General features: G+C 42.6%; 1 protein-coding gene and 2 non-coding genes across 3 annotated transcripts; all 3 read right to left on the reverse strand.

Annotated features, from left to right (window-relative positions):
• Nucleotides 1–31,217: 31,217 nt before the first annotated feature.
• Nucleotides 31,218–131,438, reverse strand: LOC126191181 (ejaculatory bulb-specific protein 3-like). Its single transcript, XM_049931956.1, has 2 exons — nt 131,216–131,438; nt 31,218–32,729 (listed from the first exon to the last, which is right to left on the reverse strand). The coding sequence occupies exons 1-2, from the start codon at nt 131,397–131,399 to the stop codon at nt 32,518–32,520; spliced, it is 396 nt and encodes a 131-aa protein (XP_049787913.1). The 5' UTR covers nt 131,400–131,438; the 3' UTR covers nt 31,218–32,517.
• A 52,593-nt stretch (nt 131,439–184,031) lies between these two features.
• On the reverse strand, nt 184,032–184,106 carry Trnat-ugu (transfer RNA threonine (anticodon UGU)). The gene has a single exon. It is a non-coding gene; the product is annotated as a tRNA-Thr (tRNA).
• Nucleotides 184,107–185,811: 1,705 nt separating this feature from the next.
• On the reverse strand, nt 185,812–185,885 carry Trnat-ugu (transfer RNA threonine (anticodon UGU)). The gene has a single exon. It is a non-coding gene; the product is annotated as a tRNA-Thr (tRNA).
• Nucleotides 185,886–288,358: the final 102,473 nt, after the last annotated feature.

A 288,358-nucleotide genomic window follows, 5' to 3' on the forward strand; every position in this document is an offset into this window, starting at 1 on the left:
GCAAAAGTCAATTTTTTCCCTCTGGCTGTAGCTATGAGTGAGTCCAAGCGACCCCACTCGTAGCAATAACCCTACACAACAACAGAGCCGATGATTCACACAAAGTTCATTTCTCACAGAAGTATCTGAGTCCAGCAGACACGCACCATGCTCTGATTCACATCCAGCTGCGACACTTGCGAAAATTTACAAGTTGAACGATACTGCCAGCTTCTTAGAACAGTGTCCTACTCCCTGTTTCACACTATAACTGTACTTAGTGCCGAGCTCGAACTTCTTCCTTGTCATTGACACAGTGTGTGTTCAACCAGAGCTAGAACGAGTTAGACCGTGAGACATGGGACCCTCCATCGTAAATGTGTTCACCTCCTTCAGTCATTGTCTTGCTTCAACTGATCAGCGTAAAATTTAGGAAAAAACTATGCATTTAAATTAAGGCAATAATTACATTATAGGTACTATAACAGTTTTTTGGTCTTTCCATGCTGCTCATTTTGAGATCTTGCAGTCGGTTTCAGTCACTAAAATGGTAAATCTATCAACCGATCAAAAATACATCAAACAGACTGCTCATACGTAAACATTATTCTATTGATTAAAACGGTATATCATTTTGTAACAGTTTTTAATAGGCTTTTCAGTGGGGCTACCAAACTTTACATATTTCGTACCACTTTTGAAGTACACTAATCGCTATTTCCATTAAATGCTAATTATATAGTGAAATCCATCTTATATCTACAGGGTTCATACGTATAGGAAGAAAGGTAATGTGCATACTTACATTATACTGTCACTTTACTACCTGTCTGTCTATGTCTGAATTTCTGTTTTCTGGCTGGCTTTGATTTTTCTATGATTGCAGCATCTGAACAACTTAATGAATAGTCATTATGGTCAAATGGTACTGTTGATAGTAGTACTTGTCTCGGGTGGCATACGGATGTAACTGTAATTTAATATTCACTGATCAGTATAATGATTTTATTTAGTTTTTTGCCATAACTTTACCCATTTTCATCATACAGAGTGGTGTGAAGTTTGTTGAGTTTATCTAATTGACATCAATACAAATTTGGTAGCATTAATGGATCACGCATATTGCCCCAGAAGTAGGACCATTACGGAATACAGGGAGTAGGCCACAATTGGTTCACCTCTTACTTTAACAACAGACAGCAAAAGGTCATTATTCACAGTGTTGATAATGGCAGTGACGTGGGGTCTGCGTGGTGTACGGTCAAATTTGGGGGGGGGGGGGGGCGGGCGGGGGGGTGCACCAGTGATCATTGCTGGGGCCACTCCTGTTCCTTATTTGTATAAAAGATGATATGCCCTCTGGTATTACGGGTAACTCTAAAATACTTCTGTGTGCTGATGACACTAGCTCGGTAGTAGAGGATATTGTGTACAACATTGGCTCGGTTTCAAATAGTGCAGTTGATGACATAAGTTGATGGCTTGTAGAAAATAAACTAACGCTAAATCACAGTAAGACTCAGTTTTTACAGTTTTTCACACACAATTCAACAAAGCCTGACATTTTAATATCACGGAATGGGCATATGATTAGTGAAGCTGAGCAGTTCAAATTTCTAGGTGTTCCGATAGATACTAAACTGTCGTGGAAAGCCCACGTTCAGGATCTTGTTCAACGACTTAATGCTGTCGTTTTTACTATTCGAACAGTATCTGAAGTAACTGGTCGTTTGACACGAAAATTAGTCTACTTTACTTATTTTCATTCGCTTATGTCGTATGGTATTATATTTTTGGGTAAATCTTCCCATTCTAAAAGGATATTTTTGGCTCAGAAACGGGCGTTTCGGGCAATAAGTGGTATAAATTCGCGAACCTCTTGTCGGTCCCTGTTCACTAGTTTGGGTATTTTGACATTGGCCTCACAAAATATATATATTCCTTACTGTCATTTCTTGTAAACAATATCAGCTTATTCACAAGAATTAGCAGCTTTCACTCAGTTAATACTCGGCAAAAATCCAACCTGCATTTCGATCGCACTTCCTTAACTCTTGTGCAGAAAGGTGTGCAGGATACTGCTGCATCCATTTTCAATAAGAAACCAAAAGAATTAAAAAATCTTAGCAGTAATCTACGCGCTTTCAGATCGAAACTGAAGAGTTTCCTCGTGGGTCATTCATTCTATTCTGTTGAGGAGTTCCTTGAAATGTTAAGTTGTCTTTTGTTCTACTGTTGATTGCGTTTCCTTAAACTGAGGGCTTGACTTTTTTTGGGTTCATAATCATTTTATTTTTATCTGTTATTACATTGATTTTATACTTTCATGTACTAACATGCGCCATGACCTTAAAGATTTGCTCCTCAATTTTGTCCTACGGAACTTGATGTGTAAATAAATAAAAAAATAAATAAATAACTTCATTCTAGCTGGATAATATGGCCTGCAGCAACCAACAGTCGAAGATACTAGGTTTTTTTTTTCATAAACCACGTGTACAGAAATCCACCTTCTGCCCCATAGACATCAGCCTGGTTCACGAGCGTTAAATTCACGTTAAATTCTATCCCAAGTAAATGCTCCCAAGAAAGAGCTCGGAACCGATCCTTGATCGCAACCAGTCGACACCCTTGCTAGTTCAGCAACTCAGCAGCAGCAGCAGTCACTTCCACGTTCCTGGACTTGCGTATCTCAACGGTCTGGTACACCAGGAATCTTCAGCTGTTTGACATTGCCGCACGACAACAGACGAACGTCGGTCACCGATCCTCTTCTAGGTATTATCACAGTGATACAGTAACACAGCCTCCACCGAAAAGTCGGCCTGGGCAGATGCATTTAAACCCCAGATTAGCCCAGCTGCTCATGTTCAGCATGGCAGAGTAACGCACGGCGCCTGCCGTGTGTCAGTCTTCGCCACAAATTCTGCTGATGCAGCTTCGTAACCATGCCGTAACTGTGAGGCCGCCGCCACCGTGCCGTGACCCAAAGACCTCTGCCTCACTGCGTAGGCCCTGGCAGCCAAAACTCTGCCGCTGCCTCTACGGGACCACTCACCATCACTGGAGTCCGCCAGCTGCCCGCCACTGTTCCCCAGCCTTCAGCTGACAGTTATCAGTACCGCGACCTACCGCAAATAAGAAGACCCCTCCGGCCGCCTTACACCCAAAGGAGAGCTGCTGTCCACAGCCCCAGACGTGATGGCCGCATCGGCATGAATCGGCATTCCCTGGTACACATGTTGCCTCCCTCCCTCCCCCCTGCCCCACACAAACTTGTGTGCGGAGCGCTGCCGGCCGAAGTGGCCGTGCGGTTCTGGCGCTGCAGTCTGGAACCGCGAGACCGCTACGGTCGCAGGTTCGAATCCTGCCTCGGGCATGGATGTGTGTGATGTCCTTAGGTTAGTTAGGTTTAACTAGTTCTAAGTTCTAGGGGACTAATGACCTCAGCAGTTGAGTCCCATAGTGCTCAGAGCCATTTGAACCATTTTTTTGCGGAGCGCTCAGGCAGCCCGCCTGCCTCGACCGCCGCGCTGAGTGGAAATCTTACGAGCCAACTCCATATCGCTCTGAAGACCAGGTCGCACAAGAATAAGTCCACGTTTAACGAATTAAGAAAGAACTGTGTATGTTCACCGCTAGTTTCTCTAAAGCTGCCTTCAGCATCACGCCCTTCTCCCAAGTCATCGAAAGAATGCATTCCTGACAAACAAGAAGACGGCTCCCACCACCCGCTAATAAATGGCTCAAATGGCTCTGAGCACTATGGGACTTAACTTCTGAGGTCATCAGTCCCCTAGAACTTAGAACTACTAAAACCTAACTAACCTAAGGACATCACACACATCCATGCCCGAGGCAGGATTCGAACCTGCGACCGTAGCGGTCGCCCGGTTCCAGACTGTAGCGCCTAGAACCGCTCGGCCACCCCGGCCGGCCACCCGTTAATAGTCTTCGCATTCCCGGCCTGCTACACTACAATCGCTTACGCTACAAAGGGTGGATACAAAATTGCACACTGGCAATAGCAAGAGCAACGTTTTTGAAAAACATAAATTTGTTAACATCAAACATAAATTTAAATCAAAATTTTGAAAAACGCAGCCCTCAGTCGCGAACACAATTAATTTGTTACCTAGGTTTTGGTGTGACAAGGGACACCTTCTTCGGACAAAATTAAAACTAAATTTTACAGCATAACGTAGCAAAAAATACGAAAGCTGTGGTCATACCTCACAGCGTCAGACAGTCAGAATTAAAATAAAATGCAACACAGGTGCAAGCCACTAGGGGCTGCCACGTGTCCTCTGCTACAGTCAACACAAAACTGAAACATCATGTGACTTGTGCGCCACGGCAACTTCAAGACAATAGCGCCATCTAGGTGACTAATTCGTAAAACAAGTTGTTTTGTGAACATCTCTTGCAACTGCAGAGAGGGAAATAAACAATCACCTGAACGGTGTACATGAAGTAATTACAATAGCGGGATACTGCATGATACAAATACCACTAATGAATGACTGGCTGTAGTACAAAAATTCCAGAATAAATGCATAAAGAATACATATAAGAAATAATCCATTAAATGACATTACTGCTTACTGTAATAGATACGTTATAAAAACAAAAACAAAAAATTTAGTTTACGTATATGAGCCGTAAATAGTAGAAAGAAAAGGTATCTCTGAATCTGCAAGAAGTAGTTGGTACATCAAAGCATTATATCTCGTCCAGCAGCGGCTTTGTACCATTAAAATAACTTCTTCCGCGCAACTGCACCTGCTCGCTGAGAAAAAGTCCGTCATTCGAAAGTAAATGCTTGAAAATTTCCAGCTCCACCAAAATATCAAGTTTACGCCCTTTTTTCCATATACAAAATTTCCAACTTCTTAACCCCTTTAGGAGAGTGCCCTGTGATTAACAGGTGATCTGCAAAATAAGTATTAGGGACACGAATCGTTTTTCCTCAGAAAATATTCTTTACAGAGAATTGAAAAGGCACGTCCTGTTTGACCACTATAATAGGCACCGCAAGTGTCACATGAAATCTTGTAGACACCAGAATTCTGCAGAAGGCTAGTAGTTGACTTTAAATTATGGATGACATTTTTTTCAAGTTGTTATTTGTAGAAAAGGCAATATTAGATTTGTATTTAATCCGAAGCAACCTTTGAATCTGGTATGACACTGGACCTAAAATGGAATTCAGAAGAATTTTTTCTCCGAATTAATTGTGTTCACGACTGAGGGCTGTGTTTTTCAAAATTTTGTACTATACAACAGTTGCTGTTTGACAGCCATGTTAAAAACCTTAATAAATTTAAATGTCGGAAAGTCTCTTCTGAAGGTATTTCGAATGTAGCCTTGTACAGAAATGAAACGTGGATGATAAATAGTTCAGACAATAGGGAAGAGAAGTGGTGAAAAGCGATGCTTTATAAACATCCTGATGATTGACTGATCTGGCCTTGTAACACTAACCAAAACGGCCTTGCTGTGCTGGTACTGCGAACGGCTGAAAGCAAGGGGTAACTACAGCCGTAATTTTTCCCGAGGACATGCAGCTTTACTGTATGATTAAATGATGATGGCGTCCTCTAGGGTAAAATATTCCGGAGGTAAAATAGTCCCCCATTCGGATCTCCGGGCTGGGACTACTCAAGAGGTCGTCGTTGTCAGGAGAAAGAAAACTGGCGTTCTACGGATCGGAGCGTGGAATGTAAGATCCCTTAATCAGAAGGTAGATTAGAAAATTTAAAAATGGAAATGAATAGGTTAAAGTTAGATATAGTGGGAATTAGTGTAGTTCGGTGGCAGGAGGAACAAGATTTCTGGTCAGGTGAATACAGGGTTATAAATACAAAATCAAATAGGGGTAATGCAGGAGTAGATTTAATAATGAATAGGAAAATAGGAATGCGGGTAAACTACTACAAACAGCATAGTGAACGCATTATTGTGGCCAAGATAGATACGAATCCCACGCCTACCACAGTAGTACAAGTTTATATGCCAACTAGCTCCGCAGATGACGAAGAGATTGATGAAATGTATTATGACATAAAAGAAATTATTCAGGTAGTGAAGGGAGACGAAAATTTAATAGCCATGGGTGACTGGAACTCGATAGAAGGAAAAGGAAGAGATAGAAACGTAGTAGTTGAATATGGAATGGGAGTAAGGAATGAAAGAGGAAGCCGCCTGGTAGAATTTTGCACAGAGCATAACTTAATCTTAGCTAACACTTGGGTCAAGAATCATAAAAGAAGGTTGTATACACGGAAGAATCCTGGAGATACTGGAAGGTGTCAGATTATATCATGGTAAGACAGAGATTTAGGAACCAGGTTTTAAATTGTAAGACATTTCCAGGAGCAGATGTGGACTCTGACCACAATCTGTTGGTTTTGAACTGTAGATTAAAACTGAAGAAACTGCAAAAAGGTGGGCATTTAAAGAGGTGGGAGCTGGATAAACTGAAAGAACCAGGGGCTCTATAGGGCTTCAGGGAGAGCATTAGGGAGCGATTGACAAAAATGGGGAAAAGAAATACAGTAGAAGAATAATGGATAGCTTTGAGAGATGAAATAGTGAAGGTAGCAGAGGATCAAGTAGGTAAAAAGACGAGGGCCAATAGAAATCCTTGGGTAACAGAAGAGATATTGAATTTAATTGATGAAAGGAGAAAATATAAAAATGCAGTAAACGAAGCAGGCAAAAAGGAATACAAACGTTTCAAAAATGAGATCGACAGGAAGTGCAAAATGTAAGGATGTAGAGACTTATCTCATAGGGGGTAAGATACAGTAGATACTGCCTACAGGAAAATTAAAGAGACCTTTGGAGAAAAGAGAACCACTTGTATGAATATCAAGAGCTCAGATGGAAACCCAGTTCTAAGCAAAGAAGGGAAAGCAGAAAGGTGGAAGGAGTTTATAGAGGAACTATACAAGGGCGATGTTCTTGAGGACAATATTATAGAAGTGGAAGAGGACGTAGATGCAGATGGAATAGGAGATATGATACTGTGTGAAGAGTTTGACAGAGCACTGAAAGACCTAATTCGAAACAAGGCCCCAGAAGTACACAACATTCCATTAGAACTACTGACAGCTTTGGGAGAGCCAGGTCTAACAAAACTCTACCAACTGGTGAGCAAGATGTATGACACAGGCGAATTACCCTCAGACTTCAAGAAGAATATTATAATTCCTATCCCAAAGAAAGCAGGTGTTGACAGATGAGAAAATTACCGAACTATCAGTTTAATAAATCACGGATGCGAAATACTAACGCGAATTGTTTACAGACGAAAGGAAAAACTAGTAGAAGCCGACATCAGGGAAGATCAGTTTGGATTCCGTAGAAATATCGGAACACGTGAGGCAATACTGACCCTACGTCTTATCTTAGAAGTTAGATTAAAGAAAGGCAAATCTACCTTTCTAGCATTTGTAGACTTAGAGAAAGCTTTTGACAATGTTGACTGGAATACTCTCTTCCAAATTCTGAAGGTAGTAGGGGTAAAATACAGGGAGCGAAAGGCTATTTACAATTTGTACAGAAACCAGATGGCAGTTATAAGAGTCGAGGGGCATGAAAGGGAAGCAGTGGTTGGGAAAGGAGTGAGACAGGGTTGTCGCCTCACACCGATGTTATTCAATCTGTATATTGAGCAAGCAGTAAAGGAAACAAAAGAAAAATTCGGAGTAGGTATTAAAATTCATGGAGAAGAAGTAAAAACTTTGAGGTTCGCCGATGACATTGTAATTCTGTCAGAGACAGCAAAGGACTTGGAAGAGCAGTTGAACGTAATGGACAGTGTCTTGAAAGGAGGATATAAGGTGAACATCAACAAAAGCAAAACGAGGATAACGGAATGTAGGCGAATTAAGACGGGTGATACTGAGGGAATTAGATTAGGAAATGAGACACTTAAAGTAGTAAAGGAGTTTTGCTACTTGGGGAGCAAAATAACTGATGGTCGAAGTAGAGAATATATAAAATGTAGACTGGCAATGGCAAGGAAAGAGAGAAGAGAAGAGAAATTTGTTAACATCGAGTATAGATTTAAGTGTCAGGAAGTCGTTTCTGAAAGTATTTGTATGGAGTGTAGCCATGTATGGAAGTGAAACATAGACGATAAATAGCTTGGACAAGAAGAGAATAGAAGCTTTCGAAATATGGTGCTACAGAAGAATGCTGAAGATCAGATGGGTAGATCACGTAACTAATGAGGGGGTATTGAATAGAATTGGGGAGAAGAGGAGTTTGTGGCACAACTTGACTAGAAGAAGGGATCGGTTGGTAGGACATGTTCTGAGGCATCAAGGGATCACCAATTTAGTATTGGAGGGCAGCGTGGAGGGTAAAAATCGTAGAGGGATACCAAGAGATGAATACACTAAGCAGATTCAGAAGGATGTAGGTTGCAGTAGGTACTGGGAGATGAAGAAGCTTGCACAGGATAGAGTAGCGTGGAGAGCTGCATCAAACCAGTCTCAGGACTGAAGACCACAACAACAACAATCCTGAAGATTAGATGGGTAGATCAAATAAGTAATGAGGAAGTACTGAATCAAACGAGGGAAAACACATTTCTAGCACAAACTTTGCAAGAGAAGGTATCGATTCATAGGATCCATCCTGAGGCAGCAAAGATTCGTCGATTTCGTCATGACAGGAAGCGGGTGGGAGGGGGGGGCATTGTAGAAAGGGGCCAAGGCAACAACACAGTAAGCAGGTTCAAATGTATGTAGCTTGCAGTAGTTATGCAGAGCTGAAAAGTTTTGCACAGGGTAGACTAGCGTAAAGAGCTGCATATAACACTTTTCAGGCTGTAGACACCAATAACAATAACAGATGGTGAATGGTCGAGTGTGTCCTTCGGCAACCCACAAGCATATAATTTCAGTGCCTAAGAGAGACAGCGAATATTCTGGCCACGGCAACAATAGAAAACGCTTTGTATCGAGATAGGCCAGGACAGAATAGACAGCATGTTGTCTTGCATTATTTTGTTGAAACATAATGTTACAAACCTCGAAGATAGTCATTTGCCTTTCTGTGATATAGTACACAAGAGTCTTGGGGTCATTGAGATCCTCCATGGCGCTGGGTATTGCAAATTTTCGTAGTAGTCGAGAGAGGTCGTTCAACGTGAGCATCAATATTGCGGAACCATAAACCAATCTTGATAGACCATGACTCTGCCGCTATCGAATTTCCACCGATGGGTGGGTACGCGTTTGTCATTTTTAAACGACGCATAACACGACCTTCTCACTACCAATCAACATTCAGATTAAATTTCTGACTGAGACATTAATTGGATTATCTTTCCTTATATACAGTATGCAGACAGCGTTACTCTTAGCTAATCTGTGCGGTTGCCCTGAAACGCTGATCATTTGCATGTCCAAGCCCTTAGTGCTCCTCAAACTAATTTGACGTTTGCTCCGCTCCGTCTTTGTGGTGTTGCAATCTTAATGCTCAATGCTGTAATAAGACACTGCTGCGTACGAGATGAAATTTTCGAAAGTTTGAAAAGTACAAGGTTCACTGACCCTCTGTACTGAGACCGAACACGGAATATCGAAGCGATTTTACGATACTATGTCGGTAATGATGGGAATGCTTTTCGGCGGCGCATGATTCTCTGCTAGCGGCATTCCGTGTGCTAGTAATGGATATTGCGTGAGACGGCTAGCTTGTAACAGAGCAAGTTCTGTGCTCGTAACCTTGGCGTGGCTCCAACTCTGCAGGAATAATTCCCCATTTCTTATCGAAGGACACCAGATGGACAGTAGTAAATAAGCGTGCGCGCAGTTTCCGTCTGTTTCTGGCGCCCGTAAAGGAGGAGAATACTAATCCGAAGCTCGCACAGATTTTCAGTTGCGCAATGAGAGGATTGAAGGATGTCCACACTGTAGTACGAGGTCAGTTCATGTAGCACCTCTTCGTGAAATACCATGAAAGAAGATGAGTAACTTTTTCACGGAAACAAAATTACAGCATTCGAGCTGGTGATTCGAAACATAACTAAAAGAAGGTGTAGATTATATTTCATGTGCCAATACGCAAATGTAGCGATTAGTCTGGACTCTCATCCCAGAGGATCTGTATTCAAACACCCTTTAGAGATCGTGGACCCATTCTGGAAAGGGGGTAGAGTCACTTCCCAATTTAGCATTCGGATTTTAATCTTTCGTGATTTCCCTGAAATTATTAAGTCCAATGCCACAATGGTTCATTTGGAAACGATGTGGGCCCATTTTCTTCTTTATCCCTGCACTATTGCAGCGTCTGCTCCAATGGTTTCGTCGTCCACGGGGTGTTAAACACTTATCTACCTTCGTTTCAATTTCTGTGTCTACATGTCGGATTGCTCTGCTTGCTGACTTAATCTCTTCGTTTGTAATTTCAAAAACGACGCAACCTTTTTCTTGTAGGTATTGTGGGTTCACAGAAATAGTGTATGAGCAAATATAAGTATGTTACCCTAATAAATATGGTTTTAGTTTATTCTTTAAATCGTCAGTTTTTCTGTTCTTTTACTGCCATCCTTCGTCTCTGACTATCTTGTAGTAATCATTTCAATTATACGTATCAGATTCATAGTCGTTCTTGGTAATTTGCTTCACATCTTTTTCTGGTATCATACATTTTCGCTGTACCACGCATTCCAACAATTACTCGACTCCTTAGCGTGCTAAGAAATTTTCAGTATGGTCCTTTCCACTCCTATTCTTCCTGGCCCCTTTTCGTTTCGTTTTTTCTGTTCTATGAAGTTTTTTAACATTATTCTGTTCCTTTACAAGTAAGAAGGTTTCACTTTCACCGGCTGTCGTTTTTCCATAATCCATACCTCATTCCATACATGTAAATTCTGAGCGCTTTCACTTACTCTGTGTCAGCATCTGATCATTAAAGCTATCTTATATGAAAGAACTTATTACTGGTATTTTGGTTACCTTTGCTTTAAACTACAGGTAGCACCATAACTCCTCCCAGCCACACCGCACACGATTCCCATTAATCTGTCCCTTCTTTTAGTCGAGTTTCAATTCGGTTCAGTACCTTCTAATCCGTTATCCGATTTACCTATCCAGTCTTCACATTTCAAAATTTTCTTGTTTAAACTGTTCATCAACCACGGTTCACTTTTGTACTATGGTACACTTCGGACACATACACTGAGGCGGCAAAAGTCATGGGATAGCGATTGCAGATATGCAGATCACGGTAGTATGACATACACACCGTTTAAAAGGGGAGTACATTGGTGGAGCTATCATTTGAACTTGCGTGATTCATGTGAAACATTCTCCGGCGTGATTCTGGCCGTTCGATGGGAATTAACAGATTTCGAACGCGAAATGGTAGTTGGAACTGGAACTAGACGCACGGGACATTCCATTTCGGAAATGGGAATTCGATGTTCCGCGATCCACAGTGTCAAGAGTACCGAGAATACCAGATTTCAGGTGTTACCTCTCACCACGGACAACGCAGTGGACGACGGCCTTCACGTAACGACCAAAAGCGGCGACATTTGCGTGGAGTTATCAGTGATAAAAGACAAGCAACAATGCGTGAAATAACCGCAGAAATCAATATGGGACGTACGACGAACGTATCTTAGGACAGTGCGGCGAAATGTGGCCTTAATGGGGCCATGGCAGCAGACGGCCGACGCGAGTGCCTTTGTTAACAGCACGACATCGCCTGCCGTACATCTCCTTGGTCATGATCACATTCGTTGGACCCTAGACGAGTGAAAAATCGTGGTATGGTCGGATGAGTCCCGATTTCAGTTTGTAAGATTTGATGGTAGGGTTAGAGCGCGACGCAGGCCTCATGAAGCCATGGACCCAAGTTGTTATCAAGCCACTTTGTAAGGTGTGAACTGTGTTAACATGGAATTGACTGTGTCCTCTGGTTGTTCGGTTGCTTGGAGGCCATTTGCCGCCATTCGTGGACTTCATGTTGTGGACGACAATGCGCCGTGTCACCAGCTCGCAGCTGCCCGCGACTGGTTTGAAGAACATTCTGGACAATTTGAGAGATTGATTTGGAAACCTAGATAGCTTGTCATGAATCGCATAGAACTTTTATAGAACTTAATCGAGAAGTCAGTTCGTGCACGAAATCCTTACAGGCAATACTTTTGCTATTAAGAACGGCTACAGGGGCAACATGGTTCAACATTTCTGCGAGCGACTTGCAACGACTTGTTCGTGTCACGTCGAGACGCTGCACCACTGCAGGTATAAGAAGCTCAGACACGGCGTTCGGGGGTAACCCTTGAGCTTTCTCACCTCAGTGTGTCTTCAGGAAAGACTTCCTATCAATTAAATTTTTATATGATATTAACAAACAACTTTTTTCCAGAACTGTTTTTTTTTGCTATGTCCTCTCTGAATTTTAAATCCTCCATATTCCGACCATCATCAGTTACTTCTCCATGCGTATTCGAAACCTCTTCTGCTGCTAATTATACCAGCGTTGAATAAATGAACTGTTATTGTTTTACTTTTGTTGTTCATGTTATAAACTCTTTTCAGTGGCTATCCAATATATTCAAATCGTCACTAAAGTCCATTGGCGTCTCTGGCAGTAATACCGTGTCATCGGCAAACAATATTTCAGTATCTTCTCCCTAAATTTTAACTCCGTTTCCAAAGCTTCACAGCTTACTGAATATCACTCCGTCTTCAGGCCACAAGTGGCCCATCGGGACCATCCGACCGCCGTGTCATCCTCAGTGGAGGATGCGGATAGGAGGGGCGTGTGGTCAGCACACCGCTCTCCCGGTCGTTATGGTGGTATTCTTGACCGTAGCCGCTACTGTTCGGTCGAGTAGCCCCTCAATTGGCATCACGAGGCTGAGTCCACCCCGAAAAATGGCAACAGCGCATGGCGGCCTGGATGGTCACCCATCCAAGTGCCGACCACGCTCGTCATCGCTTAACTTCGGTGGTCTCACGGGAACCGGTGTATCCACTGCGGCAAGGCCGTTGCCCTTACTGAGTATACGTACTGAATAAAATCAGGGATAAGCTACAACTGTCACTCCCCAACTGTCACAACTACTTGTGCCTTTAAAAGTCCTTCGAATCTTATAGTAAAGGCTGGTTTCTGCACAAGTTGCGGATTACCTTTTACTTCCTTTGCTTTATCCCTGATACCTTCAGAATTTCAAAGGGCATATTCTAGTCAATACTGTCAAACGATATGTAGAAATTTACAGATGCCATAAACCTAGCTTTGCCTTTCTTCAGTCTCTCTTCTACGATAACTCTTTGAGGCTATATTACCTCGCGTATTCCTACATTTCTCCGGAACCCAAATTAGCCTTCCCGAAGGTCGGTTATTACTGTTTCGTATTCTTGTTCAAATAATTTGTGTCAGTATTTTGGAACTGTGACCTATTGAACGGTTGGTTCGGAGATATTCACAACTACCAACAGCTGCCTTCTTTGGAACTGGAAATACTACATTATTTCTGAGGTCTGACCATATTTCATCTGTATCATATCCACCGGTGAGCCAAAACACTACCATTACCTAGTCAATACCTTGTTGGTAAGATTGGCAACGATTTTGCGTGACATGGATTCGATAAATCGTTGGTAGGTTTCCGGAAGTGTGTGGCACCAAGTATATACGCACAGATAAAATGATTCCAGTGAATTAAGGACTGCTATAGTTTGTGGGCGAGGATGTGGCATCCTATAGCGAACCGGATGTGTTTCTCCGGGTTCATATCAGGCTAATTTGGTGGCCGTGACAGCAACGTGAGTTTACTATTACGCTCCTCAAACCATTCTAGCACGATTCTGGCCTTTTGCCTCGGACAGTTACCCTGCTGGAAGATGCCATGACCATGTGGGAAGTCATAAACCGCGAAGACAGTCGACGATTCTGCTGTCATGGTGCAGCAGATCCCAAGGATGACGTGAGAAATTCCACCTATAGCATAAAACTGCCCCCATCGGCTTGCGCCCTTGGAATGGTGCATGGTTTGAGCAGCCGTTTGCCTAGTTGGCGGCCGACATATCCCCACGTGGCCATCGACCTTGTGTAACAACAAACGTGATTCGTCGGACCTGATGATACATTTAAAATAATCCACTTTCCATTCTCAACGATCTATTGCCCACTGCAGCCGTAATTAATGATTTCGTTACGCAACGTGGATAGCCTATTACGGTGCCCCGTGTTAAACATCGCGCTGGACGGTGAATTCCGAAACACTAGAGCTTGCACTAACATTGTATTCTGCTTCAGATCTGCCACAGATCAACGCATGTCCTGATTAACAGAGCGGGCAAGCCGATAACCTCTGCATTCTGTGACGGGTCGTGGATCTTCAACACTTTGCTGCCTACTCCCTGTTTCACCGTCCTTCAACCATTTTCCGAAGATGCTCACGACAATACGACACGAGCAGCCGACCAGTTTCGCCGTTTGCGAGATTCTCGTTCACATGAGCGATGCCGTGACAGTTTGCCCTTTAAGTCGCTCTTGTATCTGATTTTTCCCGTTTGTGCCTGGATCGTCGATAGAATTATTCCCCATTCTCCTCTCCTCCACTTCTATACTTCCCTTACTCGTCAAGTGCTTGCAGCGCCGCCAATGGGTATTCGGTGTAGGGGTGGGCGGTGGTCATACTGTTTTGACTCATATGTATTTATTGCATAGAATGTGAAAGAAAGACTGGCTTTCCCACGGGCTCAGTGATGAGGAAATGCCGTCTACTGCCTTGTTTCTACTTAGGTGTTTCAGTGCTTTGTCAATCTCATCTCGCAGTATCTTATCTCGCATCTCATCTTCATCTACGATCTCTCCCCTTTCTAAAAATTGTCTTCCAGTTCCTTTCCTTAGTATGTCATAATTATTTTCTAGGAATTATATCCATTTTACAATCGCGAATACAAATACATATGACTCGTAAAATTTCTTAAGTTCCGAGTGATGAGTTTAAGAACATTTGCCAACGGCGATATCGTGCTATAATGAATGTTGAAATTTAAAAAAAAGGTTCCTATGGGGATCATCATAAAATATTAAACGCAACTCCTGGTTAATGTAGCCATTTTTCTCTGTCCTTCGCCGTTTGTATAATTTCTTTTCACTGATAACATTTCGTTATATGGACAATTTGGGCCTGTCTCAGGACTTTTCCCCCAGCATTTTTCTTTTTAACATTTTTTTAAGAATCTGTTATATCGAATGAGGTGTCTAATTAATTTATTTTATCTAATTTTAAGCATGTGAGTTAGTAATTCCCACCCACCATCCTTTACACATTACATAATAACAATTCTTTTATGGAAGAGTAGGACTTGTCAGGGGGAAACTTTTTCAATTTGTTTCCAACCATGACTTTTTTGTCTGTCAGAAATTTTATATAATTGCGTAAGTAATCAAAAATTTTGGTGGCAACATTCTGGATCCCTTTCTGTGCTAAACACAACTTTAATGTGGGTTCAGGAATAACATTTTTTCTTGTCGTGTCTTAACTATTTACAACATTGTTCCTTTTGAATACAGTGCATTGTTTACGATAAACTTCATGAGGTAATAAATATACGAAGGCTGTTCGGAAAGTACGGAATGATCGATAGCGAAATGGAAACCACAGTGAAAATCCGATGAAGCTTCGCATAGATGTGATGGGCAGTGTACCTAGTATGCGTCTTTATAGCATCAAGTCGCTCTTATCATTTCTCAGCACACAGTGAGCGCGTAAAGATGCCTAGTTTCTCGCCCCCCCCCCCCCTACCTCACAAATATGGATGCCTGCCGGGAGATCTCGTCTGATTTCGTGCAACCGAGAATCGAGCATAGCGTAACTGTCATGTGATTTCTGCTTCTAAAAGGGAATAAGGACGCTCCTGCAGCGTTTCCAACCTGCCTCCGTCTGATTTTCATCTCTGCTGAAATGAACCGTTAGCTATGAAGACAACATTTTGACACAGACAACGAGCTGTAGTCTAGCGTAGAAATATGCCGGAAAGTACACAGGGTGTCTTCTATACCGAGGGTATTGGAAATTCGGTGCAGCGCTACGATACATGTCTAAGTCTGAGCGGAGCTGTGTAGAGACGTGGCTGGAAGGTGTAGATAACTGTTGCCAATAAAACAGTTTTAATTCTTACTGTGGTTTCCATTTAGCGACCGATCGTTCCTTACTTTCCGAATAGCCCTCGTATTTGAAGCACTAATCAAAATGTCTAACTCCTTAAACAGGTGTCTACAAGATGATCGTGGATGACACCACATATTACTCATAGAGCAAGTGTTTGAGCAATGAAAGCTTTCTTTCTTAAAGATGAGTTACCCCAGAACATTATTTTATATGACCTTATGGAATGCAAACACTCAAAATATGTCAGTTTACTGGTTTATCCCTTTCCAAGATTTGTGATGATTCTGTGCTAAATGAGAGTAAGCCCTCACCAGGATGGACAGCAAAAGAGAAATTTCGAAAGGAAATTGAAATTGAATGAGAAGAAATAAAAACGTCAAGGTTTGCCGACGACGTTTGAATTCTGTCGGAGACGGCGAAGACCTTGGGAGAGCAGATGAACGGAATGGACACTGTCTAGAAACAAGATTATAAATTGAACTCAACAAAAGTAAAATAAGGGTTATGGAACGCAGTCGAATTAAATTGGACGATGCAGAAGGAATTATATTATGAAACGAGACACCAAAATTAGTATGTGAATTTTTCCTACACGGTCAGTAAAAAAACTGCAGTGGGTGAAATGGAGAGGATATTGCATGCAGACTGGCAATAACAAGAAACACATTTCCGATAAAGAGGGATTTGTTAACATCGAATATAAATTTACATGTCAGGAAATCTTTTCTGAAGTGTAGAGTGTAGAGTGTAGAGTTGTACGGAAATGAAGTGTGGACGATAAGCATTTCAGACGAGTAGACAATAGAAGCTTTTGAAAGGTGGTGTGCACAATAATGTTGAAGATTACGTAGGTAGATCAAATAACTAGTAAGAGATACTGAATAGAAGTGAAGAAAAAAGAAATTTTCGGCATAATTTGACAAAAAGAAGAGATCAATTGCTAAGACAGATCTAAGCAGCTGTCTGGCTTCTACTGAAGGGAAGTCTGGACGCTAAAAATTGCACTGTGAGACCAAACTACGAATACAGTAATCAGACTGAGAAGGATGGTTGTTGCCGTAGTTATTCAGTGATAAAGAGGCTTGCACAGGTTAGACTAGAGTGGAGTGCTGCATGAAAACAGTCTTCGGACTCAAGTCCCCAACAACCGCACCTCTCCTGTCTACCCCAGTTTTATTTAGGTTTCCAAGCAGTATCTTCAAGTTTACTTCACCAAAAACCTGCTCTGAGTCAAGGAATGCGCCATAAATTTTCGTGTTCCTCTCAATTATACTTTCAAAGATTATTCGTAGTGAAATTCAGGCTTCCCTGTTTCCCTATCTGTTCCTAAATCTAAATTAGTATTCTAAGTTTTAGATAATTTTATTTTTTAGTTTTCCTTTAACAATACTGAGTAGAATTTTTGAAGCATGGCTTATAAATGCCAAGGTTCTACAATCTGAAGACCATTGGCATTTCCTTTCTTAGATGTGATAATTGTTCTACTTTTTATTAATTCCATTGATTGTGTTCCATCCTCACAGTAAACACACACACAGATTTGTAGAGTTGTCCTTTCACCTTACCTCCAGCATTCCCTTTCACTGTCTGCGGTACGTATACTTACCAAAAACTGTATTCCTTTACTGCATTCATAGGAAAATGTCGTACCGCCTCAGTACACCTGACAATTTGCTGCACCTGTTGTAGTTTCTGTTTGTTGCGAAATATAGCTTTTAATTCCCACGAAATGTCTCTTCAGACTTTTATGGGCCGCCGGAAGTATACATATCACCAAATAACATTGTTATCAAGGCCAGTGGGAATATGCTTTCTACCAAAGTAATTTTCTACCCGTCGTGGAAACTGTACGATGAGATGACAAAATTCATGGAATAGCGATAAAAACATATGCAGATGGCAGTGGTATCGCGTACGCAAGATATAAAACGCCAATCCATTGATGGAGCTGTCATGTGTACTCAGGTGATTCATGTGAGAAGCTTCCCGACGTGTTTGTGCCGTACCACGGGAATTAATAAACTTTGAACGCGGAATGGTACACTACTGACCATTAAAATTGCTACACCAAGAAGAAATGCAGATAATAAACGGGTATTCATTGGACAAATATATTATACTAGAACTGAGATGTGATTAAATTTTCACGCAATTTGAGTGCATAGATCCTGAGAAATCAGTACCCAGAACAACCACCTCTTGCCGTAATAACGGTCTTGATACGCCTGGGCATTGAGTCGAACAGAGCTTGGATGGCGCGTACAGGTACAGCTGCCCATGTAGCTTCAACACGATACCATAGTTCATTACGAGTAGTGACTGGCGTATTGTGACGAGCCAGTTGCTCGACCACCATTGACCAGACGTTTTCAATTGGTGAGAGATCTGGAGAATGATCTGGCCAGGTCAGCAGTCGAACAGTTTCTGTATCCAGAAAGGCCCGTACAGGACCTGCAACATGCGGTCGTGCATTTCCCTGCTGAAATGTAGGGTTTCGCAGGGATCGAATGAAGTGTAGAGCCACGGGTCGTAACACATCTGAAATGTAACGTCCACTGTTCATAGTGCTGTCAATACGAACAAGAGGTGACCGAGACGTGTAACCAATGGCACCCCATACCATCATGCCAGGTGATCCTCCAGTATGGTGATGACCAATTCACGGTTCCAATGTGCGTTCACCGCGATGTCACCAAACACGGATGCGACCATCATGATGCTGTAAACAACACAACCTGGATTCATCTGAAAAACTGACGTTTTGCCATTCGTGCACCCAGGTTCCTCGTTGTGTACACCATCGCAGTCGCTCCTGTCTGTGATGCAACGTAAAGGGTAACCGCAGCCATGGTCTCCGAGCTGATAGTCCATGCTACTGCAAACGTCGTCGAACTGTTCGTGCAGATGGTTGTTGTTTTGCAAACGTCCCCATCTCTTGACTCAGGGATCGAGACGTGGCTGCACGATCCGTTACAGCCACGCGGATAAGATGCCTGTCATCTCGACTGCTAGTGATACGAGGCCGTTGGGACACAGTACGGCGTTCCGTATTACACTCCTGAACCTACCGATTCCATATTCTGCTAACACTCATTGGATCTCGAACAACGCGAGCAGCAGTGCCGCGATACGCTAAACCGCAATCGCGATAGACTACAATCCGACCTTTATCAAAGTCCGATACGTGATGGTACGCATTTCTCCTCCTTACACGAGGCATCACAACAACGCTTCACCAGACAACGCCGGTCAATTGCTGTTTGTGTATGAGAAATCGGTTGGAATTTTTCGCGTGTCAGCACGTTGTAGGTGTCGCCACCGGCGCCAACCTTGTGTGAATGCTGTGAATAGGTAATCATTTGCATATCACAGCATGTTCTTCCTGTCGGTTAAATTTCGCGTCTGTAGCACATCATCTTCGTGGTGTAGCAATTTTAATGGCTAGTAGTGTAGTTGGAGCTAGACGCATTGGACAGCCCAATTAGAAAATCGTTAGGGGATTAAATTTCCACAATCCACTGTTTCAAGAGTGTGTTGAGAGTACCAACTTTCACGCATTACCTCTCACGACGGATAAGGCAGTGACCGACAGCCTTCACTTCACGACCGAGAGCAGTGGCGTTTGCTTAGAGTCGCCAGTGCTAACAGACTAGCAACACTGCTTTAAATAACCGAAGAAATCAATGAGGGAAGTACGACGAACGTATCCGTTAGGACAGTGCGCTGAAATTTGGCGTAACAGCACGACATATCCTGCAGCACCTATCTTGGGTTCCTGACCATATCGGCTGGATCCAAGACGACTGGAAAACTGTGGCGTCATCAGACGAGTCCCGATTTTAGCTGGTAAGAGCTGATGGTAGTGTTCGAGTGTGGGGTAGACCCCACGAAGCAGTGGACCCAAGTTGTTAACAAGGCACTTTTCAAGCTGGTGGGCCCAGTGGTTAGACACTGGACTCGCATTCGGGAGGACGACGGTTCAATCCCGCGTCCGGCCACCCTGATTTAGGTTTTCCGTGATTTCCCTAAATCACTCCAGGCAAATGCCGGGATGGTTCCTCTGAAAGGGCACGGCCGACTTCCTTCCCAATCCTTCCCTAATCCGATGAGACCGATGACCACGCTGTCTGGTCTCCTTCCCCAAACCAACCAACCAACCAACCAAGTTGGTGGTGACTCCACAATGGTGTGGATTGTGTTTGCATGGAATAGACGTGGTCCTCTGGTCCAACTGAAACAATCATTGACTGGAAATGGTTATGTTCGGCCACTTGGAAGCCATTTGCAGCCATTCATGGACTTCATGTTCCCAAATAATGATGTCATGTCACCGGCCCACAGTAGTTCGCGATTGGTTTGAAGAACATTCTGGACAATTCAAGCCAATGCTTTGGCCCCCAGATCGCCTGACATGAATCCCGTAGAACAGTTACGGGGCATAATCGAGAGGTCAGTTGGTGCACAACATCCTGCATCGGCAACACTTTCTCTGTTGTCGACGGCTGGAGAGGCAGCATGGTTCAATATTTCTGCAGGGGACTTACAACTTATAAGTTGAGTGCATGCCACGTCGAGTTGCTGCACTACGACAAGCAAACGGAGGTCCGACGCAATGTTACCTGGAATTCAATGACTTTTGTCACCTCAGTCCTCAGTGAAATTGCCTCAAACTAATATTCCTTTTTGTGGACTGCAGGAAACATATTTGTCACCAAATTAATTGTTTACTACGCTCATGAGAATATGTCTTACTACATAGTGTGTGCCTGATATACTATGGTAGCACGCTGTAACAAGTGTAGAAAAATTGCGTGGCTGACGTGTTGTGGTAGTACGTTATATCAGGTATATGAGAACTGCTACAACTGTCAGTTTCTGTTTCTCGTAAAATTACTTCTGTTGTCACGTCTTGTTTAATCAGAACACACTGTCTCGATTCTTCATTAAATATTATTGCGAATTGCTGCGCATTGATACACTCCTGGGAACGAGCAGAAATCGCCAAATTTTCAAATCTGGGGTACAGCGTGTCGCCTTCTACAGCTGTTTAGCGTCATTAAGGAAATTTTGAAGTTTGTGTGGTTGCAACCCACAACAGCATAAATAAGGGCGGTGCGAAAGATACTTACCACCACAGTTGTTGGTCCTAAAACACAGAAATAAAACTTAAAAAAATTAAATATAGTCAGTTAATCACAGTTATAATATGATACAAAACAAGTTATCTTCGCTGAATCGCTAGCTCAATTGCACTACGAAAGTGTTGAAAACTCAGCAAGGATGTCATTCTTTCCAGTCGCTTTGTTGTTGTCCAAGTGGTTTAAAGTATTGTTGAATTCTGACTACGTAATAGGTGTTCCTGTGAATGAATTCATGTTCATTCCTACCAGTTATTTAATCTAAATCATCTCTGTGGAAACGGAAACGCAAAAATTGAGAGCAATCATATCTTCTTCCTTTGCTTTTAACGTGACTCAGAGATCAGTTTCATCTAGCGATGCTGCATTTTATTAGGAGCATCATCGTCGGATTTTCCCGTAATCATAGCAGAGATGTGCCCATTAATTTTGGGAGAGAGCTTTTCACATCTCATTTAAATAGGCGAACAATATTGTAAATGATAATGGAGTCTTTTGTGTAGATGTGATGAAATTTTTTCGACACGTTACCTTCGAAAGAATGACGCTCTATAGAAAAACAGGCGAAAAAATACCATACAATGTAAGCTTTTTCGGCTGGTACTGACCTCACTCAAAATTTAGGGGCTACTAGGCCGTGTTCGATGTATAAAACTTTCTCCTATCGTTTTCTCTAAGACTGCGGGAGACATCTTCAGAGGTAAAATGGAGAACTGCAATCACAATTAGACGGAGCTGTGTAGAGGGCACCACAGTCCATCACGTGACGTCGGCTACGAGATTATCGCCGATGTTGCCAACATTTTCGATTGGAAGTTATCGATAATCATTCTTACGTTGCAATGTTGACATCCGAATTTTGTTTAACTTAAAACCTTCCTCTTTTCTGCCAAATTATTATGGTGCTTACAGATATCAATAGCCTCTCTATACATACGCATATGATAGTGCGATGTTTTCGATCTGACACTCGTCTCAGTGAATTTAATTTCGTGATCACCCTCTTGGTAAAGATATTCCGCTACGGAAGATTTATCCGTATGTTCTAGGCGGCAATTCCTCTTGTGTTCAACGAGACGGTTGTTAACACTTCCGCCGGCCGCTGTGGCCGAGCGGTTCTAGGCGCTTCAGTCCGAAACCGCGCTGCTGCTATAGTCGCAGGTTCGAATCCTGCCTCGGGCATGGATGTGTGTGATGTCCTTAGGTTAGTTAGATTTAAGTAGTTTCTAAGTCTAGGGGACTGGTGACCTCAGATGTTAAGTTCCATAGTGCTTAGGGCCATTTGAACCATTTTTAACACATCCTTTTGTGGTACCAATATAAACCAGTCCACAGCTACAAGGAATTTTATATAAACCCGGTGTAGCCAAAGCATGTCGTATATCTTTTGCATTCTTTTATCTTGCTGATGGATCTGAATTTCTTGGATATGTCTGTTATCAAAGTGGGATGATTAAAACGTTAGTCGGTAGGGCGCCCAAAATTTGTGAACCGACTTACTTATAAGATGTGCTTGAACATCTACGGTTGACATTCAAGAAGAATGGTTATTCTAACAAGGAGATAGATAGACCATTTCGCCCTAGAAAGAGAAACAGGACCCATGAGGAACGACGGCAGCCCAAAGGAAAACTTTTCCTTCCGTTCATCAGTACGATTACAGATCGCATTCGAAAAGCGCTGAGCAAGTACGTTGAAGAAACTACCTTCAGACCCACCAAGAGGATAAAAAAATGTTTAAGATCGGTAAAAGATATAAAACATCCTGTGGCTACAGCTGTTTGAATATAAAATTCCTTGTAGTTGTGGACTGGTGCCACAAAAAGAAGTGTTATCACCCGTCTCGTGGAACGCAAGAGGAATTTCCGCCTAGGACATACGGATAAATCTGAAGTAGTGGAACATCTTTACCTAGATGGTGATCACGAAATAAAATTCACTGAGACGAGTGTCAGAACGAAAACATTGCATTATCGTGCGCGTATGTATAGAGAGGCTATTGAGATCTACAAACGCCATGATAATTTTATCAGAAAAGAGGAAGGTTTTAAATTAGACAAAATTCTGATGTCAACATTGCAACGTAAGAATGAAGATCGATTACTTTCAATCGAGGATGTTGGCAATACCAGAGATAATCTCGTAGCCGACGCCACGTGATAGACTGTGGTGCCTTCTACACCATTTTACATCTGAAGGTGTCTTCTTGGGTATGGGACGCTTTGACTTTGATTCCTACTTAATGGGCATCCGATAAAAGGGAAAATTAGTTTTAGAGGAAACATTAAGAGAAAGTGTTAGACATCAACGACGGCCTAATAGTCCGGAAGTTTTAAGTGAAGGCGAAAAAGTAATTGGCTGTGATGGTAAAAGAAACAGCTCCATTATTCGAGAACCTGGTCGCTATGATTTATTGCCCTTTATACAAACTACTGTGAAGTACACGTAATCGACTGCTCAAAAATTAGTAATAATCGACAATCAATGTTGTTTAAAATTACCTCAGTTGTTGAACGAGAACGTATGCTTAACTGAAGTAATAATTCATTTCTCACGCTTCCTACTCATTAGATACGATTTATTCCGTTGGAAAGAGAAAGAAAGAGTCTGTGGGAATGAAAATCAGTTTAGGTTTTGCTGGTAAGTGTCACTGGTCACCGGTTTACTCATTTTGACCAAAATGGATATTATGACGTCAATGACAGACTACACTAGAATACAGTTTCCTTCAAAAAATCGATATAAGTCAGAAATATATTCGAGGGTTGGAACTTTAATAGTGGTAACTATTTATTTACAGCTCGTACAAAGTAGACACGTGTTTCAAAGTTTTACTGACCTACACAGCAGTCACCAGCATTGTGTATAACCCGTTGCTTGAGCATTGTCCTGCAAAATGATCGTCAGGTCCTGCAGAAAGTGCCATCACTTCTGCCTCTAAACTGGTCGTAGGTTGTGTTCCAAAAATGAACAGCATAGACACAGAAGTGATGACCATTATTTTACAGGACAATGCTCAAGCATGTTCAGTGCAAGCTGTTACTGATTTGTTTGACTGATGGTGCTGCTAAGTGCTATACCACCTACTGCACTTCACTGACTCCAGCCCTCGTAAGTTCAACTCGATTTCTAAACTGAAGGAAACATTTCACGGCATTCGCTTCGGAACTGCTATAAAGTCGTCGGGCATTAGACCGCGCCGCTGGAACTGTCAACACAACAGGCATTGCTAAGAGTATCTTCTGACTTCCACATCGCTGGCAACGGGTTATACACAATACTGGTGACTACTGTGAAGGTCAGTAAAACTTTGAAACACGTATCTATTTTGTACGAGCTGTAAATAAATAGTTGCCACTATCAAAGTTCCAACCCTCGTATTTAAGTCAGAGTATGTTCTCTCAAGGCGTGTAGTTATGAGCAGAGCATTTATAATTGTCTGGTTTGATCCCAGTATTGATGATTAGGTGTAACAAATGAATACTTTCCTTAGGATAGAACGAACAACGTTAAAAAACATATAAATTTTCATTCTGTTGGCATATTTGTGGCATCTTGTTAACAGGTGAAATTCATTAAGAAGAATTATTTTACAGACTTTCACAGTTCACAAATTCTTATCCATTATCAGTCCAGCAGTAGCTTCGATATTGCTACCCTCACACACTTTGCAGTCTGGTCAGAATCCATGATCGCAATACTGGCGTTCAGTGCTGAAAGTGTGATCTAACCGAGGCCTTTGATCTAGAGAATGTCTCTAATTAGTATTTTGATTAATGTGAGCGTCTACTCTTGCCTAGGAGCAGTCGATTAACATTAATGTGGCGACCGTCCTTTACTCATTTAGTTCAGTGAGCTCCAGGAGCAGAGTCTGTCAAGAGTATTAAATGAGACAGAGGCAGTTAATTAGTCTCAGGTGTAGACCGACGGGAGGGCACAACGACATTCCGATGATGAAGACGAGAGTCTGATGTTTCCTACCAGCAGTTCCTTCACTTAATGATCCAGATGTTAGTTAACTATTTTGTCCGTGAGGGCATATTATGCTTTTCTAAGGGAATGGTTATAATTCCTTGGTGACGAGAAAAGGAGTGGTGCATTTTCTGTGGCGGACAGTATGTGAACGGTCTGTTCTTGTTTGTAATGTAGAGCGTGATTACGAAAACTAAGGCCATGTGGCCGTAGAACATTTTTTTATAGAAAAAGATTGGCAGTTTTTGTTTCTTAAAAACCTACTTCACTTTTTACTACAATCTCAGAGTATATTTCGAAATTTGTTATACCAGTTTCTTCAACCTTTCTACACACAGGTTTTCCTCCTGGGAACTGAACCATATGACGACTCCGGCCTTGAGTTTCTGGTCATCATGAAAGTGCTGTCCACCAAGCAATTGTCAAAAGTACTAAAAAGGTGGGTATTGAACAGTGGGTCGTCTATAACTGTATAAAGTGGTCCAAAATCGCTAATCTGATTGACAGTCTTTACTATTTATGTTCGTCGGCAAGCAATTTTCCTATCCATCATGCACACAATTGCTGTATCCGAGCTTTTACGTGTAAATCATGTAAACAGTGGTGAGACCAAGACGAGAGAATTCTTCAGTCAAAGCACCAGTAGCCAATTACTGATCTGATAGCAGTTCTTCGTCCGATTTCATGTGTTTCGATACTGTGCCTTCCACTCTGCTATTCATCATGAACATTTGTAAAGCAATTTTTCTCCCTCGACAGTGTTATCTAATTTTTCCTTTATTGGATACCCATAAAGTAGGGATCAAAGTCTAAGCATCCCATTGTACTGTATTGTATTGTATGAAACTGGGGACCTAGAAACGACGGAGAGGTTTCGTCCCCGCAGTAGCCCTCAGTGGTTCACAACCCCACAACAGGCTACAGGCGTCCACTCACCCCAGATTGTGCGGTTCCGCCCCCAGTGGACCACCCCCAGAACGTCCCACACCAGACAGGTGTAACCCCAATGTTTGCGTGGTAGAGTAATTATGGCGTACGCGTACGTGGAGAAAGTGTTTACACAGCAATCTCCGACATAGTGTAACTGAGGCGGAATAAGGGGAACCAGCCCTCATTCGCCGAGGCAGATGGAAAACCGCCTTAAAAACCATACACAGCTTGGCCGGCACACCGGACCTCGTCACTAATCCACTGGGCGGATTCATGCCGGAGACCGGCACGCCTTCCCTCCCGGAAAGCAGAAGCATCCCATACTCAGGGCTTGGTTCAAAAGACTGAGCACTATGCGACTGAGGTCATCAGTCGTCTAGAACTAAGAACTAATTAAACCTAACTAAGGACATCACACACATCCATGCCCGAGGCAGGATTCGGTCCTGCGACCGCAGCGGCCGCTCGGCTCCAGACTGTAGCGCCTAGAGACGCACGGCCACTCCGACCGGCCCCATACTCAGGGAATGAGCGTTGAGGAGTAAATGCAGGACTCCTGTTTCGTCGTTGTAGGCAAAGCTCTAGTGGAGGTGGTTTGTCGTTCTTTACTTCCTGCCCATTATGAAATGTCAAATGTGTGTTTTTGTCGAGTGAATGACTGTGACGAGAGCGTGTGCGGTTTAGTGTCGGGTTTTGTTTTGTTACGGATGAAGGGAAGGGAGAGAGTGAAACACTTTACCGGCACATAGCCTGCTCCTGCCGAATATTACCAACGGTGCCGCCAAACTTAACGTCCACATCCGATGGACTGGTTACCATCAACTGTGCCGCTTGTCCTCACTTCAAGGACTCCTGTTTCGGAGAGGCTTGGAATGTAATCAGGACATTGGCACAAAGACTGGTGATCAGGGACTGCAGCCACCACTTCTTCTACCCTTGCCGCCCAAATACTGGCAGCGAAAATTTTCCAGCATCAGAATTCCAACCGGTTTATCTATGAGTCGAGCGCCACCGCTCAGGTATGTGTTAACAGCCTCGACTACAGAGGTGCCTCAAGCAGATACCGCTATTAATAAATCTGAGCAGCAATAAATCCTTTACACAAAACGTTGAATTACGGCACGTACTTCGCTTCTGGCGGGATCAACGATTTTCGAAGCCATGGTTGTTAGCTTCCTGCTACAGTCCAACACCTACTGCATCAGATCAGGAACTTCTGTGTCTTCGTAAATAATCAAGAGATGGCGCTGGAATAGTGCGATTTTATTTTGATCTAATAACGTTTAAATATAAGCAAACTGCTCCTATTTTTCACTTATACCTCGTATTTATTGAAGCATAGCGCATGTTTAACTGAGCCGTATATGTTTCTTTATTTACGGCTCTGAATGATGTTAAAATTAAGCGGATAGCTGAAGTACGAAATCAAGATATATGGAAAGAATAGTTGAAGGAAGAGGTGCATGTTCGTAAACTCTTACCAAAAGGTAGGGCGGATTGATGTGACTCGACTTAGAAATCCTGTACGGTTATCTTAGCTTGGGAAGGAGCAGTAAGAAGAATTTTGTAAGGAAATAGAGCACTAGAATGTGTAAAACAGATTCTGAAATGTAAAGTGAAAGCGCAACAGCTCAGAATGAAAAAATACTAAGAGCCGAGCTGCATACGTGTTTACGTTCAGTATTGTTTTTTTGTGAGGGAGGAGAGGCCGCACATACGAATTGGTGAGGAGTGGGAAGCATCGGACATACGGGAAAATAAAGGAATGTGTTACGGTTGGGTGCAGCCCCACATACTGCGCTTACATTGCTTTCATAACATCTCAGTAAATCGCAGAGCTATCTCTACAATCACTCCTCATTTGCACTGCCTGCAACTAAGAAATTCAGACACTTGTGATGGACGTATTAATCATTTAATCTTCACTTGTTCCATGTTTCAGCAACCTATAGAACAATTCCTCGCAGAAATGAGGTAGAATGATATGGTAGTTGATGTCTGATAAGATTTATTTTAGGAAGCAATTTTAAAATTTGCCCACAGACGTATATAAAATGTGTAATCACTGTTTTTGTGATTAATCAGAATAAGTTCTCATCTCAAACAATATTGACTGTACAAACCAGATAATAAAAATTTTTGGTAAAGAAAAATTTAATTACGAGTATTACCTCTGTGTTTAGAAATTAAGTTTTCCACGGTTTGCTAATATTGAAGAAACATTGTTTAGTTATTTTAAAGTACAGTGTAACTATTGGTGGACAAATAGTGTACTAACGTTGAAGGCCAAATACAAAAATGTGAAATATTGCCTAACGCTAACAACATTGACGGTCAGCATGTGCTGATTTTTTTCTGCTGGATTGTAGTTGCTGATGAGCTACGTTTCAAGAGTAGAACATGGTAACATTTTACCATGATTTTCTCTGGTCTTTTGTATAATAATCCTTATACACGTGGACTGTGAATAAACCTCTCGTAAACGTTGTCGCTGGTGCCTGCAGATTTTGGAATGTATTGATGTATAGGTAGAACATTGATGGAACTGATATCTCAACGGCCGCGCTGGCCTTGGTAGCCGAGCGGTTCTAGGCGCTTCAGTCCGGAACCGCGTGGCTGCTACGGTCGCAGGTTCGAATCCTGCCTCGGGCGTGGATGTGTGTGATGTCCTTAGGTTTAAGTAGTTCTAAGTCTAGGGGACTGCTGACCTCCGGTGTTAAGTCCCATAGTGCCTATAGCCATTTGAACCATTGTTTTGAATGGCTGCAGTTTTCTAAAGACAACATGCTCTGTCTTCTAAAAAGTAAAAAGGAAGATTACGGTTCAATGTCTCGAAGACATCGTGGTCATTAAAGACGGTTCTAAGAAGTCTTCGTGCTTGAGCACAAAACGGTTCCATATATCTGACAGTATTCGTCAGCAATATAGGTGTGTAGCAGGACGTATCTCATGCAATGTGCCTTAGAAATGCTACGTGCTTTGGTTTGGTTTGCTCCTCATCTCATTTTTTTTATTTTTAAACATATCTTAGATACTGAAAATCAGGTTTGTCGTGGATTTATTGGCTGTCCGCGCATACAAGGATTAGTACGCAAAAGAACAGAGATGCGACTGATCTGAGGACTTCTTGAAAGGATAAATCCAATTGGGATTCCTCTGTGAGGAGACGCAGTGTTGGTTGTACGAGGCGGGGGATCAGGTTTAAAGAAGAGCCGCGCTGTTGTCAGTTCAGAGTGACCGAGAGCGTCATTCCGTGCTAATACAGGTGAAACATAAAATGAAAAATATGTTAGAAAGTGAGAAACCTGCCTTCTAAATATCAAAGAACGCACTTATCTAAAAGAGTCACTGGGTACAACAACCAGGACAACCGTTTCCCAACCAATACTTCCTGCAGTTTAAAAGCAGCGCAACAGAATTACTTTTGGAAAAGTAATTTGTACCATAATGAGCGCCGCAGTCACTTATGTAATAAATGAAAGTGATATTTTTTCACTTAGGCGGTATTTACTTACACCTTCTTTTCTAAAAGTTAATTACTTATGGCACTGGCTGTACAGTAACAGGTGAACAGGAGCAAGAAAAATACCGCCTTCCTTTAATACATTGAAATCCGCAGTAACCTTTTGTAGATGTCACTTCCACTACAAGTAACATTTACATTAGATTTATAACAACTCTTGAAATGTTCACTAGCTTCATAACAGATATCTAAGTTTTCGGACACAAGAACGATTTTGTTAATGATATTCCATTTTTCACTGTTCCTACTTGTCAAAATAAGCCCATATGACTTTACTGGCATAATGCAGTAATTGTTCTGAAATCTATTAGTGCATCTTTAGGGAAAAACTCTACAAATCATTACAGTGTCTCCATATGCAAAGTTCGGAAGTGTGTATCTGCTTGCATTTACTACCGCACTCTCCCCTCACTTTTCTGCATTTCAAACATTCCTGTGATGCTCTCTTCCTCTCAGAGACAGTCTCGCTTGTCCTGTGCTGTGCCTCAGTTGGTTCCGTCGTTTCTTTGTTCACTTGTATTCGCCATCTTGTAAAATCGGTAAATGTATCCTTCATATGTTTCCATTTTGTCTTATACGGAACGAACAATTTTCCGCAGCACACATTTTCTTTACAGGCTAAAGTAGAAATTATACTTTGCAACGTAAAGCAGTACCTTGCAGCTGAATAAGTCTTTTTGGGAACTTTTATTTTTGCTTCTTCTCTTTTCCGATAGTACTGCTTATACTATATTAATACTAACCAACTTTTTTTTATTTCGCCGGTAGAAAATGTTCCATTGCTTACCTGACTTCAAGTTGTATGACTTCTTGAAATCACGTACATTTTTAGGAGTTGCTGTAACAGCTCATTTCCATTTGCTACCTGCGGTTACATTTATTTTGAAACTAGGTACTTGCCTGAAATGACATATTGCGTAACAGCTTGCATTTCTCTGGACTTTGGCCCACTGACACAATGTATAATCACTTTATCATCAATTAGTGACCCTCTAAGGCCCAGGTTGGCTCTCAGCTGCAACTATCTCTGCTTCAAAGTGTTTTACATTTTGCAACAAGTCATACGATAGAGAAAGAAATAGATTCCATTTAGCAGTTTGTCACTATAAAATGTTAGTTTTAATAACTTGAATGTGCATTTTGTTATTTCTTTTTATGATGTAAGAAGGTCAGATCCTTTTCTTTTCATGTGGTACGTTCATATTGTCTTCTAGAATTCTGTGCAAAATATTCCTTGCATAAATTATTATCTTTACAATCCTTTCGATTCCGTTTTCCGATACATAAAAAAATGAAATATCAGTTTCTGGTCCACTAGAAAGATATTTAACTTTAACAAACGGTCATAAAAAATATTAATATTTCCAGTTGCAAAGACATAAAAATATAGTAAAATTTATGTCACAGAAGTGAAATGTAAATAATTAGTGTTATGAATTGTAGTGTAATAGGGAACATGAAGATATGAACTTCTATATATGAAATGCAGATGAACTGTTTCACAAAAACAAGTGACTAATCTGTACGTCTTCTTTGTTTCATACTTTATCGTATAAAAGCCTTTATTTACATTTTATTATTACATCCAGAAGGCTAATCGAATACAAAGACACATAATAAATATCATGTTCTTAATCATATGTGGTTAGTTATTTTAAATCGACCGTACGCCTTGTGTGGAAAAAGGTATAGAGCAAAAGCGTTTATGTAAGACATTGTTTCTTTGGTCATCTAAGAGGGTTTTGAGGCTTCTGAGTTACGATAAAGTATTTTCGCTTATTTACACATATTGTCGCAAGTATTTAACCAATAGAAACGAATGTCTGTTGTTCATCTGAACTGTATACGCTGCTGTGGATTGTCTATCTGCTGCCTCTCAGCAGACTTACGCGCTACATATAATATATTCAGTACTTAAACTAACGTAATATTCTCATGAAATGTAAGTATGAGAGCCTCTGTTAGGCCAATGATTATTTTTGAGCTCTGTACCAAAGCTTCCGTCTCTATTTTCTATCAGACTGTTCCATTGCCTGAGTGCTGACTTAGAAAGATGCAGTCTAACTTACGATTTACACATCCACTTGAAAAAAGAAAATAGATGTTTGGTAATGTTCTTACACTGTTCCCAAACGAGCAAATTCTGTAACATAAGGTATATAAGCCTCCAAAAACTTCAGTAGTGTAATGATCGTTCTTTATGAAAGAAGTATGCCGACAGAAAAGTGAGAAAATGAAAATGAGGAGAAAAGAACCCACTGCTAGCAGATTACCTCAATGATAATGAAAAACCAGATTAAACGTGAAGGACGGTGTTATCACCTGACATGATGCCCTGCATTATCAATGCCCATAAAATTCTTAATATATTTGCTTACTGTAATTTTATCACTAACCACTTTCAATAAAGGTACAGTAGTAATAAAACGTGTACCTAAAATAGAAATAGTTAGGGAGAGATAGTGGAATTTGCACTTTGAAACAGGGAAGTCGTGACGAGAGGCAGTGCACTCAAAAGTAGTAGTCCGTCAAATATATTATTTCGATCACACAGCGCCTGAATGCAGGCCGTGCGCAGGAGCGTCTGCTGGTTTGCATAAGCAGCAGGCGTAGCCGCACACACAGCAATCAGCTTTCTGCGTCTCGCAAATGCCTCGTTACCGTACACTCATTATTACGGCACGATGACGAACAAACAATATGAGCTAATCTTCCTACACAATTTAGGAAGGTATAGAATGTTTATCAGTCTCTTTCCTCCTCCACCATTCGAAAAGAGTTGTGCTGTAGACTACGTGTGCTAAAGGTGGCTGCGCCTACGCGTGCAGGAGGCGGCGATCGGGGCGCCGCCTGAGCAGGGCGCGCTCGAAGCTCTTGAGGTGTACGCCGGTGGGGTCCCAGTGCGCCTGCAGCTCTGCCCATTCGGCGGGGTAGTCTGCGCGCAGGCGTCGGATCACGCGAATGGCAGCAGCCTTCTGCACCGTCGTACACCTTGCACAGCGCGTAGCGATGGCCTCCGGTAGTATTCCTGCACAATACATAAAAAAGAAAAAGACTAATTAGGCACAATGTAGGATCCACAGCATTTTATGGGATCATCAACGATTTTATATCAACGATAATCGGCCGGCCGGTGTGGCCTTGCGGTTCTAGGCGCTTCAGTCTGGAACCGCATGACCACTACGATCGCAGGTTCGAATCCTGCCTCGGGCATGGATGTGTGTGATGTCCTTAGGTTAGTTAGGTTTAAGTAGTTCTAAGTTCTATGGGACTGCTGACCACAGATGTTAAGTCCCATAGTGCTCAGAGCCATTTGAACCAATCAATGATAATCTGCATACTGCAGCTGAAGACATTACCAAAAACTGAAAGGAAAAGATGAAATATGGACGCTCACTGCTACTTGAAATCCCTCGACGAAAACGTTACATCCGATAAAAAGGTGCAAACGGTGGCCAATAGACTAAAGACATCTTATTGTTGGAAAGTTTGTTGTCGTGGTCTTCAGTCCGAAAATGGTTTGATGCATCCCTCCATGCTGCTCTATCCTATGCAAGCCTCTTCATCCCAGCATAACTACTGCAGCTAACATCCATGTGTACCTGTTTAATGTAGTAAAGCCTTGGTCTCTCCATATATTGCAACCCTCCCCCCCCCCCCCTCCACCCAACCAACAAAACATACACACACAACACACACTATAACACTGCAACACAACAGTATTTGATAATTATGGTACTATTTAATTTTTCAGTCTAGATTTTTTTCAGTATAAATGTGTATGTTTCATTATTTTACTGCCAATGATAACTAATTGAAGGAATGTAATGTGCATTTATGACAGACCATTTGAAATCAAAATTACAAACAATACAGCAGCTTCTTCGGTAATGTCTGGGAGCTTTGATTGTGTAGAATTCAAAGATAATGTTAAGGGCATGAGACTAAAATCGTAGACACAAGGGCGCGTGCAGACACACAGAAAGAGTTGGAAGATAACAGTGGTTGAGGGCGGACATAAAGTTGCTATGATAGCGTGCACAATTAAGTGTATTGTCGACGTGGTATCCAAAGTGTGACGAGACATGGTGAATTTACGAGTGGGAATTTACACAGGCCACAGTACAACGTTTAATCAAGAAGAACTGACAAAACAGATTATTTGAAGAACACTGTGTGGACAATATTAATGCTACGATATTGCAGTGATGCATGTCCCAAGGAACAGGTACTACGGCGATTTCATCCGTCATGAAATACATTAAGTGGATTCGCAAATGCGAATGAAGACAACCAACAACTGTAGAATGGAATGACGACAATGAAAATTTGTGCCGGACCGGGATTCAAACCACAAACGCATGGTTGACGGAATATGGAAGTTTGGGTCTGGCCGTGAGTCGCGCACGGATAGCCAAATGGTAGGGCGACCGCTCGCGCTACGCGGGTTCGATTCACGGCCCGTCACAAATTTTCATTGTCGTCGTTCCATTCTGCAGTTGATGGTTGTCTTCATTCGCAATTGCGAATTCACTTCATCTAATATTAATACTGACTGCTCGTTACTGGGAGAAGAGTATATTGCTATTTACTGTTTCACAAAATCATTATGTCGTGCCAACTACTGGTTCACCAGAAAGTAAGAGTGTGCCATTTGGCAGTTTAGTGTTGTAAAAGAATTGCAAATGTCATGGACTCAATACCTACGGACATTGCAGTGCTTTCTGATAAAGTATAAGTAGCACTGAGTGCTAATGATTTCCCCAAGTCATAAACCGGCAGCAGCATCATTCTTCTATCATTGTTATTACCTAATGGCTCTTTAGTTCAGAATGGTTCAAATGGCTCTGAGCACTATGGGACTTAACTTCTAAGGTCATCAGTCCCCTAGAACTTAGAACTATGTAAACCTAACTAACCTAAGGACATCACACACATCCATACCCAAGTCAGGATTCGAACCTGCGACCGTAGCGGTCGCGCAGCTCCAGACTGTAGCGCCTAGAACCGCTCGGACACTCCGGCCGGCTGGCTCTTTAGTAATAACATACATATTATTTACCAAAAAGAACTTGAAAGCACTAGCTTGTAAAATTTAATTTTTGCTATTTTATGAAAGGAGAAAGTAATAACTAACGAAAGCCATTAATTCATTGTAATACGTTTACTGTTTTCTGCAATTATTTGAGAAAGAAGTTTGTGCAAAATTGTAGGATGTGAGGTCCGCCAGTTATGCAAAACACCGTTTTGTCAAGTACCCAAACATGTTTCAGCACCACTTTGCCATCATCAGTGGGTTTCCGTTTTATTTAATCTGTAATGTGAAAATTTTTACTAAATGATTACAAAATTATGTGGATATTTAGTTCAAACAATAGTTCGTTTCTTTTTGTTAATACCTTTACACCTGGTGTCCATGATTTTTCAGGACCACTTCTGTGTGATTTATTACTGGTAGCTTGTCACACTGGCGGACCACACATCCTACAGTTTTAACTGCAAAAACGGGAAACACAAGCAGCTGAAGATCCAAGTGATGGAAATTTGTGCATTTAAAACTAACTCCAAAATATTGGCAAACTGAAGTGATATATTATGATCAACAAAACTGGTAATAAGTTATGTGCTCTATAAATATCTTGGCGAGCGTAGTTTCGGCGTTCCCTAACTCATTGCTGCTGTTTTATGAAGTCATGTTGAAGTTCAGTGTTATAGAAGCTGTTACGGCATTTTGGTAAATCGTATATGTTACTTCAGAAACCCTATCGACAACAATCTTTGTGGTGAGTAACGTTGCTCTATCTATACCGCATTACGTACTGCTACTAGCTGAAGTGATTAGATTTTCACTGTTTCTAAATTGTTCCGTACAGGGATAGTTAAATTTCATTCAAGTCATTATCGTGGCATTTTCATTAGAGCTTCCAAATATGCATTTATCATTGCCGTCTAAACGTTTGTCAGTAATTGTTACATAACAACAGTTTCAAACAAACGTATAAAAATTCATAACTTTTGCTCAAACACAAGCTGGCGACAGAATATTCTCATTCAATAATTAATATTTCAGTTATGTAATTGATTACAAGCTTGACTAACTACACATAATTAATCAACTTCATTACAAAGTTTGTTTTCGATTGTTGTCTGTGCTTTAACGATCAGTAGTACACCCGTCGGCATCCTTTCGCTCATCCATTCCTCGAAATAGATGCCTCTTCTGGAAGTTATAGAATACTAAGTCATACGTGTCATTAATATAAGGAAAGATTTTGATCGGTTTACAAACCCTCCATAGCAATACTGTCTGTTCCTTCATGCTTGAGGATGTGTCCTCCTGTTAGACTCGTTGTGCCATGAATCTCATTTCTCCCCAATTCTATTCAGTACCTCTTCGTTAATTACCCGGTCTACCCGCCTTATCTTCAACAATCTCCTGTAGCGGCACATTTCAAAAGCAGCTATTCTCTTCTTGTCTATATTATTTACCGTCCACGTTTCGCTTCCGTACAAGGCTGCACTCCAAACAAACTACTCCACGAAAGACTTCCAAGCGCTTAAATTTGTACGGAATGTTGAAAAACCTGTCTCTTTCAGAAGTTTTTTCTTGCTTTAGTCAGTCTGCTGTTTATGTCTTATCTACTCCCGCCATCGTTTATTTTACTGCCAAAGTACCAAACTCCCTCTAGTAATTTTTGCTTCTTATTTCATAATATAGTTTCCACAGCACTACCCGATTTAATTCGAATACTTTCCATTACCGTGTGGCCGAAGGAAATGTAATGTAGTTTCTGATGTTCTCAGTATACATAAGCGATTTCTCAGACAGGGTCAGCGGCACTTTAAGTCTGTTAATGGATGACGCTGTTGTGTACGGGAGGGTATTACATTTGAATGATCGTCAGAAATTTGCAAAAAGTCCCGACTAAACATTCCTGTTGGTATAATAAACGATAGCTCTCCTTAAGTGTGGATAAATGAGTAAGAAAGAGAAGAAAAAGAAAGAACTAGATGGATTCAAATTACTAGATTAGTAGTGAACACCTTGATTGCCACGGGTATAATTATTTATGGGTTGTAACTAGAAGCCAGAAAATTGGGCAGTAACGGAAGGCAAATGAAATGTATAGATTTGTTGGAAGTGTTCCCGGAGTGTGCGGTGCATCAGTAAAGCAAATCGCATTAAAGGCGCTTGTGAGACCAGTTTTGGATCATTGATCCAGTGGTTGGAGTCATTAACAAGCATACGCGACAATACACCTCAGACGAATTCGGAGACGCGTTGCTAGAATTGTAACAGGTCGCTAAGGTCCATACAAAAGGGTGACATTAATGTTCGTGGAACCTAAATGTGATTCTCCGAAATAAAGATGACGTAGTTCTCGAGACAATCTACGGTAAATTTCGACAACATGTACCCGAAGGAGACCGTACGACCATTAAACCGTCAACATCGCATGTCTCCCGTTGAAATTGTGGAAATAGTAAAATAAAGATAAGAGCACGTGCAGAGGCACAAATACAATAAATTTTTGTTCGCTCGATACCTGACTGGAATAGGACAGAAGAATGATGTATTGCTAGGATGTACCTACCGCTATGTTCTGTACAGTGGTTTGGCTCTGAGCACTATGGGACTTAACATCTGTGGTCATCAGTCCCCTAGAACTTAGAACTACTTAAACCTAACTAACCTAAGGACAGCACACACATCCATGCCCGAGGCAGGATTCGAACCTTCGACCGTAGCGGTCACGTGGTTCCAGACTGTAGCGCCTAGAACCGCACGGCCACACCAGCCGGCTGTACAGTGGTTTGCGGAGTATTTATGCAGAAGCTGATGTGGACATACATGCATTATTTCTACTGCATGGTTCAACTAATCTTAGGGCACGAATTTCTGTTTTTAATTAAAAATATGCTGACAAGACGTAATGAAACACAAAGCTGAATGTTCCTTGTTGCGATCAATGTCTCTTTGCCTTTGTGAAGCCATTTGTCACAAACAGAACAGATCGCAATGATTGTGCTACACGAAGAAAGCACTGCCACACGCCGTAAGGTGGCTTCAGGCGTAAAAATATAGATAGATGTCGATGCATGTAGACATCCATTGATCTGTAACTGCCTGGATTTACAAAGCGCGACATAGCAATCGCCTGCTTGTAGAGAACAAGCAGAGTGTATCTGTTCGCTGGGTTGCCTGACCAGCAGGCGCTGAGCTTCTGCCTATGCATGACAGTAAAGACTGCTCTGGTGCGCTGCTGTCGTACGTACTCTATAACCTATCATTGCCATTATCATCTATAAGCATGTTTACCTATTATTTCAGTTTGATAAGAGGGTGCTTAGGTGATAAGGGCAAGAATAACTTTCTAAACTGAATATCACATAAAGGCTTGTTTTATTGCTGTTGTAATATATCTTCTCACACTATTTCCTAATTTGCTCACTCTTAATTACTTTACGTAACTTCTGAGCGAGAGGAGAGAGATAGTTAATGAGGGTATAATTCTTCTTTCTTAATGAAGATATGCAGTGTCTGACTATAGACATTTGATGCGCAACATTGTCAACTGCAGTCAATGAAGTAATACTTCATAGCGAGAGGATGCAGCTACTATTACAGAAGGAAAGGAGCAACGGAGAGGTAAACATATATTCAATTACTTATAATATAACGAGGTAAACAGAAGCATGGATCCGAAAAGTCCTTAGGAGGTTCTCGTGGTATGTGACGGAAGTTGTATACGCACAGATCACGCAGTTAGCGTAAATTACGAACCAGTGGTTAGAGAGCCCATAGGTGGCAACGAATAGCGTCCCAGATGTGACTCATGGGGTTCAAATCAGTCCAATTTGTTGGGCAGGATGCAACATGAGTTCGGTATAATGCTCCTCAAGCCGCGTAGCACGATTCTGGCCTTAGGGTACAAATATATACGCTGCTGGAAGATTCCATCACCCTCAGAGGAAGACATCAACATTATGAGATTAGAGTGGTCCACAATCAAGTTCACATAGTCCAGAACTGTCACGGTGCCCGTCATTACTACCACAGGTGCCATGGAAGCGCAGGTGAATGTCTTCCTTAGCATAATACGGGCCTCAGTGACCTGTGCCAACATGCGGGTTTCCAGAAGTTTTTCGCCTGGATGACAGCGTATCCGGATACGACGCCATATGTTTGCGCGAGGAAATGAAACAACACGGTTCCATTGATTCATGACTCAGACGCAATGATACCACACCCACTGTAATCGTAATAGCCATTGGTGACGGATTGTTACGGGAGCAAGTAGGATCGTTTGCTGCGGAGCTCCATTTGCAAGAACGTTAGCTGGACAGCGTTGGTCTTTGTCACCAGATCTGCCAAAAATCCTTCTTTATAGAGGACGAGCCTCCGACCTCCGCGTTCTGTGATGGGTCGTGTGATGGGTCGTAGTTTCACCATCGCTCAATCACTTTCCGTATCTGTTCACGATTGCAGCACGTAAACAGCTGACCAGTTTCGTCGTTTCCGCGATACTCGTTCCTAGACGCAGAGGCAAAAAAATCTTTCCTTGTCAAATTCCGTTAGACCCTTAAGTTAATGTATTTCCTCTTTTGCGACCTATATTGTCGCTAGAATGAGTTGAGATTCGTATCTGCTCCGCTTATGTATCTTCCCTGCCGTGTCACGTGCCACAACACCACAAAGCGGCATTCAGTCCCGCAGTGAGCAGCTGTCGTAATGTTTGGCTGATAAGTGTACTCAGTCTCAGCTGAAATAACGTCATTTTTCAGGAAATTTCAAAAGACTGTTGAACAAAACCTGGAAACTACTAATTTGCTGTTACTTTCTCTGTCGGAAAAAGCCAAGATTGCCAGTTTCAAATAGAGACTTTCTTACCATACCAAAATTTTCACTAGGTTTCTAAATCACTTCAAAAATGTGCGGCATCTTCAGTAACACTGTGATGAGTTTATTCTGTTACGCTTTACGAAAGAAGTGTGTTGTCTGCTCCCTCCTCTGCCCCTCTCTGTTTTTCTTTGTCTTTCTCTCTCTCTCTCTCTCTCTCTCTCTCTCTCTCTCTCTCTCTATCTATCTATCTATCTCTAATGACGTTGTAGGAAACCATTTATTAATTCCTAACCTCCTGTCGATGAAATCGAAGTGCTGTTTTTGCAGGTGTTTCCTCACCTCGGCGTCGGAATCCGTGCAAATCAGCTTGTTAAGGCCAAAGGGAAGACCTCTCTATCTCTGATCGTTCGTAGAGCGGCGTGACTGGAAATCGTTTCCAACAGGTTGGAGCAGCAGCCGGTGGAAATGCGAGCGAGCGCCAGGTCAAGACCGACCTGTCTGTTGGCTTTTAATGACGGATGCAGCCGGCGGCCGGCAGCCAGCAGTGCCGGCCAGTTTCGCAAACCTCGAGCGCACCGGCCGCTACCGCTCTCACCTGGCACATCGCGAGCGCGTACGCACCTAGCTGGCGCCGGCGCCGCTTAGCGCACTCGTACCGTAGCGTATACAGCGTCTTTCATGGAATACTCATTATTTCCGATGATAGTATAGACTAATTCAAATCAAACAGTATATATAGCATGTCTATATTCTTTATTGGTTAGAGAGAGAGAGAGAGAAGAGCTCTTAGAAAGAAACCCAAAGAAAGACCCACACTAAGTCTTAAGCAAAGGAAATTGATTTAAGTTCAGATTTTTCGTAAATTGCTCCTCCAACAGCAAGCACTATTCACAGTTCGAACGATCAATTCGTCTCCTGTATTTATTTTCCCTTTCTAAACTTCGCCTTTCATCCATCGACAAAGAAAGAAATCTAAAGTGGTAAAAAGTCCGGGAGCCTTGGTGACCAGTAAATGTGAGCATTTCTACCTATTCATCATCCGGGAATGTTTAATTTATATGCTATGTCACCTGACAACTAGTATGTGCAGTGCCCACGACTCATATCTTCCAGTAATGCTGGAAGCTCGTTTTCAGGAAATTCTAGATAACGGCGCACTCGGATATGATGTACTGACACAACAGATCCAATCAACTGGTTGTTTATCTCACAGCATTACATATTTTCAAGAGCGTGCTCCCGATGTGAGTTACGACTGTTATTGATACCATTAGTGGCTTCTTCAGTAAACAGTATTTATCTAATTCCTCGGCAATTTGCAATTAGTCAACGACAAAATTCTAATTGTCTACCTTCATTTCCATCTGGAAGGTGTCAGGTTCTCTATAAAGTATAAGGATAACGGTTGTCAGCACGTAATTTCCGCCATACTCTAGAGCACTGACAAATGTAGAAATTCTGCTTGTACTTTTTAAAGGACATTTTCCTGTCTGAATTATGTCTGCTAGTGCCCTTCAAGGTGTTCATTTGACGTTCAGATGAAATATGAATGCCGGGTAACGCACGATTCCCATGCACTTACTTAAAAAAAAAAAAAAAAAAAAAAAGAGTAAACATTCCTGAATCTGGTTCTCTGCGATTGCAAAATTGCTACAGCATTCTCTAAAAGCAGAGTTTCCATCACAGAACTCACACAAAAATATACTAAATATACTATGGGCATAGTCAACATCTGAAAATACGTGAGGCATGCTTAAACGACGCGACACAGTAGAATTAGCCAACAAATTACGATTACAATCACAGTTGAAAAAATTCAACTATGTAAAGTCAGTCAAATCACAATTCTAAATTAGAAACAAAATGGCGGTCGAAAAATAAGCCACAGAAATCGAACGGGAATACTGAGAAACCCCACATCTCCAAGAAACCATACTTTTCAGGCGATACAAAAACATTCCAGGTCTTAAAATTACTCCTAAATTCCGTTTTTGTTCTCCTTTTTCTTCCCACTGAATGTAGGGAAATGTATATCAATGCTCTGTAGGCAATCCTAAGATATTTTCTTGACGTTATGTTGCAATTTATTTTGTGAACATCTGAGATTTCTCAATATTTTGCGGTAAATAAACATAAATCAATACTTAACTCATACTTGATTGCTAATATATTCAAAATCAAATTAATAATGGCTGTTTCCCATTCTCTTTGCATTATATTCCACACATAGTTCATTCTTTGACACATGTTGGTTAATTGCATATGTTAGAATAGAAGTTCTTGATGATTACTCCTTATGATAGGAATTTATGGGCATATGACAATGATAAGCCTAACTTACAAGATTAAGTGGAATTGCAGTTTGATCAGTCAGTTGGAACGTGCGCTCTTCTACCCCATCAACGATTAATCTAACTTTAACAACACCAAGAATTTCATGTGAATAGCAGAACTGCATGAATGGTGTTACATGAAAGTGCTGTTTGTTATTTCTGTGCGTAGCCCTTCCTTTCAACGGAAATACCATTCTTTCGGCATAGCTTCGGCCACCGTTCCTTAAAATAGCACCGCTTTTGTTTTTGATATTCACTTTAAAATTCAAAACTTCATCTTTGTGCATACTCTATCATTAATTCTGCATATTCTTTCAGCAAATATATCCTATTCACCTTTCTGATTTTCCTTTTCATCATGCTAAAATCTCTGTCACAAGGAAGGTAAGCGTGGCGTCTTATTGGAAAGTAATAGATGGTGAAATGAAATCTTCCCTGTGTCACAAGCATTAAACAAAATCTCACTACTGTATGGTTTTTCTTTTAGCCTCCACAAGAGTCGAAGAACAATGAAGGTATTTAACATGGTGTCCAACATCTCCATTTATATAATAAAAGAAAATCAACAGACTTCATCATGGCTTCTTCGCGCTATTCCTTCATGACATAGGTAAAACCTGACTCTTCCACTCGCTAAGTTGTGCAGATTAAAGACATTTACTGATATCTGACGCAAGTAAAACGTATCTTAGTATCTGAGGCAACGGCAGGTTCTGCATAAAATCGAACGAGAGACTTGCAATGATAGAATCAGTTTCCGTTTTCGCTTTAACTGAATGTAATTTCTTGTACAATTTATCAGCACGCCTTTGTGCAGTATTAACTTAGTTATTGCTTCCCTTTTAGCTGCATCATTCAGAGGACTCTTGATTTTTACACCGAACTCTCACATGTGCAACATTATCCACTTGTGGTTGGGCACATTTTAAATCAAAATGTCCACGGAAAATTTTCAAATAAAATTGATAGTCAACTTGAATATCGGTTTAATGTTAAAATCTGCCACATAATCTTCACGTTAAGTTTAGGGCCAAGATAAATCCATTCTTCACTGGTATAATGTGCTCTCCTGACTGGAAATAAACTGATAAGATTTTTTATTTCCACTATTAAAGCCACTGGTTCTGCATTTCCAGAACGACATTTTCATCCCTTATCTTGCGGAGATTAACCTTCTTTCGACAGATTGCACAGGCGCCTTATTCGGTCACTGCTAATACGAATAACACTTTGGAAGGCAGTTTTGCAAATCTGAATCTTACCTTCAGACCGTGATAACCAATAAACGTGTGACTGTCCTTTTGGTTTCTTCCTCCCAAGTGTCTTATCACTTGTAGACTTCTTTCTTGTCACTGATTTTACTTTTATATAGCTTTCGAGGAATAAATATTTATTGGTTTGGGAGTCAATAATTTGAGCGTATAACTCTGTCTTGCTTCCTTACGTTCTCTTAGTTATCATGCATTTCATCCGACAAATGGAAATAGCACTATGTATTCAACAGAATTTAATTTTCTGTATTAATATGTTGACTGTGGTAACTGAACCTCAATTTGGAGGCAATACTATGTTTCAGGTTAGAACTCAGCTGCATGATGTTTTGGTTGACCTCTTTTCCCTTACCAGTTTGTATATGCTTTCTTTTTCAGTTTTTCTCGTTTTATGCCTATATCTTTCGGGAACTCCACCGCATTCATCCTTTTTTTCGTTACTTCCTGACGTTTGTCACTAACATCACCACTGCCTGACTTTTTACCATCACTAATAATATAAATCGATTAAACCAAAGACTAAAAGGCAATATCACCTATTCTCTCTGTTTAAAACAGTGCTGAAAACTTAAAATTTTCAGAAAGCCCAAATATTTTGTACTTGCGGTGTTTCTCTTCAGTTAAGATGACACAATAGCTGCGTAACAATACGAAAAATGCCAGAATGTATGGGATTTCTCTGTACCATGACTGGGTTATATGTTCGAAGTTCAAAATCATAGGTAACTCAAATCTGTCAAAAAATCAACATTTGATGTTTCTCAATATTCCCATTCAGTTAGTGTATCAACACAGGAACTGAAAACTTGTATTCGTAAACAGCTTTCTCTCCGTAAAACCAATGAAAATTGGACACATGTTATATGTAAATCTTGTTTGAATTAGCCGATACTACTTCCTCCTTAAGTATTTGTTTTTCCTCGTGCAACACCTAATAACTAAACTTTGCCTTTTGCCCAGATTATTCTTGACCGTCTTACCCATTCCAGAGATGTTTAAGTATTTTTATTGCACACATAACGTATAGGTGCAATACATGATTGAAATCAAATAATGAAATATTAGCACACATATCTGTGAAAATAATGTTTCATTTTGTCGGCTGGTCTTTTCCGCTCGCTGTGAACAAGTTGTGCAACAAGTAGTAATAAACAACAACTGAATCCTTTCATATGAATCTTTATCCTTCGCCATGCATTCGTGCAGATTTCTCGAAACTACAATTGTTACTATATTCCAGTTGGTTGTATTGCGGTTAAAGTATGAGTAGTTCATTTTCATTTCTGTTAATAAACTGTTGTCTTACACCACCATTTAAATACAACATAATATAAACAACTTATGATTTGTATAATACAGCCAACTGGTTCCAACAAGATTTAACTTGACCTGGTTTCGACACTGGCTACTGGTACCTCCATTAGAAAAAATAAAAACAATTACCTGAAAAAATAATGAAACCATTAACATAGAGGAAAACCAAGAATAGATGGTTATTATACCTAAAATATTTTTATGGTGGCTATACTCAAATGTAAAGACAAATGAAAACAGATTTACGGGAAAAATTCTCTCTTCATATAAAATAACTTCTTAAAATCATATTTAAAACCATATAAAGTATAGTCACCTCAAAAATTTGCCTGTATAATAAACATCTATTCTTGATTTTCTTCTGTGTTAATGGATTTGTTACCTTTATAAGTACTTGTTTTTGGTATTTCTGATGAAGTCACCTATAGCCAGTGTCGAAACCAGGTCAAGTTAAATCTTGTTGCAACCGGTTGGCTGGATTATGAAAATCATTTTCTTGAACCGTTACTGGCTCACATCCATGTTTAAAACTGGAATATAAACAACGTTGAGTATAATTTCATAATTAATAAATTATTGACTTTCTTGTCATAAATATCAGGCAAGCTAAATGCCACTTCTGTTTTCTTACCTTAAGCACCAAACTTGGAAGCAGAGTTCGGAGTTTCGCATTATAAATATAATATGGTTTTCCGCATTACCTAAATATGTATCGGTTTTCCTTCTAATATGATATACGTTCTTTGATTCTGCTAACTTAATCGCACTCTAGCATTCCTACGATTACGAGATTTGAGCTAGTAATGTACATAGATACATACATCAAGAAAAGTTTTGCATCACCTCGGCTCCGAGAGTTCCGGAACCTGTACAGAAAATTGGAATAAAGATCAACATAAACATCATTTCCGCCCTTTTTATTACTCATGAAAACCATACATTTGCTTTTGTAGCATCATACAGCGAGACTTTCAGAGGTGGTGGTCCAGACTGCTGTACACACCGGTAACTCTAATACCCAGTAGCACGTCCTCTTGCATAGATGCATGCCTTTATTCGTCGTGACATACTATCAGTTCATCAAGGCACTGTTGGTCCAGATTGTCCCACTCCTCAACGGTGACTCGGCGTAGATCCCTCAGAGTGGTTGGTGAATCACGTCGTCCATAAACAGGAGTGTTCGATAGGGTTCATGTCTGGAGAACATGCTGGCCACTCTAGTCGAGCGATGTCTTTACCCTGAAGAACGTTATTCATGAGATGCGCACGAGGAGGATGGCATTCAGGTATCGTACAGCCGTTACGGCGCCTTCCATGACCATCAAGGCGTACGTCGGCACCACATAACGCCACTCCAAAACATCAGGGAACCTCCACCTTGTTGCACTCGCTGGACAATGTGTCGAAGGCGTTCAGCCTGACCGGGTGCGTCCAAACACGTCTCCGACGATTGTCTGGTTGAAGACATATGCGACACTCATCGGTGAAGAGAACGTGATGCCAATCCTGAGCGGTGAATTCGGCATGTTGCTGGGCCCATCTGTACCGTGTTGCATGGTGTCGTAGTTGCAAAGATGGACATCGCCATGGACGTCGGGAGTGAAGTTGCGCATCATGCAGCCTATTGCGCACAGTTTGAGTCGCAACACGACTTCCTGCGATTATTCAACATAGTGGCATTCCTGTCAAGGTTCCTCAGAGCCATAATCAGTAGGCAGCGGTCATCCACTGCAGTAGTAGCCCTTGGGCGGCCCGAGCGAGACATGTCATCGTCAGTTCCTGTCTCTCTGTATCTCCTCCATGTCAGAACAACATCGCTTCGGTTAACTCCGTGACGCCTGGACACTTCCCTTGTTGAGAGCCCTTCCTGGCACAAAGTAACAATGCGGACGACATCGAACCGCGGTATTGACCGTCTAGGCATGGCTGAACTACAAACAACACGAGCCGTGTACCTCCTTCCTGGTGGAATGGCTGGAAATGATCGGCTGTCTGACCCCCTCTGTCTAGAAGGCGCTGCTCATGCATGGCTGTTTACGTCTTTAGGCGGGTTTAGTGACTGTGTCTGTGATACAGTATACACAGTCAACGTCTATCTTTAGGAGTTCTGGGAACCGGAGTGATGCAAAACATTATTTGGCGTGTGTATATTTTAAAAATTGCCTACTTCAACACTTTCAGTTTCACTATATAATTTTACTCTCCGCACAGAACGAAGTTCTGACTTAAGTCGATTTCCAAAAGTCTTTGTGGTTATAAAGTAAAAGTTCGAGATCTACATTCTGTTATCTATATGTCGTAAGCTCTTAGAAGCATGCCTTATATTGGAAACTGAAGATGAAATGGTTCGGATTCATACGCGTGAAGATGATTCCAATAGAGAAATCAAAAGTGCATATTCCTAAAAACTCTTCTTTCGATATGGCATTTGGCAGGAGTTACCCTTGCACTTCGACAAATGCCCAACAGTTGGCAACTGTTGTTATATCACAGAAAATCAAGCTGTGTCATTACGAAGATGGTCGCCCCATTGTCGACTTACAGTGCATTGAAGCAGCGACCTGCGAAAAGTTTTCGAATGGTGAAGGTGTTAAACTTTGGAAATCCGCCGCAGGATGACACTACAGTGAGGTGATTAGTATATGTCGTGCAATAAGTGTGAGAGCGGCGCTGGAAGATTAAAAGAAGCGCAGCTTCCGTGGAGTATGCCTCGCTCCCGGCAAAACACACGAACGGAAACATGGGCACAGTGAAAGAGCATTTGAAGGAAAACAAGCGTATTACTGTAAATGGAATAGTCACTGTTTTGGATATTAGTGTTGGTTCGAAGTTCAAAATTATCATGACCTGCTGAGAACCAGTACAGTGTCGCAAGATAGGCACCACGTCAGTTGACTGTTGAAGAGCCTGTCACGTCGTTGCCTGTGAGGAACATTTGTGCCGTTTCTAGGTCCAAGGGAACGAAATTCTGGACAGAACTGTTACAGGAAATGGAGCGTGGGTACACTATCATCAATCTGAAACGAAAAGATTAAATAAAGAATGGCGCCATGGTACTTCGCCAAAACTAGAATAAAATCTGCACGCAATCTCCGGCAGAGAAACTCATATTTACTCTCTTTTTGGATGAAGATCAGGTAATTTTGGAGCTTTACCGGAAAAAGGGGTTAACAGTGAGCAATTATTCATTCTCATGTGCATTATGAAATCACTTGTCACTTTCGCCCTGCAATCAGGAGTAAGCTACAAGAACTTCTCACTGAAGGTGTTTCGTTCCAAAACGACTACGTTGTCGCAGTACTGCCTGTCCAACAACTATACAGGATACGAAATGCGAATGTCTCAAACAGCCGGTTTACTCACTAGACCTCACCCAGAGTGACTTCCATGAGTTCGGACCGCTCAAAAAAGCTCTGGCACTCAAGCGTTTCAGAAGCGATGAAATGAAAAGGTGAAAAACGCGGAGGTACACACTCACTTCCGAGGCAATGGAATGCGACCACTACACATCAAATAAATAGTTAAGCTTTTCATTTGACCCACCCTGGAATATGCACGGAGAAGCGGTAATAAACAGTACACCCATTGTGGTACAATACGGTCGACATCATTCACATTTATAAAAAGCATAACGTGCTGCTGTTTGGCTGAAACGCTTGGAGCGTATAAAACATTTGAATGTATGCAAAACTGGAGAAAGGTACCGATATACTATGTACTGTTTGTTACAATTATAAGTTTCACAACGAATACCAACAATGAGGCCAACAATGAGGCTTCCACAGCTTACAGGTATACAGGTTTAAAGTGATAATGAAACAGGAGATATGCAGTTACCTGCGGTTCAGCTTCCAGTTCAGCACTACAGCAACCAACATGAATTCACACTGATGTAACTTTAGCATCACTGCTAATTCATTTCCTGGAGAGAGATTCACCATAGGAATATTGAGCAGCAAACTCGCCAAAAGTTTGGTTCACCTCTTTTGATGCCATTCTGCAAGTGTTATCTCGTTACGGTACAAGCACAGGATATGCTAGTCAATATGTGACCCCTCACCCACGTTACGCATTGGCTATAATCAGCGAGTGCATCGAAGAAAGACTCATATCAGTAGTTCGGGCTGATAAACAATGTTTACTGAAGTAATATTGTCACTTGGCAGGTGGGCCACAAAAGTACGTTCAACCGTAAAACATTTTTAAATAAAAATTGGAAATTATAATTATTTTGCTGGGCGACCAGTAGTGCACAAAATAGAGTGGTATAATTACTGGAAAATATTTGTAGTGCAGCAATAGACCCCGACGGTGTCTCGACCACGAACTGCGTCCAGTAACTATTAGAATTTTCGCTATAATGGATCAACTCAGTGGCAGTGTATCGACAGCTTACTAGAGTCGTTTTCCTGCCTTCAACGCAAGGCGAAACTGGCGGAGCTCCGATGTAGCCAGCAGAAAACTACAAAAATGCTTCGAGCAAAGAAAGGAGCGAATGCAGAGGCGTATAGTCTTAACTGAGTTCTAGTCTGACGGTTCCTAGCACAAACTGAACACAAGGTATCTGATCACACGTACCCGGCACCCCTATGTAACGCTGATGTCACGGAAGGCGGACCCGCCGGTTTAAAAGACAACTGTGGTAGGGAAGGTGAATGATCGACTTCAGTTTATTGGAAGAATTACAGGAAGCAGTGCTTCAGCGGAGATCGCCTATAGGACGCTAATGTGACTTATTCTTGAGTACTGCTCAAGGTGGGATTGAAGGAAGACATCGAAGCTGTTCAGAGTCGGGCTGCTATGTTTGTTACCGGTAGTTTCGAACAACACGTAAGTGTTACGGAGATACTTTGGGAACTCAACTGGAAATCCCTGGAGGGAAGGCGACGTTCGTCTCGAGAAACACTATTAAGGAAGTTTAGAGAGCTGGCATTTGAAGCTGACTGTCACACGATTCTACTGCCGCCGACATACAACGCCTGCAAGGACCACGAAAGTAGGAGACCCGAAGGCAGTCGTTTTTCCCTCGCTCTGTTTGCAAGTGTGCCGGCCAGTGTGGCCGAGCGGCTCTAAGCGCTTCAGTCTGGAACCGCGTGACCGCTACGGTCGCAGGTTCGAATCCTGCCTCAGGCATGGATGTGTGTGATGTCCTTAGGTTAGTTAGGTTTAAGCAGTTCTAAGTTCTAGGGGACTGATGACCACAGATATTAAGCCCCATAGTGCTCAGAGTCATTTGAACCATATTTGCAAGTGTAACAGGAAAGGAAATGACTAGTAACGGTAGAGGCTACCCTCCGCCACGCACCGTGCGATGGCTTGCGGAGTATCTATGTAGATGCAGATGTAGAGAAGGAGGCGTGCAGTATTTAGTAGCAGTAGCCGCAGAATGAGTCGGTCAGGAGCTCTCAATGACTCAGAACGTGAACTAGTTACGTGAGTAACAAATCCATTAGGGGTATTTCAACCGTTCTGATGGTACCCAAGTCGACTCCTGGCGGTGTGACTGTCATGTGGAAATATGAGACAACAACCACAACTAAACCGAGACCTAGCAGGCGTCACTTACATACGGACATGGATCACTGAGTATTGGGGAGGGTGACAGGAAAAGGATCACATGAAATCAGCGGATGGAACCATTCGTGAGTTCCAAAGTGTTACCAACAGTCCAGCTAGCACAAATACTGTGCATAAGGAGTTAAAAAGAATGGGGTACCAATGCCGAGCAACTCCTCATAAGCCACATATTTCTCTAGTCAATTTTTGACTAAACACTGTCGTGGTCACCACGCCTCAAGGACCTGAAGGCAAGGGCCCAGAACATCTTGAAGTGTCTTAGCTATAGGTCTTGTTGAGAGGAGAGGATGCGTCTGCTCCAATTTTATAGGGCCTACATGTGATCGAGGCTGGACTTTGGGTGCACGGGGTATGGAACAGCTAAGCCTTCTTACTTGAAGATATTTGATGCTGCACTCTGTGAGCGGATCAGGCTGACCAAAGTCGCTCAAAGGACCAGTGTCATATCCAGTCTGTGTGCTGAATCGCCACGTACCATTCGGTGGCAACTTCTCATGGTGCGTCGGGCGTGGAAGTTCCTCGCTACTCCCACTTCCCCAGTGTATCATACCGTTACTCGTCTGTCTATGGAATGTCTCTTTACGAATCGTTTGGGATCCACGCGAAGTGTGTGCTGGAATCCCTTGGTGTGTGGCCATGCACAGGCTCAAATCTGGAGTTTTAACTGGCTGCCACCCTGCTTACTCCAGAGGTCCAGACTGATTTTAGATTTAATGCCGTAGAGGAGAGCCACAACTATGTACCTTTATTCACGGATGGGTCTAAACGGTGGGAGTCCGTTTGATCCTCATCGAGTCCTCAAGGCCTCACTGATTTTGATGCCGAATTATCCGTGATCTTGAGGGCACTGGAGGAGATGAGAGGTGCCGCGCGTTACCAAACTCTCCATCTGTTCCTACTCCCTGTGTGCCCTTCAGCCTCTGAAACGCATGTATCTAGCCTATGAAGTAGTCCAGAACATCAAGGACGCCCTTCCCAACTTACAAAATCTGGGGAAGGACGTGTCCTTATTTTGGGTACCAGAGCACATTGGTATTGCGGAGAACGAAAGGGCGGATACAGCAGCCAAGGTCATGTGACGTGACCCTCAGTTAGTTCAGCGAGCCACTCCCTGCATGTTATCACCTCTCCTTTGAGGTACAAAATCATGGGTCAATGGGAGAAGAATGTGTGGAAGTGAGAGACAATAAGCTGCGTTTAGTAAAGTCCACAATGCGGCTGTGGCGTACCTCCTTCCAGCCGTCTTCACGTAGGCCACAGCGCTATGATGCATGGCTTCTTGCTTCAGTCGGAGGACCCTGCAATGTGTGGTACTTGTAGTATACTATACTGTGTTTTATTTTCAGACCAGAGGACAGTGGCAGATCTGCTGAAAGATCTGTTCGCTATTTTAAGTGAAATTCAAACATATGTGGTTAGTGTTTCAAAGTTTTGTGATACGTCCACCTTGTTCCCTAAAATTTTAATGGCATGTTCTTAAAGTATTAATAGGATGATTTCCTCAACAATGATTTCTGTAAGTAGCCAGCCAGTCACATTTCCGTGTGCTATTATTTTGGCTCCTCTGTCGTTTTCTTACTTTTGTAATCCCAGATTTAGCATCTTTCAATCTTTCTCCGTTGTCTTACGACGTGACTCTGTGTAACAAAGCAAGTGAGGTGGGTGTGAGTGAGTGTAGGTTCTGGCCCTTTTATGTACAGCCCGCATCTCGTGGTCGTGTGGTAGCGTTCTCGCTTCCCACGCCCGGGTTCCCGGGTTCGATTCCCGGCGGGGTCAGGGATTTTCTCTGCCTCGTGATGGCTGGGTGTTGTGTGCTGTCCTTAGGTTAGTTAGGTTTAAGTAGTTCTAAGTTCTAGGGGACTGATGACCGTAGCAGTTGAGTCCCATAGTGCTGAGAGCCATTTGAACCATTTGAACCTTTTATGTACAGTACTTTCTTTTAATATTTGTGAGGGTGCTGCTAACCTCGCCGCTGGGCGACCATGGGCTCCAAGCCCAGACACTGTAGTCAGTGCTAAGCGGCGCTTGAGGTGATGTAATGAGCAACGTCACAGGACAATGGACAACTGGAAACGAGTGGTGAATTACGCTGTACTCTGCGGCAGTCCGATGGAAAGGTTTGTGTCTGGCGAATGCCTGGAGGGCGAAATACGAAGAAGGCGGTGTAACAGTATGTGGGTGTTTTTCGTAGTCAGGGTGTGGTCGCCTCTTTGCGGTTAAGAAAACGTCTGATCCGGTAAGATATCAACACATTTAACAGCAATGTCTTCTGCGTGCAGAGAGGAACAGCTCCGAGACGGTATTTCATCAGTATGACAGAGCACCCTGTCATAAAGCAGCATCTGTGAGGCAATGGTTTGTAGACAATAACATTGCTGATGCATTGGCCTTGCCCAGAACTCCGTCCTGAACCCCATGGAATATCTTTGGGAAGAACCGAAACTTCGAGTTCGCTCGAGACCATGGCGTCCATCGTCACTGGCTTCTATGATTTCGGTTGTTGAGGAATAATGGGCTGGTATTCCTCCAGAGGCATTCGGACACATCACTGAAAGTACCCCTAGCTGAATCCAATCCGTCGTAGGGGTGAAGGTCGCCAAACCCCACGTTAATGTCCGCCAACAGGTCTCCAGGTACTTTTGATAAGATAATGTTTTTGATAAGCGCACGTATTTCTAGCATTAGATTTCTTCATATCATGTCAGATATTGCGCATGACATTTTTTAGGCACGGCATAAGTCTGTAGTAAATGTCATTAATACGCGATGACAAATAGTTCACTAGTAATACAGTCAGGGTCCTTTGTTTTTGTTATACAGTAGTACCCGTGGTCTAAGGGTACGCCGGCACGGTAGCTCAACGTGTTCGGTCAGAGGGTTAGATGCCCTCTGTAATAAAAAAAACTGAGTGAACGGATTAACGATGAACTTTAACAGGTGTCATGGACGTCCGCTCCGAACACATTCAACAAACAAATTGAGACTAGAAAAAAAAAGAAAGAAGGAAAGAGGGTGTATTGTCTTTGATTCATAATCAAAACATCTTCGGTCCCGGGTTCGAATACCCCTGTGCTTAAATTTTGATTAATAATCAGCACTGGCGGCCGAAGACGTCCGGCATAACAAAATGGCTCTGAGCACTATGCGGCTTAACTTCTGAGATCATCAGTCGCCTAGAACTTAGAACTAATTAAACCTAACTAACCTAAGGACATCTCACACATCCATGCCCGAGGCAGGATTCGAATCTGCGACCGTAGCGGTCACGCGGTTCCAGACTGAAGCGCCTTTAACCGCACGGCCACACCGGCCGGCCGCCATAACAAGTCACCCTTTCCTGCCAACGGCCTTGTCAAAGAGGGCGGACAGAGGTTCAGGACGCTGTCTTGTCGTAGGGGTAGGAAACTGCGCTGCATTAAAAAATACGTAACGTGTATCCACAGGACATGTGGCCTGTAATTGAAGAAGTGTCATGATGAGATCTACATTGGCAAAAGATTCCGGAATATTCCCCCATTCGGATATCCGGAAAGAGATCTCCAAGGGGGACGTTACCACGAGAAAAAGATTTAATAATCAACGAAACGATAACGTTCTACGAGTTGGGGTGTGAAATGTCAGAAGCTTGAACGTGGTATGGAAACTAGAAAAATCTGAAAAGGGAAATGCAAAGGCTCAATCTAGGTATAGTAGGGTTCAGTGAAGTAAAGTGGAAAGAAGACAAGGATTTCTGGTCAGATGAATATAGGGTAATGTCAACAGCAGCAGAAAATGGTATAACGGGAGTAGGATTCGTTGTGAATACGAGGGTACGGCAGAGAGTGTGTTACCGTGAACAGTTCAGTGACAGAGTTATTCTTATGAAAATCGACAGCAAATCAACACCGACAACGATAGTTCAGTAGACATGCCGACGTCGCAAGCTGAATATGAAGAGATAGAGAAAGTGTATGAGGATACTGAAAACGTAATACAGAGTGTAAAGCAGGATGAAAATCTAATAGTCAAGGGGACTGGAATTCTGTTGTAGGGGAAGGAGTAGAAGAAAAGGTTACAGGAGAATATGGGCTTGGGACATGGAATATGAGAGGAGAAAGACTAATTGAGTTCTGTAACAAGTTTCAGCTAGTAATAGCGAATACTCTGCTCTAGAATCACAAGAGGAGGAGGTATGTTTGGAAAAGGCCGGGTGATACGGGAAGATTTCAGTTAGATTACATCATGGTCAGACAGAGATCCCACAGTCAGATACTGGATTGTAAGGTGTACCCAGGAGCAGATATATACTCACATCACAATATGGTAGTGATGAAGAGTAGACTGAAGTTTAAGACATTAGTCAGGAAGAATCAATACGGAAAGAAGTGGGATACTGAAGTACTAAGGAATGTCGAGATACGGTTGAAGTTCTCTAAGGCTATAGATACAGCAATATGGAATAGCTCAGTAGGCAGTACAGTTGAAGAGGAATGGACATCTCTATACAGGGACATCACAGAAGTTGGAAAGGAAAACATAGATACAAAGAAGGTAACTGCGAAGAAACCATGGGTAACAGAAGAAATAATTCAACTGATCGATGAAAGGAAGGATGTACAAACATGTTCCGGGCAAATCAGGAATACGGGAATACAAGTCGTTGATGAATGAGATAAATAAGAAGTGCAGGGCAGCCAAGACGAAATCGATGCAGGAAAAATGTGAAGACATCGAAAAAGGAATGATTGTCGGAAGGACAGACTCAGCATACAGGAAAGTCAAAACAACCTTCGGTGACATTAAAAGCATGATGATAAAAGTAAGAGTGCAACGGAAATTCCACTGCTAAATGCAAATGAGAGAGCGGATAGGTGGAAAGAATACATTGAAAGACTCTATGAGGGGGAAGGTTTGTCTGATGTGATAGAAGAAGAAACAGAAGTCGATTTAGAAGAGATAGGGGATCCAGTATTAGAATCAGAATTTAAAAGAGCCTTGGAGGACTAAAGATCAAATATGGCAGAAGGGGTTGATAACATTCCATCAGAATTTCTAGAATCATTGGGGGAAGTGGCAACAAAACGACTATTCACGTTGGTGTGTAGAATATATGAGTCTGACGACATACCATCTGACTTTCGGAAAAGCATCATCCACACAGTTCCCAAGGCGGCAAGAGCTCTCAAGTGCGAGAATTATCGCACAATCAGCTTAACAGCTCATACATCCAAGTTGCTTACAAGAATAATATACATTAGAGTGGAAAAGAAAATTGATGATGTGCTAGATGACGATCAGTTTGGCTTTAGGAAAGATAAAGGCACAAGAGAGGCAATTCTGCCGTTGCTGTTAAAAATGGAAGCAAGGCTAAAGAAAAATCAAGACACGTTCATAGGATTTGTCGACCTGGAAAAAGCGTTCGACAATGTAAAATGGTGCAAGATGTTCGAAATTCTTAAAAAAAGTAGGGGTAAGCTTTAGGGAGAGACGGGTCATATACAATATGAACAACAGCCAAGAAAGAATTATGAGTGGACGACCAAGAACGAAGTGCTCTTAATAAAAAGGGTGTAAGACAAGGATGTAACCTTTCGCCCCTACTGTTTAGTCTGTATGTCGAGGAAGCAATGATGGAAATAAAAGGAAAGTTCAGGAATGGAATTGAAATTCAAGGTGAAAGGATATCAATGATACGATTCGCTGATGGCATTGCTATCTTGAGTGAAGGTGAAGAAGAATTACATGATCTGCTGAACGGAATGAACAGTCTAATGAGTATAGAGAATGGATTGAGAGTAAATCGAAGAAAGACGAAAGTAATGAGAAGTAGTAGAAATGAGAACAGTGAGAAACTTAACATCAGGATCTATGATCACGAAATAGATGAAGTTAAGGAATTAGGCTACCTAGGCAGTAAAATAACCAATGACGGACGGGGCAAGGACATCAAAAGCAGACTGACAATGTCAAAAATGGCATTTCTGGCCAAGGGAAGTCTACTAATATCAAACTTAGGTCTTAATCTGAGGAATAAATTTCTGAGAAGGAACGTATGGTAGTGAAACATGGACAGTGGGGAAACCGGAACAGAAGACAATCGAAGCATTTGAGATGTGGTGCTACAGACGAATGTGGAAAATTAGATGGACTAATAACGTAAGGAATGAGGAGGTTCTGCGCAGAATCGAAGAGGAAAGGAACCTGTGGGAAACACTGACGAGGAGTAGGGACAGGATGATAGGCCATCTGTTAAGACATGAGGGAATGACTTTCATGGTAGAGGGAGCTGTAGAGGGCAAAAACTGTAGAGGAAGACAGAGATTTGAATACATCCAGCAAATAATAGAGGATGTAGGTTGCAAATGCTATTCTGAGATGAAGAGGTTAGCACAGGAGGAGAATTCGTGGCGGGCCGCATGAAACCAATCAGAAGACTGACGACCAAAAAAAATATTCGTCTTATCTCTACACATCTACCACACTTAGCACACTCCCTAATCTGTTCTTGTAATTTCTAATCTTTGTTTGCCCCCTATAATTAATCATAACTCCTTTCTTCAGCTCTTTTCAGTGCTGGGTTAACTACTCCTTGAAGCTGTAGGTGGTGCCTTCTACTCTCCCTATGCTTGTGCAAAGTGTTTCCCATACTGTTATTCCTGTATTGGTTCTATCTAGTCTCTCTTTTATCCGTCCACCTAAGTTTAAATCTACTCCGAATTTCCCATCTCCCACGCTCCTTTTCCTTGGGACGTTGCTCTCCAGAGGCACACATGGAGGAACACCTATAGAATAGACAACGCTGTGACAGATGGCCTTCACTTAACGACCAAGAGTAGCGGCGCTTGTGCAGAGGTGTCAGTGCTAACAGACAAGCAACAATGGGTGAAATGGGCGCAGAAATCAATATGGGACTTAACGATGAATGTATCCGTTAGGGCAGTGCGGCGAAATGTGGCATTAATGAGCTAAGGCAGCAGACGACCGACGCGAGTGCCTTTGCTAACAACGAGATCGCCTACAGCGCCTTTCCTGGACTCGTGGCCACATGTTGCACCCTAGACGTCTGGAAAACCGTGGCCTGGTGAGATGTGACTGGATTTCAGTTGGTAAGAGTTGATGGTAGAGTTCGAGTGTGGCGCAGAATCCACGAAGCCACGGGCGCAAGTTGTCAATAAGGCACTGTGCAAGCTGATGGTGGCTCCATAATAATGTGGACTATATTTACGTGGAATGGACTGGACCATCTGGTCCAGATGGACCGATCATTGACTGGAAAAGGCTATGTTCGGCTACGTGGAGACCATTTGCAGTTATTCATGGATTTCATGTTCCCAAACAACGATGCCCATGCCACCAGTCCACAATTGTTCCTGCTTGGTTTGAAGAACATGTTTTACAATTGGAGAGAATGATTTGGCCACCCAGCCCACCTGATGTGAATCCCATGGAATCTTTATGGTACATAATTGAGAGGTCAGTTCGTGCACAGAATCTTTCACCGGAACAAGTTCGCGATTATGGACGCCTTTAGAGGCAGCATGTCTCAATATTTCTGCAGGTGACTTCCCACGGCCTGTTGAGTCCATGCTACGTCGACTTGCTGAAATACGCGGGGAAAAAAGAGGTACTACACGATATTAGGAGGGATCGCATGTCTTTTGACACTTCATTGTAATTTATAATTTATATAAAAGATACTTCGTGGGTGACAATGGTCTGAAACTACGTCCCAGAGACGTCCAACAACGTGTAGTCTTGCAAATTTGCGAGCCGTCACAACGCGCCACATTGTCCACGCAGACGGGAAGCTGTGCCGTTGCCCTCGTTTGGGTCGGCGAGCACAGCCGCCACGTTGCTCAGATGTTATCTTCGTCCCCATTCGGAAGCAAGGACGTCGGTCACGGTCAACCGGCCGCTGACATAATGGCGACGCGTGGCGTGCAATGACTATGCGCCGATTCTGGTGGGCTTGCGGCAGGTGGCAGGCGGGCCGCGTAATTGTGGAAGGCTGCGACTCGACACTTACTGAACCTGTAGCACTGACCTTAATTCGCCCGTCTCTGCTATTCGATAACTGAAGAAAGGCGCTGTTAACATTGAAACCCCAATACAGTTGATCGAATACACAATGGTTTATGCTGGCAGCGTAAGAAGATACGATGGTCTTGTTTGCTGTCATTTAACCCATCAGCCACCGGAAGCAAACATTTATTGAAAACTTGAGTTCAAAGCTACAGCTTTATTTCCCCTCTGCGAAGTCTACTTAGATGACCACTTCTAAGATAACTGAGGAAAATTTATACTTAAAAATCAGCAAATTCAATTTCCACAGAAAGCCTTTGTACATCTACATCTACATCTACATACATACTCCGCAATCCACCATACGGTGCGTGGCGGAGTGTACCTCGTACCACAATTAGCATCTTCTCTCCCTGTTCCACTCCCAAACAGAACGAGGGAAAAATGACTGCCTATATGCCTCTGTACGCGCCCTAATCTCTCTTATCTTATCTTTGTGGTCTTTCCGCGAAATGTAAGTTGGCAGCAGTAAAATTGTACTGCAGTCAGCCTCAAATGCTGGTTCTCTAAATTTCCTCAGCAGCGATTCACGAAAACAACGCTTCCTATCCTCTAGAGACTCCCACCCGAGTTCCTGAAGCATTTCCGTAACACTCGCGTGACGATCAAACCTACCAGTAACAAATCTAGGAATGTTGTAGACTTGGGGCGCTTCATCCCTGCTTAGAAGAGTGGGAAAAATGCCAGTCGAAATTAGTGTGCTGCCTAAAAATCCAATACTAATTAATACAGCTTTACATTGCAACGCTACAACCAGAATGAAGGGAAAAAAAAGAAAAGAAATTACAAGTAGAGTACTTGGTCGTGAATGCAGTTTATAGCTTGCTCTTCTCTGAATATATATAGACACTCTTTAAAGAACAGATAACAAAATCACCTTACATTCTGTATAATAAAGGCAATATATAGACTATGTTTAAAGAACAGATATTAAAATCAACTTGCAGCTTATATATTAAATGCAATAGTTTTATCACGCAGCTTATAGTATTGGAAGATTCAATTCTTATAAATACTATAAATACTCGAGTTATTCCCAATATATTCTCTCGTGTAAATAAATATTATAAAAGATCTAGCCCCATCACATTAATAATGGCATTCTATGACGGACCGATGACCGTAGCAGTCTGGTCCCTTTCATCCCCCCCCCCCCCCATTCTATGACGAGAAATATTTTGGATCAAAATTTATATTGGGGAAGAAACCATTAGGCCAAGTTAAACTCTTCAGATAGAGAGAAAGTAGGCGAACGGCGTCAGGAAGAATGTTGTACAGTAATTGCACTAATAACACCTACTATCTGTAACAGTTATCAGTTCACTATTACGGTGCTTGTAGAATCAGCATCTAGAAAGATACTTGAAAATCACAGCAACGACAAATCGATATGGGAATAGTTAAAGGAGCAATAAAACTTAATTGATGGCGAAATTGATTTACCCGCAGTTAACGTTCGTATACCATACTACAACAAGTAAATTAGTACATAATTAAAACTTTTTAACTAATGTAATAAAATACAGCTACGACAACAGAATTAAAAAACTCGGGAAGAACACTCATTCGAACAATCACTGTGGTTTATGTGGATTAACTGCCCTCATCAGCGACGGAGCACTTGCCCATGTTGACAGAAGACCGACAAGATCATTTAACAGGACTAGGTCGCAAAACTAATTTCGAGAAATCACACGCAACATGCGCGACCTGAAGGAGATGGGCATAGTCGCAGATGTTATATTCTAGAAATTTCGCCACAGCAACTACCCGTTTTAGGAAATAACCCAGGGCGCTCAGCGATTCTTATGGGTGCTGTGTCAAAACATACAGTGAAATCAAAAAGACTTCCTTCAGTTACATCACGACCTCTCGTTTCCCTACCTTCTTGCCCAGCCCTGCTGAACAGTTATTAAGATACTTTATAAACGGTTTCCTAGTTGCAACACGAACAGTGTGACAGGTCTTCGGATTTCACACTGATACAGAGATTAAGGTGTCAGTGAGGTTATTTCTACGTTCAAATGACGGCACAGTTGGCACCATGAATCTCATGACGGCACTGGGTTCTCCTGTACCCAGATAATTTGAGGGATGTACCAACGGTACTTTGGACTGTATTCAAAGATGTTTTTTCCTATATCATTCCATAAGAACACCGGAATATTTCTGTAAGCAAAGTCACTCTCTATTTTCTATTGTATCGTAGTCGACCAGTGCTATTATTCTCTTTCTAACGCTCTTACTATGGGAAATACCTTAGACATTAAAAATAAGGATAATAAAACAAAAAGTAAAAATATAAGTTTCGACAGCAAAAAACTTCACAGTTATTAACATTTTTCGGGATATTAAGCTGTGATCGAAAGGATTTTTTTCGATAAACCCAATGTTTCGTCTCCGCCATAGGAGTATACCTTCGATGGTACTCGTGGCTTCGATTGACTAAACACAGTAGCATGCTGCTGACACTTACCAAAAAATCTATTCACGCACAATGTAAGAGCCTGGGAAATTGTCATTACTGGAAGGCAAAAGAAATATCATTTTATCAGCATTAAAAATCTAAAATAGTAAACTTGGCATTGGAGGCTACAATGGAAGACCAACACTATAAGGAATATCTTACTCCTAAGCTGACGAAACAAGCTGTATTTGGAATGCAGAGATAAGAGACAGGTACGTTGCAAAGAGAAATGAGTGCAGCAGTAAGCTAAACGAGCACTGAGGACTCTAAGTACGCCGGCCGTTGTGACCGAGAGGTTCTAGGAGCTTCAGTCCGGAACCGCGCTGCTGTTACGGTCGCAGGTTCGAATCCTGCCTCGGGCATGGATGTGTGTGATGTCCTTAGGTTAGTTAGGTTTAAGTATTCTAAGTCTAGACGACTGATGACTTCAGATGTTAAGTCCCATAGTGCTTAGAGACATTTTGAACTCTAAGGACAAGCTCTCAAGTTTCACATAATCAATGTTAAATTATACTGTTACGTCTATGTAAGGATATGCCAGTGGTTGCCCTCGGCACGTGTTGAGAGCATCAGACGAACAGACGCTGGAAAGTCAATTCCCCATACTCTAGAAGTAGGACATTCCGATTAAGGAACTCACCCTGACTGAAATCCTTGACGGAAACATTGCAGGACCATAGCAAGAAAGCAGTACTCCCTTCCAAGGCACTTTGTTTTAAGTCAAGGAAAAGTAAGTCTGGACGGAGCAGAACACCGAAAATAGAAACTCTAAAATTTCCTCGAAGCGCCACAGCCCGTTACTATTTCCTTACTCTGCGGTTGTTTTGTAGCCAGAGTAGTCATCTGTGATTTGTGTGGCCAAAAAACACTTGTTTGTTGAATGAACGCAAGTTCAATGAAGCTGTCCAGTTCATATTCAGACGAAACGCTAGAAGTGAGATACAGACCTGTTGGTCCCCAGTCTACCACCTCAGAAAACTCTTTCTATATTACTGTTTGAAACATAGGGAACTGAATGTACAAAACCTGGCTCCGGGGATAATTTTCTGAAGCTATCTTGGTGCAAATGTAAAAAGTAAGAAAAACGCGGAAAGAAGTATGTGTAGGGTATAGATAATAACCAGAACGATGTTCGAGAATAAAACTTCACTGATGAAGACAGATGGCGACAACTTATTTGTTTCAAATATTGAACGGAGGCTATTGGTAAGGTAAAATGATTGAAAAGCAGTCTAGATCGCAATGGTTATTTTACTAAAAGTCACCGGTTTCGGCCTAGTCTTAGGCCATCTTCAGAATAGCACCATCAGCAGAAACTGACGAGCCGGCCGCGGTGGCTGTGCGGTTCTGGCGCTGCAGTCCGGAACCGCGGGACTGCTACGGTCGCAGGTTCGAATTCTGCCTCGGGCATGGGTGTGTGTGATGTCCTTAGGTTAGTTAGGTTTAAGTAGTTCTAAGTTCTAGGGGACTTATGACCTAAGTTTACGCCGAAGAAGTAGGGCCGCTGTTCAGTCAAGGATACGACATCGTCACATCACTGCCGCCACACAGGAGTGCAAAACGATCGCTGCAACGCATCAGACAAAAAAACATGGGATCTACACGAGATCCGATCAATTCTGCAGGAATATTTCTACAAGAACATCATTTTCTAATGAATGATGGGAGCAAATTTTTACTTGCAGATGACGACAGATGACCAAATGATAGGATATTGGTGTTTGCCAGCGAAGGGGTAAAATCCTGTTTAACAGACAGTAATTTGTTCTTTGTCGATGGAACGTTCAAAAGCTCGAGCAAGCAGTTTGTACAGTTATTTATTGTTCTTGCCGATATTTCTAGTTCTGAGGAGGAAACAAACACAGTCCCAACCATGTACGCCTTGCTATCCAATGAAAAGCGAGAAAAGTACGATCGCTTTTTCACAGCTGTTTAGAGCAACGTACCTGGATGGAATCCTATAACTATCATGATTGGTTCTGAAGCTGCAATCATCCATTCAGTAATACATCTGTTTCATGATGCAAAGATTAATGGCTGCAACTACCATTTCAATCAGTGCTTGTGGAGACAAGTGCAGAATTGCGGCCTAATTGCTGCCTACAAGGAAAACGAAGAAATTCATTTTCACATAAGATTGTGTTCCGCTTTGGCTCACATTCCCCTGGACATGTTAGATGATGGGTGGCTATACATTCAGGAGAGCATGCCAGATAATGACAAAATTCCGGATTTTTACGACCATTTTGTTGAACAATGGTTGGATAATGAAGACATGTCAAGGGATATATGGAACTGCGCAGGAAGGCGTCACCGCACCAACAATGTTTCGGAAGGATGGATAAATGCATTATCTTCGAAGGTTCATCCAAATTTTTACTCGCTAGTAACAAATCACAGAGAGGACGCAGAATATCATGGGCACCAATTTGACCGACTATTTTCTAGTCTAGGTGGGAAAAGAAGCAAGAAGTCCGAAATTAAGACAGATGAGATAGTTTCTAAGGCCCTTACAAGACTCCAAGATGACGACAATATAAAATAATTTCTTACTTGCGTGGCCTATGCATAGAAATTACAATGAAAAGAAAATGGCTGGGCTACAGCAACACTTGTAAATATTGAAAAGGGGTTCGGTTCACGCCGATTCCCCTATTGTAAAAATTGTAAATAAATAATCATCCTGTAAATATTGTAAATAAATATAATGGGGGGGGGGGGGGAAGAGTCTTCCCTCCTCGTGTTCCCTGGAAACGACACAAACTCGGCTAAATGCCTCTTGCAAATTGTAAAAGATTCACTAATGAAGTCTGAAAAATCATAGCTTTTCTAACAATCACAATCAGCATTTTTGTGTAGATATTTGTAGAAGCAATGTATGTTTGAGTGGACGATGAAAACATCTTGTTTCAATACATAAATTGCATTCCTTAACGCAAATTCTATTTTGTCTAAAACTGTCATGGTGAAACCGTGGCTGTAGGTTGATTCTTACAAAGAAGAAGACAGCAACCGGCCACTACTAATACTGCTATTCATTTAAGTAAATAGCGCCGTAACCGGTTTCGAACTGACTAGTTCATCATCAGACGGCTGTTCACGAGATTTGCAAGATACACTTTACATAATCGTCAGTGAACAGCCGTCTGATGATGAACTTGTAAGTTCGAAACCGGTTACAGCGCTATTTACTTAAATAAATAGCAGTATTAATAGTGGCTGGTTGCTGTCTTCTTCCTTGTAAAAATCAACCTACATTAACGCTAATTGCTAGCAGAGCTCACATTAGACCTCAGTACACTTCCCTGTGTGGTCCGGGAAAACTGAGGTTTATTTCGAAATAATTAAGGAAAAAAGTTTCTACCGAGGACCAAATTCTTTAGTTGGGTCCTCTTAATATATGGTAAAAGGTTGCCACTCCTATCGTATAAAATTTTGGGTGAAGCGTTCAAAGATGGAAAACATTTTAGATTTCTATAATTTCTGTAAAATATATCGTTAAGTATGAGGTTGAGCGAAAATTATACCCTATATAAGATTAATCATAACAAAAATTGCAGAGTAAAAGGTCTAACGCATAGCTGTACTGCAACTAATGGTTGACATGATATCATGGGGGAAAAATCAGCTCCGATTTCTAATTTGACTAAGGCCACTCTTCCTTTCCCAAAAAAAATTCTGAAAGAATGTAACCTGGCTGCACTGGAGGAGTGTGAATGTCCCTCGGCAGCTGCCCGGGCCGGCACAAGCCGAGCGCTCAGTCACACTAAGCGGCAGCAGGTAGTGACCGAGTAGGTAGTGGCGCAGCATTTGCGACACACCCTGTGCCGGTCCCTCAGCATCGCGGATTTCTCACAAGTGTCGCCACATTCCAGTTTCTCACAAGTGTCACTTCTCACAAGTGTCTACAACTCTGCGCAGGATGACACAGAATATTGCAGGGACTACTTTACTTGTTCACGGATGGCAAGGGCAGTTGTGAAAGGGTTACGACGTGCTTAATGCACTGTACGACGATGCTCCCTTGCGTTGGTCAGACATGGTCAACTGGCACCTTGATGATGAGTATGCCCGCCCTCTTGTTCCCATGTGGCCCAGCATTGGGTCACTGTCACATTCGATCATCCCACAATCTGAATATCGCCGGACTCGTCGAGCCGGCCAAATGCAGACCCACAATGAGGCCCCTTCAGTCACGGTGAGGTGCTGATAATGCTGTGCCACACGATTACGCGACATAGCCGTGGCCTTCGCTGTACAGTGATCAGTCCACATCTGACGCTATTCAAGTCTGTCACCCCATCAGTGGAGACGGTGTTTTTGAACATTCTGTGACAGAATTACAAGAATCCAGAGAGAAAATCGATAAGCAAATCTCACTCATAAGAAAATTTCTCCATTAAAAGTTGTTTCTCTACTTCCAGTAACCCATAGTGTAAGGGCGATAAACTTATGATACTCCACAACTGGTACTGCCCTTTGGAGTCTGCTGACATAATTTTTGGTATTTGTGTACACATAATTTTATTTATTAAATACCACACTTCCATACTGCTTGAGTAGTATAACCAGTAAACCCAGGACTTTTCGAAGTCCAAAGTGAGCAATATCTTATTGAGTTGTATCTGTACCATGTGTGGACGTATATCGGTACAAGATGTTTCACTAAACTGGGCTTCTGTCGCAACGTTATCGGGGTAAGTAGTACTTCATTTGTGTTAGTACAGTGTATACCTGCACAAACCTACTGGTTCTGAGTTAAAGAGGTCATCCGACCAGGTCTGCAGTGTATTTTCGATCGGAAAAGAGTTGATAGTTGCTCAACAAGGAATGGAAAGAGTAAAAATCTTAGGGCATAAAGCCAGAGGGATAAGTCCGTGATGGATGACCTTGCGAACAGACTCTTCCATAGTTTTGCTTGTGAAATCAGCAAAGTTTGTTATCGTCGAACAGAACAACATGACGCCGGTTTGTCGGCCGTTTTCACAGTGCGACAGAAAGGTGAATCAGTTTTTGACAACAAATACCAACTGGCACGTTTTGAACCAACAGATGCAATATATTATGCCCACGCTGCCCTTTGCTCGAATACATGTTTTTTGTCAGGGCTCAGCTATTAATTTCTTTTTAAGAAGTTAACATAAAGGTAATATAACTTGCCGCCAATAAAAATACCGAATAGGGATACTCAATAAGTGTACTGATGAAGTTCAAAAGCAAATACGCAGTAATAGTCACTGAATTAGAGCATGCGACACTCGTACACCAAAGTTCTGAACCTTGCCTATTTAATGCAAATCCCATGACGGTCAAATAAACGCTCGCAAATCACCACATATTAAGTTATCGCGACTTTCTCAATGTGGAAAATCATTCATGCTAGAACGATCTTTCTTGAAACGAGAAAATCCTTTTCTGACCTTTTTCGCCAAAAAGATAGACATTTTTCAATTTACGACTATTTTACAGCACTTAAACGATGTTGATAAACTTCAAGTAAGCAATATCCAATATCTAACTCCAAGATAAATACTAGAACTTCAAATAAGAAATTTATGATTGACACATTCATAGCGCCACGCGGGGCCCACTTTGTCGGACGGCGCCTGGGGTCAGGTTGGTTCAAATGGCTCTGACCACTATGGGACTTAAAATCTGAGGTCATCAGCCCCCTAGAACTTAGAACTACTTAAACCTAACTAACCTAAGGACATCACACACATCCATGCCCGAGGCAGGATTGGAACCTGCGACCGTAGTGGTCGCGCAGTTCCAGACTGAAGCGCCTAGAACCGCTCGGCCACCAGCGGCAGGGTGGGGTCAGGCATGTGAACGGTAGTAGGTAGCTTGTGGCCGCTGCAAGGCGAGGAGACTTTCGAGCGTGAACTATTCTGATCTTGGCGTGGCCATGAACTGTTCTGTGGAAGGTTTTTGGAAGTTTTTGCTATTACTGGTGGGCTAGTAAGTGAGGCGAATTATCTTTGAGGTTCCATCAGACTCGTAACTTTAACAGACAGCCGAAATCCGGTTTAAACAACAGAAGAAGGGATGGAGACGAACTCCGGACTTCGTATTTGCAGCGCACGCGAAGTTACTATTTAAAAAAAAAAAAAAGAAAATCTGTTTCTTCTTCCTTTCTTCTTCGTGGAGGTGCCAACGTCGCATGACGTCTTACAAAGTATGTCAATGAAAACTTTGTTCAGTTTTTGGTGTAGAGAGTGGCCACTAGACCGCAAGCTGATACGATACTGTTATAGCTCAGGATGAAGATGACGCCTCCTCCAGTCGCGTCTACAGTGTTGCTAGGTGGTGCATATTGAAGGACGTAGACATCTGGGAGACGACCGGTTTTTTATTGGCCTCCTTAAGTGAACGACCTGGACTTAGTCTTTGCGGCAGCTGACCAGCAGCCAGGTTTTACGCCTAATACTGTGCGTGACTCGACTTCAGTAAAACTGTTTCTGGTATCTTCTTGAATCATCTGCTTCTGAAGTTGACTTCTATTTGTAGCTATGTGAATTACTTACCGACTATCAGACCAGATTTGTTCAAAACATGGTTCAAATGGCTCTGAGCACTATGGGACTTAACATCTATGGTCATCAGTTCCGTAGAACTTAGAACTACTTAAATCTAACTAACCTAAGGACAGCACACAACACCCAGCCATCACGAGGCAGAGAAAATCCCTGACCCCGCCGGGAATCGAACCCGGGAACCCGGGCGTGGGAAGCGAGAACGCTACCGCACGACCACGAGATGCGGGCAGACCAGATTTGTGATTGGATACAGGACTTCATTGCAGACAGAACTGAACACGTCATTCTAAAGGACAAATCGACATATAATTGAAGAATTGGCCAGGGCATTGTTATAGGGCAGTTACTATTTACAGCTTATATTGATGATTCAGTGGATAGCACTGGAAGCTCTGTGCGACTATTCGCTAGTGACGCTGTTTTTCTATAGGAGGGTTGCAATGGCAGAAGACTGTGGTGAAAAGCAGGTGTATCTGCAGAGGATGGACGAGTGATGAAGAGGCTGGCGTATGACCCTGGTTGTAAATAAATGTAGCATACTCTACATAAATAGGCGAAGAAATCCACTACTGGTTTGTTACACTACTGTTGACAAAGCACTGAAGCAATTACTGCCTTTAACTAGATGTAAACATCCAGAGCGACCTAAGGCGGAATGATCGCATAAATCAAGGAAAATAGAAAGCATATACTAGACTGCGATTCATTGAGAGAGGAAATGTAAACCATTAACGAAAGAATGGGCTTACATCGTTCGGCCGATTCTTAAGTAATTTTCATAAGTCTGAGACACTAAAAAGTAGGATTCACAAAAGAGATAGAGAAGACTTAACGAAGAGTGGTACATCTCGTCACGGAAGCATTGTCCCGTTGAAAAATTACACCAAGATACTGTTGTACATGACAAGTGATACATAAGGACGCAGGATGTTCGTGATGTACCGTAGTGCCGTCAGAGTTCCCTAACCACTAACTGCCTTGAACTGAAGACATATCCGAAGATACGTCATACCACGGCGCCAGGAGTAACATCACTTTACAATTCCAAAACTATGAAAAAATGGGATCTCTCCTCTGGTCACCGCCATACTCCTCAACTATGTCATCCGGGGTATTGCTGAACCACAGTTCATCACTGAACGGAATGCAACGCCATTCATCGATACTCCTTACTACCCAGTTACGGCACCAATCTAAACGCAGCCGTTTTGGTTGTTTTAGCGGCAGCCTACGTATGAGACAGTAATTCCCTAGTCAGGCAGCTGTTAATCTGCGACCAATGATGTGGAACGACACAGAAAGTTGTAGGGAGTCCTTGTCATAAGAGGCTGGTGCAGGTGAGAAATGATTACTATGTGCTCAGTGCACAATACGGTGGTAAGATGTGGTCGACCAGACCATTAGTGACAAGTATGTCTCACCTCACGTTTGCCTGCAGTCCAACACCGGGCCACTGTCTCATCTGAATTCCTGGATATTGCACGATTCAACCAGCTGGTCAAATGTAGACTGACAGTGAGGTCTGTTTCAAACTGTGTAAGGTGCTGATAACGCTTTCTCACACATATACGTGGCATCTTAACTTCCTTCGCAGTGAGAACTCACCCTCTTATACTGGCTATAACAAAAAGGTGTGGCCAAATTTTCAGGAACTAATAATCAAATGTAGAGGAAGAAAATAAGTTATACGGACATGAATCCAGAAACGCTCTATTTCCATGTCAGATCCCAGTTTCTACAATTCTTCAACGCATCAGTCATGGGAAACACACAGCAAAAGAACGTACCAGCACAGTGTAAAAAACACTTCCCTAATTGAAATTTTTACAGCGTCCTCCATTAGCAAGGATACATACATCAATCTGCTGTAGCACTGAATCCTTGGTGAATCCCTGCAGAATTGTGTATCATTTCACAGCCTTCCACAGCACGGGCACAAAGATCCTGTACATCTTGCTGCAGGGTTCGTACAAAAGATCTTCCAAATCACTCCACAAATAAAGGTCTCGCGGGCTTAGGTCTGGAGAGCGTGGAGACCAAGGAATTGGTGCTCCTCTATCTCTTCATCTTTCACGGAATCTGTTATTTACAAAGCTACAAGGATTAACACTATAATGAGGAGGAACTCCACTGTGCATGAAGTACTTGTTATGCCGGCTTCGTTGGCCGAGCGGTTCTAGGCGCTTCAGTCCGGAACCGCGCGACTGCTACGGTCGCAGGTTCGAATCCTGCTTCAGGCATGGATATGTGTGGTGTCCTTAGGTTAGTTAGGTTTAAGTAGTTCTAAGTTATAGGGGACTGATGACCTCAGATGTTAAGTCCCATAGTGCTCAGAGCCAGTACTTCTTTTGTCACACTCGTAGACGCACGTGTTCTAGCAGGAAGTTAGGAGTATTCTCTATGAAAGCATGGTAAATTTCTCCGTTTCTGGAAGAATAAGTGGAAGAATACGACAGTGTGACAAACAGTCGCCAACAATGTCAACCCAAACGTTGGCAGAAGACAGTTGTTGATTATGTGATTGCACAATTTGAGAAATCAGACACTTTACTAAAGAACAGTATTGTACCCAAAATTGAATATTGTGAGACTCCCTTCGTGATATATCTTTTGTCACTATTTTTTTCCTTCCAATATTTTTCAATTTTTCAGCACAATTTTTGCACCCTGTTTGTTAAGTATGAATGAAACTGGTAATGATTTCCCCGATTAATGTGGTGATGAAGAAAAGTAGAAAACGAGGTATAAGATGGAAATATAGCCTTCCTAGCCCCATGTCCATATAACACATTTTAAGCCTCTGTCTGTGAGAAATGTTTGCTGAATGGTTGTCCATATATTTTTCTTAGACGCCGTATATCCGACCAGACCAGGTAGGATCACTAAATGTGAGGAACACTAATACGTGCCGGCCGGGGTGGCCGAGCGGCTCTAGGCGCTGCAGTCTGGAACCGCGCGACCGCTACGGTCACAGGTTCGAATCCTGCCTCGGGCATGAATGTGTGTGATGTCCTTAGGTTAGTTAGGTTTAAGTAGTTCCAAGTTCTAGGGGACTGATGACCTCAGAAGTTAAGTGCCATAGTGCCCAGAGCCATTTGAACCACTAATACGTTCTGGTGGCTATTCTACATATCACAGCGAATTGTAACTGTACTAATTAATGATGTATTTACGCAGACTGAAGCGACGAATTAAAATTTGTACCAATTTGGTATCTGAACCCGTGTCTCCCACTTACTACCCAGTGTCTTTACGGAACAGCACGGACTACACTAGCACGCCTCCCTCCTTAGTCCAAATTCCCATCCATGCTTCAGTCCACTTCGTATACCTCTAAACTCACACAGCATTGCAGAGGCTCTCCAACTATTTCGAAACAGCATCTCAGCGTGATCTCTGGAACCATATTGATTCATCTGATTGAAGCACCTATGCCTGGATTTCAGACAGGATGCCTCCTTTCGTTCAGTGCCGAGGCGCTACTCGAAGGCAATGGTGTTCGAGTGTAGGGAAATACCAAATGGGCTGAGGAGGGAGGTGTGTTAGGATGTGTGGTGCAATTGTACAGTTATTGAGCCAGGATGGCGTAGTGCTTAGTGCGTCTACCTAGCGACCAGGAGACCCAGCCTTACTACAAATTTCAGTTCTTCGCCTCAGCCTGCATATATACATCTAATCATTTACCAGGTGATCAAAAAGTCAGTATAAATTTGAAAAATGAATAAATCACGGAATAATGTAGATAGAGAGGTACAAATTGGCACACATGCTTGGAATGACATGGGGTTTTATTAGAACGAAAAAAATTCAAAAGTTCAAAAAATGTCCGACAGATGGCGCTTCATCTGATCAGAATAACAATAATTAGCATAACAAAGTAAGACAAAGCAAAGATGATGTTCTTTACAGGAAATGCTCAATATGTCCACCATCATTCCTCAACAGTAGCTGTAGTCGAGGAATAATGTTGTGAACAGCACTGTAAAGCATGTCCGGAGTTATGGTGAGGCATTGGCGTCGGATGTTGTCTTTTAGCATCCCTAGAGATGTCGGTCGATCACGAAACACGTGCAACTTCAGGTAACCCCAAAGCCAATAATCGCAAGGACTGAGGTCTGGGGACCTGGGAGGCCAAGCATGACGAAAGTGGCGGCTGAGCACACGATCATCACCAAACGACGCGCGCAAGAGATCTTTCACGCGTCTATCAATAGGGGGTGGAGCTCCATCCTGCATAAACATCGTGCGTTTTAGCAGGTGTTTATCAGCCAGGCTGGGGATGATGCGATTCTGTAACATATCGGCGTACCTCTCACCCGTCATGGTAGCAGTTGCTGTCCAGCCCCATCTGTCGGATATTTTGTGAACTTTGTTTCTTTTTTGTTCTAACAAAACCCCATGTCAAGCTAAGAATATGTGTCAATTTTTACCTCTCTATCTACATTATTCCGTGGTTTATTAAGTTTTCAAATTTATACTGACTTTTTGATCACCCGGTACTTCCGAAATCGGTAAAAAAAAAAATGTAAGAACACCGCAAATAAAGAATGTCGGGTGAAAAATTTCAAACGTATGTTCTTGAAATGTACCTGCCTTCCGCAAAAAAAAAAAAAAACTCGGCAGTAGTGCACGCAAAGGTGAGCGGCGCGTTGCGTAAGAGAGAGAACCGATACGCGGTTGCAGCAGCGGCGGCGGCAGCGGGTCTGCGTATGGCGCAATGCGGAGGATCGGCGCTGCTCGGCGGCCCCCGGTATTTAACCCGATGCCCCGCTCTCATTACGCGCCTCTGCTCCGCGGATGCTCGCCGCTCGGTGAAAGTGGCCTGGCCTGGGCTGCGGCGCGGCGCGCGCTGGGGAAGGGGAGGCAGTCTGCACAGGCATTCCGCGGGCCGCGGGCCGCGGGCCGCGCCCTTGATCCCGCGGCCGCAGATCGCTGCTCGCTACCTGTCCGCACGCGGACTGCTGCCCTCTGGCTCGATACCGTTACTCGCACGCACGCACTGCTTCCGCTGCCTTTATTTCTTTATCTCATTCAGTTTCTTCAGCGCGTTTCAACGGCAATCCATAATAACTGAGATAAGTACGTCGCTAAACAAAATAAAATTGGATAGGTGTGGGTAGGACTCTGACGCTGACGGTTCCTTACAAGTAAATTTGGTTTATAGGCAGTTTACCCATCCCGGAAATCGAGGTCACGAATTTTCCCTGTTGTCGACACTGATACTGGCAAGATATCGGCCCCACGGATTCCAAGACTTTCCGGAATATTTTAATTTCACATCGAACAATACACGACTCACGCCACGTCCTCACAGCTGTGCTTGGTAGAGCACTTGGCCGCGAAAGTCAAAGATGACGAGTTCGAGTCTCGGTCCGGCACACAGTTTTAATCTGCCAGGAAGTTTCATATCAGGGTACACTCCGCTGCAGAATGAAATCTCATTCTGAATACACATATTTTTTTTCCTGTGATAGACACTGAAGCGCCAAAGAAACTGGTATGTGTATGCGTATTCAAATACAGAGATATGTAGACAGGCAGAATACGGCGCAGCGGTAGGCAACGCCTATATAAGACAACAAGTGTCTTGACAGTCGTTAAATCAGTTACTGCTGCTACAATAGCATTTTATCAAGATTTAAGTGAGTTTGAACATGTTGTTATAGTCGACGTACGAGCGATGGGACACAGCATCTCTGAGGTAGCGATGAAGTGGGGATTTTCCCGTACGACCATTTCACGAGGGTACCGTGAGTATCAGGAATCCGGTAAAACATCAAGTCTCCAACACCGCTGCGGCCGGAAGAAGATCCTGCAACGGGACCATCGACGATTGAAGAGAATCGTTCAACGTGACAGAAGTGCCACCCTTCGGCAAATTGCTACAGGTTTCCTTGCTGGGCCATCAACAAGTGTCAGCTTGCGAACCATTCCCTATGAGCTTTCGGAACCGAAGGCCCACTCATGTACCCTTGATTACTGAACGACAAAAAGCTTTACGCATCGCCTGGGCCCGTCAACGCCGACATTGGACTTTTGAAGATTGGAAATATGCTGCCTGGTCGGACGATTCTCGCTTCAGATCGTGTCGAGCGGACGGACATGTACGGGTATGGAGACAACCTCATGTCAGTTGGGCGACTGTTAAAGATGGTGGAGGCTCTGTAATGGTGTAGAGACCCCTGATACGTCTAGATACGACTCTGAGAGGTGACAGGTATGTAAGTATCCTGTCTGACCACCTGCATTCACTCACGTCCATTGTGCATTTCGACGGACTCGGGCAATACCAGGAAGACAATGTGACACCCCAAAAGTTGAGAATTGCTACAGAGTGGGTCTAGGAACACTCTTCTGAGTTTAAATACTTCCACTGGCCACCAAACTCCCCAGACATGAACATTACTGATCATACCTGGGATGCTTTGCAACGTGCTGTTCAGAACAGATCTCTACCCCTCGTACTCTTATGGATTTATGGACAGCCCTACAGGATTCATGGTGTCATTTCCCTCCAGCACTAGTTCAGGCATTAGTCGAGTCCACGCCACGTCTTGTTGCCCCACTTTTGCGTGATCGTGGGGGCCCTACACGCTATTACGCTGGTGTACCAGTTTCTTTGGCCTTCAAAATATAAATTAAAAATTAACTGATTTTTCCCCCTTTACTTGTATTGTGAAACGTTTCTTCATCATGAAGTTCATGGGTACCTGAACACAGAGCTGCCGCAACGATGGATTGGCCTTGCTACAGAAGGGGACAGCTGTTTCATAAAATTGCCTCCCTGATTAACAGATATCACTCTGTGTGACTTTTTTCTGTAGGTACACGTTAAAGATCTGGTGTATGTACCGCCTCTACCGCGTGATGTAGCAGAGCTCCGGGAGAGTATACGGTAAGCGACTGTCACAGTCCATGATGCCATGCTGGGACAGGTATGGCAAGAATTTGATTATGGTGTTGACGTCTGCTGGGTCACTCATAGTTCGCATATCGAATGTTTGTAAAAAAAATTTCAGAGTTTCTCTTCAAAATGCAATATGTATGACATACGTTCAATGTTTAGTTCTCGTGCAGTAAATAATTGAAAGTGTTCCCGGGCTTTATGTATACTCTGTATTTGATACATCTACCCGTTTATAAGAAAAAACAGCGCAACGGACACACAGACAGTCTGATAACAAATGACAAAACAATTTTTTCGTGTAATATAGTTACAAATTAACAAATTTCGGATATTTTTCCTTTGGTTGTAGTCAGAAAACTTACTTCTTGAAAAATTTAATGATTCTAGGTCAGCCCTTTAGGATTTGACGGGTGTGTGTGAATATCGAAATAAATCACATAAATGGCCATATCTTTTAGTTGCATTGACTTAGATGCAGGCGCTTCAGTCTGGGACCGCGCTGCTGCTGCGGTCACAGGTTCGAATCCTGCCTCGGGCATGGATGTGTGTATGTCCTTAGGTTAGATAGGTTTAAGTAGTTCTAAGTTCTAGGGGATTGATGACCTGAGGTGTTAAGTCCCATAGTGCTTAGAGCCATTTGAACCATTTGAACTTAGATGCTTAGATCCCTAAAAAAGTGTTTTGAACAGTTGGGCCGACGAACAGACGGACAACAATGTGATCCTATAAGGGTCCCGTTTTTACGCACTAAGGTACGGAACCCTAAAAACCAGGGGGTATATCTATAGGTGGCGGTGGCTGATCACGTCAAAATCCTCTCCGCTCTCGAGGACTTACAATGGACTTACTCAACATATCATCGACTTCACTCGTCCTTCAGGTAACTGTAGTACATACTCAGATTTAACAAATGCTGCTCTTGTAGGCTGCCCTTCTCAAGTACCCATAGGAAATCAAGGAACATGGCATCAATATGGACGCCACTACCTGCACTGCCTCACAAAATCAGGAAGTGAAAATACATGGTCGGATGTCGATGTTACTTCCTACACGTACACACGGTCAGCCAGTATGTAAATGATTAGAGTTGCAATTTTCTGTGACAAATGGAACGGCCACCATTCATTGGTATTTTTCCTGTTTAGTGTTCTTGCCAGGTTATACGTGTAATAGGCGTGAAGAGTGTAAAATGTTAAGTGATCGCCGTGAAGGACACTGAGATGCCGTTTACTCGTGTGAGACGGCGCTATCAGACGAAGTTTGAAGGAGGCCTCATTGTGAATCTCCATTTGGCTGTCTAGTCGAATCGTGCAGTATCGATATTTGTGGATCATCCGTATGTGACAGTGGCCCATTGTTCAACTGCCTGGGAACGTGAGGTCAGGTATACTCTTCATCGAGGATCCGCTCGACGATGTCTACCCACATGAAGGATCACTGTGTTGTGCGCCAAGTACTTCGTAGCCCCTCCATATCTGTGCCTGCCTCCGAGAAGAGAAATGGATTTCCTGCAACATTTTGTGTCATCCGGCATCATTGGTTGGAGATTAGAAGCAGCAAGAGTAGGGAATAGCGGTCTCATGTGTAGGCTACTGTTAACAACACAACACAGACCACTGCATTTAGAGCTGTGACCGGGAAGCATGCACTGATGACTTACAGACTCGCATTGCTTTCAGTGATGAATCAGGGTTCTGTGCTACCCTAGATGAACATCGTCGACTAGTATGGCGTCGACTTGTCGAGACGATCCATTCTTACAATATTTTGAAGAGGCACAGCGGTGTTACTCCTGCCATCATGGTGTCGTAAAGCACTGTTTATGTCTTCGTGTCACTGCTGGTAATGATTCAGGCAACTCTGATAACACCAGGTTACGTCAAGGATGCCCTTCATCCTCGTTTGCTACCTCTCAGTTGACAGTATCATGGTGCCAATTTTCAACAGAGCAGTGCTTGTCCACATGTCTGTATGAACTGTCTGCATGATGCTGAAGTATTCCCGTGGCCAGTATGCTCCCCAGATCTGGATGATGGACGACATTAGAAGAGGACGAACATACTAACAGATGAAGGATGATAGAGGGACGAGATGGAGAGCCTCCAGCTGAAACCTGTCATAGGCAGAAGAAAGAACACGAAGAAGTAACAGGGGATATCCTCTCAACCGGTGAAGTTTCCTCCTCACGTTCTGGGTGCTTTACGTCATTTTGCCAGGCAGGTCTTAAGTGTGAATCCTCAATACACACCAGCGTGGAAACAATGGTCGTCAAAATGTTGTAAAGCACCCAGAGCTTTACGAATCTTCGAACATCGTGATGACGCCTCCAGTTCAAAACATCGTAAACGTGTCTCTGCTGCTTATTGTAACGAATCAGCGCTCTGAGCCATTACGAACTATTGACCAACAACCAGATCATCCCTAGTATCGACATAAAGCGATCTGAAACAAAGCGCGTAGAAAATCAGGGATCCTCCACTCATTACCCGAGTAGGGGACACAGCTGCCTTTTTTATGCCAAAACCAATACAAACACAGTGTCGGTTATGATTCTAGAAAATTTCCCGGCGTAATGAGAACTCTGTGAGTTTTCAGGCTTGCAGTCGTATCATGTTGACATCTTGTCGAGATAATTCAGCTAACAACCATTCAGATGAATTTTGCACTGGAGACTGCACTGGTGGGTAACATTCATCCAAATTAGAATTTATTAGAAAAGTTATGTTATTGTAATTCCTCGGGCACCTGTCTCGATCTGTGCTCTCCTTTTCGCTGTAAAGAATGATCTCGGTTTATGGAAAGCTATAATCTATAGCATACCATATCAATATGGCAAAGTCTACATTGGTCATATCACAAGCATCCTTCATAAAAGGTGCGTGGACCGTCAGACTTGTCTTCCGCAAGCCACTAAGTCAGCCATAGCTGACCATATACACTCCTGGAAATGGAAAAAAGAACACATTGACACCGGTGTGTCAGACCCACCATACTTGCTCCGGACACTGCGAGAGGGCTGTACAAGCAATGATCACACGCACGGCACAGCGGACACACCAGGAACCGCGGTGTTGGCCGTCGAATGGCGCTAGCTGCGCAGCATTTGTGCACCGCCGCCGTCAGTGTCAGCCAGTTTGCCGTGGCATACGGAGCTCCATCGCAGTCTTTAACACTGGTAGCATGCCGCAACAGCGTGGACGTGAACCGTATGTGCAGTTGACGGACTTTGAGCGAGGGCGTATAGTGGGCATGCGGGAGGCCGGGTGGACGTACCGCCGAATTGCTCAACACGTGGGGCGTGAAGTCTCCACAGTACATCGATGTTGTCGCCAGTGGTCAGCGGAAGGTGCACGTGCCCGTCGACCTGCGACCGGACCGCAGCGACGCACGGATGCACGCCAAGACCGTAGGATCCTACGCAGTGCCGTAGGGGACCGCACCGCCACTTCCTAGCAAATTAGGGACACTGTTGCTCCTGGGGTATCGGCGAGGACCATTCGCAACCGTCTCCATGAAGCTGGGCTACGGTCCCGCACACCGTTAGGCCGTCTTCCGCTCACGCCCCAACATCGTGCAGCCCGCCTCCAGTGGTGTCGCGACAGGCGTGAATGGAGGGACGAATGGAGACGTGTCGTCTTCAGCGATGAGAGTCGCTTCTGCCTTGGTGCCAATGATGGTCGTATGCGTGTTTGGCGCCGTGCAGGTGAGCACCACAATCAGGACTGCATACGACCGAGGCACACAGGGCCAACACCCGGCATCATGGTGTGGGGAGCGATCTCCTACACTGGCCGTACACCACTGGTGATCGTCGAGGGGACACTGAATAGTGCACGGTACATCCAAACCGTCATCGAACCCATCGTTCTACCATTCCTAGACCGGCAAGGGAACTTGCTGTTCCAACAGGACAATGCACGTCCGCATGTATCCCGTGCCACCCAACGTGCTCTAGAAGGTGTAAGTCAACTACCCTGGCCAGCAAGATCTCCGGATCTGTCCTCCATTGAGCATGTTTGGGACTGGATGAAGCGTCGTCTCACGCGGTCTGCACGTCCAGCACGAACGCTGGTCCAACTGAGGCGCCAGGTGGAAATGGCATGGCAAGCCGTTCCACAGGACTACATCCAGCATCTCTACGATCGTCTCCATGGGAGAATAGCAGCCTGCATTGCTGCGAAAGGTGGATATACACTGTACTAGTGCCGACATTGTGCATGCTCTGTTACCTGTGTCTATGTGCCTGTGGTTCTGTCAGTGTGATCATGTGATGTATCTGACCCCAGGAATGTGTCAATAAAGTTTCCCCTTCCTGGGACAATGAATTCACGGTGTTCTTATTTCAATTTCCAGGAGTGTATTTCCACGGGACACACCATATATTGTTCTGCCACGAAGATCTTGGCTACGACCAATTTGTTCAAACAGATAAGATGTGGTACCTGTGATTTCTTTAATTTCTTCACAAAGATAATATTTTACATCAATGCCGGTTTAATGAAAGTTAATTTTCGTATTTGGACCACTGCAGTTTAGCTCCACAGGATCGCAATTCGGCAGAGAGCCTACATGCTCACCGTTACGCATACGCCACAAATGGAGCAATATTCCACAGAGGGCGTTAAACTCGACGTAGGGTGCTTCTGCAGCGAAAACCTACGCGCACGTGTCAACGCCAATTTTCAGTATGAAGTCGTGAGGTGTACCATCAATCTCCTGAGTAATACTCACCTGGTGAGCATGACTGAACGGTTGTCAGTCGAAATACCGTGGCAGGGCGTTGACATCACCCGTCAGCAAGCCCGAAAACTCATGGAATACGGGGTACATTATTCGAAGCAGGTATAGGCTCGTATAGCTTCATTGCGATATCTGCGTGGGTGTATCGATGAACAAATGCTGTTTCATCTGATTCCTTTACGACTATGATTATCCATACTACACTCCTGGAAATTGAAATAAGAACACCGTGAATTCATTGTCCCAGGAAGGGGAAACTTTATTGACACATTCCTGGGGTCAGATACATCACATGATCACACTGACAGAACCACAGGCACATAAACACAGGCAACAGAGCATGCACAATGTCGGCACTAGTACAGTGTATATCCACCTTTCGCAGCAATGCAGGCTGCTATTCTCCCATGGAGACGATCGTAGAGATGCTGGATGTAGTCCTGTGGAACGGCTTGCCATGCCATTTCCACCTGGCGCCTCAGTTGGACCAGCGTTCGTGCTGGACGTGCAGACCGCGTGAGACGACGCTTCATCCAGTCCCAAACATGCTCAATGGGGGACAGATCCGGAGATCTTGCTGGCCAGGGTAGTTGACTTACACCTTCTAGAGCACGTTGGGTGGCACGGGATACATGCGGACGTGCATTGTCCTGTTGGAACAGCAAGTTCCCTTGCCGGTCTAGGAATGGTAGAACGATGGGTTCGATGACGGTTTGGATGTACCGTGCACTATTCAGTGTCCCCTCGACGATCACCAGTGGTGTACGGCCAGTGTAGGAGATCGCTCCCCACACCATGATGCCGGGTGTTGGCCCTGTGTGCCTCGGTCGTATGCAGTCCTGATTGTGGCGCTCACCTGCACGGCGCTAAACACGCAAACGACCATCATTGGCACCAAGGCAGAAGCGACTCTCATCGCTGAAGACGACACGTCTCCATTCGTCCCTCCATTCACGCCTGTCGCGACACCACTGGAGGCGGGCTGCACGATGTTGGGGCGTGAGCGGAAGACGGCCTAACGGTGTGCGGGACCGTAGCCCAGCTTCATGGAGACGGTTGCGAATGGTCCTCGCCGATACCGCAGGAGCAACAGTGTCCCTAATTTGCTGGGAAGTGGCGGTGCGGTCCCCTACGGCACTGCGTAGGATCCTACGGTCTTGGCGTGCATCCGTGCGTCGCTGCGGTCCGGTCGCAGGTCGACGGGCACGTGCACCTTCCGCTGACCACTGGCGACAACATCGATGTACTGTGGAGACCTCACGCCCCACGTGTTGAGCAATTCGGCGGTACGTCCACACGGCCTCCCGCATGCCCACTATACGCCCTCGCTCAAAGTCGGTCAACTGCACATACGGTTCACGTCCACGCTGTCGCGGCATGCTACCAGTGTTAAAGACTGCGATGGAGCTCCGTATGCCACGGCAAACTGGCTGACACTGACGGCGGCGGTGCACAAATGCTGCGCAGCTAGCGCCATTCGACGGCCAACACCGCGGTTCCTGGTGTGTCCGCTGTGCCGTGCGTGTGATCATTGCTTGTACAGCCCTCTCGCAGTGTCCGGAGCAAGTATGGTGGGTCTGACACACCGGTGTCAATGTGTTCTTTCTTCCATTTCCAGGAGTGTATTATTGTTCGTTCCCAAAGATACGTGATTTTTTGGATCCATGCAAGTGCATGGTTTAAGATCAGAAAAACGTTATGTGACTTCATGCAGTACGGTCAGATTCCTAGTTGTCCGCCTTTGCCGGTTGCGCTGACTTTGCTTCTTGACGGCTGACGTCCTCGTATGCTATTCAACGGGCTCTTAAAACGTCGCAAGTCCATTAATCGCAAGTGTTTCAGAAACGCATCGTACCAGAGCAATATTTGTCATACAGCAAGTCCCACATAACTTTACCACCTCATGTATTTCAGAAACGAAACAAAATGTAAAAAATTTCAATTGGACAGGCTGCAGCTATGTGAAGGACTCACGCTAGCAGGAAAGCACAATCTCTATACGTAAACAAACATCACTTTCGACACAAAATTTCTTTTTTTGGGGAGGGAGGGAAAGAGTGGATTCACTGTTCTAAACATTGTACTTTCTGGAATACTTAGACTTTAAGTAATGGAAACGGTGTCACAGTTTCTGTTGTGATGCGGTTTGCCTGCTCTGTCCTGACTCCTGCTGTAGACAGCATGCGCTTTTTAAAAACACGTAACTTTCTATTGAAAGTGATGTTTGTTTACATTTATGAATTGTGCATTCCTGCCCATTGTGTGGACGTTTGACATAGGTGCATTCCTGAACAACAGCATTTTTCGCATTTTATTTCGTTTAGGGAAAATATTAAGGGCTGTTACAGAATCGCATCATCCCCAGCCTGGCTGATAAACACCTGCTGGAACGTACGATGTTTATGCAGGATGGCGCTCCACCCCCTATTGATAGACGCGTGAAAGATCTCTTGCGCGCGTCGTTTGGTGATGATCGTGTACTCAGCCGCCACTTTCGTCACGCTTGGCCTCCCAGGTCCCCAGACCTTATTCCGTGCGATTATTGGCTTTGGGGTTACCTGAAGTCGCACGTGTTTCGTGATCGACCGACATCTCTAGGGATGCTAAAAGACAACATCCGACGCCAATACCTCACCATAACTCCGGACATGCTTTATAGTGCTGTTCACAAAATTCCTCGACTACAGCTATTGTTGAGGAATGATGGTGGACATATTGAGCATTTCCTATAAAGAACATCATCTTTGCTTTGTCTTACTTTGTTATGCTAATTATTGCTATTCTGATCAGATGAAGCGCCATCTGTCGGACATTTTTTGAACTTTTGTATTTTTTTTCGTTCTAATAAAACCCCATGTCATTCCAAGTATGTGTGTCAATTTGTACCTCTCTATCTACATTATTCCGTGACTTATTCAGTTTTCAAATTTATACTGACTTTTTGATCACCCGGAATATATATATATATATATATATATATATATATATATATATATATATATATATATATATATATATATATATATCAGAATGAACAAAAATGGACTTGTACCACTATTGAAATAAGCCCTTCATATGAGGTGGTAGAGTTAAGTGCGACACCGTGTACATTAGGAAATATAACAATCATGCGAGAAATGAGTAAAGGAATCTTCAAGGTATGTTTTTGGCTTAAGCGATTTACAGCAACCACGGAAAAACATAAGCCTGGATGGCCATCCTCCGAAGTTCAGGCTGTTGGCTCAAAAGGGAAGTGCTTAACCTCGAACGCTCTGGATCAGACTAAAATATGCTTAGAATATAAATCGGTCATCCCAAGAACAGTAGTGTGAGCCATTAACATGGAAACCGAGCGTCTTGCCACGAGAACCATTTGAGTGATAACCCATTCGAGAACTAAGAGACGAAATTTTATGACACCAAGAAACAAAATGTCTTTATAATAGGACCAAAAACACACGTCTTTCACTGCCGTGACTTGCTGTTGTATATTATTCTACTTATGTTATCTGGACAAGAAATTGAATGTATGTTTGTTTCTTCAATTTCTTGTTCAGATAACAAAAGCAGAATAAAATACAATTAGAACACAGCTTCACCTCCAAATATCTTGGAGTAACTCTTGACCAAGCACTTACCTACAGAATACATTGCTTAAACACCAAACGGAAGGTATCTGCAAGAAACAACATTCTCCGGAAATTATCGGGTACAATTTGGAGAACGCATCCTCGCATCTTAAGAACTTCTGCTGTAGCTCTTTGTTATTTAGCTGCAGAATATGGTTGCCCTGTCTGGTGCAGATCTAGTCATGCTAAAGAAGTGGACATAGCTTTGAATGAAACCTGCAAACTCATTACGGGAATTTTGAGACCTACACCACTTGATAAAGTTTATTGTCTAGCGGGCATCCCACCTATCCCACCTCCTCATATTCGTCGAGAATGTGCATCCAGACTGGAAAAGTCTAAGGCATTGAATCAGAAGACCCACGCACTATACTGGTATTAGCCAGCAGTACCAAGCCTCAAGTCAAGGAAAAGCTTTCTCCATACAACTGAAAGCCTCACTGAACCCCCTTCGAACTTCAGAGTTCCAGATCCAGCCACCTTGCGGGGTGGATGATCCCGACCGAAAGCCACCCATCAGGTCACGAATAAAACTGGTCAATATGAAAGACCCACAACAGGCTGGTTCTGGAGTTGCAAGAACGAAGACCAACTTGAAAAAGTGGGGATTTGCATGCGACTCCACAGCATGTGAATGTGGTGAAGAACAGACAATGAGTCACCTTCTTGTCTGCAGCCTATGCCCAACGTCATGCACGCCACAGAATGTCATCGATGCCACCAAGGAAGCATGCAAAGTTGCTACACACTGGTCACGCCGCATTTAATTGTAATGCTTATAGTACCATGTTTTGGAACATTTTGTATAACTTGTAAGCTGTAGTGTGTGTTTCTGACACGATTAAATACAAAAACTAATTTTTCCTACTGACTGATAGTGTTGCACAATTACTTGTGGCCGGCCGGTGTTGCCGAGCGGCTCTAGGCACTTCAGTATTGAACCGCGCGACCGCTACGGTCGCAGTTTCGAATCCTGCCTCGGGCATGGATGTGTGTGATGTCCTTAGGTTAGTTAGGTTTAAATAGTTCTAAGTTCTAGGGGACTGATGACCTCAGAAGTTAAGTCCCATAGTGCTCAGAGCCATTTGAACCATTTGAATTGTTTGTGGTGGTGGTAAGCCCCTATGGGACCAAACTGCTGAGGTCATCGATCCCTACGCTTACACACTACTTAATCTGACTTAAAATAACTTACGCTAAGGGCAACACCCATGCCCGAGGAGGACTCGAACCTCCGACGGGGGGAGGGGGGGGGGGGGTGGTAGCCACGCGAACCGTGGCAAGACGCGTCATACCGTGCGGCGCACAATTATTCTGTCTTCAAAGTGTAAGATTTCAATGAAGTGGTCAAAACAAAGTGGAACAGAACAATACGCTCATTTAACTAAAGCCAGTTTTTCACATGCAACATCACTTCTTCGTTCAAGCAGTTCAGTATCATCGTCTGAATATTTAATTAATGTGGCCTTCAGTATTGGACTACATGAATGCAGAAGTGATCCTGAATGTGAAAATGTGGCTGAAGTCAGTTCTTGATATTGTTCTGTGCTTTGACCACTTCATCGAAATCCCACACGTGCACTAAATTGAATCTGAGTGAACTCTGGTCACCATGTTGCACCATGGGATCGAACCCGAGTCTTCCGCATGGCGGTCATAAAAGCTGCCCATTGAGCTGCGGATGCTTATTTCGGTCAGACAAATGAAGGAAAGTATATTCATCGTCGGAATTTCAGCCAGCTGCAAAGCTTTAAGTTGTCCTATTGCGTTTGAAGCACTCTTACACTTTTGATAGCATGTGCTGGCCGGCGAGCCTGACATTCTGGAAGCTTCGGCACGCTGTGCACTTCTTTTCAGCAACGAGGCCGTAGTCAAGTCGCACTGACACAGTTTTATTACGTAACTGCAAAGTGAATAGGTCGGTGTCCGGAGACAAAAAGTGCTGGGCGAACCATAAATATTGGATCGATCGCAGTAAAAGCTAAAGACGCTGTTGAGAGGAAGAATTGTGCTAAGAAGTCGAGTGGTCAGACATTAACAATTACATATATCAAAGTTAAGCAGAAGGAATGAGTGTGAATATAACTGGAATTACTGATTATAATTTCCGTGGGTTAACGACCCACGGGAGACTGGAATAACAGTTGCAACCGATGTCCATGAGAAAAACAACATCAAATAATCAGTGACTTCTGTGGAATAATGTGGGTGTGAAAGGTATAATTAGGAACTTCCAGTATTTTGGGAATCAGTAAATTAAGTCTATATACGAAGGTTATTTTTCTTTCAATGTCCGATCGGCCTCGAAATCTAAACCACAGTGCAAGTAAAAAATGCTTCATTTGCTACATTTAACTACATCTTCCAGCTATTTCTCTAAACAATAGCCGCTCAGAGTTGGAAATTTGTGGGAGTGTGGTAACAACTTTCCAATTCACTCGTGTGCTTTCCACCAATTCCCTGTACTAGTCTGCAGGTCGTTGTATTCGCCAAAACGCTGTCGTCATAGCCAGCGATTCTTTCGAGCAAACACATGAAAATCAGAGGGGGATGAGTCTGGGCTGAATGGCGGGTGATCGAACACCTCCCATCAAAAAACGCTGCAGAAGCGTCAATGTGCGGCCCAGCATTCTCATGAAACAGGACAATTCATTCGCTTGTTCTGAATTGCCTTCGTAGATGATTTTCTCAAAGCGCCTGAGCCACTCGCTGAACAAGACAATCGATTGACATTCCTTTTCTGATTACGTGAATCATGAACGCCGAGCGAGGTGGCGCAGAGTTTAGTACTCTGGTATCGCATTCAGGAGGACAACACTTCAAACTCGTGTCCGGCCATCCAGATTTAGGTTTTCCGTGATTTTCCTAAATTGCTTCAGCAAAATGTCGGGATGGTTCCTTTGAAAAGGCGCGACCGATTTTCTTCCTCATCCTTCCCTAATCCGAGCTTACGCTCCGTGTCTGATGACCTCGTGATCGATGGGACGTTAAATAGTTTTCTCCTCCTCGTACTGCACAATGAACGTCTCTGTTATCCTTCTTCAAGGTTCCTGCACCATTGCCACTGTCGTGAGTGTAGTAACTGAAGACAACTATAATTCAGTCCAAACAAACACAGTGGCAGGAAAATATTCCCTTGCTGTAGTTCCTTAGAGGTACCCAACGCACGCTTGCTAATTACACATTTGGGAGACAGGAGCGACGTTACAACAGTGGCAATACGGTAAGAAATAACATCATTTATTAAGAATATTTAAAAAATGGTACGTAACTTCAGTACAGTTTGACGTGTGGCACTTAATGTCCGAAACCTAATACAATGATATCTAACAACTTTGCTGTCTCTTGGCAGTCTATGATACAAAACTGATAGTAATATTGCAGATACTCTTAATAGTCCAGTTTCTCCGTAAATAGCGACTACAAAGTCGGAACTCTCCAGAGATCTGTAAACAGCGGGTTACAGGCTCTGAACTAAACTGTCTAACAGCTGGTTCATGACTGACTTGTGAGTCTCTGTGGCGCATCGTGTCTTGGTGCCTGTCGGTGGAAAGATTTCCGTCTCCTCCAGTACAAGGTAGAGGCAATGTAGATCGTAGTTGACAGCATTCCGTGTTGACTGTTCACACTATCAGTGGGCACAATCAACACACTGGAGAAAGTGGCTCAGAAGCAGTGCGATGTCGGGGTTTGTGCGTGCCATCTGGAGGCTGCTGCCCGGAGCTGACGGACGCCATACGAGTGGTTTTGTTTAGTGTGGTGGCTGCCTCTCGAGGCATTTGTTGTGCACCTCTTGTTTGGCACACGTCAGTCGCACTTTCCTGTAGCGCATGAGAGCTGTGGTGTGTGGAGTGCATAAAATCAGGCGGAACACCTCACCACGAAGAAATCGAATAACAACAGGCACTTCACAGCTGGTGAGAGATTCTACTGCTCTAGGCATCTATAAGTGCCCAGTATGTCCTCAGAACCGAAAACTGCGATATGACATGGTTGATGGGCATACTAGAGACAATGTGCAACACATCTGCACAAAGTTTCATCAGACTTTCACGGCGGTTTTAACTTCAAGGCCGATCGGACCTTGAAAAAAAGAAAATTCCTCATACATTGTTTTGTTGTTTTCTACAGATCCTGATCATGTGTAAGTACCGAGTCGGCAGCTATTAATTATAAACAGATTTATTTCTCCGTTGGGTCTGATCTTTTGTAAGTCGTTTCCCTTAAAAGTCCATTCGCCAAACAATAGCTACACAGTAATACACTATGTGATCAAAAGTATCCGGACACCTGGCTGAAAATGAATTAAAAGTTCATGGCGCCCTCCATCGGTAATGCTGGAATTCAATATGGTGTTGGCCCACCCTTAGCCTTCAATCAGGCGCTAGAAGTTTTCTTGGGGAATAGCAGCCCATTCTTCACGGAGTGCTCCACTGAGAAGAGGTATCGATTTCGGTCGGTGAGGCCTGCCATGAAGTCGGCGTTCCAAACATCCCAAAGAAGTTCTGTAGGATTCAGGTGAGGACTCTGTGCAGGCCAGTCCGTTACAGGGACGTTATTGTCGTGTAACCACTCCACCACAGGCTCGATGGTGTTGAAAGATGCAATCGCCATCCCCGAATTGCTGTTCAACAGTGGAAAGGAAGAAGGTGCTTTAAACATAAATGTAGGCCTGTGCTGTGATAGTGCCACACAAATCAATAAGGAGTGCAAGCCCCGTCATGAAAAACATGACCGCACCATAATACCACCGCCTCCGAATTTTACTGTTGGCACTACACACGCTGACACAGATGACGTTCACCGGCCAATTGCCATACGGATCCCCTGCTATCGGGTCGCCACATTGTGTATAGTGATTCGTCACTCCACACAACGTTTTTACACTGTTCAATCGTCCAATGTTTACGCTCCTTACACCAAGCGAGGCGTCGTTTGGCGTTTACCAGCGTGACGTGTGGCTTATGAGCAGCCGCTCGACCATGAAATCTAAGTTTTCTCACCTCCCGCCTAATTGTCATAGTACTTGCAGTGGATCGTGATGCGGTTTGGAATTCCTGTGTGACAGTCTGTTTAGATGTCTGCCTATTACACATTACGATCCTCTCCAACTGTCGGCGGTCTCTGTCAGTCAACAGACGAGGTCGGCCTGTACGCTTTTGTGCTGTACGTGTCCCTTCACGTTTCCACGTCACTATCACATCGGAAACAGTGGACCTATGAATGTTTAGGGGTGTGGAACTCTCACATACAGACGTATGGCGCAAGTGACTTCCAATCACCTGACCACGTTCGAAGTCCGTGAATTGCGCGGAGCGTCCCATTCTGCTCTCTCACGATGTCTAATGACTACTGAGGTCGCTGATATGGAGTACCTGGCAGTAGGTGGCAGCACAATGCACCTAATATGAAAAACGTATATTTTTGGGGGTGTCCGGATACTTTTGATTACATAGTGTATATCTAAAAATTTTATAGGAGATGTTACATATCGCGCCACCATACTCGATGATGCAGACTGAAGGTACCACGTAACTTTTTCCCAACTAATTTAGTTTGGAGTGGGACTTGAACACACACAACCGTTTCAAGACTTGCAAGTGCCTAAATAGGGGAGAGACGGCACTGGCATGCATGCAGTCCACCTTGATCTGAGAGGGAACACTACACTGCTGGCTGCAACGCAGCCAAGGGCGTGGCTCGCTTATGTCGAACCGCACGTGAGAGTGGACGAGATTGAAGAGGAGAGCAAAATACGTGCTGCTGACCACTGGCACTATTCGCTGACCTTGAATGGGTGGCTCAACCCTGAAATTATTTATGCGATTTAATAACTATTCCGCTCACACACACACAGAGAGAAGGAGACAGCCGAAGAACACGCAGCTCCCGTGCGTCGGGCCAGGAGCTGTGGCGATGAAGGGAGCGGTCTCGGCGAGGTCAGCGTGTGGAAGGGAAGCAGAAGTTTAAAGAAAATAAAAAGCTCGCCGAGAAAAAGGCGGCAGCGCGCCCGTTACAGATGGCGCTGCTGCGAATTACGCAAGCGCCGGACCGGTTCGGGCTGTAAACAGGATCGCTGCAGCGGCTCCAGACGTGGAAAAGCTGGCCTCGGGGGCGACAGGTGGCGGAGCGGTGTGCTTTAGGCCTCACGCTCCGGCCTCTGTTTATGTTTGGCTCCTATTAATACGTCACCCAGAGCCAGCGCCTAACCCGTGCCAGTATCATCTGTATTTCAAATACCCCAAAATTCTATCACGTTCACCATGTCTTACATAGGCTATGCGATCTACCGTGCTTTCCTGATAAATTCGACACCCCCTCCTATTCCATATTAAAAATCTGCGTATCTCCTGCACTTTAGGCAAACTTGAAACCAACCACTCCACTGCTACCCGACCCCCTCCCCCACTGATTTCCAATCTCAGTGCTCTATCGGACTTACAGCAGCGCTTACATCGACATCATGCCATCACATTCTCCTTAACTTCCACCAAAGAGATTTTAATGCCCTCCATAAAAAGACTGTCTTGTCACCTATTCAGCCTTCCAGATTTCATACTTTCTGCATTACCCTATCTATGAGGGGCACGCAAATGAAAAGCGAACACTCGCCATAACGTGACCAGGGAATGGTTCCATTCAAAAGCAATTACAACATACATTAAGACATTTACTCCATTGGGAGACGAGAAGTGAAAGATCCTGGCTGTGCGGAGGACGTTGCAGTGTTTCCCAACCGCATCACTGAAACATAGCCTCCGTCTGATTGGCAGGGTGGGGGCTGGCGATATCGTGCAACGGGATGATTCTTCTGCTAGCATTTTGACTTTCTACGTTTCATCTTCAGAATCGACAAAATCGCTCTCCTTACCCAAGACGATTCTCTCGTTTAACTCACGCATCACCATCGTAGCTCACTTAATTCATACAGTAAAACAAAACAGTAGATACAGCTGAGTAAGTAGGTTCCGTCTCTAGTCTCAGTTAAAAATGGTTCAAATGGCTCTGAGCACTATGGGACTTAACATCTGAGATCATCAGTCCCCTAGAACGTAGAACTACTTAAACCTAACTAACCTAGGGACATCACACACATCTATGCCCGAGGCAGGATTCGAACCCGCGACCGTAGTGGTCGCGCGGTTCCAGGCTGAAGCGCCTAGAACCGCTCGGTCACACCGGCCGTGCATATAGTAGCAGTTACCCTGACATCACACCTGGCTATTCGACACTGCTACATTGTCGACTGGTGATGAATATACGATGATACGGAATATCTTCGTATACATAATCGGCTCAAAGAATTTGTTACTAATATAACTCAGTTAGTTTTACTGAAAGGTGGATGCAAACAGAAACTGCAGTAACAGGTGTTGTGCCCCAAGAACTGATGATCTTCTTAGTATTGTTTGTATTGTGGGGATCCACACCATCCAGGTGCTTAATAAACATAAACATGATCTGTAGTAGGTTATAATGTGGTTTTATTTAATCATGCGATTAGCTAGTTTCGACTACTTGTCATTGTCAAGCACTTGTAAAAACCGTTGTGGAAAAGCACTTCATTGTCTGCATGCATTGCATGTATAACTAAAACTTTACACATCTCACTTTAAGAAATAACATTGCTGCAGAAATTTCGTACAAGCACATGGTAACTGACCCATTTTCCTAGTATATGTAAACTATTTGTACAATAAGGTCGCCAGACAGCACTCTCAGAGGGTTTGCAGACTACAAACAAGTCGTACTTTCGAGTACTAAACCCTCGTAAAATTTACGATTGCAGTTGGTACCAATTTGAGGTTCCCGCCAGTCTGGTGTCGTCAGGATAGCGTGTAAAACAGTACATTTTGTATATGATATACCACTGGAGACATTATAACTGAAATTAACAACAAATTATAACTTCCTTTGAAGAAAATAAGTAATAGTAAAATTTGCGATGTTTTAGTGACAATGTGGCACCCTCCTCCCCCCCCCCTCCCCCGGCTTAGTATTCTAGGGTTAATGATTGTAAGAAAATGCAGAACCACTTAGAACATCCGTTTAATGTAATGAATTCTGGTTCTGTTTCAATGTGGCTAACGATGTGGTAATGACCAAGACACAGTGAAATAAACCGATAGTATCCAATTACAAAATTAGCGGTAAACTTCTGAACTAGTCTACATCGTTGAAATACTTAGGAGTAATACTAGTAAGCGATATGAAATGAAACTGAGACGTGATATCATTGGTAATGAAGATGACTGGACACTCAAATTTGATGGAGGGGCTTTGGGAAAGTATAGTGCATCTACAAAGGAAATCGCATACACAATGCTAGTGCCATCTGTTCTAGAGTTTATGCAGTATCTGGAGTCCTTATTAAGTAGGTATGACAGCACATAACATGGCAATCCAGACACGCGCTGTTAGAATCATAAGAGGTGTGTACAGTCCTGACGAAACGTAACAAAGATGCACCGTGAACTTGAGTGGAAATCCATGGAACAAAGGCGAATATAGTAACGGAGTGACTGTATTTTAAAGTATGAAATATAGACAAAGCCCTACTGTATTTCATGCTGAAGAAAGGCAATCTGGCTAGCAAAACCACGACTCTACCTGTGCTAAGTTCATACGATTTGTATGCATGCACTAGGAGAAGCAAACACTACCACACTGCCGCGGGGCGTGTAAGTTTAGGGACCGAAGACCTCAGCAGTTTGATCCCTTAGGAATCCACACACACGCTACGACTTCTGGAAGTTTGGGTTGGTCCTGGAGACATTCTCAGATGGCCGCGGAGGTCAAGGCGCCCCCTCGCGTAAAGCGGGAAATACTGGTTCGAGTCCCTGTCTGGCACAAACCTTCGTATGTTACTAGTAAATTGTATGGCCGTTGTACAAACATATTTGCAATTTGCGAATGCTTTTCATAAAGGCGAATATATTCTTGCAAAACCCTACAGGTTAGACTTAGAGAACAAGCACTCGCGGAAGATTATGTAATAATTCTGTCCTCTACATCAGCATATGTTGCGGAGGAATCATCAGAACAGGATAGGGGGTGGGGAGTGGTGGGGGGGGGGGGGAGGGGGGCTGAGACACGTACGGCAGCATACTTTTATAGGTCAACAAACAGAATTCTTGAAAGCTGATGTACCGAGACAACCATATCACATGCAGCTTTAGGAAACAACCAAAGATCAAACTGAATCAACTATTACATCATTAAAGAGTAAAAACCCTTGTGTGTAAGAAGAAATTTCGCTAGGATCATAAAGATCAGTGCACCATATATCAGTTCTGCACTCAGTCTCTGTGCGATGTGGCTATCAGGTTGACTCAGTTTACTGACAGATTCGAATATTCCTTTGTGAAGCCACTTTATAAAAAGTGTGATTACATAACGAATGCAACTACCGGCCAGTTTGTTTGGTACGAGTATTTTCAAATGTTTGAGAAAGCAATTGTAGGAGAGTAGTAATGTATATCTCAGTGTATATGATGCATTCGCAGACCAACAGTTTGGCTTCGGGAAATGGGAATCCACAAAAATGCAACTTTTTCATTTGTGTGTGACGCACTAGCAGGACTAAACGATGGGGTGATGGCAGTTTTCTTTGACTTAACAAAACCATTGAATGTATGAACCGTGCAATATTTTGACATAATAACACTGTTTGTTCTAATCACAGAATTTTATTGACTTCATTACACCGAACTCGTTTCGGCTTGACCCCGTTTTCAAAGGATCCAAAAATATAACGCAATATTTTATGGATAAAAGAAGACGAATGAATTTGTCCAATATAGACACACAGTATCACTTCAACATTAACTTTATGAGATGTAAGAAAGCTTACATGTCGTGTCATTAAGATAAACGAGATACTGTGTAGCTATAGTGGACAAATTCATTCTGCTTTTTGCTCTCCATAAAACATTGTGTTGTATTTTGGGAAACTCTGAAAAACCTCTGAAAATGAGGAATGCTGCAACGCGTAAGTTGTAGTGTCAATCAGTCATCGTGGTCAAGACCAATGACGTTATTATAGTTAAACAAAATGATCGCGATGTCTCAACTTTTGCATAAGTTGAAACATCATGAGATTAGCGAAAAACACTCAACACCGTCTCACATCATGTCCGAAAACTAGTAAGTGGTAACTTGTCCTTCAGCTTGTACAAATAGAGGACATGTTTGAATTTGATTGGGATCATGCAAAATGGTGGAGGCGTTCAACAGGGTGCTGTTCCGTGTCGGTTGCTTTTCTCGATTATGTAGTGGTCGTTGTTCTCTTGAGTCCGAAGACCGGTTTCATGCTCTATCTATGGTACTCTATCCTGTGCAAGCCTCTCCATTTCCGAATAGCTACTGCAGCTTACATCCTTCCGAATCTGTTTACTGCATTCATCTCTTGGTCTCTTTTATACCCCACACTTCCAATATTCAATTAGTTATCCCTTAATGTCTCAGAATTTGTCCTATCAACCGATACCTTCTTCTAGTCGGATTTTGCCACAAATTTCTTTTCTCCCTAATTCTATTCAGTACCTCCTCATTAGTTAGGTAATCTACCCATGTAATTTTCAGCATTCTTCTGTAGAACCACATTTCAAAAGCTTCTATTCTCTTCTTGTCTAAACGTTTATCGCCCATGTTTTGCTTCCATACATGGCTACAATCCATATAAATACTTCCAGTAAAGCCTTCCTAACTCTTAAATGTATATTCGATACTAACATATCAATTTCTTCACAAACGATTTTCTTTCCATTGCCAGCCTACATTTTATATCCTCTTTACTTTGTCCATCGTCAGTAATTTTCCTGCTCAAATAATAAAATTCATCATCTACTTTAAGTCTCTCATTTCCTTACATTATACTCACAGCATTACCTGATTTAATTCCATTACATTCCATTATCCTTTTGTTCTGTCGATGTTCATCTTATATCCTCCTTTCAAGGCTCTGTAAATTCCGTTCAACTGCTCTTCCAAGTCCTTTACTCTCTCTGACAGAATTACAATGTCGTCGACAGACCTCAGGTTTCCGAACTTTAATTCCTACTCCAAAATTTTCTTTCGTTTTCTTTAGAGCTTGCTCAGTGTTCAAACCAAAAAGAAAGATAACGACGCCCAATAAGGAATTATCCAGCTGAGACGGAAATCTGTAGATGTGGTGTACATGTACGGACAAACAAGTGATTACAATTTCAGAAAAAATTTGATGTTTTTTTTTTTTTCAAGAGAAAGAAGTTCACAAATTAAGCAGGTCAATAATGCGTTGGTCTGCATCTGGCCCTAGTGCAAGCAGTTATTCGGCTTAGCTTTGACTGACAGAGTTGTTGGATGTCCCTTTGCTAGATATCGTGGCAAATTATGTCTAATTGGTGCGTTAGATCGGCCAAATTCTGAGATGTTTGGAGGACGCTGCCCATATTTCTCCAAACGTTCTCATCTGGGGAGATATCCGGTGACCTTCCTAGTCATGGCAGGGTTTGGTAAGCAGGAAGGCAAGCGGCAGGTTCACACGGTGTGTGCAGGTGGGCATTTCTTTGCTGAAATGTAAGCCCACTACAGATTACCTAAAAGGGATAATACTGTCGACGTACTGCAGTCTTGTAAAGGTGCCTCAGATGACAACCAAAAGGGTGTTGCTATGAAAAGAAATTGTACCCCAGACCGCCACTCCTGGCAGTACGGCTGAGTGGTGAGAGATAGTGAGGTTGGTTTCCCACCGCTGTACCGGGCATCTCCAGACACGTCTTGGCCTGGAATGTCATTTACTGAAGTATAATTTCAGCGATGACACTCGCTTCGAACTACGCCCCAATGACCAGCAGAAACGTGAGTGGAAACGCCTCTGACAGGGGTGAGATACCAAATTCACTGTCGTCCGCCCTACGGACCGATAACCAGGAGTGATGGTCTGGCGTGCCATTTTATATTACAACAGGACTTCTTCGGTTGTCAATCGCGCCACCGTTACATCACAGAGGTACGCCGACAATAGTCTATTTTTGTTGTCCTCCGTGGCAGGCCATCCTGGGCTTATATTTCAATAAGACAATGCCCGCCCGCACACAGCGAGTGTTTCTCCTGCTTATCTTCGTGCTTGCCAAACCGTGTCTTGACATGCAAGGTCGTCAGATCTCTCCCCAGATGAGAACATTTGGAGCATTATGGGCAGACCACTTCCTCCAGCCCGGGATTTTGACGATCTAACGCACCAATTGGACAGAATTCGGTAGTATGACCCTCAGCAGGACGTCCTACAACTCTGTCAGTCAATGCCAAGCCGAATGGCTGCTTGCGTAAGGATCAGACGCTGACCAACGCATTATTGACTTACTCAATTTGTGAAGCTCATACTTTTGAATAAATCATCCACTTTTTCTAAAATTCTAATGGTTTTTGTGTCTGTAGATGCACATCAAAACTACCGATTACTGTTCCTTTCTGGTAATTCCTTCGTTGTGTGTCTGTTTTCTTGTTGTTGTTAACTTGGAGTGTGTATACTGACTCGGCGACATGTGGGCGGCCTTTTTGTTCGCTATGTGTTTCGACTATGCTGTAGAAGATTCACTGGAAAGCCCTTACACGTCCTTCAAGCAATCCGATCTCGCCCCATGCGGTTTCCATATTTTTGGAGCCCTGGAGAGAGACATTCGCGGGCGTCGATTTACTTCGGACGAAGAGGTGCACGTGCGGATATAATCCTGGTTCCGCAGGAAACCACAAACATTTGCCGTTGAGGCCCTGGCCGTCTTGTCTCACAGTGGGAGCAATTATTAACAGTTATGACGATTACCTTCCAAATAATGCACAGTTTACTTACTTTTTTTTCTCTGCGTCTCGTTTTCATTTGACTGCCCCTTACAGGCGGACCGAGATAAACTACATCAATTAAAAGTCAACAATTGGACGGTTACTTCTGAAGATAATCTTTTATTTTCTTCCAGCCGTCGATCCGAAACACCTTCTGGCTCGATCCATTGGTCTCGATGTCAACGATACGCTTATGATCAACACTGTTTGTTGTAATTTTTCTCTAACGAAATTAGTTTACAAAAATGTTTTATCGATTCCTCCGCTACTTCTTGGTTGAACTATCCCATACTTAAGGTTGCATAAAAAGTACACCGTTTTTGTTCTACGGGTTTCCTATTCCATACCTTGCTTACCACACAAACTTCAACCATATAACTTGTGCTACTTTAATATTCATTTTAACCATGTACTGTGTTTAGTAGTGCACACTGCATAAAATGTTATTCGCAATGTAAAACGTGTTTGTTGTACAACATAAATGAAGAGTGCTCCGTTTAACAGTTTCTCATCCAATGTTAAGACCTCACGAAATTTGCCGTTATAACCATTTAACCTATAATATTGTGTAGTTCGATTATTTATTGTGGTTAACATTGTCGATTGTGTAAAGAGTAATTTCAAAGTTAAGCAACAACTTGATGCACACCATCTATGGAAGTGATTGTATCTTTACTTCTAATGTTTGATAACCTAAGAATTAGTGTCCCTTTCAGACGCTAGTCAGTTGTTTTCTAAAGATAAGCCGAAAACTAGTTTCAAATAATCAAAAGTCAGTAGTACAAAAAAGTGTACTTGTTATTCAACCTTAAATTAAAAATTATAAAAGACAGTTTACTTATAATTTTGTGCAATGGACAACAGCTATTTCGAGATTACGATGGCCTTTAGTTAGGCGTCGAGATTATTCCGATATTATTTTAAAAAGCTACAGGACGTCGAGACACCAGACATGAATGCCACGAGCTGAACTACTTGTCAGCGGAAGTCCATTATTTTTTCATTTTCTTTTTCTCGGGAAACTGAATCGTTCCCAAAGACATATTTATGTACTGTTACCAATTCGTGATAGCCCAGACGAAAAATATCGGACTTGCATAAATGAAAGAAATATAAGAAAGTTTGTTGTGGTGCAAATACTGTTGACTGAAAATCTAAAGCGGAAAAACGGAATTTTAAGATTTAACGTGTGTCAAATTCCAGGTCACTAGAGACTGGTCGACCGTACTCTTTAGTGGAAGGAACCATTCAAAAATTTGCTTTAAGCTATGTAGAGTAATCGTACTAGACATTACTGAATTATTTGATGTGAATTATTAATCCAGCCTCTTCACCACCGCGTCACCTTGCTTGGGCCGAAACCCGTATCAAGCCCGTCGTTAGCCATGAAGTACGAAATACCAGTTTGTTTTTGCCGTTGACGGCCTTGGAATTGTCTTCCGTAATACAGATTTGGCAGTCTACTTCGAAGATGGAGCAGCAGCTGCTCTTACTTCGTTCCGTTAAGCCTGCCACAAGGCCACGGGAGGGGAGTGGCTACGATTACTGCAGTCGTCGCTTTGCTCCTTGAGGTTTCACTTACGACGACGTCGTAATAAAATTCCTGCTCGATTAGCGAGGAACTCGCGTTCAGTGCTAAGAGTATTAATAGTAGAGGACAGGTTGTCCTCAGAACCGCTAATGATGCGCTCTGCCACGATGCTGTATTGCCAGCAGTTGTTTCCGTATTGGTCTGCAACTGTGGCACTGACGTACCTAATCTCTAAGATATACAGAGAATTATATGGGAGATATATGGGAGAATTTTTGTCTCATAAATAATAATAAACACTGTCAGCTGCAAATTTACATAAAGTACGTCAGTTGTTTCCAAGCCTGATATATTAAACAAATTTCAACAGTGTGAAATTTGAAGCTCAAAATCGAAAATATCTATCGTTCTGAAACCTCTTTTTCACAAGATAATTATAATAGCTCGGTTATAAGACATGCCCAAAAGCAACAAGAAGTAAAATGACTACTGCGAGTGGCGTTACTGCAAGGAGAATGGTGACTATGGATTAATCAGAGATACATTGCGGGACAAAAAGGTGAAGCACCTGGACGGAGAGAAGGAAATGAAATGATACTTAACGGGCTGAGAGGAGAAGTGATGTTATTTCCGTGATAACAATATCGGTAATTTCCAAGAAAAGTTGGACATTAAAGTCGCAGCCATACTACGAGCGATATATACCGAACCCTCGACTCCCGAGATGTTGACAACAGAGACGACATAAGACGAACGTATTGAGAAAGGAAGTCATTAAAAAATAAAGTAAGAGTACTTTCACTAACGAAAATTTATTAAAGAAATGAATATCACTTACATTGTTCGTGAGGTATATAGTTGTCGTGCACAGTACGATGTGTAGTGTAGGCAATGGGCACCATTCCTTCTTTTCCGTACCCAGGACACATTTTCCGTACCCAGGACACACTTTTGACACATTTTTTAGGAAGGCTGGTAGAGTCTCATAGGAGAGATATTTGCCATATAGTCGTAAGTTGTGAAGATACAAAAACTGAAATATGTACAGTTCATCTCAGTTCCCAGGTCTCCCTTTCTTCTTAATAGACGATTTAAGTGGCTTCCAAAGAAAAAAAAATGGTTCAAATGGCTCTGAGCACTATGGGACTTAACTGCTGTGGTCATCAGTCCCCTAGAACTTCGAACTACTTAAACCTAACTAACCTGAGGACATCACACACATCCATGCCCGAGGCATGATTCGAACCTGCGACCGTAGCGGTCGCGCGGTTCCAGACTGTAGCGCCTAGAACCGCTCGGCCACTCCGACCGGCCTTCCAAAGACGTTCAGTGTTCAGTGTGTACACAGATTAGTTGTCGGACAAAGTCATCAGTTCCCTCGTTTGTCAATGATTTGTATGATTAACAATCATCGGTGATCACTTTCGTACCTGGTAAAATAACATGTTTAATGAGAAGTATATCTTTCCCCTCGAATGCAAACGTAAAATGAAAAATGTTCTTGAGTCCAAAAGCTCAGATGTGTTCTATTCCATTCTTAAGTAACAGTCCTCTTCCATACCCGCTAGTGGCGATGTGGGATTCATCCACTTCCAAAAATTTATTGACGACCTATGAGGACACTATCATTAGTAACAATAATATGATGCACCTCCCTAAAAAACTGTAATAGTAAAAAACCGTATTCACTAAAGGTTCGCACTAGGACGTAGTTCTCTTCCAAGGTAAGATTACGTTTCCAGCACACAACAGATGTTGTGCTCTGGTCAATATTTAATCTTCTACTGTCAAACCACGTGTTCTTTGTTTCCACTGTCCTCTTCAACAGCGTCACAGAATTTTCGCAGCCACAGTGAAAGTAATTTCTCGGGCCATGATGTGGAAGCAGTCCACATTACCAGTAGAATTCTAGGCATTTTTGCGTGTCACTCACAAGGAGAGATCCGCAGCGTTGCGGTCCACTTTTTGAAACAGTCTGTACGGTGGTGTAGGTTAAGGTCCGATGGTTCATACCCTGCAGCCTTTCACTGTGATTAGCCCACGTTTGTGTGTAGTAGGCGATGAAAAAATTCCAGACTTGCACGTGATGTTGTATAGTTTTAAATATGGCAACAGTCTGTAGACTGGCTGCACAACGTAATTGTTAAGGTACTAACCTCACATTCATAAGGTCGTCGGTTCGTATCTTGTCAGGTACACTCAACTGCTTTACTTTTAAATCTTTATCGCAATGCCTTTGATCATTATTTTTATTCAGTTACTTGGTTTAAATGTGATGTACTCTGTTCAGTTGTCACGCTATATTTATCATCGTATGAAATACATCATTTGCTCTCATTTTTCTTGCTACCAGTTTTTTCCCACTTGGAAGGCTTGTTCGTGTTATTTTGATTAGTGTTATGTGTTTTCTTCAATTTAATTGCTTCCATATTGTCATCTGACATTTTCGTCCATGTTACTGAGTTCAATATTTATATTTCTCATTTTCCTTGGACTTCGCTTTACTTATAATCCCGGCATTCGTTTAAATCATCATCCAGTTAATTCGTGTACAATACAATAAGAATTTATGTTTTAAATGTTTGTATAATGATTACCACCAAAATAGATACACATCTTGTAAAGAAAAATACATTCTTGACACCACTGAACAGTCAAAATAAATAAATTATTTCATCTTTTGTTTTTTAACCGACAGATCGGCATTTTAAGACGTTTGAACATTATTATGAATAAATAAAAATAGTTAAGTTCATATGCATAAAGATCCCAAGTGCAAAAAAAGATAGAAAGAAAAAATAAGTGCAATAGAAGAAGTTGGATTTGTTTATAGATAACCTTCTGCTACCAGTCAAGATTTTCTTTTATTTATGTTTTACACAGCTCGTTTCGGGAAATGATTCCCATTTTCAGGTGCAGATTTCTTTGTGTTGTTCCATTTTTTCGTAATGCTTCCGTTGTGTGAGGTTCTGCTTTGTTTTGTTGACTTAACGACAATATATAAAGAAATTTATATATTTCACATCGAAAGCATTACGAAAAAATGGAATAGTAGAAAGAAATCCACATTTGAAAATGGGAAGCATTTCCCGAAACGAGTCGTGTAAAACATAAATTTAAAAAATTGTGAATGTTACTAGAAAGTTATTTATAAAGAATAACATTGTTTTCACATTCACAGGCTTTGAGGAAAACTGTTTATGATGGACAAAATCATATTGAAGAAGTTAAAATGTTGGTTAAAATGATGTGAAAAGGAATACAAATAAAAGGAACTGTGTGTCAGATAGTTAAGTGAATAAAAATAACTATCAAATTCGTTTAAATAGAGATTTAAAAATTTGAAAAAAATCAGTGTACCTGATGAATTTCGAACCAAAAACTTTCTGCATGTGAAATCATTACACTATCCTACCACTCTGTTAGCTATAACAATTTTTAAAGCTATAAGCATTAGGCGAAATTCTTAAATTTTTATACGTCGATTATTCGCAAACGAGGGCCCACCAGGGCCAATGGTTGCAGGATGCGATTCTTGGCACATTACCCTACACCACCGAACAGATTGTTTCAAAAAGTCGATCCCACCGCTGGGGAACTCTCCTTCTCAAACGGGGAATCAGCTGCTTCCATGTACGAGAATTTGACACGGACATTCCGCTACATTCACTCGTGACTTCTGCTACTTTCATGCGACGCTCCACTACTCTCATGCGACCTCCTGTTGTCAAAACAGAAAGTAATATCCATATTTCCTCCTTCGAGAGTCGAGCGTTCCATGTCTATTGAACGCAGTGAGGCTGCGACTTCGAAGACACAGTTTCTTACAAATTATCACAATGTCGGCTCAAATTTACAAATAATTGGCGGTATGAGCCTAGAGTATGACGATGCACCACCTCTCCATCGATGCATGCACAGATTCCGTTGGGAAGGTTGTCAAAAAGCCGTTGTATCCTTTTCTGAGAAAAGCAGGCCTACAACTGCCGCAACTGGTCCTTGATATCTTGGATAGTAGAACTGAGGCTGAGTTGATGTCTGAGAGGGTTCCACACATGTTTTATCGGGGACAGACAGGGGAATCTTGCTGGCCACTGGAGTACCTTAACAGCATGCACATGGTTCGTAGAGACACGTGCGATATGTGGACGGGCACCGTCCCGTTGACAAATGGTACCACGTAAGTGTCGCATGAGAGGTAACTCATTCGATGTAGGATGTCCGTGACAAACAGTTATGCAGTCAGAGTTTCCTCAATCAGTACCAGCCGTGCCCTTAAGGTGAATTAGCAAGGAAAAAAAATTCTTACAAGGCGCCTTCTTATTGTTGCAAATTTAATGGCTGGAAGTGCATGTCCCACGAAATTATAAGGATGCAACCTCTTATGGAGGCTATCATCAATCGCTTTTCCCGAGCACCATTGGCGCCTGGAATATGAAAAAGATGAAGATGTATGATGCCTGTTACACTGAATATTTCACTAGTAGCAGTAGACATTAAAGTTCCATTTTCAGTTCCCTGATTAAAGAATCACTCTTTACAAGTGAATAAAACCCAAAGAAAATGATACTACTACGTGATCTGACTGTTTCAGGAATAATTCATCACATGCAGGTATACGTTACGCAAGGGAAACTGTCTTGGTATCCGAAATGACCTACTATTAGTTATGGTGACCTAGTAATGTATCGTTGTCAGAGAACGCAATAAAGAGACGATGCAACAACTGTTACCCCGGAACTATAGACACAAACTCACCTTCTGTGATCTGAAAATAATTTACTCATGGTAGAAAACGATATTTGAACAAACTGCTCGGAGATGAAGTGGTTTCAGTCGAGGTATCAAACGAATTAAAAGCCGGTTCCGCAGGCACCGCCGTATGGTAAGCTGTTCAGTGCTACCGTGTTGCAAAAGTAGTTTAATAACTTATATTTATATTTATGAAAGCAACGAAACAGCAGTAAAGACATGGAGTTATTTTATTAATTTCAGGGCTACTACTTGATCCCAAAAACACAAGGATTCAACAAAGAACAATCAATCAGTGTTACATTATTTACATTGTCCTCTTAGCACAGTCATACGAATACCTGCGCCATAACGTGGATTTAAATATAAAATGCAAAAGACCTTGCTGAATAAGCTACCGGCTTGCCAGTCCGATCACGTATCAAATCACATGTAACCAGAATGGGATCTGCGCCGTGATAACCACGACTGTCGCTCTACTACTTATTCGGTCACATTGCCTAAGCCACCACACTGCTCCAGTGTGCAGACCGTAAAATCAGGACACATAGTATCATGTCAGATGAAACTATATGGTTCCAGAGACCTTTTAAAGTCTCAAGCATCTAACCATGCGCTAACCATTACGCCACCCTAGCCGACAGGCTTCGCACAACTGTATTGGCTACCCCATCGCGCCTCCGTCCTCAGTCTCAATTCTCATTTATGCTTCAGACCACATGATATTTTCACTAAACTCCAACAGCATTGCGGAGACTCTCCAGCTGTACTGCAGTAGCACCTCACCATCGAATGCTAAGGTGGTGTACTGGTTGGTGCATCTGCCTAGTGAGCAGGAGATATGGGTACGAATCCCGCCTTTGTATAAATTTTCATTCGTCTCTTAAGTCTGCATATATCTATCACGCATGTTTGACACTTGAAAAGGTCTCTGGAACCATACAGTTTCATTTGATTAAAGCACATCTCCCTGCATTTCAAGGAAGACCCGCATTTAGTTCGATTGTGAGGGGTTATTCCAATACAGGTGTAGAGCGTCTACAATGCTTCACTACTGGGCATTAAAACTGCTACACCAAGAAGAAATGCAGATGATAAACGGGTATTCATTGGACAAATATATTATACTAGAACTGACATGTGATTACATTTTCACGCAGTTTGGGTGCATAGAACCTGGGAAATCAGTACCCAGAACAACCACCTCTGGCCGTAATAACGGCCTTGATACGCCTGGACATTGAGTCAAACAGAGCTTGGATGGCGTGTACAGGTACAGCTGCCCATGCAGCTTCAACACGATACCACAGTTCATCAAGAGTAGTGACTGACGTATTGTGACGAGCCAGTTGCTCGGCCACAATTGACGAGACGTTTTCAGTTGGTGAGAGATCTGGAGAATGCGCTGGCCAGGGCAGCAGTCGAACATTTTCTGTATCCAGAAAGGCCCGTACAGGACCTGCAACATGCGGTCGTGCATTATCCTGCTGAAATGTAGGGTTTCGCAGGGATCGAATGAAGGGTAGAGCCACGGGTCGTAACACATATTAAATGTAACGTCCACTGTTCAAAGTGCCGTCAATGCGAACAAGAGGTGACCGAGACGTGTTACGAATGGCACCCCATACCATCACGCCGGGTGATACGCCAGTATGGCGATGACGAATACACGCTTCCAATGTGCGTTCACCGCGATGTCGCCAAACACAGATGCGACCATCATGATGCTGTAAACAGAAACTGGATTCATCCGAAAAAATTACGTTTTGCCATTCGTGCACCCAGGTTCGTCGTTGAGTACACCATTGCAGGTGCTCCTGTCTGTGATGCAGCGTCAAGGGTAACCGCAGCCATGGTCTCCGAGCTGATAGTCCATCCTGCTGCAAATGTCGTCGAACTGTTCGTGCAGATGGTTGTTGTCTTGCAAACGTCCCCATCTGTTGACTCAGGGATCGAGACGTGGCTGCACAATCCGTTACAGCCATGCGGATAAGATGCTTGTCATCTCGTCTGCTAGTGATACGAGGCCGTTGGGATCCAGCACGGCGTTCCGTATTAGCCTCCTGAACCCACCGATTCCATATTCTGCTAACAGTAATTGGATCTCGAGCAACGCGAGCAGTAATGTCGCGATACGATAAACCGCAATCGCGATAGGCTACAATCCGACCTTTATCAAAGTCGGAAACGTGATGGTAAGCATTTATCCTCCTTACACGAGGCATCACAATAACGTTTCACCAGGTAACGCCGGTCAACTGCTGTTTGTGTATGAGAAATCGGTTGGAAACTTTCCTCATGTCAGCACGTTGTAGGTGGTGCCACCGGCGCCAACCTTGTGTGAATGCTCTGAAAAACTAATCCTTTGCATATCACAGCATCTTCTTCCTGTCGGTTAAATTTCGCGTCTGTAGCACGTCATCTTCGTGGTGTAGCAATTTTAATAGCCAGTAGTGTATTTGAGTTTAGGGAGAACACCAAGGGAGCTGAGGTGTGAATGGTAATTTAGGGAGGCGTTCTAGTGTATTTCGTGCAGTCGTGCAAACCCACTGTGCCAGGGTAGTGCAATGGTCAGCGGATCTGCCTTGTGAGCGGGAGACACGGGTTTCTATCCCGGACTTGGCACCGGTTTTCATTCGTCGCTTGAATCTGCATATATCACCGTTTGTTCAAAATAGTTGCACTGAGTTGAGCTGTATATGCTTGTTACGATCACTTCGTCAATACAATCCACTTGCTGCTTTGATGCGTGACTCCCTCGCTTTTCCTCAGTATATGTTAACGCAGCGACGCTCATTGTAATACCGTATCACACACGAGCAAAACACGTCTGCATTCCAGTGCAGCCAAACGGAATAGACTGAAGCAGAATGACTTGATTTTCTTCCAAACCGACACGCGATGTGTGGTGGCCACGTCCGCGCTACGCATTGGGGGTGGAAGCCACTTTCATCTAAGAGACCTCAATCAGACTTGTGCAGCCGAGGTAGATGTGAATATGCGGAAGTCCCCCAACTACTCGCGGGACAAAGCTACTTAAAAAACAGAATTTACGTTCGATTATGATGGACACCTTCCAGAGTGACTGTGGCACAAAGAGTACCCTACGATACATACCGCAAGATGGTTTGCGGAGAACAGATGTAGATGTGATCGCGGCAGCCGTGTGCTACGGAGGAAGTGCCCTTGCAACAGATCGGCAGGCAGGCCGCGCCACGGAATGCGGTGCAGTTTGTCCGGAGGGCGATCCCGGCGCTCCTTTCACCAGACCACGCCTGTCCGGCCGGCCGCAGACGACCAAGGACAGCGCCGCAATTTCCTCGTCGTCCTTCTCGCGCGCCGCAACCATAAATCCTGTGTTAACGGCGCGCAGCGGGTACAAATACACCACCTTATACTGTCGCCGCATCCGGCTCTCAGGATCGCCCAACTTGCATTAAAACAGTGCCTCTAGGGCGCAGACAGGAGCTACGAAAAATGGCACCGCTGTACTCTTACTTGTATTCTCAAACAATGCGAGACTCATCTGAAAAGGTAAGAAGTATTGGAGTGAAAAGAATAAAGTGGCACATACTACCTCCGTCAGTCCATCTATCTCTCCGCCTCTCTCTTATTTTTCTACAGAGTATTAACGATTCTCCATAGGTTTCTGAGAGCTCTCAGACGTAGCAATGATATCCCCCCCCCCCCAACCCCGCACTCTGATTATAATAGGATCACATAATCAAGAGAAAGAGTTTCAGAAATTGAGCAAATCAATAACTCGTTGGTCCACCTCTGGCCCTTATGCAAATAGTCATTGGCCTTGTCATTGATTTACAAAAAATGGTTCAAATGGCTCTGAGCACTATGGGACTTAACTTCTGAGGTCATCTGTCTCCTAGAACTTAGAACTACTTAAACCTAACTAACCTAAGGACATCACTCACATCCATGCTCGAGGCAGGATTCGAACCTGCGACCGTAGCGGTCGCACGGTTCCAGAATGTAGCGTGTAGAACCGCTCGGCCACTCCGGCCAGCCTATTGACTTACAGAATTATTGGAATCCTCCTGAGGGATATCGTGCCAAATTCTGTCCAATTGGCGCGTTATATCGTCAATATCTTAAGGTGATTGGAGGACCCCGCTATAATTCTCCAAAGTTTCTCAATAGGGGACAGATGTGGCGATATTGCTGACCAAAGTATTGTTTGACAACCACGAAGACAAGCAGAGAACTGTCACCATGTGCGGGCGGGCATTATCTTGTTCAAAAGTATGTCCTGGATGGCTTGCCATGACAGGAAACAACAAAACGTGGCGTAGAATACCGTATCTCTGTGCTTCAAGTGTGTCGCGGATGACAATCATAGGTGTCCTGCCATGAAATGAAATGGACCCGAGATAATCGCTCCTGGTTGTCGACTCACATGGTAAGCTGTCCAGGAAGTCTCCAGATAAGTCTTCACTGGTCATCGGGGCTCATTTCGAAGCGGGACTCGTCACTGAAGACGGTTCTACTCCAGTCAGTGAGATTCCAGACCGAAGACGTATCTGGAGAAGTCCTCTCGCGTAAGGCGAGAGTTTCTATGCTTGTCTTTGTGCTTGCGAAACCCTACATGGCCTTTTTGTCACCGGATCAGTCCTCATTTGAGAACGTTGCGAGCATTATGGACAGCTCAAGATTTTGACGCTCTAACGCACCAGTCGGACATAATTTGGTACGATATCCTTCACCAGGACATCCAACAGCTATATCAATCAACGGTAAGCCGAATAAGTGCTCGCTTAAGGGCCAGAAGTGGACCATCGCGTTATCGATTTGATCAATTTGTGAAGCCACTTCTCTTGACTGTATCATCCACTTCTTCTGAAATTGTAATCACTTGTTTGTCTGTACACATACATCACATCTACCTATTTACATCCCATTCGGATAATTCCTTCGTGATGCGCCGGTTTGGTGTATGTGTGTGTGTGTGTGTGTGTGTGTGTGTGTGTGTGTGTGTGTGTGTGTGTATCTGTTATAATCTATTACATAATAATTGAAGATAAAAAAATTCTATTTACTAGATTTGAACATATGCAGTCACACTGTTCAATTAATTGATAGTTCCGCTTATAAATCGAACTTGTCGTCTGACTGCTTTGCGGTTTTGAAGATACGAGCAGCAGAATTCAAGGGAGTGCGAGGCAGACATTTTTGTAATTGTTCCGGAAAGCGACTGGAGAAGCTGCCACGCGAGAAGCGGGGACGCTGATGTGGGCGGAAGACGTATCACGTGGAGGGGACAACGTGGCTTCTCGTACCTTCTAGAAGTCTAGCGTATGGATACATTTCCGATGAAAACAAAAGCAAGGCGCAATCTGAGTCCATGGGCCCAAAAGAATGGACTCGTCTGCGTACCTTAAGTTGGGGAGACACGAAAAGTGTGTCGGAAAAGGTGCTGTATGGATAGTAAATATACACAGTAAAATTCTCGTAATAGTAGTACGAGTGAGTAACTACGCTCCAAACGGCGAATCACGACGGAAATCGGTAGATGTGATTTACGTGTACAGACAAACAAATGATAACCAATTCAGGAAAACTGGATGATTTAGTCAAAAGAAATACCCTCACGAATTGACCAAGACAATATCGCGTTGGTCCACTTGTGGCCCTTATGTAAGCAATTATTCGGCTTGGCACTGACTGATAGAGTTTTTGGATGTCCTCCTGCGGGATACAGTGCCAGATTGTGTCCAAATGGCGCGTTAGATGGTCAAAACCTCGAGCTGGTTGGAGGGCCGTGCCCATAATGCTGCAAACTGTCTCAATTGGAGGGAGATACGGCGACCTCGCTGGCGACTGTAGGGGCTGACAAGCACGAAGACAAACAGCAGAAACTCCTGCCGTGTGCGGGTGGTCATTATCTTACTGAAGTGTAACCCCAGGATAACATGCCATAAAGGGCAAAAAACGGGATGTTAGAATGTCGTCGGTGTACCGCTGCCCTGTAAGGATCCCGCGGTTGACAACCAAATACGTCCTGTTATGAAACGAAATGGCACCCTAAACCATCACTTCTTGATGTCGGGCCATGTGGCAGGCGACAGTCAGTCAGGCTCGTATCCCACTGGTGTTCGGAGCGTCTCCAGCCAAGTCTTCGGCCTGGAATCTCAGTAAATGGAGTAGAATTGTCTTCAGTGATGAGCCCTGCTTCGAACTGAGCCACGATGACCAGCGAAGACGTGTCTGGAGATACACCAGATGAGGTGGGGTATTGCTTGTCTTCGTGCTTGCCAAACCCTACCTAGCCAGCAAGGTCTGTGAAATGTTCAAATGGTTCAAATGGCTCTGAGCACTATGGGACTTAACATCTGTTGTCATCAGGCCCATAGAACTTAGAACTACTTAAACCTAACTAACCTAAGGACATCACACACATCCATGCCCGAGGCAGGATTCGAACCTGCAACCGTAGCAGTCTCGCGGTTCCGGACTGAGCGCCTAGAACCGCGAGACCACCGCGGCCGGCTGTGAAATGTTTAGAGCATTATGGACAGGGCCCCAACTCAGAATTGTGATGATCTAACGTGGCAGTTGGATAGAATTTGGCACTAAATCCTACAGGAGGACATCCAGTAACTCCGTCAACCAATGCCAAGCCGAATAACTGCGTAAGGTCCAGAGGCGAAACATAAGCGTTATTGCCTTTCTTAATTTGTGATCTTTCTCTTGAATAACTCATCAATTTAAAAAAAAATTGTAATTATGTGTTGTCTATACCGATTTTCGTCCCATTTGGATAATTCTTTCGTAGTGTGTTGGTCTTTTTCTCTTAGAGTGTATAAGCGTTCGTCAGTGTTGATGTTAGCAAAAGTAATTAGGTGAGGTCTGCGAATATTGACCTATAAAACTGATGACAGCTATTGAGAATTTCAGTACCGACCTGAGTGCAATGACCTGAAAATAAAGAGTTAACGCTCATCCCATGCAAAACTAAAGCGATCTTTCTCTAGTTTCAGTAGCTCGAAATATCGGGAATCCATACCATCTTCAACCCCAAATGGGACGATAATGAACGTCTCTTCTTCAGCAAAAAAAAAAAAAAAAAAAAAAAAAAACTGTAGGAGTAATGAAAGATGTAAATCCAAGCTGGACTGGGCACGTTAACTGTAATGTGCAAGACGGTATCAGCATTTCTCCAAGCACAACAAAAATATAAAAAAAACCTTTTCCTCTTGACCTGAAAAAGAAACTTGTACAAACACTTACTTATATTGCAAGGCCTTTCTCAAGAAGGCTCACGGTGCGTGCAACTGGTTACAAATGTCTGTGTTCGTTATATCTACGATATTTGATTCTTTGATCACATTCCACCATCATATGCACAGCTATCCTATCTGTGTGCGGGCAAGTGCAGATATTTCCGTACCTTCTGTCTTATTGATGAACACTGTCATATCTCTCCTAGACCTTAACGCCTTTGTCTGAACAAAATGGCAGAAACGCCTATTCCCATAATAGCAAAATACTTTCTTTCCCATTTCATAGTTCAGCCTCCTTCTCGAAAGCGTCCTCAGTATCAGGAATCCGATTCTGGAACAACCCACCGCATATATTAAAAAACTAAATAACATCTCCGGCTCCAAAAGACAGGAAATGACTAACTACTAAAGTAACAATATGGATTATCATTGTTCCTGTACACACTCGTTACCTTTGTACATCCTTCTTTCCGATCGAATCTTCTTAGCCTCCGCTGTCTCCTTAAATTCCCTTTTCTCAGAACTCACTATATGAGAAAACGTCTATGTTGTTCGCTTACAAGTTCTTCTTATATGTACCTCTATCATAATTGTTATTACTATCACAATTATTATTATTAAAATTTTCACTATTAATGACAGTAGCTGCAGTTGTACAAGTAACCCCTTAACAACTTTGCTAGTCTGTAGTCAATAATTTACTCACACTGTCATACTAATTGTCATACTAATTGTCACATTGTCATACTAATATTGTTACTTCTTAGGTAACTGTGATGTAATGGATACTGCATATGTGAGATCCTGGACTGTTGTTAGAAAGGGGCGGAATGGCTCTAATCAAAACGTCTTAAATAAATATATAAAAATGAAATATGTAAGATAAGATTTGCACAGTGGGTTTCTTATTCAGACACGGCATTAGAATGTAAGTGCGTTGTGAGAAAATCGTTTTATGCCTCGGGAAATAAGGAAAAGCTTCTACTAGCAAGTACTGGAATTCGACAGCGGCAGGAGCGTGGCCTATCGTCCTCAGTCATGGTGCCCCCTATGGAGGACATAACACATAGCATTATTTGAAAATTTTTACCCGAGCTCGTATGCTGTTGCTAACACTGAAAACTGTTTTTTAAGGAAGTTCAGAAATGGCAGCATCTCATGCAACAACAGTTCGTCATCGCTGTGTTGGATCACATTGTTGCTAAGCAGAATAGAAAATGGCTTTCAGAAGAAAGCGTATTTTCACAGGAGTGGCACTTTGTAAGCATTTTATTATTACTTTACGCAATATAATTTTTATTGGAGAATGTAAATGAATAGTCAGATAATAATTATTTAAAATTATAATGTTAACAATTTTACAATTGCCTTTCAAAAAGTATTGAAATTCCAGTGTACCCTGTAGGGGACATTAGAACTTAAGAGTAATGTATAACGTGATTTGTCAACGCAATATATTTCATCTTTTTTTACAAAAATGATATTTTAATTGTTCATTTTATATTCTGTGGTGAATAATAGATTAATATTAATTATGTTTCAGGAAATTGTAATCTACAGGTGAACAATTTTACAGTTTTTGGTCCAGTCTCGAATTTTTTTTCAGATTCAAAGGCATTTGAAGATATTTTAAATGAATCATTTGATGGAGATGTTAGTGAATTGTAACTCTCTGATGATGGTGAAGAAGAAAATGTACAGATCCAGATTACCATGTTAGTAATGAACAGGGTGTAAGTAGGCTGTTTAGGTTTTTATATTGGTAACGCCACGTAGCGCTCTGTATGAAAGTCACTGGCTGTACTGTATGCAGTCTGTGGCTAGTTTGCATTGTTGTCTGCCATTGTAGTGTTGGGCAGATGGATGTGAACAGCGCGTAGCGTTGCGCAGTTGGAGGTGAGCCGCCAGCAGTGGTGGATGTGGGGAGAGAAATGGCGGAGTTTTGAAATTTGTAAGACTGGATGTCATGAACTGCTATGTATATTATGATTTTTCAACACTATTAAGGTAAATACATTGTTTGTTCTCTATTCAAATCTTTCATTTGCTAACTATGCCTATCAGTAGTTAGTGCCTTCAGTGGTTTGAATCTTTTATTTAGCTGGCAGTAGTTGCGCTCGCTGTATTGCAGTAGTTCGAGTAACGAAGATTTTTGTGAGGTAAGTGATTTGTGAGAGGTATAGGTTAATGTTAGTCAGGGCCATTCTTTTGTAGGGATTATTGAAAGTCAGATTGCGTTGCGCTAAAAATATTGTGTGTCAGTTTAAGGACAGTCATGTATAATTGTTCAAAGGGGACGTTTCAAGGGATTAGATATAGCTAATGCAGAAGAAGACAAAGCTGAAGACAGGAACGATAGCAGGTCTGAAAGAATCTGCTCTAGTCAATCCATCACCGAAAGGATATTTTGGAAAAGGACTTTACCACCTGCACCTGAACATGAGGAACAAGTGGCAGTCGGTGTGAACTTACCACCTCATGACTATGTGAGTAAATATCTGCCAGAAAATATTTTTAGCACCCTTACCGAATATACAAACAGAAGGTATCTTAACAATACTAGGAGAGAGCTGAAATGCACTGTAGATGAAATGAGATGGCTTATCTCTGCAATAATGATGATGTCATACTTGTGCTGTCCTAGGATTAGGATGTATTGGCCAAAAAGTCTAGGGTGGAATGTACTGCTAAAAACATTTGCCGTGACAGCTATTTTACAATTAGAAAACATCTGAAACTTGTTGATGATGATGAAGTGTCCCTCGAAGTAAAACAAAATAATAAATTTTGGAATATACAACTTATTCTTTTAAGTGTATGGAATGGTTGCAGATTGAACCCTAAGGACACTAACGTTTCTGTTGATGAACAGATGATTCCATTTTGGGGTCACAGTCCCACAACACTTGTCATAAAATCGAAACCTAACCCTTGTAGACTAAATAATTTTGTACTGGATTAAACTGATGGCCTTCCTTTTGATTTGTTCCTTTACCAAGGGAAAGGTGATCCTATAGTGACTGACACTCAATATGAAAATTTGGATGTAGGTGGAAAAATGTTATAAAACTGACAGCGACTAATCCTCCTGGAGTGGCCATATACATGGATCGTTCTTTTCACATCGGAGTCGCTTTTAGACCAGTTGCACAATGAAGTTGGGTGTCAAGCTACTGGAACATTACAGAACTCCAGAACTGCAAAAGCTTCCAAATGTCATAGGACAAGGATATGAAGGAAAATGGTAGGGGATCCATTGATCGGTCAATGAGAAGTGATGGCCAAGATTGTGTAGTGAAGTGGTCCGACAATGGCCATGTTATGTTCAAGTCCAGTAGAGAAGGAGTAAATCCAGTTGATAAAAGTTGACGCTGGTGCAGGTTAGAAAAGAAGTCTCGAAAGGTTGATCAGCTACTATAGAATAAGTGCCAGAATTAAGAAGTGGACTGTAAGGGTGATTATGCACTTCATTTATTTCGCTTTTTGTGCTTCATCGGTAGAATAGAGACGTGATCAAGATGTCCTGGGTACATTGAAGAATGGCGTTCTGGACTGCTTCCAGTTCAGAGAGGAATGTCTGTGGGATACATGTAAACCTGACGTGATATCTGATGGTGATCCAGACTTCGAAAATGCAGCACTAAAGCGTTCAAAATCTAGAGTTGATCACCCTCCTGATGCCCTTCGAACCAAAAATGTTCTACATCTACCAGAATTTCCTCAACCGGTTACCAAAAATCACTGTCGATTTCCAGGGTGTTCAGCTAATAAGGCACGCATAAGGTGTTCCACCTGCAAAGTTTTCCTCTGCCTGCAAGATACATCCAATTGCTGCAAGCTTTATCATGGGCTGTGAAGACTAAATGAATTCAGTTTGTCATATGAAATTAATGATTATGATGGACCTACTGTATTCCAAATTTTTTTGTAATGTACTTTTCTTTTGTTCAGTAGATATACCTAGGTACAACTTTGTAACAATAAAACCTATTTTGTAGTAATTTAAATAAATAATGCATCGATGAAACTAAAAATAACGTTCTTAATTAAATATGATTTGTGGAACTTCATTACACCTTGAGACCTAACATCCCCCGTGGAGGACATCCCTTTGTAGGACTAGGAGCAATGAATGATTTTCTTAAGGAACATCTCCTAAGATGCCGATATCCATTGCGTTCTGCGTTTGTGGACTGACAGAGAGGTCTGAGTTTCACACGAGCGTTGCTTTGCTCAGAGATTTTATATTTTCCGTGAATTTCTTAAATCATTTTTGCTGAATGCCGGGATGATTATTGGAAAAAAGTCACAACTGATTTCTTTCCTTGTCCTCATGCTAGGGAGACACAGCGCCGTCTCCCAAAGATAGCACCGGCTGCGAGACGTTAAATTTTAGCCTCCGTTACACAGAATTATATGGAAGATATACCATTCGAAAAATGCTGTTATACCATTTAACAAACGTTGTAGTTAACATTTGCTATACTGGACTTACAAAGTTTATATAGTTTATGCCCTCACAGACAGAAAGAAAGGACGACTTTCGTTTGATTCCAATGAAGAAACGGTGGTGATTGAAAACATTTCACTCTTCTTCTCTTTTATATACTGTCATCTCAAAAATAATATAGCGCTCTTAGAAGTTTCCGGAGAAAATAGACACATTTTGTTTATCAATACATTTTCGTAACATATGGAACACATGAAACAAGGGATACGAAAAACCAAGTTGTTATCTCGACGGTTAAGAGAAATTGTTTGAGTTATAGTTAGCTTGACGTAAGGTCCAATGTGAACAAGATAACAGCTGAAATGACTAGATTGAGCGTAATACGGTTCAGGTGAAAAAGGAATTCGAACTGTCGCTATTACCGCTAGTTTCAGGCTGTAAATAAAAACAAAAAATAAAGAATGGGAGACTAGGATAGAAAGTAAGAGTGAGCAGAAACAAAGGAACGCAGGGCAATTAGCGTTCCGTGCCTGTGAGCCTCAGCGCCTGCACCAACATAGCAGCGCTGTGAAACGGGTTGCAGCCATGACACTCTGCAGGCGGATTTCATAGCGTAAGCTTCAAACAACTTCGTTTCGTTCGAGTGAGGGGGTATTTGCAATAAAGCGGAAAATTAATTATCACATTTCATGGAATTCATAAAACTCTTTTTTCTGTTGTGCCGCAATCAGTCTGTGACAGCTTTTCGATGACGGAGTGGAATTAGAAATAGCTGATTTCAAATGTGAGTGAATTTCCTTAGTAATACGTTCTGTGTGACATTTAGTCACTTTATTTGATCGTTATCTCTTTGAAATCACGGGATAGTGTATTATCTTCTCTGTATACGGCGTTAGATCCCAAGACACTGGGGCCAAGTACGAAAATCCCGTGGCATTACATGTATTTGAAAAAAATTGTTGTGCTGGTATGTATTTCGAAGTAACGTGTCTTGAGTACCAAACCAATAAATTCAGTATCAAATTTCAAGTAGTGATGAAGGTACAGCTTAGCGAAAGACTATGTAACATCTCTCTGACCAAGTAGTGACCTTATCACTATCTGAAACTTGGTAATAGATGACTGCCGTCGAAAATTGGTCGTTAATAAATAGTAATATGCAAGTCAGACGGAGAACTAAGTAGCATATTCTGATCACTTATCGTTATTCCCTGCCATCATGACAAATATTGCCATTCTTCGTAGTTCGTGAAGGTTGGTTCAAAAAAATGGTTCAAATGGCTCTGAGCACTATGGGACTTAACTACTGAGGTTATCAGTCCCCTAGAACTTAGAACTACTTAAACCTAACTAACCTAAGGACATCACACACATCCATGCCCGAGGCAGTATTCGAACCTGTGACCGTAGCGGTCACGCGGTTCCAAACTGAAGCGCTTAGAACCGCACGGCCACACCGGCCGGCAAGGTTGGTAATGGGTCTATTTCTCCATATTCAACATTTAAGAAACGTACCAAGAGCAGGCATTTTTCTGCAGGGGAGCCACTGTTAAAACTAAGTTTTCAAAATCAGCCAAGGGGCACACTTTGTATTATCAACAAAATCATCATCATAATATACAGTTTAAAGTTGACTGGCAACATTAAAGATTGCCATCAAATTGAGTCAATTTCATCTTTGGCGCTGTCAGTGTCAATGTCATCATTTATTACTGTACTTTAACGTAAGTTTAAGTAATATAGCACAGCCAAATTAATCTTTAGAGTCGTGAGAGAACTGTAAAGGCAATGTTTAAAGTTGACAGCCAACTTTAAAATGTATGTTCTGATAATGCTCTGTTTCATTTGAAGAGCGAAACGGATCATAATAAAAAGTACAAAGTGCGATTTGTGGCTGTTTTTGAAAAGATATAAAAAATTGAAAAGAAATAAACAGCTGATTTCAGCTTGATTATTTTTTTTCTTTGTGATCTATATAAAGGGTGTCACAAAACCTTCCGAGGAAGCTCAAAATATCATGTACGATCCATAATTTAAGGGTATGAAGTACCTGGTTCTATATCTTTATTGGAAGAAGAGTGAGGTACATTTTACATGAAGAATTATTTATGAGACTGCTCTCTGCAAAACAGTTGAAGGATTTATTGAATTCTGATTAAAATGAAACACGCAAACAAATGTTTTGACTTTTACAACAATTGGTATCTTGATGATATGTCGGCCAATTACTTAAACCTGGAAACCAATCAACAGTTAAAGACATGATGGAAGCAGGTGAACTGGCAAAAACGAAAGTGAAGTCGATTTTATCTGCCAGCAATGTTTCCTGGGCTGCAAGATAGATTCGTCTTACTGATCATCCTATAAAGGGCAAAGAACAACCGCTGAATATTACGAATCTCTTCTGGTGGTAATCGAAATAGACCTGAATTAAAATGAAAAAGAAGCTTCTTTGTTAAGCATTACGCACGTTCCCATGGATTTTCTATTTGTATGGAAAAATTAAGCAATTTAAGTACCAATTGTATTCTTCAGACTGCCTCATCTAAAGACACTTGTGGCCTAAAAACTGGCTGTTATACTGGCTTTGTTATACTGTCCTAATTTCTCTAATTTTACTCTCATTACTCATTATGCTTAAGGATGCAGTATCTCAACATAGTAAAATATTCGTGGTAAAGGTTCTCGGAATTTCGAGAGCAAGTGTTTCGCTTTTGTTCTAGTTAGTCATACCTTCAAAGCCGTAGGGCCGTAATTTATTAGTAGATTCTACTCACCTGACGGACTTTGGACGTAGCGCAACCTAAAATGAATATTTGTTAAAAAATAGCTGAATTTTATTTCAGTCTTCTTCTTTTGAGCTTCTCTTGTGTACCATCAAACTGTCTCATGGGCAGATGACCGGGAATCTAGTATTAGCTGGCTTTTTTTCGAGCGAATGGGTATTTATAATACGTCAGTATATTGAAATCACATTTTTTACTATTCTAGAAACGGTCTGAATTATGCTGTGATGAGAGCTCTGCGCCATCTATTTGATGTAAAAGTTAAATTAGCTTTAGCTGACTTCGTAAGTGATTACAGTCTGTACTGTTTTCTTGAAATTAGCGCTAATCACAAAGCTATAAAGGATGTCCCAGGAGGACTGGTCTATGTGTGGGATATAACAGGATCGATAATTTGAAGCAAAAGAGTTCACAATGCGTGGGCTCTAAAATGCTTACCGTAAGAGCTATAACCGCTTATTTTTTATGCTCACGAACAAATCTCTTTTACTGCAAGCTCTTTTCTTTCGACATTTTGAGACGTAGTATGGATCAAAACAAGAAAAAAAGTCAAGGGAATGGGGCTCTAAGGTGCATAAATTAAGAGCTCTGAACACCTGTTCTTCTTCGCTATGTGAGACACATCTCTTTCACTGAAAAAAGTGCTCACAGTTCTGAAGTTATGCATTGCAAAGCACATATTTACTACACTTTTTTGCTTCTAATGATCGTTCCCATCATAAACATGATTACTGACCACTCCTCCTCGGCACACTGTTTATAGAGCGTGAGCCCATAGGTGTGCATAGTAATGCGGTCAGTGTTACGTGTAGGCGTTGCAGGAACAAAACACATGATGTGCACATAGAAAACGCAAGTGTAAATCCATCCATATAACCGCGCTGAAACTTCTCATTGTCAGCAACCAACCAAAGCGGCGAACATCTACCGCTCACGCGTCCACACCTCTGAGGCCGAAACATATCTGCAAGTGTGAAATTCGACTTATTTAAGGCAAACGTAGTCTGGAACTCAAAAGGACTCGCAGTGGTCCGACAGGTTCCCGGATAACATTATGGCTGACCGCCAACTGCCTCTGGCTCGCCGCTCATTGGCATTAATTGCGACAGTCTGGACCGAAAGTTCGGTCACGCACCCCACGCAGTTCCATGGCGCTTTCTCCAGTGAGGCAACAACTTGTTTTGATTAATGGTATGTACGTTACTTGGCCCTGTCTACGAAACATGCAGGTAATTTTCGGTAGAAAATAGCTCGGACTAAAGTAGATGTTGTATGATAATACTTCATTCTTTACCAGTCCCAGCGTTGTGTTCACACTTTTAAAATGCGCGCAGAAAACCTTAAAAATAACGTTTTAAGAAGCCCCAAACAAGTACTGCTGGTCACTTCTTTCATGCGATGCCCACTGTCGACGGAAAGCGCTGACTGCTAGCGTGATACAACAGTGCTGCTCAGTCGCTGTTGGAGTACGGGTTAGTCTTCGTGTTTTAATGTCCCTGTTAATACATTTCGACAAAACGAATATCGCAGTACATAATTTTGGATCGCTCTATCGAATGGTCTTGTAAAATTCTCGTTTAAAAAGATTTGTTTTCGTAAAGGGAAACAGAGTGACGTCTCCCATCGAAAGTGTGCGCCGCATGAAAGACGTGATGAGCAGCATTTGTTTGGGGCGACTACAGCCACATACCGGAAAAAGAAATTGCAAATTTCTGCATACACACCAGAGAAAATGAGCCTGACGGCTCTTAGGAGGGACATCTTGTATATATATGGAGTGTTTCAAAAATACTTATACAAGATTAGGTAACAGTCTTGTTACACCAAAACGAGTAAAGAAGTCTAGTAAACATGAGTTCTAAAATGCGTACCTTAAGTGTTAAGAGCACTTGTTTATCTTTAGAACTGTGTAACACATCTCTTCTACAGCAAGCTCCTTGTTTTCCATGTTTTGGAAGGTGTTAATATGGACCGAAACAAGAAAAAAATATCCAGCAAACCTGGGCTCTAAACTGCATATCTTCAGACCTATGAGCACTTGTTCAGTAGAGTAAGGAATCTGTCGCCATAGTTTGTAAAAGTAATTTTGTAACACCCTGTATACAGGCGAAGCAGATAATGCACCGGATAAGGTTTTGTGTCACATTTATAGATGCCAAGAAAAAATTATTGCGGTATTTCTAAAAGATAAGCACAAAAGTTAACCAATTCCCCTCAGAGCGTCACACGAAGCACTTGAGATTGCAAGAGAGTGAAGTCAATCTGCACCAGATCGAATGCTCGTCCACTGGTCTGATGCAACAACTGGTCTGTGGTTTTCAGCCGGTTTCCCACATCCGTTAAATTGAGTGACTGATTCCTCAGCTTGGTCTTGGAAACAAAAGAAACAAGCAATTATATCACTTAGATCTCACTGGGCCGTACTGCTATATACCTAGAGCTAATGTGACGACTTCTGGAACGATGTTAGACGGACTGTGTACAGCGCGACCGCTACTGTCGCAGGTTCTAATCCTGCCTCGGGCATATATGTGTGTGATGTCCTCAGGTTAGTTAGGTTTAAGTAGTTCTAAGTTCTAGGGGACTGATGACTTCAGAAGTTAAGTCCCATAGTGCTCACAGTCATTTTGTCATAATTCTCTCTCTTTTAGACTGACCCCTGTTAGCAAATGTTAATCATAGCATCATTCTCCCCAAGAATAAAAAGTTATCAAGAAGTGAGATTCTATGGAATTAGCGCTTTTCGTACGGTATATGAATTTACTTGGCAGCTGAGCTGAGAATATGTTACTGCAGCCTGAATTATGTAGTCAAGAGTGTGACACTCCAAGAAACAGTTTGCAAAATTCAATGTATTATCTCCCTAAACTGTTGTTGCAACACTCTCGTGCATACTGAAAAAAGAGGGAGTCTTATGTTTCCTGAATTTATCTGCGGTCTCGCTTCAAGTAGCTATTTAGCTTTTAAAGAAAAGTCCCTCTACATGAAAATCCAATTTTGCTATAATTTAAAAATTACATCAAGAGAGCAAGGAGACGGTCTGTCAATAAGAGACGCTACGGTTCGAATCCCATATAAGAAATATCGTTTAAAGTACCCAGTCTTCCCGCCATCCCGTCTACATGCACGCCATCATATATCATTCACAACACATCTTTCAGTTTCCATTTGCAACTACAAAGTACTAGACAGATGAAATGTGGAAAGATTCTTATTTCAGTAGCATACATGCTTCAAACTATGGTTTATCACTTTTCAGGAATTTAGAATGTTTAATATGGTAGTTACAAATATTTATAAATCCTGTAAGGATGTATCACAACTTTAATAACGAGGATGGCCCATTCAGGTGCTTGAAACCGGTTATCTGAAAACATAATTGTAACTGTGTCGGGAGAAAAGAAGAAAATATTTCAAACACTTGGTTCACAAACCTCGACGGCGAACCCACATCGGAGACGAAAATAATGCTCTGTAAAAATACAAATATTTAGTCAAGCAGATTGAGCAGTCATACACGAAAGTAATAAAGCTCGATAAATAATACCCGGCCGGTGTGGCCGTGCGGTTCTAGGTGCTACAGTCTGGAACCGCGTGACCGCTACGGTCGCAGGTTCGAATCCTGCCTCGGGCATGGATGTGTGTGATGTCCTTAGGTTAGTTAGGTTTAAGTAGTTCTAAGTTCTAGGGGACTGATGACCACAGATGTTAAGTCCCATAGTGCTCAGAGCCATTTGAACCATTTGGAACCATTTCGATAAATAATAAATGGTTATAATTAAAGTGCAGATACACATAGAAGTCCAGTGTAGGCTGTTATCATCGTATGACAGAGTAAATTCGTAGACATTTTAGTGCCTAAATGCGGTCCGACGTACGTTGAAATAAATTAGTTCTAGTTTTGGCCACCAACTGCAAATCTGACGCTTTGAGTACCAGAAATGCGTACGGAAATGTTTCCATACGTAATGAATTACGAACGGGACGTGGGCAGGAAAGGTCTAACAAATGAGAAAGTTAACTTTATTATTAACTGCCACTTACACAGTTTGTTCAGTATGAGCACCAAGGAAGTCTACGAGATGGTGTACAGAGCCAGATTTGCACCTTGTGGCCAAAATTGGAATTAATTTTTTCAGTGTAAATCGGTTCCGCATTAATGGGTTAGCACATGTACCAAGTTTCGCTGCCATATGATAAAACAGCCCACACTGGACGTCCGTGAGTAGCTGCATCTTAATCATAACTAACCGACATAGGAGTGGTAATTTACATTCATTGTGGATAAATGAAAGATAATGGGTATAAACAGGGGCCAGAGTGCTACAGCATACAGTTCTACAACTGCTGATAAAGCCCCGGATATTAATGAAAAGTGTCCAGGTAATACTGCGAGTGATGTGCAGTGTAACAAGGATACGAAATCGGCTGTTAAGTGAGTGAAGGGCTGACTTCTGTTTATTTAGGACACTGAGACAGTGGGGGTTATGATACTCAGGTCACCACACACCTAACTCTAGTGCGATCTCTGCTTCAGTATTGCTCCACTGTATGAATCGGAGTCAAGCAGGAGATCGAACGAAATCAAAGATGTGCTACTAGGTTTGAAACTGACCAGAGAAAGCAAAGAAGAATTATTAGGGCTTAACGTCCTGATATTAAAGAGACCATTAGGAGCCGAGATCGATGTCCTCATACGAAAGATTTATTGACGTGCCCGTGTAATTTTAACGGGAGCTCTCCAGCTAAAAGCTATTGGTCAAAATCAGTGAACCAATGTTGGAGATATATGGCAGAACTGTTCTTCTGTCTCCTATACATATTGTGTTAAATGACTAACAAGAGAAATTACAACAGACACAGACGCAAAATGACTCGTTTTCTAAGGCAGTAAGCAGCTAAAAACGTGGGGAAATAAACTCTTATGTTAGCTACATCTTTCCTGTGGTGTACATATGCATTTAAATATAGAACGTCGGTTACCTTTGTGTGTTTGTCTTATCTATCTGTTTATTTATCAGAGTGATCCCGCAGTAAGCTGAAATTTAAGCATTTGGACATATGTTACACAGACTTAACAAACATCTTCATCTGTAAACGTAGCAAAGTCTTACGATAGCATAAAATGCAAATTGCATTGGTGGTAACAAATCCGTTGTAGCAACCATGAATATGTAAACACCACGATCTATATTGAAGGTCCACTATCTTAAAAAAGATGTTGTGAGTGAACGGCCTTAAGAAGATAGTTCTGAATTCGCCTTTGTATTTAAGCGAACAGTTACGTGAACTACTACGTTTTGTCACGGCTCCGCGGTTACTGGCCATTATTTTTTCCCGTTCGCCCTTCATGAACGAGGCCTGTCAGTCGATAAAAAGAGAGCAATTGCTCAGAAACTGAATGAGAAGAGAAACACCACAGCTATATGCGTTGGGTGCAGGACAACATACAGCGCTACAGTGGTCGGTCAACCCAGTATGGCACTTATACCGAGCGCAGTCAACGAAATATTCCAAGTACGTTTCAACATTTCATTGGGCAATTACGCATTTTCAAATCATGGAACTGGCAGATTTCGGTAATTTTGTAACCAAGAGGATGTTCGATGAAACAAAATCGGACATAGCTTAATAAATGCACCTAAAACAACAGCTGCGGTGGTTTTCTTAACACTGATATTAATCGTCTGTGAAAGCACATCACTGTCAGGATTATTTGTTACAGAAACTGTTCACTAATATGGGGAGGAATACACACATCTAAACCATCCTCTCAAGTTTAAGGAGCAAACAAACACAGCCTATGATTCCAATTTCGATTATAACGCTTGAGATTAATATGTGTAGCAAAAATGAGAACAAAAAACAAAACGCAAAGGAAGCTCGTCTCTCCGACTTCAATTGCATAACCTGTATCTCCATGTCTTTCAACTTTTGAAACGAAAGCAGATGTGTTTTGACTTCGTCCAGGAAAAAAAATACAGTGAACAGTCAGAGCGCGGTCCCCGAGTTATTTCGTAATACCGTCCTGCCTCTGGTTAACGAGGCCCCCAGTATGGCAGTGGTTCTAATTGGAAGCAGGAGTTGTCTCCGCGCTGCCCGGAATGGCCAGCAAGCAGCGGCAGCTGTGAGGCGACTGCCTGCCCACCGCTCAGGCGGCCTGACAGCCAGTGCGTTCCGTCTGGGCCCGCCGTTTGAAAGTCCTGCTCTCTGGCCGAGCAGACAAATGTCATCGAGATATGCGCGTTCAGACTGCGTCATTGCGACAGGTCATTTCTATAGTTTCACCAACTTACTTGTACTCTCACTAATAAATACATTCACATTTAGAGAGGGGTAGAGCAGTGGTTAACGCATAGGGAGTTTTGTATGTGTGTTCATGACGTTAGACTTGCGGGTTCCAGTCCCCATGATGCCACTTAGGTTCGATTTGCCTCTGTTTCTCTACACTGATTTAGACGAATAATACTAGGATGATTACGTTGAAGCGTACGCGATTTCCCTTGCCGTCTTAGAACTTCTGTGTGGTCTCTAATGACGTCATTGCTTGTGGGAGGTTACCGACTGATGTCCTTCAACTCAGTTGTAAATGTATACACATTGTTATCGCGTACGCCACACGTGCTCCACCCCTCACTCCCAGAAGCATGAGAATGCATTTCTTTCAGTAATGGATACATGATGTGAACGCGAAAGGAAGTTGAGATATATCATTAAATTAAACGAAACAACAAGTTTACTGTTACCAGTCACCGTTTTTATTATTTCCACGACGCGTTTCAAATGTTTAAACCTCCATCATCGGGTGGATTTGTGTACAAATGTGACCGTATACATGTTATGTGTAACGACAGCGAAAGGAACCTGTGACCACTGGGGGCAGTGCCACAAGTTCCTCCAAAAAAGTGTAACACAACACACACACACACACACAAATGTCATACTAACTAATGTTAATCCACCCGATGATGGAGGTTTAAACCATTGAAACGCATCGTGGAAGTAATAAAAACGGGGACTGGTAACGGGAAACTTGTTGTTTCATTTAATGTCAATAACAGGCATGGTAAAGCCTAACCTAAAATGTTCGCATTTAAAGTGAGATATATCACTTTGCCGAAATTTCTTGAATGTCATCCGCAGATATGCACCACTGCTTGAAGAAACAGTTTCACAGTTGATGTACTTTCAAGCAGGTTTGTAAGTAGGCTGTTTAGGTTTTTATGTTGGTAACGCCACGTAGTGCTCTGTATGAAAATCGCTGACTGTGCTGTGTGCAGTCTGTGGCTGGCTGGACTCATTGTTGGAATTTTCGGTAGTGTAGTGTTGGGCAGTTGGATGTGAACAGCGCGTAGCGTTGGGAGAGAGATGCGAGAGTTTTGGGAGGTTACTATGAGCGGAAGACCTGGACGTGTGTCTGTCAGAAAAAGGAAATTTGTAAGACTGGATGTCATATATATATATATATATATATATATATATATATATATATATATATATATATATATATATATATATATATATACACTTGTGGCACTGCCCCCAGTGGTCACAGGTTCCTTTCGCTGTCGTTACACATCACATGTATACGGTCACATTTGTACACACACATATATATATGACTTTTGAACACTATTAAGGTAAATACATTGTTATCTATCAAAATCTTTCATTTGCTAACTATGCCTACCAGTAGTTAGTGTCTTCAGTAGTTAGAATCTTTTATTTAGGTGGCAGTATTGACGCTCGCTGTATTGCAGTAGTTCGAGTAACAAATATTTTTGTGAAGTAAGTGATTCATGGAAGGTATAAGCTATTGTTAGTCAGGCCTATACATTTGTAGGGATTATTGAAAGTCAGACTGAGTTGCGCTAAAAATATTGTGCGTCAGTTTAGTGGTGATCAGTCTGGGTACGTTGAGTTTTACTCAGCTGTTTCTGTATCAAATAACGTAAGAGCTTTTCCAGCACTGTCTTTCTTAATTTTCTAAGGAGAAGTTTCAGGTTGTCGGCAAAACACAGGGAATTAAAGAAGAATCAGCGTATTAGATAATGTTATAGTTTATAATCACTGGAGAATTCGTCATTTCCAGTCTGTAAATTTCAAGGTCATTAAAAGCACTCATGTCGCAGATGACACACCGTACTATCAAACAAAAACCAGCATGAACTGGAAAATGAAAAAAATGACAAGTGATAAAATACAGGTTATCAAATATTTGAGCCTCTACATTCTAAAACATTAGAAATTACTGTATCTTCACGATACACCGTCTTCATTTTCGGTACTTTCAGGAATACGAGTAATCCCTCTCGATGGATGGCAAAACCTAATGGAAAACTTTGTGATCAGATCGGACAAATATCGGTTTCGCAAAAATAGGCACCTACAAATCCATTATAGAACGCCTGTTGTAGAATGATAACAGTATTCCAAAAAACAATGTGCCTTTTGCAGTAAGTTTCACTTGCCGAATTTCGACACATACAACAGCTTCCATCCGAATATGCATTTGATAACCGAGAATGTAATGATGTATTATTGTTATGAGGAAAAAAAAGGGTATGGAAGTTTGAAACACGTCGTCCTATAATAAACACTGCCTCACGATGCTTGCGGTCACACATTTCAAGAAACTTATGCGTAATGTGTGTTTTAAATACGTCAATTTCGATTCGACTTCTTGGTCATTTCTGTCTCTTTGAGCCTGAGAATGAATATTCTATGTTCATATTTCACCTGTAGTGGTAAGATGAGGAGATAGGAGTTCTCGTCAACCAGATGAGGTCGCCATACCTCTGTCGCTGTTGACTGTAAGGTGCGCTTTGAAACACTAAAACAAGAGCCCAGGATCTGTGTTCTGTGTCACGGCTCAGTGCCTCGATCGCTGATCAGAAGAAGCTGTTGGTGGCGTTACATAACGCACTGCGGGAGAACCACAGACATTTCACGTTCTGTCAATGTTTCACAGAACCGCAACGTTCACGGGAGAAATTTAGTGCAGAAAAGAGAAAACTAAACGGAAAACCATTCGTCTCTCTGTCATAAAACTCAGTAAAAGCGTCTTAACTTGACGAATATGCTATCGTCCATACGCCATCTCGAGGTCGTTGTTGCAGGCCCGAAATTGCAAACGATGTCAGGTAAGTACTGGTATGAATTATGTTTGACGATGAACCAGGATATTTAATAGCAGCAGAAAATATTAATCTAAATTCGAAGTGCTCTAATTGGATTAGGACTCCACGATTATTCCGAGTTCCAGTGTAACGCTGTCTTCGGAGTAGCAGTCACCTTTCACCGTAATCAGTTGATATTTCAGAACGGATAAGTACGATCCTGATAGAAATACATCTACATATACAGGGTGAAGCGAAATTCGCGCACTCGGGCTTCGCAGCGCGACTCCTCACATGCCAGCGGTAAAAAAATGTCTGTCACAAAATTTCGTCCGGCGAGTACATCCGGCAGAAAAAGGACGTTTAAGAGTGACAGTCTCGCAGCACTGTAACCACATGTATAGTAACTAGCTCAGTCCACACATCATAGTTGTGCTGTACAGGTGGTGCAGTGGATAGAGTTTTGGGTTAGCAAAAAATGGTTCAAATGGTTCTGAGCACTATGGGACTTAACATCTATGGTCATCAGTCCCCTAGAACTTAGAACTACTTAAACCTAACTAACCTAAGGACATCACACAACACCCAGTCATCACGAGGCAGAGAAAATCCCTGACCCCGCCGGGAATCGAACCCGGGAACCCGGACGCTGGAAGCGAGAACGCTACCGCACGACCACGAGCTGCGGACTTTGGGTTAGCATGGACGAGGTCGAGAGTTCGATCCTGGGTTGAAGCATATGTTTTTTATTTGGTAAATGTAGTGTTAGTGGTACGGTATCTGGCATCTTAATCGTCAACAGCGATTGCAGCGGATCCTCTGAAAAACATTTGCACTTACATACGACAATCGTATAAATGGAACATTGGTCAACTTTGAAAGATGCCCTTTCCACTTCGTGGGCTCGAATTTATTCGCACAACTTCCTCTACTAAATGAAACCTGTTTTCTTTGTACCCTCCTCTAATGCTCACATAGATTAGTACCAAGTATTATTCTTGCCTCGTTCAGGTCCATTACATTTCGTTGGGGCCTTAACTTACCAGTAGGACTAGCAATGTACTTTGGGAATAAAGTCCAAACTCGGTTACTATTTGTGTGTGTTATCAGCATGGTCCCATTAATTGTTTCAACTGTCTATTTCTTATTTGTCTAACCACGTATTTGTTGTGTTCAGCGTTACAAATGTTGTAAATTGGGGTAGATGCGACATAAGAAACGGTGTATATTATAGTATGAAATGACAGAATGAAATTAGCAAATAAAAAGAAATGCACTCCAACCCAACTGCACGGCACAAGGAATATATGCTGTAGATGTAGTTATCACACGTGTTGTTACAGTGTTGCCAAATTGACACTCTTTAACTTTAAACTCGCTAGACGAAATTCTGTGAGAGACATTATTTTTTTATCGCTGGCATGTGAGGAGTCGCACTGCGAAGCCCGAGTGCGCAAACTTCGATTCACCCGATATATTTCGCAAATAACCATATGGTGCATGGTGGATAGTGCCTTGCAGCACGGCTGTTTATTCGCTTTCCTGTTCCACTCACAGATGGAGAGGGGAAAAGCGACTGCCAATATGCTTTCCGTACGAGCCCTGATTTCTCTTTCCTTGTGTTCGCGCTCCTTACGCGAAATGTACGCTGCTGGCAGCAGGATCGTTCTGCAGTCGGTCGCAGATGCCGGTGCTCTAAAATTTCTCAGTAGTGTTCTGCGAAAGGAACGTCTTCTTCCATTCAGGGATTCTCATTGGAGTCCATGGATCATTTTCGGAATACTTGCGTGTTGATCGTAGCTACCGGTAACAACTCTTGCAGTCCACCTCTTAACTGCTTAGTTGTCTTCCTTTAATCAGATTTGGTATAGTAATAGGTCGCACTGGTGTTCTGCACGCGGTAACATAGACATGAGTTACTGTTTCCTAGAACTTTCCCAATAAACCGAAATCATCTCTCGCGTTCACTACAGCCGACCTTAAGTGCTCGACCATTTCATGTATCTTTAGCAGCACACCCCTAATACGGTATTCGAACATTAAAAGACTATTTCTCCCAGTCATCTGCATTAAATTACCTTATCTCGATTTGAGATCGAACTGGGAATAACTAGTACCTCATAAAAAAAAAAAAAAAAAAAAAAAAAAGGCTCTGAGCACTATGGGACTTAACAGCTGTGGTCATCAGTCCCCTAGAACTTAGAACTACTTAAACCTAACTAACCTAAGGACGTCACAACACATCCATGCCCGAGGCAGGATTCGAACCTGCAGTCGCGCGGTTCCGGACTGCGTGCCTAGAACCGCGAGACCACCGCGGCCGGCTACCTCATCAAAGACACTTTCCCATACACTACGGGCCTATGAACAAATAGTCGTTTATGTATACAGAGAACAAGAGTGGTCCTATCACACATATCGAAGATCATATTGGGAGCTGGGATGTTAATGATTTGTTTATTCATATTCAGATACCCACTGCGAAGAAAATTTATTTCCAGTGTGACCCAGATACATCTCCGACTTGTTGGGAGTCAGAACGCAGCAAATTGTCGATGTATGGAGGGATCGGCATCTATAGAGAAGACACCAAACGAATATATCGCTCGTGTGTCTATCATGGTATGAAATAAATAAGTTCACAGCTGTGAATACTGCTTCAGGCCTCTGTATTATGACTGAGATAACGGTAAGGAGGTGTTTCTTGGAACATAGCAACATCATCCAGTCCGAGCTACCATCCATGAGCTGCTACGAATACCGTCGTACAGAATCAGCAGTAATTTTTTTGTTTCTCACTAGGTACTGGAGGATTTTAGCGGAAAATTGATGAAGGAATGATTCTTGATGTGGTGCACTGGTAATGAATGAAAATATTGAAAATGAACGTATCAGAAGGGATAGTTGGTAATTTGTTCCAGTGATATGACACTATCACACAAATACTGAACTAAACGGATAAACAGATGATCAAGGAAGACGTCAAAACTGAATAGCTTTCCACTTTAGCATCCATATTTCACCACATTTACGTGTGTCTCTAGAGTAGCTTAAGTTTGGTTCGGATGTTTCCTTTCTTTAATTTATTAGCTTTTGGGACGTGCCTTTACAGCCATCTCAACGGTGGAACGTCATTTATAATGCTACGAACGTAAGTACGACACAATACTCAGTCCTCAAACCGAGAAAATTTCCGACTCGGACAGAAATCGAACTCGGCCCCTTTTCTCAGCAGTCTGCCCGCTGACGGAGGCGGACTAGCCAGGAAGTTTATAAGCTGTCAAACACATTACCACGCATCGACAATGTGAAAGCATTTCAAAGCTTAGGTTTGACAGGATGTCAATAGTTCACTTTTAAATGCATAATATTGTTTTCGTTTAGGGACCACAGGAGTGAAAACAAAGTCTGTTTTCTTGAACATTAGAGTTGTCTTGGGAGCAAAGACGGATTTCATGTAGTTCTCATACAGACAATCTACGTCACTGTACGAAATATACTAGTGTGCCAGAATGTAACACACTGCTTCGAAAATTTAAAGACATGGCGAAAGTTATTTGGATCATACGCAGTCTACTGCGCATTAACAAACGTCATACCTTTTACGTAGGAAAATAAATTACTTAGTCTTCATTTAGTTCTGTATTCTTAATGTTCCCTCATGGCGAGTGTACCATTTGCAGATTGTGTGAGGAAAAAAAAATATTGTCTATACCTTTCTGTTTCAGCTCGAAATTCTCTAAATTCATTCTCGTTGCCATTATACGAATTGAACGTTGCACTAAATCAGTTTGAGAAAATCTGCTCTTGTAGCAGAAGATGAAAGTGAAGAGACAGGTTGTAACTTACCTGGATAAAATTAATACTCTGAATTAATGGTTGTTAATAGAGAGCCCATCTCAACGTGGATTTTGGGAGGTTTCCCACTTCTGTAAAGGCAAAGTTGTGTTCTTGATGTGGATTTTGAACAGTTTCCTAAAAGTGTTGTGAGTGACTGAATGCTTCTATCTAAACGTGTACAATCGATAGTACCTATTATTTGTCGAACTAATTTAGCCCGAGTCTTCAAATTACTATGTCGATGGTACTCTACAACACAGTAATGCAAGCTATTTAATTAAATTACCCTAAGCAGTTCCATCAGAAATGAATGTTCCATTATTATCGACGTATGGGGGAGGGGGGACTGCCGCCCAAATTCCAATGTTATCACGCTAGTTTAGTTTACTTCGGATCACACCATGCAAATTCCAACGTGGATCATTCGTTAGGAACTGATTTATAATTAAAACAGGGCAGATCAGACAGTAAGCTTTAACATTCCTTGTTTCGAATGTCATATATGAGGATAATGCTGAACTGAGCTTTGGAGCAACCACGGAGGCGAAATCAGTGTCTACTATAGGGTAACACACGAAATTCGAAAACTGATGTGAGGATTCGTATTTGCATTCTTTTAGCTCCTAATAATATAATTCTGTTGTATGTGTAGCACTCGTTTAAACTTCAGATTGAAATATTTAAGAGGTACTAAGTGGGATCCAAACAAAAGACCACGCGTGGAAGTTACTACTCGACGGAGTAAACTGTAGTGCCCATCGGAGCGTGTCTTGGTGAGGGGTTCAGGTCTAGTTGCACTGCGGTTCTTCAAAGCCGTGGGCTTCGCTACCACGCAGTGCAATCAGAAAAACATTGATAGAGTATTCCATCGCAGACAGACACGACAGATTTCAATTGTAGTCGTCATGTTTATTGGTGATAGAAAGGAGAGACAAACGATAGTCGTAATAGAGGAGGAGACAATACATGCTGGGAATGCGTTGGGCGTCGAGTAACTCGATAATGTACAAGTGAAAGCAGAAGGGAAACTATGTTAAGCGACATCGGCTTCAGCTACGTCACATGTGATAGAGATAACTGTGTAATTTTCCATCAGTTCTTACGATATTGTGAGGAGCAGAGGAGATATTAAATTAACGAAAACTGGACATTCCTGACAAAAATAGTTTTCAAGATTACCAAAATATACCTAATAAAGAATTATTCTATTCTATTCCACCCTCTATCGGATTTATTTTTAAAGCTACCATGTGAAACGAAAGATGCTGCGTAGACAACAAGACAGTGTTGAGAAACTGACATAGTACATTATATTCTTACGAAAAAATTAAAGCTGTCTGTAGTATAGAAACATGTAGGTTACCGTAGATGGTGCCAGTCTTCTTAAAATGCTTCCAGGTATACTGCCGCGTCATCTTATTCGCAATATGTTAAAATACTAAAATAACCTACATTTCGGTCAAGACGGAGAGGCCATCCTCAAGGTCAGCACAGAAGAAGACCATTCTAACACGACCGAAGCGTCGGTTGTATCAGTATTTCAGAATTTACAGTAATTTTTAAGAGGATACGGCAACACACATAAAAGGATTTTAACGAGATTTTGTGCAGTTTGTTTAGCCTGGACGTGGAATTTTACGCAATGCGGTGATGAGAAATTCTGGCCAAAAAGTCTACTTGTCGGTATGAAACATCTGTCTTAATATGAGGAAGAAATTTCTGAGAATGTACGTTTGGAGCACAGAGCAGTATTGCGTGGAAGTGAGTCACGGACTGTGGGCAAAATTGGAGAGGAAGAGAATCGAAGCTTTTGATATGAGGTACTGTGCAAAGACGTTGAAAAGTAGATGCACTAATTAAGGTACAAGAAGGTTCTCTGCAGAGCTGTCGAGGAGAGGAACACGTGGAAAACATTGACAAGAAGAGGGACAGGATTATAGGATGTCTGCAAAGGCAACAGGGAATATCTTCCATGGTACTAAAGTAAGCTGTAGAGGGTAAAAATTTCAGGGAAAGACAGAGACTGAAATACATCCAGCAAATAATTCAGGACCTAGATTGCAAGTGCTACGCTGAGATGAAAAGTTTGGCACAGGAGAAGAATTCGCGGCGTGTAGCATCAAATCAGTCAGGAGACTGATGAAAAGAAAATTTATGTATGCGTGGAGGATTGTCAGAAAATGTTGATCTGTCGCTTGACACTTAGTATTAGCGCTCCGTTTCTGCCCCCGTCTGTCTCTCGTGCCTGCCGGATAGTATGGAGTGCAGTGAAGGTGTGTCGGGCGCGCGCCACTCACTCTTGAGCTCGGTGCCCTCCGGCGGGCAGCGCTTGCGGCCGAGCAGGCACTGCACGTATCTGGAGACGAGCCGCTTGTTGGAGAGCAGCGCGTCTATCTGCTCGGCCGTGGGTTCGAGACCCGAGCCGACGCCGGCCGCCGCGCACGCCGCCGCCAGCCACAGAAACAGCACCAGGAGTCGCATCTCGCGTCTTCAGCAGCGGCCAGCAGCTACACAGCCCACTACTGGGTCCGCGGCCGCCGCGCGCCGCCCTATATATAGCGTCGGCCGCGGCTGCGAGGGGGGGCGCCGGCCGTGGCCGAGGCACGGTGTCGGCACACGCACCGCCGTGCGTGCCCACACCGCAGGCCACGTGCCACCCGTCATCGCAGCCGTCACAGGTTCCTGACCTCCGCAGGCACCCAACGGCACGATTGGTTTTATTCTGAAAAATTCTCTAAAGTGTGTCTCTCTAAAAGATATACCTCCTGAACGCTAGAACTGTTCCTGTTACTGCCCTCACCTTTACTCGCTAGTCCATCTCGTGTAAGCCTCTTCACCTCTGCAAAGCTACTGCAACATACGTCATTTCAAATGCTCATTATACAGTGTGTTACAAAAAGGTACGGCCAAACATTCAGGAAACATTCCTCACACACAAAGAAAGAAAATATGTTATGTGGACATGTGTTCGGAAACGCTTACTTTCCATGTTAGAGCTCATTTTATTACTTCTCTTCAAATCGCATTAACCATGGAATGGAAACACACAGCAACAGAACGTACCAGCGTGACTTCAAACACTCTGTTACAGGAAATGTTCAAAATGTCCTCAGTTAGCGAGGATACATGCATCCACCCTCTGTTGCATGGAACCCCTGATGCGCTGATGCAGCCCTGGAGAATGGCGTATTGTATCACAGCCATCCACAATACGAGCACGAAGAGTCTCTACATTTGGTACCGGGGTTGCAAAGACAAGAGCTTTCAAATGCCCCCATAAATGAAAGTCAAGAGGGTTGAGGTTAGGAGAGCGTGGAGGCCATGGAATTGGTCCGCCTCTACCAATCCATCGGTCACCGAATCTGTTGTTGAGAAGCGTACGAACACTTCGACTGAAATGTGCAGGAGCTCCATCGTGCATGAACCACATGTTGTGTCGTACTTGTAAAAGCACATGTTCTAGCAGTACAGGTAGAGTATCCCGTATGAAATCATGATAACGTGCTCCATTGAGCGTAGGTGGAAGAACATGGGGCCCAATCAAGACATCACCAACAATGCCTGCCCAAACATTCACAGAAAATCTGTGTTGATGACGTGATTGCACAATTGCGTTCGGATTCTCGTCAGCCCACACATGTGGCGGTGAATCGAGCAAGTACAGTACATACTGACGAAACTAAAATGATCTTTAACATGGAAATTAAGCGTTTCCGGACATTTGCCCACATAACATCTTTTCTTTATTTGTGTGTGAGGAATGTTTCCTCAAAGTTTGGCCGTACCTTTTTTGTAACACCCTGTATACTTTTACAAATACGTTGATAAAACTTTCTCGGCACTACCAGGAAGGATTCAGGATTCACTCTCATAGCAGTGGAAGTTGAAAAACATAACAAAATAATTTTTTTTTACATGTGAAATTTCATCATTTTTTTCACTTACTATTGCCTTCATTTGTTGCTGTAGGTACACTCTTCTTCATCAGTAAGAGAGATTCTTCGATGAGTTTTGCACAACATCCAAACCATACTTACAGGTGTATGAAACTCTAGAATTTTCCAAATCTATTAAAAACTGTGGTAAAAATTGAGATAATTAACTATAAAATTTGAGTTTTTTCTGAACATTAAGTTTAAAATGTAACACCTCATTCATTTTTTTCATAAATAAAATAAATTCTAGAGTTTCACACACCTGTAAGTATGGTTTGTATGCTGTGCAAAATTCATCAAAGCATCTCTCTTACTAATGAAGGGAAGTGTACCTACAGCAACAAATGCAGCCAATAGTAAGTGAAAAAATGATGACATTTCACATGTAAAAAAAATTATTTTGTTATGTTTCTGAACTTCCATTGCTATGAGATTCAGTCCTGAATCTTCCTTGTCATGCTGACAAAGTTTTATGAATTTATTTGTAAATGTATAGACGGTGGAAATTAAAATGTCCTGTGGTGCCTCTCCTGCTTCAAGTCGGCCCGTTTGACGTCCTACCCCACTTCACTTAAGACTAGAATCATTAAAATATCCAACTTCAAAACGAACAGAGACTCAAATTTAATCTAATTGGAGCGCTTATGACCTCAGTTGCTTCTGCGCCCAAAAACAAAATCCAACTTTGATTGGTTACGTCTTAGGAAAAAATACTTTAGAAATATTTTTCGTCTTAAAAATAAATTAAATGAAAAAATGTGTCAAATAAAACAATCGGGTTATTTGGAATAGACAGCCCAAAAAAATAAAAAAAAAACTACATTCGGAGGAGAAACAAGATATAGTGAGAGACAATACATTATCTTATATTATCTGTAAAACAATTCCTAATACAATTTTCTTGTTTAGTAAGGAAACTTAACTTATTTTATTTGCAGAAAGCACAGAAGCAGTCTTCCTCTCTGCTCCTGCACAGTGAAGTTGGGTCCACAGAGAGCTAGACAAACAATTCATCCAAACCTCTCTTTATCTTCATACATTCAGCATCGTTGTCTTCCGAATGGTACTAACTCCATTACAGATCATACACCAGAAAGGAAAAATTCATCATTGCCATTTGAGTCATCCTACGAAGTAAATTGTATATTCATGAAGAGATTTCTGCCTTAGAACAGTTTTCGCCTTTGGGCTGTTGGTTCAATTGGTTCGACGTCTAACTGACTTCTGTGCAGCGAACTGTTCAGTGCTGGGCTTATTCTCATCAGAATCGACAGGAAACCAACGGTAACAACATTAGCTCAGGTATAGATGCCGACGTCTGAAGTGGACAGTGAAAATATACAGAAAGTATATGACGGTTCATAAGATAACAATCTAATAATGATGGGGGACTGGAACTTTATATCACGGAAAGTACCAGAAGAAAGAGCTACAAATGAATACAGGATTGATAGTAGGAATGAGAAAGGAGAAAAACTAATTAAGTTGTGCATTAAATTTCAGCTACTTGCAGAGAAATACTCTGTTCAAAAATTGCAAGAGGAGGAGATAACGCCTTCAGATTCCAGCAAGGAAATATTTCAGCTGCATTATGTCATGGTCAGATAGAGATTCCGAAATCAGATATTGGATTGCAAGGCATACCCAGGAGCACAAATTAATAATGACTGAGACGAGGCTGAAGTTTAAGAGGCTCATCCGGAAGACTGAATTTCTGAAATAGGGTTTAGTGGCAACCAAGCGACTACTCAAGTTGACGTGTAGAATCTGTGAGCCTGGAGACGTATGTCAAACATCGGCAAAAATCATCCACACAGTCGCGAAAACAGCAAGGCAATGGCAGGTAAATGTAGGTATTATCACGCCAACCAGCTAAACAGTTCGTACATCCAAGCTCCCGAGAAGAATAATATTCAGAAGAAGGGAAACAACTGAGGATCTGTTAGGTAATGATAAGTTTGGCTTTAGGAAAGGTAAAGACACCAGACAGACAGGTCAAACGTAGCGATTTATAATGGAAGAAGGACTAAAGAAAAATCAGAAATGCTCATAGGACCAGTCGACCTAAAAGAAGCGTTCCACAATGTAAAAAGGTGTAAGATGTTCGAAATTCTAAGAAAAACAAGAGTACGCTGTAGCGAAAGACGGGTAATATACACTATGTGATCAAAAGTATCCGGACACCTGGCTGAAATGACTTGCAAGTTCGTGACCCCCTCCATAGGTAACGTTGGAATTCGATATGTTGTTAGCCCACTCTCAGCCTTGATGACAGTTTCCACTCTTGCAGGCATCGTTCAGTCAGGTGCTGGAAAGCTTCTTGGGGAATGGCAGGCCATTCTTCACGGAGTGCTGCACTGAGGAGAGGTATTGTTATCGGTCGGTGAGGCCTGGCACGAAGTTGGCGTTCCAAAACATCCCACAGGTGTTCTATAGGATTCAGGGCAGGACCCTGCGCAGGTCAGTCAATTACAGGGATGTTACTGTCGTGTAATCACTCCGCAACAGCCTGTGCGTTATGAACAGGTGGTCGATCATGTTGAAAGATGCAATCGCCATCCCCGAATTGCTCTTCAACAGTGGGAAGCAAGAAGGTGCTTAAAACATCAATCTATACCTGTGCTATGATAGTACCATGCAAAACAACAAGGGATGCAAGCCCTCTCCATGGAAAACACGATCACGCCATATCACCATCACCTCCGAATTTTGCTGTTGGCACTACACACGCGGCAGATGAAGTTCACCAGGCACTTGTCATACCCACACCCTGCCGTCGGATCTCCACATTCATCACTCCACACAACGTTTCTCCACAATTCAACCTTCGAATGTTTAGGCTCCTTACACCAAGCGAAGTATCGTTTGGCATTTACCGATGTGACGTGTGGCTTATGAGCAGCCGCTCGACCATGAAATCCAAGTTTTCTCACCTCCGGCCTAACTGTCATAGTACTTGCAGTGGCTCCTGATGCAGTTTGGAATTCCTGTGTGATGGTCTGGATAGATGTCTGCCTATTACACACAACGTCTCTCTTCAACTATCGGCGGTATCTGTCAGTGAACAAACGAGGTCGCCATGTACACTTTTGTGCTGTACGTGTCCTTTCACGTTTCCACTTCACTATCACATCGGAAATAGTGAAGCTAGGGATGTTACGAGTGTGGGAATCTCACGTACAGACGTATGACACAAGTGACAGCCAATCACCTGACCACCTTCGAAGTTCGTGAGTTCCGCGGAGCGACCCATTCTGCTCTCTCACGATGTCTAATGACTACTGAGGTCGCTGATATGGAGTGCCTGGCAGCAGGTGGCAGCACAATGAACCTAATATGAAAAACGTATGTTTTTTTTGGTGACCGGATACTTTTGATCACATAGTGTACAATATTTACAGGAAATAAGAGGAAACAGTAATATGGGGAGACAAGGAAAGAATTGCGCAGATAAAAATGGGTATACGTCAGAGTCGCAATCTTTCATCCCCATTGTTCAATCTCTAGGTCGGAGAAGCAATGGCAGAAATAAAAAAGTATTCAAGGTTGCGATTAAAATTCAGGGTGAAAGGATATCAATGATAAGATTCGCTGAAGACATTGCTATCCTCGGTGACAGTGAAGAGTAAGTTATGTTGAATGGAATTAGCAGTCTAAGGAGTACAGACTATGAACCAAGAGTGAACACAACAAAGACGAAGTAATGAGGAGTAGCGGAAATGAGAATAGGGATAAACTTACCGAAATTGGTGACTACGATGTAGACGAAGTTAAGGAATTTGGCTGCCTTGGAAACAAAATAACACATGATGGTCGAAAAAAGGAAGACATGAAAAGCAGATTAGCACAGGCAAAGAAGGCATTCCTTGCCAATGGAAGTCTGTTGGAATCAAACATCGGCCTTAATTTTGGGAAGATGGTTCTGAGAATATGCTTTTGGAGCGCAGCATTGTGTGGTAGTGAATCGTACATTGCGGAAAAACTGAAACGAAGAGAAGTAAGCGTCAGAGATGCGGTGCTACAGAAGGACGTTGGAAATTAGGTGGACTGATAAGGGATGAGAAGGTTCACCGCAGATTCGACGAAGAAAGGAACATATGGAAGAGAGTGACCATAAGAAGGGACAGGGTAATAGGACATTTGGTCAAACATCAGGGTAAAATTCTCACGGTACTTGAGGGAGCTGTGGAAGGTAAAAACTATAGAGGAAGACAGAGATTGCAACACATATAACAAATAATTGTGGACGTCGTGTGCTAGTGCTACCCTGGGATGAAGCGGTTGGCACAAGAGAGGAATTCGCTGCGAGCCACATCCGACCGGTCAGGAAACTGACGAGTCCCGTTTTTAGAGAATAGTTTAGTATAAACGATCTCCCAGCTCTTCTGCGTCTACTTGACATCTTTTTCGGTGGTTGTAGTGCAGAAATTTGGAAATACCAATAACTCAAAATGGTTCTGAGCACTATGGGACTTAACATCTGTGGTCATCAGTCCCCTAGAACTTAGAACTACTTAAACCTAACTAACCTAAGGACATCACACACATCCACGCCCGAGGCAGGATTCGAACCTGCGACCGCAGCAGTCGCACGGTTCCGGACTGAGCGCCTAGAAGCGCTCGGCCACCGTTGCCGGCAAATACCAATAACCCATTACCATATTTAATACAGCGTAGAAAAGCCGTCGGCATTCAAAACAGGTTTCATTCGTCTCGGAACGGATAAATATAGATCCTACATGGTTTTCACATCATTCTTCCTGGAAAACAGAGGCATGTTCAGGTAACGATGGTGGCGTATAGCGTTTACGCCACTTCTCTCCAAAACAGACATCAGATGCTCAATAACACTGAGATCTGCCGCGAGGGATTGTCCGAGCGGTCTAAGGCGCTGCAGTCATAGACTGTGCGGCTGGTCCCAACGGAGGTTCGAGTCCTCCCTCGGGCATGGGTGTGTGTGTTTGTCCTTAGGATGATTTAGGTTAAGTAGTGTGTAGGCTCAGGGACTGATGACCTTAGCACTTAAGTCCCATAAGATTTCACAAAAAAAAACTGAGTTCTGGAGACTATGGTGGCCAGAGGAGACCACGGTGCGACCTGTGTGAAGAAGAGCCCTGTCGTCTTGGAACACACCAGCACCACTGGGGAACTAACAATATATCATAGGATGGACCTCATCAGCCAAAATGGTCACTTAACCCTGGGCAGTAATGCATCCTTGCAGAGTGGAACCATGGGGCCCACATAACGATAGCGGTGCAAAAATCATCACCGATCCCCGCCATATTTCACTCTTGGGACATTAACTCTGCCAGAAGTTGGAAAATATGTAAGACAAAAGTCGAGTGGCCAAATTTCTTTCTTGCGCTGCTCGATATTCCAGATTTTATGACTTCAGCAGCACGTTTTCCGGTGACGGACATTTGCATCATTTTTGGGTAGTTTTCGAACTCCAAATCGCCCTCCAATACCGTGCATACCGATATCTTTTTGTGTTGTTATGGTCATGATTGGGTTCGAGAGTGAGATGTTCGGTTTTGTAGCGAATTTTACATCTGTTATCCTCTTATATTTCGTCATAATCATTTTCAACGAACGTCCTTCACGATCACTTAACACACACTTTCGTCCGCATTCCGGCTTAGCGGATGATGCTCTTCCGCTTTCGCTGTAAGCAGTATAAATCTGCGATACGGTTCCTCTTGATACACCGAACACTTCGGCTACGTTGGGTACGGAAGCACATTGGTTACGATTAGCAACAATTTGCCCACGTTGGCATTCAGCTACCTTTGACACAATGTACTCACACCTACACAAAACACTCTTCTGACCACGACTGACACTTGAAAAGTATTGAGGACATTAAACAGCGGAGCGATCCTGGTGAAATTCGTCAGCGCAAACTGCAGGATTTTAGCATCCAAGACACACATGTAATATTGAATACAATATTTTGAAAAATTACTCGCAGAAACTCGACAAAACTGAAACACAAAATTTATTGAAGAGCGAACAAAAATGCTGGCAAATGGTCGACACTCATTACAGAAAATCATGGGAGTCCTGAGAAGTTTATGACATTCCCACGAAGCAATAGCACCTGAAAGAGAAGGAACGCTGGTATGCCACATTACCTCACAATTTCGTGATACCCGAATACTTTGTAGCTTCTCCTGAATTATTTGCTCTATCCATCTACTGTTCTGCATTCTTCTTGTAGCACAAAACTGCAAAAGCTTCTATTCACTTTTGTCTGAAATGTTTGTCGTCCAAGTATCATTTCAGTACAGTGCTACACTTCATACAAATACCTCCACAAAAGATTTCGTAACACATAAATTTCTACTCGACCTCAACAAATTTCTGTTCTTGAGAAACGCTTTCCTTGCTATCGGGCATCTGCATTTTGTTTCCTATTGTCACTTACTTTTCGGTATAAATAACAAGAGTCATCTACAATTTTTAATGCCTCATTTCCTAATTAAATACCATCAGCATCGCATCGATCGCATTCCATTACTCTTGCTTTACTGTTATTGTTGTTCATATTACAACTCTTTTTCAGTACACCACCAGTTCCATTCAACTGATCCTCCAAGTTTTTTGACGCCAGCGACAGATTGGCAATGTCATCAGTGAATCCCAAAACATCAGTCCCTTCTTTCTGAACTTTAATTCCCTGCCACAACTACTCCTTGGTTTCATTCAAAGCTTCATCGATGTACAGAATGAATAATGTTGGGTACAGGCCACAACCCTATCTCACTCGCTTCTCAACTATTGTTTCCCTTCATGTTCTTTGACGCTTCTAGCTACAGGTTGGTTTTAATACAAGTTATAGATAACCTTTCGCTCCCCGTATTTTATCTCTGCAAGCTTAGGAATTTCAGGTATTCCAGCCAACAGCGTAGAAGGCTTTCTCCAAATCTATAAATTCTATAAATGCAGGTTTACCTTTTTCATCCTGTCTTCTTGGATAAGTAATAGGCTTAGTATTGCCTAGTGTGTTTCTATATGAATCCGCACCTCCAAATTTTCATATAGATGTTTCTCTTTTATGCCTAGGTCTCTTTAATTTTTCTGTATTCGACATCTGCCTTTCCTCTAATCTTACATGCTTCTACAGCCTCGTATTTGTCCTCTAGCCAGACCTGCTTAGCCATTTTGTACTTCGTCAGTTTCATTTTTTAGGCATCTGTATTCCACATTCTCTGCTTCTGCTACATTTTTAAATTTTCTCCTTCCGCCAGTGCTATGCAGTGCCTCTTGTGTGATTCAGGGATTTGTACTGGGCCTTGTCTTCTTGCTTATTTGGTCCTCTGCTACCTTCACTATTTCCTTTCTCAGAGCTACTTATTGGTTTTATATTGTATTCCCTTTCAATCAATCCACTTGAAGTCCTCAATAAGCTCTGCTTCTTTTATTTATGCAAGTCCCATTTCTTAGTTTCCTATTTTTATGCAGTTTCTTCAGTTCTAATCCGCTGTTCATAAATCATTAATTATGATTAAAATCCACACCAGTCACTGGAAACATTTTGCAGTTTTGATTTCTATTTGTCTTAATATTTATTTGTCTTAGCATTATAAAAATCTTTCTGAAACCTGGGTGTAACCTCAGGTCTCTTCCAACCAAATTACGACCTTTATAATACTTAAACTAAGTGTTAGCAATGAACAAATTGTCTTCTATGCAACATTTCTCCCAGCCATGTCCTTTTACAATTTTTCTTCTCTTCGTTCGCCAACTATTGAATTTCTGTGCCCTATCAAATTTAAACTTCCACCTCCACAATAAAGTAACTGTCACTACATGGATGAAACCGACGATTAGAGTACACGAGCAATTACGTTCGTCTGGATCTATTAACGGAGTAACTATAGCTCTATGTCGACGAGGGTCCATTTACATTTCATCGTGGCTCTTATGATGAGCATCGCATATGCTCACAGTTGTAAAGATTGTTTATTTTGCTGCGTTTCTATGGCAGAAGGTGTAGGAGATTTTATTTTATTGGTTTCTTGCGGCAGAAAGAATAGGAATCTGTTATTTTCCATTGAAAAGGGTTAATATTTTCGTGCCTGCAAACATGGCTGTAATTTCGGTTTTAGCAGTTTAGTGACAGTTGTTTTACAGCAAGAATCTGGTCTACACCTAGAAGACTTCTGTGTAAACAGTTTTGACAGAAATTGCTACCTACTAACATTCATTCCTACTGCATGTGGGGTTGGTGTTATTATCATTTTGGTACTTGTATTGCTGCAATCACTCCCTACCGCACCACAAGCAGCCATCGTCCGTTAATCGAAAAAGATTTTTGAGACTTTGAGCGTGGTCCTAACCGTAATTTTCTGTCTAACTTTTATCAGCTGCAGTAGGAGACGTAGTCAGTATGTATATAACAAAAAGAATATAAATATACACTTCCCGGAAAATTAAAACTGTGTTCTTGATCGGGATTCGAAGGAGTGACCTACCGACTAAGCTATCCAAGCACGACGCACGACATGCCCTCACAAGTTTACTTCCAACAGTACCTCATTTTGCTTGGATAGCTCGGTTATTAGTTTACTTGCCCCCAAAAGGCAAAGATTTATGGTCCAAGCCCCGATCCGACATAAGGATCTGATCTGCCGGAAAAATTTGAAATCAGCCACACTCCAGTGCAGAGTGAAAATTCATTCTGGAAGTGATGTAAATTCCTCGATATTCAGGGATTCGAAAAGCCAAAATTTAGAGTACTTTGCTTGCAGCGATAGCAAGAGATGTTGAATCGTTTTCCATATCCCCGCGAGGGTCGCTGCCTAGTGTCGTCAAAGAACGCCGAGTCGAGGTGAATTCTGGAGCTCTGTCGGAATGTAACAGGCCTATTTGCTTTAATTGCCCCAAGTCCTCTAAATTACTTAGTTTGAAATAACCTACTTCACTTAAATTCATGTGCCCGCTCTATATTTTATTGTAATTACACACATCAAAAAAAGTTTTGCGCCACCCCTGTTCCCAGAACTCCTGATGATATGCGTTGACTGTGGATATTGTATCGCAGACACAGTCCCTTTGACTGTTCAGAGATGTCACTAAACCTGCCCAAAGATGTAAACAACCATGCATGAGCAGCGCCTTTTAGACGGAGGGGGTCCGACAGCCGATCAGTTCCAGTCATTCCACCAGGAAGGAGGTTTACGGCTCGTGTTGCCTGTAGGTCAACCGTGCCTAGACGGTCAATACCGAGGTTCGATCGCACCCGCATTGTTACTTTGTGGAAGGAAGGGCTCTCAACAAGGGAAGCGTCCAGGCCTCTCGGCGTGGACCAAAGCGATGTTTTTCGGACATGAAGGAGATACAGAGAGACGGGAACTGTCGATGACATGCCTCGCACAGGCCGCCCAAGGGCTACTACTGCAGTGGATGACAGCTACCTGACAGCAACACCACCATGTTGAATATGCTTTTCGTGCAGCCACAGGACGCTGTGTTACGACTCAAACTGTGCACAGTAGGCTGCATAATGCGCAAATTCACTCCCGACGTCCATGGCCAGGTCCATCTTTGCAACTAGTACACCATGTAGATTGGTACAGATGTGCCTAATAACCTGCCTTATGGACCGCTCAGGATTACTATCACGGTCTCTTCATCGATGAGGTCGCATATGCATTGAGCCAGACAATCGTCGGAGACGTGTTTGGAGGCAACCCGGTCAGGCTGAACGTCTTAGACACACTGTCTAGCGAGTGCAGCAAGATGGAGGTTCCCTGCTGCTTTGGGGTGGCATTATGTGGGGCCGACGTACGCCGCTGGTTGTCATGGAAGGTGCCGTAACGGCTGTACGATACGTGAATGCCATCCTCCGACCGATAGTGGATCCATATCGGCAGCATACTGGCGAGACATTCGTCTTCATGGACGACATTTCGCGCCCCCATCGTGCACATCATGTTAATGACTTCCTTCAGGCTAACGATATCGCTTGACTACAGTGGCCAGCATGTTCTCCAGACATGAACCCTATCGAACATGCCTGGTAACGGTTGGAAAGGGCTGTTTATGGACGACGTGACCCTCCAACTACTCTGAGGGATCCACGCCGCGTCGCCGTTGACGACTGGGACAGTCTGGACCAACAGTGCCTTGATAAACTTGTGGATAGTATGCCACGACGAATACACGCATACACCAATGCAAGAGGACGTGCTACCGCTATTAGAGGTACCGGTGAGTACACCACCTCTGAAGGTCTCGCAGTATGGTGCTACATCATGCAATTTGTTTTTTCATGAGCATTAAAAAGGGCGGAAATGATGTTTATCTTGATCTCTATTCCAATGTTCTGAACAGGTTCCGGAACTCTCAGAACCGAGGTGATGTAAAACTTTTTTTGATATTTGTAGAACCGGGAAAAAACAGCTTCCTGAAAATCGTATTTGATTGAAATTTTCTGCCAGATTAATACTGCTTCACTGGGAAGCGAACACGGCACTACCAATGCTCTTACCGACTGCACTATACGGGAGCAACCCATGATCTGCCTTGCAGGTTAATTTCTTCCATTACATCTCTCCCTCTTACTAAGCTTTGCCGGCGCTCCTCTGAGAACTTCGACGAGTTAGTATTCTACACGAAACAAGTATGTCACGGAGAAATATTTTAGTCACGATGCACGCGTTTTTGAGAGGATTAATCTTTTACACTGCAGCAGATCTAAATTAGCCAAACTGTAAACGCTGGTGTTAAATACAGCAAACAGCATCGACATATCCGCCAAACCAGCTCCAGGAACCACTTTTTCTCGACTGTGCTATCTTTGACAAAGTATTTGTCACGTTGTGACGCGGTAGCTGTAATGCAGAATAGATGAAAAGTTACGGTCTTTTTTCTATCCTATCATTAACATGTTTGCAGTTGTCACTGTCCTAAGCAGTGGATGCTGGAAAATTTAGATACCTATTACACAGCCTTTCAACTCATCTGCTGCTCCAGTAGACGAATATTTAGGCAGAAAGTTATGCACAAGATCCCTACAGACATATATAATCAAGGGAAACAATATTTACAGTGAAATACTACGTTGTATTTGTAGCCACCGTTTCGGACTCTATCTACTTTTCGCTGTCCACTAATGTTTATTTAACATCCATTTGGCATGGTCTTTTAATTTTTTATTTCTTTTGGTTGCTCATTGTTGTAGTTGTCATTACACTCCAATGCTAGAGCGCCGGCCAGGAGGGGAGGGGTGGGTGAGGGGATAGGATTGGAGATGATGGTGGGGGTGTCGTTTGCCAGAGTGGCTGAAGTTAAAGTGAATTCCCGATATCACAAGTATCACTTAGTATTAACTATTCTCATAAAGTAAGAAGCTGTATTAAGAAAGCCGATAATGTGATTATTGTTTCTATTAGTAGGGAAATAGTCTGATTATTATTCAGAAATAAATTTGGATACGATTGGAATGCATATTTATTGCGATATCTTAAAACAATATTGTTCATTAATGATAATCTGGATGGTTGTCAAATATCTTAAATCAATATTGTTCATTAATGATAATCTGGATGGTTATCAAATATTTGATCGTGAGCGTCGCAGACCATGATCTGAAAATGAACCTAATTAAAGAGAAAATGACTAGCATTGACTACCCTAGAATACGAAGGTATAGATCTTATATGATACTGATGAAGCCTGTCTGCAACTGTAATCGAAATGTCAGTTATTAATATGCACAGTGTATATAAAATAATCGATGATTTCATAAGGTTATAATTTCGTCAACGCTTAACATACCGTAATAAACACCAAAACATTAAGATCACCGCCCCACGCTAGGTTGGATCCCGCCTGGTGGGGGTTGCGGGTATGTGACGCGGAGCAAACACGGGCAGGGGGATCTTCCTAGCGAAGATATGGGCTGCACATCGTGAAATCTATTGCGATAAGCGACTTTAACGAAGTGCAGGTTACTATTACGCAGAGCCTGTGAACGAGTATCTTGAAAACGGTGATGCTGGTCGAATGTTCACGTGCTACTGTCATGAGCATCTAAGGAAAGAGGTAGAAAGTAAAACCCGCACTAAGCGCTAAATGGTTGGACGCCCACGACACTTCACAGACGGTAGAGTTCGGACGATTGTCCGCTCTGTATGGTAGGATACATAGAAGCTGGTCTGTGACACCTCCGCCGAAAGAGCACAATGCTGTTGCAAGCACAAGTGTTTCGGAGTGCACCGTTCATCATACACTATTCAACATGGAGCTCCGCAGCAGACCGCCTCTACGTGTTCACGTGTTGACCCAACGACTTCGTTACTTATGATTGCTGTGGGCACGGGACCGTCGGGATACGACTGTCGATCAATGGAAACGTTTCGGTTCATAGTGTGAATCATATTTTTGCTACACTAGGTCAATGGTCGCCTCATTGAACGCCGTCATCGAGGTGAACGACGGCCGAAACGTGTAGCACGCCACGGATGCAGGCTGGTGGGAGCTTTATTATGCTATGGGAGACCTTCTACTGCGCTTGCAGGAGACCTGTGGTAGTAATCGAAGAGACGTTGAAGGCTGCGAACCACCTGCATCCCTCCATGCTTGATGTCGTCCCCGGCAGCGATGTCATTTTTCAACAGTGTAACTGTCCTCCTCTCTGAACCGCGCTACAGTGGTTTCAGGAGCATTATAGTAAACTCACGCTGATGTCTCGGTGACCAAATTCGCCTGATATAAATCCTATAGGACCCATCTGGGTCGCTATATAGCGCCACCACCACGTACGGAATTCAGCAGCCTTTCTCGATATACAGAAGGCATTTGATAGCGTCTGTAAAAGAAGGGTCTGGAAGGCACTAAAGAGAATCGGTGGCAAAAGAGACAACATACGGAATGGAGGAAATGTACCGTGGAAGTCCAAACTGTGTTAAAGTGCGAAATGAAAGGACGTATTGGTTCCAGCACACGAGTGATAAAAAGTGCAGTGCATTGTCACATCTCCTCTTCATTGTAGCCGTAGACGAGATAATGACCAAGGTGGCAGAAAAACTGGAGAAGATACGACAGAATCAATTGTGTTCGCGGATGACATATAGATGGAGATTCGGGAGCAGCTGGAAGCTTGGGAAGAAACTGTGGGACAGTATGGAATGAAATTTAATGTGAACAACGTGAGATCCTGGTTACAGCTACGAAGAAATATAGACCAACTGGCGAAATGAGAACTTGAGAAGTGTGATAGAGGAAAATTGAAGAAGTGGGAAAGAGTTCAGTGAACACTGCAGACAGGCGTAATCATTCCCACTAAGTGTTAGGATTCTTGTTTGGAACAAAGAGTCCTACCATAAAGCAAAGGCGTAATATGGAGAAGTTACTACATTTAGTATTGACCAACGCATCTGGAACATAGGAAATGAAGAAAATATATGTAAGCAGATTACAGGCATGAGAAATGAAGTTCCTCAGAAGGAGGAGAGGAGCAACAAGGAGAGACAGGATGAGGAATGAAAGGATAAGGGAAGGAATGAAACATGACTCTTCAGAGCAGGATACAAACACCAAGGCTAAGATGGCGTGGGCAATGGAAAACAAGAGGATTTATAGGAAGATGCATGAAATGGTGAAAGATATGAAGGAGTGTGTTGAAAAAAGAAGCGAGGACTGGATCAGAGGGGACACAGGAAGATGGTGGGAGAAACAGGACTAGATGGCAAGGCTTATGTTTCAAAGAGACCCACACAACAAATTAAATGTATCATTGTCGTAAATACATTACAAATTTTAAATAAAATAAAATCTACATGTCAATGTTTGTGGCAGCTACTGTACGTTGGCTTTAGTATGCTGGCCGGCCATTGTGGCCGAGCGGTTCTAGACGCTTCAATCTGGAACCGCACGACCGCTACGGTCGCAGGTCTGAATCCTGCCTCGGGCATGGATGTGTGTGATGTCTTTAGGTTAGTTTGGTTTAAGTAGTTCTAAGTTCTAGGGGACTGATGACCTCAGATATTAAGTCCCATAGTGCTCAGAGCCATTTGAACCATTTTTTTTTTTAGTATGTTGTATAATGAAAGATTTTTTATGCTGTTCATAGTGCATTACGAGGTGAGAAAATATCCTTTCCACAATCTGATTTTTTATTACAATCTATCTTTGCATTTCCTTGGTTCGAGCGAAGCAAACTCATTGATTATGTCACTGAAGTCAGTTAGTAGCTGTATCGTATTCTTTCGACAAGATAGCTAAATTTGACAGTTAGCTTTTATTATTATTTGCATTACCACCTCATTACCCATACCTTCAATTAAGTTTCAAAATATCGAAACGAGGAGCCGTATCAATGCTCTTTATCAACTCTCTCACCTGGACTTGAAAGCAGCTATTTCTTCAACTGGTTCTGCTTTAGCAATACCTCTGCTTTATTTAACACCAAAACTACCTACACATTTTTCAAGATAACCCGTTTTCTAACAGGAAATTATAGCCAGATGAATTTTTTTTTTCAATTTCACTTATTATTCTATCAAATTATTTGAAGTGCTCCAGCTAGAAAACTCTAGCTCGAGTCCTCTGCCACTAGAAATCAGCCAAAACCGGGATCCTTCGTTCAAACAACATATTTACTTCAGCACTCATTTGATGACTTTCAAGACCCTGTCGTACCGGAGGAAGTAGCAGCAAGTACTACATTAGTAGCGTGCATCCGGGTGTTCTGCCGACCTGTTTTTTCTCTCCTTTGCACAGTCTTTCGATGCCGACTTAGCAGTCTTCTTCATTTGCTGCCAGTTTTGCTGTTACGTGTACTCGTTGCCATGGACTCCAACGAGATTGTCAATTATTATTGGTCTCACGCTGCTACTTATATCCAGGCTCGATATCCGACCCTCATTACGTTCTTTGATGCTCTTCTGTTTTTCATAGGCGGCATTGGTATTTCATGAAACGCTAATTCTCTTAGCAAGTTCCAAGTCTGATGGATGTTATGGTTCATACGGCAACAACTATTCTTGACTAGCACGTCGAGAAAAGGTAAGAGGCGTTCTTTTCAAGTTCTGTCGTGAATAATCATGAAATGAACTTCGATGAGACCAGTATATCGTGGTGCAAACGCCAAGTTTCTGCGACAATATAGTTAAGGAGTCTACTGAAATAAAGATGCCGGATAACCTAATAAACATTTACGGCAGTTTCAATTTAAATAACGCTTGGGGTCCAGCACGTAATTGGTAAAAATCTCTTCAGCCATCACATCCACCAGAATTGGAAAACTCTCAGAGGTTTTACGTTTCACGAAATACCAGTGCGAGCACTGAAAAAAAAAAAAAAAAACAGGTTCAAAGGGCGTAGCGGGCGTCGGGAATTGAACTCAGGTATTAACAGCGGCGTGAGACTAACAACAATTCACAGAATGGTTGGAGCCCAGGTAGCGAGTACACGTAACAGCAAAGTTTGCAGCACTTGAAGAAGGCGGCATGGTCGGTCGTCGAAATATTCTGCATAAAATGGAAACAACAATACAAACATGTGAGTGTGTGAGCGTGAGTGTGTGTGTGTGTGTGTGTGTGTGTGTGTGTGTCTAAAATTATTAATAAGCAACGACATGGAAACTGTACTATGAAAAGTTGTCATGTCAACATAATTTATTCTTCTGATATGTTGCAGAATTCGTTACTAGTGCAGCAGAACCATCCACTTTCTGCGGTGTGTGCGAGTGTGTGTGTATGTGTGTGTGTGTGTGTGTGTGTGTGTGTGTGTGTGTGTGTGTGTGTGTGTTTGAAAATACTTTACCAATATTTGGAAATTGTTCGTTGCAGTTTTCTTTCCCGTTCCCAGTTTCGAGACATCAAACGCAATGTCTGTGAGAGGGTCTCTCTTCCTGATGTTCTTGTGCCTCTCTTCCTCAGCGGCGTGGGATCGGCAAGCCCGTATCCCCATGAAGGAATATGTGTACCCCAAGTGTTGCGTGTAGTCATGTAAAAGTGGGTAGAAGTTTTCTGAGTGTTTGCAGATCGTTTAATTGAGGTAGGACTTGGGTACCAGCCAGATAGTCACTTATTGGGGTGTGGGAAACCGCCCAAAAACCACATCCAGGCTGGACGCCACACAGAACCTCGATATCAATCTGCTGAGGGGATTCAATGCACGGGTGGCTCATCTCCCCACCCCAGAAACGGCGCTTCTAATGTGCGCGGCTGTGTGAGTGGGTTTACTCTGTCAGAGCATCAGTGATAGAAAGTAACTAGGAAAAACAACTATAGCTCTGTAGCAGCTTGCACTGAGCTACAACCATTTATTTCCGTCATAAAATAAGTTGCTGGACTATTTTTCACCTGTAGCATGCTGCAAATTCGTGACAGCAATTTGTTTAAGAAGAGTTTTATCTGCCTCTGATCCCAACAGAATATTGTGTGACTTGAAATAAAATTGTTCTCAAATAAAATATCCGTATTACCTCTTTACAACAATACAAAAAGAGACTTTCAAAATAGACTGGAAAAGTAACAAAAATGACATATTACAGAATACTCGAAAAATACTGCTTGGCACCGTCCAGAATAGTAAATACAAACTGGTAAAGCTGGTTTTAATCGCAGTTGTAACACACGGCCGCTTTCGTGAGGCGGTGGATATTGTTTGGGTTCTGCTCGGGGAAGCCGCTCTACAAAGCAAACGAACAGCCTACAAGAACATAAACTCTACTAACTGGCCTTTACCGAGGACATTGTCATATGTACATTCCACAAAAACTAAACATTGTACAGATGTCATAAATATTGCGTTTTGAAGAGAAACTCTGAAAGTTTTTTTACAAACATTCGATATGCGAACCATGAGTGACCCAGCAGACGTCAATACGGTAATCGAATTCTTGCCATACCCGTCACAGCATGGTTGGCAGTCGCTTCCCGCATTCTCTCCCGGAGCTCTGCTACATCACGCGATAGAGGCGGTACATACTCCAGATCTTTAATGTGTCCCCACACAAAAAAGTCACATGGAGTGAGATCTGGTGATCAGGGAGGCCACTTCATGCAGCAGCTGTCCCCTTTTAAAGCACGGGCTATCCATCGATGCAGCAGCTCCGTGTTCACGCAGTCACGAACTTCACGACGAAAATGGGGCGGAGCCCCATCCTGATGAAAGATGAACGGAGAGTCCGATTGCATTTGAGGCAACAGCCATTGCTCCAACATGTCCAAGTAGGAATATCCAGTGACAGTGCTCTCTGCGAAGAGAGAAACATTTACATTTGGGGAATCACGCTCAAATTCAACGCATTCGTCTGGATGCTTTGTACCCCAATTCGACAAATATGGCTGTTCACTTTCCCATTGGTGTGAAAAGTGGCTTCGTCGTTAAAAATTAAGCGACCAACAATACCATCTCCATCCTCATTCAATTGTTGCAGCTGCGAACAAAACTCAAAACGCTTGTCTTTGTCATCGTCATTGAGCTTCTACACTAGCTCCAATTTGGTTGGTTTCATAGACAGCTTCTGTTGCAGGACTTTCCACACTGTCATTGGAGCCATTTCGAGTTCAGGGGATGCACGACGCGCCGATTTCTTTGGACTCATGAATGTCTCTTGTACGCGCTCCACACTCACGTCACTCAAACTGGGACGTCCGCTTCTGTTTGCCGGGCACAAGCAACCCGCCATAAAGAATTTGTTGTGCCAGGGTAAATGGCCTTCCTTGTTGGTGGCTTCTTACCGTACTTGATTCTAAACATCCGTTGAACAGCTGTAACGCTCTTGTTTTTGTCGAACTCCAACACACAGAAAGCTCGCTCCACATCTGAACTCTCCTTGTTTGCGACTAGCACTGACTATTGGTAAATTACCAAACTACGTTGCGGCGGTATACATGAAAGAAACTTTCAGTGATTCTCTTCAAAATGACATATGTATGATATGTGTACAGTGTTTGGTTCTTGTGCAATAAATAATTGAAAGCGTTCCTGGACTTTATGTACACCCTGTATTTATCAATATTGATCTTGGAGTGAGCTGCGGGACAGCAAGTCGACTTGACGCTGCTCGGTATACTCAAGTTCTAACTTTTTGATCCTCATAGTGAGTCGACAATATTCAGGTGGAGTACTCGACTGGTCTATTGTTTATTAAACACATCAAAGGTAATGTGCGGATCTTTTGCAGAACGGAAAGAGATTAGTCTTCTCGACCGCCCACCGTCTGCTCCACACCTCGAACCCATCTGTAATGTGCGGAAACGAAACACAGGGTGCGAAAAACATGGTTTATTGCGCTAAACGACCGATATGACTTGTCAACGTAGCATGCCTGTCTGGTCGTAGATAGCCGAGGATCAATTGTTATCCACATTGTCGAAAATTTTTTGGTTTCGTTATCATTTTGTGATCTGAGTGACGAGTACTTCAAGATAACGTACAGCACGTCTGTTCAATCCTATAACATCATTCTGATGTTTTATTACTTTCAGCCTCCATCGATTGCAGTGGACAAGATCAAGACCCCTATCGCGCATCACGAGTTGTGGCTTCGTGAGCAGGTCTGGTCTCCATTATTTGCTTTTGTGAGATGACCATCTTTAGTTTCTCAAGACGTCGTAAGTCAAGGCAGCGTCTCTGACTTCTGCTTCTGTACTAGGACACCATACCATCTGCGTCTGACCACTGTATTACTTTATTTGGGAGCTGGTTCAAATGGTTCAAATGGCTCCGAGCACTATGGGACTTAACAGCTGTGGTCATCAGTCCCCTAGAACTTAGAACTACTTAAACCGAACTAACCTAAGGACATCACACACATCCATGCCCGAGGCAGGATTCGAACCTGCGACCGTAGCAGTCGCGCGGTTCCGGACTGCGCGCCTAGAACCGCGAGACCACCGCGGCCGGCTTTGGGGAGCTCTCGGGGATCTTAATGGTGTAATAAAACCGCATATCCGAGTCGTTTACTTCGATACATGAAAGATTCTCTGTCCCCAAACATAGAGCGCACACTGAGTTGTTCGGAATACGAATCTGTAACAGCTTTTAGGGACCTAGAGTCAGAAGATTATACGAAAAACTAAGATCTAGTTCTTCTTCTTCGCACCACGACCGAAATAAATTAATTGTCCATAATTGTGCAAGGATATTGGCCATAGTCGGCTCGATACACAAGACGACAAGAGACGTTTATCACCCAAAAATAAGCTGAGAAGCTTCTCTCGTCAATGCACTGTGCTAGGGCGAGTATAATAGGTACTAAACTTTCTTGAGACTGAGAAGCTTATGTCCACGATTCAGCGTGCTTTCAGAAAGAATCGCTCGTGCGAAACTGAGGTTGCCCTTTTCCCACATGATCTACTGCGAACTATTGATGTAGGGCAACAGGCTGATTCCATATTTCTAGATTTCCGGAAAGCTTTTGACAAGGTGTCTCACTGCAGACTCTTAACGAATGTACGAGAATATGGAGTAAGTTCACAGATAAAAGAGTGGCTCGAAGACTTCTTAAATAATAGAACCCAGTATGTTGTCCTAGACGGCGAGTTTCATCAGACAAAAGGGTATCGTCAGGATTGCCCCAGGGAAGTGTGATAGGACTGCTGTTGTTCTCTGTATACGTACGTGATTTGGTGGACAAGGTGGAGACCAGTCTGCGGTTGTTTTCTGATGATGCCGTGGTGTGCGGTAAGATGTCAAAGTTGAGTGACTGTGGGAAGATACAAGACTAATTAGAAAAAATTTCTAGTTGGTATGATGAATGGCAGCTAGCCCTAAATGTGAAATAATGTAAGTTAATGCGGATTTGCAGGAAGATCAAACCTGCAGATTTTGGATACAGTATTACTAGTGAACTGCTTGACACAGTCAAGTCGTTTAAATATCTGGGCGATATGAAATGGATCAAGCATGTGAGAACTGTGGTAGCGAAGACGAATGGTCGACTTCGGTTTATTGTGAGAATTTTAGGAAACTGTGGTTCACATGTGAAAGCGACCGCATAAAAGACGCTGGTGCGACCTATTCTTGAGTATTGCTTGAGTGTTCGGGATCCATACCAGGTCGAATTGTAGCAATTCAGAGGCGGACTGCTACACTTGTCACTGGTAGGTAGTGTTACGGAGATGCTTCGGGAATTCGAATGGGAATCCCTGGAGGGAAGGCGACGTTCTTTTCGAAGAACACTATTGAGAAAATTTAGAGAACCGAAATTTGAAGCTGACCGCCGAACGATTCTACTGTCGCCAACATACATCTACATCTACATTTATACTCCGCAAGCCACCCAACGGTGTGTGGCGGAGGGCACATTACGTGCCACTGTCATTACCTCCCTTTTCTGTTCCAGTCGCGTATGGTTCGCGGGAAGAACGACTGTCTGAAAGCCTCCGTGCGCTCTCGAATCTCTCTAATTTTACATTCGTGATCTCCTCGCGAGGTATAAGTAGGGGGAAGCAATATATTCGATACCTCATCCAGAAACGCACCTTCTCGAAACCTGGCGAGCAAGCTACACCGCGATGCATAGCGCCTCTCTTGCAGAGTCTGCCACTTGAGTTTGCTAAACATCTCCGTAACGCTATCACGGTTACCAAATAACCCTGTGACGAAACGCGCCGCTCTTCTTTGGATCTTCTCTATCTCCTCCGTCAACCCGATCTGGTACGGATCCCGCACTGATGAGCAATACTTAAGTATAGGTCGAACGAGTGTTTTGTAAGCCACCTCCTTTGTTGATGGACTACATTTTCTAAGGACTCTCCCAATGAATTTCAACCTGGTACCCGCCTTACCAACAATTAATTTTATATGATCATTCCACTTCAAATCGTTCCGCACGCATACTCCCAGATATTTTACAGAAGTAACTGCTACCAGTGTTTGTTCCGCTATCATGTAATCATACAATAAAGGATCCTTCTTTCTATGTACTCGCAATACATTACATTTGTCTATGTTAAGGGTCAGTTGCCACTCCCTGCACCAAGTGCCTATCCGCTGCAGATCTTCCTGCATTTCGCTACAATTTTCTAATGCTGCAACTTCTCTGTGTACTACAGCATCATCCGCGAAAAGCCGCACGGAACTTCCGACACTATCTACTAGGTCATTTATATATATTGTGAAAAGTAATGGTCCCATAACACTCCCCTGTGCCACGCCAGAGGTTACTTTAACGTCTGTAGACGTCTCTCCATTGATAACAACATGCTGTGTTCTGTTTGTTAAAAGTTCTCCAATCCAGCCACACAGCTGGTCTGATATTCCGTAGGCTCTTACTTTGTTTATCAGGCGACAGTGCGGAACTGTATCTAACGCCTTCCGGAAATCAAGGAAAATAGCATCTACCTGGGAGTCTGTATCTAATATTTTTCTGGGTCTCATGAACAAATAAAGCGAGTTGGGTCTCACACGATCGCTGTTTCCGGAATCCATGTTGATTCCTACAGAGTAGATTCTGGGTTTCCAAAAACGACATGATACTCGAGCAAAAAACATGTTCCAAAATTCTACAACAGATCGACGTCAGAGATATAGGTCTATAGTTTTACGCATCTGCTCGACGACCCTTCTTGAAGACTGGGACTACCTGTGCTCTTTTCCAATCATTTGGAACCTTCCGCTCGTCTAGAGACTTGCGGTACACGGCTTAACCCCGCGGAGATAAGACACGAGAAATTAGGGCTCATGCGGAGGCATACAGACAGTAGTTTTCCCCCCGCTCTATTTGCGAGTGGAACAGGAGAAATGGTTGAAATGGCTCTAAGCACTATGAGACTTAACATCTGAGGTCATCAGTCCCCTAGACTTAGAACTACTTAAACCTAACTAACCTAAGGACATCACACACATCCAGCCCGAGGCAGGATTCGAACCTGCGACCGTAGCAGCAGCGCGGTTCCGGAATGAAGCGCCTAGAACCACTCGGCCACAGCGGCCGGCGGAACAGGAGACGGAATTACTTGCAGTGGTACATGGTATTCTCCGCCACGCACCGTACGATGGCTTGCGGAGTATCCATGTGAACGTAGATGTAGATGGGGATGGGTATACCATACCAGGCAGCATGAGCTTAACATAGTTTTATGCGTGAAAGAAGAGTAAATGTAAGGGACAGTCAAATGAAACAAGGCAGACGGAAAAAGTAAGTAAACTGTTTCTTATTTCAAAAGTCATTGCATAACTGTTACTGCTTTTATCCCACTGTCAATACCTCCATGGCAAAATGTTTGCTGTTGCCTACAGAGCCATGATCGTGACCAGGAGTGCACCTCTCCGAGCCAAACAAACCTTTTGTGAATGCGCGCAGCTCTTTGTACGAGGAGTTGCTGCTTTGTTTGGCCTCAGCCATTCCTTTATTTTCCTTACATTAGCACAGATAGACCTTTTCTCGTGACCAATTACGATACAGGATAGGAATGGTTGGTATTACTCATGAGCCAACTGATGACGAGCAAGCGAATATGCACGTATGGTCACCCCCTGACTTTTATGAGTTTGCCTTAGAGCGTGTGGTACACGTATACCGATTTTTTTAACCCCATTTCGTGTAGATGTCGTACGATGGTGAAATGCTCACAGTTCATCGCATCTGCCAATTCGCGATTACGCTGGCGTGGATCGTTGCGGATTAATCTGTTGAAACTTTCTTCATCAAACTCGGGAGATCTTCCTGGAAGTGAAGATTCACTAAAGTCAAAACTGTCCTCCTTAAAACGAGTAAACCATTTTCTTGCCGTGCTCTGTCCAGTCGAATTATCTCCGTAAGAGGCGTAAACATTTCTGGCTTCCTGTGCTGCCGTCACCCTTCCTCTGAACTTAAACACAAGATTATTTCGAAGAAATTCCGATTTTTCCACTTGGCACTCCATCTTCCAGCGTCCACAGCTCCACACACTATCATCAAATGACAAAATGACAATATGTGTTCTGAAATAACAACAGTGAACTACAAATAAAAAGTGACAATCGATAAATAAACCCATAGCAACCGGTATACCAACATGCAAAAGAAAAGCGATACGAACTTATGTACCAACCTAGTAGTTGAGTTCTTTTGACAAATAATGTTGTTTTTGTTTGCATTAATATGCTTTATACGTCCTTCTTGATTCGCCCGCCAAGTGTCAGCAGAATTGCTTCACTTTGTGTACCATCGTGGTCTTGAATTTTGTTGTTACATTTATTCCTAACATATTTCTTACAATTCCTCAATCCTTTCGTGTTTTACGATTTGATATCAATCAGTTTTCTCTGTTGAGCAGTCTGTCATCCCATTCAACATGTGGTATAATTCTGACAATCTCATCACTGAATCTGATATAAAAGGTGAAGAGCGGAAGAGGAAGATTGCGTCCTGGTTTGCGCCATGCTTAATCCAGTCACTTCTCTCTTGGCATTTCATCTCCGTGTTCCCTCTGATTCACACACTGTGTATTACTCTTCTTTACTTGAGCATATACCTAATCGTCAGCATAAAACAATAATTCATAAACAGACTGATATAGAGCACTATAATAACGCACCTGCGCTAATGGACCAGAAAACGATGAATTGCCCTTCTCTCAGTCAATTGGAATTACGATTTGTTCCTCCATCGGCCTACTATAAACCTATTTGAAAGCGAATACATCCTTCGCATAATAGAATCGTATAGGTGTTTCTTCAAATATGCAGTATATTGTCTCATCAGATGTCTTTCCTCCGTTGGGCGATTTTGGTTGATTTTTCTGTTCAGTGATTACTTTTCTCAATATCTGCCGTTTCGGCAGTCGTTCTAGATTTGAAAGGAAGAAACTTGTAGTAATTCCGTGCTCCGGAGACAGAAATCTCTGTATGAGGTCGCAAAATTAGGAGTGGAGTGATATAATAGACTGATGATTCTGCTTGCGTATGACTTGATCTGATGCACTGGAATAGGTACTGTATGCTGTTTGGACCCCAAAGACAGTGCTTGGGAAAGTAATGAATGCAACTGCCACAAGAAGAGGTTTTCCAGGAAACATCCCGCTTGTTGTTGGTCGTTATTTGTGTCGGTATATCCCTCTACATCCTAGACCATCCAATGGACACAGGAAACGTTAGCCTGTGGAGAACGAATGCAGCAATGTAGCCCAGATATAGTAAACATATCACTAGGCACTACCTTGTCCATGAGAAGATGACCCACCTAGAAGGATTTTTCCATGGCGAGAAACACGTGACAGCCAAAGCAAGAAACTCTGCAACGCGTTTATGGACGAATTTGTTCGACGGATGATATAAACAAAATGTCAGCAAGTAGACATAATGCAGACCATATGTTTCTGACGCGAAACTTTATTGTCTCGAGAACATACGAGAGTAAACTGTATGCAAAAAGAAGAGCAAGGACGGGAGAAAACTTGGTGGGAGGGTTCTGTGCTGTTGGAACCTGGGAGGACATTTAGTATACAGAGTGGGCTTCTGCTGGGGTATTGAAGGAGTCAACTTTCCTCACTAGTTGCTGTTATATAGAAACGGAAGCCTTGTTAATGCTTACCCCTGCTGCCTCGTCCACACCCACTCTGACGGTGTCGCGAGTTACATCCAGTCATGCGAGTTTCGCCTCAGAGAGCAGAAGACACGGGGGATGTGGGTCAGATGTTCGCCGTGGCAGCGCCGGCCGCTCGAGGTCTCACCACTGCCTGCTCTACCAACCAGTAGTAGTCCTCTCCTTTTCTTACTTCTCGTTCTGCTGCAGTCGAGAACTTATAACCCCACTATCTATTGGCCCACACCTGTGCCCACGTAAGCGTGACGTATTTATTTCACACGTATTTCTACATATATTTTATCGGCATCTGTAGCGAATTTCGCCCCATAAATTCATCTGATCCCTAAGGAAACTCGCAATTTTGCTTGGGTAAGAGCTATACAAAATGTCGTGGACAACGAGTTGTTCAACTTTTTAGATGTGAATACCGAACAAACACTTTTTACATTTGTATTAGGGTACTTATTTCAACTCATTTCACATTCTTTCCTTTTTCTTTTCAATTGTTGTTTTAAGTATTTCTGTGGCATTCACCGACGTGACACTATCTTTGTCATCTAAACTAGCTAACAAATCCTATGAATTGCTACAGAATTTTTCTCGCGAACTTGTTGACGCACTGAACAGCACTAAAAGGAGACTGATAGTAGTTCTTGCTTTTACAAGTATTCGAAGTCAAGTAAAGAAAGGAAAGAAATACCAAAAGAAATACCAACAGATCGTATTCGAACATTTTCACGTCTCAAACGTTTTCTACCTTTAGGAGTAGTGGGGGTATCTTACTCAAATAGTATTTTTGTACGAATAATGATTCGTGTAAGTATAAAATTTTGTTGAAATTTCTCCAGGCGTTCCTGAATCATGCTTCTGTGCCACCTCCTTTTCACCCCCGCCCCCAGTCTTCCGAGAAGTAGATGCTGGTTAGACTCAAGTCTTTCTTTCCAGATAGTAAGTCATACGTATACAACGTTTGACTGAAATTGATACGTCGGATTGGCGGGAGATGTGAAACATATATACGTACGTAGACACATACAATGATTTTTGTAAATATATAGATTTAACAAGCATCTCTAACGTTCCCAGTGAACCACCCTGGGAGAATTTTGCTTTCCGAGCAAACCACCAATAATTGTTTTTCTCAGCTCGTCACTCAAGGTATTGACAAGCCGTTTACACTTGTTTGCAAAGGTTCAGTGAGAACGTTTAACGTCGACATTAACGTCTGATGTCTGGTATGCTATATTTCCATAGCACATTCATGGACTTCATCTTTCATAATTGTACACACCCCATGTTTTAACTGAATTCCAGAAATCGGCCTTATACCAAGATCACTTTATTAACATAACGCCTTTAGAATAAAGGCCAACAGTGATAAGAACACGTGATTAAATATGTAGGTGATTTGGGGGTGCAACAGGTGTAAAATTTAGTACAGAAAGCTGCCACCTCCGGCAGCAAAAATGGCTAAATCTCGGATGGACATGGTCTCGAGTTCAGTTTGAATGAATTTAGTGACATCCGTGCTGAACATTTTGGTTAGGCGATAATCAACAGCGTGTACAAACTTAAAAAATACATGACATTTCGCTGTCTATAATAACAGTTATTTGCAACCGGTATTAGTTTTAAACTATCTTCATGGAAGTTATGTAACACCCAAAAATAAACGAAGTGTGAAAATTAAAATAAAAAATGAAATCCACATACTCACGAAAAATATTAAATGTGTGTCATCAGTCACTCATGACAACAAGCAATATACAGGGTGGTCCATTGATAGTGACCGGGCCAAATATCTCACGAAATAAGCATCAAACGAAAAAACTACAAAGAACTAAACTCGTCTAGCTTGAAGAGTGAAACCAGACGGCGCTATGGTTGGCCGCTAGATGGCGCTGCCATAGGTCAAACGGATATCAAATGCGTTTTTTTTAAGTAGGAACCCCCATTTTTATTACATATTCGTGTAGTATGTAAATAAATATGAATGTTTTAGTTGGACCACTTTTTTCGCTTTGTCATAGATAGCGCTGTAATATTCACAAACGTATAAGTACGTGGTATCACGTAACATTCCGCCAGTGCGGACAGTATTTGCTTCGTGATACATTAACCGTGTTAAAATGGACCGTTTACCAATTGCGTAAAAGGTCGATATCGTGTTGATGTAAGGCTATTGTGATCAACATGCCCAACGGGCGTGTGCTATGTATGCTGCTCAGTATCCTGGACGACATCATCCAAGTGTCCGGACCGTTCGCCGGATACTTACGTTATTTAAGGAAACAGGAAGCGTTGAGCCACATGTGAAACGTCAACCACGACCTGCAACAAAAGATGATGCCCACAGTAGGTGTTTTAGCTGCTGTCGCGGCTAATCCGCGCATCACTAACAGACAAATTGCGTGAGAATCGGGAATCTCAAAAACGTCGGTGTTGAAAATGCTACATCAACATCGATTGCACCCGTACCATATTTCTATGCACCAGGAATTGCATGATGACGACTTTGAACGTCATGTGCAGTTCTGCTACTGGGCACAAGAGAAATTACGGGACGATGACAGATATTTTGCACGCGTTCTATTTATCGACGAAGCGTCATTCACCAACAGCGGTAACGTAAAGCGGGATAATATGCACGACTGGGCAACGGAAAATACACGATGGCTGCGACAAGTGGAACATCAGCGACCTTGGCGGGTTAATGTATGGTGCGGCATTATGGGAGGAAGGATAACTGGCCCCTATTTTACCGATGGCAATCTAAATGGTGCAATGTATGCTGATTTCCTACGTAATGTTCTACCGATGTTACTACAAGATGTTTCACTGCATGACAGAATGGCTATGTGCTTCCAACATGACGGATGTCCGGCATATAGCTCGCGTGCGGTTGAAGCGGTATTGAATAGCATATTTCATGACAGGTGGATTGGTCGTCGAAGCACCATACCATGGCCCGCACGTTCACCGGATCTGACATCCCCGGATTTTTTTCTGTGGGGAAATTTGAAGGATATTAGCTATCGTGACCAACCGACAACGCCTGACAACATGCGTCAGCGCATTGTCAATGCATATGCGAACATTACGGAAGGCGAACTACTCGCTGTTGAGAGGAATGTCGTTACACGTATTGCCAAATGCATTGAGGATGACGGACATCATTTTGAGCATTTATTGCATTAATGTGGTATTTACAGGTAATCACGCTGTAACAGCATGCGTTCTCAGAAATGATAAGTTCACAAAGATACATGTATCACATTGGAACAACCGAAATAAAATGTTCAAGCGTACCTACGTTCTGTATTTTAATTTAAAAAACCTACCTGTTACCAAATGTTCGTCTAAAATTGTGAGCCATATGTTTGTGACTATTACAGTGCCAACTATCACAAAGCGAAAAAAGTGGTCGAACTAAAACATTCACATTTCTTTACGTGCTACACGAGTATGTAATAAAAAATGGGGGTTCCTATTAAAAAAAAGGGCAGTTGATATCCGTTTGACCTATGGCAGCGCCATCTAGCGGGCCAACCATAGCGCCATCTGGTTTCCCCCTTGAAGCTAGACGAGTTTCGTCTTTGTAGTTTTTTTCGTTTGACGCTTATTTCGTGAGATATTTGGCCCGGTCACGGTCAATGGACCACCCTGTATAAGCTGAAAGCAACAACGTGTCAATGAGCATAAGCGTCAACGGAGACTAACGTACCAAATCTAAGGATGTTGTCATTAAAGGATTATGTAATTATGCCGGCCGGTGTGGCCGTGCGGTTCTAAGCGCTTCAGTTTGGAACCGCGTGACCGCTACGGTCGCAGGTTCGAATCCTGCCTCGGGCATGGATGTGTGTGATGTCCTTAGGTTAGTTAGGTTTAAGTAGTTCTAAGTTCTAGGGGACTGATGACCTCAGAAGTTAAGTCCCATAGTGCTCAGAGCCTTTTGAACCATTTTGATTATGTAATTATCGAGTCGCACTGTCTAACTATGTACAGTTCTAAATGTAATTAATATTTCCCAATAACAAGACCACAATAAAATATAAACCTACAGATATATAAGACTACAGTTATAAAAGATTTAATGAACTTGAAAACACAAAATAATTTTCAACCTTTAAGTAAAAGTGATTACATAAATTTAAGTGGATCACAGAAATAGTAGGAAATTGCAGAACTTCTGCATCGATTGGAAAAAATACAAAATAAATCCTCATTAGGTTTTTGTTAGATAATATTCTCAGATTACTGGCTTTTTATTTTATCCATACAATTTTAGGTGTATTTCATGTACATGCTCCACATTTATTTTGTTTTTCTTCCAAGAGATTCAAAAAGTATGAAAGTTTCCTACTATTTTTATAATGTTCTCAAATTTATGTAATCAAGTTGATTTGTATTTCACATGTAGTTGCGCTTCCTCAAAGATTGAAACCATTTTGTATTTTCATGATTATTAAATCTGATACATCAGTAATTCTATATTTTATTGCATTTTCATAATTGTGAAATATTAATTACAATTAGAAACGTACATAGCAAGGCAGTGTGATTCGTTAATTACATAATGACAAAATCCTTGGATTTGACACGTTATTCTTCATTGACTCTTACGGTCTTTTACTTTTTTTGCAATCTGCTTACACATCGCTTGTTGTTACTTTTCCACTCAGTCCCCCGGTTTATTTCGTGTTTGGCCACATTTGTTAAAACTGTTATATCAAATATCTTTCGATCTTAGCGGGCAGTGCCTGTCTTTCTCGTTACCATTATCTCAAGACCTGTATGATATATGACACATCAGTAATATTTTTCGTAGGTATTTGTAATTACTTCATCTGTGGATTTCATGTTTTATTTTCATTATCATATATGGTATACATTGGTGCTGTGATGATGGTTTAAAAACGAAACCCGTTGCACACAAATAATATTATAGACAGCACAATGTGAAGCATTTTTTGCAACATATCGTGACGCTCCAAATCATTATTATTATTATTATTACTATTAGTAGTAGTAGTAGTAGCGAATAACAAGGATCACAAGAGGAGGAGGTATTCTTGGAAATGCCGGGTGATACGGGAAGATTTCGGTTATATTACAACATGGTCAGACAGAGATTCCGAAATCAGATACTGGATTGTAAGGCGTACCCAGGAGCAGATATAGACTCAGATCACAATATAGTAGTGACGAAGAGTAGGCTGAAGACTCAATACTCAAAGAAGTGGGTTCTGAAGTACTAAGGAATGACGAGATACGCTTGATGTTCTCTAAGGCTATAGATACATAAATAAGGAGTAGCTCAGAAAGCAGTACAGTTGAAGAGGAATGAACATCTCTAAAAAGGGTCATCATAGAAGTTGGGAAGGAAAACATAGTTTAAGATGGTAGCGGCGAAGAAACCATGGGTAACAGAAGAAATACTTCAGTTGATTGATGAAAGGAGGAAGTACAAAAGTGTTCCGGGAAATTCAGGAATACAGAAATACAAGTCGCTGAGGAATGAAATAAATACGAAGTGCAGGGAAGCTGAGATGAAATGGCTGCAGGAAAATTTGAAGACATTGAAAAAGAAATGATTTTCGGAAGGACAGACTCAGCAAACAGGAAACTCAAAACAACCTTCAGTGACATTAAAAACAAGGGTGGTAACATTGAGAGTGCAACGGGAATTCCACTGTTAAATGCAGACGGGAGAGCGGATAGGTGGAAAGAATACACTGAAAGACTCTATGAGGGGGAAGACCTGTCTGATGTGATAGAAGAAGAAACAGGGGTCGATTTAGAAGAGATAGAGCATCCAATAATAGAATCGTAATTTAAAAGAGCTTTGGACGACTTAATGTCAAATAAGGCAGAAGGGATAGACTACATTCCATCAGAATTTCTAAAATCATTGGGGGAAGTGGCAGCAAAACGACTATTCACGTTGGTGTTTAGAATGTATGAGTCTGGTGGCATACCATCTGACTTTCTGAAAAGCATCATCCACACAATTCCGAAGACGGCAAGAGATGACAAATGCGAAATTTATCGCACAGTAAGCTTAACAGTTCATGCATCCAAGCTGCTTACAAGAATAAAAATACAGAAGAATGGAAAAGAAAATTGAGGATGCTCTAAATGACGATCAGTTTGGCTTTAGGAAAAGTAAATGCACGAGAGAGGCAATTCTGACGTTGCGGTTAATAATGGAAACAAGACTAAAGAAAAATCAAGACACTCTCATGGGATTTGTCGACCTGAAAAAGGCGTTCGACAATGTAAAATGGTGCAAGATTTTCGCCCCTAGTGTTCATTCTAAACATCGAGAAAGCAATGATGGAAATAAAAGAAAGGTTCAGAAGTAGAATTAAACTTTAAGGCGAAAGGATATCAATGATGACGCTGATGACATTGCTATCCTGAATGAAAATGAAGAAAAATTACATGATGAACGGAATGAACAGTATAATAAGTACACAGTATGGATTGAGAGTAAATCGAAGAAAGTCGAAGTAATGAGAAGTAGCAGAAATGAGAACATCGAGAAACTTAACATCAGGATTGATGGTTATGAAGTAGATGAAGTTAAAGAATTCTGCTACCTGGGCAGTAAAATTACCAATGAGGGACGGAGGATGGAGGGCTTCAAAAGCAGACTAGCTATGACAAAAAATGCATTCCTGGCCAAGAGAAGTCTACTAATATCAAATATCGGCCATAATTTGAGGAAGAAATTTCTGAGAATGTACATCTGGAGTACATCAATGTGTGGTAGTGAAACATGAACTCTGGGAAAAGCGGAACAGAAGAGAATCGAAGCATTTGACTTGTGGTGATACAGACGAATGTTGAAAGTAGGTGGACTGTTAAGGTACGGAATGAGGAGGTTCTACGCAGAATCGGTGAGGAAAGGAATATGTGGAAAACACTGATAAGGAGAAGGGACAGGGTGATAGGACATCTGTTAAGACATGGGGGAATGTCTTCCATGGTACTAAAGGGAGCTGTAGAGGGCAAAAACTGTACAGGAAGACAGAGATTGGAATTCATCCAGCAAATAACTGAAGACCTAGGTTGCGAGTGCTACTCTGAAATGAAGAGGTTACCACAGGAGAGGAATTCGTGGTGGGCCGCATCAAACCACACTATTAACTCGCCGACTTATGGTATTGCTGAGAATTTGTCACAGATGCTAAAACCCTTGGTGGGTGACGGTCCACACCATGTGAAAAACTCAGCTGAGTTTGTGAAAGTACTACAGGGAATGCGGCTGAAAAATGAAGACCTACTAGTAGCTTCGATGTGACATCGTTATTCACACGATTACCAATAGAAGACTCCCTGGCTTTACTCGAAGAACACTTTGAAGAGAATATCATCGAGCACTTTCGCCATGTTCTAACCACCACCTATTTCAAGTGTGGTGGGAAGTTCTACGAAGAGATAGATGGTGTAGCTATGGGCTCCCCCTAGCACCAGGCATAGCCGACCTATACATGCAGCACTTCGAAAAGCTAGCACTGGACACTGCTAAACACAAGCCAAAAGCCTTCTACAGTTACGTTGACGATACCTTTGTAGTTTGGCCACATGGCAGGGACAAACTGCTAGAGTTCCATCAACACCTCAACAGCATACATGGAAATATCAAATTTGCCATGGAGACAGAAGAGAACAGAAGCTTACCCTTTCTGGATATCCTGATCATAAGAAACATGGACGGCACGCTGGGACACGCAGTGTATAGAAAGAAAACACACACGGACCTCTATCTTAACGCAAATAGCAGCCACCACCCTGCGCAACGCAATGCTGTACTCAACACCTCGATGCACAGGGCCAGGTCCATCTGCGATAAGGTAAGTTTGCCAGGAGAACTGCAACACCTAAAGGCCACCTTCAAGAAGAATGGATACACTGAGACACAAATAAGGAGAGCTCTGAAGACCGACCACAAGAAGAGAGAATAGAGACCGGGTGAAGACGAAGCAATGGGCTGTGCGTTCTTGCCATACGCGTGTCCTCCGACGTCTAAGATCGCGAGAATTCTCCTTCGCGACGGTATATATCCTCACCACGAAAATCCGTATCCTTTTGTCCCACCAAACCATCCAAAACCGTCACTCCCGCATCAGCGACTTGGTTATCCAGAAGGTCTTACAGGACTTTCCAGGGAGGATTATGACCTCATTGATTCCTACCCTATCTTCACTACAATGCAGATGCGTTGTTCAATCATTTCTCTGGTTTCCGGAGAACAATCGAAGACAGAATACGTTACATATGAAGCCAACACCGAGGAACAGTCCTCAGTCACCAGTAAGAAGAAAAAGAAAAAGCGTCACATCGACAAGAACAAGAAATAGATTATCGGCACTCCTTGCCAGTTCCAGATATAATCAAACACCTAAAGTCCTAGAAACAAGCTTCGTCAAGATTCTAAGGGGAGTAAAGGCCAACAGGCCACAAACTTCCGCTCGAGCTTCCTCACAGAGAGGAAAGACAAAAGGAGCGGCAGCAGCAGCGATATCCCGACACTTCACCTGAAGATGATGGAGACGCATTCCATCGAAACGTTGCTACGAGACGGCGATGCTACTCGGCCGGCAACCCGTGAAGACTTCACATACAGTCAGAAGTCTGATGACCAAAAAATAAATGGTAGTAGTAGTAGCGGTGGGTGCCACTCTCCCAACACATCCAACACATGACCAGATCATAGTATGAAGGCTTTCACGACCGGATGACAAGTCTTCTGGTAAACCTTCCGGGATGTAAGGTCGTGGTCCATGAAACTTTTCAGCTCCTAAAGATAAACGCGCTCCTCTATCAGCCAGTGGCGTATATAAAATTCCGTGTACATGTGGTAAAGTTTATATTGGAACAACAAAAAGAAGCATAAATACACGGTTAAAAGAACACAGAAGTCTTTGCCGATTAGGAAAAACAGATAAATCGGCTGTAGCAGAACACGCTTTTCAGTCAGGAAATCATCAAGTGAAATTTTCCGAAACAAAAATTTTATCTACGACGACGAACTATTACCCACGGCTTTGTAGAGAAGCAATTGAAATATATAAACATAGGGATAATTTTAATCGGAAAGAAGGGACCATGAAACTTAGTGATATTTGGACAGTAGCACTACAGAATTGCTAGACAGTTTTATCCGTGACGAGATTAGGATCGATAGTTAAGTTTTATCTCTGACAAAGATTATCTCTGCATATCACGTGTAACTCTGGCCACGCCCACTTTCTACGTCTCAGACGTCCGACCTGTCAGTCGGCAAGACTCACCGGAGGAGAAACACCCCTCTGAAGATGTCCAGCGCAGCTCTGGACGAAACGTTAGGAGCTGAAGAGTTTCATGGACCACGACCTTACATCCCGGAAGGTTTACCAGAAGACATAACCAGATGTTTTGAACGGGTGTGAAAAGTTTAGAACGTGTTAGCTATGGCAACAGTTCACGCCGTCCGTACGAGGTAGTTCAGGAAACACTGGCAAAATGCCAGTTACCTTGTTGAAAGATATCGTGAAGGAGACCTTGAAGCTAGACGACAGCCACCGGCCACAATACGTAAGATTTGCAACTTCCACTGTCGAAATTACCGACTGTACCTATCAGAGGTGTTGAGTACTCAATGGTGCCCTACCATTACGCCAGGTAATGAGTTCGTGTGACGACGACGAATCTGATCTAGCGACGTTCCTTCCCCTCGGAGTCTCCACACACAGATACGTCCACAGTGATGATGTACGTATAACAGAGACTCGTCCGATAAGACGACGTCGCGCCATTCTTGTGTCCGGAATTTTACTGTGCGCACCACTGCCGTTGAGGCCTTCTGCTGCCTCGTCAAGGGAAGCCGCCACAATCGTCCCCCAACTGACAGTCTGTGGTGCTCCAGGCGCCTTCATACAGTCCGGTCCATACTTACATTGCGGCAAACGAGCTTATTTTCTGACTCGAATTTCGTGACGCGGCAGTACTATTGCAAGGCGCCAATGGGCTGAGGCTCTAGCCAATCTGTTTTACCAGTGACTTGCACTCAAGGAACAAGACCCTTACTATGGTCCGGTGTATGTTCAGAAATTTTATGCACACAAACTGACGGAAAGCTTTGGCCGTAACACATGGAATGTACTTGTGTACCTTGATTGAAAATTAATAATTAGTGATGGGGACTACCAGCTACTGTAATGAAACAAGAGTTTCAAATTACGTACATTTATTGCTTATGAACTAAAGGTCAAATACTCATCATGGGAGAATGAATGCATGTTCACCCCTTTACATATGAGGGTGTGATAATTGTTGCCGGCCGCGGTGGTCTAGCGGTTCTAGGCGCTCAGTCCGGAACCGCGCGACTGCTACGGTCGCAGGTTCGAATCCTGCCTCGGGCATGGATGTGTGTGATGTTCTTAGTTTAGTTAGGTTTAAGTAGTTCTAAGTTCTAGGGGACTGATGACCACAGCAGTTAAGTCCCATAGTGCTCAGAGCCATTTGAACCATTTTTTTTATAGTTGTTGACCTTCAGTGGGAAACGACAGGAAAAGTTATAAAATAGATCGAACGAACAAGAAATCGTGTTAACTGACTGCTAATAGCGAAATGTTGGTGACGACTGCATGGGAAGATTAGTGGTTAAAGAGAAATAGAACTCCAAAGAGTAAAATCATGGGCAAAAGGTCATCCCACAGTGAGTGACTGATTAATATGAACCACCTATCATTCCGTATGAACTTCGTACGCCGTTGCTGTGGCACTTGCACCATTTGCGGGAGACGAGGCGCAGCGAATTCGCAGGCGAGGACCGACGCTGATACGGCGCGGCACTTTTGCTCGTGAATCCTGTTCCTCTCGCGGCGAAGAAGCCTGTTCTCTACGCTTCTCAACGACCAAGTGGCCTCTGCTCCTTTCGAGGAAGTCATTCTACTACGGCTAACGGCGCAGAAGCTTATTTACTATGGCTTCCGGAGAAGAAGCGTGTTTACTATGGCTCCCGCGGAAGAAGCGTGTTTACTATGGCTCCTGGCGAAGAAATGTTCTGATACTCTGCCCTCCTGCCCCTTCGCAGCGTGAGCCCGCCAAAACTACCATTTGGTCCAATCTGAAACTGCAAACTTTATTTCACAGATTCGAAACCTCGTGAAAATTTTGTTCGGGAAGATTCAATACGCCGACGTAGGTTACATTAAATTAGATTAAATTCAGTTTTCGTTCCATAGAACCAAAAAATGAGATGATTGTCGTGGGTGTGGAACATGTCAGAAAGTATGACATAAAAACATCAAAAATTTGAGAAGAATTTGGTCATTCAGTTTTCGTTCCATAGAACCAAAAAATGAGATGATTGTCGTGGGTGAGGAACATGTCAGAAAGTATGACATAAAAACATCAAAAATTTGAGAATAATACTTACTACCCTGCAGATTGTCAAAATAGGTCACTGCACTAAAGTAAACTGAAACTGCTAATACTTACAAAATTAATATGTTGTCAGAATGAAACATTGTTATGCACTTTTAATAAATTTATCGTACACAAAATACCTAATCTTGACTGTTGTGACCAAGTGCTGTCAAAACTCAAATCTAACAGACGGTGTTACTTAAGCTGACCTAAAAGTCCCTGTTAAGATTGTAAGTAGGCTGTTTAGGTTTTATATTGGTAACGCCACGTAGCGCTCTGTATGAAAATCACTGGCTGTGCTGTGTGCAGTCTGTGGCTGGTTAGCATTGTTGTAATATTCGTTATTGTAGCGTTGGGCAGTTGGATGTGAACAACGCGTAGCGTTGCGCAGTTAGAGGTGAGCCGCCAGTAGTGGTGGATGTGGCGAGAGAGATGGCGGAGTTTTGAGAGCGGACGATCTGGACGTGTGTCCATCGGACACAGTAAATTTGTAAGACTGGATGTCATGAGCTGATATATATATATATATATATATATTATGACATTTGAACACTATTAAGGTAAATACAATGTTTGTTCTTTATCAACATCTTTCATTTGCTAACTATGCCTATCAGTAGTTAGTGACTTCAGTAGTTAGAATCTTTTATTTAGCTGGCAGTATTGGCGCTCGCTGTATTGCAGTAGTTTGAGTAATGAAGATTTTTGTGAGGTAAGTGATTTATGAAAGGTATAGGTTATTGTTTGTCAGGGCCATTCTTCTCTAGGGATTATTAAAAGTCAGATTGCGTTGCGCTAAAAATTTTGTGTGTCAGTTTAGAGTTGATCAGAATAAGTAAAGAGAGTAATGTCTGAGTACGTTCAGTTTTGCTCAGCTGTTTGAAAAGTAAATAATGTAAGAGGTTTATCAGCACAGTCATTCATAAATTTTTCTAAGAGGACGTTTCATATTTCGATCCTTAGGCGAGGATACCTCACTGGAATCTTCTGATTTTTTTTTTGTAGTTTGTGTAATTAGTGTAGCTATTGTTCATTGCTAGAGCGCAATAGTAGAGAGAATTTCCTTTGTAGTTGTAGTTTTTCATTGTTGTACAGTAAAACAGTTGTGGCATGCGTGTAGATTTGCACCAAGTATTTCGCAGCTGCGCTTGCAATTAACTAGATATTATTCGCAGTGCTATGCTAATGTGTTTTCTTATTTTTGCTCTTCAAATTGTGCTGTGTTATCGTGTGAAATATTGTGACAATTATGGCGTGTGAAAAACGTAATACTAGGGTGCAAAGTAAACTGAGAAATGACAGTGAAGACGAAAGCAGTGTTTAGCGCCACCGTGTAATGAATTAACTAATGTTCGACATAGTAATTTGGTAATTGTGCATAGGGAAATGGAGCGGGCGGCAACTAATGGCGTAGACAGGGAAACAATTAGTGAACAGGGAAGCATTATCGATCGATCGGTCGGCAACAGCTCGCCTCAGGAATCCGAAATGACAGGATACAATCTTGCAAATACTGTAGATTCAGATTTTGCGTCCTCACCGTTTTCTCAAATAAATCAAGACACATTTTCTGCTTGTCAAAATGTGAATGTTGCACTGCCAAAAAGCATAGAGAAACAGATTCCAGACACAAATACATTATTATTCCAATTAATGCAACAAAGGAAACAAAATCAGAGACAAACACAGTAAAAGTTAGACACAATGGAACAAAATCTTCAAAAGTTAGGTACAATGGAACAACACCAGAGACAAACACAGCAACAGCTTCAAAAGTTAGAATCAATGGAACAAACGCTTGAACAAACACGTGAGGATTTAACTGCAGAGTTACTTAAAATTGAATATAAATGTCGAAAAATCTGTAATGACATAAAAACACAAATTTGTGAGCATTTTCAACCTATTTTTTCGCGGCATGAAAATGCATTACAGAATCACGAAGCAGCCATAAAAGAACTGCAAACTATTGTTCATGAAAATCACGACACCTTGCAAGCTAAAATCGACTCAGTTGCATCTACCGATTCGGTTACGCAACTCGAAAAAACTCAGGAAAACTTAAAGGACACAGGAGATACGATTTCAACACAAATGGACACACTGAAACTTGTTTCAGAAAAACAACACTGAGGAAATGAGTTCAACATCAGAGAAAGTAGCCGAACTGTCAGATCAGTTCACTAACATATCTACAAAGGTAGATGATGATCTGAATGACACAAGACCCGTAGCCTTCACTGACACAGAAGAGTATGAACAAATTAGAAAATTCAAACAAAATCAAAATCAAATCAATACTCAGTACAAAAGAGAAATCCGGAAAGTACAAGATCAGTTGACACAGGTAATACAAGAATTACATATTTCAGAGGACACTCGCGCTCCAATACGGGAAGAGGGACATAGAAATACGGAACAGCCACAAAATAATAACACAGGGCACTTCGGAAATTATGAAAGAAATTGGCAAGGTACAACGAATTTTGACATGGAACCGCCGAAACGAAGTAACAATGACCGATATGCGACTCGCCGACATGATGATTTTGACTATAAGCTGTTCATTACTACACGTAAATTCAAAACATTTAAGAATTCTGGCAACGACATTCATCCACAAGCATGGCTTCATCAAATCTCTCATTGTTTTCCTCCCAACTGGTCATTGGAGCACAGGTTAGAATTTAGGTGTGGCTACTTAGAGAATGAACCAGCTGTAAGAATGTGATCAGTCATTCACGATTGTCACAGTGAAGGAGAATTTTATCATGCCTTCCTCTCAGCATATTGGTCTCAAGCTACACAAGACCGAGTAAAACATAGCATCATAATGATGAAACATTTCGAACAATCTATATTTTCCAGTCTTGTCAAATATTTCGAAGACATGTTGCACAAGAATCAGTACCTGTCAAACCCATACAGCCCCTCAGAACACATCCGCATTTGCTTAATCAAATTACCTGAACATTTACGACATATTATTTTGGCAGGACGTTACAAAGACGACATTGAAGCTTTTCAGGGACTCTCACAAGAAATGGAAATTGACACTGACATTCGCGGAACGCGAAAACAGGAGCACAACAATTACAGGTCACACCTGTCACAATTCCGAGATGACAGAAATAATAACTGGAAACGACAAGGCTATTCTTACAACGTAAATCGTGACCAAAACAGACACCACCCGTATGACAACCATTGGCACGGTAGTAAGAATTACAGAGAAAGATCACCTCTCCGCAGTAATGACTATCACAGAGACAATCAGAGAAACAGACAATATGGGAACCAAAATAATTATTATCAAGGGAGACAGAATAACTTCAGACGCAACAGTTCATCGCGCAGTTACGATTCAGGGAGAAATTCTCCACCACGTGACTGACAAAAAAGAAATTATGGAATCTACCAGACATGCCGACAGACGATACAATCGTAACGACAGACCTAAATTGCATCAGAACTGGCGGGATTCAAACAGAGCAGGGCACTCTCGACAAGGTGAATTTGTAGAAGTTAGATCTCCAAATCCCAATAACGACGCGCGCCAACAAAGAGACAATAGGCAATGACTCACACCGCTGGCAGCCACAAAACGTACTTATGAAGCTGACGACGCAGCTGCCGTGGCTAGTAATTACGTAAAAATGGAAGACATTAGGGACATCTTACTCGAGGAACACGATGTAAAACATAACAACATTGCATATCCTGTAATTCACATTACAGTAAATGGCGTAAAATTTACGGCAGTACTTGACTCTGGCAGTCCCATTTCAGTCATTAGTGAAACAGCCTTTAGCAAATGCACCAAATCGAACGATTGCCCCACACTTCTGTTACGTAAGATTAAATTACAAGGTGCAATCGTTGGAAAAAGTGTAGATGTACGCCAACAAACCAACTTAGAATTCTTTTGTCAAAGCCACAGCTTCTCTATGAACTTTCTTATTGTTCCATTATTGTCGACGGAAATTATATTGGGAGTAGACTTTTTGACTGAATACAAAGCAGTCTTAAACTTTCACGATACTGAAATAAGTTTGGAGAAAGAAGGTAAGTCAAGAGCTTTGAAATTTGAAGATTGGCTCTCAAACCATGACGAGGAATTAATTGGCTTTACCTCCTGTTAGATAACAGTTCGGAATTTTCGACGGAATGTGACACTAACAATCACTCTGCAAGTACTGACAGGGATGATATCGACGGCGTATTTTATACTAATGAGTTAATTCAGAATAAAATTCAAACAATTGAGAATTGTAATGACACTGATAGGCAGGACCTTTTTGAGATTTTACAAGCACATTCCACAGTTTTTACTCACAAAATAGGAACAATCAAGGGATTTCAATACCAATTTCGTGTTCGTGAGCATACTAAATTTTGTGTTAGACCATACGTAATTCCAGCACATTATAGGGACCGTGTTAGAACAGAAATACAATCTATACTTGACGAGGGCATTATTGAGCCTGCAGTTAGCTCATACAACAATCCATTACATGTTGTTGAGAAGAAAAATGGATCGATCAGCCTTGTCTTAGATTCGAGACAAATCAGTACTATCATCATTCCTGAAACAGACAGTCCGCAAACGTTGGAAGAACTTCTTCAAAATTTTAATGGTGTAGAAGTGTTGTCTTCTATTGATCTCAAATCCAGCTTTTATCAGATCGAACTACATCCAGAATGTAGAAAATACACAGCTTTTCTTTGTTTCGGCGTTTGTTATCAATTTCGGAAACTTCCTTTTGGTTTGAACATTTCTTAAAATGTCACATCACCTTATATGTGGATGATATTCTAATAGCAGAAGCCTCATGGGAACAACATAATCGCATCCTCAACAGTTTGTTACGTATCTTTGCAGAATCTGGAATTACAGTTAACTTGGAAAAATCTGAATTCGGTAGGTCAAAGGTGAGGTTTTTGGGACATTATTTCTTCTGACGGCATTCAGCCTGATCCTGAAAAGTTAGAAGCAATCAGAGCCATTCCAGTTCCATCCAAAAAAAAAAAAAAAAAAAAAAAAAAAAAAGTCCGCGGTTTTCTAGGTCTCGTAACCGCCGTTTTGCCGTTTTCTGAATATGCAAATTCTAGTTACACCAAAACTTTGTTTTCTCACTGGAAAAAATACTGTTTGGAACTGGGACGAACAAGCACAGTTGGAATTCAGTTCTTTGAAAGAAGCGCTACTTATCGCGCCAATACTAGCTCATCCAGATCTGTCACAAGATTTTTGCCTTAGCACGGATTCTTCTAAAGTCGGTCTTGGTGCCCATTTATTTCAAGAAGCCATAGAAAATGATACTACTGTTCAGAAAACCATTGCTTTTGCCAGCCGAGTGCTAACAAAATCTGAAAAAAAATATTCCGTTACTGAATTAAAAGCTTTAGCTATCGTTTGGGCATTTAACAAATTCCGTTTCTTTCTTTATGGTAAGCACGTAAAAGCATACAGTGATCATCGTGCATTACAATTTCTTATGTCTTCAAAATTAAATCATGACAGGTTACAACGTTGGGCATTGTTTCTGCAAGAATTCCACTTCACAATAGTCTACATTCCCTGCAAGGAGAACATTGTTGCGGACGCACTGCCACGCGCACCGGCTGGGCTTGAGAAAAGTAACACAGAAGGCAACCTCAAGAGAAATTTCGGTATTCTTTACATTCAGAAAGTCGCCTTTAAAAGCTTCATCGCCACTTCTTTAAAGGACATTGCTCATGAACAAGATAAAGATCCGATTTGGAAAGACATCAAAAGTAAATGGCATGAAAAGGTAAATACAATGTTTGTTCTTTATCAAAATCTTTCATTTGCTAACTATGCCTATCGGTAGTTAGTGACTTCAGTAGTTAGAATCTTTTATTTAGCTGGCAGTATTGGCGCTCGCTGTATTGCAGTAGTTTGAGTAACGAAGATTTTTGTGAGGTAAGTGATTTATGAAAGGTATAGGTTATTATTAGTCAGGGCCATTCTTTTGTAGGGATTATTAAAAGTCAGACTGCGTTGCGCTAAAAATATTGTGTGTTAGTTCAGTGTTGATCAGAATAAGTAGAGTAATGTCTGAGTACGTTCAGTTTTGCTCAGCTGTTTGAAAAGCAAATAATGTAAGAGGTTTATCAGCACAGTCTTTCGTAAATTTTTCTAAGGGGACGTTTCAAGATATTCATCTACAGAGGACACAAAGTTGCCTATCAAAAAGTCTTTCAGTAGGTGTTTAAACCGTGCTTTATCTGAAACCAAGTTTTTAATGGTTTTGGAAATTTATTGAAAATGTGTGTTCCTCAATACTGGACCCTTTTTGGAAAAAGGTAAGTGATTTTAGATCTTTATGTAGATTGTTCTTATTCCTGTTATTGATACTATATAGTGAGCCTTTGGCTGGATATAGAGATATATCACTTGCAAAAAAAAAAATTTCATTAAGAAATAAATATACTGAGAAGCAGTAGTTAGAATGCAAAGTTCCTTGAACAGATTTCTACTTGATGTTCTTGAATTTAAACCACAAATGATTCTTATTACACGCTTTTGCACGCTAAAAACATTTGCGCGGTTTGATGAGTTACCCGAGCACGGGGTTCCGGGTTCGATTCCCGGCGGGGTCAGGGATTTTCACCTGCCTCGAGATGACTGGGTGTTTGTGTTGTCCTCATCATTTTTCATCATCATCCAGGAAAGTGGCGCAATTGGACTGAGCAAAGATTGGGTAATTGTACGGGCGCTGATACCCACGCTGTTGAGCGCCCCACAAACCAAACATCATCATCATCAACATCATTGATGAGTTACCCCAGAATATGATACCGTATGACATGATAGAACGATAGTAAGCAAAATATGCAAGTTTTTTATATTTATATCTCTTACATCTGATATCATTCACTCTGCAAATACAGACTTGTTTACGCCCTTAAGCAATGTCATCTTCTCCTTCCAGAAACTTGCGAGTGCGGCCCTGAGGCACATCGCCGTTCCCAAACATTCCGAGTTCCGACCTATCAAAGGGTGCTCCGCGAAAAACTTTCCGTATCTTCATCTCCTCATTGTTTAAGCTCAAGGGGCCTTCGGCTCGTAGGCAGTAGCCAAAAGACTCGTCTGTATAGCCGCCCCGTGGTTACTGCACAGCACTGAGATGTCGTCGAGTGTGTGTGGTCTGTCTTTCGAAAAAACCTGCGTATTCATATTCGCCAACTGGCGAGTACAGGGCGAGTTCGTAAACTCAACAAGCAAGTGCACTGTTCCCCAGGCACTGCCAATTTTCGTCAAAGATGAACGCTGCCCTCTGCCGCGGTGAATGCGACAACAGGCGGCCGCTCACATAACTCAGTGGGCCGGCGCAACCGCCCCCCCCCCCCCCCTCCCCCCTTCAGAGTGCACGTCCAGTTAGCCGCCTCGTCCGCTGAAGGCAGGCCAAGGCGAGCAGAAATCGTAACAGAGATATTTTCACTCCCCGTTAACTATCGGTATGAATTCAACATTCACTTTAAAATTGAGAGAAATGAAACGAAATCCTTTACAATCATCAGCCATTCCCGCGGATAATATCGCTTCTTTGCACATACATTGAAATTTATTGGTTATCAGACCTATCATATCGATGGATTAATTGTACTCAGTGAAAAACGAACGAAACACTGGGCTGGCTAATGCCTGAAGCATTTCAGTGTCCTGCACGGCCGAGCGATCAACGATTGTTGACTCGGGCGCTGTTGAGGTCCTGCCGACTTTCAGCATGATACCTCCTGAACACATCGATTCCATATTCACATTCACAGTCCTGGTATCCCAACAAACGCAAGCAGCAATATCTCCTATCGCCGAATGATAAACCGCAGTCTCGATACGCCGCTGTCGAATTTCAACGTTTCCCCTTCCTACAGCAGGCATAACACAATTTTCAAAATTCACTTTATGAATGAGAATCCATCACATAATCTTTCTTTATGTACAGTGTATAGATAATCTTACTCATACCTATTTTGTGCGGCTACGCTATAATGCTAATCATTTGCATATTCAAGAGTGTAATACATTCCACGTAATTTGGTGTTTGTTGCAACTGCTATTAAGGTGTTTCAGTTTTAACGGCCAACAGTGAACTTCAGCTATTTTTCCGTCATTTTTAGTTTCAGTGCCAGTGTGGGAATGAACCAATTGATAGTTGATGTTTATTCGTTCACTTATTTTATGTGGGACGAAAACATATGATTTTTTATTTCATCGATTGGCAAAATTTTGCCTTCAAATTAATTGATCGCTTCTCTTATTGCTCTCCTTGTGCTCACTTTGGGTTTGTTTAGCTTTTGTTTGTCAGTAACCCTTTGTCTTCGATTAAATCTGAGATAAATTTCTCTTCGCTTTCGTGTTAACTTTTCCGCTACGCTATTGACTCATGGCGGATAGTTCCAGTCCTACAACACGGTTCTAAATGGATGTTAGTAAGGCGTATTTCACAATGGTTTTTAGTTTTACGCATTGATGGTTCAAATTTTCGGTCCCAGAGATGAATGCATGATACTGACTACTCAGATGCTCTGCAATATCTGTCGTGTCACATTTTCTGAACAAAAGTATTCATCTGTCTGCCTTAACATGACTTCCGACATTTATATTCATTGATGCTGTGACTGTCTTATGCTGATTGATTTTCGTTTCTACTTTTCTTATGTCCTCAATCCCCTGACTCGTTTTTTATACCCATCAATCCTGATTTCCTCTCCTGTACCAATCTCTTAATCTGAAAGCAGCGCCTGCATCAAATGTCCTCGTGTAACTACTTGCTCTTCATATTTCACTATCTGTCTCCTACTGAAATTTTTGATCTCTAGCACTCTCACTAATACCATGGAAGCTATTTTCTAATCTCTTAACCAAAGTCTTGTCATCCTTTGCGTAAATTGATTCAGAAAGTTTAGGTCTGTTAATTATTAATAGATCTAGGACGATAATGCAACTAACAGCCCGGAACAATTTTCAGAACTTCTGATCTGGATCTCCTGTTTTGATTGCTTGAGCTCTCAATTGACGTTTTCGTAAAAGTTTGTCTGTGAATAACATCAATGTACGGAAAATATATAGGCATGCATATAATGTTAACAACAAGCAAGAAATCGTTTTATTGCATCGATATTATTTTGGTAAAAGAAATGCTTAGAGGAGTCCTTCAAGTGTTATATTAGTCTCTGACGAGATATGTAAACTATCTCCATTTACTAACGTGACCGCATAGGAGTATTAAGGCTGCAATGAGTCAATCATTTTGCACGAGAAGTAAGGGCGACTTGCCTATGTTATTTCTTTGAATTACCGACCAGTTTCTTTTCTGAATTCCTCTTGACGATTTTAAGTAGGCCATTGGTCACTGCTTCAGAGATATCCCATTGTTTCATTACGTGCTAAAGTTTCAGTATTCAATGTATATTTCTTCCTTCTTTATCATGTTTATCCTAGGCTACAATCCGAGTCTATGACCGCACCTGGGTATGGTTTACAGTTTTGTATTTGGTATCTGAATCATTGTGTAACCATGATTTGTTGATATATTTCTGTGTCTTTAGTCTTTCCCAAGTGTATCTTCATCTATTCTCATTTTGAAGAGTGTGTTGACTACGAGTAGATGAAACCTATTGCAGAGCTACGAAGCCACTCTCTCCTATTCCTTTCCCATAGGCTATACCCTTCAGTAATTCTGCCCACCATTCTCCCCTTTCTTCGCTTTCTCCTGAAATACTTCCCAATACAGGGCGAGTCAAAAGTCCTTGGACACCTTCATAAGTTGGAAGATTAAAGGGAAAATTGAAATGTGATGATGAGAACATAGGTTTGATGTGGTGCCGTAACTTTTGGGGGGAATGTCATTCATGGCCGCCATCTTGAAATCCGCCATCTTGGATTCAAGTCATTTTTTATTAATGGGAAGGGGGGTGTATGACACATCAAATAACACTTGCTTAACCTCTGGAATTGAGTGGTGTAATTTGTTTTTGTTTATCTTGTACATTTTAGAAGTTAGTAATGTTCAAAGTTACCTTGATACCGACTCATGACTCTCTTTGTTCCAGGTGATCTAAAATGGGTCTGACATGTGAACAGAAATTAGAAATTATCCTTATATCAGTGGAACGCAGCTACCGAACAATAGCAGCTGACTACAACAGACGGCACCGAGACAGAGAACCGGTATCGCACAGCACGGTGGTTCACGTGAGCACCAAATTCCGGGAGATGGGCTCTGTTCAAGATAGGGCACGTAGTGGGCGACCAAGGACTGCCACCAATGAGGAATCTGCAACTGCGGTTGTTGCGTCGTTTGTAAAAAGTCGTAAACGAAGTACCCGTTGTATGGCCCTAGCATGTGGAATAAGCCAAACCTCCGCTGTCCGGATATTGCACACCAATCAGTAGCGTCCTTACAAACCGCAGATGCAATATCGACTTAACGAGGATGACCCTGATCGCAGGTTGGAGTTCTGCCTGTGGGCTACTGAACAACACCAACTGGATCCTTTGTTGCCAAGGGCATACTGTTCAGCGACGAGGCGTATTTCACTTTGAATGGGGAGGTTAATCGACATAATTGTCGATACTGGAGTGACGCAACCCGAACTGGGTTGCACCAATTCGAGAATATAGTCCAGCGAAGGTGATGGTGTGGTGTGGCGTAAGGGACACCCGCATCATTGGGCCATTTGTCATTTACAACACCTTAACTGCACCACAGCATCTGATGCTGCTACAAGACCTTGTGTTCCCTTCCACACTGAACGCTGACGGCATTGTCCCATCTTCTTTTCAGCACGATGGAGCCCCTCCACACTATGGTATTGGTGTCCGTGATTGGTTGAAGAAACAACTACCAGGGAAGTGAATTGGTCACCGTGGCCCCGTGGAGTGGCCGCCCAGATCCCCTGACGTAACGCCCCATGATTTTTATCTATGGGAACATCTTAAGCAGATAGTGTATGCTGAGAGCAGCCATGATTTGAGACACCTGGAGGAACGCATACAACACGCCTGTGATCAAATTGCAGGAGACACTCTCCTCCGTGTGCAGTCAGATTGGTTGCGGCGACTACAGTTGTGCATTGCACGGGAGGGACAACACGTAGAACATGTGTTGTAGCAATCGGTATGAAGGTAATTTCCTTACTTTCAACATTAATAACCTCTAAACTGTACAAGATAGACAAAAACAAATTACACCACTAAATTCCAGAGCTCAAGCGAGTGTTATTTGATGTGTCATACACCCGCCTTTCCATTAAAAAAAATAAATTGAATCCAAAATGGCGGATTTCAAGGTGGCGGCCATGAATGACATTCCCTTCAAAAGTTGCGGCACCACATCAAGCCTATGTTCCCATCATCACATTTCAATTTTCCCTTTAATCTTCCAACTTATGAAGGTGTACAAGGACTTTTGACTCGCCATATACTTCACGATAAACTTCGCAGGAGAGTAATTAAATACCATAAACGGATTGGTATAGCCTAGTTTCTTGGTTTATGCCGCCCATCTACGAAGACGAACATTAAATGAGAAACACTATGTGATTAAAAGTATCTGGACACCATCAAAAACATATGTTTTTCATATTAGGTGCATTCTGCTGCCACCTACTGCCAGGTACTCCATATCAGCGACCTCAGTAGTCATTAGACATCGTGAGAGAGCAGAATGGAGCGCTCTGCGGAACTCACGGACTTCGAACGTGGTCAGGTGATTGGGTGTCACTTGTGTTATACGTCTACACGCGACATTTTCACACTCCTAAACATCCCTAGGTCCACTGTTTCCGATGTGATAGTGAAGTGGAAACATGGAGGGACACGTACAGCACAAAAGCGTAGAGGCCAAACTCGTCTGTTGACTGACAGAGACCGCCGACCGTGGAAGAGAGAGGTAATGAGTAATAGCAGACATCTATCCAGACCATCACACAGGAATTCTAAACCGCATCAGGATCGACTGCAAGTACTATGGCAGTTAGGCGGGAGGTGAGAAAACTTGGATTTCATGGTCGAGCGGCTGCTCATAAGCCACACAACACGCCGGTAAATGCCAAATGACGCCTCGCTTGGTGCAAAGAGCGCAAACATTGGACGATTGAACTATGGAAAAAAGTTATGTGGAGTGACGAATCACGGTACACAATGTGGCGGTCCGATAGCAATTATGTGGGTATGGCGAGTGCGGAGCGGACGTCGTCTGCCAGCGAGTGTAGTGCCAACAGTAAAATTCGGAGGCGCTGGTGTTATGGTGTGGTCGTGTTTTTCGTAGAGGGGGCTTGCACATATTGTTGTTTTCCGTGGCACTGTCACAGCACAGGCCTATACTGATGTTTTAAGCACCTTCTTGCTTCCCACTGTTGAAGAGCAATTCAGGGAGGCGTTTGCATCTTTCAACACGATCGACACCTGTTCATAATGCACGGCCTGTGGCGGAGTGGTTACACGACAATAACATCCCTGTAATGGACTGGCCTGCACAGGGTCCTGACCTGAATCCTATAGAACACCTTTGGGATGTTTTGGAACGCCCACTTCGTGTCAGGTCTCACCGACCGATATCGATGCCTCTCTTGAGTGCAGCACTCCGTGAAGAATGGGCTGCCATTCCCCAAGAAACCTTCCAGCATCTGATTGAACGTATACCTGCGTGAGTGGAAGCTGTCATCAAGGCTAAGGGTGGGCCAACACCTTACTGAATTCCAGTAAAACCGATGGAGAGTGCCACGAACTTATAAGGCATTTCCAGCCAAGTGTCCTGATATTTTTGATCACATAGTGTAGTTGACTCATTGCAACTAGTGAAGGACTCTCCGTCACTTTTGGTAATACACTACTAGCCATTAAAATTACTACACCACGAAGACGACGTGCTACAGACGCGAAATTTACCGACAGGAACAAGATGCTATGATATGCAAATGATTAGCTTTTCATAGCATTCACACAAGGCTGGCGCCGGTGGCGACACCTACAGCGTGCTGAGATGTAGAAGTTTCCAGCCGATTTCTCATACACAAACAGGAGTTGAACGGCATTGCCTGGTAAAACGTTGTTGTGATGCTTCGTGTAAGGAGGAGAAATGGGCGCTGATAACCACGCAGTTGAGCGCCCCACAAACCAAACATCATCATCATCAAGGAGGAGAAATGCATACCATCACGTTTCCGACTTTGATAAAGGTCGGATTGTAGCCTATCGCAGTTGCGGTTTATCGTATAGCGACATTGCTGCTCGCGTTGGTCGAGATCCAATGACTGTTAGCTGAATGTGGAATGGTGGGTTCAGGAGGGTAATACGGAACACCGTGCTGGATCCCAACGGCCTCGTATCACTAGCAGTCGAGATGACAGGCATCTTATCGGCAAGGCTGTAACGGATCGTGCAGCCACGTCTCGATCCCTGAGTCAACAGATGGGGACGTTTGCAAGACAACAACCATCTGCACGAACAGTCCGATGACGTTTGCAGCAGCATGGACTATCAGCTCGGAGTCCATGGCTGTGGTTACCCTTGACGCTGCATCACAGACAGGAGCGCCTGCGATGGTGTACTCAACGACGAACCTGGGTGCACGAATGGTAAAACGTCATTTCTTCTTATGAATCCAGGTTCTGTTTACAGCATCATGATGGTCGCATCCGTGTTTGGCGACATCGCGGTGAATGCACATTGGAAGCGTGTATTCGTCATCGCCATATTGGCGTATCACCCGGCGTTATGGTATGGGGTGCCATTGTTTACACGTCTCGGTCACCTCTTGTTCGCATTTACAGCGCTTTGAACAGTGGACGTTAAATTTGAGATGTGTTACGACCCGTGGCTCTACCCTTCATTCGATCCCCCCGAAATCCTACATTTCAGCAAGATAATGCACGACCGCCTGTTGTAGGTCCTTTCTGGATACAGAAAATGTTCGACTGCTGCCCTGGCAAGCACATTCTCCAAATCTCTCACCAATTGAAAACGTCTGGTCAATGGGGGCCGAGCAACTGGCTCGTCACAATACGCCATTCACTACTCTTGATGAACTGCGGTATCGTGTTGAAGCTCCATGGGCAGCTGCACCTTTACACGCCATCCAAGCCCTGTTTGACTCAATGCCCAGGCGTATTAAGGCCGTTATTAAGGCTAGAGGTGGTTGTTCTGGCTACTGATATCTCAGGATCTATGCACCCAAATTGCGTGATAATGTAATCACAAGTCAGTTCTAGTATAATATATTTGTCCAATGAATACCCGTTTATCATCTGCATATCTTCTTGGTGTAGCAACTTTAATGGCCATTAGTGTATAAACCAATGCTGTTTTTCGACATTTCTGACCATCAAACACACCAACAACTATCCCTAATATCCATTCTAGCTTGACCCTAAGTCGGGAAGCAAGTACATATTAGACGTCTTAATATACGCATTAGTACAAATAACTTGCGGCAATCATATTTACACTCCACATATTTTAGTGATCCCTCTATTTTATCACATATCGCCTCAATTTTCTCGTCATCATGCAGTAACTTAGGTACTCGAACTTGTACAATTACCTAGGTAGGTCTATCCATAAATTCGAATTGGGGACTAGCTAAACATTCCAATTTTATGGACCCAGCTGGGCGTTTTATTTGCACGTGTGCTTCGTCTCTAATGATCCTCTCGCTGACATGATTTTACACGACAGTCTTCCTATTTTTCTTTTGTGAAAGTGGTAGATCTCACGAGGATATTTTCCTGTGGCTTCTGTTGCCTTTTGACTTGCTAGCAAGAGGAATCCATCGCCCCACGTATTCAACAAACCAACACGTTTCACATATCGTTTTTTTCCGAGCGTCCCATTCTGCACATAGATTTATCTCGGTTCCCCGTGACGTTCAGTGATCACAAGTCCTCATATAAAAAGGTAGCTTCAGCACCTCTTAAAAGGAATATGGTACTGCAAGGTTGTTCATCACTGAATGTGCGATTCATCTTCTGAAGTGCGGTTGTATAAACCTCATTATAGTCCGTACAAGTGAACGGTAATTCTTGTCAGCCATGCGTTGTCGACCAGAACAACTGACACCAGCGGCATAGGTATACAATGGAGGTGTTCCTCCCCAAATTCGAAGCCAGATAGTACTGCAAATGCAGAGTAACTAAACACAGCCTTCCGAAATTCCTTCAGCAAAGAAGACGAAGTAAATATGAAATTACAGTGAAATCAATACCCCTAGCTGCACACAGGCGTTTATACGCGGGGCAGCTGAAAATGTGTGCCCCGACCGGGACTCGAACCCGGGATCTCCTGCTTACATGGCAGACGCTCTATCCAGCCGAGCCACCGAGGGCACAGAGGATAGTGCGTCTGCAGGGACTTATCCCTTGCACGCTCCCCGTGAGAACCACATTCCCAACATGTCCACACCACTACATTCGTAGTGCGCCTAATACGAGGGTCGGTCAAAAAGTAATGCCTCCCATTTTTTTTCTACTTAAAGAAATTAAGTTAAGTGAAAAATTTGAATTTGGCGCCATTCCTCAAACCTTCTTCTGCAATCCACTGCAGTAGTAACTTTCTGTGTCAACAGGTGGCAGCACAGCAGAAGTTTGTAAGATGGCCGACATCGATGTTCGTTTGAGACAGTGTTGTGTGATTGAATTCTTGAATGCAGAAGGTGAAACGCCCATACGCATTCATGAAAGACTGAAGAAGGTGTATGGTGTTGTGACAGTGGAAGTCTGCACTGTTAGACGATGGGTTCGTCGTTGTAAGGAAGCTGAAGGGCAAACACCGTTGACTGACGAAAAGCGGAGCGGCAGGCCGGTGAGTGCAGTGACTCCACACAACATTCAGCAAGTTGATGACATCATTCGTGGTGACCGTCGGGTGACTGCAGATGAAGTGTGTCGCATTATTTCTCTTAGTAAAGGCAGTGTGATCACGATTATTAAACAATTGGGGTACTCAAAAGTTTGTGCACGGTGGGTTCCAAGAATGTTAACCGATCAGAATAAAGAGGCAAGGAAAACAATAGCCTCCCAACACTTGCAGCGCTTCCGTTTGGAGGGAGATGAGTTTCTGAAAAAAATTGTGACCGGGGACGAAACATGGGTGCATTTTTTTGAACCCGAATCAAAGAGGCAGTCAATGGAGTGGCGTCACACAAGCTCGCCGAGGAAGAAAAAATTCAAAACTGTGCGATCGGCAGGGAAAGTTATGGCAACAGTTTTCTGGGATACAGAGGGTGTGATTCTGGTTGATTTTTTGGAGCAGGAATGCGCAATAAATTCTGTTCAATACGTCACAACCCTCAACAAACTTAAAGCACGTCTTCAGCGAGTTCGCCCAACAAAATCAATGGCAGATGTTCTTCTTTTGCATGACAATGCAAGACCACACACCAGTCGTCACACCTCTGACGAGATTGTCAAAATTGGATGGGAAGTTTTGCCTCATCCCCCATACAGCCCTGACCTGGCACCATCAGACTTCCATCTGTTCGGGCCACTAAAAGAAGCTCATCGTGGGATTCATTTTGAAGATGAGGAGGCCGTCAAAACATCCGTGCGTCAATGGCTTAGGAAGCAGAGCTGTGATTTTTACCGTGCTGGGATACATGCCCTTGTTCAAAGATGGACCAAAACTGTAGAGATGGGCGGAGATTACATTGAAAAATGACAAAATGATCCTCAATGTTGTGGTTTTCAACCTATGTAATTGCATTTAAATTTCCTGACAATTAAACGTAGAAAAAAAATAGGAGGCATTACTTTTTGACTGACCCTCGTAGATGTTTGCCCATCATATTCATTACTCGTGGCAGATTAATCTACCAAGTCCCGTACGAGTTCGGGCATAGCGTGTGCGTTTGCACAAGAAGGTCAATGGCCGGGAAACCATATTTTAACTATATATGACGGTAGTATCTGTTCCCGAAAGAACAGTTACCGTGGATGACCATGCATCTTTGCTAGAAATGAAATGATAATTAAAGGGACACCCTAGCTGCAAATAGGCGTTGATGTACTTCATTGGGGACATGTTGAAAATGTGTGCCCCGACCGGGACTCGAACCCGGGATCTCCTGCTTACATGGCAGACGCTCTATCCAGCTGAGCCACCGAGGACACAGAGGATACTGTGACTGCAGGGACTTATCTCTGGCACGCCTCCCGTGAGACCCACTCGCATCTTATTGTCCCACACTACACTCATAGTGCCCCTGCCCATTATACTCTTTACAAGCGGCTTTACTGCCGATTCCCGTAAGAGTTCGGGCACTGTTTGTGCATCCGCACAGGAGAAGATGGTATATATATGAAGTAAATATTCCAGAATTCGAACCATGAACAGCTGCAAACATGAGTAACGTAGAAATAGACAAATAGACATCCTTGTAGTAGTGAAGCAACTTAAATCACTTAACAAAAGCAAGTCTTCCGGTCGAGACTAAAGTTAGGTTCCTTTCAGAGTATGCTGATACAATAACTCCATCGCCGGCCGGAGTGACCGAGCGGTTCTAGGCGCTTCAGACTGGAACCGCGCGACCGCTACGGTCGCAGGTTCGAATCCTGCCTCGGGCATGGATGTGTGTGATGTTCTTAGGTTGGTTAGGTTTAAGTAGTTCTAAATTCTAGGGGACTGATGACCTCAGATGATAAGTCCCTTAGTACTCAGAGCCATTTGAACCATTACAATAACTCCATACTTAACAATCATATACAACCGGTCGCTCGACGAAAGTTCCATAGCTAACGACGGGAAAGTTGCACAAGTCACACCAATATTCAAGAACGGCAGTAGTAGAAATCCACTAAATTACTGGCCCAATGCGTTAACGTCGATATGCACCGGGATTTTGGAACATATACTGCGTTACAGCATTATGAATTATCTCGAAAAGACGGTCTATTGACACGTAGTCAACAAGGATTTAGAAAGCACCATCATTCTTGTGAAATACAACTAGATCTTTACTCACACGAATTGTTGAGTGCTATTGACAAGGGATTTCAAATTAATTTCATATTTCTACATTTCAGAAGGCTTTTGACACTGTACCACACAAGCGGCTTGTAATGAAATTGCGTGTTTACGGAATATCGTCTCAGTTACGTGACTGGATTCGTGATTTCCTGTCAAACAGCTCACAGTTCGTAGTAATTAACGGAAAGTCATCGAGCAAAACAGAAGTGATTTCTGGCGTTCCCCAAGGTAGTGTTGTAGGACCTTTGCTGTTCCTTATTTATACAAACGATTTAGAAGACAATCTGAGCGGCCGTATTAGGTTGTTTATCGACTAGTAAAGTCAATAGAAGATCAAAGAAAATTGCAAAACGATTTAGAAAAGATATCTGTCTGGTGCGAAAATTGGCAATTGACCCTATGCAAGTATGAGTTCATCCACATGATTGCTAAAAGCAAGCCGTTTAACTTCGATTACATGATAAATCAGCCAAATCTAATGGCTGTAAATTTAGCTAAATATTCTGCATGGTCTTGAGCGCCCGTACAAAGCCCAATTTTTACACAGTCCAATCCACCCACTGTCACGAATGGTGATAATGATGATGATGAAATAATGAGGACAACACAAACACCCAGTCCCCTGGCAGAGAAAATCCCCAATCCCACCGGAAATCGAATCCGGGACTCCGTGGTGCACAGGCAGCAACAACTCAGAAAATGTGACAGATCTACTAAAGAGACTGCCTACACTACGCTTGTCCGTCCTCTTTTAGAGTACTGCTGCGCGGTGTGGGATCCTTACCAGGTAGGACTGACGGAGTACATCGAGAAAGTTCAAAGAAGGGCAGCACGTTTTGTATTATCGCGAAATAGGGGAGAGAGTACCACTGAAATGATACAGGATTTGGGGCGGACATCATTAAAACAAGGGAGTTTTTCGTTGTGGCGGAATCTTTTCAAAAAACTTTGATCACCAACTTTCTCCTCCGAATGCGAAAACATTTTGTTGACGGCGACCTACATAGGGAGAAACGTTCATCATAATGAAATAATGGAAATCAGAGCTCGCAAAGGAAGATGTAGGTGTTCCTTTTCTCCGCGAGGTGTACGATATTGGAATAATAGAGAGTTATTGTTATTGTGGTTCGATGAACCCCCTGCCAGGCTCTCAAATGTGATTTGCAGAGTTTCCATGTAGATGTAGATATAGATGTAGACGTAGAGGGTTCCTCACAGCTGCGGCAAAATGCGGTGAGATTTGGATCCCGTCAGATCGTTTGTTTAGCTTTCATTTCCACTGCTGACTGTTCATGACGCAACGAGCTATACGATTCGCTAAACGGATTGGTTATGCGACATACAAGATCAGGAAGCTTAGACCATATGGTACCTATTTCCTTCGAGTCTTCACTATTTTTCATCCATGAACGTCCTTTGATGTACATCCTCCTTTGCATAGTTAATAATGACATTTAATTTTTTCCATTCAACCTTTTAAAGTATGAATTACCCAATCAGCAAATCAGACAATAATGATCTATTTGGATTTAATATTAGAATATTTCTTTCAGACCAGACTTCATCCCACAATTTGGATGGCAGGTTTCGACTAGTACAGGTCGTATTCATATATTATCTATATCGCTGATCGGTAAAACCTCATCATTTGCGCTTGTAAGTTGCGCTTAACGATATGAAGACATGTGTGACGCGCCACATGTCTGTGTAGAGGTCCAGTGCTGATTTCAACTGGTGACGATTACAACAGTAACTGTGATGGAGAATCATCAGTAAATGCTGTAGATATACTTGATGACCATAAAGTCCATTTACAATTACTTTAAAAATATTGCATATGTAATTGATGAGATATCTTCATCAGATTTGTACCACGTACTCAAATGATCATCAAAGTTTTTTGCCGAGCTGCATTTTTTTTCCAGGTACACTGTCTATAAATGAGACACCGTGAAATGCAGTCCAAACAAAATGGTTATTTCGCGTGAGAAGGTACAGCGTATTTCAATGTTTACTGAAACAAAATCGGACCTCCAGACACAGCCAAATTTCAGATTTAAGTATGGGAGAGATCCACCCTTAGGTCCAGTAATTCGTTCACGGCAAAGTAGATTGAGGGGGACTGGATAGCGATCGATAAAGAGAGAAATGGAAGATGTAGAACATCTTAAGAAAACATCGAAAGTCTAATACAAGCTCTCAGTTTTCAGAATTTATTTTCACTCTGCAGGGGAGTGTGCGCTCACTTGTAAACTTCCCGGAAGTTTAAAACTGCTTGCCGCAGCGCGACTAGAAGCTGCGACCTTGCCTTCTCCGGACAAGCACTCTACCGACTGACCTCTCCAGGCAGGGCTTACCAGCTCCCCTCACAGCCATACTTCCACCAGGACCTCATCTCCTAGCTTTCAGAGTAAAGTTCGGAAGATAAAGTCTGATTTGGCGAACAACCACAAAAGAGGATCATATTGCTAAGATTGAGAAATACGCTTCAATTGCAAATAATGTTTACTAGGCCGACATCCAGATGACGGAGAAATAGTCTCCGAAACTAGTCATACTAATAAATATCATTTACAAATGAAGCGGTTTTATCAAACTTATCGAAATTTGGAAGGCAGTATATGAGGTGAGGCGGCTGTTAAATCGCTCCTGGAGAGTTCGGTCGGTAGAGCGCTTGTCCTCAGAAGTTTCAGGCTTCAATTGTCCTCCCGGCATGTCCATCCGTATAGAGTTAGCACTTTCAACAGTGTTCTCAAAATCCGAGTTGTACCCTTGCAGTATGAAACTGTTACGGACACTGAAAGCAAATGATGATCCAGGAAGAAAAGATTCGTTTTATAAATATAAACGCCTTTGCAATTAACATGCTGGAACGATCATCTGTGAATGAAAGTTTCTTAACTGAGTTTATGTCACTGGCGAGACAGTATTTCATCTTTCAGCGAAACTCAACTCATACAACGTATCTCGGGATCAGAAAACCCCTTATGTGACGAGGGAACCAGCGAGATAGTCCAAAGCTGAATGGATGGCGTGGAATAACATGTAACCGTAACTTTAGAGCGGTTTTCTTCGGCGAGACGTCAATGATCGAAAATGTTTGTCTGAACCTTTCCATTGAACAGGTGACGTCACATACGGTGAAATCATAACAGCACGGCTTTTTGACTAGCGATAAATGCACGCTAAATAGCACATGTTTATAGAACTGATGCGCAACCCCCATTCTTAGGTTACCGCAGATAGCAAGTAACTGCCTCCATTTATACTGAAGCAGCAGGACATGTAGGAGGTTATCTATATGTTGTCACATGAGAATAAGACACTAAAGCTCTAATGGTTCCACCAGTCTGGCGTCTTCATGAGATGTCGTTGCCACAGCACAGAAGTAGTACGTAGGTCTTGAGTCTATTGATTTTGTTGACAGGTTTTTATAAAATTACAGTGAAACAGGCTAAATCTCTTATCTAAATATTGAAATCGAGCGTTTACCAGCGATGGAAGCTTTTTTTTATGTAGACATATTCCATGAAAGAAAATAGGAAACTGAGTTCTACAGTGCTGTGTAATCACGATAAATCGTCACTCATTCTCATTAGTCAAATTTCAGTCCTTTATCAATTTCTAACTAAGGAATACATATCGTTAACATATCAAAAGGCAAATAAACATTCTTGAACTTGTAATATAACAACCGAGCTAAATCGCGCACTTTCTAATGCCAGGCCATGAGACACACTCTGATTAGGTGGCGCGAGCCACTTCCCTGGTCACTCATTCATTAGATTGCCAATGAGTGTCTCCTTAGTAAGTAAACTCTTTATTTCTAATTAACTGTAAAATTATATTCTAAATACGTCATAACATTACAGTCCTGAGAGGGTCTCCCATGCTATTTTAGACTATATCTGGAGATTAATTAATTTATTATAAAAATGAAAATTAGAGATTTGTTGCATAGACAACAGTATAACACCCTCCAGCTTACACTAAAGCAGCTAATCATAACACGAGTAGTTTCGGTTGGCGCAGTTTCCTATGAGCGCGGCATCAAGGTAGCAGCATCACTGTCGTAACTGCCTTATTGCACCTTCTGACTTCATACATTTGCTGTTATAGCCTCGCTCAACTCAGGAATAACCATTAGGAATAAAGTAATGGCTCCAAAGCCACAAAAGTTACATACATCTTCATGACCATCAAATAGGGGAGATCGAGGCTAGTTGTTACAAATTGTTTTGGAATCTCGTATACCTCGACACAAAACACGTATGTCGATTGGACAGATGCCAAAAGTTAGCCCATTATTTAGTCTTCACAATGAAATTTTTGTCATAAATGTAAGCTCAGATTGTTAAGCTCTACATCAACTTTTTTGCTAGCTTGTACGATGTAACAACCTACCCCACTGTGGGGCATCTTGTTAGACTATATGGGGTGAGTTGTTACATAATAATTAAGAAAAAATATACTTTTGGTTCCATAACACAGATTTATTTAATCATTAGTTTTAATTCAAGAGGTGGTAACAAATCACAAAACTTGAAACACAGTACTAATTTGACATACGGTCATCATTAATCTGATGAAGAAATATCAAGTTAATTATCAGAGCTACAGTTTTTACAAATAAAGAAACCGTCATGCTTGGCACACCTATCATGTGCCCACCTTTTACATTTTGTGCGCTGTAGCCATGTGGTTGTTGGTCTTGACAGAGAGTATGGTTCCATACACTCAATACAAACGCAGTCGTCTTCCTCATCAGATGATTCTACGATCTCACATTTTCCTTTCCCCGTTTTTGCTTTCTTGTTTTTATTTTACGGCGCCAACACCAGTCGTCGTCTTGCAGGTTTCTTCTGTCTATTTGCCTCAACTGTCGATGCTGCTTTTACTGGTGAATCAGTCAGGACAGCACTCACTCGTTTATTCCTTCTTACTGTTTTCTTGCGGGAAGGAGCTTTCGGGAAAGGCCTCAGTTCTTCAGGTGGCACATGTGTGTGTACGGAGTTTGCAGAACCAAGAACTAACTGTTGAGGTACAAGGTGTCGGACTTGATTCCACACTTGTTGATGTGCTGGGAACCCCATCCCCTACTGAGTTCGTAAGAGACACAGAAAGCAGAGTTTCATCTTCCCTGTATGGGCGGTCCGTCACGGCAGAGGGCAAAAATTCATCGTCTGTAAAAATGTCTCTGTTAAATGGCCATATTCCAGTCACTTGAAATCCAGCCTTCATGTTCCTTGGCGTAGCAGCGCTAAGCAAAGATTGTTTAACTATAAATGGAATGTCATATGTTGTCATAGTGTTTCCAGCATTGTTTTTCATCCACGCATCTGATGCAGAGTTAATATATTTTTTAAATGGGCCAAACACAGCTCTGTCTAAAGGTTGCAATTTATGAGACGTATGTGGCGGAAAAGAGAGAAGGACAACCCCGTTTTCTTTGGCTACGTCCAACACTGAAATATCAAGGTGCGATTGATGGTTGTCCAAAAGAAGGAGAACCGGTCGCTCTCTAGTATCCCTGAAATGATGAATGAAATGAAGCATTAACGAGCGAAAATCTTGCCCTGTCATCCACCCTGACTTGTTTGCAGACCCTGCGTTACCTTCTGGCCCATTTCGAAGGAAATAATCCCTGAAGTTCTTTCTTGGAAACACGAGGAAAGGCGGGATTGAGTTTCCAGACGCATTTACTGCCAAGGCAACAGTAACTAGAGTCCCTCTTTCAGCAGACTTTATAGCACCGACTTGTTTAATTCCTTTCCTTGCTACAATTTTGGCAGGCGTTTGTACCGTGGTGACGGCAGTCTCGTCCACATTATACACTTCTTGACGTTGAAATTTGTATCGATCATAAACTTCACTTAGATTTGTAAAAAATCTACCTACATTGCGCTTACTGAAACTTGCAGCCCTGCTTAGGCTGGTACCTTCTGGTGTGCGGATGGAAAGCGTTTTCTTTCGTTTGAGGAATCCTCCAAACCAGTCAGTGAAAGCTAGTTCTACATCGCTCTAACCAACGGGAAACTTGACATTACTGTTCACGGCATATTGAAATGCTAGACTCCTCACTTCCTTCGCAGAAAGTCCATAGTAGAGCTTAGCAGCTTTCTGAATGTATTCTTCCAGCTCTGCTTCTTGAAAACCTGCCGAGATCGCTTATAACCAACGTTTGGCACAAGCATCTCTCCCGATTCTGAAAGTAAGCAGACAAGAAAAATTGTGATAGGCTGTTATAGGCTACGTTTTCCTGCGCGTATCTGTTATGTCAGAAGAGATTAATTTGCTTAGATATATTGATGTATTTGCACGTTATATAAAACCAATAATCTACAACGCCACAGTTGGCGACGCTGACAATGAAAAATAAGCTGCCTACCTCCCTTTGTTGATTCCATTCGCTTACAAAACCTCTGCAGCGTCATAAAATTTATATTGTACTTTTGGGCAGCTTCCCGCAGTGAAGAAAAGCCACTTAGAGCTTCATTTGCCGCTTCAGCATATGTTTTCTTGGGAATAGTGCCTCTGTCAGTCTTCTTCTTATAATTACGCATTATACCTGTAGATAGACATAATTGCTTACATTAAAGGAAATAAAAACTCTTTGGGGCAAGTTGTTACACTGTAACAACTTGCAACTGCGCCTTTGTAACAACTGACCCCATGCTACGCCATTTTCTCTTATTGTCGAAATCAACAATATAAACTTTTTGTTTGGAAGTTTAACGTATACTACTACGTACCTGAATGTTGGACGCTGATATGTTGCAAAATTTAAAATGAAATCAGCAATTTCCTGTGAACTATGAAAAAATTCACACAGAGTAAAAAAATTACTCCAGCACAGGAAAAACACGTTTTCTGTCACTAGCGCCTTATTACCAACTGACGGCTGATATAGGTAGGATGGGAGGAGGGGGTCTCTTAGTGCTACCATCTGGCGGAGCAACGAGTAAACTGCTCTAGCGTGGAAATTTTTATTGTCAAGTTACAATTTGCCCCGTGTAACAACTACCCACGGTCTCCCCTAGTCATCATCTTCCAGCGAGATGGTACACCACCACCTTGGAGAATGCATGTTTGTGAGTTTTTAAATGAAATATCTCCACGCGGAAGGATAGGAAGGGGTGGTTCGACTTCCTGGCCACCTTTCTCTTTATCACATATCACTTCTATAGATTTCTTACTATGGGGTTACATTAGAAATGCAGTGTATCGGATATGGGACATCAGAGATCTCAAACAGAAGATTACTGATGCCTTTGTTAGCACAGAAGAGTATTCGCTACAGCAAACATAGGAATAAATCGAGTGCTATTTTGCTGATGCCCATATAGCGCTGTATTAGTTGTGGCCAAAGAAAATTTGTAATAAATTCAACGTGATTCTCCATTGCATGTGTAATAAATTTTTGAATTTGTAAATAGACTTTATGGTCACCCTATAAACACTGCAAACTTACGTATTCGTTATTAGTCGGGATGAAACTTTTCTGATGTGTGATTCCGACGTGGTGCCGAATGTTTCGAACCTATGGGCTCTTTTAATGGTGGCCGTAAAGGGATGACGATGAACACAAGTACGTAATCTCTAGATACAAACTAACAATTTTACGTTGTCAGGTGCACAAGTTATTACTGCAAATACTATCAAACCCTACTTTTTATGTGAGTACCCTCGTAGATTTATAAGACCTCGCGTTCTACAGGCGCAGCTGTGCCAGTATATACGTTATACTCAGGCAGCAATATGCAGCAGCTGGCCCGGGACGCACAGATGGCGACATTTGGCGGACGACGGGAACCACAGGTGCGCGCGTAGCCCGGAGTACAATCTCGTAAGTTGTCTCGGCACAAACGTGGCCACATCCGTGTGCAGTCGTCTGCCAACATGTTCGAGAGAAATACGGCTAGTGTGGAGGAACAAAGTACAAGCGGTATTGTTCTCTGCGAAAGGTACAACGCCTGTTATCAACATTGACATACATACTCCGAGAGCTACTGAAGCGGAGAATGGTGTGTACCACTACTAAAATAGTCACTTCCTATCCTCTTCCACTCTCAAACAGAGCGAGGGAAATACGACTGTCACTGTGCCTCAGTACGAGCCCTCATTTCTCTTACCTTCGTGGTCCTTACGCTAAACTTACGTTGGTGACAGTAGAATCTTTCCGCAGTCGGCTACAAATACTGCTTCTCTAAATGTTCTGAGATATGTTCCACGGAAGGAACGTCGTCCTCTCACCTCGTTTCACAAAGCATTCCTGACCTCTCGCTTATTGGATGAACATACCGGTAGAAAAGCCTAGCAGCCAGCCTCTGAATTGCTTCGATGTCTTCCTTCAATGCGATCTGGTGAGGATTCCAAAGACACAAGTAGTACTCAAGAATGACGTGTACAAGTGTCCTACACGGGATCTCCTTTACAAATGAACCATAAGTTCCTAAACGTCTCCCAAAAACCGAGGTCTACCATTCGCTTTTCCTATTACTTCCTTACGTTGTCGCTTTGCAAAATTAAGTCTAGATATTAATCGACATGGTGTAGTGTAACGACGTATAGGTTTGTTTATAAATGGTTTTCTTTCGACATATGACCATGTGCAGACTTCGTCACCTACGTCAGTTACAACCCACTTCAAAATGATTTATATTCTTTTTAAATTGTCACAGAATGGTTCTTGAACGAAACTGTAAAACGAATTACATCACTTGGGCCAATTGGTTTTCGTAAACTTTTGCAATTTTAGATGTCGTTTGTTTCTCCTCAGAAATTATATTGACACACGTTATCTTGGTTTAATCGATATTAGAAGCACACATTGAATAAACTTTTCAGATTCAAAGTTGCGATGAACGTTGTCAAAATTCCATAATCTTGTCAAATCTTGTTTCAACTTTAGTAGCATCCACTATTTTATTAGCTTCCTACATACAGATGTGAACTTGACCGTTGACAAACTAGGACTGACTTTTCCAATAAGATTAAGCTCTCTATGACGTCATTGTTATACAAAAAGAGTACAAAAAATTCATTTTCAATTTTTAGAATCACGACGCAACAACTCGGTTCCAGGATCTTCTGTTGCTCTTTGGCTGTCGACCCGCGACGTATAGTGACCAGCAATTTCCTCTCTGGTCGCGGCAGCGAAGATGCTGTCTCCGTTCGTTGCGCCGCCCTCTCCGAACATGAAACATAAAAAAATACAAAACTTTTAGATAATTCACCATCATTACAAAATATTACAAAAATACATAAACAAACTAAATTAAACTTATATTCACCTGCAAACTGTGCTGACACTGGTGGATGGGTGACGCTTCCATTTCGCGTCCCACTACAATGGCTGTGTCAGGGAGTACACTATTAGTACTGTATTCTAACTTAGCGAGATTGTTTTTCCTACTTACTTGCATTAAATAAGATTTCTCTAAGTTGATTTCAAGTTTCCATTCATCACACCAGCTAGAAACTTTGGTAAGTATCTCTTATGCTCCTGCAGTCACCCAACAACGACACATCTCTGTAGTACACCACAGCATCATCAACAAACAACCGCAGATTGCTGCTCATCCTGTCTGTCATATATTTTATGTACGTGAAGAATAAGAACTGTCCTATAACACTTTCCTGTGACGCATCTGACGATACCCTCGTCTCGGATGAACACTCACCGTCGAGGACAACGAACTGAGTTTTATTTCTTAACAAGTCTTCGAGCCTCTCACATATCTGGGAACGTAATCCATATGCTCGTACCTTCGTTGAGAGAGAAATTACAGTGAAATACAGACCTCTCTAGTTGCTTACAGGCGTTGATTAATATCACCGGGAACCGTTGAAAATGTACGCCCCGACGGGACTCGAACCCGGAATCGCCTGCTTGCACGGCAAACACACTATCACACTATCCGACTGAGCCATCGTAGACACAGAGGATATTGCGACTGCAGGGACTTATCTCTGACACGCTCGCCGCAAGACCCACATTTACAGCTTATTGTCCACACACTACATTTGTAGTGCCCCTGCTCACTGTACTCATTACTCGCGGCAGTCAATCTACCGATTCCCGTAAGAGTTTGAGCAATGTGGGTGACACCGCACTACAGATGATCATTGGCCGGTAAGCCTCATCTATATGAATATGGTGTCCGACACCATTGGTGATCTTGGAGCTCTCGAAGAATGAAATTACAGTGAAATCCAGACCTCTGTAGCTCCGAGAGCTTCAAGATCACCAATGTTGTCGGTTCTTTCGGACTCCATATTCCATTCGTTAAGAGTGTCCAGTGGGGCATCGTGTCAAACACTTTTTGGTAATGTACGAATATGGAATCTGCTTGTTGTCGTTCATCCATAGTTTGGTGGATATCATGTGATAAAAGGGCAAGCTGAGATTCGCTCGAGCAATGCTATCTAAATCCGTGCTGGTTTGTGAACCTGTTCATTCTTTTGCTCTCCTTACATGCGGGAGTTGCCACAATTTATTTCCATGCTCTTGGGACTTTGTGGTGTGCGAGAGATTCGCAGTAAATGTAAGCTAACTGCGGAGCCAAAATCGTACAGTGTTCTCTGTAAAAGCGAATTGGATTTCCATTGGGACCTGAGGACTTAACCGTTTTCAACTCTTTCTATTTCTTATCTACGCTAGGGATGTCTTCCATTAGTATGTTCTCCACACAGGAGTCTGTACGATGTCCAAACGACGGTGCGCTTGCACGATCCTTTTGCGTGAATGGTTTCTTAAACGCGATATTTAAAACTTTGGCTTTACTTCTAGTGTCTTATATTGCCACACCAGACTGGGCAACGAGTGCCAATACAGAACGAAGCCTTCGATACACTTAGAGATTTTTTCTCAGGTTCTCGGCAACATCTTCTGCTAATGTATCACGGTGGTAGTTGTAGTCTTCGCGCATCGAGTTTTTTACTGGCACACGTATTTCTCCTAACTTTCGCCGGTCGTCATTTGCTCCTTTTTTTTTAACCGAGTGCGCAACAGCCTCTATTTCCTCAGCAACTTCTGAACTTTGTTATTAAGCCGCTGTCGGTCTTTTCCTCGTTAATCCACTTACTCCACACAGTCTTCTCCTGGGTGCCATTTACAATACCCTTAACCTTTCCCCATAATTCTTCTACGTCCATCGTACTGGAACTAAATGATACCCATTCATTTTATAGTGAGATGCTAACAACTGCTTATCTAATCTTGCTAGCAAAAATATTAACTTTTGTAACCATCGTTGCTGTGATATCGTGATCACTAATTCCGGTCTCTATATCGGAACCTTCGAAAAGGTCAAGCCTGTTTGAAGCTGCAAGGTGTAAAATATTTCCATTGCGTGTGGGCTGTCGAACTAGCTGCTCACGACAGCTTTCGGAAATCGTATTCAAAAATACTTCAAAGGCTACTTGGCTGTACCTTCCGCAGTAAATCCATAGACGTACAAGTCTGTACTCGAAAGGTTAAAGTCGACCCCAACTAATACTGCACGATTTGAGTATTTCCGCACTTCTGAGCGTAGACCTTCTTTGAAAGATTTTAAAATTGTCACGGCGGAACCAGGTGGCCAATTTTAGCGGATAATTGTCACCCATAGAGCATGTCTGGGACGCGATGGGAAGACGTATACTTCCATACCAACCAACAGCCAGAAAATTTCATAAATTGACATAGTGGTGTATTCCAGGCATGGCAAGAAATTCCTTGACATTTAAAGGCTGTTTGCTTTCATACCACAACGACTTCAAGTGAACATTCGTGCCTGTAGGTGTCACGTCTCATGCTGACGTTGATGATTGATGTTAGTTCCAAATAGACGAAAGTTTAATTAGTACCTGATAAATGATGAACATCTCCACAAAGTTTGATAAATACACTCATGCTCATAAATTAAGGATAACTGCAGAATGTGGTGCCACACAACGTGGCACGACACAAAACTGGCGCTAATAACATAGGCACATAGGGAACACACACGACACAGATGTGTAAGTCCACGGTATTGGTGATAGGTTGAGAGAACCGTCTCGAAACACATGTGCTACAAAACGTCACTGTTTCCTGCGCCTCTATCCCGACAACAATATGAGATACGATCACCATGCACACGTACACAGGCCGCACAACAGGTTGGCATGCTTTGGATCAGGTGGTCGAGCAGCTGCTGGGGTATAGCTGTCGGAGCTCGTGAAGTGTCCCAGGGGTTTGAAGACGTTCAGCGATACATCCACCGAGAGCATCTCAGACATGCTCGATGGGTTTTAGGTCTGGAGAACGGGCAGGCCACTCCATTCGCCTGGTATCTTCTGTTTCAAGGTACTCCTCCACGTCCATTCGCCTGGTATCTTCTGTTTCAAGGTACTCCTCCACGATGGCAGCTCGGTGGGGCCGTGCGTTATCATCCATCAGGAGGAAGGTGAGACCCACTGCACCCCTGAAAAGGCGGACATACTGGTGAAAAATGACGTCCCGATACAGCTGACCTGTTACAGTTCTTCTGTCAAAGACATGCAGGAGTGTACGTTCACCAATTGTAATCCCACCCCACACAATCAAACCACGACCTCCATACAGGTCCATTTCAGGGACATTAAGGGATTGGTATCTGGTTCCTGGTTCACCCGGTCAGAATCACTGTTCAGACAATACCTGGACTCATATGTGAACATAACCTGGGAGCACTGTTCCAATGACCATGTACTGTGTTCTTGACACCGGGCTTTCCGGGCTCTCCTGTGACCAGGCGTCAGTGGAGTGTATGTTGCACGTCTCTGGGTGAATGAACCATGTCTGTTCAGTCGTCTGTAGACTGTGTGTCTGGAGACAACTGTTCCAGTGGCTGCGGTACGGGCCCGAGCAAGGCTACCTGCAGTACTCCGTGGCCGTCTGCGGGCACTGATGGTGAGATATCGGTCTTCTTGTGTTGTTGTACACTGTGGACGTCCCGTGCTGCAGCGCCTGAACACGTTTCCTGTCTGCTGGAAGCGTTGCCATAATCTTGAGATCACACTTTGTGGCACACAGAGAGTCCCGTTCTATGACCTGCTGTGTTTGACCGGCCTCCAGTCGCCCTAGTATGCTACCCCTCATGACGTCATCAATATGTGTTCTTTGAGCTACTTTCAACACACAGTCACCATTAGCATGTCTGAAAACGTCTGTACATTTACTCACTGTACCGTACTCTGACATCCACCTTCACACCTCTGCGTTTGTGGACTGATGCCAGCGCCACCGTGCGACGACCGCAGGTCAAATGCACCGCATGGTCATACCCTGAGGTGATTTAAACCCGCAAACCGCCTACAAGAGCGTTTTATCACCATGTATCAGCATTATCCTTAATTTATGAGCATGAGTGTATAAGATTTTTGCTTCATGTTGTGACACTCACCATTTGCTTCTGTGAAGGTCCGAAGTCCAGGTTAGACCCATTTCTGAGAGTTCCCTTCCCTGGGATGTGTCGATCCATGGATTCTTATTCGCCACATTTGTACTAGCCAACCATACCTGGCAGTATATCCCATCCGGCACTCAGGTGATACTCTTTTTAGAGGCAGGATCGTCGAGAGTCTCTTAACGTTCGTGAGAGCCATCCCCCCACACCCATTCACAGTGGAAGCGGTGCGTGATATGATCTGCGGCGGCCAGTTACCTGCGGCAGGCGGGCAGGTTGTTGACTCGGCTTCCGCCGCGACCAGAGACACGTGGGCGCCCCTTCCGGCACGGGCAGCTAATGACGCAGTTTGGAGCCCGAAGCACGCGCCGACCTATCACGCCAGCCCGGCGCTCACCTGTCCGCCACGCTGTGCTTCCTGCCGTCTTTGCAAATACCGTAGCGTGACGCCGACTCACCGCCTCCTGCTTCTACCGTGCAGGAGCCGCACGTCGTATACAGGTACCAAATATAGCTGCCCAATAATTTCCCAAGCGGATTTCGTGATGCGAAGGTTCCGTTCTGTACGTCAGCGGCAGCCATTTTAAGTTTCTTTCTGGAATTATTAAAAAGACCGTCTACTGTTTCTTTTCCTCCATTATTGAGCAGGACACCCACCACAACCAAGTGAAACATGATCTGGCGGGTGGTGGTGTACGTGATTTGGACCTAGTGTCCAAATTCAGTTAAAGCAAACAAAGGTAGGCCCACGGAACTGTCGCGGAATGGTTTTTAGCAGGACATTGTCAGAAAAACATATCTTATTCCACTTGGACATAAATTGGAACTAAGGGAAAGTACTGATCGCACAGTTCTGTATTAAATGTTACTCGTTTCGAAAAATCACCGTCAGACATAAGCTCTACGACAGTGTACAGAAATTATTAATAGTGAGTAAGAGATACTAGTATTCGCATACCTGTAATGAATGATCATGAAATGTATACACAATTATTTCATTGCTTTCATGTAGATGTAGTTTTAGCCTCCACAAATTGAGCACTGCATATAGAAATACAGTTCTATTTTCATAAAGACTGCCTATCGTGGTACAGTTGTCTGTTCAATGTATGCAAATGTCAAATTGTCTGTGGAGATGAAAACTATTTCACTGCATGAGATTCGTATACGTAGGATGTGATAACAATTGTTGCTGCACCAATAAGTAAAATAACACGTGAAGTAAAGTAATACGGTAGTCGACAAATACAAGGAAATTTATATATGTTGCTACACCAGTAAGTACTATATGAAGTTCTAAAACGTACCGGTATGCGATGGCAACGGCCTTGCCGCAGTGGATACACCTGTTCCAGTGACATCACCAAAGTTAAGAGCTGTCGGGCGTGGTCGCCACTTGGATGGGTGACTATCCGGGGCGCCATGCGCTTTTGCCATTTTTCGGGGTGCACTCAGCCTCTTGATGCCAATTGAGGAGCTACTCGAGCGAATAGTAGCGGCTTCGGTCAAGAATAGCATCATAATGGCCGGGAGAGCGGTGTGCTGACCCCACGCCCCTCTATCCGCATCCTCCACTGAGGATGACACGGTTGTCGGATGGCCCCGGTAGGCCACTTGTGGCCTGAAGGCGGAGTTCTTCTTCTTCCGGTATGCGATAAAATGTGTTATGTGACGTAATATGAGAGAAAATGCTTATTCGCTAATAGCATCTGCTATGTTAAGTCTTTATGTAGAGAATGCCAAATTAGTGTATTACTCATCGATGTGAATTGTCTTTGGTTAATGCTTAAGCCATCTGTCGGCTAATACGCTGCAGACAGTTTGCCACTTACAGTCATTCAACTAACAGTACTGCTGTTGGCAGTCTTTATAAAATTAGAATTGTAATTCCATATTTCTACACACAGTCCATATGCTCCTTTTGCTGACCCCTAAATCTAGATTTACATGTAAATAATGAAATAATAGTGCATAGTGTTTGTCATGCTCATGCAACTGTACTGGTATGTGTTACTCACTATTAATAATTTCTGTACATTGTCCCACAGCTTCTGTCTGACGATAATTTTTCGAGATGCGTAACATTTATTAAAGAATTGTGCTATCAAGACTTTTCCTTAATTCCAATTTGAATCAAATCTGAATGGTTGCGTACCTCTACTATCGAAGAATTACTGGGTGAAGTAATGTATTACACTTAGCAACGTCCAGCATTCAAGCCAGTAAAAGTGGTGTCTTATGGTGTTGTAGGCTTCCAAACCCCAAGACGTACGTTCCTAAGTGAAGAAATTTTCTTCTTTGGGCATTCTGGGACTTTTCGGGAAGGGATTAAATTCAGGGTGTGAAACGAAATCGATAACAAGACTTGCTCATGACATTGCTATTCTCAGTGAAAGTAAGGAAGAATTACAGTTCTTGCTCAATGAAATTAAGTCTACCGAGCACAGAATACAGAAAGACAGTAAATCAAAGGAAGCCGAAAGTAATGCGTATAACAGATATGGTTAGCGATAAACTTACCATCAAAACTGGGGACGGCATGCTAGGCGAAATAAAGGAATTCTGTGATGTTGGATGAAGAAAAAAGAGACGGCAGACGAAGCAGAGAGAATAAAAAACTAAACTAATAGACGTGTCGAACGTCACGGTTATTTTCACCCGTACCAGAGGTCTTGTTTTTGGCAATGTGGTACTGGCGCTGCCAGAGCACGGCCGTTGCGAAACATCTGACCGAAAGGAGCCAGAGATCAGAAATGACCTCCGTATACTCGCTTTAAAATCGCCAGCGAGTCCTGTGACATCATCTCCGAATTCGCCGTCTCCGTATGCTGGGAGGTTCGACTCGTTAGTCCCCGCCGTAGCCCACTCGTCACCGGAGTAAAAGTGGACTCGACTCGCTCAGAAAGGAGGGCGAGTACACGAGTTCGCAAGTACAGCTGCGGACTCGCGGCATTCCCGCTACACACGCCACCGTTTTGAAAGAAATTTTCGCCATTAAACTGTAAATTACTATTCGTTTATTTCACACAGTCATGATTTCGGCTTTATAGGCATTCTCAAATGCAAGTTCAAAAACCAGAAAGTGTCCCAACTGACTAAATGACAGATGGAAGTTACGTGGAGAATGTTGTTGTTGTGGTCTTCAGTCCTGAGACTGGTTTGATGCAGCTCTCCACACTACTCTATCCTGTGCAAGCTTCTTCATCTCCCAGTACCTACTGCAGCCTACATCCTTCTGAATCTGCTTAGTGTATTCATCTCTTGGTCTCCCTCTACGAGTTTTACCCTCCACGCTGCCCTCCAATACTAAATTTGTCATCCCTTGATGCCTCAGGACATGTCCTACCAACCGACCCCTTCTTCTAGTCAAGTTGTGCCACAAACTCCTCTTCTCACCAATCCTATTCAGTACCTCCTCATAATAAATAGAAAAAATTCAAAGGCATCGTTCAATATACCCCAAACAAGTATGTTACGAGTAATGTTGTAAGGGATGGGAAAGATCCACCATGGTTTAATAGCCGTGTTAGAAAAGCGCTACGCAAACAAAGAGCACTTCATCTCAGTTTCTAGAGAAGTAAAAACCTAGCTGACAAAAAAAATCAGAACGAAGCTAAAATGAGCGTAAGGAGAGCAATGAGAGAAGCGTTCAATGATTTCGAAATAAGACGTTGTCAACCTACTTGAGTAGAAACCCTAAGAGATTTTGATCGTATGTAAAATCAGTAAGTAGGTCAAAATCATATATTCATTCTCTCAGCGACCACATCGGCACCGAAACGGAAGATAACAGAGAGAAGGTCGAAATACTGAATTCGGTCTTCCGAAGTTGTTTCACGGCGGAAGGTCGTAACACTGTCTCTCCTGTCAATCGTCGTGCGAATGTCGAAATGGCAGATATTGAGATTACCGGTCGCGGAATTGAAAAGCAGCTACAATCGCTGAGTAGTGGAAAGGCTTCAGGACCAGATGAGAGACCTATAAGATTCTATAAAGATTATGCGAAAGAACTTGCTCCCCTTCTAGCAGTAATTTATCGTAGATCGCTTGACGCAATGAAAAGTACCTAATGACTGGAAAAAAGCGCAGGTCATTCCCGTTTTTAAGAAAGGCCGAAAGACAGATCCACACAATTATAGACCCATATCATTGACGTCAGTCTGTTCCAGAATTATAGAACATGTTTTATATTATAGAATTATTACGTTCTTGGAAAATGAGCAGTTTCTCTATAAAGATCAACATGGATTCCGCAAACAGAGATGCTGCGAAACTCAGCTCGCTCTGTTCGTCCATGAGATCCACGGCGCAGTGGACAACAGCGCTCAGGTTGATGCCGTGTTCCTTGACTTCAGTAAGGCATTTGACACCGTCCCGCACAGCCGTTTCATCAAAAAAATACGAGCTTACGGAGTATCAGAGCAGACCTGCGACTGGATTCAAGACTTTCTTGTAGACAGAACTCAGCACGTCGCTCTTAACGGAACTAAATCGACAGATGTAAAGGTAATATCCGGAGTACCACAGGGAAGTGTGATAGGACCGTTGCTGTTCCAAATATATATAAATGATCTAGTAGAAAGCGTCGGATGCTCTTTAAGGCTATTCGCAGATGATGCAGTTGTTTATACCAAAGTAGCAACGCCAGAAGATAGTAAGAATTTGCAGAACGACCTGCAGTGAATTGATGAATGGTGCAGGGTTCGGCAGTTGACCCTGAACCTAAATAAATGTAACATATTGCGCATACATAGGAAAAGAATTGCACTACTGTATAGCTACACTATTGATGACAAACAGCTGGAGATAACGTCTGCCGTAAAATATCTAAGCGTAATTATCCAGAGCGGCCGTAGGTGGAATGACCATATAAAACAGATAGTGGGAAAAGCAGATACCAGACTCAGATTCATCGGAAGAATCTTAAGAAAATGTGACTCATCCACGAAAGAAGTGGCTTATAAGGCGCTTGTTCGCCCGATTCTTGAGAATTGTTCATCTATCCGGGATCTCTATAAGGTAGGTCTGCTAGAGGAGATAGATAAGATCCAATGAAGAGCGGCGCGTTTCGTCACGGGATCGTTTAGCTGGAGATAGAGCGTTACGTCTGGGATCCCTATCAGGTAGGAGTGATAGAGAGGATAGAGAAGACCCAACGGAGAGCGGCGCGTTTCGCCACGGGATCGTATACCTGGCGAGAGACAGTTACGGAGATGCTAAACAAACTCCATTGGCAGACGTTACAAGAGAGACGTTGTGCATCACGGAGAGATTTACTATTGAAATTTCAGGACAGCACTTTTCAGGAGGAGTCGGACAACATATTACTTCCCTCCACATACATTTCGCGTACTGACCACGAGGAGAAAATTCGAGAAATTAAGAGTCAATACAGAAGCTTACCGAAAATCATTCTTCCCACGCACTATTCGCGAGTGGAATAGGATTGGAGGGATAAGATAGTGGTACCGAAAGTACCCTCCGCCACACACCATTAAATGGCTTGTGGAGTATAATGTAGATGTAGATATACCAATATAACGACGATCATTTAGCAGTGAATAATATTCTGTCTATACGTAGAGTTTACAGATAAAAGTTTTTCGAAGGCTGCTGTAAATTTGTTTTAATGTTTAATATCTGCTCAGAGACTGTCTGGCAATTACGTTGACATATACACAAATTCGAGGCGATACCGAGTCTGTAACGACAATAACAGAAAACATGACATGAGAATGAATTTGTCTCTAAATGGTCATTAATTATTACAATAAATTACAGAAATGAATGATAAGCTATTGCCATGATCTAATGAATACAGAAATAGCTTGCTTTTTGTCGCAAGAGTATAACAGCGACGTTACTCTGTGCCCAGGTTTCGTTTGAAGCAGCACACGTTTTCTCGTGGTCGAGATGAAATAAACAAGAATACAATCATTTTATTTGCACTGGACAAAATTAGTGTGTTTTGCGTCTTAATACTGGACCACAGCGTGAAAAGTATTTCAAATATCACTCCTCCCTAACGGAACACATTGGCAGTTGTGTAGTTTGCATCAATTAATTTTCGTCTTATACCCTCTATGAAACACAGATTCGTTAAAGGCCACCTGATCCCGACAGTCGGTCATTTCGCCTTGTCAGTGCTACTTTACAGCAGTAAGATCGCGTACTTATTGTGGTGTCACCGCCAGACACCACACTTGCTAGGTGGTAGCCTTTAAATCGGCCACAGTCCGTTAGTATACGTCGGACCCGCGTGTCGCCACTGTCAGTGATTGCAGACCGAGCGCCGCCACACGGCAGGTCTGGAGGGACGTCCTAGCACTCGCCCATTTGTACAGCCGACTTAGCTAGAGAGAGTTCACTGACGGATTACGCTCTCATTTGCCGAGACGATAGTTAGCATAGCCTTCAGCTACGTCATTTGCTACGACCTAGCAAGGCGCCTTTATCCTTTACTATGTATTTATCTTGACGCCTGTACCGTCAGACCGATGTTCTCCAATTATGGATTAAAGTTAAGTATTCAAGCAACTACGTACTTTATTTACTAGACTCAACTCCTTTAACTGTTCCAGACCTCACGCCAGTCTGCGTGAGCTTAAACGCGTGCATTTCGGCCTCCTCTAGCAACACGGTGTTGGCTCTTCTGCAACACATCACTTATCTTCCGTATAAACAATAATTCACGACTATACTTACACTTCTGCACGCTTCAGCAAGAGAGAACGTGCCGACGAGTAGGAAGCGACCGCAGCGCCACAGTTCTCACACTCGTCATATTCACAGAACTAGCGCGGGACCGAAGGAGTTAGCACTGATGTAACAGCAGCGCCTTAGTTTGTGAAGTATGCAACCCGAACATTAGAGTTTTTCTCACTCCGTTTCTGATCTCTAAAACAGCGCCGACCTAGCAGTGCTGGGTAGAGTCACAGAGACGGTGGGCAGTGAGCTGGACTCAAGTAGAAGGCACGCATGTCCCAGAACAAGCGCAGGGTCTGTTGTCGGGGCCGGCGGTGCATCATCGACAGTCAGCGCGGTTTGCGGAGGCGGGTGACAGAGTTGTTGGAGAGACACCAACGAAAGCAGGTCTGTGGGCAGCCAAGACCCTCACCGAGTTGGCGTGCGTGGCGGTCCCAGACGGACACGCTCAGCATGGGCGGTGCTGGCGTGTGAACAAGCTGGTGGGGCGGGCGCTGTTTTCTCCGGTCGCGCACGCGGCATTGCACGAAGACGAGGAACGGCACCAGCAGATTGAAAAGAACACGGCTAGAGTATTTTCGGCTAACGTTAGTATTCTGGTGGTCTTGCGTTCAGACTGACTCACAGTATTACGAAGGGGTCTCTGAAAAGATTCTGGCCTTGTTGCCTTGCAGCTGAAATAAAAAAAAGAAAAAGAAAAAAAGAAAAACAACTCGGGACTCATTTGAAAGTTTGAAATCTTAATACGTAACTGTGTAAATATCAGGTGTTTACTGTTTGCACAATTTGTTCTGTTGCACGTAATAGCCGAGATGGCAGAGCCGCACGCAAATTTCTCGTCGTTAAAGTTCCGGGCCGTCATGAAGTTTTCTTTTCTTCAGGGAAAGCCCGCAAAGGACAATCACACCGAGATATCACAAACACTGGGAGAGAATTATGCTACCTACAGCACTGTGTAAACCTGGATATCTCGTTTCAAGATTGCCCATTTCACTGTTGAAGATGAGCCCCGCTGTGGTCGCCATCAAACCGCAACAGACACTGCAACATCCGATGCTGTCCATGAGCTGGTTCTTCACGACCACTGAATATCCACCAAAAAGATAATAGGGATACTGAACACCTTCCTTGAGCATGTTGGCTTCACTGTCACCACGATCCTAGAAATGCGCAAACTTCCAGCGAAATGGGTGCCGATATCTTTGAACTGTGATCAGCGGAAAGAACGCGTTGAGACATCGAGAGCCATTTTGCACCGCGTTGAAGCTCCAGAGACCTTTCTGGCGAGGTTAGTGACTGAGGATGAAACTTGGCTTGATGTTTATGACCCTAAAATCAATGAATAATCAAAAGTACAGCGGGACGGCGGCTTCCCAAGGCCGAAGAAGTTCTGCACCCAGAAATCAAACAAAAAAGTGATGGCGTCTATTTTCTGCGACAAAGACGGCATTCTGTTGGTGGACTGTTTACCTCAGGGATCTATGATGTACATGACATAAAATCCCGTCTGAGGCCTGCGATCATTTTTATGTTAATAATTGACAGCCAAAGCTGTGCAATCGCAATAAAGTCATGAGATGTTCAGTTGACTCTTTTATTAGAACATGTTACGCGTTTCGGGATTACACCCATCTTCAGACATCACAAACTTCAACTCCTTCCTAATCAACCAGGCGTACAGCCTTGACAACTCAATGAAATTGGACACTTTCTTTGAGTTAACAAGGCTGTACGCCTGGTTGATTAGGAAGCAGTAGAAGTTTGTGATGTCTGAAGATGGGTGTAATCCCGAAACGCGTAACATGTTCTAATAAAAGAGTCAACTGAACATCTCATGACTTTATTGCGATTGAACAGCATTGGTCGCCAATTATTAACTCACGGATCTACTATACATACCAACCTGTTGGATCAGTTCAAGAAATCAGTAAAGAATAAAATCCCAGGGAAGCTGACCAAACGGATTCTTTTGTTGCATGACGACGCATCTGCGCATGTGGGCAACGTTTCGGCTGCCAGATTGACGACCCTGGGCTTTCAACTAAACAACCATCCTCCATACTCACCATAGCAACAACCTCCTCCTCTGCATTATTGTCTGTTTCCAAACTTGAAGAAACACCTCAAGGGTAACCTTTTCCAGGACACTGGAGATGTCAAAGAGGCTGCGGAGTGCCGGCTTCGCGAGCGAACGCTGGATTTTCATTTGAAGAGACTAGAAAAGCTGCAACAAGTGTATAAGTCTCAGGGGATAATATACTGAATAAATGGGTAACTTCAATGCTATAGCTTTATTCTTTCTAGGCAAAGCTAGAAACTTCAGAGCACATCTTCATGTGTGCAAAGGGGCATTAGGTGAAGTCAATTGTAGCTCACTTTGTCCTGAAACTGTGAATGTTGTTGTGGCTTGTTGTGGCTATTGTGCACGGGGCCGTGCTAAGACAATATTGCGTGTTGCACGCGGGGCGTGCTCAAGTGGATATTCTGTCATAAAACCAGCTGGTTCATATCAGTATGCGAAATGCACATTATAGTGCGGAAGTTACAAGTAATTTAAAATCTTGTTACAAATGTGAATCTGTTTCGTACTCTGTGGCTTTTGTTGATTCAGTATGGATCTTGTTATTGAACCTGTGGTCCCTTCAAGTGCACTGTGAATTTTTATATACTCTTATATGAATAATTTTTTATATCGAGAACGATGTTCACAGGAGACAGCAGATGGCGTATAAAATTTTTAAAACTTTAAAAACGACAAAAAAGAGAAGATACAAATAAATAATGTTGAAGAAAACAATGGATAAATTACTACAAACGATGCCCGCATCTCGTGGTCGTGCGGTAGCGTTCTCGCTTCCCACGCCCGGGTTCCCGGGTTCGATTCCCGGCGAGGTCAGGGATTTTCTCTGCCTCGTGATGGCTGGGTGTTGTGTGCTGTCCTTAGGTTAGTTAGGTTTAAGTAGTTCTAAGTTCTGGGGGACTGATGACCATGGCTGTTAAGTCCCATAGTGCTCAGAGCCATTTGAACCATTTTTGAACTACAAACGATTATAAAATTATTGTGCAGCACAAGAAACTTAAATTAAACCAGTGGATGAGAAAAGATGAGATGAAATACGAAACAACATCTGCCTTAACTTCACTCAATAACAGAGAAGCGACAGGCAGAGGTGGTATTAATCCTGAATTGCTAAAATATGGAGGCATGACGCTGCATTTACCACTTCTATATTTCTTAAGCGAACGTTAGAAGAGGAAGAGTGTCCTCAAAGACTGGAAGATTGCTAGAATGACATCAGTTTTTAAAAAAGGACGCAAAAGACTTTCCAGTAACTACAGAGGAATAAGTTTACAAGACTCAGCATACAGGGTATGTGCTAAGATTTTAATAAAAAAAATGGCTCTGAGCACTATGGGAATTAACATCTATGGTCATCAGTCCCCTAGAACTTAGAACTACTTAAACCTAACTAACCTAAGGACAGCACACAACACCCAGCCATCACGAGGCAGAGAAAATCCCTGACCCCGCCGGGAATCGAACCCGGGAATAAGATTTTAATCATAATACTTAGAAACACGGCGGAGGTATTTCTACACGAGGAACAAATGAGAATTATAAAAGGGAACTTCACCATAGATGCAGTTTTGTTTTACAGCAGGTAATACAAAAACTCAGAGACTATAATGAAGAAACATATTGTTTTTTATTATTAAAAAAATTTTGACAACGTCAATAGAGATGAACTCCGGAAGGCTTTGACGGACCGCAGATATCCGAAACATCTGAAAAATGCAATAAAAAGTGTATATCAGAACGCGACTGTCACTTTAGATTTCTATGGACAAATGATTAAGGAGACACTAACTAACAAAAGAGTATGACAATGCTGGTGTATCTCCCCAACTTTGTTCACATTTATATACATGAAATAATGCGTATATGAAAACAGAATTTCTTATAGCTATGTACCTAGACAGCAACACTCTTTAAAATAACTTACTGTATGCTGCCAATAGTGCGAATTTTGAGATGGAAGTCTCAACAGAGAAAAGTAAGACAATGGTTTTCATGGGAAAAGAAGACATTAGAACCAAAATATTGATATTTTGGAACATTTAAATGACTCCAGTTACCTAGGATGTGAGGTGACATATGGCTACAGCAAAGATATAGGAATTAAATTCAGCAAATTCAACCGGATATGTGAAACGACCCATAGAAACCTTAAAAACAAAACCAGGAAAGATACTCAATTTAAATTTTACAAAACTCTTGCAGTCCCCTCACTATTCTCTGGAAACGAGACGTGGGTGATTAAACAAAAAAAAAAAAAAAAAACAAGAAACCAGTATCAGCCTCAAGAAGTGAAACTGCTGAGAACTGTTAAATGCTTCACAATAGAAGACAAAGGAGTCAAGATATTAGTGAGGAACTAAAAATTTTTTGTTTAAATGATAAATTCCTAGATTACTGAAGAAAACAAAATGAGCAACTATAAGAAAATGAGCGTGAGAGCTCCCCTTACAGTCTCGAAATTGTGAGTGCCAAGCGTGAGGAGGAAGACTTCAGCAAGGATTGGTACCATAATAGGCAAATTTGCCTAACACCTGAAGAGAAGAAGAAACAGAGGAAGAAGATAATGATGATGATGATGATAAAATAATTTCCTTATATGTGTAACTGGTGTACTGATCACTTAGACGTAAGTGTAGATAGTTGACCAGTGTATAGGTAGATGGTGTCTTGTGACTGGGTATAGCTGTTAGGAGCCAGGTAAGAAGCAATTAGCAGCGGTATTACTCAGTTTTCTATTGCAGAGGAGTGAATACCTCTGACGCTGTATTAATTTTGTTTTTATTTCAGGACGATATTTTGTGTTATTAAAGCCTGTTAAAGTATGTTTGGGCCTCAAAAATATAATAATAATGTTTCCTATCTTGTTAAACTGGTCTTTGCCTAGTAAAGAAGGGGTAATAAAATGTTGAGGCCTATATCTGCACAACACCCAGCCGAACTCTACTCTGTCTAAATCCCACTCTACACTAGCACAGTCAAAGAGGATGTTGTTGTTGTTGTGGTCTTCTGTCCAGAGACTGGTTTGATGCAGCTCTCCATGCTACTCTATCCTGCGAAAGTTTCTTCATCTTCCAGCACCTACTGCAACCTATATCCTTCTGAATCTGCTTAGTGTATTCATCTCTTGGTCTCCCTCTACGATTTTTGCCCTCCACGCTGCCCTCCAACGCTAAATTATGATCCCTTGATGAATCAGAACACGCAACCGATCCCTTCTTCTAGTCAAGTTGTGACACAAATTTCTCTTCTCCCCAATTCTATTCAATACCTGCTCATTAGTTACGTGATATACCCATCTAATCTTCAGCGTTCTTCTGTAGCACCACATTACGAAAGCTTATATTCACTTCTTGTCCATCTATTACCGTCCATATTTCACTTCCATACATGGCTACACTCCATACAAATACGTTCAGAAACGACTTCCTGACACTTACATCTGTACAGGATATACCTGATTAAAATAAATCTAGTCGTGTCGAAAATCGACCTTAATTTGAGGAAGAAATTATTGAGAATGTACGTTTGGAACACAGCATTGTACAGGAATTGCTCCTTGAAAATCGTAAAAGAAGAGAATCTAAGCATTTAAGATGTGGTGTTGTAGAAGGATGCCGAAAATTAACTGGACTCATAAAATAGGAAATTCAGACCTTATTTACACTAAAGTGTAGCAGGTAGCTTCTGTCGAAATCACTTTTGAAGTTGGCGATTTGAATTTAAACAACATACAAATATTAAAGAATTCGACTTTTTTCATCTGACTCAAACATGATGATGTCTGACCAGAAATTCTCCCTTGTGCCCTATGCCATGTTAAAAAATATAACGAGTATAGGTGCAGGTGGTAGCTTCATAGGTAGCTTCATAGATACACCCATCAGTATATTGGTCGCTTTTTCTCTGCGTCAGACACCGTTTCCACAAACCTGTCACAAACCTTACGACCTGGTGTTTCCTGCATCACTGCCTACGCCCATCAGTAGACTTAGCGTTTGGCGTCCATGAATCCACAGTTCAATGGTTGACCTACGTCCCAAGGGGAAGTACGCGCTAATGGCTTGCTTTTGCTACATGTACATGGAGGTACTAACCAACCTAAAAACATGTTACTCCTAAAAGCTGTAATTATTAGTCTACAAATTACCTAAATACTGATGTTATGTTGTTCATTTTTTTTTTTTTTGTGGTTTTAGGGCGCACAACTTCAATGGTCATTAGCGCCCTGACTACTCTAAGAATGCACCGCGAGGCACAAGTTGACAACAACAACTAAAAGGGAAAACACGATAAAAGACAGACTGACAGGCATAGGATTAAAAAACAGCATCATCAAATGTTCTTAGAGAGGTTTGTCAAATTGATAAAACGAAGAACACGAGCAGCTGCTCGTGGGTCATCCGCTAAAATGGCATCGAAAGTACTTGGCAGGTTAAGATCTAGACGCAGTGTGTTAAAATCTGGACAGGACATTAAAATGTGTCGAACCGTCAGCAAGTGCCCACATGGGCAGAACGGCGCCGGCGCAGCCGTCAGCAGATGGCGATGGCTGAACCGGCAGTGTCCAATTCTTAACCGGGCCAAAACTACCTCCTCCCGCCGAGAAGAGCGTGAGGAGGACGTCCAAGCCACGGGAAGAGGTTTTAAGGCCCGAAGCTTGTTGTCTGTAAGTGCAGCCCAATCGGCATGCCACAGCGATAAAATGCGCCGACAAATGACCCTGCTAAAATCGGACGAAGGGACACAACAAGAAGCTGTCCGAGGCTGGAGGACCGCAGCCTTGGCCGCGGCATCTGCAGCTTCGTTCCCAGGGATACCGACATGGCCAGGAACCCACATAAAGCTAACCGGAGAACCGACGTCCACCAGCTGCTGAAGAGAGCGTTGGATCCGGTGTACGAAAGGGTGAACCGGGTACGGATCACTGAGGCTCTGGATGGCGCTGTTATGTTGTTCAGTACACCTTCCTCAGTCACCAACAGAAATATCTGTACGTATACCGGCTACATGCTGTGTATATCCTCAATCTATTCGTTTCAGGCGGTGCAGTAGCGGTTTATCTACTCTGTACGTAGAATTATTTTCGCATAATACATTGCAAAAATGCCTATTCGATCGTCCGAGCACGAGTTTGTATGGTTATGTGGGTTAATAAGCCCTATCAGAGACGTCGGTGGCAGGAACCTTGCGCTTCTTCATTTAAAAAGGAGAGGCAGTTACAGTCTGAGTAGCAATACAACGACTAGGCAAGGGTCGCTAACAGTCTCGGTAGTGGCCGCCACTTCCCTTGTCGCTCGATCGCCTGCCGCCGCGTAGCAAATCCTAGCAGCGCAGCCGCCAGCCAAAGAACTTGCTGACCTCTGGCAGATGGCTTTCACTAAGCCGCGGTGTCCGTAGTCGGTTCCGCTTAGAGCGACGGTTATCGATCTCCAACGTCCAGCTCTCTCCAGTCTTTCGAGAATGTTTACTTACTTATATCTCAACTGCATTTTGTTTCTGTGGGAGCGAGAGATTGTAAGGCTTTGATAAAACCGAGAGATACGTCGGCGTTAGAGCAGTTAATTTCTGGCCTTCCTCTAAAGTGGGTCAGGTCCCAACAGAAGAGGCGGTTTTCCTGTCCCTTACGGTTCATCAAAACTTAACAGTCTCTTGCTTCTATATGAAGATATCAGAAGATGTTTGATGAAATTCTTGCCAAAACGGCAGTCCTCCATATTCCTCGTCAACCGTGAGTAGTTTGCTAGAAAAGCAACAAGGGAAACTTGTAGTGGCAGACAAAAATCGGAACTTACGAAACTATTTACATGTGAACCATGTCCATATTACTTCGGTAAATAAACCGCTCTATTCATTCTTAGTAGTCCAAATTACACGCTGGAACTTTTAGTTTTCTAGTTATAGTTCATCGGACAGCAAAAAGAGAAGTCGCTACGGGGGAAAGAAAAAAAACAACGCACAATTTTCCTCGAACGTTATGAGAGGGTCATCTCTGAAGATGTTTTCATATCTTAGAACACGCTGTCTATCTTCATCTGCTAAATTCATATCCATCATGACGTTTCAGAGGGGTAACTTGCGTCTCGAGGTGCACCAGGTCGATTTTGTTCATCGATTACCGAAAATGTTATAGCTTCGTTGCGGTAGCTAATGGAGTAAATCAGTGTATGTCACACCGCCACACACACACACACACACACACACACACACACACGTTTCTGTACTTGCAATTTGTGCAATTCTGTTATATTACAGTAAAGGAAAAAACTTTGTATTCTGTGGACACCTTAAGGCTTGATGGGGGAGCCACAATTTCTCCCGTCCTGAAAAGCAAAGGTAAAATAGCTGAGAAGTGGCGCTTGTCCGTTACTCAACAATATTTTTCAAATACTGAACCAGATTAGAATTTTCCAGGTGAGTTATTAAACAAAAAAGCTTTTTTTGTTTTGTAAAAAATGTGTGTAGGAGACAAATTATGAAAATCTATTTCTGCCAAGAAGAGAATGGTGGCTGTTTTCTTCACCGTAAGATCAGTGTTGTAAGACTCGATTGCCAAGTTACAGACTTTAGCAAATATCGCAGCATGTTACAGATGCGCCTAAAATTAAAGCTCCAAAATTGAGATTGTATGGATATTTTTTCCACTGCTATATTCCAACACCTTGTTCCCAGCCTGATGCTAAGTAATTGATTGCAATAACTGAAATTCTTGAGCGTATTACCTATAGTTCTCAACTTGTCCCATACGACTGTCTTATTCCAACAAGTGATGCCTCAGACCGGAGGGATAGAGAATTTCTGTGTCGAGATAAGTTTGTTCTGTCCAGACAACAGGAAACAATTACCTTGAGCAACTCTAATCTGTAGCAGTGTTCCTGTTTATCTGTTGCCTAATCATGACAATGACGCACAGACAGCTCTAGTAACACCAACAGTTCCCCATTTTCACTAATTTTACTGTTTTCGCAAATATAAGATGTGACAATATTTTATCAAATAAATAGCTTGAATGCGTCAAGTTGAATCAGTACTCCATCCGTAGATAGATACGGAAAGTGCTCAAACGCTTTTGTATTCGACACTAGTTGTCTTCAGTTCAAGCAGAAAGCGAAAACACAAAAATTAATCTAAAGAGTTCGGATAATTATACAAAGAAGGATATAAATAGGAAAGATTCCATTCCCAGTATCACCCTGCATCTACACATATAAAAGAAAGTTTTGAATCACCTCTGTTCCGAGAGTTCCGGAATCTGTACAGAAAACTTGAATAGATATCAACATAAACATCATTTCAGCACTTTTTATTGCTCATGAAAACAACACATTGCATGTTGTACCACCATACAGCGAGACCTTCAGAGGTGATGGTCCAGATTGCTGTACACACCGGTACCTCTAATATCCTGTAGCACGTCCTCTTGCATTGATTCATGCCTGTATTCGTCGTGGCATACTATCCACAACTTCATCAAAGCACTGTTGGTCCAGATTGTCCCCCTCCTCAACTGTGATTCGGCGTAGATCCCTCAGACTGGTTGGTGGGTCACGTCGTCCATAAACAGCCCTTTTGAATCTATCCCAGGCATGGAGACCATGCTGGACACTAGTCGAGCGATGTCGTTATCCTGAAGGAAGTTATCCACAAGATGTGCACGATGGGGCCGCGCATTGTCGTCCATGAAAACGCATGTCTCGCCAATATGCTGCCGATATGGTTGCACTGTCGGTCGGAGGATTCACGTATCGTACAGCCGTTACGGCGCGATCCATGACCACCAGCGGCTACGTCGGCTCCACAAAATGCCACCCCAAAACAGCAGGAAACCTCCACTTTGCTGCACTCGTTGGACAGTGTGTCTAAGGCGTTGATCCTGACCGGGTTGCCTCCAGACACGTCTCCGACGATTGTCTGGTTGGAGACACATGCGACACTCATCGGTGAAGAGAACATGATGCCAATCCTGAGCGGTCCATTCGGCATGTTGTTGGGCTGATGTGTACCGCGCTCATGGTGTCGCGGTTGCGAAGATGGACCTCGCCATGGATGTCGGGAGTGAAGTTGCGCATCATGCATCCTATTGAGCACAGTGTGAGTCGTAACACGACGCCCTGTGGCTGCACGAAAAGCATTATTCAACATGGCGGCGTTGCTGTCAGGTTTCCTCCGAGCCATAACACGTAGGGAGCGACATCCACGGCAGTAGTAGCCCTTGGGCGGCCTGAGCGAGGCATGTCATCGACAGTTGCAGTCTCTCTGTATCTCCTCCATGTCTGAACAACATCACTTTAGTTCACTCCGAGACACCTGGACACTTCCCTTGTTGAGAGCCCTTCCTGCCACAAAGTAACAATGTGGACGCGATCAAACCGCGGTATTGACCGTCTAGGCATGGTTGAACTACAGACAACACGAGCCGTGTACCTCCTTCCTGCTGGAATGACTGGAACTGATAGGTTGTCGGACCCCCTCCGTCCAATAGGCGCTGCTCATGCATCGTTTCTTACATCTTTGGGCAGGTTTAGTGTAGAGATGGGGGATCCACTCTTGAACTAATTCATAGAGTTCAGTCTTTCAAAGGAGTGAACAATCAGTGATTCAGAAAAAAAGAACGGTAGCTCCAAACGTTTCCCACGGCAGAGAGAGAGAGAGAGAGAGACGGAGCATATCAGCAGCGCCTCTGCTGGTCAGAGCACAGTGCACGCCACACAACACAGCCAGCGCCGGCCTCTGCCCTGCTTCTACCTTGGCTGCCTGCATTGTGCAGTGCCCCATTGGATTTTGTGTTTCACATATGCCGTGCCGTCTCTGTGCGTCGTCTGCCGTGTGCACTGTGCAGTGTCTGGCGCAGCTTAACTTCGCATCACACTCTGTCGGCGATCGTTTCAGTCGCATGTCCTGCCCTCTGGGCAGTTGATGCGAGCAACAGGACAGAGAGCCACCTAGCGGATAACATAGGAACTACTTGCAAAAACCTGCTCGCAAGGGAACGGACGATTTGTCTCGGAGCGGGTGAGTTCACCGCTCCCCCCCACCCTCAGAACTCGCCCGCTCAACGCTCACCCCACCGTCTCGACTCTAGCCAGAGCGTCGAGCAAAGCGACTCAGGTGTCACTCTGGTCTCTGCGGTCTCAGCTCACGCAGTAATACAGCTCGCGGCTCGACCTGCTCGACTCAGCGCCTCTGCATCAGAGTTCGTCCCCACTGGATATTGTTCTTCGTAGTAATACCGCTATGTATATTACATTATTATGTTATGTATACATCAATTGTTTTTATTTTATTTTTATTTGTTCAAACTGATTAGATTAGGTTCCTGATGACTCCTCTTACTATAGGATTTTTATTATGGACACTCGAATTTACGCTTTAATTACGAGCGAACCGATAAACGTATCGCAAAATGTGATACACCAATATTTTCCTCGTTTTATTCTGCGTAAGGCTATATGCAGCACTTTCGTTTTACAGTCAAATTGATATTTTTTTTTCTTATTCTGGTACGGATTTTGCGATTTTAGGCGTCTTCGAAAGGAAACGTTCACTTTAAAAATATATGGCTTGCGATGTATTTGTATGAGGTTAATGAAATTTTAATACATTATAGCCAAATATATTTTTAATGTAAATCTCAAGTTACAACATTTTCCGATCACCCAAAAAACCATGATAGTGCAAAATAAATCAATAATCAAAAACTTTGTCATATTGTGGAAATTTCAATAAACAATACAAAATTCTTACTCATTATCTGTGTTACTTCAAAATAGGATCAAATAAGATCAAAATACAGGTATAGTACTGGAATAAACCAAGTTTAAAGGGCAATGTGCCTTCCATTTATTTTCTATTGTAAATGAGTGGTGAGTCATGAAAAAGAGCTAATTCATTTCAGGGAGTGAACAGTTCTGATCCAATCTCTGAAAAGAACAGTTTTGCCCATCTCTAGTTTAGTGATATCTCTGAACAGTCAAAGGGACTGTGTCTGTAACACAATATCCCTAGTCAACGTCTATCTTCAGGAGTTCTGGGAACCTGGGTGATTGAAAACTTTTTTGATGTGTGTATAATGATATAGTGCTAAATAAATTGAGAACTTAAGTTACGATTTGCTAACAAAGGTCATCTTTTGACTCCTGCAGTGTCGGCGGCCAGAAAAAGATCGTGGAATTTCTGTCGAAACATCTGTTTTATTTTATTATATTTTACCTTGCAGAACATCCCAAAGAATTTTTTGCTACCATACTGACAGTATATGTGCTATATTCCACTGCTAAGGGATGTGACAACCGGCTAGAAACTGAGATTGTATCGGTGGTCACATTGACACAATGTTTAAGGAAATAGACTGGCCTTCACTTGGAAGCAACTAAACATCGTTTGCTACGGAGATATTGTTGATGAAGAGGCTCTACATCTCCGAGGTCAGAGTAGTACTGAAAACAGAATTAACTAAATCTAATCTTGGAAGCAGAATTATGCAAATAAAACACACCACAATAAGAGATCAACATTATTTACTTGCTCCACAACGGATTTCGAGGTTTTTACGCCGTTATCTTAACATGGAGAGTACTATTACGTTACTGAGGTGTGTATGATGCAAGTTTTATTGTGTTTCTCTTTCAGAAGGTAACTACAAACGTTACAACAAACAGTGAAAATAATAGGAGGTTGAAAATATTTTTACAGTTACATTGTCACGTCGTACCCTCAATAAAGTCCCAGTCCGACATCTGGATCGTCAGTGATGTACGACACTTAGCACTGTAAACACTTTCATTACGATAGCCAACGTACAGATGCTAGAGAACTGCAGGGCTCCTACACGGTGCGCGCTGCTATTTACACAAGCATTACAAACATAACAAATTTCTACATTCTTTCAGAAGTGATAAATACCTTATATGCCTTGGGGTTGAGTCTGAATCTACGATCCACAGCAAATTAACCACAAACGCTAACCTCTGCACCCTATTGCACGCACCGCTCTTCGCAACTTCCTCCTTTTGCTGGAGAAACAGTGATCCACGGTTTCAGAATTTCTCGTTGGAGCCGACTGCAGAGAACTTGTCAATGGACCTCTGTACGGCGACGCTGGCAGACTCGGGTGCTCTCGTCGTATTGCCACATCTTCTTTTCTACGTTGAACATTGAAAGTAGCACCTCCCGTCAAAGCTTTGCTGTTATCAAGCAGTCTTCAGCCTCCTTGAACCTCCCACTGTCGACGTGCGCATCTGGACTGTAGTAGTGCTTTGTAAGGAGGAGACAACTTCCATGCGCTTCTTTACGAGTGGTCATAAACCTACCCTGTTAGTGGAGTCCTGCAAGCGACCCATAGTAGCGTTTTATTGCCCACTGCTTTGCATTACAGCGCTCTCGGTTCTGTTCCTGGGTGTCCAGGGTATGCGAGCCAACTGTCTTGCTTCTTCGGTCCTAGTGATGAGGTACGTACGTCGTCACCCTGCGTGTCGTCCGGTTGAAACGACAACCGTGTATCCATTGCCGTTTTGGCCTCGGGACCGTTGATCAGAAAGAAGGCTCTGAGCACTATGGGACTTAACATCTGACGTCATCAGTCCCCTAGAACTTAGAACTACTTAAACCTAACTAACCTAAGAACATTACACACATCCATGCCCGAGGCAGACTGAAGCGCCTACAATCGCTCGACCACACCGGCCGGCCAGAAAGAAGGCTGCAGTGTCTTACTTAGCCGTGTTATATGCGAATGTCACAACGGTCAGTATTGTATCCCAATCTCTCTGTTTGACATAAACGAACATCTACTAACGTCATATTAAAGCGTTCCTTGAAGCCATTTGCTTGTGGAGGGTAGGCTGTTGTCATCCTGTGGATGATGTCACAACATAAAATTACTTCTTCTATTAGTCTCAACTTGGAAAACGTTCCCACGATCACCATTCCGGCTGCCCCAAGCTTCAAAATGACGTTTTCTGCTACAAACCTTGCAGTATGCAGACTATTATTCACCAATTCCCGTTTGTCAAATTCGAGAACCTCCTTAAGAGATCGATTCCATTCGGCGCAGTGACGATGCTGTTGACGGAACTTGGTACCAAATGTCCTGGAGGTAATTTTGGCACATGACTCCGTTGCTGACATTTCTTACAGGAACTCTCGTAGTCTCTAAAGGACTGGAGGGACCTGATCAGTGATACCTGCGTCTGATTCCGTATAGAGTCTTCACGAATCCCAGGTGACGTGGTGGTGGAAAAACTTCCCGATAGCTGGCCATAGATGGGCTGTGACGACGAACAATCATTTTCACCCCATCAGACCTAGTTCCTCTTATACAATGTTCTGCTCATTAATTGGAATCTTCATCCTTTAAGGCATCTATGTTTTCCAGCAATGCCAGATTTTCCCTCTGTTCAGCAGCAATGTTATTTAATGCAGCAATGACTGAGATTGTGTCCACGCTGCCGTGCTCCGCCAAAGCCAGCCAATATTCTTGTGTTTGCGTCCGTTTTGCATGCAACTGTGATATCGTCGTCCTCGCCAGACGGATTCTTGACGCTAGGCAGCTAGCATAAAGAATAGTGATCCTGTAATTATCGTACACAGCGAAACTTTGTTGATATTCTAGTGCTTTAATGCGGAACCGATTTATGACGGGAAAAAAAGATTTCCAATTTTGGCCACCAGGTGCAAATCTGCCGCGGTGAATGCATGAAATATGTATGGGAATGTTTCCATATGTAATGGATTAGGCACGGAATGTGGTCAGAAAAGATCAAACAAGTGAGGAAGGCATGATGGTTTTATTGTTAACAGTCGCTTATACAATTTGTTAAACATGAGCATTGGAGACGTCGATGAGATGCTGCATCCGTAAAATGACGTGGTCAACAGCTGCTCGCAGCAGTTTCGGTGGAATCTGACAAACGTGTTCCTAAATACTTGCATTCACATCAGGTAGAGACCAAACCTGTCCCTGGTAAACGGGTGTTTTTAGAAATCCCCAAAGCCAAAAGTATTTTAAATATCCCCTGAGCAAAAAATAACACGGATTCAGATGATTTGATCTTGCATGCTATGCATCTGGAAAATCCCTGGAGACAGCAAGTGCATGGATGGTTGCATCGAGAAGATCTTTCACTGTTCGAGCGATATGACGTCTTGCCCCATCTTCCAAAACAGTGGGCTCCATACAGCTGCACTCCTCCAGAGCAGAAATCAGTCGCTGTGCAAGGAGGTCTCGATAACATGCAGACGTTACCCTACATCTGACACGCCCTCTGGGTTCATTCTCTTCAAGGAAGAACGGACCGAAAATAAAGGTGCTTGTGAATCTAAACCACAGTGACAATCGGCAGTTCTGTGTATTCACCGAATCCCGTAGGGTGTAGCGTGCCTCGTCACTACATACAATATTGTCCGGCCACAAGTCAACAACTCCGATCCGTGCCAGAAATCGAAGAGCAAATTCAGAACGTTGCTGCGGATCATCGAGGTTTAACCACTGCAACGCCTGGATCTTCTACGTACAACAGCATGAAATAGACCGCAAAATTTCCATACTCTTGACCATGGAATGGAACATTCGCGTGACACTGCGCGAGCACCAACACTACCCGGAGCACTTACTGCCTGGTCAGTTAATAGCAGCAGCAACCTCGTGAATAATTTTCACCCGGATAGGATGCCTTCCTCTTCCAAATGCCACGCCAAGCTCACCCATGTTTTCGAATTTCATTATGATCTTCCTCAAAAGCGTTTTATGAGATCGGGCCTCTCTTCAGACCTTTCAGTCGGCGATGCTCCTTCAATGCAGCACTGTAAATGCTGATGTACCATCATACAAACAGTGTACGACGCTAGATTTGCACTTGGTGGCCAAAATTTAAACTAATTTGTTTTCCAGTGTAAATCGTTTCTGGCGAGTTGAACGAGTCCTTTCAGCTATTTTGGCGGATCCTTTCAGCTATTTTGGCGGAACACATCCAGCATCTCCAGAAAGCGCTGATAGATGCCTGGTGTGCAGATGACTCATTGCTGCTTTGAAATCCGTTGGTTTCCTGAATATACGGACCTTGGTAATGATGTACTAATTGTATTAAGATTCCTGTCCGCGTAGGCGACGGATTTCACGTTGCCTAGTTGAAGCCAAGGTCATATACATGTTTTGAAATACCAAGAGTCTCCACCAAAGAATACAAGTCGTAAATACAATAAACTTTCAATTGAAATGTAGGATGGTACAACGCTGTGCACTGAAAGCAAGTTTACTGTGAATACCAACACCCAGATCGAGGCAAGCTGAGCTGCTGAAAAGAACGTGATGATATTTACACACCACCGAATATTCCAGAATATACAAACATAAGAACTTTCGAGAAACTTCCAGAAATAACAGATAATTGCTGTTGTCTGTGTTTGAACTGACGACCCTCAGCACGCCAGCTTGCGACCGTAACTGCTGAGCCACACTGCATGCAGCACAGTGCGTTTCAATATTTAACTTTGCTTAATTACTATAATCGTGTGCAACGAAAAGTACTATTAATCTGTTCACCAGAGGCACAGAAATACATTTCACTTGTTACCATTCTACTTCTCATGCTCTATTTTTATTCTGTTTTTGAGGCGTTTTGCAGTTATTCGATGTGTATATTTCAGCCTGTGTGTTCCCCTACAATATTTGCATCTAGTGCTCCTTGCAGTTTCACGGCAGTTATTTCTTGATTTCTTAACACATGTGCTATTATCTTACTAGTTTTCTAATCAGCGTTTTCCACATAAATCTTTCCTCCCTTATTCTGCGGAGAACCTGTTCAATCCCTGTCACTCCATTCAATTTTCACTGAATTTTTGTAACAACACAACTCAAACGCTATGTTCCAGGCACTCATTCCCAAAGACTCATTTACCGAATTAAGATCTGTATTTTCATTAGTCGTTTCTTACGTAGGGGAATACTACATTTGCCTGTGTTAGTCTGCCTTCATGTCCTTCTTGCTTTGTACATTTTTTTTTCATGGTAGCATAATTACTTCACTTCTTCTGCTACAGAGTCTCCCCGATTTTGATGTTAAGTTGGTCGTTAATTCAAAAATGGCTCTGAGCACTATGGGACTTAACTTCTGAGGTCATCAGTCCCCTAGAACTTAGAACTACTTAAACCTAACTAACCTAAGGACATCACACACATCCATGCCCGAGGCAGGATTCGAACCTGCGACCGTAGCGGTCGCGCGGTTCCGGACTGTAGCGCCTAGAACCGCATGGCCACCCCGGCCGGCTGGTCGTTAATTCATTTCTGATGCTGCACAATACCTTTCTGTTACTTCAGTCCACTATTTATCAATTCTCTGTGCCCAGGAGACATTTAGTCGTTGCTTTTGATGTTGCTGCCCTCAGTTCTTTCGTCTTTTGAAGATACACTGGTGTGGCAGATCTCCTTTCACCCAGCGTAGTGTAGCAGCTCGACATGGCACGGACTCAGCAAGTCATTGGATGTCTCCTGCAGAAATACTGAGCCATGCGGCCTCCATAGCAGTCCATAACTACGAATGTGTTGCCAGCGCAGGATTTAATACACGAACTGAACTCTCGATTATGTCCCATAAATTTTCGATGGAATTCATATCGGGCGATCTGGGTGGCCAAATCATTCCCTCGAATTGTGCAGAATGTTCTTCGAACCAGTCTCGAACAATTTTGGCCTGGTGATATGGCACGTTATCATCTGTAAAAATTCCATCGCATATGGCTGCAAATGGCTGGCCGGTGTGGCCGAGCGGTTCTAGGCGCTTCAGTCTGAAACCGCGCGACCGCTACGGCCGCAGGTTCGAATCCTGCCTCGGGCATGGATTTGTGTGCTGTCCTAAGGTTAGTTAGGTTTAAGTAGTTCTAACTTTTAGGGGACTGATGACCTCTCACGGTGTTCAGAGCCATTCTAACCATTTTTGGCTGCAAATGGTATCCAAGTAGCCGAGCATAAACATTTCGAGTCAGTGATCGGTTCAATTTGACCAGAGGAATCAGTCCATTCCATGTAAATACACTCAACACCATTATGAAGCCACCACCAGCTTGCACAGTGCCTTGTTGAGAAGTGGAGTCAGTGGCTTTGTGGGATCTGCGTCACGTTCGAACCATATTAGCCCTTGCCAACTGACATCGGAACTCATCCAATCAGGCCACGGTTTTCCAGTCGCCTAGGATCCAACCGATATGGTTACGAGCTCAGGAGAGGCGGTGCAGGCGATGTCGTGCTGTTAGAAAAGGCACTCGCGTCGGTCGTCCGCTGCCATAGCCCAAAAACGCCACATTACGCAGCAGTGTCCTAAGGGATACGTTCGTCGTGCGTCTCACAATGATTTCTGCAGTTATTTCACGCAGGATAGCACTGTAAACACTGCGCAAATGCATCTGCTCTCGGTGGTTAAGTGAAGGCCGTCGGACACTGCTTCATCGGTGGTGAAACGTAATGCCTGAAATGTGGTATTCTCGGCAGGCTTTTGACACTGAGGAGTCCGAATAGTGAAGTATCTAACGATTCCCAAAATGAAATGTCCCATGCATCTACCTGCAACTATCACTCCGCGTTCAAACGCTGTTAATTCCCGTCGTGCGGACATAATCACATTGGAAACCTCTTCACATGAATCACCTGAGTACAAATGACAGCTACACTTTTTTTTTCTTTATTGAGTTTCGATTCCCCCCGAAGAGGGGGGGGGGGACTGGCAGCAGCTTAGTACGCCGCTCTTCAGCCTACAGAATTTGTTTTAAAAAGATGAAGATAATAAATAATAAAAGCAGGCGATAAAATCGGTAATTTTAATGGTAAAATGGCGGAAAATCGTGGAACTTAAAACATAGAACAAAGGGTTGATTATGCTAATAAAATACATATGGAGCAGACAGGCAAAAGAATAGATAGCGACAGTCTGGTTTCTGTTCGCAAGAGATATAAAATTTACACCCAGTGACAGCACGGTTTCTGTTCGCAACACTTTGGAAAGACGCACAACACTGAATATTCACTTGAACACTGCAGTAAAAAATGGGCACAAATATGATATACCACAGCTGAGGGCAGATGGGGGGAACCTGGACAGATGACGGGAAAGGAAATGGGGGGGGGAGGGGAGGAAAAAAGGAAGTGGGGGGAGGGGGGAAAGGAGCCAATGGAGGATGAAGACTCATAAGAGGGGGAGTGGGTGCTGGGCAGAAGCGACAGGGAGTGGGGAATGGCAGAGGAGGGATATACAAAAGGACTCGGTTGGGAGAGGGGAGGCAGAGAGAGGGTAGGTGGGGAGAAAACAGGATGGAAGGGGGGGGGGGGGAATTGGGAGCCTGGGGAAAGGACTGAGAAATGGAGGGGGGGCGTGAGGATCAGAGTTGATAGGAGGGATAAATGGAGAGCCAGAGGACATCACCCAGGAGGGGGAGTTGACGGAAGCCACCTTGGGAAAGGCGATGAAGGGTGTAGAGATGGAGGGTAAAGGGGACACAACAATAAAGGCATGGCAGAGGGCGGGGATTGGAGAGGAGAGGAGCAACCAGGGGGTGAGGGGGATCGAGGCAGCAGTAGGTGTAGAGTATGCGGATATTTTCGAGGAATAGGAGCAGATGGGGGCAAGGAATGAGGTCGTAGAGGATCCGTGTGGGGGATGGGAGGCGTATACGGAAGGTGAGGCGGAGTGCATGGCGCTCGAGGATCTGGAGGGACTTGGGGGGTGGGGGGGGGGGGGTAGCTCCGCCAGTGCACTACGCTTCTATACCTTATATACACATCTGTCTGCATATATTCATATTGCTGTCTTGTGACTTGTCACCTCAGTGTAATGTATAATTTATACAAAAAACTTGTAGCAAATTACACAGATTATCTTATATATATATATATATATATATATATATATATATATATAAGATAATCAGTGTAATTTGCTAGTAGTAATATATATATATATATATATACATATATATATATATATATATATATATATATATATATATATATATATATATATAGTACTAGATGTTACCCGCGTCTGCGCTCACATATCATTAGTTCTGTTAAGAGTAATGGTCACACTGAGTGTTTATAGATTGTTTCGTGACAGTGAGAATGCCATGTTTACTCCCCGATTCTTCGACCTCCTCGCAAGCGCCATCTGCATCTCACTCGTGTACACCAAATTTAAAAGCATCAGTAATACTCAAAAAGATAATACAACTACTCAAGTTTAAAAAAAGGATGGAAAGCTTGTTTTAGAAATTTTGTAACGCGGTTTTATTTTCACTGGTGTAAAAAGAGGCTTTCCATTCCCTACTTCACCCTCTTAGGGATCGATTTTTTTTTCACTACCTAAAATAGCCTTCATTCTTACTCAGGATTGAAGCTATCTCCATACCAAGTTTAATCAAAATCGGTTCAGCAGTTTAGACGTGAAAACGGAACAGACAGAATTAGTTTTCATTTACCTCGTACGAGTATAATACTAATACGGATTACATTAATAGCTTTCTACACTTCACGGAAAAATTCGAAAAAGCTCAATACGTTAAAGTTTACTTTATTATTTAACAAATTTTGCAAAATTTTTCTGTAATGCCTATTTCCAGTGCTTGAACATTTTTAATTAAATGCCGTTTCTTGACTAGTACAATACCTGAAGCTCGTCATCAACATTGTTGACAGCGTCTCTTGCGTCTTTCATGTGCTGGGGTATGGTAGATCTCTCAAGCGTTTTTTACCTGTATGCGTTAATATGTCATATAATGCTGTGGGGAAACAACAACAAGGTTGTAAAAGGTACATTTTTAGGAAATTGACATTTAACTTTACATGTTCGGAACAGGAATCTAATGTAGGTGATTTTATAAAACAAGTTGATATATTAATTTCAAGTTCTGGAATTTTCCTATCAGGTAGTGTAGAAGTGCTGCCTTAAAGTGTTTTGCGAGCAGACTATGCACTAACTTCCTAGGTTAAATTCAAAACCCAACGGCAGCGCTGTTTGCAATGGCATGTGACGATATGCCCCCTGCGTGGAATCGGTATGTGAAGTCCGAGCCAAGCCTTGTTGATGTTTGCGGGTATTATTATGAGCTGGCACTTAGTTAAACCCTCTGCCGTACTTTCACAAGTATAAGCCTTCACAAAACTGCGACGATAATCAGCATAGTCTTGTAGATACACACATTTGACACAGTACATTTAACTGAGGACAGGACCCCATCTCAGCAGTTCAGTATATCTCTGTGACACATAAAAAAATTCTGATTTTTTTCGGTATGAATAAGTGACTTAGTAGACAGTGGGAACTACAGTGGTTTCTCAGGTGTTATATCTTCGGGGGTTCAGTCCGTTGTTGCGTGGTGTACATCCCGTTTATTGAACACAAGACAGAAGAGCAGCTAACACAGAGTACAAATACAGGGCGCAGGAACAAATCCACGGGCTGTCGTCGGATAACAATAAGCGAGAATTCGTCAAAAAACCAATCCCAAAGGATTGTATGGAATAAGCAAAAGTTGTCATAGGCGACGGGAGAAATTTAAGGATACATAATTCGTCCACGAAATCAATTAGATACCTGTCTTGTACTGGTGGACTACGCGTGAAACAATTGTCATATATTAATTTACCGTAATGGTCGTAAAATCTTACTATGGTACAGTAAGATGCTGATATAGTTTATTGCAGTACTTCCGCCCAAAAGCATAGGATGCAATAAGAAATGATGAGATATTGACCGACGGCAGTACTTACAGCGATGACTGTTCAGGCAAAACCATAGTCAGATTTGAACATCTCGGGATAATGAAAATATTCGTCCGTTTTTGGAATAACTTGTGACAATGTATGAATAAGTAATATTTGAAGAATTACTTCAGAGACAAAATGTTGACAGCTATTAATTCTGTACAATCTTTATAAAAGTCTGTAATTTTCTTTAACTTCAGAGTTGGACTACCCTAATTTGTGTATAAATTTCTGATTACCGAATAGTATAACATATCTAATGTCAATGTAAAGAGTATCATTTGTTACTACGACGCCACCTAGGTGACATAAGAGGTAGCTTGCCTATCACAGCGCCCGATTCACAAGGGAAAGTTCCCAAATGTCAATAAACGATCTTGATAAAACTTGGAGGGTGTGTAAAGGAGGCAAAATACTGTAACATGTATTTCTTTGACTGTGCCCAATTTCACTCTTAAGGGATAAAACATAGCCAGCATATCCGTGACGCACCGTTGTGCCGTCAGAATTCCCTAAGTCACTGTAAGCAGTGACGTGAAGTCAGACCCGATGGCTCCACACACAGTGACGCCGTAATTAACACTGCTGTACTTCTTCGAAATATTGGAAGAATCAGGTTGCCGCCATACTTGCCAACGATATTCATCCCAGAACTTCTCAACTGCGGACAGGTCTCTCTTAATTATATGACTCGCGGACAGGGGTTGTAAGTAGGCTGTTTAGGTTTTCTTATTGGCAACGTTTCATAGCGCTCTGTATGAAAATCACTGGCTGTGCTGTGTGCAGTCTGTGGCTAGTTTGCATTGTTGTCTGCCATTGTAGTGTTGGGCAGCGGCAGCTGGATGTGAACAGCGCGTAGCGTTGCGCAGTTGGAGGTGAGCCGCCAGCAGTGGTGGATGTGGGGAGTGAGAATGGCGGAGTTTTGAAATTTGTAATCCTGGATGGCACGAACTGCTGTATATATTATGATTATTAAGGTAAATACATTGTTTGTTCTCTATCAAAATCTTTCATTTGCTAATTATGCCTATCAGTAGTTAGTGCCTTCAGTAGTTTGAATCTTTTATTTAGATGGCAGTAGTGGCGCTCGCTGTATTGCTGTAGCTTGAGTAACGAAGATTTTTGTGAGGTAAGTGATTTGTGAAAGGTATAGGTTAATGTTAGTCAGGGCCATTCTTCTGTAGGGATTTTTGAAAGTCAGATTGCGTTGCGCTAAAAATATTATGTGTCAGTTTAAGCACAGTCATGTAAAATTTTTCTAAGGGGACACTTCATATGGCGACCCTACCAGGATATCTCACTGGAATCTTCTGATTTTTTCTTGTAGTTTGTGTATTTAGTGTAGCTTTTGTTTATTGCTAGCGCATAATTATAGAGAGAATTTCCTTGGTAGTTGTGGTTTTTCATTGTTGCACAGTAAAACAGTTGTGGCATGCATGTAGATTTGCACCAAGTATTTCGTAACTGCGCTTGCAATTAACTAGATATTATTTTCAGTGCTATGTTAATGTGTTCTCTTATTTTTGCTCTTCAAATTGTGTTTTTCTGTGTTGTCGTGTGAAATATTGTGACAATAATGGCGTGTGAAAAACGTAATACTAGGCTCCAAAGTAAACTGAGAAATGACAGTGAAGACGAAAGCAGTGTGTTAGCGCCACCGAGTAATGAATTAACTAATGTTCAAAGTAGTAATTTTGTAATTGTACATAGGGAAATGGGGCGGGCTGCAAACAATGGTGTAGACAGTGAAACAATTAGTGAACAGGGAAGCATTATCGATCGATCGGTCAGCAACAGCTTGCCTCAGGAATCCGAAATGACAGGACACAATCTTGCAAATACTGTAGATTCAGGTTTTGCGTCCTCACCCTTTTCTCAAATAAGTCAAGACACATTTTCTGCTTTTCAAACTGCGAATATTGTCGGTTCAAATGTATTGCCGAATAGCACTGAGAAACATGTTTCAGACACCAGAGCACTGTTATTACAGTTAATGCAACAAATGGGACAAAGGCTACAAAAGTTAGACACAACGCTTGAACAAAATCAGAAACAAATGGGACAAAATCTTCAAAAGTTAGACACAATGGAACAAAATCAGAGACAAACACAGCAACAGCTTCAGAAGTTAGACACAATGGAACAAAAGCTTCAAAAGTTAGACTCAGTGGAACATAAGCTTGAACAAACACGTGAAGATTTAACTACTGAGTTACATAACATTGAATCGAAATGTCAAAAAGTCTGTAATGATGTAAAAACACAAATTTGTGAGCATTTTCAACCTATTTTTTCGCGGCATGAAAATGCATTACAGAATCACGAAGCAGCCATAAAAGAACTGCAAACTATTGTTCATGAAAACCATGAGACCTTGCAAGCTAAAATTGACTCAGTTGCATCTACCGATTTGGTTATGCAACTTTCAAAAACTCAAGAAAACTTAAAGGACACAGTAGATACTCTGAAAATTGGTTCACAAAGACACATGGAGGAAATTAGTTCATTATCAGAGAAAGTAGTTGAACTTTCGGATCAGCAAAAAAATTTATCTACGAGGGTAGATGATAATCTGAATGACACAAAACCAGTAGTCTTTAATGACACAGAAGAGTGCGAACCAATTAGGAAATTCAAACAAAATCAGAATCAAAGTAATACGCAACACCAAAGAGCAATCCGGGAAGTACAAGATCAGCTGACACAGGTAATACAAGAATTACGTATTTCAGAGGACACTCGCGCCCCAATACGGGAAGAGGGACATAGAAATACGGAACAGCCACAAAATAATTAACACATACAGCAATGAGAAAAAAATTCACATTGACAAAGCAATTGCAATATTACAACTAATATAAGGCAACGTGCAGCAAACAAAAAGAATAAATCAGTAGTAAATTGGCTTAGCAGAATAACACAAAGTCAAATTCAGTAACACTATGCCTGGCAAACAGCAGTAACTTATACCTAAACATGACATAGCTCAAGCAGAAAAAATATTACAGTAAAAACAACAATGCAGATAAGGGAAATGTATATTCACATCTTAATGTCTATGTAATTAAAGTGGTGCACCACAACTTATTCTACGAAAAATATTACCAAGTAGTTGAAAAGAAAATTATGTATGCCATTCCTGTGAAGGGAAATGTCTTTTTGTGCTCCTTGTTTTTTTTTTTTTAAGTTATTGTTTATTGGATCTGTAGGCATAAAATATCTATATTAGTACATTCATAAAATTTTATTTTAAACAATGCTGCAGTGCAGCTAGAAACTAGATATTAAAGAAAATGATAGACATAAAAATATTTCTCGTCATTTCATTAGGCATTGCAGTAAATATCATAAATTAAGAGCTCCACAGTGTAATCATGTTTTCAAGTTTGAGCGTGTCATATTTGCGATGCTTTCTAGAAAGGTATAGGTTAATGTTAGTCAGGGCCATTCTTCTGTGGGGATTTTTGAAAGTCAGATTGCGTTGCGCTAAAAATATTATGTGTCAGTTTAAGCACAGTCATGTATAATTTTTCTAAGGGGACGTTTCAGGGTAAACTGGGGACATGTGGATTGCGGACAGAGGATTAGTCAGCCAGTTAGCTGATGATGTGATGATGATGTTTTGTTCTGTGGGGCGCTCATATGCGCGGTCACCAGCGCACCTACAAAGTCCCAAACTTTACACAGACCAATCTAGCTTCTTTCAGGAATGATGATGAAATGATGAGGACAACACAAACACCCACTCCAGGGGCAGAAAAAATCCCCAACCCGATCGGGAATCAAACGCGCGACACCGTGACCAGAGGCAGCAACGCTAGCCACTAGATCACGAGCTGCGGACAGCCAGTTAGCGTTAGCTGGAAGAGACCACGAGGAGGGTGGCTGATTGTCTCCTATAGTCACCACCGAAATTAAAGCTGAAACATCGATCATCGAACATATCATTGACAAACACCAAACTGACAAAAATAAATCGTCCGGTTTCTTCTTCTCCAGTTTTTGGGCCAGAAACTTGAAGCTAAGTCTTTTAACAAAACTGAACCGATCGTGACTTCATCCCTCAAATCTTCCACTTGTTCTCGTAAAAATTCATCCTTCTCAGCAGTTTCTGTTTTTGGTCACGTGGCTTTGTTCGCATTCCTGATTTTCACCACAAGCGGAATCTCCTCAAGACGGTAGACAGAAGGACAGGCAAAATAAAACGAACCGTTCTGTTTACAAGGGAAAGCTTCACAACTGTTGGTGGTATAATTGCAGATGAGCGAGATTCGGCCCAGGTAGTTGGTGTAAACAAATCTCCAGGGAAGATACATTTGTCGATAACTAGTCCGTAAATCTGTCTATTGCAGGGTTCTGTTTCAACACGCCTCTCAGATGCACTCACCAGGTATAACTGCCATGAAATCATCGGTAAAGTACTCCATCACGTCATCTGGACTCAAAAAAGGCATCCCGAAGAAGTTCTTCAAGTAATAACTCTCTGGCATGTTGGACATTTCCTCATACGTTTTCGGCAGGCCTATTTCCTGTATCCACGGCCACTAAGACTGAGCAAGGTGAAACCGACAGTAGGCCGGGGTGGCCGAGCGGTTCTAGGCACTACAGCCTGAAACCGCACGACCTCTACGGTCGCAGATTCGAATCCTGCATCGGGCATGGATGTGTGTGATGTCCTTAGGTTAGTTAGGTTTAAGTAGTTCTAAGTTCTAGGGGACTGGTGACGACAGAAGTTAGGTCCCATTGTGTTCAGAGCCATTTGAACCATTTAAAACCGACAACCTCTGATACGGGAATTTGGCCAGACGCTGTTCACTGCTTCATGAATGACAATTTCGATGAAAACATCTTTCATTGAATGTCTTAGCCATGAGAATTTTCCACAACATGCTACAACGCTGTCGTGTATGAACAGCCAGGAGAACGAATACAAGTAGCACGTAGACACTACCTTTCAGACCATGAATGTCAAACAATTCTGTGGAGTACCGTGGGCAAATCTTGAAAGTGCCATCCACAGATATTTGCGTGACCTCACTCAGTAGCTTCAAATAAATGGGTGTTGAAAATGTAATGACACTGTTCACGTCGTCTTTAGTCATCAAAAACTATTCGCCACTACTCGTCTTCAGGATGTTGTTTTTGTGGTCTTCAGTCCTGAGACTGGTTTGATGCAGCTCTCCATGCTACTCTATCCTGTGAAAACTTCATCTCCCAGTACCTACTGCAACCTACATCCTTCTGAATCTGCTTGGCGTATTCATCTCTTGGTTTCCCTCTACGATTTTTACCCTCCACGCTGCCCTCCAATACTAAATTGGTGATCCCTTGATGCCTCAGAACATGTCCTACCAACCGATCCCTTCTTCTAGTCAAGTTGTGTCACAAACTTCTCTTTTCCCCAATCAAAAATGGTTCAAATGGCTCTGAGCACTATGGGACTTAACATCTATGGTCATCAGTCCCCTAGAACTTAGAACTACTTAAACCTAACTAACCTAAGGACAGCACACAACACCCAGCCATCACGAGGCAGAGAAAATCCCTGACCCCGCCGGGAATCGAACCCGGGAACCCGGGCGTGGGAAGCGAGAACGCTACCGCACGACCACAAGATGCTTTCCCCAATCGTCGTCTTCAGGATGACGAGCTTAATGTTGTTGTGCGCTTCCTGCTTGCTACGGGGAAATTTTGGATGGACCGCAGATCACGCTCGATGTATCTTGTATTGAATGCGGCTTTTGTCCTACTGTGTGATAGTTTCGATATCACCATTCTTCATTAGCTTCTGGCGTATCAACTTACTCGACCTGCACGAAATATCTTCGAATGCTTTTCTTTTCAGTGAGTGTCTCTACTTTTGTCAGACAATTCTTAGCTTGTTGGTTTTTTATGGTCGTGCCTGACATTGCAGGCTGTAACTTTATAGGCACTCGACAACTTCAAGTAGCCATTACAAGTTTTTTTAGTATAAGCTCATCCGAGCGTACCATCCATGAACACCCTGTGAAGCCTAAACTTTCATTCGTCCACTACAAACAGTCGATGCGATCTCTCGGTGTCCACTTCTGTGACTGAATCGCTTACCTCCTTGCAGTATCGATTGGCAATGCTGCAACATACTGTATATTACATGATTAAGTGGGAATGCGGAACACATACATGATAAGTGAGTAAATAAAAGTTAACAAAACTCAGAGGGTGAGCAGTACGACATGTTTTTGGAACGTGAGTAAATGACTGTCCAGAGTTCGCAGGTCTCGACAGTGAGCGTCAAGGGACGATTACCGGATTAGTCGATTAACTAATGAGCCGGATCGGTCCTCAGTTCACATGGCAACACCATGAGGAGGAACCCGGGGTACGCAGTTCACATGCAACCGGGAATGTGGGGTAGTGCAGAACAGCAATTCATCGCTGAGCTCAATGCGATGCCAGTCATCAGAAATCAGTGGTTCCCTGTCACTAAGCCGTTTTCATTGTGTTGTTAGCGGCAGCCTATGCAAAGGACAATCATTTCCTAGTATTGCTGCTTCTAGTCTCCGACCATTGGTGCGGGATGACACAGAATTGGTGCAACGAGTCCGCTACTTGTTCTCGGATGACAAGCGCAAATGCAAAGGTGTTACTATGTGCTTAAAGCATCATATGGCGCTCCTCTCTTGTGTTGGTCAGACATGGTCGACTGGAACCTTGATGACGAGTATGCGTGCCCTCACGTTCCCATGCAGTCCAACGTTGGGTCTGTTGTGGATTGGCAAAACAGCCAATCCACTATGAGGAAGCCGAAAGGCACGCGTTTAAGCTCACGCAGGCTGGCGTGAGGTCTGGAACAGGACACGGAAATGAGACTAGTAAAAAACGTACGTAGCTTCTTGAATACTTAACTTTAATCCATAATTGGTGAACATCGCTCTTGACGGTACAATGTTTACAGCATTAGTAGTGACTGGTAATGGCGCCTTGCTAGGTCGTAGCAAATGACGTAGCTAAATGCTATGCTAACTATCGTCTCGGCAAATGAGAGCGTAATTTGTCAGTGAACCATCGCTAGCAAAGTCGGCTGTACAACTGGGGCGAGTGCTAGGAAGTCTCTCTAGACCTGCCGTGTGGCGGCGCTCGGTCTGCAATCACTGATAGTGGCGACACGCGGGTCCGACGTATACTAACGGACCGCGGCCGATTTAAAGGCTACCACCTAGCAAGTGTGGTGTCTCGCGGTGACACCACAGGGTCAGTGTCACATCTGAATGCCCCACAAATCTGGATACTGTACGATTCCACCAACTGGCCAAACGGAGACTGATACTGAGGCCCTTTTCAACCTCTCAGGTGCTGATTTCGCTGTCTCAAACGAGTACACGGCATTTCCGTGTCTTTTACAGTGATCACTCAATATCTGTCGCTATTCACGCCCCTTTTACACCCTGCCAGGTCTGAAAACAACACTAATGCACTCTGGGGTGAGTGGGGTGGGTGGGTGAGTGTTGTTTAACGTCCCGTCGACAACGAGGTCATTAGAGACGGAGCACAAGCTCGGGTTAGGGAAGGATGGGGAAGGAAATCGGCCGTGCCCTTTCAAAGGAACCATCCCGGCATTTGCCTGAAGCGATTTAGGGAAATCACGGAAAACCTAAATCAGGATGGCTGGAGACGGGATTGAACCGTCGTCCTCCCGAATGCGAGTCCAGTGTGCTAACCACTGCGCCACCTCGCTCGGTTGCACTCTGGTGGCCACTGTACTCGTCACAGACAATATCGCTGTTTAATGGACTCAGGTAGGGGCACCAGCCCTGAATCGAATCCGCCCGGCGCATTAACGACGAGGGCTGGTATCTGGCCGCCTGGATGTAGTTTTTAGGCGGTTTTCCACATCCTGTTAGGTGAATACCGGGCTAATCCACACGTTCCGCCTCAGTTACACGACTAGCAGACATTTGAAAATGTACGCACTGTTTCATGGCTTACACTAGATGCAGACAGCTGGGGTACACTAATTCCGTCCCGGGGTGTTCGGGGTGACGACAGGATGGGCATCCGGTCACCCTCTGCAACTAACAATTCCAATTCCATAGTAACAAGTCGACCCAGCGTTGAATCGGGACAAAGGCCCAAAGAAAATGATGATAAGTTATGTACATACCCGCTGATTGTGTTTGTATGTGTAAGAAACTACATTGACATTCAACGCGTCTTCTTCACGCTTCAACTTTTTTGGTCAGGCATTATATCTAAGGCCAAAAATTATGAAGATGTTAGAGGACCCTCAACTGAGTGCTTTGAGTTTAGAAACTAATGGTCACAATTGAATACTTGGTTAATTTAACATGCAGAAACAACCTTATAATAACAAATAGGAACTGTTCAGAGACGATAGACTGCCTCACAGCTATCATTACAACATAATACATTGAGAGAATTGAACTATGGGTAACACAATCATTGCTTGTACACGCTGTTCATGACCCCAAGAATAATTACTGCTCCACTAGTATCTCTAGCACTGTATACCTTGAAGCCCAATTTTACGAGCAAATTGACAGGTAATCTCTAGCACTGTATACCTTGAAGCGCAATTTGACGATCAAATTGACTGGTAACGATTTGTCACACGACTCAACTTCATCATCTTCAGTGCTACTGTGAGGACAATCCTTTGACGGAAACCTTGGCCTGCTTCTCGTGGCTTCAATGATGCAATCTGTTGCAAGTTTGTTTTCGCGATTATCGCCATATCACTGAAATCAACAACCTGCGTAGGATACATAAGGTAGCGGCATGTGTAATGCACAAACCCATGCGCGAGACTCGAACCTGTAACCTCAACTGTCACGGGTCGCTTCCATGCATTGAGACTACAGAGATTGGTGGCCGCTATAGATGAATCTCCGTACGTCCTGTTGGCTGTAAGGTATTACTAATTGAAAGTTTTACGCACACGCTTATCGGAAAACGTGATTTTCTAATTAACGTCCTAGGGTAACTTTCTAGTTTGGCCTTCACAATCACCTTGCGTTCACCTTCTTTGAACCAATCTGCCGACGACAGCATGCTGTTCACGCAGTCACTCAATCTGAAGCACTCGTCTGTTGCGGACAGGTCGTAGATTTCTCACAGCTGATGCCTTAACATGCTACTCGAGGAAAATACTCAGAACTTGTAATTCTATCTTGCGCTGACATTTAGCACGTGAAGAGAAATTCAAAGCCATAAAGTTGTAGAGGATTACTTGAGCGAAACACTTTCAATGCTGATATTTTTTTTTTTTTTTTACTCAGTCATATTTCGATGCTGTTAAATCACTGGTTTCGTTTTAGTTTCTGTAATAAAGTTGAATATATAGTAATAGACCCGGTCACGGTCACTATTTGAATTGCAATTTTGGCAAGACATGTGACGTACCCATCTCCACACTTTGTGGTTTGCGTTTGTTTGGTGTAACTGGGAAATTTTCATTACAGTATGTCGTCTCCAACTGAAAACGGTTTAGAATCTCTTTTACCAAGCTTTTGCCTAAAATTCAAAATAAACGAATGCGTATTTTTAGCTGCTCTTCCACACAGAAATATTCACTTTTCGTTTAAAGTGCTACTGAAACACTACTTATTTTCTGGCTTACGTTTACTTTCCCTAGTGGTCCAAACTATTATAACCTCCTGCTTAATACTGTGTTCTTGCACCTTAGGAACGTAATACATCAGCAGTTCTGGGTGGGTAGATATCCGCAGGAATGCGCCACCAAGCGTCAAAGCACAGATCACGCAGTTCCAGTACATTTCGCACCGGCGGTTTGTGGTCACGAAGCTAGCGACTGACAGCGTCCCATGTCTGTTCCACTGGGTTCCGATCATTCGAGTTTGGCGGCCAAGACATGAACTTAGTTCACTATAGTACTCCGCAAACCACAGCAGGACTATTATCGTCTTGTAGTAAGAAGAGTTATCCTGCTGGAAGATCTACATCCACACCTACATACATACTCATCAAGCCACCGTATGGTGCGTGGCGGAGGGTACTCTGTACTGGTCATTTCCTTTCCTGTTCCACTCGTAAAGAGAGAGAGAGAGAGAGAGAGAGAGAGGAAAACAACTGTCTTTATGCCTCCGTAAGAGCTCTCATTTTTCTTTTCTTATCCTCGTGGTCCTTACGCGAAAGGTACGTGGCAGCAATAGAATCGTTCTGGGGTCAGTATCAAATAGTGTTTCTCTAAATTTCCTAAACAGAGATCCTAGAAAAGAACGTCTGCTTCCTTCCAGTGGTTCCCATTTCAATTTCCGAAGCATATCCGTACTACCAGCTGATTCTTGTTCGAACCTACCGGTAATACATCTAGCATCCCGCCTCTGAACTGCTTCGATGTCTTCCTCTAACCCTACGTGGTGAGGATACCAAACACTCGAACAGTACTCAACAATGGATTGCCCTAGAGTCTACATGCGGTGTCCTTTATGCATGAACCATACTTTCCTATAATTCTCTCAGTAAACCGAAGTCGAAAACTCGCCTTTCCCACTAAATACTTACATGCTGATTCCATTTCGCATTGCTTTGCAAAGTAATGCCTTGATATTTAGTCGATGTGACAGTGTCAAGCAGCGCCCTACTAATGCTGTATTCGAATATTATGGGTTTGTTTTTGCTACTCATCCGGTTTAACTTACGTTTTTCTACGTTCAGGGCTAGCTGCCATTCATCAAACCATCTAGAAGTTTTGTCTAAGTCATCTTGTATCCTGCTACAGTTATTCAACCATGCTGACGTCCTGCCGACCGCGGTGGCCACGCAGTTCTAGGCGCTGCAGTCCGGAACCGCGCGACTGCTACGGTCGCAGGTTCGAATCCTGCCTCGGGCATGGATGTGTGTGATGTCCTTAGGTTATTTAGGTTTAAGTAGTTCTAAGTTCTAGGGGACTGATGACCTCAGATGTTAAGTCCCATAGTTTAATTGATGCTGACGTCCGATACACCTCAGCATCATCAGCAAATAAACACGAGCTGCTGGTTACCCTGTCCACGAGATAATTTACGTATATAGAAAATAACAGCGGTCCTATTACACTTCCCTGTGGCATTTCTTGTCTCTTATGAACACTCACCGCCGAGGACAATATACTGGCTTCTATAACTTAAGAAGTCTTCGAGCCACTTACATACCTGAGAACCGATTCTGTATACCTTCGTTAACAGTCGAGAGTTTGGCACCGTGTCAAATGTCTTACGGAAATCTAGAAATATGGAATCCGCCTGTTGCCCTTCATCCATGGTTCGCAGTATCTCATGTCAGAAAAGGGCAAGCTGAGTTAGCACGGGCGATGCTTTGTAATCTCGTGCTGATATGTGGACAGAAGCTTTTCGCTCCCAAGAAAATATATTACATTCACTTTGAGAATAAGGGCAAAAATTTTGCAGAAAATCGATGTTAAAGATGTTCGTTTGTAATTTTGAGGGCCAATTCTTTGACCCTTGTTATCCACATGAGTCACCTGCAACTTTTTTCCAGTCGGGTGAATGGTCGAGGTCAGACGGCCAGTCTCCACATTCGCCCACCGCCTCGATCGACGCCAATGCGTTACCTCCCGCCACTCATCCTCCTGTGAGAGCGGATCCACCATGTGGGGTAGACTGGAGGGACCTCGGCAGCAGACCCCGTAGGTCAAACAAGAGGTATTCCATGCAACGCGTCAGAGTCTCCGCCACCGCTGCAGCTCAAGGCAGCAGTCTGAAGACGACTGACGATCGTCAGTAGCACATTCAGTTGTTGAACTGCGGCCAGCTCCTCCTCCGTCTGCACACACCATGTACGTATTCTACCCATCCCAGCATTACTAAGTTAAGAACTGATTATAAAAGCACAGACAGTAACCTAAATAAGCAACTTGTTACCCTACTTGATGCGTCACCAGTTAGGCTGACGCCCTGTGAACTGAGAAGCTCAGTCTTCAGGAGAAATGAAAACTGCGCTACGGAATGCCTGACACCACATTACAGTTAGAAAAAAAAACAGAAAAATCCACACGTGAAGTTTAAGATCTATAGTACTAAGAGAACACAGAAGAAGCTAAATGCACCTATCTTGCCGCTTTCCAGGTGTGTACGACACGGCAGTATAAGCCTGCCTAACGCTTACTAGATTCAAAACTAACGGTCGCTAGCTCTTCGAAGCAAACGAGTGAAGAACCAGTGCTCTGCTGACTGCCTGAATTTACACTTAGTTACAAAACGCGAGAATAAACCTCTCAAATAGAGTTTCAAATGGCTCTGAGCACTATGGGACTTAACATCTGAGGTCATCAGTCCCCTAGAACTTAGAACTACTTAAACCTAACTAACCTAAGGTGATCACACACATCCATGCCCGAGGCAGGATTCGAACATGCGAACGTAGCGGTCGCGCATTTCCAGACTGAAGCGCCTAGAACCGCTCGGCCAAAACGGTCGGCAAATAGAGGAAAAACACGTACGAAAGATAAGAAATATACTACTAAGGAAACACATAAGAAAATATATACTTAATTTACCGTTTACCAGGTGTGTGGAAGTAAAAGAGGTCACCGCCGTAGGCGAACCTTCATACACGAAGGAATGCAGGTGGTCCAAAGCGACGTTCGCGTAGTCCATAGCTGTAACGGTGCCGTCGATTACTACCACAGGTCCCATGAAAACCCCTGTGAATGTCCCCTAGCATAACACTGCCCCCAATGGTCTGCGTCCGTGGTGCAGTGAATGTTTCAAACAGCCATTCGCATGGATGACGGCATATCTGGACACAACCATCGACTTGATGTAACAGTAAATGTGATTCATCCGACCAGGCGACACGTTTCCGTTGATCCACGGTCCTGCCTTGGTGCTCCACGGTCCCTGCAATCGTAACTGATGATGATAGTGGTTGTCTGCAGCGGAGCGCCACGTTCAACCGTCTGCGCTGACGGTGTGATCTGAAGCGTGCCTGTCGTCACGTCTGCCACAGATCGCCACCTAGCCAGCTTTACAGAGCTGGTAAGCTTCCGACCTCCACGTTGTGTGATAAGCCGTGGATGTAAAACACCTTGTCGCCTACTCGTGATCCTTCCACGACTTTCCACAGGTGATCGCAACAGTAGCATTTGATCAGCCGACCATTTGCTCCGTCTCCGAGTTTCTCGCTCCCGGTGCTGGGAATAACAATGTCCTCTTTGCAAAGCCACTATGTCAGTGAATTTCCTCATTTGTGGCAGATATCGTCGATAGAATGTTTCGCAATCGTCTCTGATCCACTTATATACCGGGTGGTTATAATTAAACTGACGGTGTTCCGAGTGCCACAGTGCGAGCTGTATACATCGGAGGACGCTGAAACATCGTAGGTACGTTTATTATTCGATGCACTTGTGGAGCACACTGTCCAAAAAAAAAAAAAAAAAGTTCCGCTTTCTGCCACCATGTGACTTCGTAACAAGCTGCATCCGTAACATGAGATGGTCGACAGTTGCTCCCAGCACATTTGGTGTAATCAGAGCGATATGTCATAGTATGCTATACTACAGACCAGGAAGAATCCGGATACATCCCTGATAGACACATTCTATCAGATATCCCAGAACTACAAGTCACATAGATTAAGGTCGGGGACATCTGCAGGGCCACACGTCTTGAAATTGCCTAGAGATGATGCAGTCATTACCGAATGTTTCTCGAAGCAGATCTTTCAGCTGGCAAGCGACATATGTTCAGTGGCGGATTTACGTACAGGCCCACTAGGCACGGGCTTAGGGGTGGTACCTTAAGGGGGGAGACATTTTTTGCTCTGTACTCATTTTAACCTTTTACGTTTTAAAATAACTGCGCTTACAAACGACAAAAATTTTTAATGTTGTTAAGCAACTTGCTAGTTTAAATAAACCTTAAGAATGAAATTCGACAATACAAGCTTGCAAATACACCTAGTTTACTTGGTGACTGAATGGAAACTTAACACTGGGTTTCTGTCTGGTATCACCCTCATGATTGTTCAAAATATTTTGAAGCACGTTGTCAGAACGGCAATCTACAATACAATGTGGGACCTGGTAATCAAGGAAGGCAGGATTCGGTTACGATTGTTGACGGGGCCGTAATCAATTACTATTGATTCCCTTTTGCAATTAAAAATATTTATTTTAAAACGGTAATTCCAGACTCAGCAATAAATAAAGATATCACACGTTATTAATCAAGGAATAAATAACTGTGAAATTAATAGTACTTTCAGTGCGTTACAATTTACCAAATGAGCATAAAATACAGACACAGCAAATAATGCTTTAAAAACAAGCCTATGTGATCCCAATTAGAGTTTTAGGACAAGTAACCACAGTCACGGCTGAAGGCCTCTAACTCCAAGAACGGCAATTATAAAAAAAATTTAACAAACATACTGTAAAACAGCAATGCAATACCAAAGGTTAATTTAAAAAGACAGGCAACTGATCACCAAACGGGTGAGACAAAATGATGGTAAACTTGGTCGCAACCATTTAAACCTGCTGTAACGCCAAGAATGGCAATTATATAAAAAAATTTAAAAAACATACAGTAAAACAGCAAATACAACAGCAAAGGTTAATTTAAAAGAACAAGCAACTGATCATGCAAACAGGTGAGACAAAATAATGGTAAACTTGGTTGCACATTCATTTAAACCTGCTGTCATGCCAAGAATGGCAATTATATAAAAAATTAGAAGCATACAATAAAACAGCAAATACAATAATACAACACAAGGGCCAGTCAGAGACGGAGCACCAGGAATCGACCTCTGAGTAGGTCCAGCAAAAAACAATTTTGCGAGCGATGAGATAGGCAACCAAGAGTTGCATTCACTCAGACTAGTGGCAGTCTAACGAATGATTAGTGATAATCTTCCGGATGCTACCTCCAAATGCAAAGATGTAAAAATACGCCAAATCCGGAACTGGCAGTCTGGACTCCGCCCCTAGAATACTGTGCTTAAAGCGCCCGGAAAGAAAAAGGAACCACTACCACCAGAGTAGAAGAATTGCCAACCAACCCACAATCAACAAAGCTGTCATAGCTACACGCCTCACTGGACAGCAGCGGCAAGGCGAGGAAACGCAGGCTGCCGTTACATACACAACCCCCCCCCCCCACCCCCCCAGGGCAGGTAACTGGGACGTTAGCGGTCACGACGCAGGAAAAATACTGCTGGTTGAACTTAAAAAATAGTAACAAACTGAACCCAATAAACAGTAATCAGAAGTCAAGGAAAGCTAATCATATCCGCCTTCCCCAGTCACTCAACTCTGTCTCGGCACCACTACGAGCAGCAGTACAAACCCAAGTGACTGGAGAATCGCAAGATCTTACAGTGGTGGAGGTTTCTCTACTTGAATCCAAAAGCACTCAAAGCTTGCAGGATCAAGTTAACGACGAGGTCGTGCACCCTGTGCGTGTTCTCGCACTGCGTGGACGTCGCTCCTCCTGAGTCCCCCTCCGAACTGCACACTGACACGACCCGGAAGAACAACAACATCTACCAAAGATAAGGCCACAGTTACTACATATCGATAACCGCCACTGCGGCCACTAGCGGACAGGCAATGCTTGTAAAACCAAGTGGCGCCAGTCAACACGAGAAAAAGACAAACAACTGCACAATGTCAACTAAACGATACGGTCTGGCCTCCAACAGAGGACGGAAAACTACAAACAGCACCAACGCGAGCTGCAGCACGGTTCAAATGTTTGAAACGTTATTATTCCGAGAATGCTGTCGGCTTCTACTTAATCCTACCATATTTTCCTCGAGAAAACACCGGGATCCCTGAAAAGCTGTGATAAACTAATCAGCAGTTTCTTGAAGACTGTAACATGTGTGGGCATTAGTATGTAAAAGCCAACTCTACTTAAATTTCTTATAGAAATTACGGGGAGGTATCAAGTCAACCCTCCATTACTGTAATTAATGTGAAAGCTCTATGGTCTTCAATATCTGAGCTTTGATTTAATGACACCTGTTTAACAAAACATGTTGATACTGAGAATGTTTTACGTTTTAAATACATGTTTCTCAGAAAAGAACATAAGCAGAATATCTAATAATGCGTGAAATACACTTCACAACAGCTTAAAAATTTTGTTTATTTACTTAGTTACTTTTTACGGCGAAAATAGAAGAAGAAACCAAATTTCGTTTGCCTCATTTATTGTGCTGAAGCCTGCACGATTCAAAGCCCCCACTGTGTGCAATCTAATAGTACATGTCATTGCAAATTTTATATTAAACTTCTTAACTAAGCTTTTTTTCTTCCAGGAAAGGTTATTTTTATTTTATGTTGGAACAAAAGGTGCATCTGCGTGTGGACATAACAGCAGTGTTCACAAAAATGACAACACACCACATCAACAGCCAACAAGACTACTTAAACTTTGTAGTCTGTCTTCTCTGCCCGCAGAAACCGCTAAAATGTTATAAGAATAAGTGGGATAAGAGTCGATCCAGTACACCTCACTGCAAGAAATTGAAAAATTATTTGCTTTTTAAATTAGAAAGACAGTGTCAAGAACATTGAGAACATATTTGCGTCCCAACTAAAATTCCGGAGACGCGGGAAACAGAAGCCAAAAAACGGACTGTCCCGTTTTCTTTACGAGACGAATTCCAGCCGGCAGTGTGCTTCTACTGTTCACTGACAACAGAGAAACAGGCGACAATAAAATTATATTAGTCAGCATTGTCGTTCTTTCATAGCACAGTTACGTTGAGTAATCCGAGTTGGTTAGTTCATAGCTCCGTGTTTAAAGGAAAAATCTTTGTGCTCGTGTGCTGTGTTTAAAGTAAAAAGCTTTGTGCTCATGTGCGGTGTAGTACGATTAGGGCTGGATACAGTCTTCCTTTCTTTCCTGTTACAATTTTTTTCTTTTGTTTTGACCGTTGGTTCACACTTTTGTAAGTGCCTTAACATGAATAACAGTGAAAAAAACAAACGTGCAAAATTAAGTGGGGCGAAATTTCGTAAATTATCGAAGGAAAGGCGAGAACGAGCAGCCAAAGTTCTAAAAACGCTTGGCGGAGTAGATAAATTTTTCGCAGAAAATGTTGCTGGTTCGACTTCGAGTTCAAGCAGTACGGATGATATTTCTGGCACTGCAGGTATTGTAAAAGAAGTAAATACAGACGAAACAGAAGTTAAAATTAAAGAAAAGCAATTTGTTCCTGATTTCGTGTTTCACGAAAAACTAAGAGTCGAGTCAGACATTACAAAAGGAAATAACCTCGTTAGTGATGATCCTGCAGAATGGTGTGTCAATGAATCAACAATCGACATTCTTTTACAACGTGGCATTAATCAAAATTGTAACGTTGATTTTTTCTCATCCAAGAAGATCAATAGGCGATAGAACCAGATATTCGAACAAAAACTGTAGTTTACCGTAAACTTTCAAATGGTGAAGCAACTTTGAGTGATTTTCTAGAATATTCCTGTAGCACCGGTGCTGTTTTTTGTGCACCATGTAAATTGCTCGGAGGCAAGCCCACGATTGCTACTAGTGGTATTGCAAACTGGAAAAATATTTCTAATATTTTATGTCATCATGAGAATTCACTTGAACAAAAAAATTCTGAGTTATCACTCTTAACAAGAAAAAAGTTACTTGGAAAAAGAGATAACCATTTCGAGTCATATGTTGAGTCAAAAAAAAATGTACTGGCGCAATGTGCTGAAAAGGGTGTTTGCAGTAGTGAAAGATTCCATTCATTACATAATGGTCTATTTATGATGTCTCTTGAACTTATAGCCGAGTTTGATCCTTTTCTCGAAGAGCACATTGAACAGTATGGAAATCCATGGCAGGGACGTACAAGTTATCTTTATTCAACAATCTGTGATGTAATAATAGAGCTTATTTCTGAACGAATACAAAGAATTAACATAACTGAAATAAAACAGGCCAAATATTTCTCTTTTAGTAGTAGATTCTACTGCGGACATTTCACATATTGATCAATTATCTTTCATATTAAGATATGTGAACGAGAGTGGTGACCCTGTTAAACGTTTTCTTCTGTTCTTACTAAACCGCGAACACAAGTCCGAAAACTTGGCTGAGGCCTACTAAAAGTCCTGTCTACAAATTCCGTTGATATTACTTACTGTAGCGGCCAGTCATATGACAAAGCAATCAATATGTCAGGAACCTACAATGGTTTTCAGGCACACATTAAAGAACGAAATCCGAAAGTGCATTATGTGCCTTGTGCAGCACGATCTTTGAATTTAGTCGGCACTAGTGCTGCAAACTGTTGTCGGAAAGCATGTTCATTTTTGAATGTAGTGGAAAACCTTTATAATTTTTTCTCTGTTTCTACACAGCACTGGGATGAACTTCTATCCTTCATGAAACCAGGAAGAAAAACGGTAAAAAGTTTATCAAAAACACGTTGGTCAGCAAGAGAGGAAGCACGTGTAAGTCTATATGAAAACTGGGAGGGCGTTATCAATGCCCTCACACATATTGCCAATAACACGTTTCAAAAACCACTTGTGCGAAATGAAGCTTTAGCTTTACTGAATCAACTCAACAGACTAGACACAGTATTCATGAAGTCAGTTTGGAAGGACATACTCCAGAGATTTAATAGTGTAAATCTGAAACTGCAAAGTGTAAACATTGATACTAAAATAGCACATGAATTACATGAATCACTTGTAGAGTTTATTGTATCTATTCGTGGCATGTTCGACTATTATGAAAATAAATCCATGGAGATTGTGACTGATATAGACTATTAATGCAGCTATAAAAGATCACGAAAACGCAAACTTCATGATCACGAAGAAGTGGACTCTGAAGAAGTTTTTCTGACTGGAAGGGAAAAATTTAGAGTCGAAACATTTCTCCCAGTACTCGTCAACTTGTACGCCGAATTAGTGAGGAGGAAGAAAAGTTATAGAACACTCTTGAATTCCTTCACAGTTTTCAGTAACCTTAAGAACAATTCACCTGACGATATTGCTGAATGTGCAGCGAAACTCCAAGCATTATATGACAAAGATTCCCTAGTGAATGTGTACATATCGCGGAACTTTTGAAAGTTTTATGCAGCATTCTGTGATTAATGAGGTACCAGTCGAAATGAGGAAACTTTTACGAAAAGAGAGGTTACAGTCCGTGTTTCCGAATGTTGATATTGCTCTAAGAATATTTCTATGTATGGCACTTACCAATAGTTCACCAGAACGCTCGTTTTCGGCTCTTAAAAGACTGAAGTCGTATCTACATTCTACGTTATCTGAGAAGAGATTGAACGGCTTGTCCACTCTTCACATCGTAGCCGACCTCCTAACTGATAACCGTCTGCGCTATGAAGATATGATCAACGAGTTTTCTGCCGACAAAGCCAGACGCAAAGGGGGTGGAACTAAGTGTGGGGGGTGGGGGTATTGCATGTAGCATCTCTCTCTCGAAAAATGACGGAAATAAAACATAGGTTCAGGATTACCACCGTTACTGTTGATAATATTGCTATGTTCATTGAAAGTGAGGAAGCATTGCAGGACCTGTTGAATGGAACGGTCAGTATAATGAATTCAGATTAAGAAAGACGAAAGTAGTGAGGAATAGCAGAAATGAGATAAACGATGACCGTAACATCAAAACTCGAGATCGCGAAGTGGACGAAGTGCTGTTACCTTTGGAGCAAACTTACCCATGACGGACGAAACAAGCAGGATATACGAAGCAGACTAATACAGGCTGAGAGGATGTGTCTCGTTAGAAGAAATCTGCTAGAATCAACCACAGTCCTTAATTGGATGAAGAAATTTCTGGAGCACAGCAATGTATGGGAACCAAAGATTGTGAGGAAACCAGAACAAGAGAAGATCGAAACAACTGAGACATAGTAAGATGGAAGGATGTTAAAAATTAGGCGAACTGATAAAAAAAATGAGAAGATTCTAGGCGGAATCGGAAAACGCTAACTAGAAGAAGGAATCAGAGAATAAATCAGAGAATAAATTGCATGATACTAGAGGAAGCATAGTGTATAAAAACAGTCGGGGAAGAGAGAGATTGGAGTATATCCCAACAAATATAGAGGATGATTGATAAAAAAGAGGTTCCTGACACAGGATGCTCTCGCTTGTGGCATACCCACAGCCGTAAATGGCTTGTGGCTTCAGGCTTTTAGTGCGCAAAGGGCGTTCCCTATTATAACATGCGGGAAATGATAATGTAATAAAGTAAATGAATAAACTAAGACATGTCTCTAGGGATCGACCTGTGCCCCGATATTTGGATGTAACAATTATAAGGGGCAGTCAAATGAAAACGAGACAGATGGAAAAAAGTATCTAAACTGTTTATTATTTCAGAAGTAGTCGCCGTAACTGTTAATACATTAGCCCACTGTGGGTAGTGCGTTGATGGAAAAATGTCTGCGGTTGGCTACGGAACCATGATTGTCCCCTGGCGGCCACCTCTTGGTCCGAAGCAAATCGGCAGCCACGAATGTCTTTCTTCAGGGTTGCAAAACTATCACATGAGAAGAGATCGGGTCTGTATGGGGGATATGTAAGTGGTTCCCAGAAAACTTCTGTAACACAGCCGAAACAACCCTCCTCTTCGGTGGAAGACGTGTACCAAACATTTTTCCACGGAGGTATTGACCGACTTGTCTCACAATGGGAACCACATATACATCTACATACATACTCCTCAAGACACCGTACAGTGCGTGGCGGAGGGTACCTTGTAGCACTAATAGTGATTTCCTTTCCTGTTCCACTCGCAAATACAGCGAGGGAGAAACGGCTGTTTAAAGCCTCCGCACGAACCCTAATTTCTCGCATCCCATCTTCGTGGTCCTTACGCGAAATCTACGTTGGCAGCAGTAGAATCGTTCTGCAGTCAGCCTCAAATGCCGGTTGCCTAAATTAACGCAATAGTTCTTTGCGGAAAGAGTATCGTCTTCTCTCCAGGGGTTCCCAATAGAGGTTTCGAGGCATCTTGCAGGCCGATCGAATCAGCCGGTAAAAAATCTAGTAGCACGCCTATGAATTACTTCGATGTATTCGTTTAGCTGACCTGGCGGGTATTTCAAACTCTCAACTCAAGAATGGGTCGCACTAGCGTTAACTTTATTGATAAGTTACACTTTCCCAAAATTCTCTCAATAAAACGAAGTCGAACATTCGCCTTCCCTATTGCCAACCTGACGTACTCATTCCATTTCATATCGCCTTCCAGTGTTACGCCTACATATTTAATGGAAGTGATTGTGCCAAACTGTACTTTTCTAATGCTGTATTCGAACATTACAAAATTGCTTTTGCTTCTCATCCGTATTAACTTACATTTTTCTACATTCAGAGCAAGCAGCCATTCATCACATGAACCAAACATTTTGTCTACGTCATCTTTTATATTCCTACAGTCATCCAACTAACAGACCTTCCCGTTCACCACAGCGTCATCAGCAGACGGCCATATATTGCTGCTCACCCTGCCTGTCATGTCATTTATGTATATAGGGAGGAAAAGCGGTCCTATCGCACTTCCATGGGGCATTCCTGACGATACCCCTGTCTCTGATGAACACACGCCTTCGAGGACCACATACTGAGTTATATTACTTAAAAAGTCTGCGAGCCACTCACATACCTGGGAACCTCGGATCTTCAGTGGGGCACCGTTTCCAGCGGTTTCCGAAAATCTGGGAATATGGAATCTGCCTGTTGCCCTCAATCCATGGTTTGTAGGATATCATGTGAGAAAACGGCAAACTGAGTTTCGCACGAGGGATGCTTTCTAAATTCGTGCTAATTTGTGGACAGAACATTTTCTAGCCGGCCAGTGTGGCCGAGCGGTTCTAGGGGCTTCGGTCTGGAACCGCGCGACTGCTGCGGTCGTAGGTTCGAATCCTACCTCGAGCATGGATGTGTGTGATGCCTTAGGTTAGTTAGGGTTAAGTAGTTCCAAGTTCTAGGGGACTGATGACCTCCGATGTTAAGTCCCATAGTGCTCAGAGTCATTTGAACCATTTGATTTGAACATTTTCTATCTCAAGGAAATTTATTATATTCGAACTCAGAATATATTCAAGAATTTCGCAGAAAACCGATGTTAAGAATGTTTGGTCTATAATTATGGGGGTCAGTTCTTTTATCTTTGTTATAAACAGGAGTCGCCTGTTTATAACACCTTTCTCCATTCGCTTCGGACTTTTCGCTGCGAAAGAGATTCGTGGTAAATGCAGGCTATGTCAGGGGCCAATGCCGCGGAGTATTCTCTATAAATCCGAATTGAGATTCCGTGTGGACCCGGTGACCTGTTTGTTTTCAAATATATAAACAGTTATGCTGATTACTTCTACAATAATAAACAGTTTACTTACTTTGTTTCCATCTGTCTCGTTTTCTTTAGACTTCCCCTTGTACGGTCCTCCTCCAATTTACGGAAAGGGCAGTTTAACGCAGAACGAAACAGCCAATGAGATGCTGTGGTGCATACATTGCTCATATGTTGCTATCACATTGACATTAGCAGCGAGCAAAACTACATACTCAACGTGAGGGTAGATGTAAAGCTGTCGTAAATGTTGGTGTGAACATCACGATATTTTGCTACGTGTGATCATACTGAAGGTGTCATGGTCTTGTCTGCCTATGAAATGAGTTACCCAGCAAGATTTGCCATTTACCATTTTTTTACGTATATAAATCATTGCTAGAGGTGAAAAAATGACAAATGGCAGAATAACGTCATAGATCCGACTGAGGATTAAACCGTGAACGTTTCGATAAACTATAAGTGAGAAGCAGACGGTATGTCTTAAAGCGATTTCCCTTGTACGCAAAGCTGTATGCCAGTACTCTGGCCAGAACTTGTATGAAAGGCTTAATGTCGTTGGGCAGAGAAATATAATAGCCGCAATAGTAGGAAACCGCTGCACAAGACAAAGAGGACAGGCTCATCAATAAGAAACTACCGTCGCTTGCCAAAATGTTTCCTACCACCCATTCTGCATCGGTCATTCACAGGATAACTTAGCAACGAGTTCGATGGTGGAAATCGATAATTATTCATATTTGTGCTAGATCTCTATCTAACAGATGTCACTGATCAGTAATCATTAATCTGTTACTTGCAAGTTCATAATCCGACGAGAGCAACATAAACAGTAAAAATGTCTACAAAGAATTTATAGAGAGATTTTGATAGCGTGGAATGTAATTATTTAGTTTTCATTCTCAGGCATAGTGTTATCGATAACGGTGTAGAAAGACAATCCATTTTCTTTATGTGAAGCAAACAAGACTAATTATAACTGACAGAATGTTACAAAAGGCCAAACCTATACAAAATTTGTATGTATGTATAACAGGAACAATAAAAGGGAAAAACTACTGAAGATGACAACTTTGATGAAACATGTCTGTGTATTGAACAAAACAATAATTGTCTTGTTGCTAAGAGACTATCATCTTAGTCATTTCTTTTGTTCTGGGAATTATATTAATGCAATTCATTTTGAAGATAATAATGATAATAGCGAGCTTAGGTAGGATGGTTATCTGTGCTTGGTGCTGCTGGTAAGGATAAAGGAAGTATCAGCGCGGCAGGAAGACGGGTCGAGCTCCTGCATATGTTGTCTGCGTCTCGCTTCGGATGTGGATGGAATGTTAACGTCCGCGCCTATTGTCTAGCTACTGTCAGGTACTGTGTGACGACGGCCAAGAGCAACGCCGATCGCAAAGAAATGAAGGTCTGCCAAGTATCTACTAAGGCATCCGAGGGCGAAGAACAGGGCCAGTGCATACTACTTCTGTTGAATACTACTATAACTTACGATGAGCCGGCATAAAATCTTATAAAAACCTATGAAAAACATCATAAATAAGGAATGTTTTGCTGTTAATCAGTATTTTTAACTGAATGAAAGGAAACATTAAAAGTTTGGGTGGTTTACGGTTAACATAATGGATGATATTTCATCATGAGGGACACAGAAATTGTAGAATTGTCTATTAGTACTGTTTCCGTAGCATGACAAGTTAATGACGCTTTTTTATGGTTAAGATGAAGAATACTGTGACGTCAGCTACTGCCAACTAAGCACATAGTAGTTTGCTGTCCTCTGTAATAACAATACTCTTTCGGTAATTTCTAAGGCAATCCTACCTAACAATTCCATAGCCATTTCGGAAACATCGTGCCTAATGACTACTAAAAAATTTTAAATTCTGTAGTCTAGGTGTCTGCTCTGACTTGTTGTATATTATCGTCGATACTTTAGGTTTGTTTAGGGTAATCATATCATTTTGTAATCTATTCTGACTTATTTCTCTAAGACAGAAACATAGAAAAATTACGCGTGAACATATAATAGTCTTCCTTCAGCCTTATCATTACTGAATTTTGTAAGGCATTTTTAAGAGCGTTCGATGGGCATACTAAGTAGGGTTCCTCTTCCATCTTCAGCACTATGCGCCAATCTGAGTCTGTGGCGTGTGCATAACAACAGCTGCTTACAGAGTGTGGAACCGTGGTTGTATAGAAGAGCAAACGAAATGAAAGTGAGAGCGAAGGTAAATCCTAACGTTAGCGTATAGCCTAGGCCTCTCAAAACACGACAAGCAGAAAACGCGATCTGACGAATTACCATTAATGGAAGCACATACTTTCCTTCAAACATTGGAGATGCAACCCAAGAAAATGAAGTATTCGGGAGAATAAATTTCTTGCAGTACCACGACAGTTCATATCGGTTACCTCCGGTCGAATGGTACCGCAATAGACTGAATTATTCAACTCTTACTTAGGCAGATATTTCTCCTTGCGCGACCCTTTTAATTCTTTTTCTTCCTCGTATATCGGCACTGTAAATTCCTAGCGATGATTTCCACCACACTCGACCAGCATATTTTTCAAGTCCATACAATTTTAGAATATGTTTATCACGCGCTCCCTCTCTCTCTAGCTCTCTCTCTCTCTCTCTCTCTCTCTTTCTCTCTCTTTCTCTGTGTGTGTGTGTGTGTGTGTGTGTGTGTATCCTACTTGTGTGTGTGTGGGTGGGTGTGGGTGTGTATCCTACTTGCCACAGGTATATCTCACGTTAATGATCACAATGGAGGTGACTCAGAGATGGGCGGAACGAACAGGTGCTTGCTGTGGTCGATGATAGCAGAGTTCGTGAAGTGAAAGGCTAACAAGAAGCAAAGACCAGAGCACAGGGACTGTCATCGTAAGCATGGGCAAACAATCGAGAGAGCGATCTGAATAGAAAAACGTAACCAGAGGCAAGGACAATCATTTTACTATCAACGACGCGTATCGAAGGTTACAGGGAATCGCGAGAACTCCCGGACAACTGCCGGGCCGCGATAATTAGACACTTTCACACCAGTGGACGGGCGCCTGTAACAGGCCCATGGCGGCTGTGACGGTGCTCTCGCAGGAGCAAGCTGCGGTTGTGATCTTTAAGGCCGAGTACTCCTTTGAGCTAGGCAGGGAATCAGTATCATTGCCGCATACCGTGGACACTAAAGTGTGTGTACGTGTGTGTGTGTGTGTGTGTGTGTGTGTGTGTGTGTGTGTTTCTAAGAATTTCGGGCGTGTGTGAATAGCCGTCAGCCACTGCTGACTGCTTTGTCGAATTAGGATACAAGATAGTGTTGATGGTGGCTAGCCTGCAAATGAAAACCTTGAATTTGGTGACGCCTTGGAGAAGTAGCGCCGTTCTGTATCCTAAACCAACCTTCTGGCAATTCTCCTTCCTACTCTGTTATTATCCTCCACAGTTATTTGTCATAATCCCATACTTGAGTTGGTTACAAGCTCACCGTCCTCAAATTTTGTAAAATAAAGGTGGCAATGAAAAGAAATACTGTAAGTAGGCTGTTTAGGTTTTCTTATTGGTAACGCCACGTAGCGCTCTGTATGAAAATCACTGGCTGTGCTGTGTGCAGTCTGTGGCTAGTTTTCATTGTTGTCTGCCATTGTAGTGTTGGGCAGCTGGATGTTAATGGCGCGTAGCGTTGCGCAGTTGGAGGTGAGCTGCCAGCAGTGGTGTATGTGGGGAGAGAGATGACGGAATTTTGAGAGCGGACGATCTGGACGTGTCTCATTAACAAAGAGTAAATTTGTAAGACTGAATGTCATGAACTGATATATATATAATACGACTTTTGAACAATATTAAGGTAAATACATTGTTTGGTCTCTATCAAAATCTTTCTTTTGCTAACTATGCCTATCAGTAGTTAGTGCCTTCAGTAGTTTGAATCTTTTATTTAGCTGGCAGTAGTGGCGTTTGCTGTATTGCAGTAGTTCGAGTAACGAAGATTTTTGTGAGGAAGCGATTTGTGAAAGGTATAGGTTAATGTTAGTCGGGGCCATTCTTTTGTAGGGATTTTTGAAAGTCAGATTGCGTTGCGCTAAAAATATTGTGTGTCAGTTTAAACACAGTCATGTATAATTGTTCAAAGGGGACGTTTCATATGTCGGCCCTTAGCCGAGGATACCTCACTGGAATCTTCTGATTTTTTCTTGTAGTTTGTGTAAATAGTGTAGCGTTTGTTTATTACTAGCGCGTAATTGTAGAGAGAATTTCCTTTGTAGTTGTAGTTTTTCATTCTTGTACAGTAAAACAGTTGTGGCATGCATGTAGATTTGCACCAAGTATTTCGCAGCTGCGCTTGCAATTAACGAGATATTATTTTCAATGCTATGTTAATGTGTTTTCTTATTTTGCTCTTCAAATTGTGCTTTTCTGTGTTGTCGTGTGATATATTGTGACAATAATGGCGTGTGAAAAACGTAATACTAGGCTCCAAAGTAAACTGAGAAATGACAGTGAAGACGAAAGCAGTGTGTTAGCGCCACCGTGTAATGAATTAACAAATGTTCAACATAGTAGTTTGGTAATTGTGCATAGGGAAATGGAGCGGGTGGCAAACAATGGTGTAGACAGTGAAACAATTAGTGAACAGGGAAGCATTATCGATCGATCGGTCGGCAACAGCTCGCCTCAGGAATCGGGAATGACAGGACACAATCTTGCAAGTACTGCAGGTTCAGGTTTTGGGTCCTCACCGTTTTCTCAAATAAGTCAAGACACATTTTCTGCTTGTCAAAATGTGAATGTTGCCGGTGCAAATTCACTGCCGAAAAGCACTGAGGAACATGTTTCAGACACCAGTGCATTGTTATTACAGTTAATGCAACAAATGGGACAAAAGCTACAAAAGCTAGACACAATGGAACAAAATCTTCAAAAGTTAGACACAATGGAACAAAATCTTCAAAAGTTAGACACAATGGAACAACACCAGAGACAAACACAGCAACAGTTAGACGCAATGGAACAAAAGCTTCAAAAGTTAGACTGAGTGGAACATACACTTGAACAAACACGTGAAGATTTAACTACTGAGTTACATAAAATCGAATCGAAATGTCAAAAAGTCTGTAATGACGTAAAAACACAAATTTGTGAGCATTTCCAACCTATTTTTTTGCGGCATGAAAATACATTACAGAGTCATGAAGCAGCCATAAAAGAACTGCAAACTATTGTTCATGAAAATCATGAGACCTTGAAAGCTAAAACTGACTCAGTTGCATCTACCGATTCGGTTATGCAACTTGCAAAAACTCAGGAAAACTTAAAGGACACAGTAGATACGATTTCAACACAAATGGACACTCTGAAACTTGGTTCAGAAAAACACACTGAGGAAATAAGTACACTATCGGAGAAAGTAGCCGAACTTTCGGATCAGTTCACTAACTTATCTGCAAAGGTAGATGATGATCTGAATGACACAAGACCTGTAGCCATCGCTGACACAGAAGAATATGAACAAATTAAGAAATTCAAACAAAATCAGAATCAAATAAATACGCAACACAAAAGAGAAATCCGGGAAGTACAAGATCAGTTGGCACAAGTAGTACAAAAATTACATATTTCAGAGGACACTCGCCCTCCAACACGGGAAGAGGGACTTAGAAATACGGAAAAGCCACAAAATAATAACACAAGGCATTTCGGAAATTATGAAAGAAATTGGCAAGGTGCACCGAATTTTGAGATGGAACCGCCGACACGACGTAACAATGACCGATATGCTACTCGCCGACACGATGATTTTGACTATAAGCTGTTCATTACTACACGTAAATTCAAAACATTTAAGAATTCTGGCAATGACATTCATCCACAAGCGTGGCTCCATCAATTCTCTCATTGTTTTCCTCCAACTGGTCATTAGAGCACAGATTAGAATTTATGTGTGGCTACTTAGAGAATGAACCAGCTGAAAGAATGCGATCTGTCATACATGATTGTCACAGTGAAGGAGAATTTTATCATGCCTTCTTCTCATCACATTGGTCTCAAGCTACTCAAGACCGAGTAAAACATAGCATCATAATGATGAAACATTTCGAACAATCTGAATTTTCCAGTCTTGTGAAATATTTTGAAGTCATGTTGCACAAGAATCAGTACCTGCCAAACCCATACAGCCCCTCAGAACTCATCCGCATTTGCTTGATCAAATTACCCGAACATTTACGACATATTATTTTGGCAGGACGTTGCAAAGACGACACTGAAGCTTTTCAGGGACTCTTACAAGAATTGGAAATTGACACTGACAGTCGCGGTACGCGAAAACAGGAACACAACAATTACAGGTCACATCCGTCACAATTCTGCGGTGAAAGAAATAGTAACTGGACACGAGAAGGCTATTCTTACAACGCAGATCGTGAACAAAACAGACACCACCCATATGACAACCACTGGTAGAGTAATACATTACAGAGTCATGAAGCAGCCATAAAAGAACTGCAAACTATTGTTCATGAAAATCATGAGACCTTGAAAGCTAAAACTGACTCAGTTGCATCTACCGATTCGGTTACGCAACTTGCAAAAACTCAGGAAAACTTAAAGGACACAGTAGATACGATTTCAACACAAATGGACACTCTGAAACTTGGTTCAGAAAAACACACTGAGGAAATAAGTACACTATCGGAGAAAGTAGCCGAACTTTCGGATCAGTTCACTAACTTATCTGCAAAGGTAGATAATGATCTGAATGACACAAGACCTGTAGCCATCGCTGACACAGAAGAGTATGAACAAATTAAGAAATTCAAACAAAATCAGAATCAAATAAATACGCAACACAAAAGAGAAATCCGGAAAGTACAAGATCAGTTGGCACAAGTAATACAAAAATTACATATTTCAGAGGACACTCGCCCTCCAACACGGGAAGAGGGACTTAGAAATACGGAAAAGCCACAAAATAATAACACAAGGCATTTCGGAAATTATGAAAGAAATTGGCAAGGTGCACCGAATTTTGAGATGGAACCGCCGACACGACGTAACAATGACCGATATGCTACTCGCCAACACGATGATTTTGACTATAAGCTGTTCATTACTACACGTAAATTCAAAACATTTAAGAATTCTGGCAACGACATTCATCCACAAGCGTGGCTCCATCAATTCTCTCATTGTTTTCCTCCCAACTGGTCATTAGAGCACAGATTAGAATTTATGTGTGGCTACTTAGAGAATGAACCAGCTGAAAGTATGCGATCTGTCATACATGATTGTCACAGTGAAGGAGAAATTTATCATGCCTTCTTCTAATCACATTGGTCTCAAGCTACTCAAGACCGAGTAAAACATAGCATCATAATGATGAAACATTTCGAACAATCTGAATTTTCCAGTCTTGTGAAATATTTTGAAGTCATGTTGCACAAGAATCAGTACCTGCCAAACCCATACAGCCCCTCAGAACTCATCCGCATTTGCCTGATCAAATTACCCGAACATTTACGACATATTACTTTGGCAGGACGTTGCAAAGACAACACTGAAGCTTTTCAGGGACTCTTACAAGAATTGGAAATTGACACTGACAGTCGCGGGACGCGAAAACAGGAACACAACAATTACAGGTCACATCCGTCACAATTCTGTGGTGAAAGAAATAGTAACTGGACACGACAAGGCTATTCTTACAACGCAGATCGTGAACAAAACAGACACCACCCATATGACAACCACTGGTAGAGTAATACATTACAGAGTCATGAAGCAGCCATAAAAGAACTGCAAACTATTGTTCATGAAAATCATGAGACCTTGAAAGCTAAAACTGACTCAGTTGCATCTACCGATTCGGTTACGCAACTTGCAAAAACTCAGGAAAACTTAAAGGACACAGTAGATACGATTTCAACACAAATGGACACTCTGAAACTTGGTTCAGAAAAACACACTGAGGAAATAAGTACACTATCGGAGAAAGTAGCCGAACTTTCGGATCAGTTCACTAACTTATCTGCAAAGGTAGATGATGATCTGAATGACACAAGACCTGTAGCCATCGCTGACACAGAAGAGTATGAACAAATTAAGAAATTCAAACAAAATCAGAATCAAATAAATACGCAACACAAAAGAGAAATCCGGGAAGTACAAGATCAGTTGGCACAAGTAATACAAAAATTACATATTTCAGAGGACACTCGCCCTCCAACACGGGAAGAGGGACTTAGAAATACGGAAAAGCCACAAAATAATAACACAAGGCATTTCGGAAATTATGAAAGAAATTGGCAAGGTCCACCGAATTTTGAGATGGAACCGCCGACACGACGTAACAATGACCGATATGCTACTCGCCGACATGATGATTTTGACTATAAGCTGTTCATTACTACACGTAAATTCAAAACATTTAAGAATTCTGGCAACGACATTCATCCACAAGCGTGGCTCCATCAATTCTCTCATTGTTTTCCTCCAACTGGTCATTAGAGCACAGATTAGAATTTATGTGTGGCTACTTAGAGAATGAACCAGCTGAAAGTATGCGATCTGTCATACATGATTGTCACAGTGAAGGAGAATTTTATCATGCCTTCTTCTCATCACATTGGTCTCAAGCTACTCAAGACCGAGTAAAACATAGCATCATAATGATGAAACATTTCGAACAATCTGAATTTTCCAGTCTTGTGAAATATTTTGAAGTCATGTTGCACAAGAATCAGTACCTGCCAAACCCATACAGCCCCTCAGAACTCATCCGCATTTGCTTGATCAAATTACCCGAACATTTACGACATATTATTTTGGCAGGACGTTGCAAAGACGACACTGAAGCTTTTCAGGGACTCTTACAAGAATTGGAAATTGACACTGACAGTCGCGGTATGCGAAAACAGGAACACAACAATTACAGGTCACATCCGTCACAATTCTGCGGTGAAAGAAATAGTAACTGGACACGAGAAGGCTATTCTTACAACGCAGATCGTGAACAAAACAGACACCACCCATATGACAACCACTGGTAGAGTAATACATTACAGAGTCATGAAGCAGCCATAAAAGAACTGCAAACTATTGTTCATGAAAATCATGAGACCTTGAAAGCTAAAACTGACTCAGTTGCACCTACCGATTCGGTTACGCAACTTGCAAAAACTCAGGAAAACTTAAAGGACACAGTAGATACGATTTCAACACAAATGGACACTCTGAAACTTGGTTCAGAAAAACACACTGAGGAAATAAGTACACTATCGGAGAAAGTAGCCGAACTTTCGGATCAGTTCACTAACTTATCTGCAAAGGTAGATAATGATCTGAATGACACAAGACCTGTAGCCATCGCTGACACAGAAGAGTATGAACAAATTAAGAAATTCAAACAAAATCAGAATCAAATAAATACGCAACACAAAAGAGAAATCCGGAAAGTACAAGATCAGTTGGCACAAGTAATACAAAAATTACATATTTCAGAGGACACTCGCCCTCCAACACGGGAAGAGGGACTTAGAAATACGGAAAAGCCACAAAATAATAACACAAGGCATTTCGGAAATTATGAAAGAAATTGGCAAGGTGCACCGAATTTTGAGATGGAACCGCCGACACGACGTAACAATGACCGATATGCTACTCGCCAACACGATGATTTTGACTATAAGCTGTTCATTACTACACGTAAATTCAAAACATTTAAGAATTCTGGCAACGACATTCATCCACAAGCGTGGCTCCATCAATTCTCTCATTGTTTTCCTCCCAATTGGTCATTAGAGCACAGATTAGAATTTATGTGTGGCTACTTAGAGAATGAACCAGCTGAAAGTATGCGATCTGTCATACATGATTGTCACAGTGAAGGAGAATTTTATCATGCCTTCTTCTCATCACATTGGTCTCAAGCTACTCAAGACCGAGTAAATCATAGCATCATAATGATGAAACATTTCGAACAATCTGAATTTTCCAGTCTTGTGAAATATTTTGAAGTCATGTTGCACAAGAATCAGTACCTGCCAAACCCATACAGCCCCTCAGAACTCATCCGCATTTGCTTGATCAAATTACCCGAACATTTACGACATATTATTTTGGCAGGACGTTGCAAAGACAACACTGAAGCTTTTCAGGGACTCTTACAAGAATTGGAAATTGACACTGACAGTCGTGGGACGCGAAAACAGGAACACAACAATTACAGGTCACATCCGTCACAATTCTGCGGTGAAAGAAATAGTAACTGGACACGACAAGGCTATTCTTACAACGCAGATCGTGAACAAAACAGACACCACCCATATGACAACCACTGGTAGAGTAATAGTTACAGAGAAAGATCGCATTTCCATAGTAATGAAAGTGACAGAGACAACCATAGAAACAGACAATATGGGAACCAAAACAATTATTATCAAGGGAGACAGAATAACTTCAGACACAACGTTCCTCCGCGCAGTTATGACTCAGGGAGAAGTTCTCCACCACGTGACCGACAAGAAATTAATTACAGAAATTATCGACATGACGACAGACGATATAATCATTACGACCGACCTGAATTTCATCAGAACTGGCGAGATTCAAACAGGGTTGGGCCCTCTTGACAAGGTGAATTTGTAGAAGTTAGGTCTCCTAATCCCAATAACGATGCGTGCCAACAAAGGAACAGACAATGACTTGCACCACAGGCAGCCACGTCCGCTGGCTGGCTCAGAGAAAAATAACATAGGCGCTAACCTTGAGAAAAATTCCAGTATTCTTTACCGATGTATACACATGATAATTGCGTTCAAGCTGAAACTCTGCGTACTAGCAAGAGTAAAGGTTTACACCATATTTCACATGTAAAACCGTTTATTGAAAGATAATCTGCTTTTTAACATAGTCTCTGCTATAAAACTTTTCACTTCAAATTTCTAGTATATTTTGTCAGACTTAGAAACTGTTACCATGCAACAATGTTTGAAGTTAAATATGCAGTCAAGAAGCAAGAGAACTTATTTAAACAGAAATTACGAATGCATTGTTATAGTGAACAGATGACACAGTGTTGTTATTTGTACATTCTTGCTTGTTAGTTGCACGATTACGTAACGACTATAACGCTCACATACTTAGAACATATACTGGTACTGCCAATGAGATTTTAATGGAACATTTTGGTTTACTTGTAAATACATTCTGGATTTAAAGTACTTTCTGTGAGATACCAGATGACACAGTGGTTAGTTAATGTGACTGCTACACGATTTTATCACGACGCTACTAATGAGTGACAATTTACAATGTTGCTTTTGCGGTGTTTCTGTTTTATATCTGCACAGTTTTTCTGTATTATTCTGGAAAGTAAAACATGTTTTAGTAGTAACTTTTGTGGTATAGCTACAATGAGACAGCCTTTTCCATAGCACAACAATATGTTACAGCACAGTACTTTCTTCAACATGGCAATAAGAGTAATAACTAAGATATCTATACGCAAATCATTTCACTTTTGTTTATCATGAGGTAAGTACATTGACTTCTGCAGAAATTAGCTTTCAGAGGACGATAACTACGACACTTCCACAGAGATTATCTTACAACAAGGCGCACAGTTTAGCGCTACAGTACATGTATTTGAGTGATTAATTTTGTACTTAAAACATTTATTTTTAAATATTTTTTAATTACAACGATACAAAGGTTTTCCGTGATACATTTCATTCCATTGCTGTAATCCGTAACACCTGAGGGTATAATTACCTTAATCCTCAGGGGGGTACACATCTACTTTGTGTACCATGTGTTTGACAAGCACAAGGAGCCCTAGCTAATATGGTATTTGCTTATGCAACTTTACACATCGGTACCATATTTCTCTAACACATAAATTACACAGGTATCTGATCATTTAACTGGGAGAGACAAACATTTATTTTACTACATCAGTGACAGATGTTTACGCAATTACACAGTTGGATCACACTTATGAAATTATATTTTGTCTGTACTTTGTGAACTGATCATATTTTTTTGGAACCATTGTGATACTATGAGAGCTTTGAATGATGTATTTGGTAAGGGATCATGATTTTTGAAGTATGTTTGAGGTAGATGACTTTATTGAAGGTCTTGAAATTATTGAAAGAAGCTGCAACGATTTTGAGATGTGATTGATCTGTTATGATGTTATTATTACAATGAGGATGTGTATTATGCTGTTGAGGTATGTTTATGATCAATATGTTGAGAATCGTACTTTAAAAGTTATGAAACATGTGTAAATGCGTGAATGTGTCACAATGCAGGCGAAAATTTTTTGTGCACTGTTATATTCATAGGATTTTCTTTCTACACATTTGCAACGCAAATTCTCGACCTGTGAAGTTTTTTTATATGAGACTGTCACTGTAGTGCAAACTGGTGTCATAAATATATTTTGGTGTGAAAGTTAAGTGACCACCTTCAGGTAATTCGTCGTGGGCACCCAGCTGCATGACAGTCACCTGAAAAAATGCCATCAGTGCATGCCTTTCAGAGGGACAGGTGGAGAAAAAGAAAATAGGCCCTTATCCTCGCTATTGACATTCCTTTGTTTAAAGCATCACAAATACGACACGCTCATTCCTTGGAAACATATTGTACTTTGCGCTATTTACTGAAATGCTTATAAACTGATGGGAAATATTCTTACATCTGCACACCTGATTATGACAAGTGTCTTTCTACGAGAGTTGAGAGAATTTCTACTAACTTATGAAATGCCACATGACTATTGAATGATATTTTCATGCTTTACTTTGTACATAGTTGCTTATTTTATTTGATATCTGTTTTCAAGGTGTGTTGCATCATTGGTTTCATAAAATAAAATTAAATGCATTTGCTAATGTGAACACTTTCTGTCAACAGATCTGTTAGACAATAATTTTATGATCCACATTTTTTAAAAAAAAAGAGCACTTGGAAAGGAAAGAACAATAAGAAGGGACTAGTAACAGTAACTGCATACATAATTTTCTTTTCAAGTACTTGGTAATTTTTTGTGTAGAATAAGTTTTTGTGATGCATCACTCTAGTGTTAAGATGTGACAGTTATTAGACATTGCCTATCTTTACTGTAATATTTTTTCTGCTTGAGCTTTGCCATGCTTAGGTATAAGTTATAGCATTTGCTGCTGCTGTTTTCCATGCATAGTGCTACTGAATGTCACTTTGTATTACTCTGTTAAGCCAGTTTTACTACTGATTTATTTTTCTTCTTGCTGCACAGTGCCTTATATTAGTTGTAATATTGCAATTGCTTTGCTAATTTAGATTTCCTGCAGCTTGCTTTGCCAATTTCCATTTTTTTGTCATTGCTGTTTGTGTTAATGTGTTATGTGCTGCTGCATTGCCTTGTCCCTTAGTTTAGCATCTGAGCTCAGTAGATTTAAGTTAGCTTAAGAGGGGGTAGGCTGTATAAGAGAATGAGTTGCGATGAATTGGAAGAAATGCATTGAGAAGTTATACGAAAGAAGTACAGAAAGCATGTATAGATAGGACTTTTTGAGAATAATGAAGAACGAAGGGAGATCTCCAAGAAGTAAAGAAAATTTTGTTTGCAAAATACTGCAGTAAAACAAACTCTGTCCTTTCCTGGTGTTATCCCACTATGTGTTTGTGTACCCTTGTGTATTTGTGTTCTTCCTGTCTTTATGTGTTTAGCTAATAAGAGTTATGTTGTAGAATTATTCTAATAATATGTTATTTACTTTGTAAAGATGTTTAGACAGTATTAATTCTGTTCTGTTTCAATGATCATGTGTGAAATTAATGTTTCGAAAACTATTCTCATTATTTTATGTACATACTTGTGTCATAATTCCTGTAACTCTGATGTGTATGTTATTTCGATTCTTTTGTAAAGCCCATATTACTACAAATGTTATCTGTATTGTTATGTTCTTTAATGATTTATTTTGTACCTTTGTTATTGTATTCTCATGTTATAATATTGTAATTGAAACCAGTTCATCAAATTAAGTAACTTGTAAGTTACATTTCACTGCACACCTTTCTGTTGGTCATAGTATATGGACAATATGTGAGAAGCAGGGACTGATAGTGTTTGCACGTGTGTTGATAATTCAGCAAGGGACTGGATAACGACATTGCCGGTTCTAAGGACATTTCAAAAAAATTTTTTGTGAGTGCACAAGTGGTGGTTCATGACTTGCTATATTCTCCGCGAGACTCTTCGATGGTGATTGTGCACCTGCAGAGTCGCAGCAGATGGCTGCTAGCCATCTCTACAAGGACTGCAGGGGGTCTACACCTTTGATGACTCACCAATACCATTATTTCTACGAGGACTGCACTGGGTCTGCACCTCTGGTGGCCCACCAGTACCATAATCTCTACCAGGACTACAGTTGGTCTGCTCTGTGATGAGCTACCTACCAATATTCTTCAAAACTTCGACTGACTCTGCGGTGAGTTTGCTCTGTTGCAGCCCATTAACTGTCTGCATGTCAAGAGTCAGCACTGTCTTTCTGTTGGAAGGACAACACTACTTCTTCAAGACTACATTGAAATCCACTACTTCCGAGTGCATTGTCTTTTACTGCTCAGACTTTGGGAAAAAAATACCTGCAATTTTACTGTGATGAATGATCAGGACTGTCTCTATGGACTGTGAGAAAATTTTAGCTTTTGACCAACATTGTATCAATAAGTGTGTGCATATGATTTCTTTGTTATCGTAATTGTGAAAAAATTTTTAACAAATATGTATTGGCCAGTGCCCAAAACAATTTGTAAAATTTTTTGTGGGGAGCATGGGGGCTATGTAAGTAGGCTGTTTAGGTTTTCTTATTGGTAACGCCACGTAGCGCTCTGTATGAAAATCACTGGCTGTGCTGTGTGCAGTCTGTGGCTAGTTTGCATTGTTGTCTGCCATCGTGGTGTTGGGCAGCTGGATGTTAACAGTGCGCAGCATTGCGTAGTTGGAGGTGAGCCGCCAGTAGTGGCGGATGTGGGGAGAGAGATGGCGGAATTTTGAGAGCGGACGATCTGGACGTGTCTCATTAACAAAGAGTAAATTTGTAAGACTGGATGTCATGAACTGATATATATAATATGACTTTTGAACAATATTAAGGTAAATACATTGTTTGTTCTCTATCAAAATCTTTCTTTTGCTAACTATGCCTATCAGTAGTTAGTGCCTTCAGTAGTTTGAACCTTTTATTTAGCTGGCAGTAGTGGCGCTCGCTGTATTGCAGTAGTTCGAGTAACGAAGATTTTTGTGAGATAAGTGATTTGTGAAAGGTATAGGTTAATGTTAGTCAGGACCATTCTTTTGTAGGGATTTTTGAGAGTCAGATTGCGTTGTGCTAAAAATATTGCGTGTCAGTTTAAACACAATCATGTATAATTGTTAAAAGGGGACATTTCACAACCAACAGTGATACGTACTTCATTATTTGATAATTCAGTTTGACGTGTTTTGGGCGAGAGGGTTTTTTAAATGTTATTTTATAACCACCAAGTCACTTATGTTCCAAATCAAATGGTCGTCTTGAGTGATTGCTAACACATGCGTAGAAAGATTTACGGCAAATGACATGCATGTCTTCTACATTGTGTTCATTTGAAATCACAATGTGTAACAAAATCACTGCAGAAGAATATCTGAGCACATATACAGCACAGTGATAAGCGTTTAATATCAGTCATGTTACGAACGAAGTGGGTTTAAAGCTAAACATACTGTTTTCAGTCTAGTTAGCACCGAAATCGGAAAAAATGCGGTGAAATTTATTTAAAAATAAATGAAACTCTCCACTTTTGATTGCATATTATAATTCTGTGATAAAAACTTTGCAGCTTTCGTGTGAAACTTTCTTTCGTTACTCTGCTAGGTTATCGGTGAAAATTCATTTTCCAGATACAAATCGCATTTTAATTGCATATGATGATTATAAATAAAAGATAAACCCATAAGAACAACATTTTATGGAACTGCACTTTTTAAACCGCAGACTCTCCGCATTAGCTTTATCGGTGTGCACAACGAGCAGGCTGTGCAAGCGAAATTTGGATCAACTTGGCTTTGATAAAAATCTATAGTTTTTTTTTTTTACTACTTGAGCTTCTGTTTTCACACTACAACATATGATGGTATACAAGGGCTTACTAAGAAGGGCAAGAGCTGCAGTAGCACCTGAAATGCTGCCAGCGGCTATGACGAAGCTCTACAGACAATTGTCTCAGGAAAACGATGGTAATTTGAGACATCTATGAAATGAAGAGTCTATAGAAGAAGCCTCACTTACTCAAAAACAATCGCCCTCCAACGAGGACCATAGTGCGCTAAAGTATACTCTCGTAACCTCCTCGTGGTGCAAATAGGATAATGTTTCCAGAATGAAATTTTCACTCTGCAGCGGAGTGTGCGCTGATATGAAACATCCTGGCAGATTAAAACTGGTAGAGCACTTGCCCGCCAAAGGCAAAGGTTCCCGAGTTCGAGTCTCGGTCTGGCACACAGTTTTAATCTGCCAGAAAGTTTCAGGATAATGTTGACTGCAACTGCCCGCACTTAAAAATGGCGTAGTCCCATGAAAGTATACTTTGCGAATTTAATTTGATTTAGAATCATCATGCACGATATCTGTCTAAAAATAACCATTGGTGTATTTTCGTCCACTTGAGCTCCAACGGACATGAAAGTAGCGAGTTTCCTTTTCATCCCTTCATCTGGAACAAGTTTAATCCTAAACGGATTTGAATTGTGTATTTCTCGAAATATTTTGCCGCAAATGTTACAGTTGGACACACTGTATGTACAGTAATTTATTGGGTTATCATTCGGCGATCTCAGAAATCACGAAGTCAAAATGGCTCTAAGCACTATGGAACTTAACATCTGAGGTCATCAGTCCCCTAGACTTTGAACTACTTAAACCTAACTAACCTAAGAACATCACAGACATCCATGCTCGAGGCAGGATTCAAACTTGCGACCGTAGCAGCAGCGCTGTTCCAGACTGAAGCGCCCAGAACTGATCGGCTACAGTGACCGGCATCCACGAAGTTCTTATTTATTTCTCCGTATCTGTCATCTGCAGATTCTCAGTGGATTCGTCCTTCCCATCCACTGGTTTCTGCTTCACACCCAAGAAAGATTAGTGTATTTAAACAAATAAAATAGTTCAGTGTGGAGTCTGGATGATTCAATGAATATAAGAAATCTTTAACGGGATCAGTGCTCTGAATATAATTAATTTAAGTAAAGGCAGGTGCATTAAAAATAATGACTTTCAAACCATGTGGTCATCACAGTCTTGGTAATAATGTCGTGTGACTAGGGCCTCCCGTCGGGTAGACCGTTCGCCTGGTGCACGTCTTCCGAGTTGACGCCACTTCGGCGATCTGCGTGTCGATGGGGATGAAATGATGATAATTAGGACAACACAACACCCAGTCCCTGAGCGGAGAAAATCTCCGACTCAGCCGGGAATCGAACCCGGACCTTAGGATTGACAATATGTCACGCTGACCACTCTTTTTTTTTTTTTAATCTCATTTTGTTCGGTTTCGTTCGTTGCATCTGCTCAGGGCGGACGTCGTAAGACATCCATTTAAGTGCGTTGTTGATCGATTAACTCAGTTTTTTTATTACAGAGGGCAGCTAACCCTCTGACCGAACACGCTGAGCTACCGTGCCGGCTAACACTCAGCTACCGGGGCCGGACATCACATTCTTAGTGGGGAAACTGTAAGGGTTATACGTTGTAAAAAATACACAGATTACTTGGGATTTCTGTATTAAATAATGGTAAACAATTCTGTTACGTAAGTTAAGCATGGAGTGAGAAGCAAATGTGACTGTAAGAAAAAATGTGCTCATTGAATCGAAATAACAGCATCTTAATAGCACGCTAAGGAAATTAATTTGAAATCTCGTAAAGTGAGGGAGCCTCTCTTGGTTAACTAGAAGCAGTAATTATATCGGGGAAATCAATTATGTAAAGGAGAACAACGCCGAGATGCAGATTGCTTTCTGTCGTGCACTGCCATTCTCGTCGTGAGTGGAATATAAATACAAAGAAACGGCACTTCTTTTGGCACTGCGCCTATCACGATGGAAAAGAACTGTAGATCCTGAATCTCCACGCTGATCTTGTTTCCTCATGGTGGCTTTTTAGCAGAAAACCTTCATTATGGCCATCACAGCACAAGCGACTTGTATGCACATCACCATTCTTCCAGAATATAGACAGAGGTGATTTCTTTAAACAGCTACCCCATACCACGTTGAGTGGAGAGACACAGACGCTTCAGCCGGAGGGAAGTTGGCCTTTGTGTTGGAATCGCCAGTTGATGGCCAAGCTAATGGCAAGTGCCAGCAAACAATGCAAAACTGAGATAATTTTGGGGCTTGGTGTGAGTGCATAGATAGTTTGAGGACGACGCAAGAAACTGAAACCGCATTCATTAACAACCGATGCGAAATAGTGGCACACACACAAGCTATTCACAGTCGCTTGCAGATGACTCGAAACAATGGTACAGACACACAAGAACTACGCGGTCCAGTCACAACAATCAGACCACCGCCTATGTTCGACGTCGACGTGCAACAACCACTTAGAGACGGCAGTTGGCAGCACTAGCGTGGGAGGGGGGGGGGGGGATGAAAACAGTGCAGTAGTTATCATAATGTGGAAATAAAGCAATTTATCTTGGAAATAAAGCGATTTATCTGACTCCAAATGAGCTTAATCATTGGCCTTCGGATCACATTTCCGAAATGGCTGTGTCTGCAAAGTGCTTGCCTGCTGCCGTGATTACAGTACACCGTGAGTGGCAAAATGGCGGTATCCAAAACCGAGGCAGAGGCAACTGTGGTGCACGACAAGCCATAGATGAGAGGAGTAAACGATAGCTGCGATGATGTGTACGGGCGAAAAGACGTACAACTGCTGAGTAACTGACCGCACAGGTAAATCAAGGGGTTACCGACAGTGTCTTCTCAATGACCGTTCAGCGTATGGGCCTCCACAGCAAGCGCACGGTTGATGGACTCATGCGTACTACTGTTAATCTGCAAAGAAGGCTGCAATTTACACGCCTGTGCCGCAGCGGGACGTCGACTGAGTGGCGACAGGTGGATGAATCACGTTTTATGTTCTATCGGACAGGTGGCTGTTGGCTCTACAACAAACGTTGGAAGAGTCCAGGTCGAGAGGGCGTCATTGTATGTGTGATGTTTTCGTGGCTTTCCCTACGTGATCACGTTCTGTAAGGCACATTGGATCAATACCAGTATGCATACATTCTTGGGGACCGTGTCCACACCTACATGCAGTTTGTTTTTTCTCAGTATGATGGCACCTACCAACAGGACAATTCAACGTGTCAACAGCTCGCGGTGTATTCATGCGTGGTTCGAAGAACAACAGGGAGAGTTTGCCGTATTCGCTTTGCCACCAAACTCCCCTCCCCCTATTTAAATCAAATCGAGACTCTGTGTGACCACCTCGATCGAGCTCTTCGTGCCATGGATCCTCAATCGAGAAACGTAGCGCAGCTGGCCACGGCACTGGAGGTGACATGGCTCCGCAGCCCTGTCGGTATCTTCCAGAACCTCAATGACTCCTCCTGCACGCCTCGCAGAGATCCACGCTGCGAAAGATGGTTATTCAGGCTTCTTCACAGGTGGTCACATTAATGTAACTGGACGGTGTAGTTTCTAGCTTTAGTAGGACGAATTAACTATCTGAAAAGATAGAAAGCACTTAAAACTGTTTATCATTAATGTAGCCTACTTTATTAAGTATAATGAGTAATTAACTTCAATTGTAACTCATGTCTGTCACCTTCCAAAAGATAGGCGGAAACAGCATGTGAATAGAATGATATCTTAAAGACTACCCAAGTACATTCTTAACTACAGCCAAAAGGAAGGAGGGACGTTGATCTGCCAATGAAATGATGGATGTAACCCTTGAAAACGCAAATGTCTAGTCCCTGTATGGAAAACGACGACGGTGACTGGTGATCTTGATTTTGATTTACGTAGTTTTCCCAAATTACTTGAAGAATAGGAGACGGAGTCCTTCAAAAGCTGAATGTTGCTATCTTATTCCAGTCCTCCTTTGTCTAAGCTAGCGACGTCAATGAGGCGCTAAAATCTACGGTATTTCCTCAATTTTCGACGTCTTGCAAGCGTATTACTGCTTTTGTTCAGTTTCCCTCTGTCCTGGCGTAACAAAAAGCGCCGGAACTAAGGCGAATAGAAAATCAGAGAAGGCGGTGAGGAAACGTCGGCCAATGGTGGGCGGAATTGGACCGCTCCGTTTCAGGAGCGACATCTGAAAGACGTGAATATAGCCGCCGCTCCAGCAGCCTCGGGGCTCAGACCGACCCAGTCTGCAACGGACATAGTGCTATGCTATCAGATTGTCGTGGTCCGTATCAAGTGATTACAAGGACTTTGTGTATAACAAGAACTTTACTGCTTTCATGCTGCCTCTCGTATCCCTTAGGCACCCTAATAGCGACGAGTGAGCAAGACCCCACAACTGGCGACCTGGGGACGAGGTGTTAGAAACAACGTGCACGTACTTCCGCAATTTTTTTTTTTTTTGGCGCATTAATTCTCTCTTGTCTTTACTTTGTAGAGGCGCATATTACTTTCACAGTTTCTCGTCGTTTTTGCTAATCAGTGTTTTCAGGTGGGCGTTGCAGGAACTTTCTTTGCTTTTGTTCTAATTTTTGTCTATTTGCTGAATTTGTGTCTTCCAACATGCTCACCAAACCTGTCCCGCCCCCTGCTCAGGCGCCACAGCCGCAAGCGATAGATGCCACACAGCTAATGCAGATGTTTCTGTTTCAGACACAGCAGATATCTACTCTGCTCAACACGGTGCAGCAGCTTACAGGCCTCCGCTGCGCGACCTCCAGAACAAGCACCCCAAGAAGAGGAATGGCTCGAGTCGTTGTCCCAGTTTGAGGCACACACCATCACCCACAACGTACCAGTTACTGTGAAACTTCCCTATCTATTATCAACGCTAGGAAGTGCGGAGTTCCGCCTCATTCAAAAACTTTTTCGCTGGCCGGTGTGGCCGAGCGGTTCTAGGCGCCACAGTCTGGAACACCGCGACCGCTGCGGTCGTAGGTTCGAATCCTGCCTCGGGCATGGATGTATGTGACGTCCTTAGGTTAGTTAGGTTTCAGTAGTTCTAAGTTCTAGGGGACTGATGACCTCATAAGTTAAGTCCCATAGAGCTCAGAGCCACTTGAACCGTTTTAAAAACTTTTTCCTAACGCCACTCCCAGTGAACTTGCTTACCATCAGCTGGTACAGGCCCTAACAAACTATTATGACCAACAAGTGTATGTAGTAGCAATTCTTTAATTGCAAAAATCTGTGAGAACAAACTTATCGCGAATGGGTATCAGATTTGCAAGGTATGACAAGGAAATGCAAATTCAAATGTGCTTGCGGTGCTTTATATTCACATATTATGTTTCATGATGCGATCGTGTACAGTGTGCCTGGGGCCAAAGTTAGAGAGCAAATTTTGAAACACTCCAATCCTTTATTTCAGCAGGTAGTGCAAATACTAGATCAGTAGGATTCCGGTGCCTTGTCGGTTCGTCCATTTGAGCAGCCAGCTATTTGTCGGGTTGAGTCCCTTAGTTGTGATCAAAGGCCTTGTAAAAAATAACTAGACTCACTGGTGGAGCTGCAGTCGCGGGATAATTTGAACCTTCGGCTGGATGCCATTATAGTGGTTGTAGGCTGATGTGTTGTGTAGTATTGTTGTTTATGAAGACCCTGATTCAACGTTGTATATTTGTTGGGGCGTACATACAGTATTTGTTACTCGTAATTCTACTGTCTGTACGTTCCAATCAAAAGAAGTACAATGGTGAAGAGTTGTGCAGCGATTAATTGTACAAATAAATTCGAGTAAGGAACGAATATTACATTTCACAGGTATGTGGATATTTTAAGTTGTTTTGTAAAACTATCAACTACTGTTTGACTACCACTGTGGATGACCTTTCTTTTACCTAGGTAAGTGTGATGTTATCATGCAGTTAAGAAATGAAAATTTTTCATAAGCTAAAATTGGATAGCCTTCATAGGGAGGTGGGTATTACTATTCTTCAGGGACAGTAGAAAGTAAATATTGCTTGTGTGCGGTACGTCTAACCTTCATAGAGGGGAAAATATGTTCATGTATAACAGAAAGTGTAAATTACTCAACTTGCTGTAACTGTAGATTAGATCAGGGACTTACATTTTCAGAAGTGATACGTTACTGCCTTTACATTTTTGAACAGTAACTGTTATTTTTGACAGTACTTGTGCAAATGATTGTTTATTTCACATGTTTCATTCTGTGGGGCTATGAAGTTGCTCAGAAACTGATGAAAAAACGACACATATAAACTGAAGTGTACTTCTTCGAAAGCAAATATTGTGACTAGTGCGATGCTGGATGCCTGCCTGAAGTCTTGTTTGTTGTAGCTGGGTGATCGGTAGTGTTTTCATGATCTAGGTTAGGTTGAAACTTGATAATTTGCTTGTGAGTTACCAAAGCACTATGCCATATATAACGCACTTCTCGTCATAAAATCTAAAGCAAGGTAGAGTCAGAAAAAATCTATTAACATAGTGGGCAAATCTTCGAGTATTTTGATGCATTTTGCGTACATGTATCGTAAATGAACTACGAAAAATGCTAGGGGTCCAGTACATAACTTTCTGCTACAGCAGATTCCATGTAGTACGTAAGATAAATTCATAAACAGTGACTAGTTGCTGTTTGTTCATAAATTAAAAAGTATATTGTAGTAACGTATTTAAATGAGGCATTATGTTTGTGACCTAACTCAAGGGAAGGCATTTTATAACCAAAAGCGATGTATAAGCATTCGAACTCCGCGCGTCAGTTTACCATTCTAATGGCCGCCGGCCAGCTATTCGGTTTGTAAACAACCTTCCACGCCGCGTACGTAGTTCGCTAAGCAGGCGGCTACATGGGCGAACAGAATTAAGTCTTGTCCTCGCTGTTATACACGGCACAAGCGCCAAGACTGCCCCTCCCGACAATGTCAGTCTTACGCTTATGGTAGGGAAGGACATGTGCAATCTGCGTGTTTGCAACGGAACAAACATAGGAATTCAGCCCACTCTCAAAACTCTCGTCACAAGGCCCATGTCATTAATGCAGTATATTCCAAGACTGCAACTAGCAAGCGTGCAGTTAGTCAGTGATACGTCAGTCAAACAACATTTTTGTTCATTTACTTATTTGTGGAAAACGTGTGAAATTTCAGTTGGACACGGGTGCCTCTGTCACATTGCTAAATCGTTACTCATATGAACTGTGCACTCCGCCTCTGTCTCAAACTAACACGCAACTGACGGCTTATAATAGACAAGACAATCCCGTTCTCGAAACATGTACTTTGCCTGCCACGTATCGCTCGCGTACGAGAACAGTGACATTTATAGTGCTACTATCACGCGATTGTGAGAAAATATTTGGTCTTGTTTCGTTCGACTTGCTTGGCTTTAACATTCAGGCCAATGCAGTGTCAGTGTACCCATTCAATGCAAAAGACAGTGTAGCTAGCTTGCTAAAAGAATTGCCAGAACTCTTTTCTGAAGGTTTAGGCAAGGCTAACAATTTTGTTGCACATATTATGCTGAAAGACAGTGCTCAGCCGAAATTTTGCCGGGCCAGACCTGTTCCCATTGCATTACGGGACAAAGTAGCGGCTGAACTTCAAGAATTGCAAGACTGCGGAGCTATTGCGCCCATACAAGCTAGTCAGTGGGCAAGTACACTGGTTTTGCTCCCCAAACCTTCAGGTCGCATTATCCTCATGTTGCCTTTAAGCCTCAAGTCAACCCAAAAACTGTCATTGATACTTATCGATTGCTGCGCCCAGAAAATCTCATGGATGCTATTTTTCAAAAATTGATTTGCGCGAAGCATATCTTCAAATACCGCTCAATGAAGAATATCAAAAAGTGTGTGTAGTAAATACTCATTTGGGCTTGTTTACATATTTGCGTTTGCCTTTGGCAGTGCTTCCGCACCCGCCATTTTCGAATGGTATTTGGAACAGCTGACTGCACAAGTGCCAAACAGTTCAAACTATTTTGACGACACTGTAGTAGCAGGTCGTACACCTGAAGAACATATTGCAAATTTATGTGCTTTGTTTCGTGTGTTGTCTCATGCGGGACTAAAGTGCAGACAGGACAAGTGTGATTCTTTTAAACCTGAGTTGCAGTATCTTGTCATGCCATCAACAGTCAAGGTGTACATCCTCTGCAGTCGCAATAGTTAGACATACGAGACTTACCAGTTCCTCGCAATATCTCAGAACTGCAGTCAGTTTTAGAGAAAATGAACTATTATGTTCGGTTCATTCCGAATGTTACACAAATCGAAGCTCCATTGCATTACTTGCATCGTAAGAATGTTCCCTGTGTTTGGACAGATGAGTGCCAAGCAGCTTTTCAAAACCTTAAGGATGCATTGTTCAGTGATCGATCCTTAGTTCACTTTGATCCTGAAAAACCAGTTATATTGCAAGCTGACGCCTCCTCTTACGGAATCGGTGCAGTCCTTTCGCACAGAATTGATGACAAAGAGAGACCTATTGCTTTGCATCAAAAGTGTTATCCTAAGCTCAGTGCAACTATTCATAAATTGAAAAAGAGGCTTTGGCTATTTTGTATGGTGTTACCAAATTTCACCACTATTTGTATGTCAGAAAATTCTACTTAGTCACGGATCGCAAACCTTTGCAGTCCTTGTTTCATCCGACAAAATTGGTTCCTCTACGAACTGCCTAAAAATTGCGAAGATGGATTTTGTTGTTTCAATACCAGTACGAGATTGTGTATCGACTGACAGCTCAGCATTATAATGCGGACGCACTTTCACGTCTTCCGATTGGCCCTGACACAGACTTTGACGTTTCTGCTGCATCTTGTTGTCACATCGATGCTCAGTATTCTGAACTGCTTAATCTTTCCCGTTGAACTGTAAGAAAATTGCACAGACCACGGAAGCTGATTCAGATCTGAACTTTTTGCTCCAGGATATTCGCACTTCTTGGCCTCACTCAATGGATAGCATAAAGAACTCTGTAGTGCGCCGATACTTTGCACGTCGGCATAGCCTCGCTGTACAGAAAGGTGTGATTCTTGTTCAGAATGATAGTGGCCAGTCCCGTGTGTTGATCCCTAAGGCTTTGCAAAAAGAAGTGTTGCAGTTAATTCACCAAGGACACTGGGGGATTGTTCGTACGAAACAGTTGGCAGGATATGGACGCCAGAGTAGAACAGATGACGTCACAGTGTCACGGAAAATCAGTCCGCTATGCCACAAAAGTTCTCTGCTTGGCCTAAGTCGCAATCGCCATGGCAACAATTGCACATAGACTTTGCGGGATCTTTTTGGAACACCCGCTGGTTGATTGTGGTTGACTCATACAGCAAGTTTCCTATTGCTGTGCCAATGAACTCGACAATGTCACGTAACACAATTCATGTGTTGTCATCGATTTTTTACCTAGGAGGTTTACCTGAAGTAATAGTGTCAGACAACCGCTCTCAGTACATGTCAAATGAATTTAAAACATTTTGTGAACACAATGGCGTACAGTATCCAACTAGTACATCGTTCCACCCAGAGTCCAACGGCGAAGCGGAACGTTTTGTCAGAACACTCAAGCAGCAGATGGCCAAACTTCACTCCGCACACACCAGGGATCAAGTATTGCAACTGTTTCTCGCCTCATATCGTTCACACCCACTACATGAATCATCGCCGGCGGAATTGCTTCACGGCCGCAGTCATCGGGCACTGCTCCACCTGTTCTACCCTCCTCAGCATCCGGTGTTGAAGGAAGGCCACAAGTATCGCTTCGCGTCGCATGGTATTGTCTTTTACAGTGTTTTTAGCGGCAGCAGACGGTGCGTGCAAGACGAAATCGTCTGACTACTTGGCACCTTTGTGTATCTTCTTTCAGGTCCCGATGGCTTGCAGCCCCGCCATCAGAATCAACTTCGCCTCTGTCGTGTACACGATGATCTTCCAGTCTCTCTTCCCCCAGACTGACGGGTCCAGAGGACAACGTGGCCACAGCAGTCGCCAGAGGGAGTCATCACGACACCGTGGGACGACCCCATGCAGACAGAGCCTTCGCCTCCTCCGCCTCCTGTCGTCCTACTGCTGGAGCTGGACCCGCCCACACCGCAGCAGTCGCCGCCTTCATCTGTTGATGGCAGCAGGAGGTGGACGTGTACTCTTCTGGTCGTATTCCTGGGGACGTTTCCGCCAGAGCGCAGGCCGGATGGCGGGTTACGTCCGGAAGATGGCGTCCCCTGCAGCCACAGTTTCCAGCACGTCAAGGCGCCCACTCTCCTGTATCCCCCGCCGTGGCCGCACTACAAACACGACGGCGGTCTATCACTTTGCGGGGGGGGGGGGGGGGGGGGGAGGGGGGGGGAATGTTCTGGCGTACTGGCGTAACCACAAGCGCCGGAACTAAGGAGAACAGAAAACCAGAGAATATGGTGAGGAAACGTCGGCCAGTGGTGCGCGGAATGGGACCGCACTGTGCCAGGAGCTACATCTGAAAGAAGGAAATGTAACCTGCCTGCCTCGGGACTCAGACCGGCCCAGTCTGCAACGGACCTTAGTGCTACGCTACGAGATTGTTGTGATACATATCAAGTGCTTACTAGGACTTCGTGTGTAGCAAGAACTTTACTGTTTTCATGTTGCCACTCGCTAGCGATATTTGCTGTAATCAGAGTATTGTCAACTGCTTGTAGAAATAAAACTACTAACGTTATTTGTTTGAATCTCGAAGTCTTAGTAATCACTTGATACAGATCACTACAATCTGATAGCGTAGCACTAATGTCCGTAGCAGCCTGGGCTGATCTGAGCCCCGAGGCTGGCAGGCGCGAAGCTTATATTCACTTCTTTCAGATGTCGCTCCTGGCGCGGCATTCCGAGATCGCTGCATCTCTTAGGCATCCTATTACTGACGAGTGGGCAACACCCCACACCCTCTATCTGGGATTAGGTTTAACTGCTCCAGTCCAAGGACAAAACTTTCATTGAAGTTTGACCTCGCTCTAAACGGGTAACTGATACCTGAAGTGTGCCTATCAATTATGTTTGAGTGTTTATGATGACTGCCGTTCAGCCGAAGACTTTGATACTTGCCCTGAGTAATGAAGGACAGAAGTAAGTAATTCACGTAAATTCTATCTCACTTTTGTCCACTGTGCGTCAGTGTCCACAGTTCTGGATCATTTTCTGACATAATCAAAACTCTAATACACACATCAAAAAAAGTTTTTCATCAACCCGGTATCCAAAACTCCTGAAGAGAGACACTGACTGTGGATATGGTATCACAGACACAGTCCATTTGACTGTTCAGAGATGTCACTAAACCCGCCCAAAGATGTAAACAACCATGCATGAGCAGCCCCTATTAGACGGAGGGGACCAACAGCCGATCAGTTCCCGTCATTCCACCAGGAAGGAGGAACGCGGTTCGTGTCGTCTGCAGTTCAACCATGCCTAGACGGCCAATACCGCGGTTCGATTGCGTCCGCATTGTTACTTTGTGCCAGGAAGGACTCTCAACAAGGAAAGTGTCCAGGCGTCTCGGAGTAAACCAAAGCGATGTTGTTCGGACCTGGAGGAGATACAGAGAGACCGGAACTATCGATGTCATGACTCACTCAGGCCGCCCAAGTGCTGCTACTGCAGTGCGTGACCGCTACCTATGGATTATGCCTCGGAGGAACCCTGACAGTAACGCCACCACGTTGAATAATGCTTTTCGTGCAGACACAAGACGTCGTGTTACGACTCAAACTGTGCGCAAAAGGTTGCATGATGCGCAACTTCACTCCTAATGTCCATGGCGAGGTCCACCTTTGCAATCACGACACCATGCAGCGCGGTACAGATGGGCCCAACAATATGCCGAATGGACCGCTCAGGATTGGCATCATGTTCTCTTCACCGACGAGTGTCGCATTTACCTTCAACCAGACAATCGTCGGAGACGTGTTTGGAGGCAAACCGGTCAGGCTTAACACCTTAAACACACTGTCCAGCGACTGCAGCAACGAGGAGCTTCCCTGCTGTTTTGGGGTGACATTATGTGGGACCGACGTACGCCGCTGGTGGTTATGGAAGGCGCCGTAATGGCTGTACGATACGTGAATGCCATCCTCCGACCGATAGTGCAACCATATCGGCAACATATTGGCGAGGCATTCGTCTTCATGGACGACAATTCGCGCTCCCATTGTTAACATCTTGTGAATTACTTTCTTCAGGATAACGACATCGCTCGACTAGAGTGGCCAGCATGTTCTCAGACATGAACCCTATCGCACATGACTGGGATAGATTGAAAAGCACTGTTTATGGACGACGTGACCCACCAACCACTCTGAGGGATCTACACCGAATCGCAGGTGAAGTGTGGGACAATCTGCACCAACAGTGCCTTGATGAACTTGTAGGTAGTATGCCACGACGAATACAGGCATGCATCAATGCAAGAAGACGTGATACTGGGTATTAGAGGTACTGGTGTGTACAGCAGTCTGGACCACCACCTCTGAAAGTATCGCTGTATGGTGGTACAACATGCAATGTGTGGTTTTCAAGAGCAATAAAAAGGTCAGAAATGATGTTTATGTTGATCTCTATTCCAATTTTCTGTACAGGTTCTGAAACTCTCGGAAGCGAGTGATGCAAAACTTTTTTCTATGTGTATTTTACTATGCAATGGTCAAGTCCTTGTCATACTGTTCGACTACATGGAGACTTCATATGAGCATCCATCACACAAAAATCTGATTAAATGTTTTTTTTACTAAAAGAAACTGTTTCCTTTATCTTTCTACGGACCAACTATAGGATGTGGGAACGTATTGTGTGGGCGAATACTTGGAAAGCAAGATTGATTAAAACTGTTGGTGTATAGTAGACATTAACAACCTACCTGAAACACATGAACTTGTAGTAAACCAATGGTAAAATTATACTGTCCCTTATTTGCATGATAACCATGATTAAATAAAATTACAGCGAAATGCCAACATGGAGGACTGGAGAGGCAAGTGCATGAATGTTAGGAACCCATACAAAGAGGAGAATAATCCCGCACTAATAATAGAATAATGACACACAACATAATGAGTAAAAGAGATAAGTCTTTCTCCACCACCATTGAACCACACCGGTGAAAGACACTGAGCTGTGTAGAATCACTTATTGCTCTCAACAGGAAGGCGTATATTCAAGATATTTCCAGGTCGTTCACAAGTGGCTATTGGTCCACAGAAACGTTGCTACGCCTTAAACAGAGAAGCAACCTCAAATTCCTCAGTCAGGTTCAGATAAAGATACATCATGTGTACAAGATGAATGTTGAAGGCGATAACTTTGACTAAGTGGTTGCAAGCTTTCCCTTACGTCTACAAGAGACTCATTACAGGAAACGATCAGTCCGGTAATGTTGCAAGAAATTATCTTACATCAATAACGTTATGCTCAAAAGCTGAAGAGTACACTAGTTTTGAATAAGCCTGGTAGAACACTGGCGACATTGATATGAACAAAGGAAAAGGTGAGGTTCGATATCACTGGCTAAAATTAACAGAAAATTTCCACGATTCGAAGTAAGAAATATTCCCGAGTATTTAATGAAGCTACACTACTGGCCATTAAAATTGCTACACCAAGAACAAATGCAGATGATAAACGGATATTCATTGGACAAATATATTGTTCTAGAACTGACCTGTAATTACATTTTCACGCCATTTGGGTGCATAGATCCTGAGAAATCAGTACCCAGAACAACCACCTCTGGTCGTAATAACGGCCTTGATACGCCTGGGCGTTGAGTCAAACAGAGCTTGGATGGCGTGTACAGGTACAGCTGGCATGCAGCTTCGACACGATACCACAGTTCAGCAAGAATAGTGACTGGCGTATTGTGACGAGCCAGTTGCTCGGCCACCATTGACCAGACGTTTTCAATTGGTGAGAGATCTGGAGAATGTGCTGGCCATGGTAGCAGTCGAACATTTTCTGTATCCATAAAGGCCCGTACAGGACCTGCAACATGCGGTCGTGCATTATCCTGCTGAAATGTAGGGTTTCGGAGGGATCGAATGAAGGGTAGAGCCACGGGTCGTAACACTTCTCAAATTTAACGTCCACTGTTCAAAGCACCGTTAATGCGAAGAAGAGGTGACCGAAACGTGTAACGAATGGCACCCCATACCATCACGCCGGGTGATACGCCAGTATGGCGATGACGAATCCAATGTGCGTTCACCGCGATGTTGCCAAACACAGATGTGACCATCATGATGCTGTAAACAGAACCTGGAGTCATCCGAAAAAATGACGTTTTGCCATTCGTGCACCCAGGTTCGTCGTTGAGTACACCATGGTTCAAATGGCTCTGAGCACTATGGGACTCAACTGCTGAGGTCATTAGTCCCCTAGAACTTAGAACTAGTTAAACCTAACCTAACCTAAGGACATCACAAACATCCATGCCCGAGGCAGGATTCGAACCTGCGACCGTAGCGGTCTTGCGGTTCCAGACTGCAGCGCCTTTAACCGCACGGCCACTTCGGCCGGCTGAGTACACCATCACAAGCGCTCCTGTCTGTGATGCAGCGTCAAGGGTAACCGCAGCCACGGTCTCCGAGCTGATAGTCCATGCTGCTGCAAATGTCGTCGAACTGTTCGTGCAGATAGTTGTTGTCTTGCAAACGTGTTGACTTAGGAATCGAGACGTGGCTGCACGATCCGTTACAGCCATACGAATAAGATGCGTCATCTCAACTGCTAGTGATACGAGACCGTTGGGATCCAGCACGACATTCCGTATTACCCTCCTGAACCCACCGATTCCCTATTCTGCTAGCAGTCATTGGATCTCGACCAATGCGAGCAGCAGTGTCGCGATACGATAAACCGCAATCGCGATAGGCTACAATCGGACCTTTATCAAAGTCGGAAACGTGATGGTACGCATTTCTCCTCGTTACACGAGGCATCACAACGTTTCACCAGGCAACACCGGTCAACTGCTGCTTGTGTATGAGATATCGGTTGGAAACTTTCCTCATGTCAGCACGTTGTAGGTGTCGCCACCGGTGCCAACCTTGTGTGAACGCTCTGAAAAGCTAATCATTTGCATATCACAGCATCTTCTTCCTGTCGGTTAAATTTCGCGTCTGTAGCACGTCATCTTCGTGGTGTAACAATTTTAATGGCTAGTAGTGTATTTCCTAACAAAAGAAATAACCAATTTCTAAATCGTACCAGAGCATCTTCCAAGCACCATCGTCCTTACTAGCTCAGCTCAGAACACCATGTGTCGTTCAAGGAAGCCAGTTTCCGGTGATTACCACAGTGGTCCTTTTTTAAAGGAGTGCAGTGGATCTCCTAGCAAATAGGTACAACAGGGAGCGCAGAAGAAAATTTGGAAGAGTAGACAAACAGGGTGTATAAATCTAAGGCTTACTGAGTATAATAGTTAAAAACAGTTGCGTAAAAAGAAAAGTAGAAAAATCTAGTACGCTGCTGGCTATTAAAATTGTAACACTAGGAGGGACACCAATTAATGACATTTTATTTGTTAAGCGTATACCATACAGCAGGAAGGTCACATGATTATTTATAGGCAGTTTGTGGGTAAACAGAGTGCAAATTTGGTAGACAGAACTGCCCCCTCCGGCAGCCACAGTCACTCTGTCCCGGATGGGCATCAAGTGGAACTGAACTTGGATGACGCATTCAGATACATCATTGCACGCGAATTCAACTGTCTGCCGAGAGTTATCAATCACAGTGTTTAGCGAGTGGTGGCGCCCAAGTCTTTTTGGAAGCCACGACTAGATGTTTTCAGTGGGTGAAAGGTGTAGAGAACGTGCTAGCCAGAGCGACAGTAGAATACCCTCTGTGTTGAGGTACGTAAGGGCGGCACGGATATGTGGATTTGCGTTATCGTGTTGAAAGACAACGTTATAGAAAGAGAACCCGAAGAGAGAGCAAAGCCATCGACTTTAACGCGTCAGAAGTGTAACACTTGCTGTCCAAAGTACCAGCTATGCGAAACGGAGGTGACTGTGTTGTGCACGCAGTAGCAGACGGTACAATCACACCAGGTGCTGGGCCAGTATGATCATGACGACTATAATATGGCAATGTTGGTTCTCTTTGGACTCACTACGTACAGATGATGCAGAACTGCGATTCGTCTGAAAAGGCGTGGTGTCGCTGCTATGTCCAATTTTGTCGGGCGCAATGCTGTCGGCTCGCCTCTCTGTGCTGCGACTTCCAGGGATACCGCAGCAATGCTCAAAGTCCGTGGGCAGAAATTCTTGTACTGCTTGCACGATACTACTTGTCTTGTTATAAAATAATTCATCACCTGAATCTCGGTGCGGGATGATTCTGCTCGGCCGAGCGAACAATACGAATATGTCTGATTCCTCCATCGGAAGCGGCATGCGGCCACACATATCCTGCGCGGCGTTAGGAATGGCGCTCATGAAACCACAGATTCCATACTCGCATCACAGTCGAGGGATCCGGACCAACGAGAGCAGGAGTAACGCGAAAGATGAACCGTAGTTCCGAAAGGTCACAATCTGCTGCCGTTGATTTCCGACTATGCTTGTAGACGCTTCTCACATAACATAATCCTATATAATGATGAGACTCACTGATGACATTGTTGTCCTCAGTGAAAGTGAAGAAGAAAGAAGAATTACAGGACGTGGTGAATGCAATGAACAGTCTAATGAGTACAGAATATGGGCTGAGGCTAAACCGAAGAAAGAAGAAAGTAATGAGAAGTAGCAGAAATGACAACAGCGAGATACTTAACATAAGCCGCGCGGGATTAGCCGAGCGGTTTAAGGCGCTGCAGTCATGGACTGTGTGGCTGGTCCCGGCGGAGGTTCGAGTCCATGGGTGTGTGTGTTTGCCCTTAGGATAATTTAGGTTAAGTAGTGTGTAAGTAGTGTGTAGGCTTAGGGACTGATGACCTTAGCAGTTAAGTCCCATAAGATTTCACACACATTTTTGAACTTAACATAAGATATGGTTATCACAAAGTGTAGACTGTGAAAATGAAGTTAAGGAATTCTGCTACCTAGGCAGCAAAATAACCCATGACGGACGAGGAGAAGAGGATATAAAAAGCAGACAAGCACTGGAAAAAAGGGTATTCCTGGCCATCTGACAATGTACGTTTGAAGCACAGCAGTGTAGGGTAGTGAAACATGGAAGAAAACGATCCCCACACAAATAAGCGACATTCAAATGCGATATCTGAATGAGAAACTCGCTGTATGACATTTCTTTACACACATAATGTAGATGGGGTTACTCGTCCCTGTTCTCTTCATTTATGATGAAATTATGAACAGGGAACTTTTACGAAACTTTCTCATTTTTATAGTTATAAATAATTATAGTATTTGGAATAAACGTAGCCGTTGGGATAACAGTAGGTGTGATAACTAAGAGAAAACATCTTGAAAAGTCCGAACGACGTGAAATAATAATCATGAATTTATGATAAATCTTTCTTTATACATTTACATGCACATAATTTTCAACAAATCCGGCTACAGTAAGCAAGTTACGCCGTAGTAGCCCGCCCCGTTAGCCGTGCGGTCTAACGCACTGCTTTCCCGGCGGGAAGGCGTGCCGGCTCCCGGTACGAATCCGGCCGGCGGATTAGTGTCGAGGTCCGGTGTGCTGGCCAGCATGTGGACGGTTTTTAAGGCGGTTTTCTAGCTGCCTCGGCGAATGCGGGCTGGTTCCCCTTATTCTGCCTCAGTTACACTACGTAGGCGATTACTGCGCAAACACCGTCTCCACGTACGCGTAAACCATAATTACTCTACCGCGCAAACATTAAGGGTACATTCGTCTTGTATGAGACGTTCCCGGAGGGTTCACTGGGGGCCGAACCGCACAATAACCCTGGGTTCGGTGTGGGGTGGCGGTGGGGTTGTGAACCACTGAGGACTACGGCGGGGACAAAGGCTCTCCGTCATTTATAGATCCAGAGTTCCATACAGTACAATAAAATAGGCCTTAATAGCAATAGGAAAATCGCAGTTGAAGAGAACAATGACAAATATGTTTATCATTTCGGAAGATATATTCGTTTAGAAGAGTCAACTTGTACGACGGGCAGACATAATGGACTACCGCAGTGGTCAAGGTTATTATCTATGACAATGCTGTATCCAGGTAATAAATACTTTAAAACAAATAGAATGGTATTTACAATAAGATAATATGAAAAGGCAGTTTCTTATTCATGTTTCATAAGTTAGCTTTGTAAAATAAAGTTATGAACCTGGGCCTTCATAATGCCCTTATGCCGATCATAGTTAAAAGTCCCTTTTATGATAAAATTTTCTACAAACAGTAAATTTCAGCGCAAAATGGTTGTGTAATGTCACAAGCCGGTTAAAAAGCCCTTGTAACAATATCTCATTCACCCCTTTACCAGTAGTATATGTTGAAAAAAAAATGATATTGACTTGATAAATAATGAATATGATCATTTGCATATCAAAATACATAGTACACTTCATGCCAGTTTGACATTTGTTGCATGCCCTCTTCGCAGTGCTGCTATTTTCATGATAAGCAGTATATATCACTGTAAATAAAAACTCGATTTAGTCTTTCATAAACCTGTCCAAAACCGTACATTTCTTGCCGCCGCAAGGCGAACAATTATGTCTTCGATAACAGCGGTGCCTGCTGCTGTAGAAAGTAATGCACTGCATGTTGAAGAGGAAATATATGGAACATGGATATCAAGAGGAGAAATACTTGCAGGTAAAATACGAAAATATTAAAAGCACAGATAAATTCAAATACTTAGGAGAATGGATCAAATCTATTTAACTGCTTAATGACGGCAGTCAAAGGACGAGCCGTAAAGCTAGACCTTGTTTATAAACTTAACACAGAACAGAGACAGAAGACGTGCGATATCCTACAAGGCCAAAACCAGGGATTATAATTCAGGTATAAAACCAGAAGGGCTCTGTGTTTCAGAGTGTCTTGTTTTAAATAGAAAGGCGCAGTTGGAAGAACTTAAAAAGAAGGAAAGGAAGATTCTCATGGAAATTCTGGGATCTCAGAACACTACTGATGGGATTTGAAAGAATACGAAAAACGTGGAACTAGAATGTGGAAACAAATTGTTATGGACATCTAGTATTAATGAACAGAAACCGACTGTGTAAAAAGATCCTCATTTACACTAAAGTTCACCTCTAAATGGATAGAAGAGGTCAGAGAGATGCACAAGACACTAATATTACATGAGAGATGATCCAAAACAAAGAAGAATTCAGATGCAAAGCCAACAGCATGATACCATTTCACGCCATTAAAAAGAAAGTGAAAGAATGAAGACATTCTGAGAAGACAGGGTAAGGAAGGCCAAGAATCCTTATGCTCTAGACGACCCATAGTCGAACAAACTCTGAAGAAAGAAGAAATATAAGCGTGGTTTGTCCCACCAACGCTGCATCATAGGGGTTATGTGATATGGTATTCCTCCCTTTCCTCACATGGAAAGGATTAGGTAGGAGTTGCAGGGGTTGGGTTCGAAGACATGGATGTCAAAATAAGTCATCAGACCAACAGAATTCTCATAGGAAGCCGACGAAGAAACTGGGAATTGAATGACGAAGTGACTGAGAACTTTCGGGAATATTAAAGTATGTTTTAAATGTTCCAGAACGTTATAGACTCTTCTAAAAGTGTCGAGAATGTTCTAAAATGTTCCATTATCCTGTTGTGGGGATATATTCCACCTTATATGGGTATATATGGACGAGAGCGAAACGCGCGTCGTTTTATATTTGGAAATCGGAAGCGGATCAAGGAAAAACGAAATTGATGACGAGATGAAATTAGATAAAGAGGATCGAGTGAGAGGCGGAAACATAGAAAAACTGTGAAGAAACAGGATTACGAAATGAGCTAAGTGGAGCTACAATGAGCGATGTTCGCGAAAGACATCGATCGCAAGCACATGGACAAAAGAAGAGTGTACAAGAAGAGCAAAGCGGAAGAAGTAGCGGTTATATACTGACATGCGAAGCATTCCGGTATAATTCCCCTAAAGAGCACACAAAGACAAAGACAATGTCATTGGCAAAATGAATCAAGTATGGCAGTTCAGCAGTGCCAAGACATTCTGTAGAGAAACACCAAGAATGTGTTGCATGAGTGGAAAAATTCGACTAGCACCATTGGAAGTGCCTCCACCAGAATTATTTCATTACATAACCAGAATGGAAACAAAACATTTTCCACAAACTATTAGAGCGCACAATGCTTGCTTTCAAATGACATAATTTGGTGCTTCGTCCATGAACAGAGAAGAACATCTGTTCGGTCCTGTGCTTAGGGTTAAAGGTCAGTTCTATCAAAGAATGTGACCATTTGTGAACATTTCAGTAGCTTCAAGAGTACTTCAGAGTAGTGTTGAGTATGAAATAATATTATTTGATTTTTTTAATGTTCATTTGTATGATGTTCTCGAGTGATCTGGAATGTTCTAAGAAAACAGGTGAAAATAAAGATCAAACGAAGCAGGTCTTTCCCAGCTACTGTATACTTATTTCAGATTACCACTTGTCTATACAATCTTTTAACGTATTCACGAGTCAAAGTCAAGATAACCTTTCTCTAAACATTAGCGTTACATTTCACGTCCAGACGTGAAGCACCAGCTAGATGATGTCGTAGGGTCGAGGGCCGAACCGCACACAGCTGCTCTTAAACCTAGCAGCTTTTTCATTTATTTTCTTTTTAACATTAGTTTTTGATGCGACTCCCCACGAATTCCTCTCTTGTTTCAACCTCTTCGTCTCAGAGTAGCACTTGCAACCGACGTTCTCAATTATTTTTGGATGTATTCCAATATGTATCTTTGTCTACATATCTTACCCTCTACAGCTCCCTCTAGTACCATGAAAGTCATTCCGTGAGTGCTTCCATCCTGTCTCATCTTCTTATCAGTGTTTCCCATATATTCCTTTCCTCGTCGATTCTCCAGAGAGCCTCCTTATTCGCTAACCTATCAGCCCACTTAATTTTCAACATTCTTCTGCAGTACCACATCCTAAATGCTTGATACTTTTCTGTTCTGGTTTTCCCACAGTCCATGCTTCACTAT

This window comes from Schistocerca cancellata, chromosome 6 (genome assembly GCF_023864275.1).
Source record: "Schistocerca cancellata isolate TAMUIC-IGC-003103 chromosome 6, iqSchCanc2.1, whole genome shotgun sequence".
NCBI lineage: Eukaryota > Metazoa > Arthropoda > Insecta > Orthoptera > Acrididae > Schistocerca > Schistocerca cancellata.

What these genes read in the sequence shown, in the direction of transcription:
- LOC126191181 (XM_049931956.1), bottom strand. Translation starts at nt 131,399, where the DNA reads ATGCGACTCCTGGTGCTGTTTCTGTGGCTGGCGGCGGCGTGCGCGGCG. An exon ending in GGAGGGCACCGAGCTCAAGA is followed by an intron (nt 32,730 to 131,215) that starts GTGAGTGGCGCG and finishes TGTATTGTGCAG; the next exon opens with GAATACTACCGGAGGCCATC.